Source organism: Caretta caretta, chromosome 8 (genome assembly GCF_965140235.1).
Source record: "Caretta caretta isolate rCarCar2 chromosome 8, rCarCar1.hap1, whole genome shotgun sequence".
Taxonomy (NCBI): domain Eukaryota; kingdom Metazoa; phylum Chordata; order Testudines; family Cheloniidae; genus Caretta; species Caretta caretta.
In genome coordinates, this window is record NC_134213.1 from 63,197,134 (window position 1) to 63,440,926 (window position 243,793).

The 243,793-nt window shown below is 40.0% G+C and overlaps 2 long non-coding RNA genes across 4 annotated transcripts; one reads left to right on the forward strand and one right to left on the reverse strand.

Moving 5' to 3' along the window:
* Positions 1 to 15,245: 15,245 nt before the first annotated feature.
* LOC125641755 (uncharacterized) lies at positions 15,246 to 24,675 on the reverse strand. Of its 3 annotated transcripts, none has more exons than XR_007358142.2 (4): positions 24,499 to 24,675; positions 23,289 to 23,363; positions 20,992 to 21,115; positions 15,246 to 19,512 (listed from the first exon to the last, which is right to left on the reverse strand). It is a non-coding gene; the product is annotated as an uncharacterized LOC125641755 (long non-coding RNA). The 3 variants fall into 3 exon arrangements; XR_007358141.2 differs by having other exon boundaries at positions 20,992 to 21,120; XR_007358143.2 differs by having other exon boundaries at positions 20,992 to 21,867.
* Positions 24,676 to 106,887: 82,212 nt separating this feature from the next.
* On the forward strand, positions 106,888 to 236,622 carry LOC142073108 (uncharacterized). The gene is made up of 3 exons (XR_012669793.1): positions 106,888 to 106,907; positions 212,810 to 212,903; positions 236,586 to 236,622. It is a non-coding gene; the product is annotated as an uncharacterized LOC142073108 (long non-coding RNA).
* Positions 236,623 to 243,793: the final 7,171 nt, after the last annotated feature.

Sequence of the window (243,793 nt, forward strand, 5' to 3'; positions counted from 1 at the left end):
TGTCTCTTAACATCTGTTCACAATAAACACTTTAAGGGCATGCTACGCTAAACCATTCAAGACACTGCCCAGTGGAAATTTGGCTATAATAATTAAACTAACAAAAGAAGAGATGCTTGTCAAGCTCTCAGAGAAATTTAGTGTAAAACCTGCTGCCCCATTTCAGTGGTCTCATATAATCCACTCCAGTGAATACATCTAGTTTGATGTGCATTTGGTATATCCTGGTTTCAGTTGGATCAGGATAACTAAATCAAGAAATATGTAGTAAAATAAAAATAAATAAGTTAACCAAATTCTGGAGGATTCAGAAATGATTAGTTTTAGATTTGAGTCAGTTCCTATTTTTTTAACAGATTCTCCTCTTTCTTTCTGACCTTTTTCTTAAGCTCAAAAGAATGAATCTGTTTCCTTGGAAAAACAGTGGTGTTCATGGGATCATACTAGCTAGAGATGGAAACAGCCCTATTAGACCACTGATTCCATCCCATACATGGTAATCTACGTGGAAAAGAAGGGGTAGCTAGATCAGATATTTAGTTGATGTTATACTTGGTTTTAACGGGACAATCCTGGTCCTGATGAAGTCAATGGAAATATTGCATAATGATCTAGCACATGACACCTATGCATGCACCAGGGCATATATTCTGTGTCTTCTACCATTTCTTAAAAAGGGCTAGAGATAATTCAGAGTGTTGTCTTCTACAGCTAAGGTCTGATAGATTCTGAGCTCTGTAAATCTCAAATTATATTTTGTTGTATATGCTTGAAGAGATCAGTGTTAGAACATTTTATAAGATTATTATTCTTAATTTAATACGGACACCAGTAGGACCAAATTTTGAAAAGGGCCGAACACCTACCGAGTGCTTTGGTCCTTTTCAAAAATATTGTCATTAGTTTATTATATTGCCATTATTCATCATAAGCAAATTGTACTGGAGCTTTGCATTGGTTTGATGGGATCTGAGTATTGACAATTGAGCTTCAAAGGGGTGTAGGTTTAGTCTGGTTGCTTATACAAACTTCATCCAAAGGCTGAGTTCTGAACTGCTTGGGCTTACAGAGCTAGGATAGATATATCAGGGCAACACATGTCCTAGCAAGCTGCCTTCATCATCTCACTACTTGGGCAATAAATACATCAGGAATACCCTTACGTATTTTTCTTTGCTACTTCTGCCATATCTGCTTTAATCCTGTCCGGGGATTGTCCTGGGTTTTAAAAAGCAGTCCTGATAGATTGTTGGCTGCTGCTGGCACTTACATTTTTTGGTTGTGTTTTATTTGTATTCCAGTCCCCCACTGCTAAGTTCCACTGTGCAGAGCGGGAGGGAAGCCAGTGTCTGATTGCTCCCTCTGCCGCTACATTCTCATTAATGTACTGGCTAAATCCTGATGTCCTTATTTAGGCAGACTCATACTACAGTCAGGACCTCTGGGCATGGTCTGAATGCAGAACAGAAAGTAGAAAGCTGTCTTCCTATCCAGGAATATCAGAGTGGCAGAATCGGTATTTTTCGTCTTATGGCTTAATGCTGCAGTGGGAGAGAGGACCACTATTAGGGCCAGGGACACAGAGACACTATTTGGGAGGGACAGAAGAAATACACACACAACTTGCATGATGAGTGATGAAGAATAAGGGGTCTTTGTGAAGAGAGAGAAATGAAGGATTGAAGAAAGCAGAGAGAATCATAGAAAGAAAATAGAAATAGGGGAAAGACTGAAAAAAGAAAAAAATGGAACTGCTCTACAAGGAAAGAGTGAAATGATGAACCATCAAGTTTCTGTGAGATGCAATGGGCCTGCTATCCCTCCCCAAAGATGCCTTAGAAGATAAGGGAATTGGTCTTCTAGCCCCACCTGGAACTCAGATAAGTGGATAGCAGGCCATGCTCAAAACAAAACAAACAAATAAACAAAAAAAGCCAGTGCATCTAGGAGGAACTTGTTGCAGAAGAGATTTATATAGGAGGGTTGATCTGGTCAGACAATTTTGTTTCCTTTCAGGAAATTGTTGGGTTTTTTTGATGAAAAATCAAAAACTGAAAACTTTTGGCTGAAACAAAACAAACTTCTGTTGAAAATTTTTATTCAGAAATGCTTCTGCAGTGCATCCTTGCAATTCTAGTCTGGGTGCATCATACCCACATTCTTATCTATGGGTGAGGCTCCCTCACTTAACTGCATCTCCCATGATGCCCCTTTGTTCTCACCTCTTGCAGAACTGCTGTGATGCATCATGGGATATGCAGTCTGGGCTATTGAGGAGAATGGGAGCGTGAAGCACCTGAGCTATAACTTCAATGAAGCACCATAGTGGCAGGATGAAATGAAAACTGTTGGGATTTCAGCCAAATGTTTCATTTCTTGAATGTTTGTTTGAGGAGAGTGCCAGTTTTTTTGCTCTCTCTCCTCCCCCAAAAAAGTTTTAGTGGAAAACTTTAGACTAGGAAAAAACAGGATTTCACAAGGTGAGGGACTGCAGTAAATTCAGATTAAGTCTGTTTAATAGCACACTTTACTTTATCACTTCCTGGTCTCAAGAAGTTATAACATTGCTAAGCTATTAGCTGTCCATGAGGACAGCTGTGAGACTAATGCATAAAAATCAAATAGTATTAAATACATTTGCTTTGATTGGCTTCATATCTCTTCTGGATTTAATTTCCACAAATATTCTGCCAAATTAATTTACTGTCAGGAAAGTTTCTGAAAGAGCAAGTTAAGTGCACTTTGGAGAAAAGTGGTATATATAAATAAATTCTGAAATTGCAATTGTGAGTATTCACATCAGAAACCTTTATTCTCAGTTACCCTCTTCCAGTCTGAGAACAGACCCAATACATCATGACTCTTGCATCCAATCAGCAGTGTACAGCCTTTGAATTTTTAATATCCTAAAGCCAATACTCAAACACAATATACAGACCAAGAATTATTTGCCAAAAACATTCAGTGAGTAACCTTAAAAAAAAAAAAAAAAAAGGAGGCAATCAGTCTCTGCTCACACAATTCCCAAATGGAAAAGAAACGTATGTTAGAAAACATGGATCAAATCATAAACATTATGTAATTCAATTTTAAATATTTTATGAATTTTTAGTTCAGGGCCTGTCTGCCTTACTTACTAATGAGCCTAATTAAGAACATCCCTGAAGCCAGAAAGCAGGGATGACAACTGCTACAATGCTGTACAGGAGCCAAAAAGCTACTTAGGTGGAATCAAATGGTCATGCTGTTTCAAATCTCCAGCTCTGGAAGGTGTCTTGGTTTCAAGGACTTAACATTTTAGAGTTAAACAGATTAAATAGTTGCATATTCCTTCTGCATTCTCTAATTACTTGGAGTTATGATGACTCAAATGCTAGATACAAATGATAGTCATTTTCTGCCTCACTGATCTTAAGAAATCAAACGGGTGACTTTATAACCTTCAATTCCCTATTTCTTTAACCCTTTGTGCTCACTAGGTTTTCCCCACCAAGATACCAACCTAATTCAGGATCTTGGCAACACCTCTGGATGATAGGCCTATGACTTTGCCCTATGACTTTGGAGTACTTGAGGCAAGATGCATATTAAATTCTTTGGAGCTGATTCTCCTTTTACTTTTATCAGTTAGATGGTGGTATAAAGCTAGAACTGATTTACACTAATGTAAGTGAGAGAAGACTCAGACTACTTGTGACTAGAAAGCAGAAATTGTTTCCTTATCTCTAGAAGAAACCCTAGGACCAGAGAGAAAAGCAATACAGTATTCACCTATTTCTCCAGCACTTAAACATTATAGTGGTAGATGCTACAGAAAAGTTGAGGGAGACAAGAAAGCCTGAGACCCAAGTACCTTAAAGAAAGGTTTTAGAAAAAGTGAGAAATATAACAAAGTGAAAAATAGCAGAAAATCATATCTAGCATCCATCTGGGCACTGAGGTAGAGAAGTGTACCAGCTTCCAAGTTCAATTGAGCCACTTTAAACTGTCAAAAATCCTTGTCTGATCCTTAGCATTACAGCTCCTCAGAGATTTAGCACCTGTAGTCATAATCACCTTCAGCGTCACCTTTAGCTCCCCTTTATCTACTTGGAGTGTCTTCACCTTCAGTTACGCTTCAGAGTGTCTTTTAATTGGAGGTGGGAGATCTCTTGCTATATCTAGTCTTGCAGTCATCTCTTCTTTAGTAGGATAATGAAATTGTTTCAGAGTAACAGCCATGTTATTCTGTATTCGCAAAAAGAAAAGGAAATTGGTTAGTCTCTAAGGTGCCACAAGTACTCCTTTTCTTAATGAAATTGTTTAAATTCCACAGCCTGGTCATGATACTGACTTGGTTGTAACAACGATTGTACACACCAGTTTTATTCAATATGGTATTTGCTTCTCTGGCCAAACAGGCTTGGTTTTCTTCTGTCATTCACTGTCTTTCTTCATGAGTTCCTTTGAATTGGCAGGTACAGTTCCTACTTTCTTCATTCCCAATGGTTTTCTCTCTTTCTGACATGAGTTTATGAATATATAAATATCCCTTCATGTCCCAGATTGACTTGTGAATATATAAGCCAGGTTAATATTTTCTCACACCAACTAGAATGTCTCTTTAATCCCTGGATTAATTGATAGGTCCATCCAAATTTTGTCTCTCTACAAATTCATGTGTTCTCTTACTGTGGGCTAATATGCTATACTGTATAATATGTTGATAGGCAATATTTAATCTGTCAAACTAAAAAAAAAGTGTTGTAGGAATGAAATATGAGCTTCATCTAATAAATTGATGTAAAACTATAGTGCAACATTACTTAAAATACTTTACAGTAGAAGACCTGTGGGGCAAATCCCCATATTGCCACTGTGCATGCAGAAGGCCTTTTGTTAGCTGTACTAGTGTGATTCCACTGTGAAACGGAAGAAGACTGCATACAAGCCAAGTCCTTAGCAATGTATCGCATAGGGAACAAAAGAGATCCTAGAGAACTTGCTGTTGTCTGGATCTTCACATTGTCTACCTTCTGGTATTGGGGAGATGAGACTCCATAAGTGCTTGTGGATGCTACTTCAGCTTGTGGGCTGAAGTCATTACCAATGAATAGCCTAGTGTGCGAGGAGAAATCATTCTCTCATCATCCCTCCTCTCCATTGCACCACCCAATCTTATATCTGCCCAGTTCCTGATCCAGCTACTCAGACTGTGCAGAGGATTTTCCCCTATGTAAGCTTGTATATGTGTGATAAAGAGTATTACAGGCTTTCATTTTTACTTGAGAATAGACAGATCACTCACTCTTTACATCTCTTAAAAAAATGTCATTAGACAACATGATATCTTTTCTTTTGTAAAATCTGCTACGTCTTTGAAATCATTTTACTTAATGTCTGTGTGGCTTTAGACATTCAGATGAAAACACACCTTTTTCACCCTCTTTGACCTACTGTTCAACTGTACCTAGAGGTTTCTCATAGTGGAGCTTAGTTGGTGTCATTATTATTATTCAGTTAATAGTCATCCACATCACTAAACAATGTCACTAACTTGTTTCAGTTCCAATTTTCTTCTCCAGAGAGGGTCACAACTGAGCAAACAGAGCTACTGAATAGTCTGTCATTCCCCCTGTGTGTGTGGGGGGGAGGACAGAGGGGGCAGAGAGAGATCATTATTTGGAATATTACCGAGTAATTTACACTCCAGCTGCTTTCACATGTGATCTTAACAATAATTATAAAATGGCTTAGTGCATGGAATGCAATTTCATTTTAAATGTTAGGTAGTCAGAGAGGAAAAAAAAGTAAATAGTTTGAAAATTGCCTAAGGCAGAAAGGAACATAGCTTTGGGCAAAGAAAAAAAAATAGATTTACTGTAAAGACTTTATGAAACCATTGAAGTAGAAAAGGAATATTGGATTTTCCCCCTCGCTTTTCTTGCTTTTTTTCACCACTTTTGTTGTACCTGAACAAGTCATGATGGCATTAATATGCTCACACAAAGCAGAAACAGCAGTGGTCTATATTTGTGTCCCTGTTATCATGCAATCTCATTATAAAGCAGGGGGGAGGGTGGAAGCAAGTCATACTTAATCAGTATGTCAAGTTCTGTGATAAAATAGTAGAATTGTGATACCGTATTCTGTGATACCAAGTCCACTTGGAAATGAAATGAATGAGTCAGAATACCACTGATTGTATATCTTTCTATCATAATCAAGATACTTTTAAAATTTCAGATGTACATATTGATCAGCTCCTGTAATACTCTTCTGTCTTTTGGCCATGTGATTTTGGTTATCCATTCAATAAGCTGTCCCTTCTGGTGGCATTGGGCTCAATCCTGCAAACCCTCACTCACATAAGTAAAGGCTTGCGAGATCCATCTATGAGCAGTGTCTGTCTGGTGTGAAGATCTCTGTAATGTCTCTGATTCAAAAAAATACCAAAACACCACTGTTCATGTTTGTTCATCTCATGTGTGATTGTTCCAGATTGCAACCAAGACATACAATACATCATAAGTTATGGCACTGTGAAATGTCACATGTCTTCACAAAAGAAGAGGATTTTTTTTTTGATGAACTGGTGAATTCTTGAAGAAGCCTATTTTAGTCTATCTGAATTCATATTTTAGAAGGCTTATGTTTATTTTGAACACCTTTAAAGTGGATCTGATGTTTTGACTGCAGTCTTGTGCCAGCATTCACACTTGGAGGAAGATCAAAATAACTTGCAATAGGGTGGGGAGGGGGGGTGAGCGTGAGAGAGAGAGAGAGAAAAATATTGTGCAATTGGGTGGGTGGGTGTGTTGTGACTGGATTTCTTCTCCCCCTGAACGTGCTGCTGGAATAAGCATCAAATTGATTTAATCAAGTTAAAATGTAGGTATCTGTCACAAGACAACAAATGCATCAGACAGAAGTATGTCTAAAAGTCTGTAGCCGATATGCAGATTAACTAAGTAGAAATGCTGTATTCTATTTGCTAAGTTATTTATTTAGGAAGTGTGGGAAGGAGGCAAAAGTAGTTAGCTCTTGATGAATGTTTCTGGAAGCAGTAATCTTTGCAGTACTTGCTGTCTATTGGAAGAGATTGAGTATAAAAAACCCCTAACCCTCCTAAATAAATAAACCTCATAATGATGTCCTTACAGTGCAATTACTATATTGCAATATATAACATTTATAGACATAAAATATGTGTACGTTGTGTACCCCAGAAAATAGTTTTGCTGTTGCTTGTATTGAGGCAAAACTGAATAGCTTCCACTAGATAACTTTTATGTGGCTAGGTTATGACAAACCTGCAGAATGCTGTGGGTATGCGGATACTTCTGTACATTAATATGGGGAGCATTGCCATGCCTGTATTGAATTGAATGAATAGTCTCACATATCAGCAAAATACTAACCTACCGTTATTACTGTGCTATATGTAGAAAAATATATTCAAACATAAGATTTTACATATTACAATGTGAACAAAAGGAAGGCAGCTGATTTACTTGGCTCCAGTCCACAGGCTTTCTGCAAATTTCACTATCCTATTGTCCTCTCTTATGACACTTTTAATACTTCACCTGTGGATTATAATGTCTCACAAACACCAAGTAAATGAGCTTCTCAACATCCCTGTGAGACAGGTATGTATTATTACAGATGAACAGGAGCCTCCTATTAAACGAAGAAAAACAGAGGTATGTGAGTTGACCAAGACCATAGAGTGAGTCATTGATAGAGTGGATATAGTCATCAGAAGCCCAAACTACCACCTCCTAATTGTTTGTGCCATGCTTAGCACAATGGGTTTCTGATCTTGGCTGAGACTTCTAGGCACTACTAGAATACAAATGATAATAATGTACAATAATAAGCAGGGATTGAGTCCTTTCCCTGGTATAACAAGCAGTCTCTAACTATTGATTCTTTTTGTTGTTGAAAATAAAGCATTTCTGGGGATGTGCATTAAAAAGTTAGACTGTCTAAGCTTTTTTGTTTTTAACCTGGGCAGCTTCAGTTCCACATAGCAGCACACACACACACCACACTTGGTCTACTAGAGAGCATATGACTTCATCCTATTGACTTTGGCATAATAATGGCACTTTCCATATCTGACATGAACTAAGAATATTTATGACTAGATAAAGTGTGTCTCATCCAGTGTACTAAATACCCCAACAACAACTATGTGGGTGAAATGAGACAATCACTATGCTCTCAAATAAACTCACATGGAGGAAGAAGAATAAAAGAGCATATCACAAAGCAATCACTCTATATCTGATCTCTCAGTCCTCATCCTCAAAGGAAACCTACACTTTCAAAAGAGAAGCCTGGGAGCTTAAATTCATAATGTTGCAAGATATTAAAAGTCATGAACTGAATAGAGACACTGTATTTATGGCTGATTGCAACAATCTATAACCCATTAACCCTCCTCCCCAGCTTTTTAATTTTATTTCCCTTTCCCCTCAATGACTGGAGAGATGTTAAAAGGTCACTTCACCTTGAATAGTCCCTTGAAATATGTTAACTTCTTATGGTAAACAATCCGTTCCAACTTGTATTTAGCTGTGACACTCTGAGTACATTTCTGAGACCTGAAGAAGAGCTCTGTGTAAGCTCTTAAGCTAGTCTTTCTCACTCACAGAAGTTGATACAATAAAAGATTACCTAACCTACCTTGTCTGTATGATTAGATGAGACATAAGTCTCCCATCTTTGTTTGTGGTGCGACCAAAATAAAGTTGCGTATCTTTTGTTTGTTTGTTTAAAATGCAATTGAAGAAGAGTGCCATTAAAATCAGATGTAAGGATATAATTAAGGGCACATGTCCCAGAGATTATGCAATTTTGGGATACAGGATGTAAAATGAGTGTCTCTTGATCTGATACAATTTAATTCACAAAATAAAAAAATCATATTAATAATTGACCAAATTAATGTATTATCGTGTAGTTTTTTCAACCATTTTTAGCTATTAAAAATATACATGATATGGATGGGTGACAGCTTACAGTTGTGACTTGACTTTACTTTCCTAACATTAAATCAACCCTTTTGAATTAGCATCTGTCAGATTTAAAGGACTTTTGTACTATGTTTTTCATCCCCAAATATAGACCCTTTGGGATGCTCATTGTTATCTTTTTATTCCTCTTAATTTTCTGATCTTTGTGAAATAGCAGAAATGAATGCAGGACTCAAAGTGTGAGCCCTTTGAAAACCTTCTTCTGTAAAGCTGGCAATAACATATTTTTGATATTTAGCTAATTGCAAAACATGAACAGAAGTGATTCAGCAGACAGCACTTCAAAGTTCATTTTCCCATAAAATATTACGTTTGGTATCTTTTGAAGTGTAAAAAAATTTCCAGGAAGTTTCTATTTTAAGATTCTCAGAAGCCTTCTGAACTAAAACCACAAGTTCTTCAGTTAAAATATTAAAGAATACTGCAACATGAATTATAATATATGAGTATACAATGGAAAAGCACATGTGGGTTCAGTAAAGGTTAAGGTAACTTTTGGAAAATTATCGTGACTACACATGGCATTTGTGCTGGCTCATGACATTAGACTTTTAAAATTGCTGCAAGGATAGGTTATACTTGCACTCTTTGTCCCCTATTCTTGTCTGACTTGTGCAATGAACAAATGGAGGGTCAAATTGAGATTACCTTTCTGCTTGGACTGATTCCTGTTCCGGTGCCAAGCATCTGACTGCCCCCAAAAGGCAGAAAGAGATGGGAAGGCAGAGGAGCACTGAAGGGATTTCAGAAACCAAGGATTAACGATGATCAGTGAAGTGGTGAATCTACTTCTCGCCTCTTATGGAAGCTTTCCCCTCTCTGAAGTGAATTGAAGGGCCTAGCCCAGATCTGCAAGGCATTTTTTAATGAGCTGGGACCAATGTGCCTTGAAGACACCAAATCCCTTTGTGACCCTTGAAGACAATATGTTCCAGCAAAATGCTTCAGCTACATTGCCCTGTGGCAGGGAATCTCAGGAGTAAGGTTCTTTCAATGTCAGGCCACTAGCTGTGGAATCTTACAAGACTAATCTGATTTTTTTTATGTGTAAACTCAAAAACCTCATTGTTACAGTCTTTTCCAGTAATGCTGTCTTCCTAGAACCAACCCATAGTTAGTGAGACTGGAAAATGAAAAATAAAAGCCAAAAGCCTGTGGCAAGCTGAGATGCTTCTTCCATTTAAGGCACACAGAGCCATCTTGGGCTATTATGTGAAGCTTAAATATCATGGTGATAAAATACATAGGCCAAAAAACTGGGGCAGCCGAGAGGGATACAACCATGGTGCCTCAAAATCAAAGTTTACAATCTACACATCCACAGCCAGAATGAGAGAGGTAACTTTTGGTTTCAGCAAGGACCCTCTCTCGATCACTGTTCTAAAGCTCTGATGACTTCACAGCTGTGTTGTTGTGATGCCCCATTCATTATTAATATTTATAAAGCACTATGAGAGCCTCGGGTACAAATTGCTATAGAAGTTCAAGATGGTGTAATTATCTTTTTTTTCCCCTTTTTTTTAAGGCCTGAACTTCAGATTCAGCTTCACTTAGTTTGGTTTTCACTCATTCTTAATTATTCTTTAGTATACCTAACCTATTGTCTTTCTCTCAACTGTGTTCTTTTTTTGTTTTTGTTTTATTCTGCTTATTCTATACTTTGTATCTTCCATCCTCTGTCTTTTGATTTTTTTTTCCACTTCCTCTGCTCTTTTAATTACTTCTCTCCTTAGAAGAACAAGTTAAGCATTTGAACCCACAGAATTAAAATATGTTCAATATTTAGCAAAAGAATTTCATCCAGCCTTAAACTGTCTTGAGAAAGCTACCATGTGACTCTCCCAAAACATCATGCAGGACCTGTTTTTACTTGATCTCCAGGTGGTTTAATCCAATCAAGAATCTAAACTGTGTGTGTGTGTGTGTGTAATAAATATTTGTATTCACTAGAAACACACACAACCTAGGAAGAATGATTCTTTCTGCAAGAAAAAAAATACACAGAATGTCCAGGAAACATCTTATGTTTTAATTTACAGAGATAACTTTGAAACATAATTTGGGGGGCAAGGTTTCCCCACAAGTGGGATATGTAGGTAATGTGGAGCCCAGGAATGAATCCTCCAAGAATGGTTGAAACATTTATGTGGGAACCTAATGATTCTGTATTAAACCTTGGGGCAAACTAAGACAGGGAGGCTGCATTTCTTCTTGCCAGCAGTTGACCCAAAGTTTCTCCCTCTACCATAGGTGGGTTTCAGTAGACTGAGGGGAAACTTGTGTAAGGTAATGCCAGAGAACACCAGCTTGATCTTACACGGGGAAACCCCTTGAGGTGTTAGGGAATAACGCTGCAGAATAGTCACTCTCTGGTTCCATGTGTTCCCCTCACAGCCATCCACCCCACGCTTTCCGGAGTCCCAGGCACATGCAAGTTGCACAGATGTCCTTCCATAGATCTGGAGGGAAGGGAGGATGCCATTTAGTCTCAGTCCCTTCCCTCTTTTGAAAAATGTTGGCCAGTTTTCACTGTTTTTCAGCTGCGGGAGGTTTTATAAAAGTGAAACCAGAAGGGGTGCTGTCATAAATATAAAGGGAAGGGTAAACCCCTTTGAAATCCCTCCTGGCCAGGGGAAAGCTCCTTTCACCTGTAAAGGGTTAAGAAGCTAAAGGTAACCTCGCTGGCACCTGACCAAAATGACCAATTGGGAAGTATTTTGGGGGGAAGGACGCGTCCAAACAGCTCTTCCCCAGTAACCAGTATTAGTTTGGTGGTGGTAGTGGCCAGTCCAAGGACAACGGGTGGAATATTTTGTACCTTGGGGAAGTTTTGACCTAAGCTGGTAAAGATAAGCTTAGGAGGTTTTTCATGCAGGTCCCCACATCTGTACCCTAGAGTTCAGAGTGGGGGAGGAACCTTGACAGGTGCTTTGGCTGTATTGGCTTGTTTAAGCCTTTTGAATATCTACACAACTGAAAAGCAGAAGGGTTAAGGATAGTAGCACAGAGCTGGTGTGCAAGGGCTACAATGACCTTTATTTAAAAAATCCAAACCCAATTTTATTAAACACATTGTCAAAGCTTCAGAGTTCAAGAGAAATAAAATATGTTTTAAAAAGACATTTTGGGGACTGTCTTATGTGAATTGGTGTCACTTCATATTTAGAAAATAGAAAGACTAGATTGAAGTGTCTCTTCAGCCATAGCCTACCCATTAGCTTGTGAAATTATGATGCTCTTATGTGAGATTACTACTCTGAAACTGCTTCAATATGACACCATGGTGCACCTATTACAGAGCCATTACACAATGTGAGATTATAGGAAGCTATTTCAATGCAAATCAATGGTGACTCTGATGATGACATAAAGATGCCATTACAAGGGAAGATTTAAGTGGGAAGAAAGGTTTATTTTTTTCCTAATACAAAGATCCCTCTACATTTAAAAAAAAAACCCCACATTTATTGTATACTGTCACAAGATGATTTATAAAAAGAGAGGAATTAAAGAGACAAGGTAGGGTTTTCATCTTAACAAGTGACATGACCCAGTAGTTCATGTTAAAGAGATGGAGCATCATGAGTGAAAGAGAAGCCCAAAACTGTGAGGAGTCTGGTGGAGGCCACGTATGAAAGAGTGCTGCAGGTAGCCAGTTGAGAAATAGATATGCTGTGAGAAAGAGTGTACATAGAGAGTATAAAAAGCCAGGAAAGTAACTGTGCATGTAGCTCAAACAAAACATGACTGAAAATCCGAAGGGCTGGGATAACTATGTCCAGGCCTCCTGTATTCAAAGGAAATTGATCATGCATCCACCTGACTCAAAAAGAATGATCTCTTTTTGGTGTTCTGGAATGCCAAGATAACAATGAGATGGGGTTGTTTTTATAGCTGAGACTCTAAGATATGCTTGACACTTCAAAGTAACCAAATCAAAAGAGCCAAAGAGCTCAAAATCTAAATGTGCTGTGACAATAGAAGAGGACACTCAGAAACAAGAGGGGATGAAAGTATAATGTAAAATAATATCACCTGGTTATGAGTTAGCAAAGAACCCTTCTTGCTGGTCCTGTTTAAGTTTTGTTTTGCTTTCCTTCCCCTCAGTTTGAGAAGGAATCAAACAGAAATTACTTTTGGGGAGGAAGTATTGGAATGATATGAGAGATTAACATCTCCTAGAATAAGTGCAGGAAGATTATGAAAAAGAAACCTAGAATAGCTGAGCTAGGAAGAGGAAATATATGATGTTTAAATGAAATATCACAATAGGAAAACAAACCTACAGGGAGCATGTGATGATGCTTATTTGAGGCTATTATAGTGTGAAGTATGTGTGTGTGAGTGTGTGTGGCTATAAATGCTATGACTTTGGTATCTGTGTTTTATCTTTAAATTACTAGAGGTCTGCTGTGTGCCAGAGGCTGCCACCATCTTGAGTTCAGCTCAGATGTGGCCTGTTACAGGGAAGATAGACTCTGTGCTCTCTCTTAAAGACTTGACTTTTATTCTTTCTTGTTCAATTGTTTTCCCTTAAGTGAAAACTCATTTGAATTGCAACTATGCTTGATCTTTGTAAAAAATCATAATGAAACTCTAAAGAAAATTTTATGAAGACAAAATGTTACATATTAAGCAGTTTGGAAAATATTACAAACATTATTATACCTGAGCACTCAAGAGCTGAAAGCACTCATAAAGAGTATCTTGCACTAGTCTTGCAAAATGCACCCATTAATCTGGGAGATATAGATAAGCAAGTAAAATATTAGTTTTTTGCAAAGCTGCATTAATTTGCCCAGGAAATGATCCTTCGGAGGCCAGGGATGGTACACTTGAAAGGAGAAAAAAATTGCCAGTGCAAATCTGGAACATAGTATGTATGATCTAATTGTAATGTGGCAAAGTTCCTGTTGGTATGGAAATTATGTGCAAATGAAACAATGTCAATATAGCCAATAGTCTGCTCTTGGGATTAAGGAAATTCCCCCTGGGGAAGAGCAAGTAGCCCTAACTCTGCCACCCTCTGCTGAGGAAAGATTCAAATCTCTGTAGTAGCACCTGAAGCACAGACTACCCAGGAGACTCACCTCCTCTTTAGCTATCCCTGTCCACTTTCTGGCCCATGCAAACAAGATGCAGAGCCCCCCAGCAAGCAGGAGATGTGAGTGGTTTGTTTTTCTGTAGCCTGACTCTGGGTGGACACTGGACATTTGACCTCTGGGATCCCATAGCTTGGGTTCTGTTAGCTGAACCTGAGGAAAAAATCAGGCCCATAGAGTCCTGCTCTGGTTTGAGATGTGAACATGCAATCCCCTGATGCACATAAGCAAAGTCAGATATGGTCTACAAGCTGTATTAAAATAAACCTACCTGTTGTAACATAATTCTAAAGCAGCAGAGAAAATCATAGCTTTTGCCAGGATTTATGGCTGGAAAATAGCTGGCACTAACAGATTAAATTCCTTTCTTTTAACCAGAATGGGAAAAATATCACTAGAATCAGCTCAGTACAATTTGAATAAAGATTAATAATATTTAGTGATGCTATTTATTCATTGGAATAATACAGACTATCTTTTGTGTCATAACTCCAACCCATCTAAGTGAAGGATGCTTTGGAAAGCCTCAATATATACCTTATTTGCTGATGCTATTTACATGCCTGAACCATCATTTCATGTTAACACTATTAGCATGTGTGTTGATTAAGCAACTTAGAGTTTAAGCATCAACCAATTACTTAGTCAAAATCTAAACAGTTTAACATAGCTATAACAAATAATGTATGAGATAGAGATTCAATGGAAAACTCACTGAATATTTGCAGGTTTATTACCTTAATTGTTCATTGGTATAGTGTAAGGGCATTCATAATGTAAATGTGCAATCTAAAGGAAGTTATATAAAAGAATAAACTAATCAGTTATTAAATTATAAATGCAAGGAGACAGAATATTACTTTGAATTATGCTTCACAATGCTGAGTCCTGGTTTATTCTTTAATAACTTTGGAGTTATAATTGTGAGCCTTCTATTGCCAAAGGATACAGCCAGTCAAAGCTACTGAAATAAAGCAGAAGCTTTTAAAACTGGAATAGTATGGCAGCATGAAATGAGCCTGCTGGGCATTTAAACAGTATAAAGTATCACAGTTAAATGCATTTTGCAGGCATTATAAATCAATTTGTGTAACAGAAAACAAACTACAGTCAGACCCTCTTTGAAATTCACATTTTTTTATTCTTTCATTGCTGACTTTAAAAAGATAAAGATGAAACGCAAAAGGTGACATCACATGAAAATCACTTATTAAGGGTAAGAGGGCAACTATAAAAGTATTTAGATGACCCATTCAAATACATAAAATTAGCAAGAGCATGTGGTAAACTGTTTATATTGTAAATGTTGTGTATACCATAAAAAAACCAAAATCTTTTCTCAGCCACCAGTTTGTTCTTCATCTACTGGTGCTTACATCATGAACGTCAGTGAATTGACAAAAGACACACACACACACAACCCAACATTCTTTATTTGTGGCTGTATCTTGTCACCCAGTGCATGCCATCTAACTGTTTGTTATTCTTGCTCTGTTATGGCTGACTTGTAACTTGCTTTAGGATATCGTAATATCTCAAATATCATTCAGGAGTCCAACGCTGGTGCTTCTTCCCTGGCTAGTATTATATGAGAGAGATGCCACATGTATCAGAGTTAAGGACAATAAGAAAGAGGTGGGTTTGTTTTTTTGGTTTTTTTTTTAGATTTGTGTTTTTTAATATATTAGGAACAAAAAGAATCCTGACAATGGTATTGGTCCATTACTAGATGGAAGTGGTAGAATTAATAATAAGGCAGAAGTAAGTGTTCGTTAAATACTTCTGTTCTGTTTTTGGTATCTGTGATGGGGTGTACTCAACACTAGTAGCACCTCCTCCTGGCCAGCCCGGGATAAACTCCAGCCACGCATTGCACCCTCCTCCAGCAGTGTCTTTCCAGTCCTCCTCTCATCCTGCAGACCTCCCTTGCTCCAGGAACTGCAGCCTTCTCTTTATGGCTCAGCCCTCAGGCTGGGTCACCATACATGTTTCCCTTCCAGGGGTAGTGTAACAATTTTTTTTTCCAGGACCAACTGTCCCAGTCAGTCCACTGTCCTCTGCCAGGCCTGTGCCATTTCCCCAATGGCTGACAGGGGAACCTGGGGCTGCCTTCTACTCCAGGTTCCAGCTCAAAGGCCCTCCAGTCAGCAGTCAAGATGTGCACTATCCTATCATGCTGCTTTCTCCTGAGCCTTTCCCTACCTTCTTGGATTCATCCCTCTCTGGGTTCACCATCCTCCCAATTCCCTCCTCTCAGGGAATAACTGCAGTTTGCCTTCCTGCAGCCCCCTTCTGTTGCCAGCTTCTTGGCTTATAAATTTCCTCCTCAGTTGGGCACCATCAACAATTAGGTCCCAGCCTTCCTTGCTTCTCCTACAGGTTCAGCCTGGCCAACCCTACTTGGCCACCTTTCAGTCCTGTGTGGGATGGACACCCCATGACAGTATCATATGGTGCTGATATCTTTGTCCATTTGACTAGTACCTCTGGAGAAAGTAATATAGAAGCTCTAAAGGTTAGAACTTTTTAAAATCAGTAAGCCCAAATAACTTGCATCCAAGAGTTTTAAAAGAGCTGGGAGAGGATATTGCTGGACCATTAATGTTGTTTTTTTTTTTTTTCAATAAGTCTTGGAGCACTGGAAAAGTTCCAGAAGACTAGAAGAAAGCTAATGTTTTGCCAATTTTTAAAAATAATAAATGGTATGACCCAGATAATTATAGGTCTGACATAGATCCTGGGCAAGATAATGGAGCAGCTGATACATGACTTGATTAATAAAGAATTAAAGGAGGGTAATGTAACTAATGCAAAGCAACATGGATTTATGGAAAATAGATTCCATCAAAATAACTTGATATTTTTTTTCTGAGATTACAAATTTGTTTGATAAAGGTAATAGTGTTCACGTATTGTACTTAGACTTCTCTGAGGCATTTGACTTAGTACCTCACAACATTTTGATTAAAAGAAACAATATAAAATGTAACCTGGCACAAATTAAATTGATTAAAAACTGGGTAACTGATAGGTCTCAATGTACTTGTAAATGGGGAATTGTTGTCAAGTGAGTGTGTTTCCAGTGGAGTCTCACAGGAATCAGTTCTTGGCCTTTACACTATTTAACATTTTTATCACTAACCTGAAAGCAAACAAAATCATTAATGACAAAGTTTGCAGATAAGACAAAAATTGAGAGGGGGTGGGTAAATAATGAAGAGGACTGGTAACTGATTGAGAGCGATCTGGTAAACCTGGCACAAACAACAATATGTGTTATAATATGGCTAAATGTATACATCTAGGAGCAAAGAATGTAGGTCATACTTACAAGATGGGGAAACTGTATCTTTGGAAGCAGTGACTTTGAAAAAGATTTGAGGGTGATGGTGGATAGTCAGCAGGACACGAGCTCCCTGAGTGATGCTGTGGCCAGAAGGGCTAATTCAATCTTGGATGCATAAATAGGAGAATCTCAAGTAGGAGTAGAGAGGTTATTTTCTCTCTCTGTATTTGGCACTACTGTGACTGCTGCTAGAATACTGGGTCCAGTTCTGGCATCCTCAATTCAAGAAGGATTTTGATAAATTGGAGAGGGTTCAGAGAAGAGCCACAAGAAAGATTAAAGGGTTTAAAAAAAAACCCACGCCTTATGTGATAAACTGAGCTCCTTGAGTCTATTTAGCTTAACAAAGAGAAGGTTAAGGGGTAAATTGATTACAATCTGTAAGTATCAAAATGGGGAACAAATATTTAAAAATGGGCTCTTCAATCTAGCAGAGAAAAGCATAACATGATCAAATGACTGGAAGCTGAAGCTAAACAAATTCAGACTGGAAATAAGGTTGACCTAAATTTTGACAATGAGGGTAATTAACCATTGGAAAAATTTACCAAGGGCTCGTGGTGGATTCTTTATCACTAGCCATTTTTTAAATCAAGACTGGATTTTTTTTCTTAAAGTTATGCTCTAAGAATTTTGCAGGGGACATTCTGTGGCCTGTGTTACACAGAAGGTCAGATGAGATGATCACAGTGCTCCCTTCTGGCCTTGAAATCTCTGATTCAGTACAGCAGATATCAACTCACTCTCCTCTCCAAAATACTGTATCTGTTTGATACATAATTTATTTGGCTATATAGGTTGGAATTCAAACCACTGCTGTTCCTAGTTATACAAACAATAGTGCAAGAGTAAGTAGGTACTCCAAACAAATTTTAAAAATTAAAACATTTCAGGAGAAGTATGTATAATTATTCTTTGGAAATCAATGCCCTTGTATATTATTGAAATTATTCAACATTGTTATGAATTAGACTAGCATCTGCATTTGGGATAAAGTTACAAGGACTATCTTGCTTTAGGATATAAGCTGATCACCAACTCAGGTTCTCCCATGGTATCTCATTTCATAATTAGGTACACAATATAGTAATTTTACTGTCTATGCTGAGGGCATCGGGATTGTTCACTTTCTACAGAATAAAGCATTGAATTCTAGGACACAAAGGGGAGGTGCACGTATAGATTTTCTTAATAGGAGGATTTCTTTCTATATGCTCTACAGTTAGTGAGCATCTAATCACAAACAGTTTGGAAGCTCAGCTCAAAGAGGAAACCAGCAACTCACATGCTTATTTAAAATTCTCTGAACTTCTTGGGTCTGCAAAACTGGTACAGAACATCTATGAATTAGAACAGCCTTTTTTCTGAGGTATTTTGGCATTTTTTCCTCATTTTTTGCCAGAATCAGATGCAGAGAAATGAAAACTAATGGGGGTGGGTAGTGAATAATAATAAGAATAATAATAATAATTAATAATAATTAATAATGGGGCATTTCTGAGCCTCAGAATTGTTTTGGGTTAGTTCAATATCCAAGCAATTTTGTCCATCTCTAGTTGTATCACTTAGTCAAAAATCAATGAGTTAAGATTGTAATGCACACTTATTCAGAATTGATTTACTAGCCATTACTTTATTGAAACATGTTGTAGTTTCTATTAAATCTATTTGGTACTTTTGTTCTAGAGCTGATGTCAGAAATATTTTATCTCCGATGCCTATTTTGGACACTTTTTTTTCCAGACTAGTATAGGACTTTAGTCTATGTATGACAACTTATTATTATTTATTAGGAAAATATACACAGCATGTGATTATTAATGTCCCATTTCAATGTATAAATCAGACACCTTGCAAATTTTCCGGTTGAGGTCAGAGACTGAAAGTTATATTTTTAAGCTAATGGAAAATATTCTTCATTTAAAATACTTAGGGGTATCTTGAAAAAAAAAATGGATCAATAAAGAATGGTAATTTCCCATACTGTGGATGTTTAACTGGTGTTTCCATGTGGTGGTGGGAATTGCAGTCATACATTCACCTGTGAGAGATGATAGGGAAGTTACTCAAAGTCAGTGATCTGTGGTCAGACCATACTGGACTATATGGCAATAGAAAGCTTGTCCATTACCCCAGTGCTATTTGGGGTTGTCTCCTGGCACAGACAGAATTAACACACAGTTAGGTGGTGACATTGGTAGCCACATGGATATCTACTATCATACTGTTGCCACGTGAAAGAGCCACCATTTCCTTATGGACTGGGAGAACTGATCCTTATCTTGTAGTGGGTCTAAATGTTTTGTTAAATGTTGTCTTTGATTTATGTAATAAGGGCCTGATACTGTAATCTCCTAAATATCTGAGTAGTCCCTTTTACTCCAGTGAGACTCCTTGAGCAAGGACCACTTGCATAAGAGTTGCAGAATCAGCCCCAAGTTGAAGTTTCTAGTTACTCAACATTGCTAACGACGGTATACAATTCAGATTGAAGTGAATATAGTGTTCCATAGTTCATATGAACTAGACACCATCTCCAAAAATGACTGGTAATACCACTACTTACTTCACTACCATAAAGTGATCCATATATCTGCAGGAAAAATATACTTTATTTTTAAGTAACATGGTCTGTCAAATCACTGAAAAAATAAATTGAAAAAATAATGTGAATATTTCCCACATTAAATTCTGCCCATAGTTTCAAAGCCTAACTACAAAGGCACTTCTGAAATAATTTATGGGACAAAATCACATGTAGGCCCATCTCTGTGATGTGATCTTAAAAGGCTTTTGGTAATTTGTGACTATCTTTTGATCTTCTGGAATGGTGGGTGAAGGAGGGAGACATAATAAAAAAAGCCACAATAACTGAACATTGAAGAATTCAGTAAATACCAAATTTTTCAGTATTCTAGTCATAAATGCATCAATTAATGTTCAACAATCAATAATTCATTTACTGGTTTATTCCAGGTAGAGATATAAGTATACATGGACAATTAATGGGGTATATATTATTGAACCATTGAGAGAGCACGGTTACTGCTTTTCATGTTCTGCTAAAGCACTCTTTTCCATTATTTTTGGTGAAATGGAAGCTGGTAAACTTCATTAAAGATGAAAATGGTAGGAATTCATAACATGTTAAGAGTAAAAAAAGAATAGAGACGTGTTCCATTATTATGGCTGACCTACCATTTGGGGCTGCAATTGGCTCCCCACGTTTGTGCCCATGGTCCAATTGTGGGTAAATGCATTTCTAAGTTCCTGAATGTGGATGCAAATCAGCTGCTTAAAGATGCAAATTGTTTGGGGACTGACCTATGTAACTGTTACTCATGGTGAAGTCAATTGGGTTACACACCAGTAAGGAAGCATACACCAATGTACGCATTCCACAACTGGGACCCATAAACACAGATTTGTGCCCATTCACAAATTTCACCTACTAACTAAAAATAAACCCTCTCATGTATAAGTCACATTACACAGGCAACTCTGCTAGTGTTTGTCTTACCTGCCCAAAGTTGTTTAGCTAGGAGTCATTGACTGTTCTTTTGTGACATGCTTCCTCATTCCTCATAAATATCACTTCCATGAGATAAACAGCTTAGTAGTGCAGGGAAGTATTTCTGAGGCATCTGGGCTTATTTAGACATGGGAAATGTAAGAGAAAAACAATGCATTAAGAGCAAAGTGAATTCAGAACTGTGCTTAAAGAAAAAAAAAGAGTATGAAGTAGTGAAATCCATCAGGGAGACAAAAAAGGCACCAGCATTAGCCCAAGGTTTATATATTTCCATATGAAATTTTTTGGAGCTCTGATTTTGCAGTTTCAAGCTAAAATATATATAATATTTGTAGGTTCTGCATCTGCTGGCGAGAGAGTAAAACACACTTAGTATATCGAGGTATCAAATGTTCAGATTTGGTTGCCTAAAATTAAGTGTGTTGATATGAAATTAAGCTTGAAAATATTGGTCTTAATGTGGATAACTTTACTTATATGGCTCCTTATGTTGATTTCATATTTAAAATGCCTGACCTAAATAAATCCTTTGCCATCTTTAGAGTAAGGTACATGGAAATCTTTGTTCTACTTTATACCAAATGTATTGTTCTCTTTAGTTACTCTGGAGATGCCCATAGTGGTAAAACAGCAAACTGCTGTATTTTGTCACAGATAAAAATTTGGTCTTAAGGTAATGAGAAGTACTTTCTTCACTCATAGTAGAGTACTTTGAGTGATTCATGAAGTGGTCAGGGTTTTAAAAAAAAACTTGTATTCACTTATGCATAACTCAAACAACACCAATTGCAGCTATCAAAGTAGAAAGGATATGATTGTCACCATGCCCAAAGTATGATCAGTGAGTACCGAGATCACAGAATCCTAGGAATTAGAGATGGAAAAGACCTATTATTTCCTAGGGTTATTTTCTAGTCCAGATTTAAATGTCTTAAGCAAGGGATCTTCCACCACCTCCTTGGGAGAAGAAAAGGAGTACTTGTGGCACCTTAGAAACTAAAAAAAATTATTTGAGCATAAGCTTTCATGAGCTACAGCTCACTTCATCGGATGTATTCAGTCTCTAAGGTGCCACAAGTACTCCATTTCTTTTGCAATACAGACTAACACAGCTGCTACTCTGTTACCTTGGGAGACAATTCAAGAATACAAGAGGTCTTACTATATGGAAATATTTCTAACATTCAACCTATCATCCTATGGTTAAGACATTGTGTCCAGAAACAGACACTGAAAGCTACACCTAAGATCGTGTAAATCAGTGTAACTCCATTGACATCATTGGAACTATGTCAATTCACATCAGCTGAAAATCTGAGCCAGTTTGACAGGTGTTTTCCTTCATCCTTCCTACCTTCTTTTTTATTTTTGACTGCCATTTCCACATAAAGCATTGCACTAATCCACTTGATAAACAGAAGATTTAACATGTGTTATTGACTTTGTCCTGAGGAATATTTGAAATACCTCAAAAAAAAGTTCTATTATTTTAAACTTCACAAGCCCATCATATTCTGTAGTGCCTTTAAGGGTCCTGGAGCTGTAGTGAAGCTGTCTGGCTTCTCCTTCCACAAGGGATGTAATCTGTATATGTAAGGTGCCCTTTCCATGCAGATTCCAGGAGGATGAACACACAGAATGCTGTTCAGATTTTGTCATGAGGGCTGATATGTAGCTCTGACTTTCCTGAAGAATAATCACTAACTTTGAAAAGTATAAATAGGCTAGATCAGGGTTTGTTTGGTGTTTTTTGTTGTTTTGTTTGTGACTGAGCTGGGGTTAAGTGTAAAATATGGAAACTTAGAAGAGAGCGTGTTTTTGATGAGGTGCCTACATTTGCAACAAAAGGATTTTACGGACATCATCTAGTGGGGCTCTAGAGAATACTAGCTGATAACACAAAATTCCACCAATACTTTGAAAGCACACTAATCATTATAGCCAACAATTTTTGTAGCTTACATAATAGGCTTTTGATGTCTATGGGTCACCATTCTCAGTCCTGGACTCAAGACCCTGAGATGGTTTTAATGAGGTAATACTGACTGCAGGGAGATGTTGTGATGGATCTCAATTCACTTTTACTGTTACATCCAAGATGTATGAAAAAAAGATATTTTAGAAAACTGTGTAAGGTACTATCCTTCACTCAGTAAGTTGATGTTAAATTAAGGATGCCCAGGTAATATAAACTGCTAAATGCTATATACATCACACTTTATACAGCCCAGCTGCTAAATAGCAGAAAAATAGTGTAAAATATGAAGCAAACAAGGTACAGTTACCTGACTTCTCAGTTGAACCTCCAAACTGTGTTTTATGCTAAGATTTCACCATAAGAACTTCATCTTCATACAGTGCTACATAATGAAAAATGAGGGGAAGATTCATAAAACAAGAGCAACATTTCAGACATTACAAATATAGCCTCATCCATCTTATTTGTCTTTGTCCGGACAAAAAGTTTACGAGCACTAGAGTAAATATTTATTTATATGGCATAACTTCATACATTACCATACCTCGAGGCATTTACTAAATTATTAATCAGTCAGTAATCCACGCTCTGGTTGACTTCACTGTGTATTTAGGCCATGGTATTTAATGAGGCAATGAAGTATTTAATTTTGCAAATGACCCTTCTTGACCTATTGAATATTTTCAGGAATAAGTAATCAGCAAAATAGAAAGGAAGAGTCAGCAGTACTCATAACATCTGTCTGACTTTGGCTGTGGATTTATAAAACAAAATTGGTCCTACCTGATCAAAATTTCTCCTAAGTAACAAGGGAAGACCCTTTTTGCTCCATTGTGCCGTTTCTGTTTCTCTCAAAGCAAGGTTTTTGAACACTGATACCACTACCAGGAATGCAGAAGAAATAGCCACTGTGGGGGACAGTGGTTTGAACACAGCATGCAGGCAAAGTACATTTAAATTGCATTAGAAGCATGTGGCAGGCTGCATACCATAGCACTTTACAAAAAAAGAAAAGAGTAGAAGGACATTTTTGAGTGAACTATGCTAACGTGTTAAGGCCATTTCTTGTAGAGGGAAAAATCCTGCAGTCTCCTGAGGGCCTAGTCCTGCTCTCCTTGAAGTGAATGGTAATTTTCACTGACGTCAATGAATACAGGATCAGGCCCTATTCTAACAAGCTATTGAACTACATGAAACAAACATGATGATTAGATCATTTTTCCTACACACCCATGGAACCAGATCCTTTCTTCTGCCTTTACCATAGAATTAGTATGCTTGAGAGGAGGAAAATTTCTGAAGTCAGTTTTGGAGGGGTTGGTGTCAGAGTTATGCTTATAAGAAGCAAATGGAATCTTTTTCAAGCGGATAAATCAATACACCACATTTATTGAGTACAATTTAAGCATTGAAATCAGCATATGCTTCCATTCTCTCTCTCTCTCTCACACACACACACACACACACACACACACACACACACCCCGAAAGGTTCTACAGCTGGATCTTATAGTTACCAGTCCTTAGTGTTGCTCGGTCAGTTCCAGTGGCCAGCTGAAACTGCACAGAAGGGAGGGGAGCTGAGCCTTTGTCAAACGCGTTTGAAGCTCGATGTTGATACAGAATGAACCCAAAGTCCCATGGCTTTTATAGTGATAAGTTCCCATACAAGTCTATGGACCTTGCTGTGTCACACCGGAATTCGAGGTTGTTCTTAATTAGCATTATTCTGAGTTGTAACGGGGAGGATCCACAGCTGTTTCTTATATCATCCCTTTGGCTCAACTCCTTATCTCATCCTTGGGGTGTATGCCTTTGCTTTAGGGTAATCAATCTGCCATCTAGGTGATTGATGATAAAGTTGGTGCCTCTTGACTCCTCCACTCCCTTCTTGATCATCTGGCACAGTTATCCTTTCTCAGTTAATTGCCATACATTCTTCACTCACACCAAACAGTAAATAAGGCAATTACAGCCATAAAACTTCTATCCTTCTAAGAACAATCATTAACACAATTGGTAAAGAATAAACTCAGAACAATTTCTTCTTACTAATTCAAGGCTACAATTTCTTCTTATTAATTCAAAGCTAGCAAAATGGAGTATAAGGCAAAATAAGCAAAATGGAGTACAATTTTACTTGAGAGAATTTCTTCCCATTAGGCTTTTGTCCCTGTGGTATGGCACACTTCTTAAGGCAGTATAAAGGCTGTGAAACATGGAGGAAGATTTCTGGCCAATGACTCTGTGTGTTTACCGTTCATATGTTGGCATAAGCAGGTCCTTAATCCTTCTTGCAGAAAATCACCTCAAGGCAACACCATCCATACAAAGCCAAAGTATTAGTATATCTCATGGTCCTGAGCCAAAGCCCATAGCAGTCAATGAAAAGACTCCATTAAATTTAAAGGGTTTGGATCAGACTCTTCAAAATTTGGCTAATCTCATCTCTCAATGACTTTTATTGAAAGAATGCAGACCAACTTTTCTTGCAATTAACTATTTAATAATAAAAGTTACATCACCTGTGCACCAGGTTTTCAGACAGTGGATTTGCAGTGAAGAATATCTTCAAAACAAAAAAAATACTATAGCTTTAAATTAGTTTTAGATTTAACCAGTGTTGCATATAACAGTACTCAGATAGGACTGCATAAAATAATCCAAAATGAAAGATGTAACAAAATCCTACACCATTATATTGTTTGAGATCTGATGAATTGCTTGTTAACATTATATGTCAGAAAATAAATAGGGTTAGTTTGGGGTGCCTTTCAAACATCTCCAAATGCAGTGCTACCTATGACCTGAAGCATGACACGTTTGCTGAATTGTAATAACAAATTCTTCTCTTTTGCTAACTTATTCCTCATTTTCAAATTGTGCTGCTGTTTGTGTCATAATTGCATATCTCCCCAGAAAAAAAAAGGAACAGAACAAGCTACTTTAACAGAGCACCATTACTGAAGCAGACTGTATAGGAGATCTAATCTCATACACACAATCAATATGTTGCATTATAATAAAAACATTAAATAGGCAAGATTTGCAAAAGTTGTCAGTGATGGCCTAACTCTGCTCCCATAGAAATCAATAGTAAAATTCTCACTGGATCAAATAGGCCAACTCTGAGTACTTCTGAAAATCTGACCCACAGGAAACAATCCTGCATCAACAGAGGGATGGGCTAGCTGAATTGATAGGCATTTTTCATCTGTAATTTCACTGAGCCAAATTCTCTAGCTCAAGTTCAGGTTTACACAAGTTTACACAGAAAGTAAAATGAAGAGAGCTCAGATTTTTGTTTCAAATATTTTTTTTAAGGATTTTTTTTTAACTTGGATCAGAAATGTCAAGTTTGGTTTTCCCTTGCTTTTCTGGAAGACTTCGGGGGGCGTTAAATGTGTACTGCAGCTCCCATATCTTATTTGAAAGGGAGTTGTTGTATCTTTCACAGAGACAATCTTTTCTCCAAGTGTTTAAGCATTGGAGTTAACTAGATGTTAGCAAGAACTATGATTTCCCCCCTACAAAATTGGATTGAAAATCCTTTATCTTCCTAAATTCCTTGCTTTCAGTCTCTTATCATACATCTAAGGGAGAAAAAAAAATCTGAAAAAATATTTTTCACAAAACCCTATCAGGTTTTCTTTCTCTTATTATAAAAGCCTAACTTTCTTATACTTTGCAATTCACCATGAGGAGTGTGTCACACATATAGAGACAGGCAAAAGGTCTTGAAAAAATTGTGACCTGAACCATCACTAGGGGGTTGTTGAACTTTTATTTTAAATGCATCTCCAATTTCCCCTATTTTTTTCTATTTCCAGTTCTGGCCTACTGTTTTGCCCTGGATCAGAAGTATTTTTTTTTTTTTTAAAGGCTTTTCTCTCATAAACTCCAGACTGTTGTTGCAGACTTGTGAAGCTCAGATAAGGTTAAGATAAGACTTTGAACATTTAGGTATTTATCCAAACCAAATCAGACCATTTGGTTAACCCAGTCCAAACACATACTCATAACTTTGCAGTATTTAAGGTAATGAACTTCTCTGTTACAGATATACAAAACAATAAAGAAGTAACTTTAGAAGGAGAAATAGGGGGCAAAGAAATTCCTTATTGAAATACATAAACATGATGGAGAAGCAGTAAAATAACCTAGTATATGCAATGACATAGTGCTAGAACAGCAGCATACAAAGTAGATGAAATAAAAATAAAATTATATAATGCTCACGTCATGCCCTCCTTTGTGTATTGAGATTCTGATCATCACATAAGAATGAAAGAAAATATATAGAAATCCGTAAAGCCTACCAAGAAAGGTAAGAAAGCCAATCCCAAGACTAAAAACTATAAGTTATAAAAGCAAATCAAGTTTTATATGGTCTGAAAAATTACAATTACTGATAACATGAACTTTTACACAATGTGGATAATTTCAGTTTAGGCAACAATTTCACTGGAGGAGGGGCAAAAATTTAGAATAAGACTCATGAGCACTGTCTCCAATTAAAAAAAAAATTAGATATGATGCTTCTCAGACAGAGAACATAAGAACGGCCCTACTGGGTCAGACCAAGGGACCATCCAGCCCTGTCTTCCGACAGTGGCCAGTGCCAGGTGCCCCAAAGGGAATGAACAGAACAGATAATCATCAAGTGATCCATCCCCTGTCACTCATTCCCAGCTTCTGGCTAAAAGAGGCTAGGGACACCATTTCCGCCCATCCTGGCTAATAGCCATTGATGGACCTATCCTCCATGAATTTATCTAGTTCTTTTTTGAACTCTGTTATGGTCTTGGCCTTCACAACATCCTCTGGCAAGGAGTTCCACAGGTTGACTGTGCCTTGTGTGAAGAAATACTTCCTTTTATTTGTTTTAAACCTGCTGCCTATTAATTTCATTTGGTGACCCTTAGTTCTTGTGTTATGAGAAGTAGTAAACAACACTTCCTTATCTACTTTCTCTATACCAGTCATGATTTTATAGACCTCCATCATCTCTCCTCTTAGCAGTCTTTTTTCCAAGATAAAAAGTCCCAGTCTTATTAATCTCTCCTCATTCGGAAGCCGTTCCATACCCCTAATCATTTTTGTTGCCCTTTTCTGAACCTTTTCCAATTCCAATACATCTTTTTTGAGATGGGGCGACCACATCTGTATGCAGTATTCAAGATGTGGGTGTACTATGGATTAATAGAGAGGCAATATGATATTTTCTGTCCCATTATCTATCCCTTTCTTAATTATTCCGAGCATTCTGTTCACTTTTTTGACTGCTGCTGCACATTGCGTGGATGTTTTCAGAGAACTATCCACAATGACTCCAAGATCTCTTTCTTGAGTGGTAACAGCTAATTCATTGTTTTATATGTATAGTCGGGATTATGCTTTCTAATGTGCAATACTTTGCATTTATCAACACTAAATTTCATCTGCCATTTTGTTGCCTAATCACCCAGTTTTGAGAGATCCTTTTGTAGCTCTTCGCAGTCTGCCTGGGTCGTAACTACCTTTAGTAATTTTGTATCATCTGCAAATTTTGCCACCTCACTCTTTACCCCCTTTTCCAGATCATTTATGAATATGTTGAATAGGACTGGTCCCAGAACAGACCCCTGTGGGACACCACTATTTACCTCTCTCCACTCTGAAAAATGACCATTTATACCTACCATTTGTTTCCTATCTTTTAACCAGTTACCAATCAATGAGAGCACCTTCCCTCTTATCCCGTGGCAGCTTACTTTGCATAAGAGCCTTTGGTGAGGGACCTTGTCAAAGGCTTTCTGAAAATCTAATTATGCTATTTCCACTAGATCCCCTTGGTCCACATGCTTCTTGACCCCCTCAAAGCATTCTAGTAGATTGGGGAAGCATTATTTCTCTTTACTAAAACCATGTTGACTCTTCCTCAACAAATTATGTTCATCTATATGTCTGACAATATTGTTCTTTATTATAGTTTCAACCAGTTTACCAGGTGTTGAAGATAGATGCAGGTATTACTCAAGAAAAAATTAAATGTCTTTGTGAGGAAAAGCAGAATTACTGAGAGAATGTTTTTACTTTGCTTTCAGGTAACATAATCCTTCTTTGTGTTCAGTTGCATGCTATCAGATGCTGTTACAGTGTGTGGGGGATACCACCAGTGTAGAGATAGTAATTAAACATGTTTATAGTTACAGTTGTCTTGAATTTAAAGCTGGAATCATTCACAGTAGAGTCACAGGCTCGTTTTGAAATTTGTCATGTTCCTAACATCAGTAACATGAAGATTTGTTCTTTTTTTTTTTTAAATGAATCTAACTTTCTATTGTAACATCAGGGGTATCCAAACGAATGAGGCAGAACCATATTATCTAAAAATCAAACAAACTTTCATGCAATCAGAGCCTCTCACCCTTCAGTACCTGTCACCTCCTCAGCCTAGAGTAGGTGGCAGTCAGCATCTTTTCTCCCCCTGCCAAAAATGCTTTGTTTCAATCCTGTTCACTCAGTCCCCCTTTCAAATCACATCTACTTACAACTCAGCTAATGGGAGAAAAGAAGGCCACTACACAATAGTGGACTTTCTGGGGACAGGAAAAATTCAATTAGTTAGGAGAATCAATGGCATCACAGAATGGTAAGAAGTATGTTAACCTTCACACTACCTTAAAACAGACCTGTAAAAGGCCAAGATTTTTTTTCAAAATGGCTAGAGATTTCAGGTGCCAACCTTGAGGCACCAGAAAGAGGCCTGTTTTTCAGAAAAATATTGAGCACCTGCCCCCTGAAATCACACCCCTTAAAATGTTTCTAAATGAGTACCCCAAAAATTAAGGCACACAGAAGTCACTGATTACTTTTGAAAATCTTGGTCCTTAGTTTTAGGTTGAATTCATGGTTTTAGCCATAAAATTCTGTATGAATGATCAGTGAGATAATGTAAACTAAAGGGGTGAGTGGGGAGTTCTATGTGTAGAACAGAAGAAGGATATAATGATATAAAGAAACAAATGGTTACAAAGGTTGTGTAGGGCATCTTAAAACAAAAATCATTTAAGTTGCTGATTTAATACTAGAATTGTGTTAAACTGTAGCATACTACTTCCAGCAGCAAGTTTTGCACATAAAAATATAGTGAATGGTTTCAAATGAAATAAGAACAATACTGTAACCACTACTCCCAACAAACACATACACACACCACGATCACAACCACACACAAAAATCACTATGTCACAACAAACTCAAACCAATCCTTTTCTGAGGTTCTCAAATGTTCTGATTTTTTTTAAAAAAACTTCTGGTTTCTGTATGTGTGTGTGTGTCAGTGATTGATGCTGAACATTTCCTTCAATATGAACTTTTCACTGATTCAAGAAGATAAAATCACAAACGGAAAAAGAACTCACAAATTCTGGAAACCTTTGTAATGGGCTTGATGTCATGGAGTGATATAGCCTTGAACTATCTAACTAGGGTTTTATATCATCCCCATCACCATGGTGTGGGGAGCACATAGGAGAGGAGAAACATATGTCTCCAAGTAGGCCCAAAGCCACAGAATCAAAAGTATGTGTGCTTAAAACACATGAATGACTTCTATTAATGTAATGAAACTTACACATGGCTATCAAGAGATGAGTCCCTTCCTTCCTAAGTAATTTTGTACATAGACTTACAATATTCCTAAATGCCATCAGGTTAACGGATATTTTTTTGGTCAACATGTAGTTACATACATCATTTGAAATTAATCTTGTCCAATTCTACTTGTGACTTCAGTGACTACTCATAATTAAGGCAAATATGAATCATTGCCTAAGGCTTATGTGAGACTGTAGCTCCAGAAGTGAAGTGTATACTTTTGATCAAACATTGAGACAAATATGCCCGAACACAACAACCTAGTTTTAAAACACTCTGTAAAGGAATTGTGCTGAAAGGAATAAAGACACAGGATGATGCATCATGCACAATCAACTCCTGGTAGACTTAGTATATCTTACTATATCCCACTTTCAGACACTGAAATTAAAGCTGCTACTAAATGAAAATACATACCTCTATTCTGAGTTTGAGTTGAGATGGTTAATCTTCCCATTTAATTTTTTTTAAAAAAATGCTTATTCTGTTCAGCCAAGCATTTTATGTTGCATATCCTTCTTAATTATGATGGTTACACCTATCAACTTGCATATTATGGCAAGATATTACTCACACATTATTGTGTTAGCTCAGAAGTTCCCTTTTCCAATAATGATTAGTTGTTTTGTTGTTAAACTCAATTAAGATACATTCCCCCTCTCCTCCAGATTATGGAAATAAGAGAGAAGGAGCTGAGGGAGAGAAATGTTGGATACAATACAACCAGGAAGGTTATGTATAGTGTTGGTGATATAAGTCACAGTAACAATGAGAGGAACAGCCCCACAGACAAGGTTTCAATTCTGCTATTCACAGGTGTAAATCTAGAATAACTCCATTTAAAATCAATGGAGTTATTGCAGATTTAGATTGGTATCACTGAAAGACATTTTGGCCCTAATGTTTTGCTTGGAAGGTTGTATGCCTGATCCCGGATCAAAGGAGACCACATATAAGGATGGTAAGTAGGCACTCTGTTTCTATGGCAACCACAGACATCCTTTGTGAATAGTTAATATTCTCTTTTAGCATAGGTCACTGCTAGCCATATAACTGGGAAGAGGTGTCATTCTGCTTTCTGTGCACTGCAACTTTTCACATAGTAGGAGCTGCATCTGAGGAAAAATGAGATAGAAAACACTCTGATGGAGTGGGAAAGAGGAGCAAGGTAAAAAGGTTTACAAACCTGCATTCTTATCCTAATTAGCACCTTTCTTAAAGCCCAATAATAATCTCCTTCATCTGTGAGGTGACCTGGAATGTGTCTATACTACAGGTTTTGCCAGTATACCAACCTAGTCTAGTCCAGCAAACAAAATAAACTGTACTTAGGTAAACAATTTTATGCTAGTATAACTGCATCTATACTCGGGCTTTTGCTGGCCAAACTATAATAACTAAAACATAGCACTCCTAACTGACATAACTTGTCAGCAAAATGTTTTCAATGTAGACCTAGGCATAGGCTGTGAAGAAATTCTGCAAGATTCACATCTTAAAGTTCTCCCCTCAGTACTTGCCCCATAACCTCAGCTGTACAGAATGTAATGCCATCCACAGCCTCAGAAACAACTCTGACATTATAATCAAAACAGCTGACAAAGGAGGTGCTGTCGTCATCATGAACAGGTCAGATTATGAACAGGAGGCTGCCAGACTACTCTCCAACACCACATTCTACAGGTCACTATCTTCCGATCCCACTGAGGAGTACCAAAAGAAACTACACCGTCCGCTCCAGAAACTCCCTGCTATACCACGGGAACAAATTTACACAGACACACTGCTAGAGCCCCAACAGGGGTATTCTATCTGCTACCCAAGATCCATAAATTTGGAAATCCTGGATGCCCCATCATCTCAGGCATTGGCACTCTTATAGCAGGATTATCTGGCTATATGGACTCTCTCCTCAGATCCTACACTACCAGCACTCTTAGCTATCTTCAAGACACCACCAATTTCCTGAGGAAACTACAATGCATTGGTGATATTCCTGAAAACACCATCCTGGCCACTATGGATGTAGAAGCCCTCTACACCAACATTCCACACAAAGATGGACTACAAGTTGTCAGGAATAGTATCCCCAATAATGTCACAGCAAACCTGGTGGCTGAGCTTTGTGACTTTGTCCTCACCCACAACCATTTCAGATTTGGGGACAACTTATACCTTCAAGTCAGCAGCACTGCTACGGGTACCCTCACAGTATGCCAACATTTTTATGGCTGATTTAGAACAACGCTTCCTCAGCGCTCTCCTCTACTTGCGCTACATTGATGACATCTTCATCATATGGACCCATGGGAAGGAGGCCCTTGAAGAATTCCACCTGGATTTCAACAATTTCCACCCCACCATCAACCTCAGCCTGGACCAGTCCACACAAGAGATCCACTTCCTGGACACTACAGTGCAAATAAGTGATGGTCACATAAACACCACCCAATACCAGAAACCTAGTGACCGCTATACTTACCTACATGCCTCCAACTTCCATCCAGGACACATTACACGATCCATTGTATACAGCCAACCCCTAAGATACAAACATATTTGCTCCAATCACTCAGACAAAGACAAACACCTACAAGATGTTTATCAAGCATTCTTAAAACTACAGTACCCACCTGGGGAAGTGAGGAAACAGACTGACAGAGTGAGATGGGTACCCAGAAGTCACCTACAACAGGACAGGCCCAACAAGGAAAATAACAGAACACCACTGGCCATCACATACAGCCCCCAGCTAAAACCTCTCCAGTGCATCATCAACCATCTACAACCTATCCTGGAAAACGATCCTCCGCTCTCACAGGCCTTGGGAGCAGGCCAATCCTTGCATACAGACAGCCCCCCAAACTGAAGCAAATACTCACCAGCAACTGCACACCACACCACAGAAACACTAACCCAGGAACCAATCCCTGTAACAAACCCCATTGCCTTCTCTGTCCCCATATCTACTCTAGCAACACCATCATAGGACCCAACTACACCAACCACACCATCAGAGGCTCATTAACCTGCAAATCTACTAATGTGATATATGCCATCATGTGCCAGCAATGCTCCTCTGCCATGTATATTGGCCAAATCGGACAGTCTGTACGTAAAAGGATAAATGGACTCAAATCAGACATTAGGAATGGTAACATATCGAAGCCAGTAGGAGAACACTTCAATCTCCCTGGTCATTCTATAACAGATTTAAAAGTAGACATACTTCAACAAAACAACTTTAAAAACAGACTTCAAAGAGAAACAGCAGAACTACAATTCATTTGCAAACTTAACAGCATCAATTTGGGCTTGAATAGGGACTGGGAGTGGCTGGCTCACTACAAAAGCAATTCCCCCTCTTTTGGTATTGACACCTCCTCATCAATTATTGGGAGTGGACCACATCCACCCTGACTAAATTGGCCTTCAACCTTGGTTCTCCATTTGTAAGGTAAATCCCTTCTCTTCATGTGTCAATATATATTTATTCCTGTATCTATAATTTTTCACTCCATGCATCTGAAGAAGTGTTTTTTTTACCCATGAAAGCTTATGCCAAGATAAATCTGTGAGGCTTTAAGATGCCACCAGACTGCTCTTTGTTTTTGTGGATACAGACTAACACAGCTACCCCTCTGATAGTTATTAAATTTGCATTGTCTGACTTCTGTCAGTTTATGTAACAGCTTAATGTTATTTCAATAGATGTGTTTGTATGTGTGAAAGAAAGAACAAACTTGTGTTTCTTTTTTATTAATCAGATAAATATTCATCAGAAACTGGAATGTTTCTTTTTATCTGGTTTTCTGGGAAAATATATAAGACGATAGCTATTTCCAAAGGGTATTATGTACCCGGTAGATCTGAAAGGCTCCAATGAAGCTGTTCTAATCCATTGGTAACAATAAGGTGGCAGGGTTGGGCCAGATGGCTACAGGAGAGTAATAGAAGGCAGATACATTAGCCCCAGGTTAAGTAGGTCCCTTTTCCCTGGGTAAGGTAACAGGGAAGGTTCCAGAACAATCAGGAACCTTCTGGAGACAACTAAGACAGACAGGCTGATTAGAACACCTGCAGCCAATCAAGAAGCTGCTAGAATCAATTAAGGCAGGCTAATCAGGGCACCTGGGTTTAAAAAGGAGCTCACTGCAGTTTGTGGTGCACATGTGACGAGCTGGGAGCAAGAGGCGCTAGGAGCTGAGAGTGAGAACGCATACTGTTGGAGGACTGAGGAGTACAAGCATCACCAGACACCAGGAGGAAGGTCCTATGGTGAGAATAAAGAAAGTGTTGGGAGGAGGCCATGGGGAAATAGCCCAGGGAGTTGTAGCTGTCGCACAGCTGTTCCAGGAGGCACTCTAGACAGCTGCATTTCACAGGGCCCTGGGCTGGAACCTGGAGTAGAGGGTGGGCCTGGGTTCCCCCCAAACCTCCCAACTCCTGGTCAGACACAGGAGAAGTTGACCTGGACTGTGGGTTCATGGAAATGGCCAAACTGAGGGCTGCCGTGAATCTCCGAGGCGAGCAAATCCTCCACTAAGTGCAAGACCCACCAAGGTAGAGGAGGAACTTTGTCACAATATGTACACATTTGTTAAAATATGCATATTAACTCCAGTCTATACAGAAATAGTTATGTTCCAATCTACCTAAATATAATATGTAATTTTAATAAAACTAATGAAGACAGAAATGTAACCAAAATGCAATTTTAGTATGTTATGTACAGTAAATATGTATTTACACTTTACAGAAATAAATGCAATATCAACATAATGCACTAAAATAGATGCATCTGAAGAAGTGGGTTTTTTACCCACGAAAACTTCTGCCCAAATAAATGTCAGTCTTTAAGGTGCCATCAGACTCCTCGTGGTTTCCCCTCAGGTGAACTGTATTGGTAGCCTCAGGTGTTGAAAAATAATGAGTCAGGGCCCCCAAAACAACAAGATTGGCTTTAAATATATACTAAGCAAAGGAAGGAAATGTCCACAGTAAAAAGGAGGGAAGATCACCCAATTTCCTTTCAGAAAATATTTTCACCCACAGTTGCCAATATAATTTATTACACAGCATATAGAAAGGCAGAGAGAACAACAAAAATGATTAAGTGCTTGAGGGAGTGATCTATGAGGAAGCAGTGAAAGGGTGAAATCTGTAGTTTGGCTAAATGATGACAAAGGTGGAAGGACAGGCAGAATAGCTGTCTCCAAGTACTTGGAGTGCAAAATTCCGAGGAAGATGAAGAACTGTATAGAGTATTACAAGGGCTCTAACTAGGAGTACCGAAATATAAGCAAATGGAAATATTTGGCTGATTATCGTGAAATATTTCATAACTCTCATATCTATGAGAAAGAAAAAAAAATTGAGAGCCTGATTCCTCAAAGTTTCATTGGCCTTAATGCTGCAAGATGCTTACTGGATTTCAGTGAGAGTTGAAAGTGTTACAATATCACTAAACATTGCTGCAAGAAGTATTTTTAATAAACTTTTTATTGAGGCATATTTCTATTTACATTCTATGCTTCATGAAAAATTGGAAGCATCCTCCCCCAAAACATAGTTTATAAACTCCCTTAAACTTCATCCTGTGAATGAATGAAATGAAATGAATGAAAGAGAATAAAAGTTGAAATATCTTTTTTTTAATAGAATGAAATATTATTTATAACTTTTATTTGGAAACTTCAAAACACTTACTTATTTTCACTATTCTTTAACAAAACATTTTGACATTCCAGAATCAAAAGATTCATTTCCATTTGTTGAACAAATCTGAAATGTTTCATTTAGAGTCAGCTCAGTATTAAACCACAATTTCTTATTGGGGCATATTGCCTTGTGAGAATTGTACTTCAGAAGTCTGCTGCCCCCATATTCTCTTATAGGTTGATCTCCTGTCTAGACTACATATTCTAATATTCATCCAGAGACATGTGAATCCCATGATGCATATTTCCTCTGTGAGTGATGGATTGCATTTTGGGAGAGGAGGTCCTTCAGAGACCCCAATCCATGGAAAAGAATGGGGTCCAAATTACAACTTCAATGAGAATACATGTATTTAGATAAATATATTTAATTGTTTCCTGAAATGTTTTCCACCAGAAAATGTTCAGTCACTTTGAATTTTTTCTATGGAAAAAATTAATTTAGTTAAAACTGCATTTTATGTCAGAATGATTTTCTGACAGAAAATTCCCAACCAGACTTCTGCTGGATATCAATAATAGTTCCAAAATTGCAATGAGACAGCTAGTAGTAATGGAAAACAATGTCTTTCCTTGTTGTTCTCCTTTCCTCGGCCATGTTGGTGAGGTTAGAAACTAGTATCTGAAGAATGTTACTCTAGTCATTTAGCTTCCCAGCTGAAGAGTTGCCTTTCTTTAATTTGTAGTCCCTTTATGCTTAGCTATCTCCTCATAGGAGCTTTGTGAAGCTTAAATTATTCATAATTGCAAAGTGGCTGGAGCTACTATGATGTAAGGTGCTATAGACGTGCAAAGTATTATTATTCAATATTACAACATGGTAAGTTTTGCCTTAGGATCCTAACTGGTGGGATTTAAATTGTTCTTTGTCATTCAGTCTTTTAAATTAACTTTAATGGGAGTTGGCTGTACATAAATTCCAAAGAATTGTTCATTTTCTGCTCTTTGGCTAATACATTGCAGTGTACTGGTTTCAAGGTGATAGCTTTTGTCTTTTTCATAAAAATAATTCCTGCCTATTACAGACAGAGGCTATGCTGTTACAACAGTGTGCACAATACACTGTGCTGTTCAGGTTAAAAAGAAAAAATACCTATGATTATTAGGAGAGAAAAGAGTGCATGCCAAGAGAAATTAAATAATGAATGAATGTGGCTCATGAAAGACTGAATTACCTCTAATTGCTTTCCTGCTGAAATCTCATCTCCCGGAGATTGGTGTGCACTGATTGTTTCAGACATTATTAGTATAGAGAATATCTGAGAGAAAATTTAATTTTGAACAGTGGTCACTCTTACTAACTTTCTGATTAATCTGCTTATTAATGACTTGCAAGTCCGTATGACACTAAATGCTGCACAATCCAGTAACAGGTGTTAGTAAAGCTGTTGAGGTTTCCTTTTCTTTTTTTTTTCTTTTTTTTTTTTTGTTGCCATTATTTTTCTACAGAATATCAGCTAATTAATTTAATTTTCCACATCCCTGTAGGTAGCAAACGATTACTCTCCTGCACTTGATTAATTTTGTTATCCAAAGTATATTTGACATTTATCCTGGGATTGTTATAAGGTTTAAACATACCTAATTTTATTACAATTGTTTTGCAAAACATTGAGGGATCAGGTTTATTACCAGCTTTATAATACATCAAAGACCCTTCATTTAGTCTGTTTCCACTATGGGGCATTGTACATTGTTGAAGTGTGGGAAGGTTTGCTCATAATTTATTCCACATTTTATTTTCAGCATAAAGTATTAAACCTATTGAACCATCAGTCTTAGGTGAATAGATTTCTCTATTTGTGGTATTTACTGCTTGGGTAAATTAGGTGTATCTAATAACCAGCTGTCAACCTCCAGATGTAATACAGTAAAGCTGCATAAATTCCCATCCTCTCAAACACTGTGACTTTCCCTGATGAAGAACTTGGTGGAATGCTGTAAATAATTTCATACTGTGTAACCTAATTTCATGCCAGCTTTGTTTTTATTTTTATTTTTGTAATGATTTAATGGAAAGCATATTTTTAGCAGCAAAGCCTGATTGTAGTAGAAGTATAAAAACTCTGCTATCCAAAGACTTGGGAAGCAAAGAATAACAAAGAATATAATATTTTAATATGCTGCGTGCTTTCAGGAAAGAGAAAAGACAGGATAATTAATGAGTGAAGAGCTCTCACTCCTAATAAACCTCTTCACCATATTTCAAAGATTGCAATGTCAAAAATATGTTTTTTTTTCTCCTTTCTCTGTTCCTCTGCAATTTTGCCAATCAAGGTCCAAATTTAAGGAACTCCTTGAAAGTCTGAGCAGCTCACTCTTTCAATAGAGCTGATGGATAAATTGGACAGTATAATTGGACATCCAAAACTTTTTTTTATCTGATAGGAAATAATTTTCTCCAAAATTTGGGGAGGAGGGGAGGGACGAGAAGAGGACCTACTCCTTTGAAATCCCTAGAGCCTTGATCAAGGTATAAGAAAGAGAAACAAGAATATAAGAACTGAAATTTGATTGACCTTTTATACTGAGATTTACCCTACCCTTTAATTTCTTATAGCTAAGTTTAGGAAAAAACTTATGTGGAAGAGAGAAGTCAGTGAATAAGGTTTAACCAACTGCTAAACAGTCCAACCAAATTCTGAACTTTCAGATCCTTGATTCTGCAGTCATATCTGTCCATATCACACTGAGTCTCTGAAAGTATGCACCATCTCAACAGAAAACCAAGCAGTGAGAGAAGGGGGTAGAAAACAATATGATTAATGGAAAAGTACTAGAGTCCATTCAAGCTAAACAAAAGCTGCATATTCAGCCCAGGTGAAGTCAATAGAATGGACCATGGCAGGTAAAATGTAAGAGATAATTTGAAGAATGAATAGACAAAAAAAAATAATTCTAATCCCCACCTCTGTGGATTCCATCAAACAAAACGTGGCAGCCCATGAAAGCCCATGAAAGCATTTAGAAAGATTAAGAAAAAGGTGTGAGCTAACCCTACTAAACTACTTAGTGTGAACTGGAGACAGTTCAGATTTGGATTCAGAAGTCACTGGAATATTAAATTCTTCAAAGAAAATATCATTCAAATGCTGAGCTATTCATAATTTGAAATACAGGATATTGTAGTATGTCAGCCTGGATTTCCTAAGATACAAAAACTGTGTGTAAAAGCCATCTGCACGCACATGCACATTGTTCAGCATGCCTGGGTTTTGCCTACACATTCATATTTTCAAAAAGCCATCTGCATGTACATACTCATTGTTCATTATGCCCGTTTACCTATGCATTCATATTTTCAAAGTCAAATATCTATTTTAATATGTACAGTAGATCAGCATTATGTTCAGTCCTTTACATAACTTATTTAAAATTGTCTAATATTAAGATGTTAGACTCTTACTACATTATTCTTGCCCATTTGGCAATACATTTTAAAGGTGTATTTATGGGGTTTTTTTGTTGTTGGTTTATTTTGAGACCTGCCTACAATTTTCAATTGCACCTAAATGATGTAGGTTCCAACTCTTATTTTAAAAAAAATGACACAGGCACTTTGGGTCAGATTTATAAAGTATTTAAGCTTCTAAAGAAACTTAGAAGCACTTAGTGGGATTTACAGAAGTGCCTACTCTATCAGAGTCAAGTGCCTAACCTTCTTAGGCATTTTTGTAAATCCTTCTAGGTGCCTATGTGTATCTTTAGGTGTAACTTTGTAAATCTGACCTGTAGGAGCCTATGACTTGCAATAAGATTAAGTCCTTTTTGAATATGGTACTTTGGCTTCTAAGCCACTTGGGCACTCTTCGAAATTTCACTCTGATTAAAAAAAGTAACTTCAGCCTGCGCGACCTCCTAAAAGTTCCTTTTTAACTACATAAAATAGGAGTCAAGTTAACATTTTTCAGTAAGTTATGAAATGGTAAAAAGATTATATATATATTTTTAAATGTACAGTTGGGTCTCACCTTTTGCCAATATGTCTTTGATAGATGGATTATATCAAATTACACATCAAGACAAGTAAAGCTATAAATTAGGCTAAACATTTTGCTCAATTTGCTCCATCAGTAAAATCATATCTTTACTAAAATACACACATTAAAATTTATGAAGCAAATATTTGTCAAGAGCACTGTTCCCTCTAAGCTGTGCAAGTGTGCTTGCGCACACAGATCCTAAACCCTGCGCACATGGCAAAACACCGCACGCACAAAAATTTGCACACAAGCACAACAATTTCCACATAAGAAATATTTTGCACACACGGCCTGTCAAAAATTAGAGGGAACATTGGACAAGGGTTGTTTTGGTTTTTTTGTTGTTGTTGTTGTTGATTGGTTTGGTGACAACAGGTTCTATAGCATAAAATATGAATAAATATTATGGTAGATAATTTACATTAGTTTCAGTCTTATAGGTTTTAGGAAATATGGGCTTGCTAAAGAAAATAAAGACAAAGGGCCAAATCCTTTGCTGCCATTACTCCATTCACTTCAATAGAAAAATGTCAGCAGAGGAGCTGGCCCAAAATATTTCAGATAAAACCCATCTCTTTCCTATCTGAAATATAGCAAAATTTATAATTAGTACATAATTCCACACCAAAAAATACTGAGTAAGCTCTAAATTGTGCATTTTGTTGGTCTCACTTTATGTGCAACATTGTGATCCTTCAAATTTGTTGATGGACTTATGTGCAAACACTTGTACATGAGCTAAAGTTTACATGCCCCTTTTACCCATGTAATATGTATGTAGGGAAGTCAGTGGAGTATAGGCATGTGTTTAAGTGCTCTGCTGAATTGGATTCTAAACCATGATCAGCCAAATAAAATCTGAGGGTTTTGGCAAGTACTAGATAGACTTTTATGAACACAGCAGCCCTCAACTACATTTTATGTAGTAATCGTCTTCTTTGCCTTCATGTTATCCTGTCAGTCAGGGTCAGTGGCTCTTGTTTTTCATCTCCAAGCATTCTTGTCAAGTCCATCTTCCAAGCTGATACCAACATTCTTCAAGTTCTCCTTCACCATCGCAAACTACCTTTTTCAGAGTCTTCTTTGTGGACTTTGTCCAATGGCTACTACCTCTTGTACTCTGACCAACAAATCCTATATCCCATCATCTCACATGTCCCAGCCCTCTTAGTTGATACTCCTTCAGGCCTTCTGTGATGGAGACTACCTACATCATGGTTCATAGCATTTCCTTATATAGCTTATCAGCTCTCATCTTACCTAGTGTTCACCTGAGCATTCTCATTTCTGCAGTGTGAAGTAGTTGTTTTTCCCTCTTCCTCACTGGCCAGCATTCTGACCCATATGTCGTGGCTGGATTAATTGTGGTCTTATAGTTTATTTGGCATATTCTTATCGTAGATAATTCCCATCAACTCTTTCCATTTGCATGTGACTCCTAATATTCTCATCCACATTCCCATCATGGCATAACACTGAACCTAGGTTTTTGAATTGCAGTATGGACTTTAACTTGATACTATCTACTTTTATGGCTTCTTGTCTTCCCTCTCAATGAAGCCTCTCTTTTTTTTGTCAAGTGATACATAAAGCATTTTCTTCTAATGCAACCCTCCATCTTTCTAGATCCTTTTTTTAGTTCGTATTTATCTTCAAGGCACAATGTAATGTCATCAGGAAAGAGAATGGAGCCTCTCGCCTGATCCCCTGTAATGGTGTCCATTACAATCACAAATAGGAATGGGCTTAAGGATGATCCTTGATATAGACCTTTCCTCACACTGACTGAATCACTGCAGCCACAACTGCTTCTCACTAATGTTCTGCTACCCACATACATACCCATGATAGTCTGAACATATGTCTCTGGCAGACTGTGTGAGCACAGAGCATATCAGTGCTCTAGGAACTGTTATAAACCTTCTTTACGTCCACAGAAACTAAAAGTAATACCTTACGTTTCTCACTGTACATCTGCAATATTCAGGCTGCAAATGCTGCATTCATTGATGACCATTGTGTTATAAACCCAATTTTGGTCACTTTCTTGATGTTCTGGTTCTTCATGGAGTCTTGTTTTGATAATTCTTTCATTGTGTGACTCATTAACTTGATAGGTCAGTAATTATATTCTTGCACATAGTAATTAGGTCAAAAGACTGGATTTGGCTTCATGAAATAATTTCTGAATGCAGATTTTGAACATCCTCAGATTTGGTGTCTGGGGTAATATTTTCAAAAGCACCTAAGTCCCATTTTCACAAGTGGCTTACTCACTTAGGAACCTAAGTGCTGTGGAAAGTCTCTATATTGTTGCTGAGATACCTCAGTTACAAACTAAAGATAAACAGAAGCTGAAAGAATATAAGATGAATGCAATATAATGGTGAACTTTCAATGTACACTGTAAATCTGTTCAAATCTTTCAGGTATTTTCTGACATTGAGATGCTCCATATAAGTTTTTCCAGCCCGCTCTACACATAACATCTTACGTTACTGTGCAAAGAACTTGGCTTCTACCATTTAGTCTTTTCTAGCAAAAGCACGTTTCACAAGTATTGAAAAAGTAATTGAAAGAGATCATTCTAATTTAGGTTTCAGAGTAACAGCCGTGTTAGTCTGTATTCGCAAAAAGAAAAGGAGTACTTGTGGCACCTTAGAGACTAACCAATTTATTTGAGCATGAGCTTTCGTGAGCTACAGCTCGTGAGCTGTAGCTCACGAAAGCTCATGCTCAAATAAATTGGTTAGTCTCTAAGGTGCCACAAGTACTCCATTCTAATTTAGGTATTTCACTATGGAAGTATTTTGGTAAATCACCCAAATCTTTTCCATTTGTCATGAACTCTGAAAGGCCAGGCATTTTAGACTGGCAAATAAGGACAGGTCTTAAAACTGAGATTTTGTATTGAAAATGTTGATGATCATAAAGTTTAATATTTTCAATATTAAGAATAAAATATAAACTAGCTCCTAGCTTATCAGCATAAATATCTATTCATTATATTCTTTCTCTGAAGAATCTGATAATTCTCAATTTACTCTCCTGTTCAGGAGAGGGTTAAGAAATGTTACCATTATTAGAGGTTTTCCATCATTATAAAGAGTTTAAAGTGGTTCAGCACAGTTGCCCTAATAGTTAAAATGACGAAATATTAAGGCCTAAATTTTCATAAGTGACTAGTGAATTGGGGTGCCTCCATTTTTCAATACCTAACTTGGAGACCCTTTAAACTAGGTCTGAGTTTCAGAATGTGCTAAACTTATCTGAAAATCAGGCCCCTTTACAGATGTCTCAAGTACAGCACCAAAAACTCAGGGCCCCCAAATCACTTGTCAAAGGAGCTTGCTATTATGATCTGTTGGTGGACAATGGAAAGAGTGGACAAGAGATCTTTCATAAGCTGCTAAATCAGAACTCCACAAAGACAAAAGCTGCAGCTCTCTACTACTATCTGTTAGCGAACAGGGGAAAGGATGGCTCCAGGAAGAGTTTGTTTGCATTTGGCATGCCCCTTTAAGGTATGTCTGCACAGCAAGAGGCAGTGAGTCTCAGACCCTGGGTCAACAGACTTCATCTCTCGCTGCAGCAGTGAAATGGCTGTGTCGATGTTGCAGCTCAGCTGGAGTTCACGCTCTGAATTTGAGCCCCCTCCCTAGGATTCAGAGCCCAAGCTCCAGCCTCAGCTGCAACATCGACACAGCTATTTTACCACCATAGCACAAGTCCTGCAAGCTCCCCAGGGTCTGAGACTCACTGTGTAGATGAACTATTGAGGGCCTGGGGCCCAGTCAATGCTGGCTACTGAGGAAGCATACCTGAGCAGGGATGGGGAAGATTCCCTATAAAGAGCAGCAGGAAGTGGAAGAGGAGGGGGCTAAGAGAGTTGCAGGGACTGCCAGAGTCAGAAAAAAACCTGAGGGAAGAAATGAAGGCCAGCAGGGGGAGGTTGACAGCAGGGCTCTGCAGATCTAACCAGGCCACAAGAGGGTGCTTGGGAGGAGCCAGGCCACAACATGGCACTTTGGTGAGACAGCAGAACATTACAAGAACTCTGAATTGGCAGGGTAGTGGGACTGAACAGAGAGAGAGGAAAGGGGTACTTACCTTGTGGGCAAGGTCTCTCTGCTCCATGGTTCCATATGCCATTGATCTTCCTCCACTGAAGACTTTGGGAAGAGACAAGACAGAGGTTTCTTCACAGTCAGAGGCAGTGGTGAAGAGAGACTTTGCTGAAGCTGCAGAGCACAGCAACTGCTCTGAGTGAACTCTGCTAGGGGCCCTCCTGCAGAGCCCCAATATAGCTTAAATCACTGTAACTGGGTTAAATGAGGGCACCTTAGGACCAGAACAGGTAGCACTTCTTCTAGGGTCTAGAGATACACCTTTTTCTGACAATCCTGACTTGTGGGACTACTCTAACTACTGTCAACAAACCATGAGTGAGGTGTAGCATCAGTAAGGTGTAGGCAGAAGGGCAAAAGTATGTGTTAACGGGACATTTGATTATCAGACCTTCACACTGGTGGCTGGGTGACTGAATTCAAGGTCTACTGTCAAAGATGCCAAGAACGTCCCTGTTTTACTTAGTGTTCAGTTGGCTCATATATTGTTGCTGTGTTCCCTTGTCCTCTAATAAAATTCTCCCTCTTTCACTCACACTCTCTCTCTCTCACACACACACACACAAATTGTGAATGCAGAAGTATTGCCTGTTAAGGGTGCCATGGAAGGTATTTATATTTTCCCAAGTTCCTGGATGGGAGCTTTGAGCTGCTGGTGTTAATAAATTTTTAAGAGGAACTCCTAGATATTTGAACTTGACCCTTATAATTGTCAGTAGCCCATGGCAGATGGGCCACATTATAACTCCATCAACCACTTTACTCATTCCAGAAACAGATCATATGCTTTCTTCAAGAAACAGTGTTTATTATACTAGATCAACAATTCACTTGAATGCTCAGGCATGAGCACTCCTCTGTGATATTTAAGGGTTTTTAGGTGGCTTCCAATCAGCCTTTGGCAATCATTCCTGTCTTTAACAGGAACGCTTCATATGCATTACTACCAGATAGTACTTTATACAAATCCAGTAGCTAAGCAAATTTTATCATTGAGAGATCAAAGCATAAAATGATATTTATGTTATGATTTGTTTTTATCACAAAGGACAGAACTACAGGACAGCAGTACCATAACACATGTGCCAAGCCCTTATTGACCCCAGAACTTATTGCTGTTATCACAGATACTGAGTTTGTGTCTTCTGCCAGATTCCATTAAGTTCTATATATAATTTTCTGTTGATTCAATCTCAGCCTCAGATATGTGGTTGACCTATTGATGTTACAGATTCTGCACCATATTTTCTCATGAACATGAAAGGTTTCTATATTTGTCTCATGCTATTTTAGAGGAGCACAAAGAGGAATTTATAAACAACACACACAGTGCTCCTTATTTTTGCTAAAATTTCTAATAGAAACAGGTGTGTCAGTTGTTGTGGGATAGAGTCCCAATAATAATTAGTTTGCCGTTTGACTGCCAAATGGAGCTCTAAGAACTGCCAGTTCTCTCTGTCAAGATTAAATAATTCACAAACTCCAGGGAAAGGAAGAAGATTCCATCATGAAATAACTGATTTAAACTAATAGCTCCTTCTTTGGTCTAGGGAGTCAATACCAGTGTTGTGATCAGTTAAAAGTCTGAGTTTATTCTATAACATTGTATGTTGTTGATGGTAAAAAGAAAACTATCCTTTTTTTGAACGGTTGTGATTGGTCGTCTCTGCCCCACAGTGGCAACAAGAGGGATAAGGAGAGCCTGTAGACCCAGCTGACCTTGTCCCAGTACATCTGCAGCCAATGTCAGGTGTGGAGAGAAAAACTAAAATGGGGAGACCTAGCCCAGTTCTGGGCTTTAAAGGAAAGACAGCAGAGCTCTGCCACTTCATTGATATAGGAAGCCTGCTTCCAGCCGAGAACCTAAGGAAGCTTGCTACCTGGAAGAGATACCTGGTGGATGGGATGACTAGATATAGGAAACCTGCCAAAAAGGGACAAGCTATCTGGCCCAAATAAGTGAGTGTCCTCCCAAAAAACCCAAAGATGACCTGAATTCTGAATTTGCTGTTTTCCTTTCTGTTTTGTGTTCTGACACCCTGGAAGGGGTAAGACTTGAACAAGCACCAGGGAACCCAATCTGTGAGAGAGAATGCTTGAACCACCTGCAGCAGGGCTAGCCATGCTGTGAAGGCCACAAGCGGGTGGATCCTAGATAACCCAGTTACCATCTTACCTGTTTCTTGTTAATTAAGAGAGGTTAGGAGCTGAGGGTATTTCCTCTAATGAGATTGGCCTCAGCACAACATAGAAAGGTGCACAGTATTACAGAATTTTCCCCTTTTCTACATGTACAACTACCATACCTTTTGTCCCTGAATCATAGCACTTGTTGAAAATGAAGAGAGGATATAATTGCAAGCCTAGCAGCTGACCCACCATTAGATATGTCTAAATAATACATAATATTTAGACCTTTCATATATACACACAAGTTATAATCTTCTATGCCCTAGACAAAGAGCATACTGAAAACAATCATCCCTCACTCTTCATTAGAGGCCTACTTTAGAAAGGATAAGGAAGAGTGTCCTAGAGGAAGCCCCAGAGAAGGAAAATGGGGAGAGGTTTTTTTTTAAAAAGATTGGAGATTGTATAGGGAAGCTCCTGTGGAAAATAACAAAAGACCTGGGCAACCCTAGAAACAATTGGTTGTGCCCACCCAGCACCATGAGGAATTAATGTTGTTAGCACATGACTGTCCTTTTGCTGGACAGATTGAAGAAAAATTTGTATTGGCCAGGAATACAGAATGATGCAAGGAATTATTGTAGGTCTTGTGAATTATATCAAAAAAGGAAAAGGCCTGCAGGACCCCAGAAAGTTCCTCTATGTCCCTTGCCTATAATACAAGAGGCATTTCTGAGGGTATCAATGGATATTACAGGCCCTATGGCACGTCCTATCCACCAAGGAAATAAATATATCTTGGTGGTGGTGTATTTGACCACTAGATATCCTGAAGCAGTAGCTCTGTCTAACATAGAGGCAGAAACTGTGGCAAGAGCCATTTTCACTATGTTTATAGAGGGGTTTCCTGAAAGATATTTTTTCTGACTGTGGGTCAAATGGCATGTTGCAGCTATTCAGCAATCTATGGAAGTTATGTGGGGTGAAAAAACTTCCCAGAAACCAATGGCTGGTGAAAAGATTCAATGGGACTCTAAAATCCATGCTGTGCAATATCCCAACATTTTCAACACTCTGCTTGCAAAGAAGGGAAAATGGTAGGCTTGCATCTCTGTACGTGTGCAGTCTCACTGCTTTCTCACAGAGGTGCAACCTTAATTCTACATTTCCAACCCCTGAGTTTCTAACATTGGTCTTTATGTGCACCGGGCAGTTGGTGTGGCAGGGTTGTTTTTAATTTAGTATTTTTGAATGTCAATAGGCATTTAAAATATCGATATGTGCCTGTAGCCATAACTGTATCATAACTCTGTGTGTGTGCATGCATGCAATATATTTGCTTTTTTGTATATTAATCAATGGTGTTTATGGTTCTAAGTCTGGCTTTTTTGTTTGTTCATGTGGAGTATTTTTTTTGTGACATGTTAGTATCAGGACCCTCAAGATTTTGCAGTCTTAATGAACTCTTTTTATTTCTGCCCCTTCAACAATGCTAGGTTCTGAAGCAAAGGAAATATCAGGAATATTAGCCATTTTTGGTAAAGAAATTACAGTAACTTTTAATAATACCTGTTATATAGAACTTTTTCATCAGTAGTGTTTCATAATCTTTAAAGTATTTATCCTCACAACAGAGAAAAACTGTTAAAAGCATGAGCAGAATAGACCAGCACTTGACCAAAATTCAAAGTGCAAGTGCTTTTAAAGCAGATCAAATAAGAAATGCAGCTCCTGATGTGCCTTTAATTCCAGACAAAGGAAAAATACCTTGAGTGGCATTCCACACCTTTGAGAACTCCCAGTAATGACATAAGCAGATACACAGTCTTTGGGTTTATATAAAAAAATAGCATGTTCTTTGTAGAAAAACTATAGAAGAAAGGAAAATGACAGCCTGCAGCTCTGACACTGTTGAGCTGGCTTTGGATTTAAAAAATTCCATTTGGTGGATATAGCTCTTGGTGCTCACATCCCATTGGCTAATACAAGGGACAGAGCTAAAGAGAAGAATAGACATAGCTTAAGTACTCCTGAGCAAATTCAGAAAGATAGATAGATATTTCTGTCTCTCCTCTCTTCTCTGATTTTTACCTGAAGCTCTAAAAACTCACACATACTAGAAACAGAAAGGAACAGCCTGCAGGCCTCATGCAATGGGGCCACCCAGCAGTGCAGATCTAAACTTCTCCCCACTTCTGGGGGTAAAGGGAGGGCTGAAAGGAGTGAGTATCTTCCTCTGTACTACTCATTTTTCTTTTTTTGTTGCTTGTTTTCTCCTTAGCTGTCCATAGCTGTGACTTCTCTTAATCCATTCTAGCTAATGGAGTTATGGTGGTTTATACTTAGGATATGATCAAACAATATCTTGGTTTGGTAAACTGGTAAATTTGTCCGGAATGTTTGGAAACCACTGGAAGAAACTGGAGAATGGTAGCAGAATTAGGTCTTGTCAAAACTCATAAAGTTCAGCATTCAGGTCTTGTTTGGATGCCCATTCAAAAATTGTGTGTGCTGATGTGATGGTTGTCATTTTGGTTGATACACTGAGGATTGCACTGGAGACTTCTAGAACTAAAAGTGTGAGCTGTTATAGCTTGAGCTAACACTAGGTGAGGCTGTAACAAACTAATGTGCTCTGTGGGTTGGACATGGAGGGGGATATGTAACACACACTCACCAGTGGTTACAGTGAAACAAGCCATCTGATCACCTCAAACCTGTAAAATTGAGCAGAAAATCTCACAATCTCAGGTTCTCTCATATTGTTTCTGGTATTTCCATTTCTGGTCTAAGTCATAAATTCTAGGAAAACAGTTTTTCCTCAGTGTTTTTACCACATATAGTTCCTGTCCTGCTAGTGAAAGGAATTACTTATTTAAACATTTCACACCGTATTGAGGCAGAGTGGCCTCCATCCAAGGAGGATTGGGAGGAACCACTCTCTTCCCCCTGTTAGGCAGAGCCATGCCTGGTCCAGCCCCCAAGCCAGAAGCACTTGCCACTGCTAAGGCCCTGGGCTGGGACGGGGGGGGAGTAGGGTGGGCCAAGTTCTCCCTATACACTTCTGCTCACACACTTACACATTGTGCATGAGTTTGTCTGTGTAAACCCTGCTGGTGCACACTGAGGCTTCCCTAGCATGCTTTGATGTAGCACTGTTTGAACCAGGACTACACTAAAGTGTACTAAAGAACTAGCAGGTTCTACCTGAACCAATTAATTTGTAATACATTAGTGCACTTTAGACATCACACGTCCGTAAGGTGCATTACCCCACCATGAAGACAAACCTTGAGTTTCTGTCCAGTGCCTTAACCACAAGACCATCCTTCCTCTCAAATGTAAAATGTTCATGATTTTTACAGATTCACAAATTTGGTAAATATGCAATTTATTCTACCTTTACTGACAATGTCCGCCTTCAAGGAAATTTTCTGAATGTTGAAATCTAAACATTAATATTTAGCATAGTACTCAGCTTTTCCACATTGTAAAGCACTACAAAAGTTTTTCTAAAATTGCAAAACTTCTCCTCCATTCCAGTTGGTCATGGGCTTTTTGGTGCTTCATTTCTTCTGCGACACTTATTGGAGTTCTTCAGTCAACCATCATTAATGGCTAATTTAATTAGCTTCAGTCTTGGCACTTGAATTCAGTGGAGATGCCCTTCAGAATCTTGGAACTTATACGGTACATTATTTCCTTTATTGCTGATCATACCATGTAACTGGCTGTGATATTCCTTCTTCAGAGATTATGGCTTTTTATTTCTATGAAAAATGATCATCGGGAATGAATCTGGAGTCACTGTTGCTACAATGAGTGTGGAGAATTAGGGTTTCTTTTAATTTCTTTAATTGTAAAAATAATTGGAATTAAATGTGGAAATTTGGGAAGCTGTGGAAACATTATTGGAAATTTCCTTGCCTCTTCAGTCACAGAGATCTAAATGATCTTCTGCTGACAGTTACAAATCTTTAGTTGGTTTATTTTGTAAATATGAAAAAAAGAAAAAAGAAATATTAATCATTGCAGATGTGGCTGATGTAAACATTGGAAGGTTTATATTGTCTTACACTAGTAAAAATTGTGATGGGATTCCCTGGGGATGGGAACTTCACAAGGAGGCAACAAGGTTTGGTCAGAAAGGAAATCTAGCTTCACTTACAAGAGAAAGATCACATACATTCAATTTCTCACAAGAATAGACAGTGAAAATGCCAAAGGAGACTTGGCTAAGGTAGTGAGAATCAATGATGATTCAATGTATTTCTGTAGAGACTTCTATTGGTGGGAGCTACAGCCGGTGGAAATGAATGCTGCCTTTCACCTCCACAAGGCAGAGGTATAAATATCTCTTACCACCACACACAGTAAATCTCCACTAAGGTGTCCTGGGTTCAGCTGTTGCAAGGTGACCCATGGAGTATAAATCATACCACCCTGCACCATTCTTGCTGGATTTAGCCCATTGACTGAAAAGCTCTATGACAGGAACTGAGTAAATTTTTCAAAAATGGCAAATTTTTAAAGATGCCTAAAGATGTCAGTGGTCCCCAGCCTTTCTGTGGGAATAGCATATTCCTATTCCCAGAAGACTGTGGCGGGTGCCAGACTCCCTGCCGCCGAAATGCAGCTGAGACTGTGGCAGGCGTTGCCATTTCTCAGCGGCATTTTGGCAACGTGGTGTCCTGTGGGCTCACACAACTGCCCCAGCGGGTGCCATTGCACCTGCGGGCACCGCGTTGGGGACCCCTGATGTAGATAGTCATCCATACAATTAATTTCAATGGGAATTAGGTGCCTACATGCTTTTGAAAAATCCCAGTAGGCACCTAAATACCTTTAAAAAAATCTGGCCCGAAGTCTCCTTTTACATTTTTTTTATCTTCAATGAGACTTAGGTGCCTAATTCACGTCTGAAAATGTGACTTAAGTTGCTAAGTTACATAGGCACATTTGAAAATTTTACCTTGGGTCTCAAAATGATATTGCCATAATGCTATATATAGTGATGAGCAAACCTCAGACACATCCCACAGATCAGGTGCTATCTAAGGATGGGGCGGGGGAACAAACCAACCTTGGGTCAGTAAAATTGGAATGGTACCTTATGATAACAGGGTCACAAGATTTTCAGTTCTTCAGCTACTTTTCTAAAAATAAGCATCTTCATGGTATTCAAGCACTTCAGCTTTTGTATCAGTTCATAACCTTATGAAGGGTTTAATTGTAATATTGGTTCTATAAATGGGAAAAGATTCAAAGAAGGTATGCATTCTCACCCCCACCCCCCCACACACACACTTTTCTTTCCCCAAACATCATGTCCATCTAGTTACAAACCATCTAGTTACAGATCTATACTGAAAGTTCCAACGCCTTTAATTACAGAGCTGGGAATCAGAAATATGATTCTAACAAGTATTTTATTACCCAGTATTGCTGCTTTTGTCTTTTATTTATAAGTATTGTTTTTCCAAGAAGACCAAATTAGCATGCATTGTTTCCAATTCAAATCTTATATGAACTCCTTGAAATTTAGTGGGGAGCCCCCAACCAGTCCAAAGTCCCATTGTATTAGGTATTCATATACTTTCACACCATAAGACATAATCTTGGCCTTTTACAATCTTATTAAACAAGACATACAAAGGGCATGAGAAAAGAAGATTTGTCTCGAATTTACACATGGGTAATTAAGGAACAGAGATGTTAAGTGACTTGCCCAAGGCCACAAAAGCATAGCTAGAAATTGAACCGAGATCTCCTGAGTCCCGGGACCATGCTATAACCACAAATTTATCCTTTCTCTTTCTAGATTGTTGCAGAATGAGTACTTATTTTTCAAATGTAGCAAGCTGCTGGCCTGGTTCAACCCCCTTTGATGTTTATTAGGCCTCTGGCACAGTTAAAGGGGTCATAGACCTCTAGCTGAAATAATCTATATTTTTTTCCAGTCACTCTGACCATTGGATTTAAACACTCCAAAAAGTGAATTGTCATGCACATGCAAAGATTTACTGCTTTGTTGTAAGATGTTGCAAAGTCAGGGAAAAGATCATTAGCTGCACGTGAAGCCACACTTGTTCATTTATTTAGCTGGTGTAAAATATTGGCTACTGTGTGTTCTGTACCTTTCAAATTATTAAAAGGACATTAGCTGCCTTTTTTGAAGGTCAACTGAGAACAGTTCTTAATGACAGGTTTCAGAGTAGCAGCCGTGTTGGTCTGTATTCACAAAAAGAAAAGGAGTACTTGTGGCACCTTAGAGAATAACAAATTTATTTGAGCATAAGCTTTCGTGAGCTACAGCTCACTTCATCGGAAGCATTCAGTGGAAAATACAGCGGGGAGATTTATATACACATGAGAACATGAAACAATGGGTGTTACCATACACACTGTAACGAGAGTGATCACTTAAGGTGAGCTAGTACCAGCAGGAGAATGAAACCACTAGTATTTAGCTATCGTATCCAATTTCTTTTGAAATTGTGCCACATGTGTGAAAAGGGATGAGTTTTCCCCCTTTATTATGCCAATCCTTTAATCCTTCTGATCCTGCACTGCATTTTTTACATTTGTAATTTGTACTGAATATTGTACAGTAATAAAAGAGTAACAGATTCACAAAATACAAAAATAAGATAGATAATATTCATACCAGGCCTTCACTAATACCAGAATGAAATTAAGAAAGAAATTTATCTGACTGTATCAAATATATTATGCAGAAGCCACTCTTTAAAAGTTTATTCCAGTTTTATAGGTACAACATATTCCAGAGGTATTTCTGTTTCTAAGTATGTGGAATATCTTTGGAATCAGTAATATCTTTCGAAGCTGTTGGATGCATACAATGTAACTTTAGTGGCACACAACATGCCATTACTAGTAGTTGCTGATCAGAAGCTACAAGGCAAAAGTAGTGATGAGATCTTTTACAAGCTATTGATATTATAGATGGCTAAATAATTCATTAAGAATATTTGTTATGCATTTTAAGCAAATTATTTGCATATGCGTTTATATTTTTAAGATAATAGAATCTAATGCTGATTTACAAAGTTATTTAGGCACTTCAATGGCAGTTAGGCATCTAGGTTGCTAGTATATTTACAACAAAACACCTACATGAGCTAGTTGCATCCTTAGGAACCTACCTATCTTGTTAAGTGCATTTGCTATGTAATTATTTGCTATGTAACATATGCACTTGCTATGTCTTCACTAGCAACGTTAAAGCTCTACCATGGCAGCACTTTAATGTGGCTGTCTAGTGTTGGCACCAGCTCTGGGAGAGAGCTCTCCCAGCGCTATAAAAAAACCCACCTCCATGAGGGGAATAGCTACCAGCGCTGGGAAACTTGCAGCTCGGGGCTGGGGAAGGTGTTTTTTTCACACCCTGAGTGAGAAAGTTGCAGCGCTGTAAAGTGCCAGTGTAGGAAAGCCCAAGTTAGCCACACCTGCCTGTGCACCCTTCCTTCCATATGTTAAGAATCCTGGTAAAATGTGCTAAAAATTGTACCAAAAGTAACACATATTTGTCCCTCATAACTTGATCAAATCGAAAACAATTATTACCAGACCAACAAAGGTACTTTTTTTTGCTGATGACTATTTCCCAGTCACATTTCAACTGCCTATTCCCAGTAGTTTGTGTTACAGTGTTCATGAAAATATATTGCAAGAATTTTTTTTTTATAATGTTGAAAGTGTTGGGTGGTTGGTTCCCCACTCTCCTCTCATTTGAAAATGGTTGAACCATTGTTTGCTCAGACTTCCGAAAATACAGACTAGAACTTGAAACATTTTAGCCTGATAAATGAATGCTCTGGGAAGATCATGAGGAACTAAAAATAGAGTGTTACCTGGTAGAAGTGAAACAACCCTAACTATAGCTGTCACCGGTACTTGGGCTGTAGTGCTCAGTTCATACATATGTTCAGTTCAGCATACATAGATATGAGCCTAAATGCATGTTTGCACTTGAAAATTAATGCAGATTAAGGCAGGGATGAATTTGAAGTGCAATAGCTGTTCCTGAAGAACTTCATGAATGGACACACATTCTGGAACAAGAGTGCCGTGTAACCACTGTATAGTAGGCTAAACAGGAACAAGGAACACTTCTTCCTGCATAAGTGTGTCCAAAATGGAGTTAAGCAAGAACAACTCTGTGTAGTCAAACCCTTTAAATCAGTGTGACTAGTTATGTGCTTAAAGATAAAAAACATGCTTAAGTACCTTGCAAATTGGGGTCATATTGCACCCATTTCACACCTTTTGTGAAGTGGCTCTAAAATGCTACCATCGGTGTGTTTTACACACATTTTGCACTTGGATTGCACCAGTGAGTCAGGGCCTAGGGATAAATTCTGTGCCTTAACTTTAAATGTTATAAATTTTATCAGTTTTGCACTATGATATTTTTTCATACATTTTCCATCTAAAAAATTATAATCCATTAAAAAGAATGAAGCTCTATAATATTAATCCACTTATGATTAGACTCAGCAATATGTTCCAGCTGCTGTGCACTGCTCTGGTAATGTACAGCAAAGACAAACCCAGTTTCACTGGCCAATAAAATGAGGATTATAGCTGTTTTGCATCTCCAAAGTGGCTCAAAGCAGCTGGAGAGTCCCACTGAATCTGGCCCATAGTTGTTTCAGGGTTAGAGTTGTGTTCAGTCTTCCCCCTCTCCCCCCTTCCATCTGTAAAATCACTCTGTAACATATACAATGAAGATTATATTTGATCACTGAAGTCATTTTGGTTGCTGTGCTGGAGGTCACATGGGTAAGCCTTTGACCGGTAGTAATTTTAAACCATTATTTGTAGCCCTATTAAACAGCAGGAAAGAGGACAAAAAAGGTGGGTAATTGGTCTCTGTCCATTGCAAACTGTGGAAATCGATCTGGCTTCAGGCTGGGCGCTAAAAGCAAACTAATGCATAAAAGAGGATGGATCTCTACTGCATTGTGTTAACATGCACGAGACACATTTTTCTTCCTTTTTCCACGTACTTTAGAACTCCAGGCCCTATTGCTTACACCAGTGTAAATCACTCAATTGAAATTACACTGGGTATATACCAGTGTTGTATAAGGCAGTGGTTCTCAACCAGGGGGGCCATGAGCAGGTTTCAGGGGGGCCGCCAAGCAGGGCCAGCATTAGACTCGCTGGGACCTAGGGCAGAAAGTCAAAGCCTCACCATATAGGGCTGAAGCCTGGGGCCCTGATCCATGCCACCCAGGGCTGAAGTCAAAGACTGAGCAATGTAGCTTCATGTTGACTTGTTTGCTACCCCCCTAACACTGGCCTGGCTTTTATATGCAGAAACCCAGTTGTTGTGGCATAGGTGGGCTGTGCAGTTTTTATAGCATGTTGCGGGGCTGGGGGTGGGGGAGTTGTCTCAGAAAGAAAAAGGTTGAGAACCACTGGTATAAGGGAAGCAAATCCCAAATTCCCAAAAAAGTAGTGACTTGGAATTGGCAATTTAGATCTCGGGGCTGATTCTCCTCTGCCTTTTGTGTTCATTTACAGCTGAGCAATGTATATAAAATGTTCCTACTAGTATCAGTGAGTGGAGAATTATCATCAGACAGTGGGACTACCCACTGCGCAAATGTATATAAATGCACTGGAGGCAATGCAGGAAGAACCCTTGATTTTTTATTTTGCTGCAATTTTAATGGACTTGGAAAGTTTTAAAATACCAAACTGCTAGTTATTTCCATATTAAAGCTATATTACCTCAGGATAACTGATCCAGATAAACTTAAGTCCACCAACTTTTTTTGTTTGGCTTTTTTAAATCAATCAACCAAAACAATCAAGGCTATGGCAGTTCTGCCTGAGTTCTGTCTGGGTACAGATAACAGTATTCAGTCCTAATTGTATACCAGAATATATCTGACTTGTGCCACAGTGATGTGCCGTTATTACAGATGTTCCAAAGCATCCTTATTAGTGTTGAAAAATTGTACATATTTTAAATAAGATAATAACTGGGTGTTCCAAAGATACTGTGCAACACTTTTACATGATTAGCTCAAATTCACCCTTAAGAGAAAGCTTATTGCAGTTACTACATAAATCCCAGAATTACTATTACATTTGCTTTAAAGGGCCCTTCTAGCTTTAGAAATCTGGCATTAACACGATGTGTTTTCCATTACAATGACAAATACATGGTGGAGCACAAATCCCACTTGCGAGCCTAAGCTGTTTGAAGGGTTTTAGTATCAGCCTCTCATTTCTAGAAGGTTGGATTAAGAAATAGAAAAGATGCTCCTTTTGCAAAACTATAGCTGGTGTATTAATGTGCATCTGCATGTCAAGAATATAAATAGTGCTTGAAAGGCCAAGCTTTTATATTGCATATGGCATTCATATAGATTTCTCATTATACTGAAAAAAGAAAAGGAGTACTTGTGGCACCTTACAGACTAACAAATTTATTTGAGAAAGCTTATGCTTAGATAAATGTGTTAGTCTCTAAGGTGCCACAAGTACTCCTTTTCTTTTTGCGGATACGGACTAACATGGCTGCTACTCTGAAATCTGTCATTATACTGAGACACTGATGTTTACTTGTGTCAAAAGACACTTTTCCTGCATGAACCCCACTAGATTCATCTCTTCAAAAAAGCAACAAATCAAAATTGTTTTCTTACTGGAAGAAAGAGAAGTTGCCTTTAACTACCTTTTCTTTTTTAAAAATTTCTATAGTTTTGGTATCTTTTGGACCTGATTCTCTTTTCACTTACACCATTGTGAATCAAAAGTAACTCCATTGAAGTAAATGGAGTTACACGGTTGTAAAACTGATGTGCGAGAATAATCAGGACCTACATGCTTAATTCAAATATGTTGCAAGTTGTTAAATTATTCCCAAATACATAAAGAAAAGAAGACACAAGCTGCAGATCAGCAATGAACTCTTTCTGTGTTATTTCATGTTTCTATAGAAAGACAGCCTTAAAATAACTGTTGCCTTCCTATCATTTTTAAAATGGATTGTTTATGTGTTATTCATTCTTGGCAAACATTACATTGTGAATCCAGAAAGCAGCATACAGCAGCACAGCTTTACCAATGCAGATGTGCCGCTGTAAGATCTCTTGTGTAGCTACTCTAAATCGACGGGAGAGAGCGTTCCTGTTGACATAATTAAACCACACCAAACAAGTGGCAGTAGCTATGTTGGCGGGAGAAGCTGTCTTTTTTCACACCGCTGAGCAACATATGTTTTGACGACATAAATAGTAGCGTAGTCCTGGCCTAACAATAAATAATAGACTGCCACCTGTAACTGGGTGAAAAGATTTGTCTATTGCGCAATGCTGTTGGTAGGTATTGGGCCCGATTACCATCAGTGGAAGCCTAAGGGATACTGAACTTGTTCTGTAGTGTTCTCGAACATTAAGGGACTTACGACTCAGGTTTTTATTTATTTATTTGCTTTTATTGCTATGCCCAGGCTTGTATGGCTGCAAGGGAACCGTAAATAACCTGTGAATGTTAGGAAAGAAATAGGTGACAAGCTTTCAATCCCAATGGTCAGTTATCATTTATTAGGACAAGCTGAAGGAAAAAGTAGTGACTAGATTTCATCACTGGTGGTCAGTTTGCGCTGATTCCATTTTCACACCTGTCTGTGCAAGTAAAAGGATTCAAAACTTTTTTTTTTTTGTAATAAAAGCAAGATTCTTCTTTACATATTGCAGTTCCTCAAGTCAGGGTAGCCTGTGGCTAAGGACTTTGCATGGATTCAAAGGCCAGCTCTGCTCTTGTAAGGTGCATCTTTAATATCGCAATAGGTTAAGGGTGACAATCTTTAGCTCTAAATACTTAACCTCTGTTAAATTTGGTGTTATCTGATGGCAATGTAATTCATTACATTCCCCCTCTGACAGTAAAATACCAAATTCTCTGGTTGCAGTTGATTTTAGAGCCTGGAAGAGCGGGATGAGACTTGCATTAGCATTTTGGTTTATTCTTTTGTTTCTTTCTTTATAGTTTTTGATGTAATGGTAATTAGAAGTCAGGAAGAAATAAAAATCTAGTAAGATCAAACAATTTTCCTGCAGTTAATGGCTTACTTTCTAATGTTGATGTACAATATAACAGTCTGCTTGAACCACTTTTAAACCTGTATCACAATGGGAAATTGAAATAACACTTTTAAATAATTAAAAAATGAAATTTAATTAAATTAACCCACCAGAGGCCTAATGTGATTATCACGGTCTCTGGAGTCAGCAGGAAATCCTTATGGGAATGGACTATTTCAGAGAGAAGAATGTCTCCAATATCAGTTGTTTAAAAATAACAAAGTGGCTCAGGCAGTTTTTAAGTCCCACCACACACACATGCCTTACCTACTCCTTACAACCCAAAGCTATTTCCTTCACCTTTACCCCCATACTTCTCCACAGGGCCCTACCTCTAATGAATTAAACAAACAAACAAAAACGCTTAATTACAACTAAGGCATGAAAACTGCAAAAGCCATATTAATTAGATATGTTTACTCATTTTTAGTGAGTTAGACTCCTTCCCTTCAACCACCAAATCACAGGTCATACTTCATCACTCAGGGTATGTATATACAACTGTGTAAACCCAGACTCAAGCCTCCCCCCCCCCTTGCGTCCACACCGCACCTGTTCTAACCTAGGGGCCTTGGACCCTGCAGGGCTGGAGGGTCAGAGTCTGTGTTAAACTGGGACCTAGGTCCCAAGGTCTATTGCTTTCCTGTGTGCATGTGGCTCGAGCTTGACTCAGGTCCTGGAAGTCCTCCGGTGTAGTCCAGAGTGCCTGGAAGCAGAGGAACAGCGCTGAAGGCAGCCAGCACAGCGGCCAGAAGTGCCATTACTGCTTGGCCAAGCGTGCTCCCCCTTTTTACTCCGGCTCCTCTTTGCTGCTGTGTGGAGTTTGCCTGAAGCAGGGAGTAAAGTTGACAGGTGGGAGGCAGCTCCTGGCTACCGGAATGTTGGGGGTCATTCCTCCCCTGGCCGTGTTGAGCCAGGTGCTCTGCCACTCCACCTCCCTGATAGTCTATGCTTGGTCCCCACTCTGCTCTCTTGCCCTTGCTCCCGCACCCTCTTTGCCCTCCCTGGGGCTGCGTATGCAGGGATTCCAGGCTGCATGCACTGTCAGAGCGAGTCAGCCCCAAAACCTCCCCACACGCTTCTGCAGTGACAGCAGCTCCTCCTCACTGTGGGAAAGTTTTGGGGCTGGCTCCTACTCACCGCCCCAACAGTGCACACTGTCCTGGCACCCCTGCACATGCAGTCCCAGGGAGGGTGGGTAGTGGCAGAGAGTTGGACAGGCACTAAGCAGGTCAAGCCTGGGCTTATGTTGCTGTGAGTGTACCCTGGAAGACTAAATTAAAAAAAGATAAAATAGAGTCACAATAGGATTTTCATCTCTTTGCTGTTTGAATTCTCATAGGGACAGAGACACTAAACTGAAGCAAGAGATCTCCCAGGGTTATCCTGGGTTTGCCTTAAAAGACATTTTGAACTGACCGACCACTACAAGTCTGTCACTCTTAAGATTTAGATTGCAACTCATTTGTGTGTATAGGTTTGCTTGCTTTAACCTGTAAAGAACTCCCTCATTTCTTTTTCCTAGTTAATAAAATGTTAAATAGCTTATTACAGGATTGGCTATGGTGTTGCCTTTCATGTAAGATCTAGGGTACCGATTGATCTAGAGTAAGACTGGTCTCTTGGGAATGGAAGCAACCGGAATACTTTCTGATTTTTGGTCTAAGTGACCACTTATCACTAAGTCCGGCTTGTCTGGGTGGCAAGGGAGAGGACAGCCTAAGGGGAATGTCTGTGACTCCATGGTAAGACTGAGATAGTGATCCAGAATTCACATTTGTTATTGGGTTGGTGAAATATAATTATAGAACATACCACCAGTTTGGGGTGTCTGCTCTTTTTTTGACAGTCTGTCTTGAGGAGGGCACTTTCAGTCATGAGTCACTCCAGACAGTGTGACAAACAGTTTGACCTTTCTCATTTTATATTGAGCAATCTTTGATTTTGAACCAGACAGACACTTTGGCAGAGCAGTGAGGGGTTAAACTGAAAATACACTAATATGAAAAGTACTTTTAATTTCCTGAGAGAGAGAGAGATGAGAATGGATCACTAGGGTAGACAGGGAATAGTTTCACAGGCACAGAATCAGAGTATGAGCCAATGAGTTAGAAATAAGATTATACAGGCAAAAACCAAAAAATGTTGTGTTTGCTTTGATTTTGAGGATAAGGTGTGGATATGTAGAGGGAGCGTAAATAACTTTTCCTTTAGTAGCTAACTGGACAATATATATTCCTGAGGCAATGAAAGCCTTTATAAGCAAGCTATTTATAACTGCTATCATTAACTAAATGTTCCTCCATAGAGAGCTGAGAACAAAAAGCCTCCTGGTGAAAAGAATGTTCTAATGATAGAGAAATTCCCTGAACTGACACTGATGAAGCAAATTATAATTTAAAAATAAAGAACACTTCTTTTAAGTTGTGATCCTCTGGATCCATCCCAAAGCTGTCAATTAGAAGGAGTGACAAAGTAAAAGAACTTGTGGTTACAGTGGTGTTACAGAGAGTAGAAGGCTCTGAAGTGGTGGTCTGACCATTAAATAAATGATGCACTTAAAAGTTAACCTTTAAAAAAATAATAAAAAAGATTGGTTTTACTCACTGGTAAATGATTTATTTAGTACTTGGTAAAACCCTTGATATCCTCTTATCTCACCAAAGGCCACTAAGACTGTATGTCGAAAGTTACTGTAGCTCTTTATTAGAGGAATGTTTCAATTCCTCAGTCTGTCAGGGAACATCTTTGTTGGATTTTGAAAAGCTGGTAGGCATCACATACTAACTCCAGCTAAAAGAGCCAAATCTTGTTCCCCTTAATCTCTGAAAAATAGCTGAATATGAGTGACATATTTAGCTGTTTCTCTATTTTACCAGTCATTTTCACCTACTACTTTCTGATGCCTGTCACCTAAGTAAAGGCACTTATGGGTATGAGTAAGTTACACAAATCCCTGATGCAGCTCCATTGACTGTTATGTGAAACCAATGGGACAACTTGTAGAAGTAAAGCTACACTTTCATCTGTTTGCAGGATCTAGACATGTGTGATAAAGTTGCATGTGTCAGAGAAAGAAGCAAGCTGAAGTTATACCTTGAATAGTTTTCAAATTAAGAATGTCCCTTTCAGAATCAAATTCCACATGTCCTTTGTAACAGCTTGAAAAGAAGGAAGTTGGTGTGGAGAGCAGCAAGCTTAATATAAATAGGGCTCTGTCCTTGGAAGACTTAATGTGTGCTTAGCTTTACAAGCATGAGGAGTCTGATTGAATACAATCATTTCAGTGAGGCTACTCACAAGATTTGCATAAGTATTTGCAGGATCAAGTCCATGTTACTACCATGTTAAGAAATTGTATAGATTATCTAAGAATGATGTCTATGGCCCATTTGGTCCTGTCCAATGGCACGTATCAATGTTCCTTCAGCACTGAACAGTGGGAGAGATGGAAGTCTTCTCTGTTCATGAGAACTCGTAATCAAGCAGTTACCCAGATAGTCTATTTAATTACCCCAACAGTAATCAAGCAAGGGTGGAGAACATGTCCGAAATGAATTTTTGTATTGAGCAAAATTCCCCTCTAATGCAGTTCCATTGAATTTAGTTGTGTTGCACAAGGTATGATTTTGGGCTCACTATCATTTCAAGTGAGTGATATTCACTATAGTGTAAAAATTATGATCAATGATGATATTTCATAGCATTTATTGAAAGCAGTGCTAGTCAATAAATCCATGCATGTAGATGAACACTGTCATATTTTGTCATTTGATCAAACCCTACACACACAAAAATTTTGAAGCAATATTGTTATTTTTAACAAAGTGCCAGGGTAACAGAAGGTTCCATCTGGACCCCTGCTGGTCTGTCACTTAGATAAATGTATTATTTATATTTTCTTGGCTGTCTTGTCTACAACAATATTTTAAGAGTACATCTAGATAGACAAATATCTTACAAATGCACCTCAATTTAAAACAATAACAGCACTATACAACAGCTTCAGATAGAATGAAATATGCAGTTGACATTTCCAAGGGAATTTAATGCAACAGCATGTAATTATCAGATTTAAAAAAGTAACAATAAAAACAATACAATGAATTTTAAAACTGATAGCCTATCCTACAGCCTTATTCAAAATGATCACTCTCGCTTTAAGTGCAATAAAATGTCTAAGATGCTAGTTCCTCCAATCAGAAAGCATCTCTATAAATGTAATGCTAAGCATAAAATATGAATTATACTTTGTATGTCACTAAACTCAGATGAGTGATATTCAAATTTAATATAGTACCACTGCCATTAATTTAAAGCACATTTTACTGGATAACCTTCTCACATATCAGCACAAAGCACACCTTTTATCAGACTGATGCTAATAAACAGCAAACTAGTGTCACCCATTCTATCAAGAGAAATATGAAATTAATATATTCCCTATAAAATTAATCTGTGGGAAAGATACACAAACATGCCAAAGGCATGTCTGAATTATGGCAAGCAATATTTTATTTAAAGTTACCCTTGTTTAGAATAGTGTTTTGTTTTCTTTTACTGGATAATTTCCAAATCTATACAGACATCCAAAACAAATGCAATTCTAGACATGTAGCACATTTACTTTTGTAATGCTAGTGCTTTTTCTATCTTGATAATGGAGCTATTCTGAGCTAACAACATGTCTATTTTGGCCAAGAAATTTAGGCACTTTCAAAAACAAGAAATGGCCAAACTCCCATTTAGTCACTTTCAAAAATTCCATTAGGCACCTATCTGCATCTTTAGGAGCCTAATTGTCTTTGAACTGGTGACCCTACATGAGTTTCCAACATGTCACAAGAAGTCTGTGGCAGCCAGAGATTGATGCTAATACCAGTATAGTGCCAAGTTTTTGTCGTTGCCACTATTCATTTCTGGAAGTGTTTGGCTCCTTCCCCTTTCCCTGGTGCACACACTTCATAAAGAGACTGAAGCTGCCACCTTCACCCTTTTACCAAGGATGAAATTCAGCTCTTGGCACAGAGCTAGCAAAAGGCCGATGTACCACTTAAGTTGCATTACACCCTCAAAACTGGTGTGACTTTTCAATAGAACTGCTTCTGAATGTGAAGCCTTTCATCCTTTTAAATTATTTTTACTGGTGCTTAATGTAGTAGTGAGAATGCATTGATTACTTGGGATAATAGAGGAAATTTCTGTGTAATTTTTTTGCACTTAACTCTGCTAATGTACCTTGTTTCTGAAGTGCTGTAAATTCATTCCAGATCTGTGCCTCACCTGAGTAGCTATTACTAATCTGATCAAGTCTAGTGGTCCATTTGTGATAGGGACAAATGTCCACTAAATCATACTTTTACCTGGTATAATTCCATTGACACTAGGGGTGAATTACATGCTAGTAGTCTAGAGTTAGCAATATTTTATAATTAAAATTTATGGAAACCCATATTATTTCATCCCAGGTCTTTGAAGTCTCTATTATGATGAAAAATTAATTTCATTTCAAGCATGAGACCTTCCATGTCATACCACTAAAATAGAAGATTGACAGTTCAAAATGAAATGTCTGTCAAAATAGAGCCGAAGAGCTAAAACTGAAACATATTACAAACAAAGAAATTGAGACCACAGTGTGTATTAAAATATTAATGATAGAACATATCTTTTAAAACACTACATTGTGAATCCAGAAAGCAGCATCCTTAACTCAGCCCTGCTGTTTAGGAAGAACATCCCAATTTATTTCTAACTAGTACATCATATATCAGTAAACATTATACTTTAAAATAATTGTACCAATAAGGGCCACTTATACTATCTAATCCAATGTTTTCTGTAAAAGTCCCCCCCCCAATTTTCATGACAGATTTTTACCATGGCAAAAGATTAACATAATTAAAAATAATAGGATATAAAAGTTGCACTCTTTAAGATCGCAAAAGCATTTTACAAATATTTAATAGTTAAACTTCACAATGTCCTTGTGAATTAGGTAATTATCATTATCTGCATTTTACAAACAAGGACGATAAAACAGAGAGGTTAGATTATCAGACCAAATTAATATGGGAAAATAATGGAGAAAGGAACAGAATCAAGAAATTCACTCTCAGGGTATGTCTACTCTGCAATTAAACACATGTGGCTGGCCTTTGCCTGCTGACTCGGGCTGGTGGGGAACTGAGAGGCTGTTTAATTGCAGTGTAAACATCCAAGCTCAGATTGAAGCCCAGGCTCTAGGACCCTGCAAGGTGAGAGGTTCCCAGAGTTTGTGCTGCAGCCCGAGCAGAAATGTCTACACTGCACTTAAATGCCTCCATAGCCCAAGTCAGCTGTCATAGACCAGCAGCTAGTATCTAATTGCAAGGTACAAAATTGAGATGTTGAGAACAAAATTAATCAAGGAATCAAAGGACATGAAGAGAAGAAATTTCTGAATTGCCTATTCACCAATGCTAGGAGCCTGTGTAACAAACACAACTGGAAATGTTCATTGATGAGTGCAGATTTGATCTAGTTGGCATTATTGAAACATGGATATTTCCCATGATTGGAATGTTAAAATCAATAGCTATAACTTATTTAGGAAGGATCAAATGGGCAAAAGGGAAGGGGGAGTAACACTCTATGTTAAAAATGGTATTACTTTTTTCTGAGTCACTGATAGCTGAGAAGAAAATGATCTTGAATCCTTATGGATCAGTGTCCTAACAGATAAAGCACAATATGGGGTTATTAGTTGGTGTCTGCTACAGACCACCAAATAACACTAAGGAACAGGGGCAATTCTATATTAGACCTCATATTGACAAATAAAGGGAGTAATATAATTAACACCCATCAACATGGGTTTATGGAAAATAGATTTGATATTAATTTTGATACTAATTTGATATTATTTTTTCTTGAGATTACAAATTTGATTGATAAAGGTAGAAGTTTTGATGTAATACAATTAGGGTATGTAGTGTGATAGGGTCAGGCCAGATGGCTACAGGAGAGTGATCCTATTGGGATCCTAAGAGGGGGATCCACAGGACCTGGAAGCCAAATGATTATGGGGGACAACTAATGAAATAACAGGGACAGGAGTGTGGTCAAAGGGTCAAATGAAGGAACCAGACAGGACACCAAGCAGAGAACCCCGGACAGTGCCCACTGCTCCTCGAAGGTGTCAAGGGAGTCAGTGGACGCCGCCCAGAGGAACTCTGCCTGGATACGTGAACAGACGGAGGATCGGAAATAGGCCCCACAGTCACAGGAGACTCCATCAGCCAACCTCCTCACCCTGGTTTTATAGATGGCCATTTTAGCCAGGGCCAGGAGGAGGTTAACCAGGAGGTCCCGTGACTTTGTGGGGCCATGGGTAGGGAGTGCATAAATAAAAAGGTGAGGGGAAAAGTGCAACCAAAATCTTAACAAGATGTCTAAGAGGAGCCGGAATAGAGGCAGCAGCCTGGCACACTAAGTAAATGTGCGCCAGGGTCTCCCTCATGCCGCAAAAGGGGCAGGTGTCCGGGATAGGGGTAAACCGCGCCAAGTACCCAGGAGAGGGATAGAAGGCAGATATATTAGCCCCAGGTTAAGCAGGTCCCTTTCCCCTGGGTAAGGTAGCAGGGGCAGTTCCAGACAAATCAGGAACTTGCTGGAACCAATTAAGGCAGACAGGCTAATGAGCATACCTGTAGCCAATTAAGAAGCTGTTAGAATCAATTAAGACAGGCAGGCTAGTCAGAGCACCTGGTTTAAAAAGATCCACACTTTAGTCAGTGGGGGCACGCAAGGAGCTGAGAATGAGAGGGCATGGTGCTGGAGGTCTGAGGAGTATAAACACTGTCTGACATCAGGAGGAAGGTCCTGTGGGGAGGATAAAGAAGGTGTTGGGAGGAGGCCATGGAGAAGTAGCCGAGGGAGTTGTAGCTGTCACATAGCTGTTACAAGAAACACAGTAGACAACTGTGATCCACAGGGCCCTGGGCTGGAACCTGGATTAGAGGGCAGTCCTGGGTTCCCCCATTCCTCTCCCCCATACTGGATATAAGAGGAGTGGACCTGAACTGTGGGTCTCACCAGAGGGGAAGGTCTCTGGCTTGTCCCCTGAACCACTAGGTGGATCAATAGAGAGTGTGGGGATTGTTCTCCCTCCTTTTCCCCATGCTGGCCAGTGATGAGTTTAGCTGCGTGAATGGCAGGTTTGAGCCACTAGCAAAAGTGGCCAAACTGAGGGCTGCCGTGAACCTCTGAGGTGAGCAAATCCGCCAATAAGCACAGGACCCACCAAGGCAGAGGAGAAACTTTGTCACAGTAAAAAGAAAAGGAGTACTTGTGGCACCTTAGAGACTAACAAATTTATTAGAGCATAAGCTTTCGTGAGCTACAGCTCACTTCATCAGATGCATATGAATAGCTCACGAAAGCTTATGCTCTAATAAATTTGTTAGTCTCTAAGGTGCCACAAGTACTCCTTTTCTTTTTACGGATACAGACTAACATGGCTGCTACTCTGAAATTTGTCACAGTAGACACTTATACAGTGACAGAAGGGATTCTTCCATTGCTGTAATAAATTCACTTGTCTGAGATTCTTCCATCAACCTACCACTCTCTATACTGGGGCATAGGTCAACTTAACTACATCTTTTAGCAGTGTAAACTGCTCACACCTCCAAGCAATGTAGCGAAGTTCACCTAATTTTATGCATAGAACAGGCCTCAGATTTCTGATTCGCATGTGAGTTGATACCACATGATATTTTGATTAAAAACACTTGGAACAACATGAAGTTAACATGGCATCCACTAAATGGATTGAAAGCTAATTGACAGGTCTCAAAATATAACTTAACTGGGAATCATCATCAAATGGGTGTCTTTCTAGTGACGTCTTGCAGGGATCAATTCTTGGCCCTACACTGTTTAACATTTTTACCAATGAGCTGGATGAAAACATAAAATCATGACAGATAAAGTTTTTAAACACCAAAATTGGGGGTGTGGTAAATAATGAAGAGTACAGCACAATGGTACAGAGCTATTGGGATCGCTTTGTAAGCTGGGCACAAACAGACAATATGTATTGTTAATATGACTAAATGTAAATGTATACATATAGAAACAAAGAATGTAAGCCATACTTACAGGGTGGGGGACTCTATTTTGGGAAGGAGTGACTCTGAAAAAGGTTTGGAGGCCATGATGGATAATCAGTGGAACATGAGCTCCCTGGGCGCCACTGTGTTCAAGAGGGCTCATGCGATCCTTGGATGCATAAACAGGGGAATCTCAAGTTGGAGTAGAGAAAGTATTTTACCTCTGTATTCAGTGACCATTGCTGGAATACCGTATCCAGTTCTGGCATCTACAATTCAAGACGGATGTTGAAAAATTGAAGAGGGTTTTAGAGAAGAGCCACAAGAATGATTAAAGGTTTAAAAAAATGCCATATAGTGATCAAGTCAGGTTTTATCAGCTCAATCTATTGTGTTTAAGAGAAGGCTTATGGGTGACTTGATTGTAGTCTAAATACTTATATGGAGAACAAGTATTTATTAATGGGCTCTTCCTTCTAACAGAGAAAGGTAGAGCATGATCCAATGGCTGGAAGTTGAAACAAGACAAATTCAGACTGGAAATAAGGTGTAAATTTTTAACAGGGCGACGAAATAAACTTTGGAACAACTTATCAAGGGTCATGATGAATTCTCCATCACTGAAAATTTTTAATTCAAGATTGGATGTTTTAGTAATTCCTAATTTCTTTAGGAATTATTTTTGGGAAGTTCTATGGCCTGTGTTATACAAGAGGTCAGACTAGATGATCATAATGGTCCCTTCGGGCCTTGGAATCTATGAGTAGGCTTTAATTAGAGCTCCTAACCTGCTTTAAAAGCCAAGTTGCTCTGTCGTCACAGCTATTTCAACCCAAGAGAGCTGACACAAGTTAAGAACATATATATATATATATATATTTCAGTGTAAATATATCCTTATTCTTTTTCTCTCACTATTACACCTAATTTCCTCCCACATCTCCCAAGCACTGGAGTCTATAATGAGAGAAGACTGATCTTACAGGTATTTTCCAGTCACCAAGAAATAGTGTACAAAGGTAATATACTGGCTATTAATCATGTCCTTTCTCATAAACATCAGTCTATATAATATTGGACATATATGGCATTAATCAACAGAATTGCTATTAGCCTTAAAGAAATACGACTCACGAATAAAATTAATCAAACAAATCAATAAGAGAAGGCAAGGTGATACTGCACAAAAATCAGTGAAATACACACACACACACGCTAAACATAAGACATACATAATAAAGAAGACAATAATAAAAATGTGTCACACAATAAGGGCCTGCATCAACCCCATTGAAGTTGTGAGGCTTTGAATTAGTCCTCAGGAGAGACTGTTTGTTTGTTTGTTTGTGTAACTGGGAATACCTTTACCTGGCAACTTACCAAAGTACAAGTTATTTGTTTTTATTTATAATATATATTAAATGGACTGTTAGGACTAGTAAATTATTGTACAGTGCTGCTGTGGTGAACTCTGTTGAATCAGCTCAACACTTCCTGCCATTCACCTGCTGTTTTGCCTGCTGTTCACCTGGCTAACAGAAGGATGGCTGTCGCTGACATGTACATTACTGTTTGTTCTGGTTTGGTACTGGGCACCGGCACGCCCATGCTGAAATAAGTGTGAGGCTGAGTAGCTATAAAGTTTGACACACTTGCAGAGGGTGGATTTTAAGGAATTGTATGAAATGTTCCTGTAAGCTGGAACAGTCTGGGATGGAAGTCAATTTCTGGTGCAGGAGAAGAAAAGGTAATGAAATCATTTGTTTTAAATTGACATTGAAATTAATTTAATAATTGGGACTGGACTGTAATTCTGTAATCAAGGGCGGGGAAGGGATACTAGAAAATAATAGGTCTGATTCTCAGTTACACTAAGATCCCTTTATACTTCCAGAGTGGTCCTTAGCATAACTGGGAATCAGGCGCAATACATATGTGTTATTGTCAGTTTTCTATTTTTTAAATTTTGATTATAATTAGCATTTACTGGTGCCAATAAGCAGCAGCTTCTAGGAAGTTGCAGCAGAGAAGCCAATGGTTGAATTGACAAAAAGACTGGACTATTCTTAGTCATGGAGATGGATCCTCCAGTTCAGGATTGTAAATGAGTAGGTTAATGTGAAGTAATTGCACTCCTGCTGTCTGCCATCTATCTGTCCTGATTGGACTTCAGCTTTTAGCATTGTCTATCTTGCAATTTTCATCACAGCTGTCTTTGATGAAGGAACTAGGAACTCCTCAACGCATTGCTACTAAGAGGCCCTAATGCCACATGTACACATTGATAGACAGATACAGGCAATATTACTCTTCTCAAAACAATCCAAAATCTCTCCTTACTACTCCCACAGCTGTCAAAGGGACTTGCTACAGATTGTAACTACTCCTGCAAACTGTGCCGCCCCATGCAGCGTAAGGGGTTTGTCTACACTTGGAGTTACTCAGGAAAAGAGAGTGCAGAATAATTACTCCTGAATAATTCCATGGGATTGTTTTTGGTTTGTTCTTTGATATTTTGCCATTCACTGACATTTCTGTGGAATAGGTTTGTCTGACTCACAGCCAGTATCCATGGAGTTTTGGTGTTTGTAGGTTCTGTAGGAGAGAGACCTGGGATAAAATACTGGCTCCACTGAAATAAATGCCACCGAATTCAATCAGGCCAGGATTTCATCCCTGGTGTATTAATACCATATCTGCACCCAAAAGTGTCTCTTCTATTGTTGGCATTTTTGTGGGGACAGGTAGCCAGACCCAAAGCAGAGTGAAGCAAAGCCAAACCTTTAATCAGCTCATACAAAGAGGAAGAAGCTCTACCACTGATGCCAGGGGTAGGCAAAATCTAGCACAAAAGAATTTTAAGTAACTTTTAGTCTAAATGAATCTAGCAGTCTAAAGAGGCATGCCCTGTGCAATAAGTGTCTGGCAGAAAGTGTAAATTTCACCAATTTAGTGTGTCTTTGATTAAACTTGTCACTCTGTTTGGTCCACATTATCAAGTGCAGATTTTGTGATATAGGGAATCTGTCAGGCTTTGATGTTTCACTTATTTTTAAAAACAAGGAGTCCAGTTCTACTCTCTTTCACCTGTACAAATCAGGAATAATGCCAATGAACTAAATGGAAACCAAAGTATGTCCGATCAGAATCAGGCCCCAGACATTTTGTTTCCTTTAAATACTAAAAGAAAGAAAACATGATAAAAGATTCTATTAATTTACAATTTATGTTTAACAGAAGATTAGTTTAATTACACTTCCTTTTTTTATAGCTAGAGAGTCACTAGAGGAAATTGTATTAACTGGGTCCCTGTGGTCACTCCTAAGCTTGAGGAACTGATCAATTTTTAATAATCTTCCATAGAAGGATTCTGCATTGAACAAATACATAATTCCTTGGAAAGATTAACTTTAGTACTACTGTTTTAGCAAAGCACATTACTGAGAAGCAATGATTTTCTCTGAGCACTTCCACCAATACATTATAAGTAGAGCTGTGCAAAACTTTATGGTATTGGTTCATGTGAATATTCTTCTTTTGGATACGTACGGGTTTGCAATCTAGAGTTTTCCTTTTGAGTGTCTAAGAATTAATCAAACAACTAATTAAACAAATGTCAGCCCAAACTATTCTGTGCTGGGTTGAAACCATGCCAAGCCACTCTTTCACATGTGTTCCACCTGAAGTCACACCCTACAAGTCCACTGCATGTGCCTAATGGCTCTCTTCTTCCAACTGGGCCAGTGTTACTCTTCAGTTAGTGAGACAATTGGGTGAGTTAATATCTTTTTTTGGACCAACTTCTGTTCATGAGAGAGACAAGCTTTCAGACTACCCAGAGCTCTTCTTCAGAGCTGGTTCCCAGGTCTGGGAAACTTATTCAGAGTGTCACAACTAAATACAAGGTGGAACAGATTGTTTAGCATAAAAGTTAACACATATTTCAAGGGACCTGTGATGGGGTGTCTGCCCCACATTGACCCATAAGGGGTTAACAGAGCCCTAGGGAGGCTGCACAGCCAATTAGACAGAGGCTGCATGGAGCAGCCAATCAGGGCCAGGTTAGCCCATATAAGAAGGGCTGCAGACCAGAGCAGCTTCAGTTATTCCCTGGAGCTTGAGGAGGATAACTGACTGCTTTGCAGGCTGAAGGCAGCAAGCACCCTGGACAGAGTAGTGCTGTAGGCAGAGACCCGGGGAACTAAAGGTAGCTCCTGGTGGGCTGCGGAGATCTGCAGGCTGAGGACCTGAGGCAAGGGCAAAGAGCATGCTGGGGCTGCGGGTAAGTGGTCCAGGGAAATCTACTGAGGAGTTGGAGAGGACACAGCAAGTGTTGGCCATCTATAGGATCCTGGGCTGGGACCCAGAGTAGTGGGAGAGCCTGGGTGGTCCTCCACCCCGCAGTCATCACTGAGGAAGTGACTAGACTGCTGAAGTGCAGTACTGTCCCCCAGAAGGGGGGAACATAGAGTGCTGCAAAGCTTGATGACTGTGTCCTGAAGAGGATGCCATTGTCCTTGGAGTGACACGGGTCCAGGAACAGAGGTGACAATGGGTGAGACACCACCAGAAGAGGGCATAGTGCTAATTCCCAGGACAGCCATTGGGAAACATCGCAGTGGTGAGTTGTACCCGTCACAGGACCATTCATGGTGAAATGGCTCATTAACACCACCCCAGCAAGAAGAAGGAAAGGAAGAATAAGGGGGTGAGCAGACTAAGTGGGTTGCAGCAAAGTTATGAATTTAAGCTCCTAGGCTCATCTTTTGAAGGAGCTGTGCAGGTTTCCTTTGAGGATGAGGACTGAGAGGTTAGTTATAAAGTGACCGCTTAGGGAATAGTGTTTGCCTGCAGGTGATATGATGTCTTTGTCTTTCATCATTTTTCGATGCGAGTTCATTCAAGAGCATAGTAATTGCCTCATTTCACCCATATAGTTGTTATGGGGGCATTTAGGGCATGGGATGAGGTATCAGGTATCTTCCTACTGGGGAATAAAGCTAGTTTTAAAAAAAAGTGGAGAAAGTTTTCTGCAAAAACACCCCCAACAAACCAGTTTAATCAAAACAATTTTTTTCCCAGGAAAATATCAGTTCCAACAACAAAAATGTTTTCTAGAGGAAACTTCTAAACAAATTTTATTTCCGGTCAACATTTTAAAAACTAAATGCAAATGTTCATTTCCTTTTTACTTATTTTTTCTGGTTTTAAAAATACTGAAATGACATTTAGTCAAAACATTGATGCAAACTGAAAATTGGGATCAAGAGATCTGCACACAGACCATATAAATTGAGGACTTGTCTATACAGAACTAGAGGACTTGTCTATACTAGAGGGGTGTAAATTCTAGTGTGTGTGATAGTGCTACACACTAATTGACTAGACTGGACCCTGATGGTGCACACTAACAGTTTCCTAGTGCATGTCAGTGTAGTAATATGTACCAGCAGGGTCCACACTGACCAGTAAGCATGTAACATGCTGGTGTGCATTACTAGTATTTACATCCCTCTAATGAGGTAAAGTGCCATGTAGACAAGCCCTGAGAAGCTGTCATGTAAGTTAATAGAAAACTACAGTTGATCTCTGAATAAATCAGGGTACATTTCTTTGCATTTATATGGTAAACTGAAATTATGGCCTCATCATATGACTGTTTCCATTCAGTCATGAGCCAGGATTGTCACCTTTTGTATTATTATAGCTTTGACTCACAGAAAACTGATTCAGGAATTAAAGTAGTTCTGTAATTTCATGGTGACCGTGGGACATATTTCAACCTCTGGAGCTAATGAGTTAATTTTATTGAATGAATATAAGCCACTCCTTAGTGAATCAAAGCTAAGCTATCAATTTTGTAAAGAAAAAAATGTGCATAGAAATCAAGTGTTTGCTTATCCTCAACTTCAGCTTCTGATGACAGATTGCATACTCTGATCCATATTCGTGAGGTAATGTTGTACTCTCTGAGCATATACGTTGTGATAAATCATGAACTAACAGCCTTCCAGCTATGCTGTTTTAGGATGTTGTCACCTAAGCACAAGTATACAATTCAGCAAACAACAAACAAACAAACAAATGCATTTAAAACATTTTTGCTGTATCGAAAGTACGTGGGATACAGAGGTACACCAAAGGTTTCACTCTTAACCAGTATTTTAATAGTTCTATGTACACATTTGCTTCTAGTGAGAGTATCTTGTATTGTAATCATTAGCATATGCTAATTTATAATGTATTACAGTGACAATGGTTGATGTATACAGTCTCTATAAGATAGAAGATATTCCAGGGAGGTTGGTCCCTTCAAATCTAGGCATGTTTGGTATCCTCAATACAGAGTGGACTGATGCTGGCTTACTTTGCCTAGCATTCTTGAGGTGATATTTTGTGTAGGTATTGTGCTCCAAATGCTGCAGACTCTGAAGATTCTTGAAGGGATTTTCTGTGTTGTGAAATTCAAGATGGCAAACAAATGGACACAATATTCTGCTACTGTTCTCATAAAAGTAATTTGCAACTCTGAAAGTAAGTTGTCATGTGATGACAACATATATGCTGATGACTTTGTGCTAGATCATGTCAAGTGTTCTGAGAAGGAACACTGCTTCCATTGATTATTCATCAAGTTTGTCGTTCGACAATGAAGAGCTTATGTTCAGCCCTGGTATAAGACTGGAAGAAATGTAGTTGGGAAAACTATTCAGCTTACTTAAGATCTGCTCAATGAAAATTTGACCTATGTTTGTACAATGCAATGAAACAATCCAGATATACCCAGTGAAATGCATCCACATTGCAGCAGAGAAAAATTCTCATCACTGGGCCACTCACCATTGTTTTCTATCTTACAAAGAAGGGCAAGTGAGTTAATAATGCTATTGATGATGCATCATGACAAAGCTGTAGAAGGAGGCAAAAAGAAACCCCCACATAATTCTTCACTACATTCATACTAAAAGTGATGTTGATAACATGGACCATCTTGCAAGAACTCATGCAGGCACAAGATAAACAGGTGGCCAGTAATTCTTTTTTTCAATATGCTTGATGTTGCTGGCATTGCAAGTTTGATCATCTGGGTCAACAATTCATAAATGCACATATAAAGAGAAGAATCTTTGATAGCCATCAAAGCAGCAACCTCAGCCTTTGGTTACCATTGAAAACAAGCCGCCATGGGAGCATCTAGCAAACTCTGCAGGGAATACTGCCACATTTGCCCAAGATCAGCTGACTGGAAGAGACACAAGCTATGTGGAGAAAGCATTCACTCCACATTGATGGTAATGTGTGAAAAGTGTATATATGCTCACACTGAATGAGACTCCTGTGGTGCTTTCAGTTTGCTAGTTAAATAAACTTTTTTTCACCTAAAACATTAAGGAATTGTTCTTGGTTTCTGAATGCATTGCGGGGGGAGGACAAACTTTCCCATGACAGTTTTAAGGTAACTTTTTTCACAATGCCGGATGAAGATTAACTGTGTAAAAACTTTGCTTTTCTCATTCCTGACCTTAGGTCATCTTTAATTTCCTCTTGACTTAACTTATTAATTAACTGTCACTACTAAAAAGAGAAATATATGTTTAAAATATATTTTTATCCACAAAGCAAGTACAACTATAGATTAAGTGTCACATCTACAGATATGAAAACATCCAAAAAAAAAAGGGGGGGGTATTAGTACTGTCAACAGCTGCTGCATCATCTCAAATAAATCTTGTTGCATTGTTACATCTGAAGGTTGCTATGTGATTAACATTTCTAAAGCTTTTAGCTGTATTCTAGAATCACTGCTCTTAAACACAGAGCAGTGGGTGAAAAAGTATTTTACTAACATATGAATCCAAAACTTCACTTTGGGACAGATTTAAGAGCGAGATTTTCAGATGTGCCTAAAAGATTTAGGAGCACAAATGCCAACATTTCCTGAAGACATTACACTTAAAATTCTGATTTGGTTGTGATTTACACATGTTGCACTAGTGGGACTATATAAGGTTCAAAGCAATGGGCATAGCGTACATAAAGATGACATTAATTAAGATTCCTCTTTTTATTAAACCAAAATTTGTTGTCCCTGTGTATGTCTGAGGCCTAGCCTACACATAAAAATGTTGCTGCCATAGCTTTGTCATGTGAAGAAATCACATTTCTAACCAACAGAGCTATGCAGCAAAAAGCCCTAGTGTAGACCCAATTATACTGACGAGTCCTTTTTTTCCGGTTTAGCTTGCACCATTTCCCTGACTTGAATCTCCACTAGGAACTATGTCAGCAAACCTCCTCCAGTTCAGACAAGGCCTGAGTCTTCTCTGGTCCTGGTTTTAGCCATTCCTAATCAATTCTTATATTTGGTGTATGTATAGTGGGATTACCGTACATAGCCATCAGACCAGAAGCCCCTCCCCTTATCTCTACTTATGGCAGCATTATGTTAAATAAGATAACTATGCAGTTTGTGCCAAATTCACAAACTTCTGTCAAATTATCCATTTTTGCAAACGAAAATGAAATGAAGAAATTTCACCCTCCAACACAAACCACCTCTTGGATTTACTGTGAACAGTCTTGTAAACTCTAATCATACATCTGGAAGAACTGTAGTAAAACGCTGCAGGGAACATAGTTAAACATACAGGGTCATCTGGTGTGCACTGATCTATTTCCATTGAACTCAATAGAATTATGCTTATTCACATCAGCTGAGGACCTGGGCCAAAATGTCAACTTCCTAAATCTGTGTATTCAGTTTGTTTTGGTTGAGAAATATATACAGTGGATATGATGTCTATAAATATCAGGTTACCAGGTGCTAAGTTATAGCCTATTCTAGGAGGAGAGTTGTAAACTGTTTGTAAATGCTGCCTTTTTAATTTATTTTACTATCAGGAAGGAGAAAGAAAGTAACAGCAGCATGTAGCCACAGCGACTTATAGGGTACATGCCCATTTCTGAAGTTGCAAATAGTTGAATGACTAAACTTTCTTCAGGATGACATCCTCTGCTGTAGTGCTGAGTGTAAGTGTCCCTCATTTGATCTTTAGTTGGCTTCCTCTAGCAACAGTATGTTGAGTTCAGAAGGGAGAACTCCCAGGAGTTCTATAATTAGACAGGCATATGGAAGAATCTCCAATTTGGGATACCCTAAAGTAAAATGTAGAGATTATGAGGTGGAGGAAGCTATTTATTTTGCCATTCCAAACTAAGCAATGTAACAAAAAAGAATAATTTTCTAATGCATTCTGCTCTAGGCTATATTGTATCATCATGTATGAATCAATTTGGATGGGCACTTTCTATGTCTAGCTGCTCAATTTATTTTTATAATTCATTTATTTTATATTGGAGGAGAACATATAGATTTACACATGATTTCCTGCAAGTCTCATAGTGACCCTTTAAAAAAATTGATTTTTTACTTTTTTCCTAAAGCAGCCAGAGTTATCCAAAACATTTTAGAAAACTGTTTTTGGGCAGCAAAACAAACAAAATTAGAACCACAAACACATACAGACACACACAGATCTTTGTTCTTGCAGAGATTAGCACTAGAAAATAATGAAGCGGTTAAACCTTAATCAGAAGATGTAGTGAATTACAAATATTTGTGTGCTACTTATGTTTGCTGGTAGCATGAAAAAACACATTTAAGGAGAAATGGCTGAACTGCTTATATTAGCTTTCCAGATATGGGAGCATGATGGGCCACAGAACCTGGTGAGGAGAGGGGGGCTGTAAGGGCTGATCCATTTCTGCTCCTGCTCAGCTCCGTTTTCCCCCTGACTCCGCCCCACAACACCCAACACTGGTGCTTTCTACCCATTCATTCTCAGTTCTCAATCAGGTTCTGCCCATGTCACCCTGCCCTTGCAATAGTGTGTGTGTGGGGGGGGGCAGGGCACACTTTTACCAATAGAGAGGCAGAAACTGCATGCATGGGGGTGGGGGGGAAGTAACAGTGGGATTTAGAGGGCCTGGAGTGGCCACAGCAGCACTCTGGATTGGAAGGGAGATCAGGTAGGAGCTGGGAATTGTTCCCCTTCCTCTTCTCCCACCCCTCCAGTTCAAGGTGTGCCTCTGCTATCTCTAGGGAGCATTATAATAGTAGATCTTAGTAGAAGGACCTCCCCCATTTAAAGTCAAAAAAATAATTTACAAGGGTAACAAGGTGAAATTGAATGGCCTGTGATATACAGGAGATCAGATTAGAACATCCAGTATTTCCTTCTGGTCTTAAAGTCTACGAATCAAATTGGGAGCAGGATTCAGGTTAAAGGCTCAGATTAACAAATATTAAAGGAAGGAGGAATGTATAGTTAATACTTCATCCTTTTGTACTCATGTAAGCTTTTGGCTGGGCTAGAGATTACCTCACTGACCTTCTAGTGCTTAAAAACATCCTCCTTACAAAAGCCCATGGAGACCAGAATTCAGTCACTGAGGATTTTCAGCAAGGATTGAACTGGGTCAACCTCCCCACAATCAAGTCCAAAAAGAACAAAAGGAATGAATTTAGTACCAACTTTATAAAATCTTATGATAAAGAAATTAATTTTTACAACATAATATGGCTACTTTATAAGCCACAAACATTTTCACAGTTGCACATAAATATAAAGGGGAAAAAAAATTAAATAGGTCAGTCCCCACAAATACAGTGAAAACTAACTCAGAGTTCCCAAAAGCTAAGGTTGAGTTCACCTGAGTCTCAGTTACCACCTTTGATCACCAAAATCTATATTGACTGCTGACTCAAAGCACTGCAACAATATTTTCTGCTTGTAGAAATCTTCAGCTGGAATACATTCAGACTCTTCCTCCTCCTCCTCCTATGAAATCATTCAGTGAGCTCATCAGATAACTAAATAACCAACTACTCAGTTTAAGTATATAGATTTTATTTAAAAAACCCACCCTGTTACAAGAAAAAAAATACAAAACTGTGAGAATAGAAACTTAAATGACTTTTTCTCCATTATCACATTAAATAAAGATAAAAGTTGGTGAATCATACTAGTTGAGACAATTTACTAAACCAATTTGGCTAAAACCCAACAACATTCCAAGTATAAAATAAAAATCAAAAATTAGTTTTCCTTCCCATTTTATATTTAACACTGCCAGCACATCCATGTTGATAGGTTAACAATATCATTAACTTGCTGCAAAATGCCTTGGAATAAAGGAAAATCACCTGCTTTCTGCTCCTGTTGGCTCAGCTTCTCCCAGCTCACACAGGGAACGTGGCCTTTGTAAAGTTGCTGCCCTGACTTTTTGCCCTCGTGGACTGGGAATCCAGCTACAGGGAACCTACTGAGTGTTTCCCAAAATTACCACACCCAATTCCAGAAACTTCTGAGTGTGGAGTGCTAATTGTGCATCTGCCAGCAACAATGACCCAGACACAACTCATTCCTCTCCTCTGCCCAACAGATTTCTTAAATAGATATCTCCCTATTAGGCATGTGGGTTACACTACCCCATTTGCTACTGTAACCTTTTTCTCTGTTCATGTTGGACCTGCTTCTATGCCCCTTCTGAAGTCAATGACAATACTTTCACTGAGCCAAAGTCACGTTCAGTGTGTCAGTGGGACGTCACACAAGATTAAGGTGGCGCTATTCAGATCTCGTTGCCTAAAATTGTACTTGCTTTGGAAAGTGGCTCAGATACCTGTAAAATCCTACAAGATAGTTTTACAGACCTCTCTAAATCAACTATCTTGTTTTGCTCCAGAAACCCCCAACCCCAATGAAAATATGAATTCAAGGAAATTTCTCCATTTCAAATTCCACAATCATTTTGCAGGCACGTTGTAAATGACACAGTAGCCTTCATTTTGGTGTTGGTGAACACCTCAAAACTGCTCTTGTAAAAAATTTTTTGTTGTTAATTATTTTCTCTCAAATGGGCTAAATTGTAGCTTCCCCTGAATAAGGCGCAGCACATCTTTGATGGATAATAGTTTGGTTTCTGGTTCTCCTCTTGCTCCAGGGAGTAAGAAATCTACCCCTGCCCTATACTTGGTACAATTTGTTTCCCTGATCTGGTGTGCCAGCTCAGGTCTGCTGGCTACTGCATTGAGGGACCAGAGCCATGGGTCCACCCAGTCTTCATCCACATATTGCACTGATGCCCTCTGTGTGAACATATTAGCCAGATCAAAATCTAACACAAAGCTTGTAGCTCACATTTCCTAGTTTTCTATGGCCTGGCCATAGAAAGCCCATTGAAACCTATGGAAACAGTAGACTTTAGATCAGATCCTTTGATCTTGCATATTGAGTATCTAGTCTCCATTTAAATGATGGGTAAGGAAATATTTACAATATTACATCATAAACTTCTCATTACATTACTAAATTTTAAGCACAGAAAAATACCGTCATTTATCCCAAAGCCAATGTTGCAACAATGAAAATTTTTTCTTCTTAACGAAAAGTCAACCACTAAGTCTGAGCAGAAAATCCTTTCCTTAACTGAATACGTGGAAATATCACTGTGAAATTTTAAGAGCAGTTAGCTCTACAGTAGTATTGTTGAGGCTATTTTTTCCCTTACATCTATATGGTTTTGGTTCTTGAACAACTTAGATATGCCTGTGTCAAGGTTCCTCCCCCACTCTGAACTCTAGGGTACAGATGTGGGGACCTGCATGAAAAAAACCCCCAAAGCTTATCTTTACCAGCTTAGGTCAAAACTTCCCCAAGGTACAAAATATTACACCCGTTATCCTTGGAATGGCCGCTACCACCACCAAACTAATACTGGTTACTGGGGAAGAGCTGTTTGGACGCGTCTTTCCCCCCAAAATACTTCCCAAAACCTTGCACCCCACTTCCTGGACAAGGTTTGGTAAAAAGCCTCACCAATTTGCCTAGGTGACTACAGACCCAGACCCTTGGATCTTAAGAACAATGAACAATCCTCCCAACACTTGCACCCCCCCTTTCCTGGGAAATGTTGGATAAAAAGCCTCACCAATTTGCATAGGTGACCACAGACCCAAACCCTTGGATCTGAGAACAATGAAAAAGCATTCAGTTTTTACAAGAAGACTTTTAATAAAAAATAGAAGTAAATAGGAATAAAGAAATCCCCCCTGTAAAATCAGGATGGTAGATATCTTACAGGGTAATTAGATTCAAAAACATAGAGAACCCCTCTAGGCAAAACCTTAAGTTACAAAAAAGATGCACAGACAGAAATAGTTATTCTATTCAGCACAATGCTTTTCTCAGCCATTTAAAGGAATCATAATCTAACACATACCTAGCTAGATTACTTACTAAAAGTTCTAAGACTCCATTCCTGTTCTGTCTCTGGCAAGAGCAGCATACAGAGCCTTTGTTCCTCTCCCTCCTCCCAGCTTTTGAAAGTATCTTGTCTCCTCATTGGTCATTTTGGTCAGGTGCCAGCGAGGTTACCTTTAGCTTCTTAACCCTTTACAGGTGAGAGGAGCTTTCCCCTGGCCAGGAGGGATTTCACAGGGGTTTACCCTTCCCTTTATATTTATGACACACCCCCCAAATCTCAGCTAGGGTGAAACACTGGCTGGGATTTCTTCCTGGAGCTCTAGGAAAACAGAGTTAATAAGACACATGCATCTCTAAATATACTACCAAGTACATAAAGACTAACAATATTTTCCACATCTCAAGGACGATTTTAACCAGTTGATTCTGGGAAACTTTCACGGGAGAGTGCATCAGCCACTTTGTTAGAAGCTCCTGAGATGTGTTGGATGTCGAAATCAAAATCTTGGAGAGCTAAACTCCACCGAAGAAGTTTTTTGTTAGTTTCTTTGACGGTGTGAAGCCACTTTAGTGCAGCATGGTCGGTTTGCAGGTGGAAACGCCGTCCCCAAACATATGGGCGTAGCTTTTCCAGAGCGTAGACAATGGCGTAACATTCTTTTTCAGTGACTGACCAGTTGCTTTCCCTCTCAGACAGTTTTTTGCTGAGAAACACTACAGGGTGGAATTCTTGATCAGGTCCTTTCTGCATTAAAACTGCTCCCACACCACGCTCGGATGCATCTGTGGTTACTAGGAACGGTTTGTCAAAGTCTGGGGCCCTTAGTACAGGGTCAGACATGAGTGTCGCTTTAAGCTTGTTAAAGGCCTTCTGACACTTTCCGGTCCACTGAACAGCATTTGGCTGTTTCTTTTTGGTTAGGTCTGTCAGTGGGGCAGCGATTTGGCTGTAGTGCGGTACAAATCGTCTGTAATAACCGGCCAAGCCTAAGAAGGATTGAACCTGTTTCTTTGACTTTGGGACAGGCCACTTTTGGATAGCATCCACTTTGGCCTGTAGGGGGCTGATAGTTCCTTGACCCACCTGGTGTCCAAGGTAAGTCACTCTGTTTAGGCCTATTTGACACTTCTTAGCCTTAACAGTTAGTCCTGCCTCCCTTATGCGCTCAAGGACTTTTTGTAGATGTTCCAGGTGGTCTGCCCAGGAATCCGAAAATATGGCCACATCGTCAAGGTAGGCGACTGCATATTCTCCTAATCCCGCTAGGAGACCATCTACAAGTCTTTGGAAAGTGGCGGGTGCATTTCGCAGCCCGAAAGGGAGTACCTTAAATTCATACAGCCCGAGATGTGTGATGAAGGCTGACCTTTCCTTGGCAGATTCGTCTAGCGGTACCTGCCAGTACCCCTTGGTTAAGTCCAAGGTAGAGATGAACTGGGCCCGTCCCAGTTTCTCTAATAGTTCATCTGTGCGTGGCATGGGATAGTTGTCTGGGCGAGTTACAGCATTTATCTTACGGTAGTCCACGCAAAAACGTATTTCCCCATCTGGTTTGGGAACTAGAACCACTGGAGATGCCCATGTACTTTCAGAGGGGCGGATTACCCCCATCTGTAACATATCCTGGATCTCCCGTTCTATAGCAGTTTTAGCTTGAGGAGACACCCGGTAAGGTTGGACCCTAATTGGGTGAGCATTACCTGTGTCAATGGAGTGGTATGCCCGTTCAGTCAGTCCTGGGGTGGCTGAGAACGTTGGCGCGTAGCTAGTGCACAGCTCCTGGATCTGCTGTCGCTGCATACGCCCGAGGGTCATGGAGAGGTTCACCTCTTCCACACCACCAGCACATTTCCCTTCGTAGTAAACACCTTCAGGCCACTCAGCGTCGTCTCCTCCCTGGGCTGTAAACTGACAAACCTTTAATTCTCTGGAATAAAAGGGCTTTAGAGAATTAATATGGTACACCTTAGGCTTTCGGTTGGAGGTGGGGAATGCTATGAGATAATTAACAGCTCCCAGGCGCTCCTGGACCATGAATGGCCCTTCCCACGATGCTTCCATTTTATGGGCCTGGAGCGCCTTTAAGACCATGACCTGGTCTCCTACTTTGAAGGAACGCTCTCTGGCATGCTTATCATACCAGGCTTTTTGCTCTTTTTGAGCATCCTGTAAGTTTTCTCTAGCAAGGGCTAAAGAGGTTCGGAGGGTGTTTTGTAGGTTGGTTACAAAGTCCAGAATGTTAGTTCCTGGAGAAGGTGTAAATCCCTCCCATTGCTGCTTCACCAACTGCAATGGCCCCTTAACCTCACGGCCATATACAAGTTCAAATGGGGAAAACCCTAAACTGGGATGTGGTACAGCTCTGTAGGCAAAGAGCAACTGCTGCAACACTAGGTCCCAATCATTGGAGTGCTCATTTACGAATTTACGTATCATGGCCCCCAAAGTTCCATTAAACTTCTCCACCATGCCATTTGTTTGATGATGGTAAGGAGTGGCAACCAAGTGATTTACCCCATGAGCTTCCCAAAGGTTTTTCATAGTTCCTGCCAGGAAATTAGTCCCTGCATCGGTGAGGATGTCGGAGGGCCAACCTACCCTGGCAAAAATGTCTGCTAGTGCCTGGCACACACTTTTAGCCCTGGTGTTGCTTAGAGCTACTGCTTCCGGCCATCGGGTGGCAAAATCCATGAAAGTCAGTATGTACTGCTTTCCTCTGGGTGTCTTTTTCGGAAAAGGACCCAGAATATCCACAGCTACTCGCTGAAATGGAACTTCAATGATGGGGAGTGGCTGGAGAGGGGCTTTGACCTGGTCTTGGGGTTTTCCCACTCTTAGGCACACCTCACAAGACTGGACATAGGTAGAAACATCCTTGCCCATTCCCTCCCAGTGGAATGACCCCCCCAAACGGTCTTTGGTCCTGTTCACCCCAGCATGGCCACTAGGGTGATCATGGGCTAAGCTCAAGAGCTTGGCCCGGTATTTAGTTGGAACTACCAACTGTCTCTGAGGATGCCAGTCTTCCTGGTGTCCACCAGAAAGAGTTTCCTTGTATAAAAGTCCTCTTTCTATAACAAACCTGGATCGATTAGAAGAGCTGAGAGGCGGTGGGTTGCTCCGTGCCGCCGTCCAAGCTCTCTGGAGGCTTTCATCTGCTTCCTGTTCGGTCTGGAACTGTTCCCTTGATGCTGGAGACATCAGTTCCTCATGGGATTGTGGACCTAGGCTTGGTCCCTCTGGAAGCGATATAGGGGATGGAGCTGTTTCTGTTGACTGTGAACCGCTCTCCGCTGGTGCACTATGTTGGGATTCAGGCTCCGGCTGAGCCTCTTGTGTAGGGTTATCGGCTGCTGCCAGTTCAGGTTCGGTGGGGCCCTCTGGTGTTGAGGTTGCAAGTACTGGATTCAGTGCTGACACGGGGTCTGGTGTTGGTTGTTCGGCTGGTTCCGGTTCTAGGACTGGTTCCGTCTGGGTCTCTGGGACTGGATCCACTACTGCTGTTGCAGACATTGGCCTGGGGTCCAGGTCCATCACCTCTGACCGGGTCCTGATAGAAGTTTCCGGAACAGAGCTAGGCCTCACGGCTTGTTTAGCCTGGCTGCGGGTGACCGTTCCCACCCTCTTGGCCTGTTTCACATGATTGGCCAAGTCTTCCCCCAACAGCATGGGGATGGGATAATCATCATAGACTGCAAAAGTCCACATTCCTGACCAGCCCTTGTACTGGACAGGCAACTTGGCTGTAGGCAAATTGAAAGAGTTGGACTTGAAGGGTTGAATCGTCACTTGGATCTCTGGGTTGATTAAATTGGGGTCCACTAAGGAAGCATGGATAGCTGACACTTGTGCTCCGGTGTCCCTCCACACGGTGACCTTCTTCCCGCCCACACTCACAGCTTCCCTCCGCTCCAAGGGTATCTGGGAGGTATCTGGGCCTGTGGACCTCTGGTGTGATTCCGGTGCAATGAACTGTAATCTGTTGGGGTTCTTGGGGCAGTTGGCCTTTACATGCCCCAGCTCGTTACACTTAAAACATCGTCCAGCTGACGGGTCACTGGGGCGAGGAGAGTTGCTGGAGAACGGGGTGGTGGGACGATAAGGGGTCTGGAGGGTTCTTTGGGAGGTAGGTGGGGCTTTGGGCGGCCCCCGGTAATAGGGTGTGGTCTGGGGTGGTCCCTTCTGGTCTCCACTCCAACTGCGACCAGTTTTCTTCTTCTCTGCCACCTCCACCCATCTGGCTCCAATCTCTCCTGCCTCGATTACAGTTTTGGGCTTCCCGTCTAGGATGTATCTTTCTATTTCCTCAGGAACACCCTCTAAGAATCGTTCCATTTGCATTAGGAAGGGCAAATTTACTGGAGATTCAACACTTGCTCCTGATATCCAGGCATCCCAATGTTTCACAATGTGGTAGGCATGTCGGGTAAATGACATGTCTGGTTTCCACCTTAGGGCTCTGAACCTCCGACGAGACTGCTCGGGTGTTATCCCCATTCTGACTCTCGCCTTGGATTTAAACAGTTCATACTTGTTCATGTGTTCTTTAGGCATTTCAGCTGCCACCTCAGCTAAGGGTCCACTGAGCTGCGGCCTCAGCTCTACCATGTATTGGTCAGTAGAGATGTTGTACCCAAGGCAGGCCCTTTCAAAGTTTTCTAAGAAGGCCTCAGTATCATCACCTGCCTTGTAGGTGGGGAACTTTCTGGGATGGGAAGTGGTACCTGGAGAAGGATTGCTAGGGTTTGTTGGTATATTCTGCTGGGCCTTTATCCTCTCCACCTCCTCCACATGCTTCCTCTCTTTTTCCTTCTCCTCCTCCACATGCTTCCTTGCCTCCATTTCCCTCTTGTGGGCAGCCTCCTGTACCTCCTTCTCCAGCCGCATGAGTTCTATCTGTCTTTCATGTTCCCTTTGTCTTTCCTCAGCCTGAAATTTGGCTAATTCCAGCTGTAGTTGAGCTGAGGATTTGGTCATTCTAACCTCTCTGTTTTTAACTAACTTTACACCTGAGGTTTAGAAATAAACAAACAAAACTTGGCTGTAAAATTTTGCTGTGCTGCAATAGAATACCTATTCTCTGATAGTGATTGTCAGCCTACAGAAAAAGACAATTCCCTTGTCTCTGCTCTGGGCCCAAATTAAAGCAAAAAGCCTCCAACTGCTTGGAAACCTGCTTACCCAGCCCAAAGAAAAAGCAAATGGGTAGAACACACACCCCCTATTTACTTTTAGGAAGAAAAGAAAAAAAAACCTCTGGGATGGAAGACTTCCCTGCAGGAGTTAAGTACCCTGCCTCCAGGCAAAGAAAACCTGCAATTCACAAGATAATCCCCTTTTGTCTCTGCTTGGCCACAAAGCAGAGAGAAACCAAGCTGCTTTCAGTTTCAAAGCTGCTTTCTGGACTTTCTTTCCAAAGAAAAAAAAAATTCCTTTTTAAAATCTGTATTTCTAGTTCAAAAAATCTCAACTGGATCTCAAAATGATTTCAGGTTAATCCCACCACTATGCCACCATGTCAAGGTTCCTCCCCCACTCTGAACTCTAGGGTACAGATGTGGGGACCTGCATGAAAAAAACCCCCAAAGCTTATCTTTACCAGCTTAGGTCAAAACTTCCCCAAGGTACAAAATATTACACCCGTTATCCTTGGAATGGCCGCTACCACCACCAAACTAATACTGGTTACTGGGGAAGAGCTGTTTGGACGCGTCTTTCCCCCCAAAATACTTCCCAAAACCTTGCACCCCACTTCCTGGACAAGGTTTGGTAAAAAGCCTCACCAATTTGCCTAGGTGACTACAGACCCAGACCCTTGGATCTTAAGAACAATGAACAATCCTCCCAACACTTGCACCCCCCCTTTCCTGGGAAATGTTGGATAAAAAGCCTCACCAATTTGCATAGGTGACCACAGACCCAAACCCTTGGATCTGAGAACAATGAAAAAGCATTCAGTTTTTACAAGAAGACTTTTAATAAAAAATAGAAGTAAATAGGAATAAAGAAATCCCCCCTGTAAAATCAGGATGGTAGATATCTTACAGGGTAATTAGATTCAAAAACATAGAGAACCCCTCTAGGCAAAACCTTAAGTTACAAAAAAGATGCACAGACAGAAATAGTTATTCTATTCAGCACAATGCTTTTCTCAGCCATTTAAAGGAATCATAATCTAACACATACCTAGCTAGATTACTTACTAAAAGTTCTAAGACTCCATTCCTGTTCTGTCTCTGGCAAGAGCAGCATACAGAGCCTTTGTTCCTCTCCCTCCTCCCAGCTTTTGAAAGTATCTTGTCTCCTCATTGGTCATTTTGGTCAGGTGCCAGCGAGGTTACCTTTAGCTTCTTAACCCTTTACAGGTGAGAGGAGCTTTCCCCTGGCCAGGAGGGATTTCACAGGGGTTTACCCTTCCCTTTATATTTATGACAGCCTGTTTTTAGAAATTTCTTGTTCTGTTGCATATTATGCACAAATAAAGAATGGGAGAAAACTAGCTTAGCAGCGGCACTGCTGAGAAGGATCTTGGAGTTGTGGTGGTTCACAATCTAAAAATAATGCAATTTTAGGTTGAATTAAGTGAGGCATAACATGCAAGTCACAGGAGGTGTGTAGTGGTCCCTCACTCTTAAGCGGGGGCAGGAGGCCACTCTGCCTCCCTACAGGCAGACTGCAAGTAACAGTCTTATAGGGGAGAGCTCCAGCCCTTTGGATGGGGTGAAACACAACAGTCTTTAGCCCACATCCACCTGGCTGGAGCAGACAGTAATCAACAGCCGATAATTAGCCTATCAGGGAGCTCGGGCCCTCTGGGCCAGGCAGAGCCACAAACAGCCTTTAGCACACAGCCACCTAGTTAGGACAGAGAGCTACAAGCAGTCTGTAGACAGGCTCTGGATTTCTCTGGGCAAAGCAGAGCCACAAACAGTTAGGGCTCTAGCCTGTATTCGAGGCTGAGCTGTAGCAATCTTTAATCCCAACCCCTAAAGCAGGGCAAGGTGGAAAACAGGGCTCAGGCAGGAGATGAGCAACAAATCAGTCTAGGGACTCAAGCAGGGGGTGAGTGCCAACACTGGCCTCTTGGCTTATGGTAGGGAGGCTGCCACCCCACAGGTGGCAGGAGGTAGGGGCATACAGGCCCACCCAACTCCATTCCAGGGACCTAACAGTGGCATGGTGATCTGCCACTGGGACAGCGGGGTTCCAGACCCAACAAGCTGACTCTCACTCCAGCAGCAGGACCGGACTAGTCTGGTTCTCCTGGGCTACTTCCTACCAAAATCTGGGTGTAGGGTCCCATGGTCCAAAGATCCCGTCTCCTTGGGGTACTCAGCTGTGGATAGCTTCGGCAGCTCCTCTGGGTCCTCATCTGTCTCCCCTGACAGCAAGGCATCGGTCCGCTCCGGGGTTGGGCTGGGCTCTTGCAGTGGCATCTGCTCCCTAGAAGAGATGTCCAGCTCTCCTGTGGCTCAGCAGCAACTGAGCTCCAGGGCCCTCCTTTTCTACTTCCTGCCCCTTCCTGGTGCTTTTGGTGAGGTGGACAGGGTGTGTTTGGCTCCACCCAACCAAGGAAGCATAGTGGTCCTTCACATTCCCATTCAGAGGGAGGCCACTCAGCCTCACTACAACACGATAGAACCACTCTACTCAGGGCTGGAGTATTGTGTCCAATTTTGGACACAAATGTAGAGAAAGGATGTAGAGAAATGGGAAAGGATCCAGAGGTGAGCAACGAAGATGATCAAAGGGCTGGAATGCAAATCACCTGAGCAGAGACTGAAGGAATTGAGTGTGTTTAGATTGGGAACGAGGAGATTAAGGGGGATATGATAGCAGTCTTCAGGTACTTGAGATTAAAGGGGATATGATAGCAGTCTTCAAGTACTTGAAAGGCTGCCATAAAAAAAGATGGAGACAAGTTGTTCTCTTTTGCCACAGAGGGCAAGGCAAGAGGCAATGGGTTCAAACGGCAGCATAGTAGATTTAGATGAAATCTCAGGAAAAAAATTCTGAATGTAAGAACAGTAGGACAATGGAACACACTGCTTTGGGAGGTTGTGGAAGCTTCTTCACTGGAGGTTTTCAAAAGGAGGCTGGATAGCCATTAGCCTCATATGGTTTAGACACAACAAATCCTGCATCTGGGCAGAGGGTTAGATTAGATGATCCTTGTGGTCCCTTCTAGCCCTATGATTATTCTATTACTTGTTGTTTGATGTTTAAATGTTGATATTTAATATTGATATTTAAATGTTAGAAACATAAAAATCTTAGAAAAGGTTGAGAACACTGACCTAGGTATTTGGGGGGCTAGTGGACAAATCACTGGGCTGGGTCTCAGGGGGCTGGGTTCTATTCCACTGACCTGCTGGATAACCGTGGGCATGCCACTTCCCCTCTCTGTATCTCTGTTTCCCAGTCTGTAAAATGGGATTAATAATACTGACCACCTCTGTAAAACACTTTGAGATTTACTAATAAAAAGTGCTAATGAGTAAGGTATTTTATTATTATGCACACACAGGTTAATGTTTTGGTCCTATTAAAGTCAATAGCAAAACGCAGACAATTCAACAAAGCCAAGATTTCACTCACGACATATTAGGTTCTCCCATGCCCTATTTGAATAAATCACCTTGGAATAGAAGCCCATGAAGACAGAATAAACAACTAAATATGTGTCTTTGAAGATGAGTGGATTACAAAACATTATAAACAATCGTGATGAATCAGCATCTTGTATTCTTTGTAACATGGAAATGTTTGTCAACATCAGTTATTTGCCACTAGGTCTCTGTGGGTGGGATGCACCGGTTTCAGTGAATGGTACATGAGCATCCCAAGGCAGAACTTTATCCAAAATGAGGCTTTTTCTTCCAAAAAAACCCCCTCATTTGTATGGGCTACATGCTCTGTCTTCAAACTCTTCTCATTAAGAAGCCATGAACTTTGCTTAAAGCAGTGCTTTTTGCAGGACTTTGCATATGAGGATTTTGTTCAAAGGAATATGTAGGATTTAATTAGGAAGCTGACCTTCTCTGATTTTAAACAGCATGAAAGAGATGGTTCCCTAGATATGCCTTAAAATTATGTAATTTTCCCTTAAATATTTTTCTTTTTCCAAGAATCCTGCTCACTGCAGGATATAGTACCTACCAGGTGAATTAATGAGATTTTCCATTAAGTCCATACATAGGGAATCTTTTAATCTGTTCTACAGTGAGAGGTGCCACTTTATTTTAATTTTCATATGCAAACTTTTTTTTAAAAAATCCAAGTCTGACTTGGAAAAAGTCACGTCCTCTTCAGTCATTTTAATGCAATTAATGCCATATTACTGCAATAAACAGAGTGTATAAGAAACCACCTCACTTATATAAAAAAAATGAAAAAAACAAGTATATACAAAAAATCAATGGTGGTTCACAGAATATAGCACGTTTTAGTAGCTGAACATTTGTTCTTTACTAATCTGCTGTGTATAGACATTTTGTTGCTCCTTGCACTAAAATCATAATGGGTTCTATTATGCTTTTAAAGCACAGACTGTGTTTGGGGTCGGGGTGCATTTACAAAGACTTATCACCCAGCAAGAGCTGCAGGAGGCATTGTCCCTGATGCACCTTGGAAATGTAACATGAACCATTCCACCACTCTTGGAGAGGGCATTATTCATTCCCCTCTGAGCCTAGCCTGAGCTGCTAGCTGGTGGGAGGAAGGCAGGGCCCTGGTGGACTGACCCACTCCAACACCCGCTTTGCTCCCCTTAAAGCTACTGTCTGTGATCTTTGCATCTGCTGAATGCCAGACTGATTACTTGTTGAGGGCACCAAGGAGAGGATTTACCCTTAAATTATACATTGTTGTTGTGCTGAACTGAAAGTTTTGCAAGTTAGCTTTTCATTGACCAGTGATCTAACGGGATTTGATATTGTATATGTTTAGTCCTTATTTAAAAGGCAGCTCTTCCCCAGCACATTACTAATATAATTGTAATGACTGTGTACATTTCCCTCTTTTTCCATCAGATTACATTTCCTTGATTTCACCCATAATGTAGTAACCAGTGAGTCTCTCAGATTAGACATACCTTATTCTGCACTCTGAAAGGAAAAAAAGAAGAATGAAGCATAGCAGATGTAACAATTATTATAGAGCAGGGGTTCTCAAACTTCATTGCACCATAACTCAACAACAAAAATTACTACATGACCACAGGATGTGGGACTGAAGCCTGAGCCTGCCCGAGCCCCACTGCCCTAGGCAGGGTGGGGCAAAGCCCAACCCAAGGGCTTCAGCCCCTGGCATGGGGCCTGTAACCTGAGCTCTGCCCTCCAGGGCTGAAGCCCTTGGTCTTCGGCTTTGACCCTGGGCTGTGGGGCTTGGTCTTCAGCTTTGGCCCCAGGCCCCAGCAAGTCTAACCCTGCCCTGGCAACCCCATTAAAATGGGGCTGCAACCCACTCTGTGGTCCTGACACACAGTTTGAGAACTGCTGGTATAGAGAATTTATTAAGGTTAAAGGATATCAAAAATATCCTAAAACATACAACAAGAGGAAGAATGGTCCAGTGGTTAGGGTGCTAAGCTTTAATCCAGAAAACACTGATTTCCTGATGACATTGGGTGAGTCACTTAGCCTCTCTGTTCCTTAGTTTCCCATATGTAAAATGGAGATAACAGCCTTACTATACCTCACAGGATTGTTGTGAGGATAATACATTAAAGATTGTGAAGGGCACAAATACCATAAGTACCTTACACAGGATCGGTTCATAGCCCTTATTCATAAGAGTAGTCTCACTGCCTTCTGTAGGCCTTCCAATCTGAGAAAGATCAATCCTGTACTGTGGAACCCTCTTAAAAAATTTTTGTGTTTTGTTTTGTTTTTTAAAACAGTTTCTTCAGAATTTACAATCTCCATATTCCTGTGCATTGAATTCAAGGTTTTCACCATAGGTGAGTTCAGATGTGTTTTCAATGTTCAGAAGTGATTATACAAGAAAATGTGGCATGCAATGGGGACCCTGAAAGACCCCCACTGACATCTGAGAGCTAGATCAGACCCGACATGAGTAACACATTAGACAACAGATAATATGTATCTATTAGTAGCACAAACAGAGAAGCATAAATATATGAAGTGGAAAGATCCATTCAGAGTAATCCCATGCCACTGTTTTATTTTGAAACGATTATAGGTAATACAATGCTGAGAAGGGTAGAATGTATGACACAAGGTAATTTATCTGAAATTTCAGTGTGTCTATGATTAAATTCAACACCCCAGGCTCCTACTTAAGCTATAATCTTAAATCCCTATTGGGATATGGGAAAAAGCCCATTAAAAATATTAGTGTTCATAGAATTATGTCCAAGTGGCGGAAAGGATGTTAAGATACTGTGTGCAACATGTAAAAGAGAGTCTATTATGAGACCTTATTGACTTAATCCTTGGGCTGAAATAAAAGCAAATATGTTAAAGTACACAGAAATCATGAAGGTTGTTACCCCAGTGCAAATGGTTCTATCAGCACCAGAAGCAACAACTCAACTGGTAATGATGCCACAATGTGGGAATAAGCAAATATGGAATGTTTTTCATTAATATTTACTCCTGCTCATATTTTTATGCAAGAAACCATGGTGAACAAGGAATAAACTAAGACAGTTTTACACTGCCTCATGCTGTGAGTAGCTAGGCAGTAGTTGTGGCTGTTGGTTATTGCACTTATAATAATCTCATTGTTACCTTTGCTTCTGTTGTCTGTCATTATATACAGAGGCATGACTGTAATATAAACAAACATATTAATAGTAACAAAGTGAAAGTTCTGCACTCCCTGGACTGTCCCCTTTAGCTATTGCTAAAGTTGTTCTGCTTTTGGAGAATTAGGGTGTTTCCTCATTCAAATATACCATGCCAGTAAAGTTACTGTAAATAAAACTTGAAGTCCTGAATCTTTAAATCTGTAGTAAGACTTTAGCGGCATCTAAAATGAGTCAAAATCTCTAATGCTGACTGTTGAACAATGCAGATAAGTTGCTTTTATTTAATATGATGATGCATCACCACAACTATGGAGATAATGGACTAGATTTTCCTGTTCTTTATGTTTTTACAGCTGCATAAAAGGGCCCTAGAGTTGGCAGAACTGGAACTTGTAAAATACATCCCACTAGCAAAAGGGGCATTTTGAGGGCATATTGGGGCAGAAATGGAAATGGGAAGGGCTGGAGTGCCGTTGCATTGTAGCTATATGTGGCTGCCAGAATAAACTTAAGACAACACTGCAAGTAAATCTAGGCTAGAGAACCAGGGTTGCTCTAATTTACACCAGGAATCTAATAGATCCATGCAGATACTCCCAGAATATAGTGATGTTGTGGCCTGATCGGTAGATTATGAATACAAATTCAGTTACCACTTTGAGGGCTCACAGGTTCTTGTCCCAAGACCAGGCCCAGTATTAAAATTATTATATAGTTGGGAACCCCGATGTGAACAGGTGCAACACTCATACTATAGGAACTCTTTTATATTTACAAATAAATAGGTAATACATTTAGCAAAGTTGCACACACTCTAACTCAATAAGGCAGATCTAGATAATACAAAAAGTACATCTGAACATCCATACTCACACCATGCCTTGTAGAACAACATGAAATGTTGTCTATCATCTTCCTCATCGCCGTCACCCTCCTCATCTTCACCAATGGCCATCATTCTGGCCCCTCCAATGGGCTATATCTATCTCTCTCTCTCTCTCTCTCTCTCCTCCTGCCCAAAGACTGGAATGCCACTTTTATAATATGTTATGCTGATGTTACCTTGCCTAATGCATATTCAGTAGGGGTTTCTCCCCTTTTCCTTATTTGTATTTCCTCCTCTTACCAATATTAAGGTGCCTTCTATAGGTTAGTGTATTTATGATTTCATGCCATTATCATATACATCAATTTATTGCCATGGCACTCTTGCAGTTGGATGTTCCATCCGAAACCTTCCAGAAGCTGGTATCAGTTCATGTTCTGTGGTTGGCTGATGTCATTATGGACAAAATTCCCCCCCTACACTGCAGTTTCCCAAAACTTATGAGTTACCGAAATTTATCTATGACAAAGTTTGTAGGCTCAAGCCTCAAGCTAACTGCTGAAGCCAATGTCTTACAGGATACAAGCCTGTAGATTCCTTGCATTACTGCTGAATATAATAAAGCAGAATATAATGCAAAGCAGAGAATAGAATAGAGGTAAGCAAACCCACTGGGCTACAATGTGCAAGGCTGAAAATGAATTAAGCTAAACTGTGTTAAGACAACTTTAATTCTAACTGAGTATTGATAGAGGGGTTTAATGTGGTTTAACTAAATTCAGACCCTCAGCCCTGGTAGACACTAAAAACCTTTGAGCGATACAGGTATACCGACATAGTGTGTCTATACCAGGGGTTATGTCGACAGGAGGGCTTTTCCCTTTGACATAGCTATCACTGCTCAAGGAGATGGCGTATCTGTGCCGATGGGCGTATAGGCAGTATCTTCAAGTGCTAGTGCAGTGATGCTGCTGCAGAGCTGTAAATGTAGACAAGCCCTGGGTTAATTTGGATTAAAATTTTCCTGCCTGTTCCTGTGTAGACAAGTCCTTAGCTACCTTTGCCTCCAATTTGCTTTTCCTGAACCAAATAGAAATCAGAAGAAAGAGAAAAGCTGGCCTGCAGACTGCTTTGAGTGAAAGTATGATACAAGTTCAAAACATACTGCAAAGCACACATTCTATTACTTTTAATGTAAGAGCACTGCACTCAGAACATTTTTCCCGAAAATATGAGTTGCTCATCATAGATATCCTGACTAACAAATATTAGAGAGTATTAAATAGTTTTCAAGATCAGTGAATTTAAATATAGTTGAACAAAACATAAAAGGTTCCCTTTTATCAAAATATAAATATGAAAATGTTCTTGGGGAATAAAAACAAAGTATCATCAGGGCTGCCTCTCTGAGTAATGTTTTTCAGGATAAATCCCTAACTTGTTTGTTTGGTTTTTGTTTTTCCCAGCTCTCCATTACCAACATGTGTCAGATGATTTACTCTCCTAATTAGATTTAATTTGATATATTTATTGATGACGGTGGGGTAACATTTTTCTTTTGATGCATGCACATAACTGCCATTAGCGTTGATGGAAGTTACACACATGCACTGAGGGGAAAGTATACCCACTGGTCATATTAATAAAGAGAGGAAGAAATACAGATATATAGTCACAAGTTAATATTTTCTTGGCATTGTACCCAGTACAATTTTACATGTAAAATGGACTAAAGACATGCTGTGCTGATCTTATTAGTCTCCTCTAACAGTTCATTGAAGATGATATGACAACCAAAACAGTCCAAAGGAATGATAAGCACCATTGCTTTATCAGAGAGATGGGGTCCTGGAAGACAAAGAGAAATCAGGAGAATGGAAAGACAAAAAGAACCACATTGGGAGAAACAGCTCACAGTACCACAGCAGAACTGCCAACAGTGACAGCTCTCTCTTACATCAAAGAACAGCATGTTTGACAAAGAGGGAGAGATGTTACTGTAAATGGCAATTGGAGCTACGAGTTCAGCTGTTTAAGATCCTGCTTTTTTTGAGGGCTTGGAGCTTGGATGCTGGGAATCATTACTAGGTAGCACCAAATTCAATCCTTGGCTAGTAATAGCTTTTTTATAAATAAAATATTAGTTTTACAGTCAAGTTTCTCACAGCCCCACAAAGCTAGAGATGGGAGCTTTTTAGAATTTGACATTGGGAGAGACCTGTCGTCTTGATGGGCCCAAGGGCTAACCTGTAGCATCAGAAGGACCCATGCTAATGGATTTTCAGATCTGCCTTTTTTATATAAGAAAACGATTTCCAGTCATTTTTATAAATGACCCATATATACATGAAATCATTGGCCAAACATTTGATTCTATTCTATATAGATTCTTAAACTGTGCTTATCTCTGTAGTATCTGAGCACCTAACATTTTTGCAGGTGTCTAGTGATTTGGGGGTGTCTCTTTTTTTAATCTCCATCGTGAGACCCCTTAAAGGGTTCTGATTTTCAGGATTTCTGACACCCTGTTCTTTGAAAATCAGGCCCCTTTAAGGTGTCTGAAGTTGGGCAGTCAAAAATCACGAATCAGTTCTGAAAATCTTGTCCATAGTAACGGACATCTTTACAGATAAACAGATATAAAAACTAGTGCCAAGCAAATTAAAATAAAAAAACACATCTATTACATGCAGAAGACATGATGGTGTGATATAAAGGTATATGAATGCTAGTTCTTAAGGATCTGTGTATAACTCACTTATGGTTTTACCACTCCTAACTAATGTGGTAATCCGAAACTCATACCAATTGAACCTTTATATCACAGATTATCATTATGTATATTAGATGCCAACATGTAAATTGAATTGAAAATTAGAGAAATCTAGTTTCTGTGAGAAAAGCTCTTGACTCACTAATGGATATCTAAAGCAGTAAGTAATTAGCCTCTTAAGAGGTTGATTTTGAAATGACATAGTTCTGAAATATGTAGTTTTGTAAAAATATTTTGATCATAACTTCCAGCTGCTGCTTTGTTGCTATTCGAAACATCAAGTGTTTTACAAAGAATATGGCAGAATTCCCTTTTGTTCATGTCTTTTATAAACTGTGCATTTTCTTTGAATAGTATAATTAAATATGTGTGTTTGCAGTGTTGCACATAATGAATATTAGATATGAAACCAGCTTTTTTGGTTACATAGTTTTTGAAAAAGTGTTGGCCTATTAATTTATATTGGAAAACAAAAGCATTCTTAATTCTGCAATGTGTATTTTTATGCATACGGTTAGGTTTATGCACTGTGAGTAGTTCCATTGAAGTACCACTTACACATACAGGGACACTGATTTAATCATCTGAGATTGACTCATTGTCAACTGAGTCAAAATTAAAGGATCCATGCCAATTTACACCTGTGGAGGATCTAGTCTGCAGTGCCTGAAAGTTAAGCACATAGGTAGACTTTGCAAGACTGGAGCTTTAGATTTAGCTTACCATTTCTGACTGCAGATGTTCACGGACTGTAATTCCTATTTTAAAAATAGAGTTTCTGTTCTGGAAAGAATTTTAGGTTACTCTTGGGTGCTAATAAAATTGTTATTAGAGCATTTGGTACACTCAATTCTATACCACGTGGCTGTGTTTCATTGAAGGTATTGGATGCATCTATGAAATCAAAGCTCAGACTGGACCCAATCTGTCAGCCTTTGCTCAAGGAAATAATGTGAATTTGCCTGTACTATGAGTACAGGATTTGGTCCATACATTACTATTGTTACAACCATCCCAAACTTAAAATTCTTATTCACATTTTTTGTTGTATTTAAGTGGTTTACTCCACCTTAACAAAAACCTTTTTGTTGTTGAAAGTGCATATTACATTTGAGGCTCTATTGTACCTTGTCTTCATTAGGAAATTGCATCATATTTAAATACAGTTTTAACAATTGAGGTAACACGATGCTAACTGTGACTGACTGGTCTCTATAGACAAGGACAGTTCCTGGTCAGCATCATGCTAGCTAGTCATAAGTAAACCCTGTTCCCAGTATAATGTGTTGATGACTGAAAAGATTCTGAATGTGAATTGTCCTTGTCTACATGGACCATTCAGCATTGTGTCAGCAAAATTAAATGTTAAAAGTCAAGTTTAAACATTAGGGAAATTCCTAAGGACAGCAAATTCTTAGGCAGAGCCTGGGTAGTACAGACTAACACTTTTCCTGTTCCTGAGACACCACACACCATGTGCTTCATCATAGAATGAGAGAATGAACGCCCAGCTGGAATTCCCTCATTTTATTCAGTTCCTCCTTCAACACATCCTGATTTTCTCAAGGAGCTAACCAAGAGCTCTACGAGGGTTTATTTATCCAGAAAGTTAAGATGAATTAACTGAAGGTATATTAGTGGAAGTGCATTACTAATGTGGCCTCAGGCTACATCTACACTACTACAATACACTATGTCAGCATAACCCAATAGCATAGGAAGACTGCCTCCATGAACCACATTAGCTATGTCAACAGAAGCATTTTTTTGCTGGCATAGCTGTGTCTACATTGTGGGATTTGTTGGCATAGTTATATCAGTCAGAGGGGGTGGATTTTTCTCATATTTCTGACTAATATAGTTATGCTGATAGAAGTTTTAAGTGTAGACCAAACTTCAGTTCACTTTAGGTTAGTGAATTAAACTAAAGTGAACTAAGGCCACTTTTACTTTTCAATGAAAACATCCATAGTAGGGTTTAATGCACTTTAAATTCATGCTTTAATTGAGCTTATTTTTCCTAAGTGTCCCTGAACTGTCAAGTTCATTTAAATTCAGGACCAGCCTGCACTCCACAAAGCACTGTCTCTTGCAGACACCATTTTGTTCTTGGCCTGTTCTGCTCTGTTTCTTTTCCCACTTTCTTTGTCCTCTTCATCGCTTCTGTTTTCCTTCACTTCCTCTCCAGTAACTTTCCTTTTCTCTTCCCCTTCCTCTGCTCTCCTTCCTGTCCTCCATACATTGTATAGTGTGGTCCAGTCATTTGGGGGTATTTGGCCATTATTTCGGTTTGTTTAGTAGCTTCATTTTTTAAAGGCTAAATTATGATTTTTTTTTAAAGGCGGCTGCAAGTGGTAGATTACAGGCTAAATATTTGTGGTGATGACACCAGCAATCAGGGGGTTTAGTTGGCTTGTTTTCATGGATGGCTCTCTCATTATTTTTTATGTATGTGCTGTGCTTTTCTTCTTATTACTTTGTGTAGATGTCAGGACAGAAGGAGAACACAACTTATAAATCCCTATAGTTTACTGAGATATTACAATGACACTCTACAGTCCACTAGTATTATGATCCTATAACCAGTTTATCTTTTTTTAAACAGAAAATGAAGAATGTATATTTCTACATAAACAAGAGGCAAACAGGAAATAAAGGGTTATATATTGTGTAGAGCAAAATATCACACAGTTTTTGTACCATGTCCTGTAGTGTCTAGATTTTGACTCTGGTTGTACACTCAGAGGGGCAAAAGGGAAACTGAGAACTCCCCCCACCATTTCCCCTGCATGAGATACTTGTACCTTGAAGCTGGACATGCATAGGTAAACAGGCAGTTCATACCTGCTTATTCCTATTTTACTGCAGGTAGGAATGGATAATGGGCAGGCCCCAACATCCCACTCAATGCAGCCAAATTGCAATAGTAATTGGCTGAGGTTTAGACTAATAGAAAATTATTCCTCCTCTGGAGAAAGGCACATGCAGAAAGATAAGAAGCAGTTCATCACCCCTCTACTATGGGCTATATCCCAGGGACACAGCTGAGCCCATGGTGAGGTATATCAGTCCCTATGGTGGGTGTTTGTACTGTACCTAGCACAGTGGGGCTGTGGTCTCTAGGCACTAAATAATAACAAGCACATAAAGACTCCATTATCGACAAGTGGGTTCTGCTTGGGGGCTATCAAAGGGTAGGAATCTTTTTCAAATCCATGGGAGTTAATGTGGCAGTCCTAAGAAGTTCCATAGGCTTTCTGATGACATTATTAACAGGGCCATTGCTGACAATTTGCTTGAAAGGGCTATAACATATAGAAAGACAACTTCTACACCTGTCCGGTAAATGTAGTCAATTTAGGGTTCACCCGACCTTGTGATTACTACCTGAACTCTAAATTTATCTTGCTTAGGAGGCTTCAAGAGCCACTGGAAAGGTTCTTGGAATCAAGAGACCTAGGCACCATTCCTGGCTTTGCCACTGGCACACTGTGAGACCTTCTGCAAATCAAGTCACTTGTCTGGGCACTATCTCCCAGCTGTAAAAAGAGCCTAATGATACTTCACCTTCTTATGTAAAGCACTGTGAGTTCCTTGGATGAAAAGTTCTATAGAAGTGCTCAGCATTATTAAATTAGTGTTGCTATTTAGTGGGACCACTGCAAAGTGAAGCGCTACTCAATGTGAATAAGGTTGGCAGATTCATCCCAGACTGAGATATCTTCCATTTCTCATTTGAATGCACAAATCTTAAAAAAAAGAAAAAAACTGACTGTGTCTACATATTGCAGCTATGGTCTTCTGTTATTTCAGAATGATGAGAACACTTGCATTGATTGTGATCTGCTACACCTGCAGGAGGCACAGCTGGGTAAGTATCGATTGCACAGGGAACCTTAATGCTGAACCTCCTTGTACATGTGTAAGTCAACCCTTTACTTAACACCAGTTTTTATTCCATGTGTGCACAATATAAATACAATAGCTATGTAAATGCAGCTATTTCAGAGTATTGCTTTCATTAGATTTTTAAAAAGCCTGAAGAACCTCTTATATGAAATACCAGCAGGGGTGACCTGTTTAAGTCACTTAACATCTGTCCAGATTTATAAACAGTAGTAGTTTTCATTTGCTACAGTTTATTTACTCAACACATATAAATGAGGTGTGACAGACACCCTGTAGCTCCCATTGATAAGATTAATAAAGCTTGTACTTTCAATGTGACATCCCAAAGCAATCAAGTGTGCACACCTTCAAAAGTGATTATTGAATGCTGCAGACGTAATATGTGTCAATCGGAAGCGGCAGAAGATGAGTGGCGAAGACAATATAGACATGGCTTCCATTTCCTCTTTAAATTGCAGATTATTTTTGTTTGTGTTGCATTTTTATGACTTTCCTACAAAACTGCTAATTGACCCAAATAACTGGGTAGCTGTTTTCACTCACCTGTCAATTTTATATTAGAGGTGTAGCAATACTCATTTAAAGACATGCAAAAAATGTTAAATTATCTTTTTGTTGTTGTTGTTAATAAGAAAATTAAGGCACAGTACAATGTAAAACAGCAAGGTGTTGGATGACAGGTCACCGCAAGTGAGGTTATTTTAATGGCGTGTTCTAATTAGAAATTCCTGGTACAATATGGCCCATAGTTTTCTTCCAATCTCATCTCTTCTCCTTTGTTAACAATGAGTAAGACTGTGATTTTGGGCACAGCCCTAAGCAACGTGTATAAGTAGTATGACCCCATGAATAGCCCCATGAGTCATTATGTTGCAGAGACAGCTCTGCTTCTGCTATGCTGAAGCAGGAGTTGGAAGTTAGTAATTGACTCTTGGCCCATATCAGCCACAAGTGATGCAATCCACACACCAACTCAGCTGTGCTGGCTGGCATGCTAGTGGGGGGAGCCAAGCCTCCCCTACTCAGGTGCTCTGAGAGGGATAGAGAAATGGGCTTGCAGTGCTTCCTTACTGCCGCTTGCTTCGACCAAAGGTACAGGTAGCTTATTCAAGGGTATATAAAACATTCTCTCTTCCTGGCCTTTTCCCCTTCCCCCCTCAACCCGCCCAAACCCCATTCAAGTTTTGAGTGGTTCAAGTCAGCCTTTTTTTTTTTAAACAGTAGTAGATCCAGGAATAAAACTGAAGTCCCCTGAGTCCAAGCCTGGTGATCTATTCACTAGGTCACAGAGCCCACCCAGGAGTAAATTTAAAATCATTTTAATAAATATATCATCAATAGTTAGTCATAAAAACTTGTCTCAGTAAATAGGTAGCATCAAAGAGGCTCCATCCCCTACGCTGAACATCAGAACACTCTGGGACAAACTCAGCTTGTTACAAGATGGTGCAACTCCTTTAATTTTAATGAAGTGTTGCTCAGTTTGACTCAATGTTTGCAATGAGTATTGTACTTAGACTATTAATAATCCACAGAAGGGATCCAAATGAGCCCATATGCCTGTGTTTTAACACACATCACTTAGGACAAAATTCTTCTATCAGGGTCACATGGCTGATGTGAAGAGAGAATTTTCTCTTTAATTTATATATGTCTTCCACATGCCAAAACTGATGTATCCATTCTGAGACCACAGGAACTACTGTGGCTTTCCATTTCCTTGAAATCACATTTTGTTCTACCAGCTTTTTCTTCAGTTTGAATTGACCTATCCCCAGGAGAAAACTTATAAAGGGAACTTGTTTTTCTCTTTTTCCCTGTGCATTGATGTAACTTTCACTAAAATGTAATGGCTGCTGCAGTAGTGAACTTTCTTCAGGTGACTTCTGAGAGATCAGGGCATTTTAGATTCTATATGTCGTGTGGAACCCTGCTGATTCAAGCCCATCTTTCAATGCAAATACTTAGAATTTTGAAGAAAAGTCATGGTTGGCTTTCCTCAAGGACTTCTTTATTCTGAATTTTGTTTTCAGCCTGGGTTCCTGTAGTAGTTTGATTTTGTGCTCTCTCTTGCAGTTGTCTGGACAAAAAGGGTTCTTATTTACAAAGTTTAACCACAGCAAACATTCCATTTCCATTTTAATATTGGGCTCAATAGTGGCTTTGCCACATCCCTTGTGTAATGGATGGTGCAGAGGTAGGCCACCCCAGCAACAGTGCAACAAAGGATTTGAACCATCCCCAGTTCATTTCTGTTGCTCCAGGAGATAATAATTTACTGCTGAGTTATACGAGTAGTCAAGTCTGACAGTGCAGCTGTGCTGGGCAACATGTTGTTGAACAGAACTAAGGTGCAACCGCTCCCTGCCCACCTGATCTGAGGGCAGGGAGGAAAAGCACATGTGCAGTGCCGGAGGTCTGGATAGGTTCTGTAGATGTGAAGGAGCATACAGGACTGCTCCCCTGCATGAGTATGCATCCTGATCCATGACTGGGGCTCCTACATGCTACCACAATACAAATAATAAGTTATCCATTTGAATATTTCTGTTAACCTCTCTTGGGATTGTAGCGCTTCCAGGTTTAGTGTGAGCTTTGTAAAACATTGAGATTATGTTCTTCCCAGACTTTGATTTTGATATTTCTTCTCTTCTTGAGTTTAGCAGAGACTTTTTTATAATTTTACCACTCCTTTCAGCTGTAGCAGCACCTAAGAGTGTTTCATTTGTCACTGTTTAATTAGCATCATGGCAAAGCTTTTTAAAAGTAATTGATATTTTTCCTTAGCAGAATTTTGTTTTCTTGCCCTTTGGTTGATGAAACTGTTAATTCTCTCAAGATGAGACTTGTTGAGGTTTGCAGTTGGGGAGATAAAAGGCAATCTAGGCATGAAAAAGTAATGTGCCTTGCAGAAAAGAGTGGAAATTATTTCTGCTCCTTGGATATTTTTCTCTCTGTGGATGAGAGGGGCCCAAACCAGACCTTATTTAGGTCTTTTGTGTAACAACTGTCTGAGTGCTGGAGTGAGATCTCCCCTCCTCCCCAAATGTGGGGATAAGACTTTACGTTAACATCATCTGTCTACATATAACTTTGTTAGCAAATCATGTGTTGGAATGAAATGTTGTCTCCACTTCCTTTGGTGCATCTTCATTATAAATAGTTATAGGTCCCTCATTTAACCACCTATGTAATAAACATCTGCTCTCCTTTCTAGCTACCACTTGCAGGAGTAAATAGCCCCTGCTTTCCTCACCACAGCCAGTCACAATCTAAGCAGTGCCTCTTGCTGTCCTGTGAAGCCAAGAATAGTATGTGAGAACCTAACTACACAATTTTTTTCAGTTAGACCTTGAATCAGCAGTGCATCCCAACTCAGCAAAGCACTTAAGCACATGTCAAGCTTAAGTCCCATTGATTTCAATGGTGACTTAAGCAGGTGCAGAAGTGTTTTGCTAAATAGGGATTTATTTAAGCATGTGCTCACATGTTTTGCTGAATTGAGGCCTCTGTTCTAGTTGTGAACAGTTTCAACTGTAAAACAGATTCTGACTTCATGTAAATTTCTGGCAATCAATACCTCTTCCATACTGAAATTTCTCCTGCTTACTCTTAGGGCAGCACTGAATTTTGTGTGTGTGTGTGTATGTGTAGCTGTGAATAAAAGTATATAGAAATAGAGGATGGGGAGCAAAAGAAATTTTCTGATGCCAAGCTTTTACACCACCCTAGTAAAAAGATTCAGATAGAAATCACAGGTTTTACAGCTCCTTTAGAAATCTTACTGAATCCCTTGTTATAGAATAGCCTGAAGGAGATCTGGAATAAAAACCATTAGTGAACAAAACATATTTAATGAACTCCATTATGAAAGTGATAGCTTTTAGAAGAAGAATAAAAGTGTTTGGACACGTTAATGCATCCATAGCTGAAAGAGGAAATTGGATAATACTTGCTTTATTTCTGGTCCAAATCCTTCACCTTATAATTCTGGATCTAAATCTGATGAATTCAAAATTTAAATAGTCATTTAAGAATTGCTGTAAAAGAAATGTGATGGTATTTAATTCATTTCATTAAAGCAGAAGAGATGCAAATCTATTCTGGAGTCAGTAATATTCAAATGCAACCTTTCTGTTTTATTGATTAGAATCAATAAAAAAGTTAATGGATCATGGGCCGGAAGCAATATCAGTTAAAAATCAATGGGAGTCTTTCCACAGATTTGCGTGGGTGCTGGATCAAGCCACCACAGGGAGTTCTGAGAGGAATAGTAGATGAGAGGTTCCCTAACATAACTCTAGTGGAGCATTCTGCCAGGAAGCTGATGTGAGGAGCTGAGGACCACAGAGACAGTGAGTTCAGGGATATAAGACCTCCATTCTGGTGGCTTTGGCCTCCAGATTACCATGTATGGGAGTGAGGCTTAAATGACTCCAGTCATGTAGGGTGGGGGAAGAAGTTGGGAAACACATTATGTTTTTTCCCCCCAATGTGTATTCTGGCTTCTCTGGCAGTGGAGCAGGCCAGGCTACACAGGTCTTGAGGGCACCCTAGTGTCTCTCTATCTTATCAGCAACTTATACTCAATAAATGACCATGAATGACACTTATTCTTTTGGCTGTACAATTTGCACTTTAAATAAAAAGTCCAATGAAAAGTATTGTGAAGTGTATTTAAATATAAATTTGAAAGCGTGGCTATCTAGATGTAGGGAGATCATTAAAATATCAGTTTTCAATGAATATGTTCTTAGTTCCCTTTACAGGAAGAAGAGCCATATGCTTTTAAGTTTGCAGGAACAGTCCAATGCTATCCTCATGAACTATCACAAAAAAGTATTCATATTCCATGAACATGATTGTAAATATCTACACAGAGTATCTTACACTTCAGTAATAATAACAATACATTTTAAAGATACTCTTCTGTATCTGAAGAACTCTAGGTGCTGCAGTTAAAATCAAAACAAAGGCTGAGATTTTTGAAGCTACCCAAGGGATTTGGAAGCACAAGTAACATTAAAATTTGTGGGAATTAAGTGTTCAGATTAGGTGTGACTTTAAAAAATCTCAGGCTAAATACATAATGGCATTCAAAGCAAAATCCAAAGAAGATATTGCTGATGCCCCTCGAGATAAGAATACAACACACTGGTTATCGGGTTAAAGTCCATCACTGAACACTTCATTGAATGACTTAAACTGCAGTCATAAAACCCAAGGCTACCCAGCTCCCAATTCCTAACAATATTGCAGTGGTACCTGTATTTAACACAGTGATGGGAAAAGGGGCTCTTTACCCCACTCCCCATAATAATCCTTAGTATATCTATTCCCAGACCTATGTCAAAGTTATGGGAAAGGTGGCCACAAGAACCATCCCCTTATGTAAGGGATTCCAGTGCCAGGAACATCTACCAACTGTTTGATTTAAGCAAGAATGAGTACCCTTGTGAAAAAATTCAGCTTGCTTGTCCTATTAGCAAGCAACATCCTCTATAATTAACACTGATGATTGTACAAATACTGGTAGGGAATACTTAGTGAGATTATTTTCGTTCCTAGGGGACTATTGTACAGATCCTTCTGGATGAAATCATGGCCCCATTGAAGTCAATGGCAAAACTCTCACTGACTTAAATGGGGCCAGGAGTTCACCTTTTTATTGAGTATTGTCTAGGCGCCCAAATCATGGGTCAAGGCCCCATTGTGCTAGGTGCTGTACAAAGACGGAACAAAAAGATGGTCCCTGCCCCAAAAGTTTATTTATAAAGACGTTATGTTGAATGATATTAAAGAAGTTCTGTATTAAAATCACAAATGAGTTTGATTCCCCATAGTTTAAGATCCAGGGTATTACTAATTAAGAGGTCTCTTGGTTTTTGGTCTCTTATTTTTACTGTTTCTCTCCCTCTCTGTGAAACTTGCAAGCTGCTAGTTGGGTTAGTACATTCTAAGACAGAGTCTGTTCTCAAAGCAATACTTGTAACAACTACTACTCACACAGAGAGAGGCTCAAAGCCATACTTTGTAACAAAAGAAACAGCACACAGAGACTCCCCGCCCTTTTGTTGTATTCATCTTGCTTTGCTAACAATTGTGATTAAAATAGAGATAGAGGATGTATGTGGATGGATGCTTGGTGTGGATAATAAATGAATGATCAAGGCGGTGCAAGCCTAAGAATCCAGTGTTGATCGGCCGAAGAAGGCGTCAAGTGGAAACAACCAGAGGATCCCCGGAGGGCAGACTGGAATCCACTGAACAGCCTCAGGAATGGGAGAACCGAAGAACAAGATAACATCTGGCAGCACGGAGCCGTCAGGAATGTAACATCTGCTGATTGATTCAGCAACAGCATGATGAAACAATTCCCATAGACTGGCATAGGAAGAAATTCCCATAAAAATGGACTCTAGAAAGTGAGAACTTTGGGGTCTGATTCTGCAAACCAACTTCCAGAAGCATCAGATGAGCATCTGACAAGGCCCTGCTCCCTCCTCATGTTGAGGCCACCTGGCCAGTGGCTTGGCATGAGCAACTCTAAGGCTGGTAACTATGATAACAAGCTTGCAGAACCTGTGTGTGTGTATGAATGAATGTGTGAATACATATGAAATTGAATGGAATGTTATAGCTATAACTAACTGCTTCCTATGGTTCTTTCTGTATTCACAGTAAATGTGGCATTTTGCCTTATTCCCTTTAATAAGATCCTGCTGATTTTTATTTTACTGGTATAACAAAGAGGGCATTCATTTAGCAAAAAATAAAACTGAAGTAAATGGAACCATTCAGTGAATTAATGTTATTTATGGGAGTAGCTTGCAGTATTGGGCCCTTTGACTATAGTCTTAGGGAATGAGATAATATTTAGGGGTGGTAGATCCAGACTTGCTAAGATTCTTGAATATTTTTTGCAGCATATGATCTGTTCAGACCTGAGACTAGTGGTATAGCGATATTATGAATGAGCCACCAGACTCTGGAGCTGTCTCTTTCTCGGAAGGGTAGCATACATTCTGCTAAGTATTCTATGTATTAGAAAGATGGTATTGATTATTCTTTAGTTAATCTGGAGATTTGTGGGGTGTTTTTTTTTTAAGTCTACTAGTGTAGCTGATCTGTTTAATTATAGATTGCAGGATATTCCATTGAGAGGGTCTTGCTTCAGACATTGCTATGTTAATGTAGCCCTCTCTGACTATGGGGATTGCTATATATAGAACTATCTTCTGAGTGTGTCTTACCTGCATGACTTTCTCAATGAAATATAAATGAAGAAAACTACTTTGTGCATGCCATCTACTTCTATAAATTAAATATTTTGTAAATGAATGTAACTGCAATACTCAAATGGCTATTGAGAACTTGTCTTGATATAAAGTTCAAATTACAAAGCCTGAACTAGTTTACTAATCATTTACAGGTAGGAATTGCTGAATTGTTTATTTGAGAAATTGCTCGATAACCTATTTCATCCTCCATTGCCGTTCAGTTTATTACTTACAGAAAATAAAATAAAAAACAAAGAACAAACAGCTTTATGTACTGTTGTGTTCCTGTTTTTAAAAGATTCCCTCACATTGGTTGCTGCAGTTCTGGTTTAGCTGTGCTGTTCACGTTTGTATCAACATTGCATTTTCATAGTAACCTATTAATTGGACCATAACAGTTTGTTGAAGACTAGCAGAAAAGCAAATTCTTTTAAGCAAGTTCATGTTTTTAATATCAAGAAAGCTAAATATGATGTGTTCCATTTTATAAAGAGATCATAAACATTTCCTTTTAGTGGGCCTTTTCAGTTGATGTAAAATTTTTGGGACCCTATCCTGTAATGTGCTGAGAACTTTCAGTTCCTGTTAAAAAATAGGGAATGTGGGCATGCAGCACTTTGTAAGAAGCATTTAGTACCCGGGAGGATTGGATCCCAGGTATTTTATCTGGATTTAAAAAAAAAAAATAATCTAGCTAAATTTCCAATGATAAGATCTGATCCTGCAATCTCATCCTCATGCATCACTACTAACCACTTTTTTTTACCTTAAGTAGTTAAGTTTTGCTTTAGCAATCTATGCACAGAATATTGCATCTCAGGGCAAGCAGATATTTTTACAGTCAGACTGAAAGCTGTCCTCAGATTCTAATTTCAGACCACCTGCTTACATTTTTATATGACCTCCCCACTTCAGAGATACAAGTATAAAATACTCTAGGCTGAAACTGAGAAGTATTAATATAACTAAATCAAAAATTAAATTGGAAATAGATTTAGAAATAGCTGTTTATGTTTTACTAAAGATCTTATGCTTTGTTTCCACTCACTAATTCAAAATATTTAAGTTACTGTTTTCTACCCTAACCACTCCAATTGCTGGCAGATTTTGAGGGCCTTTTCTTGCTAACCAATCTTCCTGCCTGTGCACCTCAGTTTCTTCCTCTTCTAACTCAGAAATATTTTTTTCCACAGAAACTTCAAGTTTCTTCACTTATTTGCTTAACAATTAGAAAGTTTTACCATGAGAAGCAGTGGTTTCTAAAAAGCATTTGGCTAGGAGGTGAAAGACTCTGGTTGTATTCCTGGCTCTGGTGCAGAAATACTCTGACATAGGGCCAAGTCAATTCACACAATGGAGACCTGGTCTCATCTGAGGCCTCTAAGGGTTACTTTAATACAAATAAATAATGAATTCACTCCTATCATTTGGGACTGATCTACTTGATCTGACAAGGATTGGGCCCACTGAGGAGGCAGGCTTCTGTTCCAAGCACTCCAACTTTTCCAAGATTCACTGTGTCCTGCCTCCTTATACATCAAAAGAAGACCTCTGCAAATCTAGCCCTAGGAATTCGTCATCTTTTCTAATTGAAGGGTATAAGCCATGTCCATGAACTATATCATTTACATTTTTCTTTTTGTGTCAAACTGATATCTAATCTAGGAATGGCACCATCTCCCCCACCCTTTGTGGATCATGATTCATATGGCATGAATGAGTTAGAGTTAAAAGACAGGAGGGTTCTGTAAAGGAGTAGACTCACTCCTGCAGCACCTCCTGCTAGTCACTGGGAATTAGCTCTTTTCCAGCATGGAGCGCCCTGTGCAGGCCAGTGATCCACCACAGCTTTGGCCCCCGTGTCCCTCACAGACCCCAGTGCCCCTTTCTCTGGGGTTCTGCCCCCTGGAAGTACCCCCACACTCTGCCTCTGGGTCTTCCCTTTCTGGGGAACCCTCAACCCACTATCCCTACCTCACCTCAGTCATGGGCTCCTGCCAGTCACCAGCTAGCCCCCATGCCCTGGGGCAGACTGCAGTATGAGTCACTCATCACAGGCAAGGTTGTGTTTGGACCTGCTTTTTCTACCTACCCGTGCCTGTCCCTGCAACCCCCGTACCTAATAGGCCTTCCCAGGCCTGCTGCCTGGGGCTTTTCTAGGCCAGAGCTCCCCGGTTCCTTTGGCCTTTCCCCAGCCCTGCTCCAAACTAGATCCTCTATTTAGCTCTCTGCAGCTAGGTTCCTCTCTCTCAGGGCAAGAGAGAGTGCTCTTTTACTCCTGGCTTCCCTGGCTTTTATAAGACCCACTGGGTCTGTTTGGGGCATGGCCCCCAGCTGCGGCTGCTCTACCAATCAGCCCAGCTCTTCCCTTGCCCCAGTCCTCTCCCAGAGCTATCTTAAACCCCTCTGGGCCCGAGCAGGGAGCCAGCCCACAACAGGTTCTCTGTGCATTTATTTTCTTTAGAAGCCTTTTTGTTACTTGCTACATTGTAGATGCTGATACACACTGGGGGCTCTCAGTAACTGGACCATCATGTGTCTGACAATGTGGGGGTCAGTTTTCCAGCCCCAGCACTTACCCAGTGCAGTTCCTTTCTGTTGTCTGCCACTCTACTGCTTGGTTGTTTATTGATTCTTTCTTTGATCATTGAATAGGCTCCCATGGCTTCCAGTTCATGATAATTTGTCACTTTAGCTGCCACATAAGATACCTCTGTTTTCCATTCAGATGTGGAATTGTCTCTCAGTTTGTCACTCAGATATGAGTTGTTTCCCTAAAGCAAGTTTTAATCCTTTCCAAATTAGAAGTCTTTCTTACTCACTGCTTTAGAATACTGTAGGTATTCCTTTATAAATGTTAGGTTTCAGAGTAACAGCCGTGTTAGTCTGTATTCGCAAAAAGAAAAGGAGTACTTGTGGCACCTTAGAGACTAAATGTGACTTTCTATTACCACTTACAAGGTCCCTGCACATATGTTAGTCTCCTGAGCTATATCTTTTTCAGTCTACATCACTGGAACCTCATAATTTAGACCTTCTGTTCCATCTTACAATTCATCTATGTTTTCTCCTTTCCCTCCTCCACATAACACACTTCAGGCTAGATTTACCTTGCAATTTTTATTGTTTTAAATAATTATGTAGTTACTTCTGTTGCTAGTACTGCACCTCCCAAAATTTCAAGAAGAGAGCTGCCCATGAGTCTCTGATGTAGATTGGGGGATTTACTACATTTAATTTAAAAAACAAAACAAAAAAATCTTTTGATAAATACCAATTTCCTAAAGGATTACAAAATTCAGTTTTTAGGGAATGTCCTCCTCGTGTACTGGAAGTTACATATTTAGTCATTTTAATTTATGTTAATGGGAGTTATGCACATACATTTCTATGCATCATAAGAATATATACCCTTTAGTGATCATCTGTGGAAAAACATGTGGACACAACAATGACTTTTGCTTTTTTTTTGCTTTTGCTTCTAAAATCTGCATGCAACATGGAAGAATATGTGGAAGAAAATGTTTCAGCTAGTCCAAGAAAGAACACACATTGTGAAGCTGGTAGACAGTACTGTGAAATACTTTTGGATGTTAAGCAATCCTTAACTATACATTTGTCCAATAGACTACTATAGCAATGTTTCACTCCATATGGTAAGCTATAAAGATGCTTGGCTACTAACTACCTGCAAATGGATACTGGCAGACACAGTATTTTTCTGAACTAGAACAGATTCTGAAATTAATCTGCTTCAGCATAGTTCAGGTTATGTCTACCAGATCAAGATGATGTGAATTATGAATGTCACAGGGAGGGCAGAGACTGAAATTCACTTCCTTTCTCACAGTAGATCAAACTTTGCCACTATCACTGTATCATTAGAATACTATGCCCTAGTTCATTAGCAGAGAAAAGTGTCTTAAAACAGGATACAAATAATTTTACAATATCTGATTTTGGGCTTTAGTAACTACCAGAGTTACAGAAGATGGCACTTTTCATCTCGATAGCAGCTGGTAGGTTCGTAGACTCTGAAATGCCATCTGTACCTGAACACTTTATGTTCAGAGCACCAGACTCTGATACCCTTATTCATGCCAAGAAGTACCTTAATTCACAAACAGCTGTGTACTGACTTCATTTGGGACTGCAGTGGAATAAAATACTACCCAGCATGAGTAAGGGTATCAGAATCTGGCCCAAAATCAGTTGTGTAGGAATGTAGAGGAGGGCATATGGCCGTGGGCTAGATTGTACCATCCTCACTCAGACTGAATAGTACCTCACTCCAGGAGTAACCCCATTGATCAATTGAACTGCTTGTGAATAAGAACACTACTAAGAGTGAGTAAAGGTGTAGCAGCCTGTCCATCTGTGACTAGTCACTGTCTGTTTTGCTGTCTTCAATGTAGGCAATACATTTAACAACCTGTCATGAAGGATGTTCTTTGCTATTAATTTTCCATTTGTAGTCACATCTTTGGGCAAGATATATGATTCTAAAGTGTCAAAGGAAGAAAGATCAGGAAGCCACTCCATTGTAGTAATGTTTAACCTCTCCCTGTCCCATGTGGGAGTAGGGATATGTCTTTAGGGAGAATTCAGCATCCTTTGTTTTCCCCTCATCTAGAGAGATGATGGTAGATGATCTGGCTGCTGCAGTGGGTACCAAGACCATTCAGGCAGGAACTTTGGTGGACAATGTCACTAATGACAGGTTTCAGAGTAGCAGCCATGTTAGTCTGTGTCCGCAAAAAGAAAAGGAGGACTTGTGGCACCTTAGAGACTAACAAATTTATTTGAGCATAAGCTTTTGTGAGCTACAGCTCACTTCATCGGATGCTCTAATATCTATTTGCCATAAGGAAAGCATTGTTCTTAAAACTCATGTATTCATTCTAATTCAGATTTTGTATTCTCTCTGTCACTTTCCCAAAACTAGCTTATTTTGTTAATTCCAGTGGATCAGGGCATTGAACAAATTTTCAAGCAACACAGACCATATAATATGATGTGTAGTGGTGTCACTTTGCTTTTGGAATCTTAATACATAAAGCATGTGCAATACAGAAAACGTTTCTTCTCACATCTAAGCTTTGTTCCAGTTTTCATCAGTGTCTAATGTGGGATTTTTCACAGTTTATTCTGGTAATTATGTGTTTAAAACATCTAAAAGAGAGGAAACTTTCTCTTCTCCATCTCATAAAGGACAGAAAATGTTTGTGTTCAGTGTTTAACTGAAAAAACAATTAGCACATCTTGAATATTTAGATGTTTTTTCATGAGTTTTGTACATGGAGCCAAAGCCTTGGAGTTTTGGCGGCTAGGAGAACCTGGCACATGTTTTGATTTCACAAAACCTCTAGAACTCTTCAAAAGTCTAGGGGTTTGTAACACTTTACTTTCACAGTACACTTTCATCCATCATTTAAATTCATGTGTGGTTTGTTAGGCTGTGTTTTTCAAAATGGAAGTTTAATGGATTTATTTTCCTGACTGACTAATGCCCTGTGATGTGCAAACTGAGGGAACATCCCATTCCCTTCCATCAATTTCTCTCTTCCACTCAGCTACCCAGCTCCCAGAACTTCTTTCCCGATGGCTTAATCCTTTTTCTTTCGCTTTCACAACGTCCTTTGCGCGCTCTCTCTCTCTCTCTCTCACACACACACACACACACACACACACACACACACACACACACACACACACACACACACACACACACACACACACACACACACACACCAGGCTCCCTATAATCTGTCACTCCATTTCCATAGGTTCTTCAACCAACCAAGACCAGCCTTGCCCACTCATACCAAAGTACAATGCTCTCTCCACAGCTAGCCCAGCCTTGTTTGTCTGCTACCTGGGGCACTGTGAGCAAGCACAGTGAGTGGAACACAGATGCTAAATAGGTATATAAATTTTGGCTGCCTAAGCAAAGCTCAGACCTCCAAAGCTTTAATTAAAGTACTGATTATCACACCCACATTGTCAGAGTAGGTTTGAAATTCAGCAAATTGAGATCTCCCACTTTGAAAACTACACTTTATGTAGTAACAGTGCTAAGATTTTCAAACTATTAACATGTTGCTATGCAAACATGTTCTGTCACTTGAGCTCTAATGATTTAGTTAAACAGTTACCATTTAGACGTTCATATAAACAACCATAATATGAATAACTAACAACAACCAAACCATTAATCAAAATAATGGCTGCTTTAGGGAATGACAAAGGATGTGCATGAGGCTGCAGAAGCCAAAGATCTTCCTCTATTTTGGAAGGTAGAGCTCTGGACTGGAGGGAATTGGAGGCAACACCAGGCTCAGATTGTTGTTAGGTATAGAATGTTTAAATAAAAATCATGTAAGTGCTAAATATAAGCTCCCCATGTCTTAATAAGAAAACCAAAATACCCCTGGCATAACTTAGAGCTCCAGCTTTACTGTAAAGTAAGCCACCTAAAGCCCTTGGCTGTGATGGTCAGCAGCCAGGCAGAGTGTCATGTTGCCAACCGTTGTGATTTTTATCATGACTCATGATCTTTGGTGATTTTCTTAAATCCCCAGCTGCTGTGTCAAGAGATTGCATGAGAAATGCAGCTTTCTGTTTTTAAAAAATACATTTTAAATAGAGCCAGGGTGAAACACTTTTTGCTGAAAATGGAGAGTCACGTTGACAGAAACATTTTATGAATTTGTGTCAATCACAGTGAATCGATTCAGATGAAATGAAAAAGAGAAAATATTGCAGACAACTTGTTTCATTTTGACACTATCACAATGAAACATTACAATTTTTCAGGCATGTTTGTTTCATCAGTTGAGTTAGGATATATTTGTTAAGCATCTAGGATTTCCTGCATTGTATTCTCACAGTATAACTTTTCTGATTTATTAATCATATGTATAACTCTCCTTAATCATGCCTTTTAATGACCCTATTGTTCTGTCCAATGGTTGATGAAGATTTGGGATATATAGCTGTGTTGTAGTTATTCTGGGGTAAATTCCTGCCTCCCAAAAATATGAAGTAGGGTTTTCCACCCCACTGCAAGGGGATGGTAATTGAGGACAACCCAGCAAAAGAGAGAACCCATAGCACAACAGGAAAGCCAGGAGTTACTAGAATGCCTCCTTTGAGTTCAGTGGAGCTGAGATGCAGATCCATTTATAGCATTTACTTTATACAGTGCTTACCTAAAATACATAATTTCTGGGCAAGTAGAAGTGTAAGTAGTGTTCAAAATGCCCGTCACATTCAGTATTTACATTTGCATTTTTTAGGAAGATCAGCAACTTAGCCCCAAAAGTAAACGTGTGTACTGATACCTACTAAAAATAAATGTGATTCAATTCATGTGAAGAAAAACAGTAACTACAAATTTACAGGATGTCAACCTGTCCTGAAATATCACTCCCCACACACAATAATGTGAACTTCAGGATCTCTAGTCCAGTAGAATCTTGTTTACTGAATGAAATAGAGTACCTGGAATTTTTAATGATACAAGGTACTTTTAGATAAAGGAGGATTTTTTTTCCAAATAGTTTGAAGTCAGAAGATTTAAACTAAATTCAGTCCATGGGAATTTTTGGATAAAAGGGTTCAATTATGAAGGATTCTATCCTATTTGTTTCAGTATATGGGTGTTTTACACCAGCTTGTGCAACAGTAGAAATGGGTCTGCTCTCTTTAAAATCAATTGGAGCTTGCCATTGATTTCAGTGGGATCAGAAGTAAGATTTATGTGAACATCGAGAAGAAATGATGTACCCAATGAAAAGGCTATGCAGTTTTCCTATGGTGGCTTAACAAGAAGGGGTGATTCATTTAAGTATCAGGTGAAAATGCTCTATTTGCTTTGCTTCCATTTATCATTGGACTGTGGAATGAGTGTTGTAATGCAACCTTTTGTTAAAAGATATGCGAGTCACAGATGAGAGCCTGCTGGAAAAATTAAACACTGGTTAAGCAATGTCTCATCTGCAAGCAGTGAGGCAGAGAAACAACAGAAAGTGGCATCTGGAATGCATGTAAAGTCAATCAAGCTAAATACAAATGAACAGCTATGTTGAGAGGGTGAACCAGAAAATGGATGGCCACTTCTTCAGAAGAGAAATGAGACTGAAATGATGAAGGGAAAAGGTAAATGGAAGAACTGTGTGTATGAAACCCAAACATTAAACAATTACCCTTGTTTGAAACACTTGAAATGTTTGAAACATGTAGCAACAAAGTCCTCATCCTGCTTGTTTGTTCAATAGAAAGTACAGCTGATGTGAGCTGTACCCATCCCTCTCCCCTCAACCAAAATCCGAACAAGCGAACAAGAAATGAAAATGGGGTGAATGCATCTCCTTATTTGATTGTATTTTCTTGCAATATTGCTGCTCTGGTGCTGTTCCTATGAATTAGAGCTATGGGGAATCAACATTCATTAGCTTGGAACTAACATGTTTGAACTGATTTTTTATGTGGATACTTCCTTCGTTAATTTGATCCTGGACAAAAATTGTATCCTTTTTACAACAATCTGTAGACTATTTTGTGGAAAATTAATTTTGTTCTCTCTGCTTTCTCTTTGAAAATTGAAAATCATGGAAAAGTATTAGGTGAAAACTCAAAATAATGGCCAAGTCTGGCTCTAAAATATATCTTCTGCAGTTATATAAAATCACAGGCATGTTTTGACTTGGCAGGATCTGGCCCAGTATATTTTTAATGAAATTATTTTTTTATTTTTTTGATATCTGACATCTATCCAGAGCCCTAATGGACACCTTGTAAATTTTAAAAAAGAATCCCCTGGAAGATCTAAATGTATCAATATTATCAGTTTAATTAATCAGGTTTCCAACTACAGGACCCTCTAGCCAAAACCAAAACATTCCTCTACCATAATATAAGAGACCCCAACCTAAATCATCTGTTAAGCCCCGATTCCACAAGCAGCTGTATGTGGGCTGTATGTGTACCGTGTCCTAATGAAACTGATGTGGGTCTGCAATGGGGTCTGATTACATGGAGCTGTTTCAAGAATAGCTAGCCCCTCACACTCAACTGTAAGCCTCCATTCTTCATAAGGGCATGCCTCTCTACCATGAAAATCAAAGGGGAATCCAGCCCTAAATGCTTGCCAGAAAAGATGGGCCTTGCAGCATGCCTGGAAAGCTAACAAAGCCTGTGTGGTTTAAGTATGTAAGAAGAAAATTTAAAAGGGATTATCACAGGAGGGAAAGTGGCTATTTTAAAGTGAGGAGTCCACAATGGACTTTATATGGAATGTTTCATGGCCGTATTTGGACAGATGTTGCTGATTAATTGCAAATGTGAAAATGAGAAGCCTTAATGAGCCCAAGAGGTCTTGATGTTATATTCTTGTCACTGAGCCTATAAAACATATTTTCTCAAACATTTAAATGTTGCCAGAAAAATTACAAATAAGTGTACCTTTAGCACTGCTGGATAAGAAAAAAGAAGGAACTCCATCTTCATCAATGTTAAGGCTGAGTCATGTCAATATCAACAGGACACTAGTCAAGACAGTGACTTTTATAGGCTCTGTCTTAATGGATGAAAACCAACCTGTGAATCAGCAATATTTTCATATATTGAGAGGATAACTTCAGTGACACTATCAATATTTAAAAAAAAAATTACTTCTGGGCCTCATAACAGCTATATCATTAACTTTCTGTAGGAGAACTTCACAGGAAGTTAGGCACACATTGGCGATCATAGCAATAGAACCATGATTCTAATTTTGACTATGCTGGGTATTTAATTTCAAGTATAAAACTGTTTCTATGAAAAGAAGATGGTAGTGTCAGTCCTCCCACACAAATCAACATAGGATTGGGCTCATCCGCCATATATTAGCAACAAGATTTAGCCTCTGTTTAAGGTTCAAATACTTGGGAACAAATCTTTAGGAAAGTGAATAAACTAATGCTTGCTCACTTGTTTGTGAGTATGAGGGTGGAGTTGGTGGCATAACAGTAGTTTCAAGGTAAATCTTAAACTTCAGGAAAACCATGAGATTAAATCCAGGATGCCAAGGTGATAGGTACTTCACAAATATCAAGAATAGGTAAAATGGCCTTTCTGGAGGATTCTCTCTTACTTGTTCCTTAAAAAATACCTATGGAGGGACAGAATCTCATGCTAAAAATATCGAACTAGATTCTGGTTTTACACTGGTGTGAGTCCATTGATTTTAATGAAGTGTCTCCTTGGTCACACACATATATTTCTAAGTTACATTCATTCTTTGTATTCCAGAACTAAAGTGTACAGAAAGATGTTAGTGTGGAGCTACTGAATGATATGTTAACATCTAGGTCAGTTTGGTCCCAGGTAAAACAATCCCTCAGGTATTTACCTGTGTGATAGAGAATGTCTCATAGTATTCGTATTGATATAAAGTTGGGGAGGGGATTAAGGGAAATAATTTATGCTGAAAAATTGAGATTTTCTACGAAATCTTTAGATAGTGTTGATCAGTATAGCTCTATTGACTTCAGTGGGGCTGTGCTGATCTACAACAGCTGAGGTTCTGTTGTGCAAATAAATAGATAAATAAATGGTCAAAAACATTTTTGACATTTGATACTATCAAAACTGCAAAAGATAAAAATCATGTACTAGATATTCACAGCTGTCTGCATGCCATTTCTGGTCTAGATACAGGCTGCAGTGTGAGCTATTTCCTTTATCTACTGCATTGTGAGTTGTAGAAATTATATTTTTACTTGCTGATACTTTGCAACAATGCAGTAGGTAAATGCTGGGAAGTAGCAAGCAGAGCTCCAAGATTTAGTCAAATGTTTTCAGAGGGAACTTTGCATAACATTCTGCCCTACTGGAAGAAAAAAAAATTGCTTGATATCAGGACCTTCTAGGCCTCCCCCAGTATGTGTGAGGGATGGACTTCTTCCTTTCTATCCTACCATGTAGTTGTTCTCTCCATCTGTTGATATTGTACACAAGCCTGCTTTCACTGAAGTCAAGAGGAATTTTGTATTAGCTTAAATGGGAAAAGGAAATGGAGCCAAAGGAAATGATACAATGATTCTAGAGCCATTTCACCCCTCAAAAAAGAATACAAGCTTTACAAAACCTTACCTAATTGTTCGAAAAGGTAGGGAAAGAATATTTAGAGAAAGGAATTATAGTTTCAATTTTAAAAACTCCTTTCCCCTTACACTGAAATTTTTAGTTATTTTGCCAACCAAAGCTTAACTATTATTAACTATTAAGGTCAGCTCCCAGACTGCTGCGCTGGGTATCACAACATGGGGAATAGATGGCCAGCCCTCTGTGGAGAAAGAGGTGGTTAGGGACTATTTAGAAAAGCTGGACGTGCACAAGTCCATGGGGCCGGACGAGTTGCATCTGAGAGTGCTAAAGGAATTGGCGGTTGTGATTGCAGAGCCATTGGCCATTATCTTTGAAAACTCGTGGCGAACGGGGGAAGTCCCAGATGACTGGAAAAAGGCTAATGTAGTGCCAATCTTTAAAAAAGGGAAGAAGGAGGATCCTAGGAACTACAGGCCAGTCAGCCTCACCTCAGTCCCCGGAAAAATCATGGAGCAGGTCCTCAAAGAATCAATCCTGAAGCACTTACATGAGAGGAAAGTGATCAGGAACAGTCAGCATGGATTCACCAAGGGAAGGTCATGCCTGACTAATCTAATCGCCTTCTATGATGAGATTACTGGTTCTGTGGATGAAGGGAAAGCAGTGGATGTATTGTTTCTTGACTTTAGCAAAGCTTTTGACACGGTCTCCCACAGTATTCTTGTCAGCAAGTTAAAGAAGTATGGGCTGGATGAATGCACTATAAGGTGGGTAGAAAGTTGGCTAGATTGTCGGGCTCAACGGGTAGTGATCAATGGCTCCATGTCTAGTTGGTAGCCGGTGTCAAGTGGAGTGCCCCAGGGGTCGGTCCTGGGGCCGGTTTTGTTCAATATCTTCATCAATGATCTGGAGGATGGTGTGGATTGCACTCTCAGCAAATTTGCGGATGATACTAAACTGGGAGGAGTGGTAGATACGCTGGAGGGCAGGGATAGGATACAGAGGGACCTAGACAAATTGGAGGATTGGGCCAAAAGAAATCTGATGAGGTTCAATAAGGATAAGTGCAGGGTCCTGCACTTAGGACGGAAGAACCCAATGCACAGCTACAGACTAGGGACCGAATGATTAGGCAGCAGTTCTGCGGAAAAGGACCTAGGGGTGACAGTGGACGAGAAGCTGGATATGAGTCAGCAGTGTGCCCTTGTTGCCAAGAAGGCCAATGGCATTTTGGGATGTATAAGTAGGGGCATAGCAAGCAGATCGAGGGACGTGATCGTCCCCCTCTATTCGACATTGGTGAGGCCTCATCTGGAGTACTGTGTCCAGTTTTGGGCCCCACACTACAAGAAGGATGTGGATAAATTGGAGAGAGTCCAGCGAAGGGCAACAAAAATGATTAGCAGTCTGGAACACATGACTTATGAGGAGAGGCTGAGGGAACTGGGATTGTTTAGTTTGCAAAAGAGAAGAATGAGGGGGGATTTGATAGCTGCTTTCAACTACCTGAGAGGTGGTTTCAGAGAGGATGGTTCTAGACTATTCTCAGTGGTAGAAGAGGACAGGACAAGGAGTAATGGTCTCAAGTTGCAGTCGGGGAGGTTTAGGTTGGATATTAGGAAAAACTTTTTCACTAGGAGGGTGGTGAAACACTGGAATGTGTTACCTAGGGAAGTGGTAGAATCTCCTTCCTTAGAAGTTTTTAAGGTCAGGCTTGACAAAGCCCTGGCTGGGATGATTTAATTGGGGATTGGTCCTGCTTTGAGCAGGGGGTTGGACTAGATGACCTCCTGAGGTCCCTTCCAACCCTGATATTCTATGATTCTATTAAAAAGATGAAAATGTAGAAGACAGAATTGTTTGGGTTATTGCCAGAGTTAGGGAGAGTGGCTCACTTATTTAAACTGAGCATGAATGAATTTACAGCAGTCATATCTGGAGGGCATTTTAGTGCTTTTTGAGGCTGAACTCATTTAATGAATGGGACAGTTCAGCTGGTGTAAATAAGCATGGCTCTGTGGAAATTCATTGAAGTCAGCAGGGATCTGGACCAATGGGAGTTTTGCCCTGAATTAAGACCCCCAGGATTTGCTCCTATATGGGAATGGCTGTAGGGTGGTCAAATGAATCGTTGGTCTTCATCCAGTTCCTAGTAGTGGAGAGCTGCCCACACATTTTGCACTAACTGTTGTCCTTGATGGCAGTCTCAGCAGGGAGGCTAGAAACAGAACAGACATGGAGAGTGAATTGCCCCCTGGTCCTTATAGGTTAATTCCTCCTGGTCAGCTTTGAAGCACATTTGTTAGGGCAGCATGAGAAAGCGTATATTGCTCTTGTCTGTGCTTTACCCATTTAGTGGTTAAAGGGAGGATTTCATTCTCCAGACCTGTTAAAACCTTTTATGAGCACTAAAATACTTTTTTTTAAATGAGACAACCCCACTCCTCTCCCTCCCCCCGGAAAAAAAACAATCAGATTTTAAAAACCTAGTTTTCAGTGCACAGGTTTCACTTTGTATCCCAAATATTCATACTGATTGAGCATGGTAGGGAATTGCCAATTACAGGGAGATGCCTCAACACAACAACATACTTACAGGCAAGAAAAAATGTCTCACTGTTCTCTTCATTTTTCCCTTTTCCTCCCTTCCTTTCAGTGGTAAGTTGCTCTGCTGACATATTTCCATTATGATTTTTTCCCCGAATTTAAAGGCTTGGCATCCTTTTATGATATTCTTCTCCAGGTGGATTATCCTAAGACTGCTTTTCTTTCTTTCTTTCTTTCTTTCTTTCTTTCTATTGTGTGGATTGTGTGTGTGAATGAATTATAGTGTTTATGAGAATGGAAGCTGATAACTTTGGCTGGAGGATAGGCAGTATATAATCTGTCCAATCTTTTTTCATATATCTCTGCCAATCCACCTCACTTCTGATCTATAAAATCCCTGCTATTTCAGCACTCTGACTATCCATATTTTGCAGATTATAAAATTGTTTTGTTTTGTGGATGACAATTTTTCATCCACAAAATCACCTGATAAATAGCATTTATAAAAATAATATTTTGAACTTAATTCCCACCTTCCCATTGAAGATTCCTAGCACTTTATGAGCATTAGTTAATTTAACTTCACAGCACCGTAGCAGGTAAGTATCTTGTGTGCTCATTTTATAAATTGGAATTAGAGGCTTGCCCATAGTCGCACAAAAAAAACGAGGAGTCCTTGTGGCACCTTAGAGACGAACACATTTATTTGGGCATAAGCTTTCGTGGGCTATAACCCACTTCATCAGATACATAGAGTGGAAAATACAGTAGGCAGTTATAAATACACAGCACATGTAAAGATGGGAGTTGCCTTACCAAGTGGGGGGGAGGTTCAGTGCTAACAAGGTCAATTCAGTTAGGGTGAATGTGGCCCATTCCCAACAGTTGAATGAGTGAATATCAACAGAGGGAAAATTACTTTTTGTAGTGCTAACAAGGCTAATTCAATCAAGGTGGATGTGGTCCATTCCCAGCAGCTGACAAGAAGGTCTGAGTATCAACAGAGGGAAAATTATTTTTTGTAGTTACCCAGCAACTCACAGTCTTTATTCAGGCCTAATTTGATGGTGTCAAGTTTGCAAATTAATTCCAGTTCTGCAATTTCTCTTTGAAGACTGTTTTTGAAGGTTTTTTAATTGAACAATGGTGACTTTTAAGTTTGTTATTGAGTGTCCAGGGAGACTGAAGTGCTCTCCTACTGATTTTTGAATGTTACAATTCTTGGTGTCTGATTTGTGTCCATTTATTCTTTTGCGTAGAGATTGTCCAGTTTGGCCAATGTACATGGTCACTATGTACATGCCAATATACATTGTCACACAGTAAGAATCAGAATCCAAATAGAATCCTGGAGTTTTGATTTCTCATTTCTTACACATGTATGCACACGTTTATTCTCTGTGAAGGGCAGAGTGAAGCTCAGGCCCCAGAGATGAAACCTCTGGACGAAATCCTATAGCTTTGCACTTAGCTTTTTTTCATATAAATATGAATGCATGGAGAAGAAATGTGTTTTAAAAAAATCTTAGACTGAAAGTGAACATCAAACTGCAGCCACATAAACTGGTACAAAATACTTCTTAAGGCTGATCACAACTATTTGCAAGATTTATTAAGTCAGAGGTATGCTACTGAATATAATTCATCTTATTTGTCACAATGATATACATCCAGAATTATTAGTGGAAGACTGTGCAAGCTCTACAGAGGATTAAACAGAAAAGGGATTCTGGTCAGGCACTCTCCCTTTCTAATAAAGGATTAACAAAAAGATTTTAAGGAAGCATAAATGTTTCAATATACATGTCCATTTATCTATATATCTCTTGAAGCTTCCAGGAATAAATCACCTTTGTATTGACTTTTATGTGCTTCATTAATAAATATTAATATTAATATTTCTCCACGTGTACAACTTTTAATGTGATTTGTAATTGGCCAACTTAAACCCAGGGAACAACTTCTAAGACTCAACGCCAGTGAGAGATGGTAATTTAGGCTGTAAATTTAAAGAAACTGAATGCTCTGGGGTAGCGGGAGAGAGAAACCAGTTTCAATCTCTAAATGTTATATATAAGGATGATTGTTATTATTTATTTGTATTACTGTATCAGCTAGAGGCCTCAGGCAAGATAAGATTCCCTTTGTGTTAGGCATTGTAGATATACCCAGAATAAATACTCTCTGCTCTGAAAAGTTTACATTCTAAATAAGACCATCTCAGTCTGTATATTAACAATTTGGATATATTCAGATGATACATTTCTGGAGATGGAGAATTCCAATCATAGACTCATAGAATATTAGGGTTGGAAGAGACCTCAGGAGGCCATCTAGTCCAACCCCCTGCTCAAAGCAGGGCCAACACCAACTAAATCATCCCAGCCAGGGCTTTGTCAAGCCAGGCCTTAAAAACCCCTAAGGATGGAGATTCCACCAGCTCCCTAGGTAACCCATTCCAGTGCTTCACCACCCTCCTAGTGAAATATTGTTTCCTAATATCCAACCTAGACCTCCCCAACTACAACTTGAGACCACTTCTTGTTCTGTCATCTGCCACCATTGAGAACAGCTGAGCTCCATCCTCTTTGGAACCCCTCTTCAGGTATTTGAAGGCTGTTGTCAAATCCCTCCTCACTCTTCTCTTCTGCAGACTAAATAACCCCAGTTCCCTCAGCTTCTCCTCGTTAATCATGTGCCCTGGCCCCCTAATCATTTTTGTTGCCTGCTGCCAGACTCTCTCCAATTTCTCCACATCCCTTCTGTAGTGGAAGGACCAAACCTGGACACAGTACTCCAGGTGTCGCCTCACCAGAACCAAATAGAGGGGAATAATCACTTCCCTTGATCTGCTGGCAATGCTCCTACTAATACAGCCCAATATGCCATTGGGCTTCTTGGCAACAAGGGCACACTGCCGACTCATATCCAGATTCTTGTCCACTGTAATCCCCAGGTCCTTTTCTGAAGAACTGCTGCTTAGCCAGTCAGTCCTCAGCCTGTAGCGGTACATGGGATTCTTCCTTCCTAAGTGCAGGACTCTGCACTTGTCCTTGTTGAACCTCATCAGCTTTCTTTTGGCCCAATCCTCCAATTTGTCTTGGTCACTCCGGACCCTATCCTTACCCTCCAGCGTATCTACCTCTCCCCCAAGCTGAGTGTCATCTGCGAACTTGCTGAGGTGCAATTCATCCCATCATCCAGATCATTAATAATGATCTGCCTTTGTTCACAATCTTGCAAGGAATTCTGTGCAGTTCTGCACACAGCTCCTTGTAGGATCAGGCTCTTTGTGAACAACTGATTGGTATTCATCCTTTAACTATCTATGATTCTTCTTCAAAATAAATGTGAAACACTACTTAAATTATCTTTAAGGGCACTTTTCTCAATAAATAGAATTCCTCCATTTATCAGAGCCTGTCAACGCTACTACTGAAGCCCTTAAGTGTGACTCTTGATACAGCAATATTTCCAGTATAGACAGGCTCTGACTCTATTTTAAATCATATTTAAAAACAACGATCAAAGGGTGCAAATCTAGGCAAAGTCAAAAGTGAAATAAGATCCATGTGGACCTCTGCCAATTGCAACTGGGTAAAATGTGTTTGCAAAATAAAGTTGTGTAAAGTTCTGCATCTGCATACCGCAAAATCAGTCATGTGAGCTTGTAATGGAAACCGCAAAGTGGGGATAAACTGGCAGGATTGCACCTGATTTCATGTTGAACATTAAACCATAGGAAACTGTAGATTCTGTATTTTTCTAAGCAGAATAAAAACTTTGCCCAGGTTTATTAAAAACTGGGTCCGGTTAGATCATAATTAAGCTAATATTCATTTACCCATGGCCCCACGTTCACTTGAATGGTAACCATCGGCGGGATGTGACCTGATGGTATAGTATTAACAAAAACTGAAATCCAGATAATGTCATGTATGTATCCAGACATAGTTCATGCCAAGTTTAATTATGAATATTTCATAGAGCTCTAAACAGGACTTATAAAGCACTATGTTAGAAAGAAGTAGGACACTTTCTGGCTAATTCTATTGCTTGTTCCTAAACTGTGTTCTTCATGGAGACTGAGGGGGGAAAGGATAAGAAGTTAAGGCTATGGCTCTAGATGAAGGGCTGCTGCCACCAGTTTCTTCCTCAGCTTCCAGGTACCGATTCAGCAAAGCACAGAGCACTTGCTTAACTTTAATCACATGTTTGAGTGCCTTGCTGATTCATGGTCTCAGCTGTCCGGTTTGGAAGGTTTGTAACAAAAGCTCTCATATTATGATAATAGGCACTGTTATTAAAACCCAGAGAGAAAGATAGCCGGAGAGGGTTATTCTTTTGTTGGCTCTCAAATGAGAAATGAGTTCTGCAGTGCACATTTCAATGATATATACATTATATATCTATGTGCTAGATTACTGTATAACCCTATGAGACTTTTTATAAAGGAAATATAATAGATTTCATATTATATTAGCATCTGTGCTTTTGAAGTGTGCCGTGCATCATACTGTATTAATCTAGATGTTACAGAATTGCATCTTGCATGCTATTTTATTTATATTAAATTAATCTCAGTGCACACAATCATTTTCCATGGCTTTAGTCACTTCCCCAAATATAAAATAAAATGTAGTGGATATCATGGTTCAAGTTTCTCTTCCTGTATAATTGAAGAGGCTGCTGCAAACGTGTAGGTGAATGACAAGGAAATAAGTAACATATATTACACATTTAAACAAGAGATGTGATATTTGGAAGAAATTTGGGGTACCTATGTCATGCAGGCAGAATAACGCATAGTCACAAGTGAAAAAGGTGTGGTTCATTTAGCATTTTTAAAGCAAATAGTCATGGATCCCGTGTGTCTCTTTAAAATTAGTTGTTTGGTTTGGTTTGGTTTTTGCTCATAAATGTATATGGGCATATCCTTGCGGCTGATAAGACATTAAGGCCCTAGTTCAGCAAAGTACTTGATGTGAGATTTTCAAAGGGGTCTATGGGAATTAGGCACTTGACTCCCATTGACTTTCAATGGGAATTGAGTATCTAACTCCCGTAGGTACCTTTGAAAATCCCAGCTTTGAACACATACTTAAGTTTATCACAATTCAGCAGAGCACTTGAGTATGTACTTACATATAAGCTGTCAAGGTTCCTCCCCCACTCTGAACTCTAGGGTACAGATGTGGGGACCTGCATGAAAAACCTCCTAAGCTTATCTTTACCAGCTTAGGTCAAAACTTCCCCAAGGTACAAAATATTCCACCCGTTGTCCTTGGACTGGCCGCTACCACCACCAAACTAATACTGGTTACTGGGGAAGAGCTGTTTGGACGCGTCCTTCCCCCCAAAATACTTCCCAAAACCTTGCACCCCACTTCCTGGACAAGGTTTGGTAAAAAGCCTCACCAATTTGCCTAGGTGACTACAGACCCAGCCCCTTGGATCTTAAGAACAATGAACAATCCTCCCAACACTTGCACCCCCCCCTTTCCTGGGAAATGTTGGATAAAAAGCCTCACCAATTTGCATAGGTGACCACAGACCCGAACCCTTGGATCTGAGAACAATGAAAAAACATTCAGTTTTTTACAAGAAGACTTTTAATAAAAAATAGAAGTAAATAGAAATAAAGAAATCCCCCCTGTAAAATCAGGATGGTAGATATCTTACAGGGTAATTAGATTAAAAAACATAGAGAACCCCTCTAGGCAAAACCTTAAGTTACAAAAAAGATACACAGACAGAAATAGTTATTCTATTCAGCACAATTCTTTCCTCAGCCATTTAAAGAAATCATAATCTAACACATACCTAGCTAGATTACTTACTAAAAGTTCTAAGATTCCATTCCTGGTCTATCCCCGGCAAAGACCCAGCATACAGACAGACACAGACCCTTTGTTTCTCTCCCTCCTCCCAGCTTTTGAAAGTATCTTGTCTCCTCATTGGTCATTTTGGTCAGGTGCCAGCGAGGTTACCTTTAGCTTCTTAACCCTTTACAGGTGAGAGGAGCTTTCCCCTGGCCAGGAGGGATTTCAAAGGGGTTTACCCTTCCCTTTATATTTATGACATAAGCACATGCTAAAGTGCTTTGCTCTATGTGGGCACAGCTAATGGAATCTGTACTTCAGGGCAGTCATTTTACATGTGTCACCACTGCAACTGGACTTCTCAGAGATGTCTGAAACCTAGTTTGCAACAGTCCTGTGGGCCTCATTTCTGTTTTGACTTTGCTGGGATTTGCATCCCTTGAGTTGTGCTTTGGTACCCTGCTGTTCAGTTGAATAAAGAATATCCACAATAATAAGGTCAAATCCTAATGTGCATTTCTCAGTAGCTATAGTACATTGAAACAATGGTGGATACAATAAACAATACCTCAAGTTAATAAAGAACAAGCTGTTATCTTCTCAAAATTGTTCTTGAGGTTTCTGTGAAGAATGGACACAGGAGTGTTCTTTGTACACACCCTGGATGGATGGGTATGTGTGAGATCACTGAGGCAAGTTGGAAAGAGGGAGGGAACATTGTAATTGAAAAAAACAACAACATGTGGAAATGCTTACCCACAGCTAAAATGCAAATTCCAGTTAGAAGGGGAGAAATGTTAGTAAACTTTTGGGGAAGATATATTATATATATTGCAGATTAGAACTTGATTTCCCAAGAGCTTTCTGCAGATACTTTAATAAATAAATCTGTCCAATTAAAGAGATTCTTAAAATATACATGTAGCGTTTAAGAATTTGGATACATTTTGTTTGAGAACTGGCTTCAGTTTTTTCCTCCCCATGTATTTTGTTTGCTGGAGAGTATGGTAATATACTCATACTATACTAGTAAAGGCCCCATTCCTGCAACTGATAGCTTGTGACCAGGCTGTTGCGAACATGCAGAGCCCCATTGATCTCAACCAACTGGCTATCAGTTGCACAGATCTGGGCCAAAATTTGAAAACAGGGATGTCTGTCTGATCATTGGAAGCTCAGTTATTGGGATACTATACAGCACACTTTTTTCTCTACTATACTTTTTCTTTTTTTTAATAATCTGACCATCCAGTCAGACTTTTTTCCCTGCCTTGTAGTATTTAAAATAAGGCTTTGGTCTCTCTTGAACTTTTCTGTCTCTACCTTTTTATCATATTTTTCTCCATTCCAAATATTCCAAACAGCCTGTATTTAAGTTGTGTATTAATAAAAAGTTATTGTGAGGGAAAGGACCCCCATCTAGGAACACATACCTGTGCAGCAAAGCACTCAAACTCTTTATTTAAGTTCCTCTGGGACTTGAGCACATGTTTAAAATTAATCCTGTTCTTTCCCAAGCAAAGGCCGAAATGGCTGGGTTTTTTTGATCACGCACCCAGACATCTTCGGGGCGGTGGGTCCTCCTATTATAAGGGAGGGAGCTTACCATAGTTCAACAAGTCAAGTATTTTGAGAAGACACTGGGGAAGGAGAGGATTCCCCTCTCTAGGGGAGAATATATGACTGTATTAGCAATAGCAACACCAGGAGATGAGCAGTCTGTGGACCCTCTTCCAGCAATAAACAGGTGTGGCTGCTTTGCTAAAGAACTTGTACCTACTATTGTACCTTGTGACAGTCTATCACTAAATACTCTCAAAGATTACATAAACTGCATTCTGCTTCAATACTGTTATGAACTTTTCCAGAAATACTTTTCTGGGCTGGGATTAGAAGGAAGACCTTATGGCCAACTTCAAATCTCACTTGAAGATAGTGCTCTTTCAAACTAAACTAAAGTATTTCAAATTTGAGTAGCATTGGAAACACTTTTTTTAAATTAGGTTAATTAATCTGATAGGCTGTACCTGGGGGGAGAGCCAGGGATTGAAAGACTGATTGATGATGGAGTCCATCTGAAAAGGAACAGGCTGGGCTAGAATAAAGATAGGAAGTTGGAAGCAGGAGGAAACCTACAGCTATTTTTTGGATGTTAGAGAAGGAGGAAAGGAAACCAATCAAGTAGGAAGAGATTAGAAACCCCAGGGGATCTAGGCCCTGAAGGAAGGGTTTATTTAAAGGGGGGTGGAGCCAAAGCCTGAGAGAGGCAGAGTGGGAAATAGCTCAGGGAAACTGCAGACGTTGCCTGCTGAGTAGAGAGTCCCTGAGTTGGAACTCAGAGTAGAAGGTGGATCTGGGTTCCCCTACCAACCATTTGAGAAGTAGCACAGTTTGGGCAGTGAGAGAGAATCTATTTTAAATACCAAATGCTCCAGGAAGGGTAATTGAATTGCTTAGTTTATGTAAGAATGTTCAGGAAGGGGTCATTACATACTGTACTAGGTCCCACAAGAGCACTTAATGCTTCTATGTACAGATTTTTACTTTTCACATACCTATGACTAGTATGAGTGTTCAAAGGGAGCACAGGATCAAATTTAAATGAAACATTTGTACATTGTGATGTCTGTCTTGAAACTGTAAAATTGTGGACGAGAGACGAAAGAGTGAAGATGAACTTTTATCACTGAGTATAGCTAACATCAAAATATTTGACTATAGAGATACCCCAATATAGTACTCAAGGCTATTTTGGTTGTATTTATTTTTTTACGTAACTGATCTCAACATACGGAATATATACCTGTATGTATCTGAAATATGTGGTGTTTTTTTTTCTGAAATTGTTTATATTTGTGATAGAATCATAGAAATGTAGGACTGGAAGGGACCTCAATAGGTTATCTAGGTCATTGTTTCAGTAAGAGTTGGATAATGTAACATACACCAACGTAGGGAATTTGAGCATCTAGTCCTGTCCCCTGCACTGATGCAGGTCTAAGTATTATCTAGATCATCCCTAGGTGGTTGTCTAACCTGTTCTTAAAAACCTCTAGTGACAGAGATTGCACAGCCTCCTTAGATCATTTGTTCTAGTGCTTAACTACCCTTACAGTTAAGAAACATTTCCTAATGGCTAACCTAAATTTCCCTTGCTGCAGTTGAAGCCCGTTACTTCTTGTCCTGTCTTCAGTGGTTAAGGAGAACCATTTATCACCCTTCTCTTTATAACACCTCTTGCATACTCAAAGTTTTTTTCTCCCCAACACCCCGAGTCTTGTCTTCTGCGGACTAAATAAACCCAACTTTTGCAATCTTTCCTCTTAGGTCATGTTTTCTAGACTTTAATCACTATATGTTGCTCTCCTCTGGACTTTGTCCAATTTCTACACGTCTTTTTCCAAGTGTAGTACTCAGAATTAGACACAATACCCAGTGCTGAATAGATTGTAGGAATTACTAGTGTTGCTTACAATACCTCTAATACATCCCAGAGTGATGTTCATTTTTTTTTTTTTGCAACAGTATTACATTGACTCATATTTAGTTTGTGATCTACTATAGTCCTCCTAGATACTTTTCTTCAATACTACTTCCTGGGAAGTCATTTCCCATTTTGTATTTGTGTAATTGGTTATTCCCTACTAAATGTAGTTTTTTGCATTTTTCCTTATTAATTTTCATCCTATGTATTTCAATCCATTTATCCAGTTTTTCAAAATCCTTTTGAATGCTAATCCTGTCCTCCAAAGTTCTTGCAACTTCCCCCCATCTTGGTATCATCCACCAAACTTTATACTCTCTCTATGCCATTATCCAAATCATTTGTGAAGGTACTGAATAGAACCAGACCCAGAACAGATCCCTGTGGGATCCCACTCGATATACCCTTGACAGTGAACCATTGACAACTAATCTCTGAAGATGCTTTTCCAACCGGTTGTGACCTCACCTTACAGTGTGTTGTCTCGGCTATATTTCTCTAGTTTGCCCATGAGAAGGTCATGTGCGATGGTATCAAAAGCCTTTCTCAAGTTAAGAGATGCATTTTGCTGCTTCCCCCATGTGCAATTTCCTTTTTTGTAAATGAATAGAAACAAGAGATATTCCAGATTTGAAAGCCTATGTTAATATGAATTGTTTAGAAAAAAGCCCTATTTAAAACCATCAAATATGTTTAGTACATTTATGTTGACACAGAGAACAGCTTATGGGACTTCAGGGATTCAAGTTGACCTAAAGTGAACTGGATGTTTGGTTTTTGCTTACAGGACAGAATCCCTGGAAAAAGCTCAAAGGCACAGTTGAGGTTTATTGTGTGGTGTGAATCTTAGGGGAGTCACAGTGTTGGGAGACTCGTTTATAAAGAAGTTTCAGGAAATCATTTTCATAACTACTCTTGACTGGGTAGGCTTTTGATCCCAGGGACTCTTTTTTTTTTTGTCTTGTTTACAATGGGAAAACTCATCTAATCATTTTGATCTTTTAATAATTACTGCTTTAGAGGCAGTAATTTAGACCGGCTGCACTGGAGTCTGTGTAGGCTAGTTATTATTTCAGCTGTGTGAAAAACCATTATGGCTTACATTAACACACTTCTGCTCTTTCATAAGCAAGCTAACCCTGCCAGAGCTATGAGGGGTCTATTTTGTCAGACTGCCTCTCCTGGACAGAACAGATTGATCCAAGTTTAAATTATTAGTGGACAGGAGAATTCTCTCTCTCTCTCTCCTCCCCCCGTTTCCCCCATATCATTATTACCTTGTGATTTTACACTAGTATTGTTGGCAGCCACAACTGGAGACATTAGAGAAAATAAAGCTCTCAACCAGATAGAACACTTGGTTTTTCCTCAACCTGTTTATTACTTGTGACATTATCATCAAATAGGTTGAGTGGACTCTGACTTCAGATCTTGAAACAAGGCATCGCAATGATGGTCAAGGTGCCTCCTTCCTGGAATACCCCTCATTGCACCCTTATTATTTCCCCTTAAATTTAGAGTAGGGTTGGAGATGAAAGGACACCAATAATTAGCAACTGTCATTTCTCTTCATAGGATCATTATCTTAATCTTCAGCTGGTCCTTTATGGCCAAAATTCTGAGAGAGGCTGATCACTGGCAATTCTTGTTAATTGACCGCTCAAGATGAGGCTTTTGATTGACTTAGAACTCCCATAGAAATTATTCTTGGGAGGTGTAAGAGGTAGCACCACACTCTTCACTCACATTGAGCTAAGCAAATGCTAATCTATTTCAGATTATTTCACACCAAAAGGAAATACATGAAAAACTTACTTCTTAGGTATTTTAATTCCTCATTCCTAATCCTCTGCAGCCTCTCCTGACTTAATGATGCTAATTAATGCTGTAAGTGTAGATGCTTGTGTAGTCTGTTTTTAATTTTGATATGTAAATTTCATGTATTTTGAAGAGCAAAATGGATACCTGAGTTAATGCCAGATTTTCCAGCACAGGCCAAATATTGCCAAAACAATTTTTGTCAGCTTTTATTCATCTTGTTAAGAAGGCTTTGGAAAAACAACAACAAACCCTACCTCTGTTGGGAAAACTGCTTCCGTAGATTATATGAGAGCGCTTCAAACAGAATTACCTAGGAAATGAGCTGGCTCAGCAAGAACAAAACCTGGTCTGGTAGGAGGTGAGCACTATAAAATAGGCCCCCCACCCTTTACACATGTGTAATTACATCCATTTTTAATCGGGAATATAGAGGTGGAAAAGACTAGGCCAAAGTCAAAACAAGTCCAGGGCAGAGCTAGGAAGAGAACTGATACCTAGTCTTGTGACTGTGGAAGGTTTGTGGATATAGCACATCTTCCTCGCTCATTCCTCCTGTCCCTCCAATTTTTGAGTGTTGTACTCATTGACCTTGCATTTTGTGACTGCTCAAAGCTTCAGCTGACCGTTCAGCTGTGCGGCAAACAGCCATAACCTAGAGGTCCAGATTTATTGTTTTGGGCCATAGATCCAAAAACTCCATCAGCCAGTCTCTTTGATTTGATAAGTACCTTCTCACTTACTGCTAAGTGGAATGTTAAGTCTGAACAGTGCCGTTTCGCTTCACTAGATGTCTGAGTGGTCCCTTTGCACTGCTACTTTGAATTAAGTAAGCAACAACAGTATTATTGATTTCTCTGGATTAGTAATGTAGCAATTTAGCAGTTCTTTGCAAACCAAATGAAGCTGAAGCATATTCATAGCAGTCCAATGGAAGCATTTACAGTACTTATCCAATACAAATGGTTAAAAGGAGGATTTTATTTCAGTTCATTGGCAACCCCTCTGTTGCAGTGGGACTCATTGCAGCAGGGTCTCCTTGCTGGTGTGGAAGGAAGTTTGCTGTTTCCAAATGTGCTATGCAGAAGCACTTTACAGAACAAAATTCATGGATATTTTAAAAGACACTTCACAACTTATGGGGAGATATAAAGTCATGGGTGCCAGTTTCACTCCTGCTGTAAATTGGTGTAGTTCCATTAATGTTAATGGAGAAATAGAGATGTACAATAGCTGAGGATCTGGCCCAAATATATACAGATTTTGAACTGTAGCAAGTGTAATTAATGTCAAATAGTTCATCAATTCATGTTCTCTTCCTGCTGCTTTCTCTCGTGGCATAAAGTTTGAGCCTGAGTTTGCTATCAATTCTATTAGTGTATATCTGAATAATTAGTCATTTTAATGAGATTTAAATCAGTGTAATTCAAAGCAGAATTTGATCTCTGGCCTACAGACTGAACTTGTGTGTGTGTGTGTGTGTGTGTGTGTGTGTGAGGAGTCTATATATAAGCATGTTTTAGCAGAGGGAAACCTGCTTGAACTGCAATTTGTATTATTTTTTACCTAAAGAGTTTATACTGGAATATTCTGATCAATCTCTCCTGGTTAGGGTGAGTTAGGAGAAGACACATTAAATGGGGAGAAGCTACAGAATAAATAAGATTTTTGTTATCTCCTTTTAAGGTTCTTCTTCCCTTACAGAATCCATTGTTGACCTAGCTACTGCCAGTGAGAATAATGAGGGATGCATTCCTTCTTCTTCAGTCCAAAACTGCTGTGTGCTATTGACCAATTACTGAAGTGCACACTCTGGGTTGACACATGGCAGCTGTTCTAGATGTGCATGAGTCACAAAGGTCTTCTCTAGATTTGGATCTGAAACTTTGTGGCTTAGTTGTTTTGAATCTGGACCTTCAGCTGGGAAACAGCTTCCACTAAGTTGCATTATTATACCCCCTTCTGGCAGAAACCTGGCATAGCAGACAGTGTGGTGTGGAGAAGCCATAGGCCTCCCCTTTCCCAGTCTAATTCCTGTGTTGCAAATCAAGGAGAAGTCCTCTATGGCTTTCCCTTGTCTAACTGCATCTCTGTGCCTGTTATCTGGGGTGGGGTGGGGGAGCAGGTAGCAGTGATGATTTCTACTTCCCTTTCCCCTTGTCTCTCCCTCGCCTCTCCACACCTCTCCTCTTTATTTCTTCACACATGCAGTGGCAGAAATGAGAAAGTGATAACGATGGTGAGCAGGATTGGAAGGGAGAGGAAAACTAAAGAGAGTAATGGAGAGGAGGTGGTAATGAATGTGTGGTATGAAGGAGGAGATGAGTCCCTGGCGTGAATGAAAGTTAATGGGATGGGAAAGGAGATCAAGTACAAGCAGGAGGATGTGGTAGAACCTGTGTGGGTTTAAAATTAAGTCTTGAACATTCACTTTTTTCTGTTCACACACAAATTTAGTCACCATTAGTATGGAACCATCTTTAGTGACAGATGAAGATACTCTTGTGTGTCATAGTTCAGAAGCACTTTACGATCTTGGGGGTTGAAAGGTTTTGTATAAAAATGTAATTTGTTTATGTATAGATAGAGAGAACAGCCTGCAGAGCAATCAAAAGGAATCGTGTTCTAATGGAGATCCCTGAACTATTAATCCCCACAGTAACTAAAACCATGACTTGCCTGATACCTGATTAGAAGTTGGGAATTGTAATCATTAAAATGCTAGCAAAAATAAGCTAGTCATTTTTTCCCCCTTGATTTTATCAGAGCATGCCTGATTTGGTAGAGGGAATGATGAACAGGTTAGGAAAAAATACAGTACTGCTCTATATGACTGAAATTGAAACTTTTTAAAATTCTTGTCATTATCTCTGCCCTTTTTGTAACGAATATCTTTCCTAAATCTGTGCTGTAAGAAATTGATGAAATATTGATCATATAATAACTATTGCTTACCTCCTTGTGGACAATGCCATTCCCAGTCCTACAGATATCCTTGTATTATGCAGATTAATCATAGAATAGAATCATAGAATATCAGGGTTGGAAGGGACCTCAGGAGGTCATCTAGTCCAACCCCCTGCTCAAAGCAGGACCAATCCCCAATTTTTACCCCCAATCTCTAAATGGCCCCCTCAGGGATTGAGCTCACAACCCTGTGTTTAGCAGGCCAATGCTCAAACCACTGAGCTATGCCTCCCCCCCAATGACTGGCATGAGACATTTATGACTTCCCCTAAACTGGTGTCAAGACCGAGTTGTTTACACAGAGATATTTTCTTATCTTCACAGTTTCTCCTTTGACTTTGTTTCCCCAAGGCATTCCTAAGTACCCTGCTTCTTTGTAGGATTTTTAAGTATGATGTAAGCTTAACTTCCCTAGCTTTATGTATTTGGAATTTTGTCTTTATTTTTCTGATTTCTCATGTTTCCATATTTCTCCAGCATTGATAACCAGACAAAGGGCTTTGACATTTGTTCAGTATCTTCAACATTGGGTTTCTAACCTCGTTATTTTGCTTTTAGTATATTGGTTGGTTTGGCATACTCTTGTAATGCTGTGCTTTCTCTGCAAAGTCACGAGATGCACTGTCTTGAGATTTGCATTTTGTTTCCCATACTAATGTACTGCCTCAAATTTCATAAGGCATCAGGTAATAATAGTTTGCATAGTGTTGAGCTTATCCTTGAGATTGAACTTCCCCTCATTGCATTTGACCTTTGTTGTAGCACCAAAACACAGCTCACTATAGATGATGTACATCTATAGGTTTGTTAATAGTGCATGTTTAGTGCTGTTCTGCATATTTTCTCAGTCAGGTACACAAGCCAAAATACCAATCCGCAATAAAACCACACTGCAGTCTGTGAAAGTGGCCTACTATCCCCAGCTGTAGCAGTGTGTGGGTTATTTGGTGGGATTTGGGAAGAGCTGATCATGTACAGAATATTTTTTAAATAATTATTATTATGCAATATTTTTACATATACTTAGAGAATCAAATCTTAAAAGTCAAAATAAAAGGGACTAAAAGTTTTAAAGCTGTTTAAGAGGTTTGGCTGGCCAACTCCCATTTAAATTAATGGGAACTGTTTATCCAAATATTCTAAGCAGCTTTGAAAATGTCAGCCTAAATTAATAAGAACCCAATTAAAAAGAGAAGTATGTTGTTAATATTATGAGATGCTGAGTAGCTATGGTGACAAGAACTAAGCACATGCTTGTTACCGTGCCTCAGTGGATCACAGCTGAGTGCTAAATTGAGGACACACGACTGAGAAATAGAACAGACTCACCCCAAATTAGTGGTTATTCTATCTAGGTAATATTCAGCCAATAACAAAAGTAAATTTCTGCCTCACCACACTGGTTAACAAGAAGCTAAAAATGTAGGTTCCTTAGGCATTCCAGCCCTTGCCTCATCACCCAGACACTGCACTCTATGATTAGTTACTAAAAACAAATTTAATCAAATACAGGGTCCTTCTAATCCCAAAATATCAGTACTGAGTCAGGTCAATATATAACTCAGATCTTACCCAATAATCACTCTACTGCCAATCCTTTAGTAACTAAAAACTAAAGGTTTAATAATAAAAGGAAAGAAGAGTTAATGGTTAATATTTCATTTACATACAAATAATTGCAAAGTCCTTCTATCAGGTTTGTAGCAGTGATGGAATAGACTGCTGGCTTGTAAGGTCTCTCTGGTAACTTCCAAAAGACTGAAAGATCCTCAGTTCATAGGGCAAAACGTTCCTTTTAATTGTAAATCCACAATCTAGAGAATCAGGTCAGGAAAAAGGCAAAATGGAGATCTCTCAGGGGTCTTTTTATATTCTTTGCCATATGCCTGGAAATTTACTGTCTCTGTGGAAAGTCACTGGCCTAAGATGGAGTCCAGGGTCACATGAGCATATCACATGTCCATTGGGGTGGCCATTGGCCCCTTGGAGTCTGAGGCATCTGCAGGAAGACTATCTGTGTAGAATGAGTTTCTTCTATGGCCCATTGTGAGAGCTCAGCCCTGGTCTACACTAGGACTTTAGGTCGAATTTAGCAGCATTAAATCGATGTAAACCTGCACCTGTCCACATGATGAAGCCCTTTATTTCGACTTAAAGGGCTCTTAAAATCGATTTCCTTACTCCACCCCTGACAAGTGGATTAGCGCTTAAACCAGCCTTGCCGGGTCGAATTTGGGGTACTGTGGACACAATTCGACGGTATTGGCCTCCATGAGCTATCCCAGAGTGTTCCATTGTGACCGCTCTGGACAGCACTCTCAACTCAGATGCACTGGCCAGGTAGACAGGAAAAGAACTGCGAACTTTTGAATCTCCTTTCCTGTTTGGCCAGCGTGGCAAGCTGCAGGTGACCATGCAGAGCTCATCAGCAGAGGTGACCATGATGGAGTCCCAGAATTGCAAAAGAGCTCCAGCATGGACTGAACGGGAGGTACGGGATCTGATCGCTGTATGGGGAGAAGAATCCGTGCAATCAGAACTCCGTTCCAGTTTTCGAAATGCCAAAACCTTTGTCAAAATATCCCAGGGTATGAAGGACAGAGGCCATAACAGGGACCTGAAGCTGTGCCACGTGAAACTTAAGGAGCTAAGGCAAACCTACCAGAAAACGAGAGAGGTGAACGGCCGCTCCGGGTCAGAGCCCCAAACATGCCGCTTCTATGATGAGCTGCATGCCATTTTAGGGGGTTCAGCCACCGCTACCCCAGCCGTGTTGATTGACTCCTTCAATGGAGATGGAGGCAACACAGAAGCAGGTTTGGGGACGAAGAAGATGATGAGGAGGAGGAGGTTGTAGATAACTCACAGCAAGCAAGTGGAGAAACCGGTTTTCCCGACAGCCAGGAACTGTTTCTCACCCTGGACCTGGAGCCAGTACCCCCCGAACCCACCCAAGGCTGCCTCCTGGACCCGGCAAGCGGAGAAGGGACCTCTGGTGAGTGTACCTTTTAAAATACTATACATGGTTTAAAAGCAAGTATGTGAAAGGATTAATTTGCCCTGGCATTTGCGGCTCTCCTGGATGTACTCCCAAAGCCTTTGTAAAAGGTTTCTGGGGAGGGCAGCCTTATTGCGTCCTCCATGGTAGGACACTTTACCACTCCAGGCCAGTAACACGTACTCGGGAATCATTGTACAACAAAGCATTGCAGTGTATGTTTGCTGGCGTTCAAACAACATCCGTTCCTTATCTCTCTGTGTTATCCTCAGGAGAGTGAGATATCTTTCATGGTCACCTGGTTGAAATAGGGTGCTTTTCTTCAGGGGACACTCAGAGGTGCCCGTTCCTGCTGGGCTGTTTGCCTGTGGCTGAACACAAATGTTCCCTGCTGTTAGCCACGGGGAGTGGGGAGGGTTGAGGGGGTAGCCACGTGGTGGGGGGAGGCAAAATGCGACCTTGTAATGAAAGCACATGTGCTATGTATGTAATGTTAACAGCAAGGTTTACCCGTAAAGAGTGTAGCCCCTGTTTTATAAAATGTGTCTTTTTAAATACCGCTGTCCCTTTTTTTTTCTCCACCAGCTGCATGTGTTTCAATGATCACAGGATCTTCTCCTTCCCAGAGGCTAATGAAGATTAGAAAGAAAAAAAAATGCACTCGTGATGAAATGTTCTCTGAGCTCATGCTGTCCTCCCACACTGACAGAGCACAGACGAATGAGTGGAGGCAAAAAATGTCAGAGTGCAGGAAAGCACAAAATGACAGGGAGGAGAGGTGGCGGGCTGAAGAGAGTAAGTGGCGGGCTGAAGAGAGGGCTGAATCTCAAATGTGGCGGCAGCGTGATGAGAGGAGGCAGGATTCAATGCTGAGGCTGCTGGAGGATCAAACCAGTATGCTCCAGTGTATGGTTGAGCTGCAGCAAAGGCAGCTGGAGCACAGACTGCCACTACAGCCCCTGTGTAACCAACCATCCTCCTCCCCAAGGTCCATAGCCTCCACACCCAGACGCCCAAGAATGTGGTGGGGGGGCCTCCAGCCAACCAGCCACTCCACCACAGAGGATTGCCCAAAAAACAGAAGGCTGGCATTCAATAAATTTTAAAGTTGTAAACTTTTAAAGAGCTGTGTGGCATTTTCCTTCCCTCCTCCACCATCCCTCCTGGGCTACCTTGGTAGTCGTCCCCCTATTTGTGTGATGAATGAATAAAGAATGCATGAATGTGAAGCAACAATCACTTTATTGCCTCTGCAAGCAGTGATCGAAGGGAGGAGGGGAGGGTGGTTAGCTTACAGGGAAGTAGAGTGAACCAAGGGGTGGGGGGTTTCATCAAGGAGAAACAAACGGAACTTTCACAACGTAGCCTGGCCAGTCATGAAACTGGTTTTCAAAGCTTCTCTGATGCGTACCGCACCCTCCTGTGCTCTTCTAACTGCCCTGGTGTCTGGCTGCGCATTACCAGCAGCCAGGCAATTTGCCTCAACCTCCCACCCCCCATAAACATCTCCCCCTTACTCTCACAGATATTGTGGAGCACACAGCAAGCAGTAATAACAGTGGGAATATTGGTTTCGCTGAGGTCTAAGCGAGTTAGTAAACTGCGCCAGCGCACCTTTAAACATCCAAATCACATTCTACCACCATTCTGCACTTGCTCAGCCTGTAGTTGAACAGCTCCTGACTACTGTCCAGGCTGCCTGTGTACAGCTTCATGAGCCATGGCATTAAGGGGTAGGCTGGGTCCCCAAGGATAACTATAGGCATTTCAACATCCCCAACAGTTATTTTCTGGTCTGGGAATAAAGTCCCTTCCTGCAGCTTTTGAAACAGACCAGAGTTCCTGAAGATGCGAGTGTCATGTACCTTTCCCGGCCATCCCACGTTGATGTTGGTGAAACGTCCCTTGTGATCCACCAGAGCTTGCAGCACTATTGAAAAGTACCCCTTGCGGTTTATGTACTCGCCGGCTTGGTGCTCCGGTGCCAAGATAGGGATATGGGTTCCGTCTATGGCCCCACCACAGTTAGGGAATCCCATTGCAGCAAAGCCATCCACTATGACCTGCACATTTCCCAGGGTCACTACCCTTGATATCAGCAGATCTTTGATTGCGTGGGCTACTTGCATCACAGCAGCCCCCACAGTAGATTTGCCCACACCAAATTGATTCCCAACTGACCAGTAGCTGTCTGGCGTTGCAAGCTTCCACAGGGCTATCACCACTCGCTTCTCAACTGTGAGGGCTGCTCTCATCTTGGTATTCATGCGCTTCAGGGCAGGGGAAAGCAAGTCACAAAATTCCATGAAAGTGCCCTTATGCATGCGAAAGTTTCGCAGCCACTGGGAATCGTCCCAGACCCGCAATAATTGTTCTTATTGGAACAATTGTTTCCCAAGCCCAGAATTGGTGTTCCACAGCATGAACCTGCCCCATTAGCACCATGATGCATGCATTGGCAGGGCCCATGCTTTCAGAGAAATCTGTGTCCATGTCCTGGTCACTCACGTGACCGCGCTGACATCGCCTCCTCGCCCGATATCGCTCTGCCAGGTTCTGGTGCTGCATATACTGCTGGATAATGCATGTGGTGTTTAATGTGCTCCTAACTGCCAAAGTGAGCTGAGCGGCCTCCATGCTTGCCTTGGTATGGCGTCCGCACAAAAAAAAGGCGCGGAACGATTGTCTGCCATTGCGCTGACGGAGGGAGGAGCAACTGACGACATGGCTTACAGGGTTGGTTTACAGGGAATTAAAATCAACAAAGGGGGTGGCTTTACATCAAGGAGTATTTCAGCCAGGACTTTACGGAGGGTTCCAATAAGAAATGTTGCACCTAAGTAATTGTTCTTATTGGAACAAGCAGGTTGGTCTGGCCTCTGATTGATACCTCGCTAGATTTGGCTAGATTTACCTTGCTGCACCTTCTCTGTGAGTGACTGCAGTGTGACCTAGAGGAATCAGTCCCGTAAACGGGGGAGGGGGGGAAGCAAATGAGTACAAAACAAATCTGGTCTATTTCTTGTTTTGATACACTCCATCTATCTTTTACATCTTTGGCTGGCAGCAGACGGTGCAGAAGGACTGCAAGCCATCCACATCTCATGGCTGCTCGGCAGAAGATGGTGCAGTAGGACTGCTAGCCATCCTCATCTCTTGCCTGCCTGGCAGAAGATGGTACAGTAGGACTGCTAGCAATCCGTATCACCTGCCTGCTCACCATAAGATGGTTCAATAGGACTGACTGCAGGACTAAAGAGAATGACCTGGTCAAGTCACTTCAAATTTAGTCCCTGCGCTCATGTCTGCCCAGGCGCTCCCAGCCGACATGGCCAGGAGCACCTCAGACATGACGATGACGGCTGTCAGACCTACTGTACCGTCTGCTGCCACAAGGCAATGGGTTGATGCTGCTATGTAGCAATGCAGTACCATGTCTGCCAGTGCCCAGGAGACATACGGTGACGGTTACCTGAGTGGGCTCCATGCTTGCCGTGGTATGGCATCTGCACAGGTAACTCAAGAAAAAAGGCACAAAACAATTGTCTGCTGCTGCTTTCACGGAGGGAGGGAGGGAACAGGGGCCTGACGATATGTACCCAGAACCACCCGCGACAATGTTTTAGCCCCGTCAGGAATTGGGATCTCAACCCAGAATTCCAATGGGCAGCGGAGACTGCGGGAACTGTGGGATAGCTACCCACAGTGCAACACTCCGGAAGTCGACGCTTGCCTCGGTACTGTGGAAGCTGTTATGTCCCCTCTCTTCTCTTTTCCAGACTAAACAACTCCCCCTCTTCTCTCCCCGACCCCATCTTCCCTCCTAAGTCTTTTTTTTTTCTAGACCTTTACTCATTTTTGTTGCTCTTCTTTGGACTTCTTCCAATTTGTTCCCATCTTTCCTGAAATGTGGCACCTAGAACTGGACACAATACTGCAGGTGAGGCCTAATCAGCACATAGGGTTGGCAACTTTCTACTCTCACAAAGCTGAACACCCTTGCCCTGCCCCTTCTCCAAGGCCACACCCAGTCCCCCGCTCACTCCATCCCCTTCCTTCTGTCGCTCACTCTCCCCACCCTCCCTACTCATTCATTTTCAGCAGACTGGCTCAGGGCATTGGGGTGGTGGAGGAAGATGAGGAGCTTGGGGTGCAGAAGGGGGCTCCAGTCTGGGAATGGAGCTGAGAGGTTTGGAGTATGGGAGGGGGTTCTGGGCTGTCAGAGAGGGTACAGGCTCTGGGTTGGGGGTGTGGGTTCTGGGGTGGGACCAGTAATGAGTGGTTCTGGGTGTGGGAGGGGGGTCCAGACTGGTGCAGGGGGTTGGGGGTGAGGGGTTTGGGGTGAAGGAGGATGCTCTGGGCTGATACTGAGGGATTCAGAGTAGGAAGGGGATCAGGGCAGGGGGTTGGGGCATGGGAGGGGGTCAGGATGCAGGCTGTGGGTGGTGCTTATCTCAGGCAGCTTCTGGAAGCAGAGGTATGTCCCCACTCCAGCTCCTACACCCAGATGCAGCCAGGCATCTCTGCGCACTGCCCCATCTGCAGGCGCTGCTCCTATTTGCCCTGGTTCTCAGCCAATGGGAGCTCCAGAGCTGACACTTGAGTCAGGGTCAGTGCACAGAGCCCCTTGGCTGCCCCTATGCCTAGGAACCAGAGAGGGAACATGCTGCTGCTTCCAGGAGCCACACAGAGCCACAGCAGGCAGGAAGCCTGCCTTAGCCCCACTGTGCCACGGGCCAGACTTTTAATGGCCCAGTAAGCAGTGCTGACTGGCACCATCAGGGTCACTTTTTGACTCTGCATTCCAGTCGAAAACCAGACACCTGGCAACCCTATCAGCGCGAAGTAGAGCAGAGGAATTACTTCTCATTTCTTGCTTACATTTTTGCTAATACATCCCATAATGATGTTCGCTTGTTTTGCAACAGTGCTACCCTGTTGACTTGTATTTAGCTTGTGGTCCACTATGACCCCCAGATCCCTTTCTGCAACGCTCCTTCCTAGGCAGTCAGATACTGTTTTCCAACAGGTTTCAGAGTAGCAGCCGTATTAGTATGTATCCGCAAAAAGAAAAGGAGTACTTGTGGCACCTTAGAGACTAACCAATTTATTTGAGCATAAGCTTTTGTAAGCTGCAGCTCACTTCATCGGATGCATACAGTGGAAAATACAGTGGGGAGATTTTATATACACAGAGAACATGAAACAATGGGTGTTGCCATACACACTGTAATGAAAGTGATCAGATAAGGTGAGCTATTACCAGCAGGAGAGGAGGAAAAACCTTTTATATTGATAATCAAGCTGGGCCATTTCCAGCAGTTTACAAGAACGTCTGAGGAACAATATGGGGGGGGGGGTTGTGGGGGGAATAAACAAGGGGAAATAGTTTTACTTTGTGTAATGACACATCCACTCCCAGTCTTTATTCAAGTCTAAGTTAATGGTGTTCAGTTTGCAAATTAATTCCAATTCAGCAGTCTCTCATTGGAGTCTGTCTTTGAAGTCTTTTTGTTGAAGAATTGCCACTTTTAGGTCTGTAAATGAGTGACCAGAGAGATTGAAGTGTTCTCCAACTGGTTTTTGAATGTTATAATTCTTGACATCTGATTTGTGTCCATTTATTCTTTTACGTAGAGACTGTCCAGTTTGACCAATGCACATGGCAGAGGGGCATTGCTGGCACATGATGGCATATATCACATTGGTAGATGTGCAGGTGAACGAGCCTCTGATAGTGTGGCTGATGTGATTAGGCCCTATGATGATGTCCCCTGAATAGATATGTGGGCATAGTTGGCAACGGGCTTTGTTGCAAGGATAGGTTCCTGGGTTAGTGTTGTTGTGTGGTTGCTGGTGAGTATTTGCTTCAGTGACCTATTTCCCCATGTTTATTTCCCCCCTCCCTCCACTGTTGTCAACTACTGGAAATGGCCCACTTTGATTATCACTACAAAAGGTTTCTTTCCCCCCCTGTTCTCCTGCTGGTAATAGCTCACCTTAAGTGATCACTCTTGTTACAGTGTGTACGGTAACACCCATTGTTTCATGTTCTCTGTATATATAAAATCTCCCCACTGTATTTTCCACTGCATGCATCCGATGAAGTGAGCTGTAGCTCATGAAAGCTTATGCTCAAATAAATTTGTTAGTCTCTAAGATGCCACAAGTACTCCTTTTCTTTTTGTCTTCCAACTGTGGCCAATGCCAGGTGCTTCAGAAGAAATGAACAGAACAGGTATTCATCAAGTGATCCATTCCTAGTTGCCCATTCCTAACTTCTGGCAAACAATGTGAAATTTCATGATAAAAATTATGTTGAAATATAAAACCTCCAAATTTAGTACAACAGGATGCCAGGAATCTGAGTTCATGCATATAGATCTTTGAATCACTTTTTGGAAATAACTTTGTAAATCAATGCATGTTATCTTTCATATAAAATCTGAAAAATGCAGAAATTCATATTTGCACTACTTAATTTATTCTAACCCTCCCACTGCTTAGTCTGTCCTTGCAACACTTCTGAGAAATTGACAAACTCAGTGAAGCACAAACTAGGCTCCCAGATCAGGTTATTTTATGTCAACTCTCTTTATTAGACAATGCCATTAGATTCTCACCAATGATGGAGTACAAACACAGAATGTCTTTAGCATCCTTATAATGCTGCACGCTAAGAAAGTTAGTGACATTAGAAAGCTGATTTTATTGCTAAAACTCTTTAAAACATGCTACAGGCTAATTATATTGGTTTATGGAACTATCTGTGCTAATGTAATTTATTTTAAGCTCTACACCAAGGAACAAATTCTGCCATCACTTATGTTCCTAGAAACTGCATTGCAGTTAATGGGATTGCACACATGTAACTATGAGCAGAACTTCTAGCTATCTTGGTGTCTCTTAAACCCCATCAACATAGTATCCTTACTCTCAAACATTAATGAGCTAGGGCTTTATCTTCAATGGAGTTATGACAACTTGCACCAGCTGATAATCTGCCTCAGAATGTTACGGAAACACTGACCTAAGTACTATTTAAGTTCTGAAAGCTCAGACTCCCTTTAAGGAAAATAAAACTCATCAAACCCTGCCCACCGCACATACCTGCAACACCACCAGCTGTTAAAGTCTCCTATGTCTTAGGCTATGCCTACAGTACAGCCGGGATTGAAGCTCTGAGATCTGATGGCAGTCAATTTCGCGGGAAACCCATAATATTTTACACACCTAAAAAAGGCTTTGTTCATCATTTTATTTGTGGGTTGTTCTCCCCCCGCCTTGTTAGATGAGTGGTCGAAATGACTTTTTTGTTCCTAAATCTTATGGTGAATTTGGTAAGACTTCTGGTAGAGCTATAGTGGGCCATTTCTTTTTTCAGAGACTTGAGCTGTAGCCAGCAAGCTAGTAGTCTGATGAAAACAGAAATGAATTGAAATTGGTGCCACTGAATCAACAGACAATTTAGCTTTTCTATTGGAATACATTGTAAAGGTGCTGCTGGATCCTAATGTTTAGGGCCTAAGTGAGCTGTAGCTCATGAAAGCTTACGCTCAATAAATGTGTTAGTCTCTAAGTATTCCTTTTCTTTTTTACCAAATTCACAATCCATTTTGGTTAGTATCAGTCATAAGATTTTTTTTTTAAATGTATGTGCTGCTGCTGGCAGTAGTGCTGCCGTCAGAGCTGGGCAGCCAAAGAGAAGCTGCTGGCTGGGAGCCCAGCTCCAAAGGTACCACTCCTGCCAGCAATGGAGAAGTAAGGTGGCATGGTATAGTATTGCCACCCTGACTTTCGCACTGCTGCTGGCAGGGCATTGCCTTCAGAGCTGGGCACCCAATAGCAGCTACCGCTCTCTCGACACCCAGCTCTGAAGACAGCACAGAAGTAAGTATAGCAATACCATGACCCCTTTACAACAACTTTGTAACCCCTCATGACCCACATTTGGGTCAGGACCCAGAGTTTGAGAAATGCTGGTCTCCCCCATGAACTCTGTATAGTATAGGGTAAAAGTACACACAAGACCAGATTTCACAGTATGTGACACATTTTTCACATCCATGAACTTGGTAGGGCCCTACTAATATTATAACACTTTTAGGTGCAATTTTAGGGAAGAAAAGTATTTGAGGTATTCATAATCAGACAAGGTAGATACATTTCTGGATCATAGAGGGCTGTGATGATGATGCACATCAAATATGGATTTTAATAATTTTAACCTACATTGGACTACAAGCCTGAACTTTTGTTTGCTGCATTAAAAGTTTGTTTTCTTAAACTTCACAGAAGATGGGTTCTCAGATTGGGGCTGGTGTTATGTGGGCTTTGTGTTACGTCACAAAGAACCCCCTGCAGGGGTAAATTAACTATTTTACTTCAAAAAGAAAAGGAGTACTTGTGGCACCTTAGAGACTAGCAAATTTATTTGAGCATAAGCTTTCGTGAGCTACAACTCACTTCATCGGATGCATTCAGTGGAAAATAACTAAGCTGTAGCTCATGAAAGCTTATGCTCAAATAAATTTGCTAGTCTCTAAGGTGCCACAAGTACTCCTTTTCTTTTTGCGAATACAGACTAACACAGCTGTTACTCCGAAACTTAATCTTTGTATAAGCCTAAAATTGACATCTTGCTCACATTTCTTTTTAAATGAAGTCATAGGGTGGTATGGAGTTGAACCATGTGCACCCTAGGAGAGCAGGGGGAGGCATAAAGCCTCCCAAAATACACACAGACTGACACCCTCCACTACACCCATCTGTGGCAGTTACTTTGGGCTGCATTGCCAGACAACTTGGCTGGCTGGTACATAGGACCAAAGAGCCACAGCCCCATCTTCTCACTATGTGCTCCTGAGGCACAGGGATCAAACAGTCCCTCCCTGCAGTCCTCCAAAGTGAAATTGTGCCCCAAGTCCTTACATGGGCTGTGCATGGAGTGAGATGTACTCTCCTTACACCCCTGCCCTGCTCCTTCAGCCCCTTCAATATCACTTGCAGAGAAATACCAATAAAGTCTCTAGCTGCAAATGTGATATCAAACTTCAGCGTTTTAATTATGCTGGAAATAGTACAGTGACCTTCTCTGCTATTCCTTCTAAATAGGAGACCTCCAACTGCTTCATCAGTTCAGAGCTTTTTGAGGTGTTTTGTCCACACCCATCCTCCACTGCCAATGTGCTCGTCTTCCACATTCTTTCACTCAAGATCACCTCTCGTTTAGATAGGCAAAGAGAATAAGTACCAAGAGAGAAACCAGGGTATATAGAGTAAGAAACTAGGATATTGTGGTCCGCTTCTAGTACTTCCCATGGGTCCCACTGTTCAGCCCTCTTTTCAGCAGTAGGTTAAGATGGATTCTAAATCAAAGTGTAAGTATTCTGCTAAGAATCAATCTTCCCCCTGTCACTTCTAGAAGGTCTAAGAGATTGGAAAGGTGACTAAAGTTCACTATTTGGGAAGCCAAGGCTGGTGAAAGGTTCCTCAATGTATCCCGTGTCTAGTAGGAAAAAAAATCTGGTTTGTTACCTCAGTTTCCCTAGAAACCAACCCAGGGTTACACTTTATATTGGTTTTATTAAATGACACTATTGGATTAAACAGAAAAGGTTGGCGCTTATTCATGCACGCACACATTCACCACATTCATACCCTCATGCACCCACACATTCACAGGTGGAGAGTTACAAGAGACAGCATAGGAAGCTGGGAAGCCGAAGCATAGTAGATCTGGTATGTCCGCCTGCAGTCAAGGATCCAGGCCGGCAAGCAGGTCAAGAAGAAGCAGCCTCTTGTGTGTGTGCCTGCTTCCTTTTATTGGAACTGGGAGGCTCCTGGAGGAAAATACACTGAGTTTTCCTTCAGTGTCCATCACTGAGAAGCATTCACAGGCCTTGTTTCTTTCATGCATACCAGGTTCTTCTTTTCTTTACAGCACTCTGTGATAACCGTCTCAGGGCAGATTACATCAAACACACCTGGCTCCTGCCTCTGGGCTCTTTTCTCCTTGCAGTTCCTCTCCGCCCAGTCCGACATACACTCCCTTGTTCACACACTCTCTGATCGCGTGATGAAATATTGCAAAGCTTGGAGGTTCATACAAGTGGTAACTGAAAAGGTTACAAAGCTTGCAAAAGTTACAAAACTTAAAAGGCGATTGTCAAGGTTCCTTCCCCACTCTGAACTCTAGGATACAGATGTGGGGACCTGCATGAAAAAACCCCTAAGCTTATTTTTACCAGCTTAGGTTAAAACTTCCCCAAGGTACAACCTATTTTGCCTTTTGTCCCTGGACTTTATTGCTGCCACCACCACCAAGCATCTAACAAATATAACAGGGAAAGAGCCCACTTGGAAACGTCTTCCCCCAAAAAAATCCTCCCAAGCCCTAGACGCCCTTTCCTGGGGAAGGTTTGATAAAAAATCCTCAGGAATTTGCATAGGTGAACACAGACCCAAACCCATGGATCTTAAGAACAAGGAAAAAGCAATCAGGTTCTTAAAAGAAGAATTTTAATTGAAGAAAAAGTAAAAGAATCACCTCTGTAAAATCAGGATAGTAAATACCTTACAGGGTAATCAGATTCAAAACATAGAGAATCTCTCTAGGCAAAACCTTAAGTTACAAAAAGACACAAAAACAGGAATATACATTCCATTCAGCACAACTTATTTTATCATCCATTTAAACAAAACAGAATCTAAGGCATATCTAACTAGATTGCTGACTGACTTTTTACAGGAGCTCTGACCTGCATTCCTGCTCTGGTCCCAGCAAAAGCAACACAGAGACAGAGAGAACCCTTTGTTTCCCCCCCACCCAGCTTTGAAAGTATCTTGTCTCCTCATTAGTCATTTTGATCAGGTGCCAGCAAGGTTATCTTTAGCTTCTTAACCCTTTACAGGTGAAAGGGTTTTTCCTCTGGCCAGGAGGGATTTAAAGGTGGTTAGCCTTCCCTTTATATTTATGACAGCAATGCTAACAATAACTAAAGTTACAAAGTTTGCAAAAGGTTACAGAACTTAATGGTCATACTAGCAATGACTGATAAATTACAAATCTTACAATGTTCAGAGTAACAGCCATGTTAGTCTCTATTTGCAAAAAGAAAAGGAGTACTTGTGGCACCTTAGAGACTAACCAATTTATTTGAGCATAAGCTTTCGTGAGCTACAGTTCACTTCATCAGATGCATACTGTGGAAAGTACAGAAGACATTTTTATACCACAAACCATGAAAAAATGGGTGATTATCACTACAAAAGGTTTTCTACCCCCCACCCCACTCTCCTGTTGGTAATAGCTTATGTAAAGTGATCACTCTCCTTATAATGTTTATGATAATCAAGGTGGGCCATTTCCAGCAGCATCACATGCCCCACAACCTCAGCCGTGCAGAACACAATGCCATCCACAGCCTCAGAAACAACTCTGACATCATAATCAAAAAGACTGACAAAGGAGGTGCTGTTGTCATCATGAATAGGTCGGAATATGAACAAGAGGCTGCTCGGCAGCTCTCCAACACCACTTTCTACAAGCCATTACCCTCTGATCCCACTGAGAGTTACCAAAAGAAACTACAGCATTTGCTCAAGAAACTCCCTGAAAAAGCACAAGATCAAATCCGCATAGACACACCCCTGGAACCCCGACCTGGGATATTCTATCTGCTACCCAAGATCCATAAACCTGGAAATCCTGGGCGCCCCATCATCTCATGCATTGGCACCCTGACAGTAGGATTGTCTGGCTATGTAGACTCCCTCCTCAGGCCCTATGCTACCAGCACTCCCAGCTACCTTCCAGACACCACTGACTTCCTGAGGACACTACAATCCATCAGTGATCTTCCTGATAACACCATCCTGGCCACTATGGATGTAGAAGCCCTCTACACCAACATTCCACACAAAGATGGACTACAAGCCATCAAGAACACTGTCCCCGATAATGTCACGGCTAACCTGGTGGCTGAACTTTGTGACTTTGTCCTTACCCCTAACTATTTTACATTTGGGGACAATGTATACCTTCAAATCAGTGGCACTGCTATGGGTACCCGCATGGCCCCACAGTTTGCCAACATTTTTATGGCTGACTTAGAACAACGCTTCCTCAGCTCTCGTCCCCTGATGCCCCTACTCTACTTGCGCTATATTGATGACATCTTCATCATCTGGACCCATGGAAAAGAAGCCCTTGAGGAATTCCACCATCATTTCAACAATTTCCATCCCACCATCAACCTCAGCCTGGTCCAGTCCACACAAGAGATCCACTTCCTGGACACTACAGTGCTAATAAGCAATGGTCACATAAACACCACCCTATACCGGAAACCTACTGACCACTATTCCTACCTACATGCCTCCAGCTTTCACCCTGACCACACCACACAATCCATTGTCTACAGCCAAGCTCTACGATACAACTGCATTTGCTCCAACCCATCAGACAGAGACAAACACTTACAAGATCTCTATCAAGCATTCTTACAACTACAATACCCATCTGCTGAAGTGAAGAAACAGATTGATAGAGCCAGAAGAGTTCCCAGAAGTCGCCTACTACAGGACAGGCCTAACAAAGAAAATAACAGAACGCCACTAGCCGTCACCTTCAGCCCCCAACTAAAACCTCTCCAGTGCATCATCAAGGATCTACAACCTATCCTGAAGGATGACCCATCACTCTCACAGATCTTGGGAGACAGGCCAGTCCTTGCCAACAGACAGCCCCCCAACCTGAAGCAAATATTCACCAGCCACCATACACCGCATAACAGAACCACTAACCCAGGAACCTATCCTTGCAACAAAGCCCGTTGCCAACTGTGCCCACATATCTATTCAGGGGACACCATCACAGGGCCTAATAACATCAGCCACACTATCAGAGGCTCATTCACCTGCACATCTACCAATGTGATATATGCCATCATGTGCCAGCAATGCCCCTCTGCCATGCACATTGGTCAAACTGGACAGTCTCTACGTAAAAGAATAAATGGACACAAATCAGATGTCAAGAATTATAACATTCATAAACTAGTCAGAGAACACTTCAATCTCTCTGGTCATGCAATTACAGACATGAAAGTTGCGATATTACAACAGAAAAACTTCAAATCCAGACTCCAGCGAGAGACTGCTGAATTGGAATTCATTTGCAAATTGGATACAATTAACTTAGGCTTGAATAGAGACTGGGAGTGGCTAAGTCATTATGCCAGGTAACCTATTTCCCCTTGTTTTTGCCTACCCACCCCCCCACAATCATTCTTGTTAAACCCTGGATTTGTGCTGGAAATGGCCCACCTTGATTATCATACACATTGTAAGGAGAGTGATCACTTTAGATAAGTTTCAGAGTAACAGCCGTGTTAGTCTGTATTCGCAAAAAGAAAAGGAGTACTTGTGGCACCTTAGAGACTAACCAATTTATTTGAGCATAAGCTTTCGTGAGCTACAGCTCACTTCATCGGATGCATCCGATGAAGTGAGCTGTAGCTCACGAAAGCTTATGCTCAAATAAATTGGTTAGTCTCTAAGGTGCCACAAGTACTCCTTTCCTTTTCTTTTTTCACTTTAAGCTATTACCAACAGGAGAGTGTTTTTTTTGGGGGGGGGGGGAGAAAACCTGGATTTGTGCTGGAAATGGCCCACCTTGATTATCATACACATTGTAAGGAGAGTGATCACTTTACATAAGCTATTACCAGCAGGAGAGTGGGGTGGAGGGAGAGAAAACCTTTTGTAGTGATAATCACCCATTTTTTCATGGTTTGTGTATATAAAAGTGTCTTCTGTACTTTCCACAGTATGCATCCGATGAAGTGAGCTGTAGCTCACGAAAGCTTATGCTTAGATAAATTGGTTAGTCTCTAAGGTGCCACAATTACTCCTTTTCTTTTTGCGAATCTTACAATCACGTTCTACTGGATTGAGCGGAGGCTTTTCATCACATGGTTAACCTCTATTTGGGCCTAGTCAAACTCCCATTGAACACAACAGGGAACTTTTTAACTGCTTTCAATAGCAGTTGAAGTAGGTCTTTATAGAGGAAGAGAAACATTTTTTTGTCATAGCATTGTTTTAGTATTCACCTGGCATCACTTAAAGGGACAGGTAAAGATAATGTAAATGAAGAAATAGCAATGCAGCATTATTCCCTGAGCTATCAAGAGATTGGAGTGTTCTGCAAAAGTTATTGAAGTATGCAAGTGTTTTTGCTCATTTTAGTGAAGTCACCTTAGGAAAGGACAATCATATATTTTCGGAACATTTTATTGAATGTGTGAGGTGTGTTTAAGGCTTGTCACTGAAAATAAGTATTGTGTGTTTTTGTAGCTAATTTTAAAACAGCATGGAGAAAATGTATTTTTTTCATGTAAATTGAAATTGTATCAAGAAACAATTATCTTTTTAAAAATTCTAGCCAACAGAGTATCCCATGGGGTAAGATACAGGAATTCTTCTCATATGTAGTTCCCATGTCTTTTCCCTGCCTAATGGAAAAATGAAATGATGAAAAAGTAGTATTAGTCAGTCATACCCCATAAATTGCTTTTCTTAGTGTGTTCTATAAAATGACTTGATATACTGTAGGGGAGTTTGACATTAGAAAATGTAACTTTCTTTCTTTTGAAAACCTAAACTTCAGAAAAGCAGCAAGCAAAGGAGTAATAAATATTGCTGAATTGCATGATATTATAGTGAGCATATGCAGCGATTGCTGACAGTGATAAATATGAATTGCTTCCTTCAGTGAGAGAGACAACTCTTGTAATGTGATATCACTATTATTTTTAAATATATGTAAGCCTTTAAAATACTTGCTATTCATGTATATGTACATAGGTGACAAACTACTATGCTATGTATTGTTCCTGAAAGTATGAGCTCAGGCAGTCAAACATTTCAGGAAGACTTCAGTCTACCTTCAAGTCAGCGATTTTAGTGACACATACAGTGTTATTCCCAGAATTACCATTTTCTTTCTGTATGCTTTTGAGTGAATTTAATGTTTGAGATTCTGTGTTGAGACCCTGGAGATGAACGTCTACTTACTACATAAGAACAGCATAGACAGAAAACTAGGGTTAGGGGATGGATTTTTGAATATGACATGCGTGCGCGCGCACACACACACACACACACACGCACACGCACGCACACACACACACACGCACACGCACACACAGGCTGTGGTTAAATCTGACCATATTTGAACCTGTTACCTTCAATTTCAGAGCTCCAAAGCTAGCCTGCGTGACTCAGTTGAACACACCATTCTGATACTGAATATATTTCTGACTTCAAATAGAATACACACACCCCCACACACACCACTGAATATATATTTGACCCATCAGTGACTAGGTTCTGAAATTTAGTGCCACATTCCAACTTCAGATACATCATGAATAATGCATAGACATTTGTTTGCTTGTCATAGTCACTGAATGGACTTGTAAATAATGGGAGGAATTCACAAATGCTTCACACAAGCAAATAAATTAGCTGAATACTATATGACCAGTTCAAACAGGCAGTACAAATACAAGATTCTCCACCCTACCACTTAGATATGGTTCCTACAGGTTCAGGTTTAAGCCTAAGGTTATGTCTACCCTGGACCTGGAAATTGTAAATTCCAGCTTGGAGACATACTTTCACTAGTGCACTAAAAATGATGAAGCCACAGTGGCAAGAGGAACTAACTGGCCCAAGTACATACTCCTCCCAGACACTAGGTACATATGTGGGGCGGCTAGCCCCTTCATGATGGCCTGTCTGCATTGCTATTTTTAATGCACTAATTCAGTCAGCGCTAATGCACATATGTCTCCTTCAGCTGGAAATTTACACCTGCAGCTCTAAGTCTAGACATACCCTTAAGTGTGTGTGTTTAGTTCAGTCTATGCTCATGCATTTGTGCCCATGGCCGCCTTATAAAGAATGAATTTTTATTCACAAGGATCTGGACTGATGTCACTAAGTCATAGAGAATATAACTATCAAACTGTAACATATGGTCACCATCAGACTCAGTCTGGATTTGAAAACAGTGACCTGGAGGCAAAGGCATTGCCAGTCTACTGAGCTATCCCATTTACTAGTAGACAATACAGCCAAATGCAGGACCATACATCTAGGAAGAAAGAATGCAGGCTACACTTACAAGATGTGGGACTTCTATCCTGCAAAAGTAGGAACTGTGAAAGTCCTAGTGTATAACCCACTGAATGTGAGCTCCCATTGTGATGCATTGGCTAAAGGGACTAATGTGGCCTAATTGGACTAATGTGATCATTAGTTCTACGGAGAGGAGTGGGGAGGCAATTACCGCTATACTGCACTGGTGATATCCTTACTAGAATTGTGTTCAGTTCTAATGTTCAAACTTTCAAATTTTTCAACATTTTTTAAAGGGTGTAGACAAGAGCCACAAAGAATGAGGTCTAGAAAAACTTTCCTACAATGAGAGTCATAAGTAATTAAATCTATTTAGGATGCCAAAGAGAAGTTTAAGAAGTGACTTGATCATGGGGAGAAGACGTCTTATGTTTAGAGCTCTTTAAATTTCAGATAAATACATGGCAAGATCAAATAGCTGGAAACTTAAGTTCAACAAATTCAAATGGGAAGTATGGCGCACACACTTAACAGTAATGGTAATCAATGTTTGAACAATTTACTCGAAGTAACTGTCTTCAAAACTTCAAGTCTTTAAATCAAGGTGGGATGTCTTTCTGAAAGAGAAACTCTAGTTCAGCCAGCAGTTCATGGGCTTCATACAGGAATTGATGGGTGAAATTCTATAGCTTGTTTTATGATTATCCTCTCTGTTCTTTAGAGCCCCCCCAATGTCTTCTCAAAGTGAAATGGTTAAGAGTTGGCCAGTTTTAAATTGTCAAGAAGGCTAACAGCATTTTGGGCTGTATAAGTAGAAGTATTGGCAGCAGATCAAGGGACGTGATCATTCCCCTCTATTCGGCACTGGTGAGGCCACATCTGGAGTACTGTGTCCAGTTTTGGGCCCCACACTACAAGAAGGATGTGGAAAAATTAGAAAGAGTCCAGCGGAGGGCAACAAAAATGATTAGGGGGCTGGAGCACATGACTTATGAGAAGAGGCTGAGGGAACTGGGATTATTTAGCCTGCAGAAGAGAAGAATGAGTGGGGATTTGATAGCTACTTTCAACTACCTGAAAAGGGGTTCCAAAGAAAATGGATCTAGGCTGTTCTCAGTGGTACCAGATGACAGAATGAGGACTAATGGTCTCAAGTTGCAGTGGGGGAGGTTTAGGTTGCATATTAGGAAAACCTTTTTCACTAGGAGGGTGGTGAAGCACTGTAATGGGTTATCTAGGGAGGTGGTGGAATCTCCTTCCTTAGAGGTTTTTAAGGTCAGGCTTGACAAAGCCCTGGCTGGGATGATTTAGTTGGGGATTGGTCCTGCTTTGAGCAGGGGGTTGGACTAGATGACCTCCTGAGGTCCCTTCCAACCCTGATATTCTATGATTCTATGATCATAGGTTACTGGGATAATGCATGTCTTGACTTAGCCAGTAGCTCAAAATTAGTTCTTATCATTCTAAATTTGTGCTTAAAAATATATATACCAGTGTGAACCAGGATGCTGAACGGTGAGAAGACAGTGAGGCACATGTATTCTTAATGTATAATTTGCAGAACAAAGGAATGACCCTGCTTCTATTGAAGTCAGTTGCACAATCCCCATTGACTTCAATAGGGCTAGGATTTCACCCAAGGAATCTTAGTATCACGTGTTCTCAGCAACCACTGTCTGTCACCATGATATATCACCAGTTTAGTTAACATTAAAATTGTAAGGGGTATTGAACCTCAAGCTGCAGGCTTTAAGCCAGTCTCTAACTGTTAGAGATCAGGATGAGACCTAATGTGTGTGGGAAGCAGATCATCCCTCATCTGCCTACTATGGGGTTCTTACACTTTCTTCTGAAGCATTTGGTACTGCCCCCTGCTGGAGGCAGGATATTGGACTAGATGGATCTTGGCTCTGATTCAATATGATAATTCTAACTAGATCCTTCAACTAATGAAAGCAGATCCAGTTACATGACATATATTTTGTTGCTGGGTGCTCAGTCAGAGGACAAAATGTCCTGCTGCCATTTAGTTCTGTCCCCACTGTTACTGAGAGGCATATGTTGCCTGGTTAGAGCCATAGGCTCAATCACCAGAACTTCATCCATCTTGCTCCCTTTCTCATCTATATTACTAGTATTTTTTTTTGCTCCCATTCACCCAGTTTATCTGTGTTTTTGACTTTTAATGTAGTCACATTACTCACAGTCTTTTCTAAAAGGAGTAAAAATCCAGTAACTAGTTTAAATCCTAGTCTAACTTTTATTTTAATTCAATAATCAGGTGTTCCATACTTCCTCTCTCTCCATTTTGAGGTTGGATACTTTCCAAGGCATGCACTCATTTTACCTTTAGGAATGGCTAGAGTGTTGTCTCAACGTATGTTTTTTGTTTTGTTTTTTCATTTCTTTGCATCAGCTTATTAGACCCAGAAAAAAACCTAAAATGGTGACCAGGCTGCCAGCAGCCTAGCTCCAATGCAAGGGCTCTGACATAACTAAACACTTGTCATTGATTGTTCAATTCAGCATCCATCAAAATTTTGCTAGCCTTCTTGGCTACGAGATTTATTTTATTTTTTTTCCCCATGGATCATGGATAACAGGAGACTGAATTTTCCATTCCTGGAATAAATGAACAATAGTACAAACTAAAATAACATTTAGAAGCTATATACTAAAATCACTCTTGCACTTCTATTTTTCTGCCACGGTCCCATCACAGTGGTTACCAGTAGGTATAACAGTGTCTTGTATCACTGCAAATCTGTACCATTACTATCTAGATACTATTGCAAGCAGGCATACTGTGGGATGAGGATTTCATTACAAAAACAAAGTGAGATGAGTGGGCAGGAAAGGCTGACAAGGTATGTGTATTTAAACCTGCTAAGCAAGGGAAATAATCCAGTTAGTCATGGTTTCTGCACTGGGCTGAGGGAGTAACTAGTTATCTCCTGGCCAAAGGAGGCAGAGCTAAGCCTTATACATAGACAAAGGAAGGTCAGTGGAGACTGCTTTCTCTAGCAGACACCCGCCCCCCCCGGGATAGCATTTTGCTAGATGGCTACAATGGAGAAAGAACACAACAGAAGCACATAGTGCTCCAGCAGGAGAAACCCCGGAGTAGGTCTAGTAAGGGAACCACAGTGGAGCCTGAGGGGGTAGAAAGGTTATTTGTCTGACCATTGATTTGGACTTTCATTGGAGATTTTTTTCATACTACCCCAAAAGGTGTTTAGACTTTTATATGATTTGACTGGAGGTCCAAGTCACAGAACACTTAGACGGGGAATCGGGAGAAGACTCAGGCTAACGAAGTCTGTCGCAGGCCACAGAACTGGCCACCAGGGAGGATGCAAGAGGCAAACTTCCCAGCAATGCTGTGCACAGGCATGAGAGACACCTTAGGGTATATCTATACTGCAGTTAAAACCTGTGGCTGGCCTGTGCCAGCTGTCTTGTGCTCAGGCTAAAGGGCTATTGAACTTCAGTTTAAACATTGAGGCTCAGGGACACTCTCACCTCAGTGTCCTAGAGCCTGGGCTCTAGCCTGAGCCCAAACGTCTACATTGCAATTTAACAATCCGAGCCAGCTGGCATGGGCCAGCCATGGGTTTTTAATTGCAATGTAGACATACCCTTAGAGGTGAGGATGCATGCCTTCACTTGGACATTGATGATTTCTGTTGTATAGTCTTCTTTGAACACTCTACATGTGCTAAGAGCATTATATGGGGAAAGGATTTTTTAAAAATTACACTGAAATAATTTACTCAGTGACCTACTTTCATGTTTAAAAACTGTCTTATCTCACATCTATAGAATATATACTGAAACATCAGTCTTCTACCTGAGTTACTAAATCATCAGTTGCCATATTACGCTATCGGTCAAATCCCACTTCCTTACTCATGTGTGCATCCTGTTCTAGATAATGGGATGATTCAGGTGAGTGACGAGGGTCAGGTTTGGCCTTCACGTAATGTCACTAAATACAGTAAGGTGCAACAAAAGTTAGGTTAGACACTTTACAAAAATTACAGAAAAGCCATATGATACTCGAAAAGAGACGTTAAAAATTCCCTTTGACACAAAGGGAATGCAAGTACTGAGTCCCAAATCAAGACCTAATTCTCCAAGTTAAATTTAGAAAAGACATGCAGAATAACATGTTCTGTCCTTACTTCAAATGTGTGTTCATGTGGATGTAGAACACATAGACATAAAAAGTTCCAGGACAGAATAATGAAATATGAAGAGAGGTATCGAGCACAAAAAACAAACAAACAAAAAACCTACCCTATAATAACTTAGGCCCTCAAATGGACAGATTTATGTTCATTCTTAACTTTAAGAACTGCTTGAACTGCAACAGCTCCTGTTAACTTCAGTAAACATATTTACGTGCTTAATCAGGTCGCTTACTTGTCTAAACCTAGGCTCCTATTTTTTGAAAATCTTGGCTTATGCGAATAAGAACATCATGAACATATTAGTATTAATTATATGAGAAGTATTAATCCTTATGCTTCAGGAAATAAACTGATCACTATGCCCCTCACTTTCCTCGTGCAGAAATAAGCAATTGACCAGATGTGTCTTCAGCTTTCCCTCCACACTCAATAAAGTAATTGGCATCCTACTTTGGCCTATGTAGATAGTCTTTGGGGGCTAGTAGCCAGACCCTCAATTTGCGTAACTGTTGTAGATCACTTGAAGTCAGTGGAGCTATGACAATTTACACAAGCTGAGGATCTGAAGCCATGAACTATGCCAGACTTAGAATCCTAGCTATTATTCTGAGGCAGCAAGTCCTATATTCTAATGCAATCCATTGAAAAATTACCCTTTTAAACATTTGGTTTAGGTGACAAAAAACTTCTTGGTGGGAAAAAAAATTCAGAATACAGCCTTCCCATCAGAAAGTTATGGGTAAAAGGTGTTTGGAGATCAAGTGATGAGTAAGGTGAACTGACAGAGCATTTTACAAAGTCACATTGGAAAAAATATGGATTTCAAAAACCCTGTTATAGAACCCAGTCCTGAAGTCTTTTTGCAAAATAAAATTTTCAGTGAGATCAATGGAAGGTTTACTTGAGTAAGGACTACAGGATTATATAAAGGTGTTTATCCCGGCATGTTGTGCTCCATTGGAAAACACTGCACAGAAATATAGGGCCTGAGGCAAAATTCCCACTGAATGAAGTAGGTTAAATACTACTTTTTGGATTTACATGGGTGTTAATGAGACAAGAATATAGCTTTGTGAGAATTTTGCTCATGTTAAATAGGCAAGGCAGGTCTATACTTAAGAATGAGTGATATTTTAGTGCAGTACTAATGCTTCATGCTCAGAAATTTTAAAAAATTTGATTTGTTGAAGAGCAAGTAGAAAGCTACAGTTTTCATTTTTTTGTCTTATGCAATATAATCATCCATAAATTGCAGAGTGTAAAAGGATATTTCTTCCTCAACACATCTTTGTTCTGGTTGTAAAATGTTTATGGAATATTTTATGCAAGTAGGTTAAGTAAACAGACTGTAATTGCTTGATTGCTTTCTGCAGCTCTGTTTTTCTCCAGGGGTAATATAGCAACTAATCTTGTTATCGCATAAAAAGAGCAGGCTAAACAAGATTATGGCCATTGTTCTTTTCTAATTCTAACACAGGATATCTGCTGCAAGTATCTCAATTAGTTAAAGATGAATGTAGAATATATGTTCAGCTATTAGTGTATGGGAAATTTATCTCTACAAGGAAATAATAGTAAGTTACAAACTTTTTGCTATTTCAGGTATATGCTGTTTGTTTCACTTTGTCGGGCTCTTCTTGAAAGCTAGAAAAGAAGATGGATAGATCTGACATTATTTTAAGGTGCTAGAAATTACTTCAAATTCTGGGGGAGGGATAGCTCAGTGGTTTGAGCATTGCCTGCTAAACCCAGGGTTGTGAGTTCAATCCTTGAGGGGGGCATTTAGGGATCTAGGGCAAAAATTGGGGATTGGTCCTGCTTTGAGCAGGGGGTTGGACTAGATGACCTCCTGAGGTCCCTTCCAACCCTGATATTCTATGATTCTTTGAAATGCATGGCCCGCTGAGCAAACAGGCTGTTTTATTAGAAGTGTAGGCTCAGATACTGATCTTAGCCATTCTGATGTAAACCCAGAATAACAACATTGACTTTATAGGAATTACTCTGGATTTACAACTGTGAAAATAAAAACAAGATCTGTCTATGGTGTGTGTGTGCAATATGAACTATTTCTGTTTATAAAACTGGATTTTACAAAAAACTTTTGATGCAAATATCTCTTTTCCATAGCAAAACTTTCTAACTAAAATTACATTCTACTTAAATCTCCATATTTGTGGCTAAAAAATCTTTCTAGGATTTCTCTTTTTTGGGTGGGGGGGAGGGGGGAGAAGTGTACTGTTCCTTGTATTTCAGTTGGTAATTCATTTTACCATAAATCTTTTTGTGTATATGATCAATAAGGTAAACCAAATACAGTTTTAAAAATCAGGTTGTGCAGAGCTGAGGCTGTATTTATGTTGAGTGCTAAAAATTGCCTAAATTTGAGCTACCAAGAATACCTTTACCTTTTCTTTGTGGTCTAAAGGTGGCTACATACCACAGAACTCCTGCTTTCTATCATTAGCCAGATAGAGTCCAATTTGTCACTTTGTTGTTCCAGTTGTATTCCAGTGTCGCACCAATAAATTCAGTGGAGTTATACTGGTATACAAGTGGAATATGAAGTGGTGAATCAGGAGTATATACTGTAAAAAACGTAGAGCTGATAGTTTTCTACCCCATGTGCATTCTGTATATAAATAAAATGTGAACAGAATCTTAAATCAGGAATATTGCAAAATTACTAGCAGTACTAAGAGTTCTCTTCCTTCTTTTGGCCTTTCATATTAACCTATATGACCTGCTCAATGAAGCCCTTTTTTAAAAAATTCTGATACATTTTCAGCAAAAAGTACAATAGGCCAGGGACTCAAAACATCCCACTGACTGGGCCTGGAAAGCTCCCTTTGACTGCAGCAGTAATTGTGTGATGTAAATGACAGGATAATTGGACCCCAGATATTACAGGGTTAGGTTTTTTTTTCCCAGATAAAGCAATTTTTATATATGTACCTCTAATACATGGCTGGTAATACTGTACTGAATAATGTAGGTGTCCAAAAACATAGAGCTTTTTGTAGATGTTCCAGGTGTTCTGCCCATGTATCAGAAAAGATGGCCACATCATCCAGATTGTCTCCTTGCGGGATTAAAATAATCTGCAGTCGCCTATCTACAAGTTTTTGGAAGGTGGCAGGTGCATTTTTCAGCCCAAAAGGGAGCACATGAAATTTATATAGCCCTAAGAGGGTGAAGAAGACATGTCCAAGTTTCTCCAATAGCTCATCTGTGTGTGGCATTGGATAGTTTTCTGGGCAAGTTACCTCTTTTAGTTTACGGTAGTCCACGCAAAAGCGTATCTCCCCATCTGGTTCGGGAACTAAAACCACTGGAGATGCCCATGCACTGTCAGAGGGGAGGATTACATCCATCTGTAGCATATTCTGGATCTCCCGTTCTAAATCCGTTTTAGCTTGAGGAGAGTCCTGGTAAGGTTGGGCTCTAATTGGGTGAGCATTACCTGTGTTAGTGGAGTGGAGAACATCGGTGTGAAGCTAGTGCACAGCTCCTTGATCTGCTGGCATTGCATATATCCAAGGGTCATTGAGAGGTTCACCTCTTCCACGCCACTGTCACTTTTTTTCCTTCATAGTACACACCTTCAGGCCACTCAGCGTCATCTTCTCCCTGGGCAGTAAACTGACACATCCTTAATTCTCTGGAATAAAAGGGCTTTAGAGAATTAACATGGTATGCTTTAGGTTTGAAGTGGGGGATACTATGAGATAATTAACAGCTCTCAGATGCTCTTGGACCATGAATGGCCCTTCCCACAGTGCTTCCATTTTATGGGCCTGGTCCCCTACTTTGAAGGCCCGCTCTCTGGCATGTTTATCATACCAGGCTTTTTGCTATTCCTGAGCATTGTTTAGGTTTTCTTTAGCAAGGGCTAAAAAGGTTCGGAGGGTGTTTTGTAAGTTGATTACAAAGTCCAGAATGTTAGTTCCTGGAGAAGGTGTAAACCCCTCCCATTGCTGCTTCACCAATTGTAATGGCCCCTTAACCTCACAGCCATACACATTTTCAAATGATGAAAACCCTAAACTGGGATGTGGTATAGCAGTGTAGATAAAGAGCAACTTCTGTAACACTAGGTCCCAATCGTTGGAGTGCTCATTTACGTATTATGGCCCCCAAAGTTTCTTCACCAGATCACTTGTTTGATGGTGGTAAGGGGTGGCAACCAACTGATTTACCCCATGAGCTTCCCAAAGGCTTTTCATGGATCCTGCCAGGAAATTAGTTCCTGAATCTGTCAGGATGTCAGAGGGCCAATCTACCCTGGCAAAAATGTCTGTTAATGCCTGGCACAGACTTTTAGCCCTAATGTTGCTTAGAGCTACTGCTTCCGGCCATTGGGTGCAAAATCCATGAAAGTCAGTATGTACTGCTTTCCTCTGGGTGCCTTTTTCGGAAAAGGACCCAGAATATCCACAGCTACTTGCTGAAATGCAACCTGAATTATGGGGAGTGGCTGGAGAGGGGCTTTGACCTGGTCTCGAGGTTTTCCCACTCTTTAGCATACCTCACAAGACAGGACATAGGTAGAAACATCCTTGCCCATTCCCTCCCAGTAGAAGGACTTCCCCAAACAATCTTCGGTTCTGTTCACCCCAGCATGGCACTAGGATGATTGTGGGCTAAGCTCAAGAGCTTGACCTGGTACTTAGTTGCAACTACCAACTGTCTCTGAGGATGCCAGTCTTTCTTGTGTGCACCAGAAAGAGTTTTCTTGTATAAAAGTCCTCTTTTTACAACAAACCTGGATTGATTAGAAGAGCTGAGAGGCGGTCAGTTGCTCTGTGCTGCTGTCCAAGCTCTCTGGAGGCTTTCATCTGCTTCCTGCTAGGCTTGGAACTGTTCCCTTCATGCTGGAGACATCAGTTCCTCATTGAATTATGGACTTTGGCTTGTTCCCCTGGAAGCGATGTAGGTGATGAGGCTGTTTCCGTTGACTGTGAATCTCTCTCCGCTGGTGCACTATGTGGTATTTCTGGCTTTGGCTGAACCTCTTGTGTAGGGTTATCTGCTGCTGCTGCCAGTGCTGGCTCGGAGGCGCCGTCTGGTGCTGGAGTGGTAGACGGGGTTGCAAGCGCTGGACTCAGTGCTGGCAATGGTTCTGGTACTGGTTGCTCCGCTGGTTCCATTTCTGGGACTGGCTGTGGCTGGGTCTCCATGACTGGATCCACTACTGCTGTTGCAGACGTTGGCATGGGGTCTGGTTCCACCCCCTCAGTCTGGGTTTCTGGTAACACAGACTGGACCTCAGGAACAGAGCTAGGTGTGACAGCTTGCTTAGCCTGGCTGCGGGTGATCATTCCCACCCTCTTGGCTAGCTTCACATGGTTGGCCAAGTCTTCCCCCAGCAGCATGGGAATGAGATAATCATCATAGACTGCAAAAGTCCACATTCCTGACCAGCCCTTGTACTGGACAGGCAACTTGGCTGTAGGCAAGTTTAAAGAGTTTGACATGAAGGGTTGAATTGTCACTTGGGCCTTTGGATTGATGAACTTGGGGTTCACTGAGGACTGGTGGATAGCTGACAGCTCATTACATTTAAAACATAGCCCAGCTGGCTGGTCACTGGGGTGAGGTTGGTTGCTGGAGACGGGTGTGGTGGGACAATAAGGTGTTTGGGTTTTTTCTTGGAATGTAGTTGGGGCCTTAGGTTGCCCCCAGCGATGGGGTTTCGTTTCAGGTTGCACCTTCTGATATTTGCTCCAACTGCTACCAGGTTTTTTTTTTCTTTTCCACCACCTCCACCCATTTGGCTCCAATCTCCCCCACCTCGATTACAGTTTTGTCCTTCCCATTTAGGATGTATCTTATCTGTTTCCTCCAGAACACCCTCTAGGAACTGCTCCATTTGCATTAGGAAGGGCAACTCCTCTGGAGATTTAACACTTGCTCCTGATATCCAGGCATCCCAATGTTTCACAATGTGGTAGGCATGTCAGGTAAATGACACGTCTGGTTTCAACCTTAGAGTTTTGAACCGCTGACAGGCATGCTCAGGCATTAGCCCCATTCTGATTTTGGCCTTGTTTTTTTAAAAAAGTTCGTAGCTGTTCATGTGTTCCTTAGGTATTTTAGCCACCATCTCTGCTAAGGGTCCACTGTGCTGCGGCCTCAGCTCTACCATGTACTGGTCTGTAGAAATGCTGTACCCAAGGCAGACCCTTTTGAAATATTCTAAGAAGGCCTCGGTATCATCACCTGCCTTGTAGGTGGGAAATTTCCTTGAGTGGGGAGCGGCACCAGGAGAAGGATTGGTAGGGTTAGCTGGTAGATTCAGCTTAGCCTTTTCCAGATCTAAGTGCTTTAGCGCTAATTCCGCCTCCAAGTGGTGCTTCTCCCCCTCTGCCTTCAAGCGTTTCGCCTCTTTCCTCTCGTCTGCTTCCAACTCCAAGTGTTTTAAGGCTATCCGTCTGTCATGTCCATTTTTGTTTCTCTTCAGCTTCAAATGTAGCTAATTCTAGTTTCTGTTGGATATTGCGTTTCACCATACTAGCTTCTGCTTACCTACCCCACCCGAGAGCTAAAAAGAAAGGAGGGGGAAAAAAACAAACCTGCTTGTGAATTTCCTGGCTGTAGCTAACACCTTTGTTTAAAAAAACCTAACACCTCTGCCTCCAGGCAAAGAGAGAGAAAAGGTGGGGGGGCGGGGGGGGGGGGGGAAGAACTGCTGTTCTCAGCTCCTGCTTTCTCCAAGCAGCTAAAAGAAGAAGAAAAAAATTCCTAAGGTTTGTGCTTCTGGTTCAAAATAATCCCACCCTGCTGCCACCATGTCAGGGTTCCCTCCCCACTCTGAACTCTTGGGTACAGACGTGGGGATCCACATGAAAGACCCCCTAAGCTTATTTCTACCAGCTTAGGGTAGGGTAAAACTTCCCCAAGGCACAAACTCTTTGCGCTGCCACCACCAAGTGATTTAACAAAGAATCAGGGAAAGGACCACTTGGAGTTCCTATTCCCCCAAAATATCCCCCCAAGCCCCCACACCCCCTTTCCTGGAGAGGCTTGAGAATAATATTCTAATCAATTGGTTACAAATTGATCACAGACCCAAACCCCTGGGTCTTAGGACAATAGAGAGATCAGTCAGGCTCTTAAAAGAAACAAAACTTTATTAGAAAGAAAAAAGGTAAAAGAAGCACCTCTGGAAAATTAGAACGGAAGCTAGTCTCACAGGGCAATCCGATTTAAAACAAAGGATTTTTCTCTGGGCAAAAACTTTAAAGTTACAAAAAGAAAACCAGGAATACACCTTCCTCTCAGCACAGAGAAAATCACAAGCCAAAACAAAAGTAAACTAACGCATTTTCTTTCTAGTACTTACTAATTTTAATGGAGTTGGATTGCTTGCTCGCTCTCTCTCTCTCTCTCTCTCTCTCCAGCAAGCACATTCTCCCCCCGCCCCAGATTTGAAAGTATTTTGTCCCCTTATTGGTCCTTTTGGTCAGGTGCCAGCCAGGTTACCTGAGCTTCTTAACCCTTTACAGGTAAAAGGATATTGTGCCTCTGGCCAGGAGGCATTTTATAGTACTGTACACAGGAAGGTTGTTACCCTTCCCTTTATATTTATGACATAGCCATAGGGAAAAAAATAGTGTAACTGGCTTTTTGCATTGCAATCATGGGCCCTGGTTACCTGACTTCACAAGGTGGAGCCTGCTCAAGTTGAGCAGCTCACTCCTAAGGAGTGCACCTACCAGATTCCATAAGGAGTTGTGGGCTTGGTTCTTCTGTAGTTTATTGAGACCTTTAGAAACTGAAAGGACTGCATGAACACAGTAGGGATTTCCAAAATGGAGCTGTCATCAGGGCATGGAGAGTGGGATTGAGGTGCCCAAACTTACCTGACAACCCATGAATGAGCAAGAGGGAGGACACAACCCCCCAGCACCCATCTTGGATTCCTGAAATCCAAGTTAATTCCCCCCCCCCCCGAAGCATTAGGAACCTGGTCCCAGTTTCTTCATCAGCAGCAATAGCAGTCATAAAATTACTGCAGACCTATGACCCCACTGGGGAAGACAAAAAATGAGGCTCCCCCTCTGACTGAAGAGTAGGTGTGGTTCCATCCAAACCCCTTGTGCAGCGGATCATGCTGTCACCAGTAAAGGCCTCCAGTGTGTATTTGACTTAAATGGCTATCTGAAGTTTACACTCCCTTACTATCCCTACACTTACGTAGGGCGCAGGATTTGGTCCTAGAATCTTTATTTTAAAGTGTCAAAGCCTGTAAACACATGTTTGTTTGAACCCAACAGGACTTACAACTTGAGTACAGGAACACATGCTCATTCCTATCTATTATGAGAGGGGTAGCCGTGTTAGTCTGTATCTGTAAAAGCGGCAAAGAATCCTGTGGCACCTTATAGACTAATGGACGAATTGGAGCATAAGCTTTCGTAGGTGAATACCCACGTCATCAGATGCATGTGACATGTATTCACCCACAAAAGCTTATGCGCCAATTCGTCCATTAGTCTGTAAGGTGCCACAGGACTCTTTGCTGCTTATTCCTATCTATGTGCAGGGTCGGAAGAGAGATGAGCATTCAAAAAGTTGACATGATGTTTTTATTTTTTTGGTTGAGTCAGGGCATTTCTCCCCCATGCTGTCTGGGATCAATGTTTGATTTAATTTAGTGTTGGTGCTTCTCTTCCACCGCAATTTAAGATCACCTAAATGACCAGATCTGGCATAAAAGTACATTCTGTGTCATTTAAGCTCAATTAATATACATTTTCCAAAGATGTTTGTACAGCATAGTTCAGGAGACTATTTTTAGCCATAATTTAGCTTCCATGATATCTTTAATACAAAAGGTATAGATTGGGTTTTGTCCACAAATTTTAAGCTTTGTTTTTAAATGTTTCTTCTTATAAAGGAGATTTTTCTCACAATAACTTTTTAAAATAGCCTATTGTCAATCTTTCAAATCAGTTGCCTCACCAAAATAGATTCCATTCTGCTCTCTGCCCATTTTGTTGATTATTAATTCTGTCAGTTACGTTTTCTGTCTCCTTTCAGAGCACTGATAGAATTAATTTTAGAAAAAAATCAATTGTATTGTGAACATATAAAAGGAAATACTTTATCAAAGAGCATTTGATCAATTGTTTAAATTATCTATCTTCCTGAAAAACTGAATTTCAACAGACTCTCCTCAATTTTGTGGCTGAAATGTATTTTATCATAAACCTCAATCCATTCTTTTGATAAAATATGCTTGGTAAAACTCCACTCCCCCCCCCCGGTGAAGGAATTATTTTGCCAAACATTTAGCCTTTTATAGACCAAATGTTTTTTATTATCAAAAGACATTTAATCAGGTTCATTAATCCAGTTTGTCAATATAAAGTGGATATGAAATTATTTGCTTTTGTTTGTTCTAATAACCCCTTTTATATACTGTGTAGCTCACCCATGTCTTTTCTCAATCTATTTAATAAACTACAATGTTATGACACCATTAGTTAGTTACCTTGAACCATTATAGAACATGGTTGCATTAGTCTGAATATTTCTGAGAGAAATACTAGCTTGCATGAGAGCCCTCCAAGGAAAGAAAACAGATGATTGAGGAAATAGTACGGTTCCTTCAGATTCAGTATTGAATCTGTGCCCCAAGATAATGTTAAGACACAGTGTGCTATTGTAAATGATCTCTTTCAGGACCAAAATCCTGAAATTATTTAGAACTGGAGTCTTCAGATGCATAATGGGAGGCGAGATTTAGTTTGTGACTTGGGGCAGTGTAAATACATTTTTAAACTGCATTTATGTATTCTGGCTGATTTCTTGCTGATGCAAGGTGCCAATTTCCATGTCTGCTGCCTTCATCTACACCCAGCCAAATCCAGGAAACTTTTTTTTAAATGGAACAGAGTCCACAATTCTGAATGCATATTAAAGCTATCACTGGGATATAATCCTGGTTTTGTACTTAGTCATGAGTTGCTTCACCTAGAAAATGCCTTTATCTCTACCACAAATCAATGGCTGTGCAAATGTACAGTACAGTATGTGGGATATAATGTAAAACCTTGGGAAAAGATCAGCGTGTATGGTAGGGTGTACTGTATATGAACATAACTGAAATCTGCCACATGGAAAATCAAGAATACCTATTCTTTCCTTGATCTTGGAACAGCATCCACATACCACATTTTAGCATGGCTGAAAAAAGTTTATATAGTCTTAAATTTAACTCTTTGTGCTGTTCCTTATCAGATTTACTTTTTATAAAGGTGTGAATGAGCAATTAGGATTATTTTTACAAAATAAAGTAAAATAGTGTAAATACATACTTGAGTCAATTGTGAAACCTTTACTCATGTTGAATGGTATCCTGCACCACAATAATCTCACTGACTTCATAGATTTTTTTCTTTTAAGGCCAGAAGGAGGGGGACACCCGCCCCATATGATCTAGCCTGACCACCTATATAGTGCAGGCAGAGAACCCCCATTAATTCCTGTATCAAGCCCATAATTTGTTTGAGGTACAACATATCATTTAAAAAAAAAAAAAAACATGAAATAGTTCAAGTGAAAGAATCCACCACATTGTTAGGTAAGCTGTTTCAAGGTTATATTTATTAAAAATGTGCACCTGAATTTGTCCACCTTCCAACCATTGGATCTTATGTTTCAATGAGACTACTCATGCTGTCAAGGCCAGACTGATACCCTTACTCACTTTATCTTTGTATTTTGGTGATTAGGAGTTTTTATAATAGATGGTGTACTTCTGATCTATTGTAATACATTGCATATTTTAAGATTTATTTTATTAGAAAGGCCTGTTGTGTAATCATAATTATGATTACACAACACTGTGGAAAGTTTCACAATTTAAGATGCAAATAATTTTGGGCAAATATGAGTGGAATTCATCTTTGGGTAGAGGGCCCATAAAACACTCTACACTACAGAAGATCTGTCTGTGACATTCTGTACTGCAGGCGAACACCCAGACCCACATGTTCATTCTTATAATAAGATTGTGTGGTATCTAATGCAAAGTTTGTCATGTCAGGTGTCTTCAGAAGGCTCATGATGTACTGAGCATTGTTGTTATGGTAATGTTATAGTAATCATTGTTTGTAATTTCATGTATATAATTATGAGGCTGAAAATGTGTCCTCATGCCTTAAAGCAAGCCCAGGCAAAAACTCTCCAGAAGCAGAGGGGCAGTTCACACCTCATCAGGGCATGTATGGGACAAGCCCAGCCCAGCCAAACAGGAACAAAGGACACTGACCTAGGCAACAACAAAGGATCTGTTGGACTTGCGAGTGAGTCACTCCACCCTTCCTTTAGTCAGTTTGGGGACTGCAATGAGGAAATGCTCACCTGACTCTGAAGTGGCGGCGGGGTGGGGGCAAAGCTAAGTGGGAAGAAAGAGCATAATAAAAGGGAGAGACATTTGCCATACTCTTTGTCTCTCTTCCACCTCTATCTGCAGACATCACCACCAAGTGACTGAAGTGCTGAACAATGGGGAGAGCCTTGCTGAAGGGCAACCAGCCAGCCTGTGGTGAGAAGCATCTAAGTTTGTAAGGGCATTGGAAGTGTTAAGATCAGCTTAGAATATGTGTCGTTTTTATTTCATTTGACCAAATCTGACATAGATTTTAAGTGATTATAAGTCAAAACATATCTTTATAGTTAATAAATTTGTTTTTGTTCTCCCTGAAGCAGTGTGTTTGGTTTGAAGCGTGTCAATGACTCCCTTTGGGATAACAAGCCTGGTACATATCATCAATTTCTTTGTTAAACTGATGAACTCATAAGTTTGCAGCGTCCAGTGGGCATAACTGGACACTGAAAGACTGAGGTTCCTAGGGTTGTGTCTGTGACTGGAGATATTGGCTAGTGTCATTCGGTTGCACAGTCCAAGGAACACTTACATGCCAGAGGCTATGCATGAACAGCCCAGGAGTGGGAGTTCTCACAGCAGAGCAGGGTAAGGCTGGCTCCCAGAGTCAAGGATTGGAGTGACCTAGCAGATCACTGGTCCAGATAACACCAGGGAATGTCACACTGTCCCAACGCTATGCAGCAGGAATATGCAGAGCAGTCCAGGAGGGGTGCCTCTGCTCCACTGCTCACTTGGGAAAGAGGTGTCCATGCTGTCTGCAGGGAGGTTAGTATGACTAGGAGCAAGACTGAGTTGATGCAACTGGCTCTTTCCCTCAGAGGTCCAGTAGGTGGGATCACTCTGTGAGAGAGCAGGATCAATGGTGGACCCATGTAATTATGGCTCCAGCACAAGGTGCCATGATATTGCAGTAGAGCCTGTGGAATAGCTTCTATTCCTATTCCAGTCTGTGTTGGAGAAATCCACCCCTGCAATACTAGTGAAAGTAGGTACACAGTCTGATTACTCACATCATGCACTGAACAAAGGATCTGGACCTATTTAAAAAAAAACAAAAAAAAAAAAACCCTTTGTTATAACCAGAACTGCTGTGTGTATACTGATACATTGACACATTATTTTACTTCATTAGAACTAGAATAGCACCCACCATACCAGCATTCATTTTAGGCCAAACTTGCAATACTTTACTCACGTAACCCTCCCGTTCAAATCAATGGACGTTTTCCCTGAATAAGGATTCCAGGATTTGGCCTTAAGTAGGAGCAAGATCTGTTCAATATACACATTTTCTGAAACCTATAGAAAATACATTTTTGCTTTGAGATTTAGTTTCATAAGGAGACAAACAGGAGTAAATTATGTATGCAAGGCACTTTCAGTTGACATCTAATGAGGACACACTTCTTGAGAGATCATTCTCACATTAGTATGTCTGGGAGCATATTAGAACTGCATCCAGTCTGTAGTCAGTGGTGTGGAATATAGCATAGAAGCCTTAAGTCAGCATTTTGGTACAGAAGACCAAATAGTTTTCTGAATCCAAATTGACCCATTATGTCTGATTCAGGTGAAGGAGCCCTTGGAGTTTTGGCCCTTCTACAGCTGTGGGGAACATTTTCTGCTGAATAGAGAAATAAAGTTTGGTTGCACAAGTGGTTTAAAACAATTGAAATCCTTTGAGAAAAGCAAAGTGCCCAGTAGAATGAATATCCAATTTTTCAAGTATATCCACAGGGAAAAGGATGGAAATAGAGGCATACTGGATAAATCCAAAATTTTAAAGACAATAAATGGAATATTTAGCTATTTGATCCTTAATTTGAGAACCCTAATTGTCTACATTTTTCTAGGCAACTTTAGCTTTATATATTATCTGCTTGTTCCATAATTTTGTTTTCTATAGTTTTATATAGCATTTTAAAAAGAAATGACAATGTTAATATCCAGTCACTACTATTCATTTTTGATAAATGAATTACTTCCATTTAATTATTTTCAGTGACTTCAATTGAACTTGTTGCCCACTAGTCTTCTAACGTGACATGTGTGTGTGTGTGTGTGTGTGTGTTTAAGAAAAAACACTCTCACTCACTGTTTTTGAGTTACGGAAACATTGTTGGTGGTGCAGGTTGCATAGATTACTCCCCCAACATGAAAAATGTATATGTCTGAGATTTCTTTTTGACTGCATTACAGATTCTAATGGAAGAAGACGTGGGAGGTGAATGTTGTCTTTATTCTTACACATTAAGAATATGGGGAAACAACTCTGGCCCAATTGGACTCATCTATCTATGTAAGAAAATACAAGACCTAGCTACCTGCGTGCACTGCTGCTCTGGCAGTATCCCATTGGCTTCTGCAATAAAAGACAGGGAGGGGCATTAGAAGGCTCACAAACTATTTATTTTAAGGGATATTACCCACAGTAATGAACAAAGGCTGAGAACAAACAGAACTGGTGAAAGGCCTCTGTTTTGTACACCCTGTTGAGTTCAACATTTAATAAGCCAGAAAGAAATAAACTTCACTTAACATGAGCTATGGTTGCTGTCCATCAAACCTTTAAAAAAACCCACAAAAGTTAAACTTTGAGTCTATTCTTGTAGTTTTCCTAAAATCTACTAAGACACATCAAATCATATTTGTTACAAAATTATACCCCATCCTTAACTCCAAGCAGAATACAAATTGAAAACATTGTTAACTTTAATCTTTAGCATTTTAATAAGTAAGAGTTAGAATAAAATTGTGTTCGGGCTTCCCAACTAAAACGTACGTGGCAGAGACTACTGGATCTCAAGTACGAAGAAATATTCTTATACCTAAACCACACTTGATTTCTTTCATGTTGTCCCGGGGCTTCAGAAGAGTTCTTCCCAGTGCCCCTTTGATACTGTTTGCTGAGAAGTTGCAACATTATAGTTAAAACATTTGTAAATGTAATTCATACAGTTAAGCATGTGTGGGACGACTAATGTTAATTAGGTATCCCCCCAAAAAATATTACTGAATTCTTTGGTTGGAAATGTAACTTTTTTTTTAGTAAAGATGGTTGATTTCTCATGACCTATTTTAAACTTGTAAAAAGAAAAGGAGTACTTGTGGCACCTTAGAGACTAACCAATTTATCTGAGCATAAGCTGTAGCTCACGAAAGCTTAGTCTCTAAGGTGCCACAAGTACTCCTTTTCTTTTTACGAATACAGACTAACACGACTGTTACTCTGAAACCTTTAAACTTGTAGTTGACGTTTAATCCTTCATATATGTGAATGGTATTTTATTACATTATTTTAATGAGAATGTTTTTATATGATTAAATTAAATCAGAATTGTTCATAGAACACTGACATAAGTGACTGTTGATTTATTTTTGTATAACTGCATTTTTTGGTGGGGAATGAGAAAATGTTTAACTTTTTGTTGCAATTCCTAACTGACCCTTTGTTTCCTGTTACCAAAACAAAACAAAAAGAGTAAGGATTCAAATCTATATTTTTCTACATTTTTTTTAATAAAGTCAGTCATAACCCCCAGTTTGTAAGAAGCACATACCCTCTATTTTGTATAATATGAAAAGGAGCTGTTTTATGTGTTAATTTCATATAGCCTTTTTTGAAGATAGTAACAAATTACCCTTGGGAAAGAATGTAATTTTATTCATAGTCGAAATCCAAATCAGCATAGTGAGACCATATCAAAATGTGATTTGCTTTTTTTACTGTTGCTCCTGTAACCTTAAGCTATGCCTCTCTGCAAGCTAGGAGTTTGATTTCCCAGCTCATTTATGAATACTTGGGGTAGCTTGATGGGAGCTAATGCGAATAAAAAGAGTAGTGTAGCAATGGTAACAAGGGCAGTGGGAGTGGTGCCATAGAATAGGCCGCTGGTTTCAGGTGGGTTTCTACTTGGCACAGCTAAACTATTCCCCCACTCTCCATGCTACCTCAGCTACACTACTCTTTGTATTCACACTAGCTAGCATGAGTAGTGTGCGTGACCTGGGAATGACATCCTTTGCTCATAATGTAGACATAACGTATTTACCTCACACTTGGGCTATTTTAATGTAGTAGAAACATTGTCAGCATATCTTACAAACACAATTATATGAAATGGATAGATATAGCCCTGCATTCCCACAACTGCATAATAAAAGATAAATCATGGATTTAAAATAAAATAATAAATAAAAAATCCCAAAAGAGAAATCCCAAATAAACAGATTATATTTTATCCCCTAATATGTGAATAATACAATAGAAGTCCATAGATTGCCCATGAAAATGACATCTATTTTTTCTCTCATGCCAACTTCTCCCTTTTTAAAGAATGTCCATGAATATTATAAGCACAACACCTCCCTTTACTTCATAGTCCCCTGAATTGTATAACAAACATACAATCACAAAATACGTATTGTAGATCATTTCAGGTATATACTAATTATTGTCTCAAATTCCATATCACATGCTTACAAAAAGGGCTAAAGTGACACTGAGGGCCCAAATCTATATTCTGATCTTTCTCTAACATAAATATTTCACACTGTCATGCTGTGTGTGTATCCCACCCTGGCCCAGCAACCAAAGAGTCAAGACAGGCACTGCTGGCTGCTGCTGATTGGAAGCCTCACAGCAGCGGGGAGGATAAAAGGGCTAGGAAGCAGAGGAGCAGACTGGCTATCGAGGCAGTGAACAGGGTAGAGAAAGGAGCTTCTTCCAGCAAACTATTAAAGAACTGCCCAGAAACAGGCCATGAGGGGATGAACTGATGGTCAGTCGAAGAATCCTGATTTTGCTTATCTAACTTGATGTCCCTGAGCTGGAGCACAATGGAGTGTGTTGGCTTGGGTTCCCCTACAGTCCCCTGGTGTACTTTGGAACTGAAGAATGGCTTTTCAGACTCCTGGGCACCAGGATTAGACTCTCAGGTGCTAGGCTAGGTGAGCTCAGGGCCTGTGCTATGTTTGGCCAGAGAGGGTGCTATTGTACTGATGCACTGCCCCCCACCCCAGTCATTCCATATAACAAATAGACAGAAAATTAGAGATTCTTCAAAACTAATCTGTCAGGCTTTATTACTTTTAAAGTATTTAGAGCATGTTAAAAAAATTACACTCTTAAACTTCAAACCCTGATGCCTTCTTAACTTTGGTCTTGTGGTGTTGTACTATAGTAGTGGCCCATATTTACAGCTGATGTAAATGGGCATAACTCTATGGATTTCAGTGGTGTTGTAATGACTTACACCAGCTGAGAATCTGGCCTACCTAATTCTAGTTTTTGATTAGGAAAACTTGCGAGAGAATACACTAGAGTACAAACCAAACTGTAATGTGGTGGTTGCACTTACTTTGAGCTTGATCCTGGTCAAAGGGGAGTTCTGCCTGAATAAGGAGTAGGAGAGCCTTTTTTTATTCATGGTTTTATACTGAGCTTCTGTCAGGGTATTGTTATGCTTATACAAAGCACACGAGATCTTTTATAGGGGAGAAGGCAACACACCACGTTTATTGAAGATACAACAATTAGCGTATGCTTTTCACACACACACACACAAACAGAGTCCCGCCAGTCGATGTTATAGTTACCAGTCCAGATCAACCTAGTGGCCAGTAAGGTTGATTACAGGTAGGGAGGAGCTGGGTTCCATCGGTAGCAACACGATACTCCGGGGAAGGCTTGGAAGGATGAACCCAAAGTTTCATGGCAAGGCACCCTGTTGAAATAATGATTTTCCTTCACTGGGACCAATGAGTGTTGCTCCGTCATGTTGTAATTAATTGTTGTTTGAGAGCTTGTTTTCTTAAATTGTCCTTCCCATTCTTTATCATAGCTGTCTCATCCCCATTGATAGGTGCCTGTCTCATCTTTAGAGTCATCAATCTGTCCTCCTCTGACATTTCAATAGGGGCGTGTTGCACCCTCCTGGTGCCCTTGCCTCTGTCTCTGGTTCCTCCCTCGTCATCTGGTTCAGCGATGGCCTTCACACTTATCTCTTAACACATACATTCCTCATTCACACACAAAACAGAATTAATTTACACAGAACATTTTGAACAGGAACATCAAATTGCAGTGCAAAAGAAAAACAATCATTGCCTTATTTTACTTATTTTAAAATACTAAACTTACAACAAATTGGTGACCCTCAAAGGTCTGTCACTGTCTTGAAATCAGTCCAGACACAGATTCTGTCTGAAGTATATCTACCAATGGCCCATTAGCCATTCCTTTCTGTTATTCTAAAAGGGTGGCTGGCAGGATATGATCAAATCATACACTAAAACAAGCTATATTATTATTCTTTATTCTTCATCCTAAATTATATTAATGCAAACAAAATCCTACTACGACAGTGTACTGAGCGTCTGTCAGGCACCTTCTACTGGATTTAGTATTGGTAAGAGATGCAACTTGCTCTGGTGGAATGAACGTAGGTATGGGAATAGGAGAAGTGGGACTCTTGTTGCTTTTTTGTAATATTGTTGAAGCACCCAGAGTGTGGTAGGCACTTTCCAGGCACTTTCCTTCCCCCAAACAGCATATAAGGCAAAAAGATTAAGTGAGACATAGGGTGCAAGGAGAAAGCAGCAAGGGAACTGTTTCAGAGGTATCTCTCTTTAATCACTATGTCTCCTGGGGCTGCTCTGTCGGTGCTGCAGCTTACTCCCCACTCTTTCCTCAGGACTGTGCCTAAATAAAAATAGAACAATAAATGTGTTTGTAGGCATTGCAAAAAAAGTAGGTCTCCAGTGACTTGTTTAGAAGAGGAGGGTATGGCAGATTCCCTCAGCCAGGGCTTTCCATTCCTAGGAGGTAGAACAATAGTAATTACTGAGGTAGTTGCAGAAGAGAAGGTTGAAAAGGGTATTGGGGCTAGTATCATAACTAGAGGAGATGCTAAGCATTGCTTTTCTCTGAGTCATTTGGAAAAATCACCTCGTTATCCTGCCTCAGTTTCTCATCTGCAAAATCAAAAATATACATCACAAAGTTAATAGAATTTTCTAACTAAAATAAGAAAAAGTATCCGTTTGCTGTCGTCTCATTTCCTTACTAACCATCGTTCACGGGGATGTGTGCCTCTCACACTGTCTGAAACTTAATGAACCAAATTCATCCTCTGTCTAACTTCAGTGACATTACAATGACTGCATACATAGCCTGTAACATACATACCTGATAGCTATACTCAATATGCCTAGACAACTTATGTAATACCAGGGTGCTTGATTAAGTAAAGACTCCCACTGTTCGATGTATGTGCACTGCAGCTGGACTAGCAATGACACAGCTGGAGGTACATGTATTTGACACATGGTTATTAGATTTTGCACCTGGCAGCTACCAGCAGCAACATATCAGTCCTCACCTTGTAACGAGGATAACCATAAAAGGGATTTACTTATTCCTGGATGAATAACTTTAATTGGTGACAATAAAATGTCCAACACTTCTGCACTTAGGGATTTCAGAGTACAAAATGCTCATCCCCTTATGTAGAGCCATCATTTCTAGAGCAGTGTTGTGAGGAGAAGATGGAACAGGGACGCAGTTGTATGTTCCCTCGACATAACTCACATGTCAGCATTAAAGATTTTCCATTCAAACCCATCCTACAAGATCCTACATATTAATTCCCATAGTGTCACTTCCCCAAACCAGATTAAGATATTTGTTAAGATCAGATCAAGGAATTAAAACCATCATAGATAAACATGTTGCTATTGGGAACAACATTCAGGTCATTTGCTGTGGGCTCAATCCATGCCTATTGCTGTGTGGGTTGTACTTGAGGATGCCAGCTTGTGTGTGTGTGTGTTTGTTTCAGGAGGAGGGGGGAGACAAATCCTGTTCATTCTATTTCCACCAGGGATTGCTGTTACTGGCATCCTTTCACTGCAACCTGCAGCAGCTGCTGCAAGCGCCTTCCTCTCTGGTGGCAAGTCTCTTGCTGAAAAGAGGAGCAGGGCTTGGAAAGGAAACAGCAGAAGAAGAAAAGAAGCATCATTTTTGGTAGTGTCTGATAGGAAATATGTTGAGGGCATTAGGGCTCTGGAAATGTGAGTTTTGATGCATGCTTCTCTGTATTTTAGAAAAGTCTAACTCACCATGCTCAGACAATCCCAGGGTTGGAAGGGACCTCAGGAGGTCATCTAGCCCAACCCCCTGCTCAAAGCAGGACCAAGCCCCAATTTTTACCCTACATCCCTAAATGCCCCCCTCAAGGATTGAGCTCACAACCCTGCGTTTAGCAGGCTAATCCCCAAACCACTGAGCTATCTATCCCCCAATTACAGTCTATCCTGGGATACCACGTCAAATAGACAAGGATCATTATTATCTATTTATGGTGTGCACATTCAGTTTTCCATACCTTCTCTAATTGCACCTGGTATTTCATATTTTTTCCAGAGAACACACAAAGATCCTATTTCCATCAATATTTTTTTCCTCCTTCACATTACCGTGGAGTCTGCACTTTTGCTTCATTCTCCACAAGCCTGGAAAGTTTTCTTCCCAGTGTGCTACCCTCCATCTCTGGTTCTTTGGTTTCTCTCCCCAACTCCCTCCCACCTCTTTTTTTCCCCCCTTGATGCACTGTAGTGGTGAGGAACATTGATCAAACTAGTTCATCTGAACCCCAAAGAGTCTGAGTTTTGGTTACAGATAGCATAAGAGTAACCATGAGCTGTTAAAATTCTCCTGCTTGGAAAAGTGAAGCATCTAAAGGCAAGGTGTGACTGTTTATTAGCTCACATGAGGGCCAGCAGAAAATACAGACTAACCCTTGGGATACTGAGGCTTCATCACCTGGCTTTTAGGGCTATATTGATAGAGGCAGAGATGAATAAATTGAAAGAAACAACTGAGTAGTAACATACTTATTGTCTGGGAAGGAAAACTCTATTCCTCCCTGTTCTTTCAGACCTCATGGTAACACACTGATGCTAATGCAGCCTTGAGAATCAAGTAATCTTTACAGTAACTGCATATCTTTCTGGGAATATGGGAAGTTGACCAGTGGATCTACATAGCCCTAGACCCATAAGGGTGCACCTCAGTAAACCCCATGTATTTCTGATAGATGTGCAAATCAAGCTCCAAGACAGTGCAGTTTTGAGGTGTACAGGGAATGTGGATCTCTTTACAAAATCCCTGCTGCTTTGCTCAGTGGAATAGCACTAGCTTCATTTATTGCGTGTCTTTGTAGCCTACAAGGGGGGGAACAGGATTTTTCCCATGGTGAGAATAGTATTTGGTGATCCTGTCTCTCTCTCTCTCTCTCTGGGGATTAGGCATGACTTGTGCTAGGCACTTAACACGCACATAACCAAGACAAGGCTACTTTCTCAAAGAGTTTAAGTGCTATCATGGTATAGTTCCCATTGCATTCTCCATGACATTGACTGTTCCTCACTTCAGTGAATGCTGATATCAGGCCCTTTGGCATCTCATAGAGTTTATTTTTGTATTGCTTTTAGTTTTTAATTTGTCCTCCTTTTTAACTTGAAATTCTCAGTTTACTATAATAAATCTCTCCCCCTGGGCATGCCAGTCTCTCCAAACTCTGATAATCTCTAATTATTGCCTTCTCTTGTTCCTATATTTTCATTTGGAATTACCTCTTACAGCTATTATAGTTGCACTGTAACTTCATCTGAAAGATTACAATGCTTACCTTCCTCCATGGACCATGCAATTGCCACTTAAGGCATTTAATGTCTAGGAAAGATCTGTGAGTGATGCAACTATGACCTCCCCAGAGAGTGAGTACTTCGTCAGTAACAGTCTAATGTATCTAGCATCCGGTACCAGTACTATAGAATGTATATGATTATTGTGAGTTTTTACCCACTCCCCCATTATTATTTGTTGGTAATTTTATTTAACCATTCTAGAGTGCATTTTAAGATGATGAAAGAATCTATTATCTTAAGCCCTAATGAGACAAAATTGTTGTGGAGTTCATAGTGTTCGGTGACTTAGATTTCTGTGTGTGTTTGGGGGTGGGGAGTGGAATACTGTAGAAAAGAACATATTGGTACCTTGCTGCTGTGTATGCAGAAACTTTAAAGAGGTTCCAGAAAACGTTAGAGAGAGAGAGTACATAATTGTCTTTTCACTTAAACCAGGAAAAGTTCCTTCTTGTTAAAGCATGTGCTTTAAGAATCTCTCCTATATATCCATACAGAATTGTTAAAGTTAGGTTTATTTGTGGTTTGACGTTTTGATTTTTGAATGACTTTTTTGGGGGAGGAGAGGAAGGCGAGGGAGATGTCGTCCATTGTATTATTAACTTTTGTAAAATTGCTCAGTAAAGACTCTACACATTGAGAATTGAATCAAGCAATTTAAATAATGTTTTTAAGTTAAAATTTAATTATTATAGAAACACTTTGGTGTTAAAGTTACCAAAACAATGGCTTTCTGTAGGGACCAGTAATAGAATAACAACATTATTTTCTTTTTAAAAGATGAATGTAAATAAAAGACCTAGATGTTCAGAGGGATGTAATGTATATTATACTTAAGCATAGGTGAATTTCTGGAAAACACACTGGTGATACAGTCCAGTTACCTCCAATTATTTACATTAGATAAAAAGGGCCATTTTAAATCCAGTAACTGCCCTTCAGAATGTTAGTGGCTCAGAGTTGTTCTTAGGAGTTATGATAATAGTTTGTTTTAAATGGAGCTAATTAAGTCACTTCTTCAATTTCACCCATTCAAAACCAAATTTCCCTAGATGCTTCATGAGACAATCATGATAAATGTACCATTCTCATATGTTACTGCCATCTCTGTCACTAGAGCATTAAAAATAAAGACTGTAAGTATTGTTAGAGCAATTAGCTCACAAACTATTTTAAGGCATGCAGCTGCACACAGAGAAAACAAAGACAAACAAATCATAGCTTAATCACTTATACAAATTAGGTTTTTGGAAGGTATGGGATTGTTACATTCCTTAGGAGGATAGAGAGTGTAATACAATGGCACAACCTGCTTACTTTTTTTGAGGAGAGAGGGGAGGGATATTATTTTTTTAAAAGAAAACAATCCTTAAATCTTATTTGCTCTGAGAATTCTCCACTGAGTTGAGTGGTGGTGATATACGTCTTCAATGTCCGCTTGTTTAAAGTGTGACTCTGCTCTGAAAAGTGTCTGTAAAATTGGCTTAGTGGGATTCACAGTGTCTCAGATTTCCACAGCAAATATTCGTCAGTTTTCAAGTTTAATTCTAAAACAAAAATGGCTTTCTAAATACCAGCCTGCCAAACTCATCCAGAAACCTACATTCAAGAAGGGTTAATAGTGGACACAGTATCAACACCAATAATGATGACTAAATTGGCCAAATTCTAACCTCATTTACAACTGTTCCTCATGTGGCTTCTTATCTATGTAGCCACTTTGGGCCTATTTCTCCTTTCTTACACAAGTTTTACACTGGTGTAAAGCCATGCCTTATGTGGAATTACTTTTGACTTACTCCACTGTAAATTAGATGATAATCAGGCCCTCTGTCTTCAGTAGGGTTGCATAAGTGCATCTGAGTGAAGAATTTGGCTGAGAGTGGAATTTAACTTAATGCTCAAGTGCATAGGATTAATCTGTGGAGTAGAAACTGCAGGGTCAGATCCCCATGTCTGTGCATTCTGCTATGGTTCAACAGCACTGAAGATTTTTTTTATTTTTTTGCCAGGAGGAAGGTGCTTTTAAGCCACCTTTATGGTCCTCTGGTCTTGAGGAATAACCAACGAGACCATTCCAGCACCCAGGGATTGCAAGAGCATAGGGACACGCCAATCATACCTTCTAACCCCTGACCACACCCACTGCAATAATGGCTGGAGATGTCATATGAGCTACTATGCTGACACAACGCCACCATAGGATTCACCTGTGTTGGGGAATCCCAAGTACCTGGATCCACCAGGTTTTGAGCAGTGTTATGTTTGGATCAGTGTAAAATGGCTCTAACCAAGGGCAGGATCTTCTGCTATGAGTTTGCAGTAACTGAGATTCCTTTATTCTTTAGCTTCTAAAGTCTTTCTATACCTACTACATTATGTAAAACAACCTTGAAGCCTTATTGATGCATTCTCCAAAAGTACCTGTGAATCTGGAAAGCCGGTAAATGTGATCCAGTGATTTCCAGATGGCTAAAGCACATGTGCAACTGGATGTACCCTGTAAAAGTAAGCCCCAGCTACATGAAGAAAATTTTAAATACAGTTGCACTAGTTTATGTCCCAAGATACATGCCTGTCTCCCATATATCGGAGAGCTAGATAAAGCGTCTAAAATGTCCAAGACTGTGTGTGTGTGTGTGTGTGTTCCATAAACTTGTAAGTCCTGGGATATGGGATAAATCAAATTCTGGTGCCCTTATCAAGTCAGTATTTTACAGCATTGCAGCAATTTGAAGCTGGGTCCTTTTTTAGGAAAGGCTTAGTGGTAATTCATAGGAAAGCAGAGATTATCTTCTTTTAATTGCATGTTTTTCTGTTTTGCTATGGATTATTGTTTTGCCATTACTTCACAATTATATATTGTAATTAAAAGTTAAAGCAGCTTTCTGTACTCCCATTTTAAATTCAAATGGAATTCTGAGGCTCCATAGACAATGTGGAAAAATTAGAATTGTACTTGACTGACATGTTGCTATGAGGATAAGGTTAAAATACTTTTCTGAGGTGGGAGGGGGGAGAAATCATTTCAGGAATTAAAACATAAGAAAAGCCAAGAATACTGAGGTAATTGTCCTCAAGTTAGGAGCTGGTTATGTCTGGATTATAGTAAATTCTTGAAACAAAATGTTTGCACAGTGCTCATATAGTTTGGACTCTTCACGCCTCCTCCCCCTCCCCCCCCCACCGCCTCCCACTTTGTACTGTCGTTTACAAAAATGGATCCAGTTCTGATCCAACATGTTCTATGCTAGCATAACTCCCTTGACTTCAACTGAGTTGCTCCTGATATACACCGGCATATGTTAGAATAATGAAATCAGGCTGCATGGAGTTTTGTAGCATCCATGAAGCATATCATACTGTCAGATATAGCATACTATATGGAAGTTAGTGTCCTTTTTCTTTTGTAGAGAAGCAAAATGTGTGTTCTAAATTAATCAACCTTCCACACAAACTTCCTCGTGGCTGGACTTTACAAAAACTAGACAAGCCATTTACAACACACACTTTGCTTCTCTACAAAAGAAAAAGGACACTCTTGACTAACACGGCTGCTACTCTGAAACCTGTCATATGGAGGTTAGTTAGGCTCATCATATCCTACTACTCATATACATCTAATGTGGTCCTAATTATTGGCCTTTATTCTGATTTCTCACCCAGTTTTACACTGATGTAACTATTGACTTTTATAGAGTTATGCTTAACACTTCATTTTTACTTGTGTAAATGAACTGAATCAGTCCCCAAGGCCAAAATCTGTACTCAGTTAAACCAGTAGATTCACATCTGTATTTTCAGTGGTCTGTGTGGGGTAGAACTTGGCCTTCAGAGTAGAATTCAGAGCATTAAGGAGGAGCACAACAAAAATGTCAATTCTGCAGGAAATATAGAGGCACCAGAATATAATGTGGTTTCTTGGGATTGTGGACAAGAAACACAATTATAAATGTAAATTTAGTCCCCAATACAGGGCAGCACTTAAGCAAAATATATTCTTAAGAATTAACTGCTTTGCTGAATCAGGTCCTAAAAGTAGGAAATACCAACAGACTAACTGGCAAAACTAATATACTTACACATGCTGCTCTCATAGGTCATTCAAAGCTAATCTGGTGATTTGGGAAACTTGGGGCCTGATTTTCCATTGCCCTGCACTTTGTGTACTCACCTTACACTTATACCCTTCTGATTTGGTTGCATTTTACACTCACTTTGCACTGGTGTAAATGACTACATAAAGTGCAGTGTAAGAGCATATCTAATCTGATATCTCTCTTAATCATTTCCACTCTTCTATACCCAACACAGCACTCTTCTTTTTGGTGTTCCTTTGCATGTTAGCACGTGATGAAGCAGAAATGATAGGCCATGAAACCTTCAGAAGTTTATAGAAAATCATGTTATACTCAAAGTGCTTAGGGAAATATAACAACAAACAAGTATTGTTATGGTGTAATCATGTTAAACAAAGAAGCCTGTCCTGCTCCCTTTGAGGTCACTGGCAAAAAAAAACAACCAAACATTGACCTTACTGGGACTAGGATCAAGCCCAGAAGTTGAGTATATTGATGGATTAAAGGAATTTTTAGATACACCTACTTGTAAAAATAGTAGTTTATGACAAACAGTCAAAAGTGATACAACCCATCTCTATTCCAATTTCATTGTTTCCAAGTTTCTCCTATATTTGTCAGGTTTGCTTTGTCGGCAAATTTTCCTTTTCTTTCAAGAACTTTGAAAGGAAGTCATTAATCAACACTATTGTACTTTCAGAAAAATCAAATAATGTTGTTTTCACTTCATGCCTTGGAATACCTTGTGAAGAAAATAAAACCTTAGTTTCAACAAACAAATTATAAACTAGATTTGGCTTTCCTAAAAGCATATGTGCTATCCTTTATCAAATTTTGCCTTTCCAGATGTTCTCTTCAACCATTTCATGTAATTTCTAATATTTTTCCTTTTGATAATATTAAATGAAATATTCTTTCTTAACTGGCCAGCTTGTCATTTTCTAAAACCTGAACAGTCGGAAGCCTCAATACATCTCTCATGAACAGATCACTTTTGTAAAAGAGCTACTCCATTTCAGTAAGCCCCTGTCTTCAATACTTCTAATGTATTTTTTCATTGACTGGAGCCATATTTCTATTAATCAGAAGGCTACAGCATTTGTTAATTCCATTAATTGACTGGCTTCAACTGTTTTAAATGTAGCCCTGAGCATGTTCAAAGATGCACTGTTGCATTATACCAAGAACTGTGTGAATTGAAAATTGTCTGTGAAAGCAAGCATGTCCAGAGATGAACATCACACAGCTACTACATGGAATAAGTGATTCATAAGGTAGAATGTCTAGAAATGGGTAGATGTGGGCATTTTTAACACAGGGCACAGAAGCAACCTGATGTTTCTGCATGTAAATATCCACATGAGAGAGAGTGAGTGAGTGTCAGGCAAAAACAGATTGTTCATAGAGCGGTTTCTGACACTTCCATCATGCAAGTCTACAGAAGGAAACTCCACTTGCACTATTTCAGAGACTTGTCTTCAGGCCTGAAGAGATTAATGATGGGAGATTTGGAGTTTGGTTCAGTTCAAGTATTAGCCAACATATGCACTGAGAGGTCCTGGATCCCTTCCTTCCCTCACAGGTGCCAGCTCCCTCTAATTGTTCTATCATTTATAGTACAGATCAATGGTACATGAAATCTATTACTCTTTTTCCAATAGATATGCCTAGTGCTCTCAAGAGAGAAGTTGTGCAATGCTTCCTTCCTGATGCCTTTGATTTAGCTGAATCCCAGAAGCATGTGATTCATTAACCTCCATCTAACAGCTGTTCATAGATGTGTATATATCTACAACTGTTATTGACTATAAAAATTATCCAGTCCCTTTAATTTTTTTTAAAAAAATTGTGTGCTGGAGGGATAGCTGGGTAACTTTGTTACCTTCTTGGTGACTGGTCTCAGAAGTTTACTCATCAAGGTTTTGACACTGAATATCTCTTACAAATGTTAGTATCTGAGCATTGCTCATATCCTAACCCCAGGTTTAGCCTTCTGTGTTTAGATACCCACAAACAGTTCCATTCTTTGGCACCACCAGTGAAAGTTCACTTTTAGATCCACAGGACACGATCAACTGGCTGTGCTAATCTGACTCTATAATTCTTTGAAAATTTACTCTCAGGAGTTCAGTGTGTGCGTGTGGGGGGTGGGGGGGGAGGGGGACTTTTCCCCTTTGATCTTTCAAGTTTCCAATCCAGTATGACTGACTAAGACTGTTTTTGTCATGGTAAACTTTCATGCTTGATGTAGTAAAAGGAGTAAAATAATCAATGATTTATTGTAGCAATGTTATTGATTTTAGTGTAAAAACATATCTGCTTTATTTCTTAAACTGCCTAAAGTATTTGTATTCCCATTTCCTATTCATTTTAATCCATTAGGTGACTAAAAATCTGTCTAAAAGTTTCTACAACTTATTTCTTATGAAATTAATCTAACTTCACTCCATTTTCAATGTAAATAACTAAGTTAGTGTATGTTCTGTGATATTTGTAATATTTTACACCTAACAATACAGCAGCCAACTCTCATACAGGTTATCAATATTTCTAGTTCTGAAGGAACATAATATACAATCCCAAGATTTGTGGCTTTATTGATCTTCTGTCATTCCTATAGAATGAAAATGAGCTCTCTGTACCAGACATGGGACAGTACCAATGTGGACACAAGAACTAATGGATATAAACTGGTCATTGGGAAGTTTAGACTTGAAATTAGATGAAGGTTTCTAACCATCAGAGGAGTGAAGTTCTGGAAAAGCCTTCCCAGAGAAGCAGTGGGGGCAAAAGACCTATCTGGCTTCAAGATTAAACTCAATAAGTTTATGGAGGAGATAGTATGATGGGATAATATGATTTTGGCAATTAATTGATCTTTAACTATTCATGGTAAATACGCCCAATGGCCTGTGATGGGATGTTAGATGGGGTGGGATCTGAGTTACTACAGAGAATTCTTTCCTGGATATCTGGCTGGTGAATCTTGCCCATATGCTCAGGGTTCAGCTGATCGCCATATTTGGGGTCGGGAAGGAATTTTCCTCCAGGGCAGATTGGAAGAGGTTTTTCGCCTTCCTCTTTAGCATGGGGCACGGGTCACTTTCTGGAGGATTCTCTGCTCCTTGAAGTCTTTAAACCATGGTTTGAGGACCTCAATAGCTCAGACATAGGTGAGAGGTTTATCGCAGGAGTGGGTGGGTGAGGTTCTGTGGCCTGCATTTTGCAGGAGGTCAGACTAGAGGATCATAAAGGTCCCTTCTGACCTTAATATCTATGAATCTATGGGACAAAAAATCAGTCAGTTGCCAATGTCAAAAATTCTTGGAAATGACCACTCAGTGCACAGCCGAACTGTGTGGGCTGATTCTATTTAGCTAATGTCTATTGTGTATGCACCCTCTGATGGTAACTCTCCCTGTGGTCATTCCTACTGTGATTAAAAAATGTCTCCCTCCCCCAGCCCTGACCATTTCCCTGCTTTCTTCGACTCATGGGCTAGTGTTAGGGAAAAAGGGTTCCCCTCCCATCTAGGGTTAGGAGGGTAGCCTTCCCTGGACTTCTGTATTAGCCAAACAAAACACAGAGTCTTGGCTCTTTGATAAAGTGAGGCACTTTATTGCTAGCAAATACGACAGCTGAAGGGCTCACCAATTCCTTTTCAGAGGAAAATGGTGAAGCCCCGAACGAAGCATTGTGGGCGGCTAGCTTTCAATCAGTACTTCCTTTTTCTCCCCCCCTTTCCTGTACCCTCTGGTAGGCTTGCATAAGAGGGTCAGCTGGCTGGAGGGGGTAATTTGGGCACTGGGCAGCCCAGTGTCCTTTTTGTCGGCACCGCCGGCACTCATCTGGCCCTGCCCTCCCGGGCCGTGGCTGGAAGTTCTGACCTTGTGGTCCCCATCCCTGGGTAGAGCTGCCTCCTCTTCCGCCTCGTCCCCGAAAGCCTCCCCTCCTGCGGCTTGCATCCCGTCCCCGAGAGCCGTCTTGGAAACCTTGCAACTGCAGATTAAGGAGCTTTTCGGACCTCCTAGTGTCTAAGTCCTTCCTATTCCTCCAGGCATGGGCTGCTAACCCCACCACCTCCTCCAGCGTTTTGTTTTCATAAGCTGGTTGACTACACACATACTTCCGAGCGAATGGTAATAAATTTTTTACATACTGGCCGATCACTTGTGTTTTCGCTACAGGGGAGGTTGGATCTAAGCCGCCGTGGTTTTTCAAAACCTTACAAAGGCGGTGGAAGAATTCCCCTGGGTGCTCATCGTGCTTTTGAACACATGCATCTACCTTTCCCCAATCATACACAGGCTTAGACATATCCTCTAATGCTTCTAAGATTCGCTTTCTCATTTTATCCCACTCTTGAACGGTCTCTGGAACATCCCAATCCATTTCAGGTTTCTCTTGCGGATAAGCCGCCCTGCCTTGCACCGTCTCTCTAGCTTTCTTATACACCGTTTCCTTCTCACCCTCGCTTAGCACTTGATTTAAAATCATTTCCACATCGTCATAATTACAATTATACATTGTGAAAATACCCTTTAACTTTTTAATAAATTCTTCCGGACACTGTCGAAATGAGGGAAAAGTAGATGACCAATTCATTAGATCCGTGCTGGTAAAAGGGACATACACCATCTGTGTCCCCCCCCCTACCGCTCGGCAGTTGTCGCATAGGCATTTGGACTGCACTAGCTATTGCAGCTCCAAGAACTTTTGCCTTAGGGGTGCCTAGAGAACCATGAGACCGGGTCTTTGCAGGGGTTGCATCACTGGGGTGTCGCGGATCAGGACATGTCAACCCCCTGGTAGAGGTGCCAGCCTCCGGATCGCCCCCCCGCTCTGCGTTAATTGTGGGGGTATCGGTAGCTAGTGGGAGAGTGGGACCGCTCCTTTCCCCGGTTGGGGGCGTGGGTGCATCAGGGTCAGGCTGCGGTACCCCACCCCATAGCCAGCTACATTCTTCCAATGGTATAGGATCCCCCGCTTCTTTCAATGGGAGTTGGGGATAAATAGACTTTGACGTTTTTAGCTTCTGGTCAGCATGACTAGATTCTGGATTGTATGGTGGGGGCCGCATGGCTTTAAGTTTTTCTACCTCAGCACGTAAACTAGTAGTTACACTGGCACTTTTGCGCCGTTCGGCCTCCCTTATCCATACATCAGAATACTTAAGTTGCCGCGGTTGTACATCATACAATACTTGTCGTAATTGAACAATGTTATGTAACTCAAATGTTCCTTCCCCCGGCCAGCGATTTCCTGGTTCCGGGTCGTCTTGCGTCATTCCCACCCAGGGACCTTGACACAAAAATATAAACTTATACAAAGCTTTGTTGCCATCCGATTGTAAGGCCTTGATATCCCTATCATAATGTTTTAACATATAGCCCAGAGGCGTAGAAGGATCAACAGTTCTACTGGACCCCCCCCGCATCTTTTCCCAAAGACGGGACCCCCGGCTGTTGTCTAGACAATCACAAAGGCAAAATTCAGAACTCACCAAGTTCCCACCGGCCGGTGTTCACCAATAGGTCCGGACCCTAGTGCCTTCGGGATGCCTTATTTCGCCGAAGCGGCGGGTGGAAGCGAGATGGGAAGCCTTCAGGGTTAAAGCAACCCGGGTGCCGGCAAGAAGGATTCAGAGTCCTGACCGTCCACCGGTCCGGAGAAGAGGCGATCCCGGACGAGCCCCCAAATTGTTAGGGAAAAAGGGTTCCCCTCCCGTCTAGGGTTAGGAGGGTAGCCTTCCCTGGACTTCTGTATTAGCCAAACAAAACACAGAGTCTTGGCTCTTTGATAAAGTGAGGCACTTTATTGCTAGCAAATACGACAGCTGAAGGGCTCACCAATTCCTTTTCAGAGGAAAATGGTGAAGCCCCGAACAAAGAACAGGGATGAGCTTTTATAGCTTGGTTCAACATACATTGTGATATCTCTTCCAGTTCGAACCGGTTAACCCAGTCTGTTTGAAGTTCTGGGGTAGGTACGAGCATGGAGGCTTATCTGTATAAGGAATTCTCTTCCCAAAAGCAGGGAGTGCAGGTTACACACAGTTCACATTCTTTCTATCCATAAACAAAGTAGAAAGGACAGATAAGCATAGAAAAAAGACAGCAGCGTAGCTTTACATGATTATAGGGTCGTTTTCTGGGGTTTTTTTCCTATCACTAGGATTTTCAAAAGGCCCCAGGAGAATTAGTTATCTAGCATCTATTGAATTTCAGTGTATCTGGGTGTCTTAATCTCCATACCCTCCTTTGAAAATCTCAGCCACAATATCTATACGTTATGAAGACTGATGTAGTGACCATAGACAGGCTGATAACTAAAAGTTCATTGCACTTGTATTGTATTAAATGGAAAGGCTTGACTTCATTTCACAAAAGATATACCGTGGCTCAATGTCATGGATTAAGTACAAGTTATAGGAACCCCACCTTGTTTCAAGTTCACAAACACCATTTTCGTATTCTATCACATTTCATCATTACATTTTTGACACAGATGCAAATTCATGATACAGCCTACTCAAGAAATGTATAAACCCATAGCAATGTTCATTCATGAGTGTTAGTGGCATCTATAGAACTAAAGGGAACCCTATGGTCTTATTTTCTTTTCTTGTATTTAACCCCAATTCTAAGATCTGTTTATTTGTTGATGTTTCTGACAAAACTTTGCTGAACATAGACTATTAATGTTGAGAAGAATGTAAAACATTGCTCTTCAACTCCCACTTGCCTAAATCCTAAATGCATGTGATGAGATCTTTATATGTATAATCAATAATATTTGGAAAGGATGGAGTTTTTTGTCTTTTTTTTTCCTCATCTTCACATTTCTGTTTATATGGATGCAAATTTCAGACACATTCATTGACCAAAGACAATGGGAAGTGAGGGCACTGAGCATTTTCTCCAAGAAGCGCTCAGCACTTTGTAAGATTAGGTTGTTAATTTTTTTATGAGATGGTGATTTTGGGCCCAATGCTGTAATATTTATTTATTTATTTATTATTGCAGCAGCACCTAGAGGCCCCAGTTGGGAAATGCAAGGCAATGTGTACACACAATGAAAAGATGGTCCCTGCTTCCAGAAACCTTGCAATGCAGGTATATGACAAAAGACGACAGATGGGTATAAACAGATTGGGCGGACCACCGGATAACAGCAAGCTGTTTTTTATTTATATTTGGCATAATAGGCATTCATCACAAGTTATCATGTTTTGTAGGCATCGTGGTGGAAGTGAGTATTAAAGAGACATTTGAAGGAAGGGAGGGAGTTGAAGCATTGTGTATTACATGCTTAAATGTCATTGTGTCTTTGGCCACATTAGGTAATTCAGAGGTTCACTGCCACATCTGCAGCTCTTGTAGGTACAGTATTTGAAGCTGGTGTAATGCATCTTGTAGGGCAAAAGTGTGGTTGCTTCCATGTTCTTGCCTTATCCATCCCCACTTCAGGAATAGTGATTGACCTGGAGTCCTGTTGTCTCCTGAGTGCAAGGACTGACCCATTAGCCAAGTCCTGTACAGGCCTCCAAGGTGGTGAAGGTCCTTTTGTCACTCTTTCCCTGCTTGCTTACCATGTAGCACTGCACACAGTGTAGTCCTGCAGTTGTTCCACACATACAGGATCTGTTCATTTGTATACAGCACACTGGTTTAGCATGGGTAGACATCTTAAATGTCTGCAGTAGAGTAAAAAGATATCCAGGGACACATATGGAATAAGATTTCCCATGGGAAAAAATGAAAAGGTAGCCCTAACTTACAACATAGAGCTAAGTTCTACAGTGACACCCAGTGCACCTTTGGCCTTTTTCATGGGGTGAGTGCTGAACTTGGTCCAGGTGAGCACAGAAATCCAGTCATTCTCTGAAAAAAGAAAAGGAGTACTTGTGGCACCTTAGAGACTAACCAATTTATCTGAGCATGAGCTTTCATGAGCTACAGCTCACTTCATCGGATGCATACCGTGGAAACTGCAGCAGACATTATATACACACAGAGATCATGAAACAATACCTCCTCCCACCCCACTGTCCTGCTGGTAATAGCTTATCTAAAGTGATCATCAAGTTGGGCCATTTCCAGCACAAATCCAGGTTTTCTCACCCTCCACCCCCCCACACAAACTCACTCTCCTGCTGGTAATAGCCCATCCAAAGTGACAACTCTCTGTTTGTTCAAACTCTTGAAGCAGAGAAAATGATTGGCACTTCTTTGACACTATTAGTTACCCCTGTTCACCTTTTGATAATCATAGGTAATATCTGGAATAGATTTTCCATTCTGATGGTAATGGATTTAGATTTTGCATGTCCTGCAGCTGCCACCTCACACATCTGAAATAGGATCTGTACAATTAGCCTGATGAATACAGGTTCACACTAGCTTAACAATGGGGGTGAGAATGCCTTTTGTAACAGCCTGCCAGTGGGTGGCAAAGGAAATGGTTAATGCTTCCCCTGAGTAGAGGGAAAACCACAGATCTCTGTCCTCTTTACAAGGAGTTCCGGGGAGCCCAGACATGAAAGAAATATGATTGAGCTCAGCTGGAATGTTTGTTATTCTCCACAGGGTAGGGAAAGTAATATGAAGAAAGGATATATAATGAGCTTTTGATCATCTTACTTATGAGGTGGACTGATAAAGGAATCAGATTCATCTTAGCAGAAAGGAAAACCCTGGCTACAAAGAGCTCTTTTGACTAACTTTATTTGGACTCTGACGGTAGAAAAACCCTCCTTTTAGCTAAATCTCAAACATTTAACTTTCTTCTTCCTCTCCCTCATCAACCCCAAACCCACTGCATGAATTTTAAAAGTATTAGGGCAGAACACTATTCCGTTAGCTTTGTGGTTAGAGGGAAAGCCGGTTACAAAACAAAATGTCTTCATCACTGTTAAAAGGGACCCAATTCTTGCCACTTCTTTGTAAAGCTCATAGCAACTCTTTGTCTGACAGCAGGTTTATCTTAGGGATTTTTTTTCTGAAATGCTTCCCCAAATTGCAGTATGTTTGATATGAAAGTTAAGCAATCTCACTTTCAGTAAGTGAACGTGTTTACTTCTTCAGGCACTTGGTGGCATGAAGGAGAAAAAATCATCTATGACTTGATTAGATTTGGTTTTAAGCTAAAAGCAGAAATTTGATTGAGTCCCAGCAGGCAAAACTTGAAGAATCACAGCACACAAGCAAAATGTAAGGATATGATCTAATTTCAATGAGCGTTAGTTATGCAAAAAGCAATTTAAATTTCCCTTCTTTTCTAAGGATAAACCACAAAGCTTTCATAATTCAAATAAAATAAAATAAAATAAAATAAATAATCTATGCATATTTATTATCCAGGGTAGCGTAGACCTAAAGGGCTGCATTCACTGTGTTTTATCCACGGCCTTCCAAGCTGTAGAGGCCACGGGTGTTGGCCCCTGGACCTGCTTATCCTCAGCTGGGCTCAGAATCCATGACGTATAAATATGACAGGTGAGTATCTCGTCTCTTCCACCCTCACCCTCACTCACTTCATCTATGCTGCTTGCTGAGTGCATCACCGAATCAGGGCTCCATTGCTGTAACAGGCTTAACCACTACATTTTACTTATTTGTTTATATTTGGTATGAAAAAAAATACCCCCACAAAACATCTGAGAGCCCTGCCAATAACTCGACTTTTATAATAACCATTCACTAGCTTTAACACTAATATACAAATAAAAGAACTCCAGCAGCCTTAAGCAACCAATGAAATGCAACCAATTATCTCAGAAAGCAGACAGTAAAACTACAAAACTGCAGAAAAGCTTTTCACCCATAATTCATACCCAGGAACATATCACTTGATGGTCCAAGTTGGACAAGAGAGAGACACAAAGTTGGGTGCCGTCAGCATATTGGTGGGGAAAATGTAACCCATACCTCTTTATTAGCCCTCCCAATAGCCTCATATACATATTGGGAAAATAAAAGTGAAAATATAGGATCCTGATGTGCCTTAGCTTGATAGAAAAATTTTCCCCAGGTGGAAAGTTTGGCTTCAGGGAGAAATTCTGGCCCCAGCAAAGTTAATGGAAGTTTTACTATTGATTTCAGTGGGCCCAGGATTTCATCCTAAATTTCTATAGAAAACCACTTCACAACTGTCCATGAGAAGAGAACTCATAGAACATCTCTATCCTCCTTTCGTTACGCTATTCATAACTGAGACAACCTTGCTGAGACCACCTTACCTACTGATTACTTCTCTGGGTAGGTCAGAAACAGGAGAATGGTCTGGCCTAAGGGTGGTGGGAATGTGCAATGGAAGAGTATAGATGGCAATAAAAGGATAAAGAATTGTTCAACATTACCATTGGACAATGGAGTGTGTATTTACCATTCCTGCTTTCTGGCGCTTATATTTATGCAGTCTTGGCTCTAGCGTTACTAAGTACAGAGTTGCTGACACAGTGAAGAATTTGCGGTCGCATGGTGCAAGTTGACAAAATGATGTGCAAGCATCACACATCAGAACATTACTCAGGATATGGGGAGGGGACATATGGTTCTGTATTTTTTTTGTAATAACTACAGGTCCTAGCCAAAGATTTTTGTTGATTTGTACAAAATCTCTTGATTAGATTCTTCAGCCATCTGCTGTAGAACAGCAATGTACGCAAATGTCAGTAGAAAAAAAACCAACAGGGCTTATAGACTTATTTGTGGAAGAATTTGATTTTGGAATGGGTGTGGCGTAAGCAAATGTGTTCGACTTCAGTATGCTCAAGTCATCTTCCATAAATTGTAAATAAATAAATGTGGGTTACTCCCTAAAGAACAACACAGAAACCATTAAAGCATTACATTTTATTTTTTTGTCTCAGTTGACAATCTCCAATCAGGAAGATGGGGAGAAGAATTCTGCTGGGGTGGAATCTGAATGATCTCCTAGCCTAGCCCAAAGAGTAGTTTATACATGGCCACTTGCATTATCGTTGATTGCACCGTCAATATACTACACAGTTAAATATGTATTTTGTTTGATTCTTGTGACTCTTTCTTAACCCGCTTGAGTCCAGAAATTGATTAGTAGTATGCCTCATCACAACAGATGCAGTGTGATGTGGCATCCCAGCTGTCAGCAGCTGGAAATTGTCTTTCCATGATTGATGATAGGCAATTCTCAGAAGAATAACTGAGTACCTGAGTTAAAAGCCTCTGCCTTTGATATAAACTCCCCTGACTTCAGTCAGAGCCAAAGCTTGGTCATATTCAGACCCCATTGTAAGATTATTTTATTCAGAGAAGCTTTTGGATGAACATTTTTGTACGTTGGATGTCTGTGTCAGGATAAGGTTTCAACAATGGAGGTCCTTTTGTATGTTTTTTGTTTTGTTTTGTTTTTTTAATTGGGAGAATGTGATTATCTCGAACTTCAAACGGGGCTAAGCAGAGAGTATTGTGACACTTCTAACTCTGTACACATTTTTAAATATCATTAGCACGCTAATCCCCATTTATCACTAGCTTTAACTTACAAAACAGAATGAAATGAGTTGAGAAGAAGGGGAAAGGAAGAAAATTTTAATCAACTTGCTCCAAGGCTATTAGATACTGGTAGTGTCAATTTTGTGTGGCTGTGTCGCTTTCCAAGAACTCATCTATGAAACAACCAGTATCATCCTCCATATAATCATGCATTTATACACATGCAGTCACAATAAGCTTGGGTTCTACCAGCATTTGGTACATTATTGTTCATACAGCATGTTCGTGAGAGAGATTAGAAGGAACAGACCTGATAGGAAATGGGAAAAATGGTCCATGCAATGTGTGAAAGTCTGTATCAGGAGGTGCTGTTGTCTTTTCTGGATTCCAGTGTGGTGGGGGTCACTCAGAGAGAACTCCCCACTCTAGGGGCACCAGGTCATAGCCCCCAGATGCCAATGATGTTAGCAGACTGCATTCACTTATTTTCTGTTGACCGATTGTTTGGCTTTCCTTTATGGTCTCTTTACTGGCAGACACACTGCCCATTTCCTCGATGCTCTTCTCCATCCATCATCCTATCCTTCCTCTCTCACCTTGATCCTGTTAACCCAACAGCTATTGCCCCAAACCCTGTTCTCCCCCTCAAAAGAGAAAGAGGGAGGAAAATAACTTAGTAGACTTCCTGTCCTTCTCCCTTTATCTATCGGTGTTGTGATTTGGGTGTTTGGTTTGGTTTGTTTCTATTAGGTTGTAGAGAGAGTCTCTCCTTGCTTGTTTGCATGACACCTAGCACTTCTGGATTATCTCTCCACCAGCTCCTTCTAGTGTAGGGTGTTGTGTGTGCACACATACTGCACATCCCTTTGGAAGGTGCCACCTGTTGCAGCACACCCACTCATTACATACAGAAAAAAGATGTCCATTTTAATACCACCTCCATTTTAGTTCTCGTCCCTCTGAGGGATGTGTACTCCAGAGAGTTCTTTCAGAATTAAAAGAAGGAGAAGGCTCTTTGCATTGTGTACCTGCACTGAGGAGAAATGCAACCTGTCAGTTTTTTCAAAACATCTGGGGAGACTTATTGCATGTAGTGAAATTGCTCCAAAAAAAGGTATTTTTTGCTGATTGTTTTAATTTCATTATTATATTCAATTAGCATTTTTGCAGAATAAGATGCTTTCAGCTATTTTTTTCAGTGTGTTTTGAGACTGAGCTGTTATCCATAAGGGTTAAATCTATTGCTTCCAGAAGGTGATAAAAAATTAACAAGACTTAATCAAATTTGTGCACAGTTTGCTGGTGCAGTTTTATAGCTGAATGAAGGACTAAGTCTCCTTAATAAAACATCTGTAAATTACAGTTTGAAATGCCAGTTGCAAAAAAGGCTGTAGATGAGTTGATTTGTACCAGCACAGCTGTATGAACCTATTCAGTGAGATTAAAAAAAACATATTGCAGAGGACAGCTATTTCTATCAAGTTTGCACCTCCCCATGGAAATTTTAAATATGCATGAATATAGAAGGTTTTAAACTCTAGCAAGGTAGTGTATATATATTATACCCGAATAAGAGCAAGATTAGCTTTAGCCTCAGCACAGGAGGATATAGTTTCTGTAGTCACAGTGTAATTATATGTCTGTACATCCGAAGATACCAATAACTGTGTTCATGTGGCACCAGGACTTACAGAGCTGAATCAGGTTCAATGAGTTCCACTCCATGTTTGTGCTGGTTCAACTGCATAAAACAAAGCTCCTGCAGTTACTCCCTGTTAATGGGAGTCTTCCATGAGTTAAGACTGAGGATTTTGACATAAATATGAACACTTAGAAATTGTGCAGTCTAAACAGTTTGTAGATTTGTACCAGCACATCAATACCCTTTCCTGCTTTTTTTATATCAGAGGCGAGGTAGGCTCTATGGCACCTTAATAATGGTTTTATTTTGAATTCATGAGCTTTCCTCCATGCTAGTGAATTTTAATACATCCTTCTATTATATTAGTCTTAATAGATTCCTTTATTTTGAAATCATACACTAATGCTATTTTTCAAATATTTGCTAACTTAAAAGAAGTTAATGTTCTGAAATATGGTCATGTTTCAACTTAAAGTTCCAATCCCGGACTCCTGACATGCATAAATCGTAGTGAGTACTTTTCAGCTATTGGTTGAATACAACTAAAACTGCGGATGTAAGCAATATATATGAATGTGAAGGTTGCTGTAGTTCATTAGAGATCTGAACTGTAGTCACCCAATATTTAGCAGGTTGATATACTTTTCCATGCTTCTAAAAGAAATCAATTGTGGTTAGATCTTAGAGCCAAAGGGAATTTAGAAAATGATCTCGACATGTTTTGAGTTACAGAATGAGTGTCAAAATAGAAAATTGATTTAATAGTCTCTTACTTTTAGCTTTTGTGCAGTATAATTCAAAAACAGTTTATTTTGTGGAACAACAATGTTCTGGCATTTCCTCATTCTGAAAGAAGTCAATTAGTAAACTGACCTCTATTGTTGGAAAAATAAGAGTTCACACAGTGTGCGGAGGAAGTTTTGATATCCCCAAAATTCATCAAGTATTTTAGTATATAAATTCTGTGTGTGTTTGTGATCATTTGTCTCTTTTAACTGTCTCTTACTTTATTTTATATATTTTAGCTCCTGATCTCTCTTCAATACTATTCCCAGCCCATTTATTTGGCTCATCTACCTCTTTCCTGCTGTTATTAACCTAGGCCTTGATTCTGCCAAGACTTTCATGTGTGTCTTTATTGCATGTTTGTATAGTGTTTATCTTAATGAAGCCCAGTCAGGGAACTCTAGGTGCTACTGTAATACAAAATAATAATCTCTGAATTTTACCTCCAATATCTTTCTGCTAATAAATTGCTCAATGATGAGTGCAGTGATGCAGGTGTAGTTGCGAAAGAACAGAATACCTGAGGATTAGTCTGTTTATCTAGGGAAAAGAGTAGACTTATGGGATAGTAATTGCCAGCATCAGGGTGTAGTTTTGTTTTTTGTTTGAAATCAGTAGTTAGGTTTGTTTTCCACAACTTTTTTTTTAACTTCCCTAATTCTCCATGATTTTTCAACATTTGCAATTATTCAGATTTTAAAAAACAGAAACAAAAAGCCCCTCAGGGTTTTTTTTCTTCCCTTTTTCCTGAAGCTGCCTTTCCTGCTTTTTTTATATCACAGGCGAGGTAGGCTCTATGGCACCTTAATAATGGTTTTATTTTGAATTCATGAGCCTTCCTCCATTCTAGTGAATTTTAATACATTCTCCCATTATATTAGTCTTAATAGATTCCTTTATGCTTGAAATCATACACTAATACTATTTTTCAAATATTTACTAACTTAAAAGAAGTTAATGTTCTGAAATATGGTCATGTTTCAACTTAAAGTTCCAATCCTGGACTCCTGACATGTGAAATGCCACTGATTTCCCATTCCTACCCTTACCCCCCTCGACACTCTCTCTCTTCTGGTCAGCTGGAAAGGCAGGGCAGTCACTGACTCTTAACCTGACCCCAATGGCTCCATGCCCCTCCTGTCCATCCCCGTAAACTTTCTCCCTTCTCACCACCCATTGTAAGGAAGTCCTTAAAGGGGAAATGCCCCCTTTCTTTCGGCTAGCTGGACAAAGAGGTGGAAGTATAGGGCATTCAGTGCTATTCAAAACTGGCCATATCAAGATTAGTGCCTACATTGACAAATATGAAGAAAGGATTGTACTTTCTACTTATATGCCTGTCTCTTGAAATTGAAGAAATAAATTCACTTCAAGAATGAAAAATGGTGTGTATCTTGGAATGGAAAATGGGAGAAGGGAGTGCATTGTGCATCTGGAAACCACACAGTGTGTAATTCTGCATCTTGGAATAAGAGAATTCATTATGAAAACTTGAAACACTCTTTCAATACAGATTATATAAAAGGATGGCACAAATTTTGTGAGTAGGGTATGAATTACATTAGCCATTGTGTCCTACATCATCAAGCCTTTTATGTTCCTTTCTGTCACTCTTTGTACTTACAGTCTACTGTTCTCTTCTTACAACATTTATGGGCTTTCTCCTTATTAACTTTTGGGCTCCCAATGCATCAAGCATTATTCTTTTTCTTCTAAAATTACAATATCAAGCTTAAAGCAAAAAAACACAGACTTTTTTGTCCATATGTTGATAATATTTTAAAAACCATCCCCAAAACACCTGTATGAATGTAGCATCTGTCCTTATGTGTCGGCAATTGAGGGTGAGATAGATGTTAATATATTTTCAGTGAGATGAAAGTTTAAATTACCCTTGGGTTGAAGCTTCATCACAACATTTTTAACACAGTCTGTGGTTGTCAATCATGTTGTCATATCAGATTTATATTCACAACAGCAACACAGAGCTCATTATTGTGATCTATAATGTATTTTGTACTAAACAAATTGTTTGGTTAATATTTCATTAGTATTCAGGTTTCAGCTGAGGTTCCCAGGTATTTTTATAAGAAATATCCATTGTCTATCACCTAAAGTGTTACATGACCATACACCATAAAAATACAGATGAAATGACCAGTGGGGGGGGGGGGGGAGGGTGATTGAACTATGAACGTTGTTTTAGTAAAATCAACTGTAGTTGTACCACACTTGCATTTTTGCCAGTATTTTAAAACTTTGGTAGATGGTTACATTCATAACACCATTTAAAAAAGAAACTATTTGTATTTTTAAAGAAAAATTAATATTTTCCCATTTTGACATCTATAACATATATAATTCAATATAAAGACAACATACAATGGATGAACCTATAGAATATTCAGTACCAATAAAACGATATCTTTAATTCATGGGTGCCACAAAATAATTTGAAACCATCATTTACAAACACTTAATTAGATCAACAGCAGTAAATTTTTAGGCAATTACTCTTTCACTCCTCTTTTGCATGTGGTCAACTAATAATAAGCTTATTGCTTGGTATACTGCAATGCCATACACATTATCCTTAATCAACTGGAGATATGTTTCTTTAAGGAAGAGAGAAATTAAGTCTTCTGCTTGCTCAGTGGCTATGGAATTTTAAAAGGGATTGAGAATTTAAAAAGACTTGAGTGCCCAACAGTGCATCATCTCTGCAAAACTTTACACATATGGGGAGTTCTTGCTCCTGTGAGTAGTACAATTAGCTTCAATATGATTACTCATGTGAGTAAAGACTGCTCACCTAGCACTCAGGTACTCGAAGACTCAGGTCTGAAGCCCTAAGGTTAAGTCTACATGGTATAACCTTAGGCTGGCTTTATTTTGCTGCACTGTAATGTGAGCTGCAGTCTCTAAACCCAGCTCCGAGACTCACTGGTGCAAAGTGTTTTTTATGCCATGTAGACAGACATACCCTAAAATACTCTGGATAAAATCCTGATGCCATTAATATCAATAGTGGTGGGGGCGGGGGGGAGGGGGTTACCACTGACTTCCATGATGCTAGGATTTCACCCCATATGTATTCACTACTATCTTGAATACTGGGCCAAATTCTACTTTGCTTTCCGTAGGGCCCACTGACGTCTGTCTTTTTCCATTGATTTCAATGGGTGTTGGATCAGGACCTTAGTAAATAGTCCTTTTGGTTCTAATTCAGCCCCAGTGGTCATGGATGCCACTCCATTGAAGTCAGGGGAGATGTAGCTGCTTATGTCTGTATGAACTTGTCCCTACTGCTAGGATGACCAGATGTTCTGATTGTAGAGATACTTGGGGCTTTGTCTTATGTAGGCATCTATTACCCACTACCCCGTCCCAATTTTTCACACTTGGTATCTGGTCACCCCAGGGACTACTCAGTTGATTTAGATGGGCATTACTCTGTTTACTCTAGACGGGAGAAATGAGGATGGGCAGTGGGAGTTTCCGTAACAAATATGTTTACAGAAGGGTGGGGAAAATTGGACTAACCCCAACATCTATTTTTTTAGGGAAATACTTGACAGAATGTTAAAAAAACAAAAATCCAGCAGTTACTCTACATAAATATGTATGCAGAAATCAAGAATGGAAGAACCCATTGTTTTGGGTGTCACAAAACACTTATTTTCATAATTATCTGAGGATAATATAATTTAAAATGTGAGCCAGATCCTCAGGCAATATAATTCAGCATAGCTCCTGGGAAGTCAGTCGAATTGGCCAATTTACATCACCTAATATGCTCTCTTAGGTTTGCTTTTCTTTTTTTCCCTTTCTTTCTAATTCTGTTCTAAATCTAGAACTTGGTGTTTTCGACAGGCTTCTAAATTTGGCAAAATGAGTCATCCCATCAGCTTCATCAAGCTCTGTGGGAGCAAGTATGCTCTACTGCCTAAATGCCAGAGATACAAATTAAATACTAAAGAGTGGAGGGGAAAATGGTGACTTTATGCCACTTCTTCCCTCATCTCCATAATACTGGGACTCGCTGGTAAACAGTTTGTCTCTTAGTTCATGTTAGAACAGCTTTAAGGCTATAATCTAAAATTTGCCTCCAATGGGCTCTTCTGCAGTGGAGGAGAACAGGAGAGCAGTGGTGCTCTGGCTTTCTCATCCCTCCACCATAACTCTGATACGTATTCTAGGTGGAGAGGAAGATGCCATTCCTACACAAACTAGAGATTCCTCTATGCTAGTGAAATCACAGCTGGTGGTTTATAATGGCTTGCAGGGTTCCCTTGCACTTTAAGAGCAGTGTAAAGGAGCCAGAATTGAGTGGAGGCTCTGGCCCATTTACCTTCATTAAAAAGTGGGCGACATTTTGTTGGTTTCAGGCTGAGGTGCTTGAGCACATCTGTTAACCATTGAGCACCCTTCACTCCCTCTGACTTCTCTCAGGATTGGTCTCATACATTGTACTCTCTAGTTACATGAAACACAACTGTACTCCTAACCCTTCTGTATTTACTATACTAAAGTTTTGAATTTTAATTTGTCTAAAAACCTGTTTGGACATTCGGGCTCTGCCTAAAACAAACCAGTAAATTGCTCGGTAGACAGCTTGATATCTTGAGCTTTGTCCTTGAGAGTGGCTGAAGCTTATTGGACTGTAAAGCCAAAATTACCTGGAGCATAAGGTATTTTTAAACACACGTTATTCCAAGGTAGAAAGCTGCTCACTACATGAATACTCCACTCACTGCTGTGCACAGCAGTTAACTTTCTCTACATGAAAGCACCAGAGCATGGAAGATAACCTATGCCCGTTGTTTTTTCCATTAGTCTTTACTATCTACTCAATATTATCAAAACGGCTGTATTTTGACAGGGAAAAAAACAGAACAAAAACCTTCTGGAAGCACAGCAGAAAGATCACAGCTGATGAAATTAAATATTTAAGAAAATCATTTTGCTTTTAGATTAGTTACTAAAGGCCACCAAGAAGGAAAACATCAGGTTTCTTTGATTCAAAATAAGAGGGACACACCGTTCTATGACTGTAACTCTAGCATTTATTTTCCTCCTTTCACATGCCATTTAAAGTCCACTGGTGGGGGAACGAGGGGGTTAGTAGAGAAGAGCTAGAATGTTGACATTTTGTTACAATAATACATATCTTCCTCAGTAAAAGTAGGTTAGAGTGCACTCAACAATAGGTATAACCAAGGCAACATGGAATACTAAGGGAAAATGGACTATTAACCATTTTAAGGTACCAAGGGTACTAAGAAATTAAATATATGCTGTAAATGTCATACATATCAGGAAGCTGCTGAACATGTGTTGCAGTGATGCAGTATCCAACCAAGTATTGATGTATCAAGTTCAAAACTTAAGTATTTTTAAAATGTAACTCTACTTGATATATTGACTTTCTATCTAAATTCCCTTAATTTCATGAACCATATAATTATCATGTGTCTACAATTTCTTATCTGTGCTTATACAGCTTGTTTCAGTCTATAAAGCTTTATAGAAGAATATACAGTAAAGGATTCTTCAAACTGTTCATGTCACTGGTGCACAATTCTAAAGAAATTTAGATTATTTTGACCAACTCAGTATACAATTATATTTTCATCGATAAACAAGGACGTATAGTGTTATCAGTTTTAAAAAGTAGCACAATATTTTGAGAAATTTCACATCTTAATTTCCAAGGGCAGATTAACAAGACCCTGAGATTTGTTTGAATGGTCTCTTGTGTGACTACTGTACTGTTCAATAAATAATATACTATCTATCTAAGTGCTTTTGGCTCCAAGTGTTCCAAAAACCCCAATAATATCCCATTTACATCTTCTCGGCATATAATATATATATATTAGGTTGTATGAGAAAGAGAGAGAGAATGCACACACACCTTCTGAGGGAAAACTAAATCAAATAAATGAGGGGTTTTTTGCATTTAGTTGAAAATTCAGTGAGTGCTGAGATCATTCTCAGCTCTTCTAGGAGTGAGCTCTGTAGTCTTGGTCCAGCTAGAATGCTGACATTTTGTTTCTATCTCCTGCACACGGGAATTTTGCCATATTGATCAACAGTTTTGCAGAGTGAAAAGGAACAAAGGAGCATTCATTTAGAACAAAATTAAGATGTTGAGAAGAAAATTAAGGCACCAAAGGATATGAAGAGAAGAAGTTCTTTAAGTGACTATGCATCAATGCAGGACTTTGGGTAATAAATAAGAGGAATTGGATTTTCTTATTTATGAAGATAAATTCAACCTAATTGGAAATACTGAAACCAGGTGGGGAGACTGATAGCAATGAATATAAATGAGAAGTTAGGAATTATAGAAAATTGATAAGAGAAGCCGCTGCCCCCCCAAAAAAATTGAGAGAGAGAAAACCAAGGAGACGTTAAAAGCCAGCAGAGTTAAGGAATTTAAGTATATTAGAAACAAAATGAATCCTCACAACATGTTAGTCCATTACAACAAGTAGATGCTAGAATCATTAATAATAATAATTCAGGAAAGGCAGAAGTGTCCAATAAGTATTTCTGTTCAGTATTTGGAAACAGCAGGATGATGTATTCATATCTGATGATGATGATAACTTTTTTCCATTCCAATAGTAACTCAGCAATATGTTGAACAGCAGCTACTAATGTTACACATTTGTTAAATCAGCAGGTCCTGATAAACTGCCCAAGAGTTTTAAAAGAGCTGGCTGAGGAATTATTGGAACCTGAAACTATGTGGACAAGCCAGGAAGGCATCTCTTGCATTTTGTATATTCAGATCCAATCCACAGTGAGCTTACCTGGTAAAGAGTTTTAACAGTAAGTTTTGGACCATGTAGCAGAGGTGGCATCTGTGTAAAAGTCACCCAAAAAAAAACCTTTGTGAATTTAGTGTTTGTTTATAATGCCTACCAAATTCTCTGCACAAATCATTATGGACCCTGACCCAATGAAAGCAGGATGGAAGATATCCCCTGGAAGACCTAAAACACAAGGGCTGGATGGCATCAATAGATAGCTGTCATCCTACTTAACATGCTAGATTTGGTTTGGAACAGATCATGGAGGTGCATAATGCATTAGATGGCCTCTACGCTGTCCAAGCAATGGCATAAGAGATAACCTAAGTTCTCCTGCATTTGAAACCTGGCATGTTTGAAAGTTTTTTGCATAGTGAATAGGAAGGGACATGATTCACATTATTCTTGTGTATTTGTCTAACAGTAATATTTCACATACATATAATGTCTTGAAAATGAGGATCCCAAAGTATTTTCCAATTAGTCTCATTAATGGGTAAGTGACATTGTTGATGGACGGGGATACCAATGTACAGACATGTTAAGTGTCCTGCTTGAAGCAAGAGAAGAAAATTAAAAGTCACTTTTTTCAGAAACATTAGTAATATCATATCATTATTAAAAGACAACTCATCTGAACTCAATTTTACTGTAAAACCAAGTGTGTCCCTTTAAAAACCACATGAGAAAGCTCTTAACATGCAACCCAAACCCACATTCTATATTTCTTTATATAATATAAACTACCATATTAGCATTCAATTCTTTTGAACAGCCACACAAAATCAGCTTTACCCCGTCATAAAATATCATTGGCAATGGTTCTTTTAAGAGAACCAGTCCAACTTAGTGCCTTTATAAAATATTGCAGGCAATGACCCTTTAACAAGCCACATAAATGAATATCACCTCTTAAAAATGCCAAAGCACTAAATAACCCCTTAAAATACCATTAAAAAGAGAAGGAAAACAACATACTTTTATCTTCTTGGCCTGTTGACAACAGTTTCTTGCCTCCTTGGAGGAATCAATTCTTCCTCTCTTGTTTGCTGTTTTATTGCCTTGTTTTCAGTCCCCTAGCAGTGTTAGTCCTTTTATCTACTAAGCAGTTGGTAGCCTTCATTATTTTGATACCAGTATGGCTTTAAAATTTTCTGTCCCTTTATTGGCTGTCATGAGACTGGAACCCTTGATCACATCTCCAGGATTGAACAATTTAGCCACATGCTTTTGGCAGTCATGAGGAAAAGTGGCTTGCAGCATTGAAAGGAGATCAGCCTATCATAAAACTGTGCATCACCAAAACAGCGTCTAATCCTGGTCCATGCAGGCAGACAGTGCTACCTTCAAATTTAATAGTAATTGAAAAGACTTTTGCTTGTCTGTTTTGTTCTAATGACTGTATCCATTCTTTCCCTTCCCCATACATAGAGCCAAATCATGTGACATTTACTTAGATTGAGCAGGATTTTATGTCATAAATTGTTGCATTGACTTCAGTGGGACAAGTAGAGAGATTGAGTGAAGGTATTAGAATCTTCCCATAGTGTCATTGTCCATAGAGTGGAAATAGTACAGCAGGACCCACGATCAGGAGAGGAGGTTACAATATGAATGTTTATTTTGGGGACAGGGTCAGTAAGGTCTGAAGACTCCAGTGAGATTGGAACATTAGAGCAAGCCTGACATCTCTGACTAATAATCAAGTTTGGAAAATCCAGCAAGTGACTAGTTTTGAGAGGCCTCTCAAACATTTCAGGTGCCACATATATAATTGTGCAACCAATAAAAATAGCTTCTGTCTTAGATTTAGGTTGAAAGCCATTCTCTGTGGCCTGTTTATCATATTTACTCACGCTTAGTAGCATCTTACTCCACAAGTAGTCCCATTGAATTCAGTGGGACCATTCATGGAGTAAGGTACTATGCCTTGTCCGTAAGGTATCAGAAACTGCCTGTATGCAAATTATTATTGTCAGAAGGAGTTCAGTGGTACTAAATTACGGGTATAGTACAGCTTCATCAAAGCTAAGATGTCTATCAGCTAAAGACAGGACACATCCAAATTAGTTGTTTGAGAAGTCTAATATGAAAAGAAAAATTATACAGGTTGATACTGGAATGCATATTGGTATCTTTATAGGGTCATAAGCCTTCAAGCCAAGTTGTGTCCCTCTGTTTGAAATAAAACTCACAAGAAGGTCAGGAACTGTGAATTTCCACTTGTCCAATTTCCACTAATCATCATCTTGGGAGGGAATGGTTTATTTCCATCCATAGACTGCATGTGAAAGAGTAACCAATCCTCCCCCACCCCCACATAGGAAAATCACAGCTATTGTCTACAGAGGGTCAATGTATTTTTTGCAGAGATTCAGTGCATCTATGGTACAACCAGTCTCTCCAAAGTCATTCTGTTAGTTCTCTGACACCGCCTGAGCTGAAGTCAGATTCCACACAAGATAATGCTTCTAGCCAGAAGCAGAATAAAACAATGTTCAATTTTGTTAGTATAAGTTCTCCTTCTAGTAGTGAAAATGTTACTTAATGTGTGTAACTGAAATGCTGCAAAATAAAATGAGAGAGATGGGTTCACTGACTGCCTCCTGTATTGCTCAACAACGCCTTATATGGGAAGGAAGCCCCAGAGAATCATCTTTCCAGAGCCAACTCCATAATTCCAGCCTGAACCTCTGAAATATGGGAATCATGCATGGACACTTCAGACAGTTTTGATTGAGGGTGTAGGCTTTGGGGTATAGGCTCTGCCTGTTCCTTCCCACAAAATTTAGCCCATTTTGTGAATCTTCTGTGGTTTTCCTGCATTAGTACAGGAATGTCATGTTGCCCATGTCAATTTCTAAGGAGGTTTTAAAGTTCATTTTTGCTGTATTTATTCTACACTGTTTACAGAATCTTCAACCTCACTTTCTTCCAATCAATTTGTTATTGGGGACTGGGGGCGGGGGGGAGCTGAAATGTATCCCAGTGAAAGTTTATGGTTGGCATATGAAGAAAAATTCTATCTTTCATTGATAAAGTCAGTAAGCATGTTATCAGGTATTAAAGAATGGATTTAAAACCTATGCAACTATCAAAACCAATGAGTGTAGATAAAAGCAAACACTTCATGTTTATCCTGTGCAGATATTTATGGCAGTCTTGTTTATCTGCTCGATTAATGGGCGCTCACAAAGCCATAGAGCCATGTTTTTTCCAACATGCTTGGTGGGGTGTTGTTTTTATACTACTGTCAAGCATATGACACTACTGCCTCAACTGGTCATATAATGCACCAAACATTATTCATTCTCAGTATATATCTTTTCTGTTTCTTAGCCTTCTCTTGTTTCTTCCTCAATTGCTCCATCACTCCGCCCAGATTCCTAATTCCTCCCTCCTTCATTTTCAAAAGGAGCAAATTGCTTCCGCCATCCTAACCCTCCATTCAGAACTCCCCTGCAAAGAGCTCCAGTCGACCCACATGCTTATTTCTCTTACATACAATAATCCATTGGTGTATCAAATTGTCAGACTCCTTATTATAACCAGCTAAAATCATCTCTCAGACCTGATTCAGTTTTCAGATGGATCTGTCTCTAATCTCCTAAAATCTGGCAAACTCACCTTCCAGTGCTCTTCTGTAGCCTGAGTGAAGTGAAGAAATGGTATCGGTGAGGGGGGAAGTTGCACAGAGAAATATCAGTGAGGGTTTCCAGCAGCAGAAGAGCAGATCTGGTAGAGTGAATTTAAGATTTCATCCTAAAAAAAGTTTTTTGGTCCTCCGCACTGTTGGAAAGCATCTCTGATCCTCAGACTAGCTATGGCCATCCAACATTTTGACAGATGAAAAGAAAGACAACAAAGTTAGTCAGTCAATGGTGCTTGACAGTAGTGAGGGAGAAGGGACCTATGCATGAGCAGCAGACCTTCCCACAGTGTCTACAGGTCCACTTGCCAGATGGAGGTTGGTGCATATTCTGCTTCCTGGCTCACCTGCGGGCCTCAGCCTTGGGCTGTCCGTTGACTCTCCACAATGACTGCACAAGTCTTGACCTGGCTTCTCCAAACTGAGTGCCTGTAGGCAGGGTTCTCCCAGTTGTCAATGGGAATTCTGAATTTCTTGAGACCTTGCTTTGCCTTGTCACTGTATCAGAGCTTTGGCCTTCCTCTGCATTGCAGGTAGTTCTTGAGTTGGCCTTCAGCAGATGATCTTGGGACATATTCTACACATGTCCCAGTCAGCAAAGCCTTTGAGTGTCCAGCATTGTCTGCATAGAATGTAGGCTAGTTCTCTCAAGAATCTTATTGTTAATGATCTGTTGGTCCCAAGTGACTGCAAGGATTTTTCTAACACAGTGAAGGTGGAAGCTGTTCAGTCTCTGCTCCTGCTTGGAGTATATGACCCAGCTTTCACAGCCATAAAGGAAGGTACTGATGACACAAGCCTGATAACCCTGAACACAAAGGTGTCCATTTATCAGCTTGTTTCTGCAGACATGTGAGGTAAGTTTGCCAAAGGTGGCAGAGGCTTTGCCAATTCTTGCAGCAAGTTCTCTATCAAGGCTAACTGAGCTGGTTAGAGTTGAGCCAAGATAGCAGAAGTGCTCCATGTTGTCCAGAGCTTCATTACTGATGTGGATTTTAGGTGGGATGTTGGTGCCCTGAGACATGACAACTGTTTTCTTGATACTGATTACGATGCCGAACTTGATACAGTTAGAAAACAGCTCTGATCCTCAGACTAGCTACCTTACCTGCAAAACACATTAGGAGCAGCCAGTTTCCTGGAGTTTTCCACCTGGGAATGAACAAATACCCTTACAGTACTGTTATCTAAAGAGTTTTTGGATTTTTGTGTCCATAGCTGATACCTAGGCTCATTCTTCGCAGGCTTCTTGAAAATATCACAAATAAACTTCAGGTAACATTTTGAAAAGTCTCTCAATTACTTAGGGCTCTAAGTCCCTTTTCAAAAGTGATTTAGGTGCTTCTGTGATGATGATGTGTTTGGAAAATTTTACACTTTATCTCCTTTGGCCTGGTTCCTTTGTATTCTAATCCTCATCAATGGACTATGGATTTTGAGATATATTTTCAGACAGTCTGAGAACTGGTCTCTGTGCTTGGAGTGCAGTTTATGGACAAAAAGCAAAAGGCCACTTTTTTTGCTCATACAATTGAAATTTAGATGCATATTTCTCCCACATACAAAAATCCACTGGATTACCAATTTGTGTTAGACTGGGACTCAGGACACCTGAATTCAAATTGTGCTTTACCACTGCTTTGCTGGGTGATCTTGGGCAAGTCACTTTCTTCCTGGTGCCTTTAGTTTAATAGATTCATAGATATTAAGGTCAGAAGGGACCATTATGATCATCTAGTCTGACCTCCTGCACAATGCAGGCCACAGAACCTCACCCACCCACTCCTGAGATAAACCTCTCACCTATGTCTGAGCTATTGAAGTCCTCAAATCATGGTTTAAAGACTTCAAGGTGCAGAGAATCCTCCAGCAAGTGCCCCGTGCCCAATGCTACAGAGGAAGGAGAAAAAACCCCAGGAAAAAACCTGGAAAAAACCTCTTCCAATCTTCCCTGGAGGAAAATTTCTTCCTGACCCCAAATATGGCGATCAGCTGAACCCTGTGCATATGGGCAAGATTCACCAGCCAGCTACCCAGGAAAGAATTCTCTGTTGTAACTCAGATCCCACCCCATCTAACATCCCATCACATGCCATTGGGCCTATTTACCATGAATATTTAAAGATCAATTAATTGCCAAAATCATGTTATCCCATCATACCATCTCCTCCATAAACTTATTGAGTTTAATCTTGAAGCCAGATAGGTCTTTTGCCCCCACTGCTTCCCTGGGAAGACTTTTCCAGAACTTCACTCCTCTGATGGTTAGAAACCTTCATCTAATTTCAAGTCTAAACTTCCCGATGGCCAGTTTAGATCCATTTGTTCTTCTGTCCACATTGGTACTGAGCTTAAATAATTCCTCTCCCTCTCCCTCTCCGGTATTTATCCCTCTGATATATTTACAGAGAGCAATCATATCTCCCCTCAATCTTCTTTTGGTTAGGCTAAACAAGCCACGCTCCTTGAGTTTCCTTTCATAAGACAGGGTTTCCATTCCTCGTATCATCCTAGTAGCCCTTCTCTTTACCTGTTACAGTTTGAATTCATCCTTCTTAAACATGGGAGACCAGAACTGCACACAGCATTCCAGATGAGGTCTCACCAGTGCCTTGTATAACGGTACTAACACCTCCTTATCTCGACTGGAAATACCTCGCCTGATGCATCCCAAGACCACATTAGCTTTTTTCACGGCCATATCACATTGGCGGTTCATAGTCATCCTGTGGTCAACCAATACTCCAAGGTCCTTCTCCTCCTCCATTACTTCTAATTGATGTGTCCCCAGCTTATAACTAAAATTCTTGTTATTAATCCCTAAATGCATGACCTTACACTTCTCACTATTAAATTTCATCCTCTTACTATTACTCCAGTTTACAAGGTCATCCAGATCCTCCTGTATGATATCCCAGTCCTTCTCTAAATTGGCAATACCTCCCAGCTTTGTATTATCTGCAAGCTTTATTAGCACACTCCTATTTTTGTGCTGAGGCCAGTAATAAAAAAGATTGGTCCCAAAACCGATCCCTGAGGAACTCCACTGATAACCTCCCTCCAGCCTGACAGTTCACCTTTCAGTGTGACCCGCTGTAGTCTCCCCTTTAACCAATTCCTTATCCACCTTTCAATTTTCATATTGATCCCCATCTTTTCCAATTTAACTAATAATTCCCCATGTGGCACCATATTAAACGCCTTACTGAAATCTAGGTAAATTAAATCCACTGCGTTTCCTTTGTCTAAAAAACTTGTTACTTGTTTCCTTGTCTGTAAAATAGAGAGATGATCCCAAGTTTTGTAAAGTGTTTTGAGATCTATGGATGAGAAGGGCTGTATCCGATGTGGTGGTGGTATGATTGTCCTTCTTGGACCTGATCCAGTTTTCATATGTTAGACATCTAATTACCTATCTTGCATCCACAGTCAAGTAGCTAGACAGATATTAGAGTTGGAGGGGGGGAAAGTGAACTTTTTTTTTTTTTAAAACAGGAAAATTCATATTGTACCTGAAAATATCCATGCATGTTCACTAGTTCAATAAGTCTAGTAAATAATGGGGGAAGTGTTAATTCAATCATTTAATTTTAAAGAAATGTGAAATTGGTTTGAATACTATTTGTCAAACAACTTATTAACCAGTTTTATTTCATGCAGAACTACCACTATTTGTGCCTGCAATTCAACTATAGGTGCAAAAATATGGACGTGGGTTTTTTTTAAAGCAGGTGTAAATTGTGCCTGCAAAAGGAAGACCAGGCATATGCCCTTATACCCTTGAGTTGCATGCCCATCAGGTGGCTTCTCAACTGACTTGGATTTAACCTAAGTTTTTAATTCTTCAAAATGTATATTTTATTGTTGCAATACCAGTGTGCTTACAGCTGTTGGATGCTATTCCATTAAAATGACTGACTAGCTGTATTTTCCTATCTTTTCTAAGACAGCAGTGACCTACTTAATCCATACAGTGTATGTGCTGAACTTTTCAGAGCTGAAGTGAAAAACTGAATTGGTAACTCTACTCACAGGCTGCATCTGGAATGATTTAACTGGTTAAGAAGACAACATAATAGGTAAAATGAAGGAAAACTTTTTGGGGCTCATTCTCTTTTCACTTACCCCCGTATAAATCCCAGGTAACTCCACTGTAATAAATGTTATGCCAGTTCTAAAGTGGTGTAAGTGAATGGAGGATCAGGCCATTTGAGTTTTGGAGGTGACCGACTAAATCCTCAGCTGATCAAGTGCTTTGTTGAATGTACACAGCTTGCTCTCTAAATCTCTAGAGAATTTTATCTTTTTGAAAGAATATATTTTCTATTTTTCTGTCCAAGGGAGATAGTATAAGAAAATTTACCTCCAGCTTAAATCAATATTTCCCTTGACCAAACTGATAAACAATACTTAATGAAAACAGTGAAGAAATAATGGACAGCAACTAGGTCAGCAAAACTTCAGACAAGTAGATTTGTCTGTTAATACATTATGATGAAAATGTGTTTTTCCCTTTATCTGTGGTTTGATTTCCTAAAACAGTGTTGCTGTGGAACTACCCATGGGAAGCTAATTACAGTACATTGAAGTGACACACACCAGCACAAGCTGATCAACAGCACATTGAAGAGACCAGGTAGATGAGTAATATTTTATTAGACCAATTTCTGCTGGTGAGAGAGACAAGCTTTCGAAAGACTCCCATTGACTTCATTGAGATTTTGAATTAGGCACATAGGACTCTGCCCTCCTCCTCCTCCACCTCCCTCTGCACAACTGATAGGAGAAGGAAGAAAAATCCAGTAAAACTGTGCCTTAAGATACAAAAGAGAAGTTGTAGCAGTTTTATGGCATATTAATCCCTTCCCCCTAGTCCCTCCACAGATATACTGTTGGTCTCTGAAGTGGGAGAGGCTGTCACCAGGGAGGGAAATGAAAACACTGAGATGGCTGCTTGTGAAACCATCCAGTCTTAAGTAGCACTTCTCATCTGTAAAACTGAAAATTAGAGCTGGTTGAAAATTTCCTGTCAAAACTGTTTTGATGGAAAATTGGGTTTTTGACCAAACTAATTTGTGGGTTTTTTTGTGAAAAAAATTGTTTCTCATAGAAAATATTGACGTGAGAAACCAGACACATGAAAAAGCTAAAACTTTTTGACTCAAAACTTCTGTTTGGAAATGTGATTGTAGTGTCTCCCGGAAATTGGACTTTGGGTGCCTCTTGCCTCCGTTCTTTCCTCTGATGCAACATGGTGGCTCAGAAGGGAGACCGTGGTGAATCATTGGAGGTGTAGTTTGAAGCCCAATACATAGAGGAGAATTGGGGAATGAGGCATTATATTACAATTCCCATGAGGCACTGTTGTAGCATTTCTTAACTGCAGATTTTGAGTGTTCTGACAAAATAAAATTGGCCAAAATTTTTCATCAAAATGTTAATATTTTCTATGGGAAAACTTCCATTTTCCAATCAGCTCTACTGAAAATCTTTTACAAGGAAGGTAAGTATAATTTTCTCCATTTTATAGATAGAGATTAAGTGATTCGTCCAAAGTTGCACACCTCGCCACTTGGAAACCAAAGAAAAGATCCCAGGTTTCCAGACTCAGTCCATTGCCATTAACCACTGGATCTGCTGCCCCAGGCCTAAAAGTTACTTCACCATAAGACCATACTGATTTTCCAGCTGCATCCTAGGACTTTCCTGAAGACAGTTGGGGCTAAAGTATGCTGCCTCCCTTCATTATCAAATGATATTTTGCAAAAATCAGAAGTTTAAACATCTTGTGTTTCCTGGCCCTTATAAGTGAATTTTCCCTTACATGATTCTCCTTACATGATTCTCAGACAGAGTTATGCAATTTGACATTTTGATCCCAGGAAATCTCCCCCACCAGAAAAAAAACAACAACAACAACTATAAAACCAAGATGTTTTATAATCCTTAGAGGAAACCAAGCCTTTTAGCAAAATAAATAAATAAAAATTAAAAAACCTAACTTCCTGCTTCCAAAATGCATAGTACTCAACATAACTGATTTTGAGGATAATTGAACAGGGAAAATTTTCAAACAGTGCCTTAAAATTATAGACTTTATACTAAAAAATCCAAAAACTCTTGGATTACATAATATGAACTTTCATGTTATTCAATAACTGTCAAAATTTAGATTTGTTACCACTAATGGAGCTATCTAAAAGTTATTTAGTTATTCTATGTGTTTGCACTTTAGTAATCTAATGATTTCAGATCCTTTGGCTTTTGAAGTTGGCTTTTAAACTGCTTGCAAAGTAAATTGTACTTTATTTCCTTCCCAATGCATATACACCTCTACCCCGATATAATGCAACCCGATATAACATGAATTCAGATATAACGCAGTAAACCAGCGCTCGGGGGGGAGGGGGGGGAAGGGAGGGGGGGCGGCTGCATGCTCCGGTGGATCAAAGCAAGTTTGATATAACGCGGTTTCACCTATAACATGGTAAGATTTTTTGGCTCCTGAGGACAGCTTTGCATCGGGGTAGAGGTGTATTTTTGCTTTTGTGTTTGCCAACATGCCACATACTTATTAGATCTAACAGTAGCATTTACAATTTTTTATTGTTTTCTTATAAGTATAAAGAACCCATATCTGAACTAAAAGGGAAGAAAGTGTTCCTCAAAAACAACAGTACTTTATAACCTGGAAATCTGATGCACTGATACACAGGGGCCATTAGAACATACCAAGAAGCTTTGAAATGGCAAGAGAAAGAGAGTGCCATTTCCTTCAGAAAGAATTCTAGGAAACAAATATCTTCTGTGGGAGACATTTTTAAATGTCACCTGCAAAGGGTATGGTGGGGGAATTGGGGTCGTGCCCTTTATTATTTCTTCATAATGGATGAAAATGGTCAGAAAGAGGTTTTGGGTTTTAAGTAGTTATTTAAGGTAGGGGTGTGTGTGTGAGAGAGCAAGAGCACTTAATTAGTGAAAGAAAGGCATCAACGAGTCAGGAGAGTGAAAATGGTGTCACTGAAGGGCAAAGGGCTTTAAAATATATCTAGTAGCTTTGAAACGCTTTTGTTTGCTTTTGTTAATGCCTGTTTAACATTTTGGCTAAATGACTTTCTTTTCCCCTGAAGATTCAGGACCTCCATCCTTTCAATTAACATGCTAGCGCTCTCTATAAACATGATCTGAGACTTCAAGTAAGTCTTCCAGCAAATCCAAGAATGACCGACTTGACATTCCTAATGTTTCTGAAGGAAAAAATAATACAAAGAAGCCTTAAACCCCTCCCTTCATGCCTGCCTCATATATCACAAATAATGGGGGGGGACCCAAAGGGAAGTGGAAATGATCTAAAAAAAACCCTTTGTAATCCATCTTCAAATGAAACTTTGTCTCTTCCTCTCTTTGCCTACTCCACACTTCTGCCAAAGGACAGTCCTATTACATTTGGTTTTGAGCCCCCTCTCTTGAGGGGCCTGTAACAGGGAAGTTACCCTGCTCCTAAGAGAAAAGGCTAGGCTGATTGGGGAAACAGCCACAGCTGGTCCTATAAAAGGGCTGTGAGCCAGGAGCTAAGTCAGTCTCTCTGTAGCTGTGGAGAGAGAAGGGCACCTGAGTAGAGTAGTGCTGGGGAAAGGCAAGAGGAGCTGGGGAGCTCCAGCCTGGTAACTCCCCAGGCTGCAGGCCTTGTGCAAGGCCTACAGAGGTACTGGGGTTGCAGAGGTGTAGCCTGCAAAGGCAGCCGGTCCAACCCCCCACTTGCCAATGATGAGTGGTTTAGACTGCAGTCTGCCCCAGTGAGCAGGGGCTGAATGATGACTGGCAGTAGCCACTGAGGCAAGGTGGGGATAGAGGGTTGGGGGTTCCCCTGGGAGGGGAGACCCAGAGTGTGAAGGCACTGCTAGGGGGCCGCACCCCAAAGTAAAGGAGCACCGGGGTCCAAGAGGAACCTGGAGGCCAGCGGCAGGCAAGACACCGGCCAGCGAGAGGCACTCCATATGCTGGAGAGCTAATTCCCAAGATGATCAGCAGGAGGTGCTGAGGCAGCGAGTCTTCGCATGGCTACAGGGCCAGTACTGACTAAGCATGAAAAAACAACTTCCTTCCATTTGTTTTCTTAATGTCAGAGTCAATTCTGGTGGCATAGGGAAGGTTATTCTTCTGTTGAACACTGTTTTCAAGTTAGAGATCTTTCAATAGCCATCAACTTTCGGAAGCACGAGATTAAGGAAGAACAATCATATATGGATACAGCTGACATCAAGATATCATTTGTATTTCACATACTTGTGTTCATCAACTTATTTTGCTCTAATACTCCCATAAAGTTTCAAATAAAAAAATTGGACTACCTGTGGATACCTGCATAATCCCAAGAAGTGTCTCCATATCTGCCTACAAATAAATGTTGTAACAGATGAACTACAACAGATGATGGGCAATACACAGCTGATTTGCATTGCAAGCATAGTGCAGAACAGCTAGTGTGAATCTGGCATGAGAAATATACCACTTTATCCTCATTATACTTACATTTGCAGATATTCAGGAAAGACTTTAATTGTAGCTCTTCAAAACACTTCTCCTATAGAGCAAAACAGGTAAATTGTTACCTTTCAGATGGTTTGGTGGACAAGTGAGATGTTCAGTGTATAGTTCAGTTCAATTTTACAAAACTCCCTGTAATCAAAATACTGTCTTTTTTAAATCAGCAAAACTAATAATCTTTTCAAACTGAATTTAGTTCTCATCAAAGGTTATTGGCTTTGACAGCTCTCAAACCCAAACTCCCTTTGTTCTTAAAACAGCAGCACAATCTTCCTTACAATGCTTTCTCAGTGTTGTTCAACTGGCCTAGTGAAATGACCCCTGGAAGTTGAAGACATGATCAACATACATACTCATTCAGCCTGTGGCCTGTCTGTTCACACTGATAGCAAGGGTGAAAATAGCGCTAGTAAGGGTAGTGGTTGTGTGAAGTGAACATTTTTTCATTACACCTTGACAGCTTATGTGAAATTAGTCATTGGTCTATCAATGAGACATTGTTGACTAATAGCTCGGATCTAATTTGGACTAATAGCCAAGCCCTCTCAGAGGTCCAGAAAGGCCCAGGCCACTTCCAGCTTTTGAGGCCCCTAGCCATAATAAAAATAAAAAAAATATGACATGAAAACAAAATAAGGCACCAAAAAAAAGACATAATTTGAATATTTTTTTATTTAACAAATGCTTTTCTAGCCTTTTTCTGTGCAAATGCACTAATTATTGAGGAAAAATCTAGCTTTCGTGTAATGTCACAGTTGATATTAAGCATGACGAGCCCATTCAAATGCTCTTGTCCCATAGTTGAATGGTGATAGTTCTTTACCTGCTTCAACACATGAAGGTGCATTCACCTGAAGCCCCTGATGCTAGCAAACTGACAAAAATACACAATGCAATTGTGATATTAGGAAACACCCCAGGAAGTCCAAGTTCAAGTATTTATTGAAGCAATTCCTTTGGCTTGCAATCAAATTTAAAGTTTGTGGAAAATATTTGTTTGAGGAAGATGACCCCGTCACTGAGATCTTTTGAGATTTCTTTGTTGTACTGTTGCTGAAATTGCTCAGCTGCAGAAAGTAGATCTTCATTACTCAGTCTGTTGAACTGCCAAAGAAATCCAAAAAGGGTACAAATTAGTCACAGTGACTCAAATTGACCTGTAAGACCTGATTGAATCGAGTCAATGATGACAAGGAAGACATTGACCCTATAATGCTGCTCAGCATCAGATTCAGTAGGTAAGTTGCGATTGGTGGAGAACTCCGATGAAATGCTAATATTCTGAGCTACTAATTTCGACTCAGTCAGGATCACATCCTATTATTCACAAATCTGTTGAATGTCATTGATAAGACTTTCAGTGTTATCCCTCTCAACATCAAGTGTAGCGTTGTGTGCTTCAATTACCAGATTTGTTTGGCGGATCACTGTAAGTAGCTTCATCCACAAAGATGACATCAGAATGCATTCAAATTTGGACATGTGCTTCTGAATAGACTGAAGTTTGGTTCGAGCCTGTGCTATGAGATTGAGAGATTCAAGCTCATTTGAAAGCCTTTCTCGCTGAATTCAAATGCTGTGCAACTGGTTGAACACCATCAATACATGCAGACCATCTAGTTTTGGACATCCCATGCAATGGAACAGGAAGATATTGCTTCAGAATTCCCCACCTTTGTGGACTGCTACTGAAGATATTGTACATTTACTGAACAGTTCCAAAGTAAGTAATCGCCTCCTTGCACGATTGAGCACAGTCAACACCTACAAGTGTTTAGTGTGTGGCTTCCACTGCTGGAGAAAATACAGTTTGAATTATGCTCAAGCAGAACTGCCTGTACAACTTTGTACTTCCCAGCCATATTAGATCCATTGTCATAGGCTTGACCAATGCAGACTTGAAAATATAACTTAAAACCTTCTAGAATTGCTAGTACTCGAGCAGCAATTTTTTTTCCAGTTTTTCTTGTAAAATTATCAAACAAAATAAACCTTTCTTCAATTGAAAATTTTGAGCTGTCTTCAATGTTAACATAATGAATAACCATAGTAGTCTGTTCCTTGTGAGAACAATCTGGAGTGGCACCAACAATGATTGAAAACTACTTGGCATTTTGAATCTCATCAAGATTTGTTGTTTGTACGAATGACCCACATAGCTCAATAAACTCATTTTGTATGCGTGTGGAGAGATAATGGACTTGCATGCACTTTTGACTCTCTTTCGATTCTCGAACACATTTAACATGCTCTGATAAAAATGGGTCATATTTGCTGAGGAGCTCAACTATGCATAGAAAGTTTCCATTTGCACAATCGCTAATATGTTCACTGGAACCAAAGAAAGCCAATCCCTGCTCAGAAAGAAAAATGATAACATTCAGGATGCACTCAAGAAGTTTCTTCCAGTTATTAGTTTCTGTAAAGACTTAAGTCAATAGTAAATTCTCAACTGAACTTTCAGCTGATGCTGTGCTACTGGCTGATTTCCATGCAACATAGTTTTCTTTGTGTGACGTTGAGCTCTCTTGTGATGATATTCAGTCTTTCAACTTCCCCCAACCTCTGTTGATGCTCCATCCTGATTGATCAGAGAGAACTGATGTATTTGAAGCACTTTTGTTCAAAATGAAGCAGGGTGCACAGTACAGAGATTGTTTTTCCATACTCCAGCATAACCAGTCTCTTGTGCAGGTCTCACCATTTGGAAGAGTTTTTGTCAGCAAACAAGTAGGGAAAGCATTTCAGCACTTGTGGAATGTTACTTGGAATTTCAAAACAAATAATTTTGAAGAAAAGATTGCATTTGGGCAGCATTTCTCTTGTCAATAATTCCCATGTCACAGTCAAACCTGTAGTACTCATGAATTGCTCTTGCTGTGTAAGATCTACATCTTTCTGCTGCGGTTGAGTTTCTTGATTGTACACAGGATCTTATGCTGCATCTGTTACTGTTGGCACATCTCCTTCTTGACTACTGTCCTCATGTTCAGGTATTGGCATTGAAATATCACCTGTTGCAGTTGCAGAGTTTTCATTATCTGTAGCATTGTTTGTTGGGTAAGGTGTGTTTTCCAGTGGTTTGAGAAATGAAGTTATTGGCTTTGAGCTCTTAGCTGCTGCTTCACTCAGTTGTTTTCGTCATCTCTTGCTTGCACCACTTTCAAATCTCCTCTTCATAGTGATCTATCTGGTCAATATGTAGCCTATCTACACTTGAAATATTCTACTGCAAATAAGTAGTTTATCTACACTTGAAATCTTCTACTGTAAACATGTACACAAAAACTGAATGGTACACAAATGCTGAAAAGACTTAAAATGAAGGCATACTAATAAAGAACACAAAATGAAACAGGTTATTATCCTTTTCAATTAATCAAACTCAAGCATGCAAGATATAATATAACAGGCTGAGCTGAAGACAAAGGGATGACATATATATGTATATGTGTGTATATATATATATATATATATATATATATATATATATATATACACAGTAAACACAGACATGGATACAGACAGAGGGATTATATCCAAAAATTTCAAATGTGTCTCCTCACAAAACTCACTGTACAAGATTGTCCTCACAAATTTTAACCTTGAATCTGGGCCTATAGACTACGAAATCCTATAATGAATCTGATGGCCAAGCTAGGGTTCAGCCAACCAACCAGTCACCTCCTTTAACTACCATATGAAGATAATAATGAGGAATTCTCACACATAAATAATTCCTTAGTCAACTAGATGTAAAACTATAAAGACAATAAAATGTAACAATTCTCTACCTTTCAGCATGCATTTGGTCCAACACCAGCCACTAGAAGTGCTTTGTTCATATAATCAGCTGATCTGAGAGGATACATTCATCATGGTCTAATCTTGTGCCATCAGAACTGATATATTTTATTAATATTTATGAACATTTTAAACTCTTTAATATGACAATCTATATCAGTTAACAAAAAAAAATTGTCTTTTAGCAAATCACATCTCTTTGCTTAAATTTGCAGCTCTAAACTGAGAGAGTATTTCACATTTTGGTCCTATAGGGATGTGCATAAAAACAAGTTGCAAAACTGATCAAATGCCAAAAAATTAACAAGTGTCTAAATCAGAGACCCCCTTTGAGCTTGAGGCCCAGGCCAAATGGCCCTCCTGGCCCCCTTTTTGATTGGCCCTGCTAATAGTCAAGTATGAGCTGCATACAATTCTAGGAAGTGCCCCTACTACTACCGCACCCCTGTCCATGGACACCTTAAAGGGGGGAGTTGCACGCAACAGATATGAGGATTTTGGGGACAAGGAAGGCGATGAGGTGGAGGAGCATAGCACACAACAGGCAAGCGGAGAAACCATTCTCCCCGGCAGCCAGGAACTGTTTATCACTCGAGCCAATACCCGTCCAAGGCGGGCTCCCGGACCATGAAGCCAGAGAAGGCACCTCTGGTGAGTGTACCTTTGTAAATATAATACATGGTTTAAAAGCAAGCATGTTTAATAATTAATTTTCCCTGAAGGCTTGGGGTGCATTCATGGCCAGTATAGCCCCTCCTTTCAAACGGCCAACCCAAAGGGTGCTTGGTATGGGAAAGGATGGCGCTGCTGTTTGAAACCATTCCCACATGTTATGAAGGTTGAAGAAGCCAAAAGACTCTGGCTTACCATGGCTGCCTGCAAGCTGAATTCTGTTGCCCGGCCCTCTGTGTGTGATCTCTCACACCAAACCGTCAGGCCCTCAATATAAGAGGCAAAATGCGACCTTGTACCGAAAGCATATGTGCTATGTAATGTTAACAGCTTGGTTCACCATGAAAGATCTACCCTTTGTTCTCTAAAATGTGTTTTTTTAAAAAACTACTCTCCCTTTTTTTCCTCCTGCAGCTGCAAATGTTTCAAAGCTCTCCCTATCATCTCTGTCCCAGAGGCTAGCACAGATAAGAAGGTGAAAAAAACGCACTCGCGATGAAATGTTCTCTGAGCTCATGCAGTCCTCCCGCACAGAAAGAGCTCAGCAGAATGCGTGGAGGCAGACAATGTCAGAGTCCTGGAAAGCAGAGAATGAACGCGAGGACAGGAGGGACGAGTGAGATGAGAGGTGGTGGGAGCAAGATGAGAGGTGGTGGCAGTGCGATGAGAGGAGGCAGGATGCAATGCTGAGGCTATTGGGGGATCAAACTGATATGCTCTGGCATCTGGTGGAGCTGCAGGAAAGGCAGCAGGAGCACAGACCGCTGCTGCAACCCCTGTGTAACCACCCACCCTCCTCCCCAAGTTCAATAGCCTCCTCACCCAGATGCCCAAGAACGCGGGGGGGACCTCCAGGCACCCAACCACTCCATCCCAGAGGACTGCCCAAGCAACAGAAGGCTGGCATTCAATAAGTTTTGAAGTGCAGTGTGGCCTTCTCCTTCCCTCCTCCCCCCTCCACCACCCCATCTAGTGCTGCCTTCCTTCCCCACCCCTCCCAGGCTACCTTGGCAGTTATCCCCCTATTTGTGTGATGAATTAATAAAGAATGCATGATTTTGAAACAACAATGACTTTATTACCTCTGCAAGTGGTGATTGACGGGGGAGGGCGGTTGGCTTACAGGGAAGTAGAGTGAACCAAGGGGGCAGGTTTTCATCAAGGAGAAACAAATAGAACTGTCACGCCGGAGCCTGGCCAGTCATGAAACTGTTTTTCAAAGCTTCTCTGATGTGCAGCGCGCCCTACTGTGCTCTTCTAATTGCCCTGGTGTCTGGCTGTGCGTAATCAGTGGCCAGGCGATCCCTTCCTGCAGCTGTCCAAACAGACCAGAGTTCCTGAAGATGCGAGCGTCATGCACCTTTCCTGGCCATCCCACGTTGATGTTGGTGAAACGTCCCTTGTGATCCACCAGTGCTTGCAGCACTGTTGAAAAGTACACCTTGCAGTTTATGTACTGGCGGCCAAGGTGGTCCAGTCCCAAGATAGGGATATGGGTTCCGTCTATGGCCCCACCACAGTTAGGGAATCCCATTGCAGCAAAGCCAGCCACTATGACCTGCACATTTCCCAGAGTCACTACCCTTGATAGCAGCAGCTCCATGATTGTGTTGGCTACTTGGATCACAGCAGCCCCCACAGTTGATTTGCTAACTCCAAATTGATTCCCGACTGACTGGTAGCTGTCTAGCATTGCAAGCTTCCAGAGGTCTACCGACGCTTGCTTCCGAACTGTGAGGGCAGCTCTCATCTTGGTATTCTTGCGCTTCAGGGAAGGGGAAAGCAAGTCACAAAGTTCCATGAAAGTGCCCTTAATGCATGCGAAAATTTCGCAGCCACTGGGAATCCTCCCAGACCTGCAACACTATGCGTCCCACCAGTCTGTGCTTGTTTGCCTGGCCCAGAATCGTCATTCCATGGCATGAGCCTGCCCTGTTGCCACCAGGATGTCCAAATTGCCAGGGCCCGTGCTTTGAGAGAAGTCTGTGTCCATGTGCTCATGACTCTCGTCACTGCGCTGCCGTCGCTTCCTCACCTGCTTTTGCAGGTTCTGGTTCTGCACATATTGCAGGATAATACACAAAGTATTTACAATGCTCATAACTGCCGCGGTGATCTGAGTGGGCTCCATGCTTGCCGTGGCATGGCGTCTGCAGGAGAGCAGAGTTGCAGCGGAAGCGGTGGCTAAAGACGGATGCCACAAGAATAGATATTTATAGAGAACGACGAGAGGACCTGCAAGGTGGATTCATGAGAGCAGGAGAGCAGAGTTGCAGCGGAAGCACCATGTACTTTTCCCTTGGAAGAACACACGTACCCGGGAGCCCATGACAGACAACATGGAAAAATTCGCTATTGAGACAATAGCAGCAGAGCAGAGTTGCAGCAGACGCGGTGTATGATGACAGTTAGGAGTCCTACTGCACCATCTGCTGCCAGCAGCACCCAGGACACTACACAGCGGTGCCGGTGAGCTAAGTTGAGTGGGCTGCACGCTTGCCCTAGTATGGTGTCTGTGTGGAAAAAAGGCGTGAAACGATTGTCTGCCATTGCTGTCACGGAGGGAGGTGAGACTGTTGACATGTATCCCAAACCACCCCCGACTATGTTTTTCCCCATCAGGCATTGGGAGCTTAACCCAGAATTCCAATGGGCGGCGGAGACTGCAGGAACTGTGGGATAGCTACCCACAGTGCACCGCTCCGTAAGTCAATGCTAACCACTCTGCCGACTTAATGCGCTTAGTGTGGACATACGCAATCAACTCTATGAAATCAATTTCTAAAAATCGACTTCTATAACATTGACCTAATTTTGTAGTGAAGACATACCCTCCTGAATGCAGTTGTTTCCACTTTGAGGAATATCACACAGACCAGAGTTGCTATGCTCTTGCACTGTGGACACAATGACAGCAGACACCCACAGCATTTTTCCTTTGAGTTTAGGTATAGTGCCCAGCTATTTATTTCAGCTCCATGTAGCAGTGTCATTCTTTCGAGAAATAAATATGTTAATCACATTTTATTTTTCTGTGGTTTGTCTGAATTTTATGTTTTAAAGTTTCGTATGGGTTTGTTTTTTTTCAAATTGCACTGTTTTATTTCTATTTTCTGTCCAATCTTGTTTTTCCAACCTATCTTTCTAATATTTCTATCTGTCTGTGGAGCCCAATCCTGCCAACACTTAGTAGCAATCACTGAGGTGAGTATGACAAAACAGTGCTGACACCAGTAATAAGAGTTTGGAGAAACGGACCTGTACATAGTTATACTAAGTCTCTCAAGGTTTGGTGAAATCCTGCTTCTTGATCAGACTCATTTAATTTGCCACTTTTGAAGTACTGTCAGCTACTGTATATCGTTCATACAGCTAATTTGTCCTGTATGGTATTCATTAAGTAGGTTTTAAACGAAGTACCAATCAGCCTGCAAAAAGGGCTATGAATTAAACTGGCAGTTTAATTCAAAACCCATTTCTGCTGAGAAAATATACAACCATAGCCTCTTTTGAGCGCTGATAAGCACTAGAGGTTGGCTGCAGGTAATAGGTTCCCCATATAGAACATCAGCAAAGAATGTGTAATTATTTGGAAATGGTCCGAGACTAAAGAGTTTGTAGTTCATCTCTCTAAAAGTTTACTGTGCTATTGATTTAGTAGTGTACGCTGATTCAGTTGCTCCATGCTTGATGCTACTGCCCTCAATTCTATTTTTCTTATCCTACTGCACTAATATTAGCAGAAATCCTAATGTATATGGCCAGCTCCTGAACTAGACAATACTACAGAAGGACCTTGTTTTGCTAACCATAATCACAAGCGGGAGTGCTGAAACACTTAAATAGACCCATTTAAGTAGGTAGAACTACCAGCATGAGTAAATACTACATAGTGTAAGGGTTGCATAATTTGCCCCCATGTTATTCGATGTAAACCAGACTGTAATATACAGTAAATTTCCTAAAGAAATCTTAGGATCATAAACATTTTCACATGATAGATGGCAGAAAGCATTAAAAATAATTAATTAATAACCTTCATAGAGGAACAAGCATTTTCAGTTCCTCAGGCTAAAGCACTTCCCAGAGAACTTCATAAACCAGGACTGACTCCCACAGATTCAATGGTAATGGATCTAAGCTCATGCTGTGGCCATGGTATTTTGCTAGGCTTTTTTGTTGTTGTTGTTGGTTTTGGTTTTTGTTGAAAAGAGGTATAAAGAAGAATTATTTGTTAAATGTGACATATTTTTAGATCCTCAGATATGCTTTCAGCTCTTGCATTCAACATTACCAAAGGTCAGGATATTTTAGCAGTGATTTGTATCCTTTTTCTTTTCTTTTTTTTTTTCTTGTCAATTAGGGTTTACCATTCTGAAGTAGCAGTTTGTGCCTAAACCCACATTGATGGAAAAATTAGCTAGCTGCAATATGTTCGTATATTTATTTCAATATATCTCCTTGGAATATGAAAATGATCATATACAATATGAAACCATATTAAAGTCAGTCTTTTATGCAGAAGGAGTTTGGATTTTGCTTAATGCAAAACATCTAGGACATCATTATCAACAAAGTCACGAAAGCTTATGCTCAAATAAATTGGTTAGTCTCTAAGGTGCCACAAGTACTCCTTTTCTTTTTGCAAAGTAGGAGTTGTCATTGGTAAACCCAAATCTTCCACCTGTGACTAGAAAGTAGCACAGCTGGGGGAGAACAGGGGGAAGCATGGTAATCAAAGGCTGCTCTGAGCAGTAACACTTCACAACTGACTGGCAGCTCACATATTGGTCTACAAATATCAGTGTCTGGAGCATTGTGCTAGCAAAATAAGTATGTGTAGCCACAAATGTGCAACAAAATCTTTGAGGGTGGGGTGTGGGGGTTGTCTACATACATCTCAATGCAGGCTCAGAGCTGGTAAGGGTGCATGAGACTCATAATAGGCTCATAATAGAGTGTACAAGACTTCTTTCAGCATGGAGTCCCTATCAACCATGGGTTGTAGTTTGATACCCCATATGGGTTCCACTGTGGGATGGTAGATAACAACTAGAGGTGTGTAGCTGGAGGGGGTTTTCTTTGTGTATTGAAGCAGTTTCTTTCGGGGTATTTGGATGGCCCATTCCATGATGCAATCTACTTCTCTGGTGGAGTGTGTCCTTGTTTGATGAAGGCTGTTTTGAGTGGGTGAAAGTGTATATCCCAGACTTTCTTCTCTGAGCATGTTCTGTGGTACCTGAGTGCTTGGCTGGAGATAACAGATTTATTTTTGTGTTTGTGGTTGTTACTGGATTTATTAATGTAATTTATTAGTGTTGGTGATCTGTCAGTATCTTGTACTCGATGGAGACATCCTGAAAGAAATCCTTCCTGAACCCCCTCTTCTGGCCTTCAGATAACCCTCCCAACCTCTCCAAGTTCATCATCAGAAGCAAGCTCCCCCCAGACCAGGACACACAAACTCCCAAGAGGTGGCCAGAACAAAAGATGAAAAACCTGCAGACATATCTCCACTGAATTATCAACATCCCCCACAACACATCTTTGAAGATCCATGGATCCTACATATACCTATCACGACATGTGTTATACTTCTTCCAGTGCACTAAATTCCAATAACAACTAAGTGTGTGAAACCAGACAATCATTACACTCTCGAATGAATTCAGACGGAAAAATGATAAAAGACAAAAACACCCTATCACCTGTGATTACTCTAAATCACAAAGTGATCACTCTAAATCTGGCCTCTCAGTCCTCAACCTCACACTTTCAAAAGACAAGCCTGGGAGTTTAAATTGATAACTTTATTAGACACTAATAATCATGTACTGAACAGAAACACTGAAGTTAGGGCGTATTACAACAATCTATAACCCACTAACAATGTCCTGCCCTCCAGCTGCTTTTCCTACCTCCTTTTCTTCCCCCCATCACTGGAGTGTGTTAATGGACACACTTCACCTTGAATGGTCCCTTGAAATATGACTGTTTAGCATAAGCAATTAAATCTGTTCCATCTTGGATTTAGCTGTGACATTCTGAATACCTTTCCCAGACCTGAAGAATATGTGTGTGTGGCTGGAAAGCTTCTCTCTCCCCCCAACAGCAGTTGATCCAGTGAAAGATATTACCTCACACATCTTGTTTCTCTAGCACTTTGGATCTGTATGACTGGTACACGAGACACAGTGCTTTACACACGCTTCACAGAGAATGCTGTGTAGCCCCCTTTTTTGCAACTACTTTGATGTGCATTTTTTGACAAATTCATCATATTTTCTTCATGCAGCCATGAGTTTTTACATTCCCTGCGGGTGATCATACGGCTGTGTGAGTCAAACTGGAATACATTTTCTCAGTTGTATACTTTATGTTCTGTTAGTTCATAAAATCCTTCTGTTTTCCCCTTTCCATTTTCCCATTCCCATCTTTTTTGTATTTTGTAGCATATAATTTAAAAAAAATATTTTGTTTTGTTACAGGTTTTTAAATTTATGCCATGGTCCTAAATCTCCAGTAATGTGTTAAAGTAAGTAACACATTCAATTCAAAGAGTTTAAAAATGCAATAGGTTGAACAATCATCATCCTGAACCCACAAGCCACAGTTATTTCTTCTTACTCATTCCTTATTTGATATGTTGAAGTCTAAGGTGCCTGTTGGTACCTGATAAACTGTTCTTTACCATTCCAGAACTTTAATTTCTTTAGCTAGTACAGCTGGCCCTTCATTCTGTGGCATTTATTGCTATTTATTATTTGAAACCCATGTACATCACCAACTACAGGTAAGGATGTGCTGGTGAAGTCTAATTTTATATATTGAATATTCATTGATAAAATGGTGGTGATGTGTATATCTGCCAGCACTTTATATATATATATGATTCTGTCTCCCATCCTGGTCCCATCCCAAGGGTATATATGTAGGAGGGAGTGATTATCCCACAGAAGCCAAGCAGTGTTTCTGGTACATAAAATTAAAAATGACTATGTTTTGCTGCTGTAACATGGGTTGCTTTTTAGGGATTTTTTTTTAAAACGGGGGAGGGACCTGTTTCTCCATTGCCATGCATATTTTTAGGCATTTACACCAGTGCAAAGTGGTCAGATAATGCTACTTTAATGATTAGCATAACCGTTTGCATCCATTTTACATTGATGTATATAAGCACAAAAGGTAAAGGGCAATACACAATGAGGCCCAAGAGGTTTTAAGTAGAGCGGGTTGGAAATTTCCAATGGAACATTTTCCTATCAGAAAATGCCAATGTGTCAAAATCAAAACATTTTGTGGAAATCTATTAAATTAATCAAATGTTTTGACAGAAAGAGGCAGGTTTCCAAAGGAAACCTACCTGGCCTCCTGCCAGCTCCCCTGCCTAAAGAGGTGCTGCAGAGCTGGGATCCTGGGAGCTTGAGCCAGGCTATCAAGGCTTCCAGGCTCTTGTCTTCTGAGTAGCCCATGTTCTGGGTAGCTTGAGTAGCATTGCCAATTTCTATTTGAAAAAGTCAAATTGGAATGTAATTTTAAAATGAAATTTTCAGACTCTCATGTTCTTTAGGAAATCTTGAAATTGCTAGTTTTCATTCCAACATGAGACTTTTTTTTATTTGCTATTTCCCATACAATGGGAATTCTGATTTTCCAACCAGCCTTAGATTTAAGTTCCCTTTCATTGAAGCAATAAGTATAGATCATAGTTCATATCAAATCATGGTTTGATGTCCATAGTTCATTTAAACTGTCCAAATCAGCTAAACATGACCCAGGTCAAGACTCTTCACGTTCTTAAAACTCTGTGACTCTTCCTCAGATTTCTACTTCTATCCCATGGATAGTCACATCTCTTCCTTGTCAGCTTTGTCTTGGTCTTCACATGACAGAGGTGTTACCAAAGAAGATGCCTCCAGACTAAACCTGTGACTTATTTTTCCTGTTAGTATCCATCTCTTACTAATCTGTTATATGGTTTCTTCATTCATTTTCAGTTTTAGATGTTGCATGAAGTAGTCACCCTTTACTTTAAGGGTACACTTCTAAGTAGATAATGGAAGGCTAAGAAATAATTAATAGAAGTTTTTAATGGCTAATCAATTGTTACACAGTTCAACAGATCAATTGGTTCTTAAAACCATCCCTAACAATTTTGGGTAATATACTTATAATCATCAATAGGACATACAACTCATGTTGTAACATGCTTAGAACATTTTGGTTGTTTATTAACACTATAAGCTCTTTATAAATGTACTCTTATAATATAGTGTTACCTTGTTTTTCTTAATAACTAAACTACACCTATTGTGGCCTCTGGACATAGATACAAAGAGACTTGGGTATTTAGGGTACATAGTGTAGTCATCTGAACTATGATAATGTCATTAGCAATAATAAATAGGTCCTTGTAATCATTTCCCCTGCCAACCCTCTGACCAACCTCCTCCCTGGTAGTCTCTTATGGACAAGCAAGAAAAAATAAAAAAAGTATTCTACAGGTCAACAGTCAACCACTGTCAATGCATTTTCATAAACTATGAGTGGAGGTCTGAGTTACTCTATGTTATAGAACTATATAGAAGCTCTTCTACTATACAGTTCTCTGGAATACTGAGTTTTGGATACTCTACTGAAAAAAAAATCTTTTCAGAAGGTGCATCCATTATAATTAGTGCCTATGTTAGCATTATTAAAATCCAAGTTGATTCTTGTTAGGGTCAAGGGAATGGTTAGCAAAGGACAAAATAAGTGTCTGTAATATCAAGAAAAAGGAAAACAAAAGAATTCTTGAAAATCATTCTCAGTGAGACATCTATCTATTACAGAGTGGGTCCCATGGATTACCATTATTGCAAGGAGGAAAGGACAAAAAAATCAACTAATTAGATTTTATGCAAAAGTACTTGACAGAACAGCCCTAGAAATGTTCATTGTAAAAATCTCTGTAATTTGATATTAACACTGTGTGGATAGAACAATGAAATTTCACACTCCCTCCATTTTAGTTGCTGTTTATTTTTTTTCCTCCCATTAAAACTTAATCTTCAATCGCCATTGAGTCAATAAGGATTTGTTCAAGGGCTCAGGGCATATTTTGGGGGGCATAGTGGAATATGGGTTGGTTGGTTTTTTTGCTATTGCATTTATGGGTTATGTTAATTTCTCAGTTGTATTATGTTCCTTTGTGATATTCCTGGATGGATTGTGAGTTGAATTATTGTTAGGCCATGTACAGCTCATATATAAGTATATTTTATGTGAACTCCAAACAAATACATATTCTGAATATAATTGGGCTGCATTGAAACATTTGATTACATGGTCAAGATTCAACTAGAGAATACTTATGCAGAAAGCAAACCATTCCATATTTGCTGTGTTTTCTTTAAAGAGAACTGAGTGCCTACCAAAAAAAAAAAAAAAAATCAAAATTCAAAAAACAGTTAAGGTTGCTAAGGGATATATATGAACTTATCTATCACATAAATCCAATCACTTAAAAACATGGAAATGAAATGTTAAGAACATCATACATCTACACTGCCCACTTGATAAATAAAACCACGTTTTTCTTATCAAGTTCAGAGAGCTGCATATTTATCACAATTCAATAACCTTAACTGACCTTTTAAATGTAAAATTGGTTTTAATATCTAAATATTTTATTAAGTGATGCTAAGTGGTAAAACAAGATAAAATATAAATTGACAGACATTTTTGATAAAGAATATATATTTATAGTTTCTTGAGAATAATATAGCATCTGTAGTATCAAAGGAAAAGTGTATGACATTGTTGATCTATGATGAAATTGTGTCTGTACAGCTGCATTTGAGGCTGATCATTATGTCACTAATGTACACTTATATTTACGATGCTTTTTTCAGATGGATTTTGTGTTCTGATTATAGTCTGAGAATATTGATGAAAGAATAGTATTTGTTTTATATCTGAATTAAATTTGTATTATGATGGATTTTTTTGTGCTTTATCAGAATAATGTGTTCATATTTATCATACAGCCAGTGTAGAATTTATGAAGTCCTTAACATTTCATTTCCTTTCTTTTAAGTTACATAGTTTTTCTAAATGATAGAGAAGACATTGTCACTTAGCAACCTTAACTTTTTTTTTCCCTGTTGGTTTTTGAATTTTCCAATTTTTTATTGTTTTTTTGGATTTGTGTGTGTACAGGTAAATTAAGATAATTTTTTTACAGCAAATAAATAAATAGAATACAGGGAACCATAGGTTCTAAATTAAGACTGAGAATTACTAGTCAAGAAAAGAATAGCTGGAGCTCAACATTCATATTCCTCTATTAACTTTGAAGTTGTTTTGGGGTAAAATAATCAAAATTCACTGTCTATAAGAAATACAGCACCTTACTATCCCCATTTCTTCGTGATAGAAACAATTGTTGACAAGAAGGGATTTTGTTTTTGTTTAAATTTTGCTGCCTGGATATCATGTATGGAGAGTGAGAATGAGAGTCTTTTTATTTAATTGAATATTTCTGTATTTTAAATGAGCATCAAGGGTACCCAGAGCTTGGTGGCTCTCCTTTGAAGTACAGAAGCTACATCTCTAGCATTGATATTGCAAAGAGCTCTATGTGGTTCACCCCTGCACTCACTCGTTGGCTTTACACAAGCTCATTGCAGGATCAGGACCTAGATAGATTAGGCTGGGATTTTCCAAGAGGACGAATGGAGTTAGGCACCCAGCTCCCACTGAATTTCAGAAAGTTGGACACCTAACTCCTCTAAGTGCCTTTGAAAATCCTGGTCTAGATACAACAATAAAATATAGCATTGTGTTAACTAATGTTAGACATATTAGTTATGGATTAGGCAAGCATATGCCACAATATTTTCCATGTGTAAATACACCAAAGGAAGGTGTAAATCCACAGTCTGATGCTTTGTTTTGTCACTACTCCTGGGATCTGATACTAGCACTTGGTGAATCACTGATCAATTTTATTATTTCTCTAGAAGACACATACAGTCCCTATGCTAGCTGTGAAAATCATCCTATGATCATCCAGACTTGTGATCCATTTGCCAAAAGGGAGGGGGAAGAGAAGAGAACTGCAACTGTTTTTTTGGGGGGGGGGGAGGGAGGAGAGGGTTGAGGGGAGTTGGGTTTTTTAACGTCTTAAGAAGGAATGTGAAGTTAAAATGACTAAATTAGTTTTGGGATCTGAATACATTCTAAGCACAGCATTCTTACGACAGAATATAATATACCTTGTCTATCAAATATTCCACTGATAACAGGAGAGGAAATAAATGTCAGCATGGCAATGATTCAGAATAAGCAGTTTGTGAGACAATAAAACCACAGGAATTGCTTTAAAGAAGCAGGTTTCCTTGTCAGGGTTATATTAAATCATACTCAAGCTTGTGCCTCCCCCCACAAAAGGCAAAGTTAATAAGTATTGTCACTCAAACTATAATTTACCTTGTCAAACTGTTTAAGCTAAATCAGGTTGTAAACCCAACCATTATGTTATCAGTTTTGACTACCTACTCCAAAATGAATCATCTGTTAGGCGTTTTAACAGTGTCATTAACAAATACTGTTTGTGCCACCAGACAAGTGGAAAAACAATTCCTGCTAACACCATGGAGGGATACTATGACTGTTTTATAAGCTACTGACCCTTTGCTCCCCTATGTAGGCTATTCAAATATAGGGGAGTAGAAAATCAGGTTGTTTCAACTCAAAGAATCTATTTATCCACCAGAACGTGGGGGCGGCGGGGGGGGGGGGTGGTTATACCACAGAAGAAGCTGAAGGATTTAATTGGGAGTTGGATATTTAACTCCCTTCAGTACTTGAATATGAAAAATTCAATCTCCTAGGAGTATCAACTGGAGGTAATGGACATCCATAGAATCCTCTTACCTCCACTCTGCCACCTGCTCCTCTCCAACATTCTAGCTTCATGAAGGGGCTTCCCAGTCCACAGCTGTCCCTAGAATGCGCCTTCAGTAGGATGAGTTTCATGTCACACAGGAGAAACCCATGTCAAGTAGAGCATGCTCAACCTATTAACTGTAATCTCTCTCCCCGACCACACCCAGAACCCTATAGAGCCCAGTTGCAGGGTTTGGTTCCAGGGTTAGTGTTTTTGTTGTGTGGTGTGTAGTTGCTGGTGAGTATTTTCTTCAGGTTGGGGCGCTGTCTGTAAGTGAGGACTGGCCTGTCTCCCAAGGTCTGTGAGAGTAAGGGATCGTCCTTCAGGATAGGTTGTAGATTCTTGATGATGCACTGGAGAGGTTTTAGTTGGGGCGGTAGGTGACAGCTAGTGGCATTCTGTTACTTTCTTCATTGGGCCTGTCCTGTAGTAGGTAACTTCTGGGTACCCTTCTGGCTCTGTCAATCTGTTTCTTCACTTCACCAGGTGAGTATTGTAGTTGTAAGAATGCTTGATAGAGATCCTGTAGGTGTTTGTCTCTGTCTGAGGGATTGGAGCAAATGCGGTTGTGTCTGAGAGCTTGGCTGTAGACAATGGATCGTGTGATGTGGTCTAGGTCGGAATATGAATGAGAGGCTGCTAGACAACTCTCTGACATCACATTCTACAGGCCATTACTCTCTGACCCCCCTGAGGAGTATCAAAATAAACTACACCATCTGCTCAAGAAACTCCCTGAAGAAGCACAGGAACAAATCTTCACTGACAAACCCCTAGGGCCCCATTCAGGGGTATTCTATCTGCTGCCCAAAATTCATAAACCTGGGAATCCTGGACGCCGCATCATCTCAGGCACTGGCACCCTGACAGCAGGATTATCTGGCTATGTAGACTCTCTCCTCAGGCCCTACGCTACCAGCACTCCCAGCTATCTTCGAGACACCACTGACTTCCTGAGGAAACTACAATCCTTTGGTGATCTTCCAGGAAACACCATCCTGCCCACTATAGATGTAGAAGCCCTATACACCAACATTCCACACAAAGATGGACTGCAATCTGTCAGGAATAGTATCCCCGATACTGTCACAGCATACCTGGTGGCTGAACTTTGTGACTTTGTCCTCACCTACAACTATTTTAGATTTGGGGGCAATTTATACCTTCAAGTCAGCGGCATTGCTATGGATACACGCATGGCCCCATAGTATGCCAACATTTTTTATGGCTGACTTTGAGCAACGCTTCCTCAGTTCTCGCTCCCTAATGCCCCTACTCTACTTGCGCTACATTGATGACATCTTCATCATCTGGACCCATGGGAAGGAGGCCCTTGAGGAATTCCACCTGGATTTCAACAATTTCCACCCCAGCATCAACCTCAACCTGGACCAGTCCACACAAGAGATCTACTTCCTAGACACTACAGTGCTAATAAGCAATGGTCACATAAACACCACCCTATACCGGAAACCTACTGACCGCTATACTTACCTATGTACCTCCAGCTTCCATCCAGACTAAATCACACAATCCATTGTCAACAGCCAAGCTCTAAGATACAACCACATTTGCTCCAATCCCTCAGAGACAAACACCTACAGGATCTCTATCAAGAGTTCTTAAAACTACAATACCTACTGGTTGAAGTGAGAAACAGATTGACAGAGCCAGAAGGGTACCCAGAAGTCACCTGCTACAAGACAGGCCCAACAAAGAAAGTAACAGAATGCCACTAGCCATCACCTACCGTCCCCAACTAAAACATCTCCAGTGCATCATCAAGGATCTACAACCTATCCTGATCCCTTACTCTCACAGACCTTGGGAGACAGGCCAGTCCTCCTTAGAGACAGCCCCCCAACCTGAAGCAAATACACACCAGCAACTACACACCACACAACAAAAGCACTAACCCAGGAACCAAACCCTGCAGTGCCAACTCTGTCCGCATATCTATTCAAGGGACACTATCATAGGACCTAACCACATCAGCCACACCATCAGGAGCTCGTTCACCTGCACATCTACCAATGTGATATATGCCATCATCTGCCAGCAATGCCCTCTGCCGTGTACATTGGCCAAACAGGACAGTCTCTACACAAAAGAATAAATGGACACAAATCTGACATCAGGAATTATAACATTCAAAAACCAGTAGGAGAACATTTAAGTCTCCCTGGTCACTCAATAACAGACTTAAAAGTGGCAATTCTTCATCAAGAAAGCCTTCAAAACCAGACTCCAATGTGAAACTGCATAACTGGAATTAATTTGCACACTGGGCACCATCAAATTAGGCCTGAATAAAGACTGGGAGTGGATGGGTCATTACAAAAACTAATTTCCCCATACTAATTTCCCCCTAATGTTACTCACATCTTCTTGTCAACTGTTTGAAATGGGCCACTCTCATTACCACTACAAAAGTGATTTTTCCTCCCTTGAGGAAAATTAATTGAATTGTCTCATTAGACTGACCCCCCACTTGATAAGGCAACTCCCATCTTTTTATGTACTATGTATATATACCTGCTACTGTATTTTCCACTCCATGTGCCTGATGAAGTGGGTTCTAGCCCATGAAAGCTTTTGTCCAAATAAATTTGTTAGTCTCCAAGGTGCCACAAGGACTCCGCGTTGTTCGTGCTGATACAGACTAACACGGCTACCACTCTGAAACCTATTTAGGTTTTGTCATTCTAGCCTTGTCCCCTTTCCCACCTCTCCCTCTGACTTCTGCACCCATGAAGAACCATGGTAACCTGTTGGTGCTGTGTATCATAACATTTTGAACCATGTCTTCAGAGTTCTGCCACTGAAAACTTGAACAAGCAATTTATCTATCCATACTGCAATTAAACAAATCACTGTTCATTATATTAATTATTCTATATAGTCTACAAACATGAATTTTATTCATTGCTTTCTGAGAGACCAAGAGGCTCAGGATACTTCAGAGTTTCCTTCCCCACAATATAAGGCTTTTTTAACGGGCTTTGGTTGTTATATAAATTTGATTACTTATGTGCTCCATCCTGCCAGACACTGAGCACTCTGGCTTTGACCCAACAAAGTCATTAAGCATATGCTTAACTTTAAGCAGGTGATTTCTCCCCTCGTCTACACTGGGACTACTCATCTGCTTAGAGTAAGGAATGCGCTTAAGTGCTAGATCCGGGCCCAAGTAGTCAGCACCCGGTTTAAGGGCTCTAAGCCACTATCTTTTGTGTTCCTGTTAATGGAAGCCTCAGTCTGGTAGAAAGCTTTGGGAAGAGTGTCTGGATGGCATTATGATGATATTCCTCAAAGTCTAGCCCTTATGATCTCCATTCTGTTTTTTTATTATCTGTTTGTTAGGCACCAAGAGTGAGTTCAGTGCTGTACAAGACACAAGAGAAAACAAGGGATCTGGCTGATGTCCCAAGAAGGTACACAATGTGACAAACCAAGAGGAGTTTCCATGTCAGAGAATTTTCCTTTTTCTTTCAATTATTGTCTTGCTTATCTGGTGCTAGGCATAAGTTGTTGGGTTTTTTGTTTGGTATTTTTCAATTGAGATTGTACATTTAAGGGTTTCGCTAAAGAAATTTTACATGTATTCAAATACACAGAGGTAGATGCAAAGTGCTGGAATGCAATAAGTCTTCCATTTCTACCTTCTCATTTATTTATAATAGAAACCCCTTAACTGTTGCCTGTAGCAGACACAGGCTGTGTGCATTTACAGAATGCTCTGAGAATACTGCAGATATTTACCCTCTTGACACTCTGCTGATCTACCTCTTGGTTTCAGCTGAGGCAGTCAGTTTGTGAACCAATGATAATTTTATCTATAATATTTTTAACTGTCTAAAATGCCATTAGGCCAGATACTGATTCCCTTACGCACAGTGGGTAGTACCTTACTTTGAGCTAAATAATGGTTTAGCAATAAGCATGAGACAGTGCACTATTGTGCTGCTCCAGGAGCACCCTAAGAAGCAGATTGTGGCTCAGAGCCAGTCTACCTTCTGGCAGGGACAGTACCTTGCTGCAGCCCTATATATGGTACCGTGAACATTCCTATTGCACTTGTTCAGCTGCCCCCTCCAACCCACATTCCCAGGGCAGGGAGGTAACAGATTTATACCTTTTTATCCCCTTTAATGGGCATGCAGGCCAGATCACCATCTGGCATTTGCCAGTAGAACCCCCTGACTTCAATGAAAATGCTTGAAGAGTACTCCTCAACACTTGTACGGGTAGCAGAATTTGACTCATTGTCTGTAGGTGTCAACCTGTCATTTAAAAGCATCACAGAATAATGCAACTCTTCATGATCCTCCTCTGTGATAACCAGCTGAATGTTACTTTCAGCTGCAACATGAATTCTTGCAGTGGATATGGCTAGCCTTCTAAGCCAAAAGCCTCAGATTTCTTTGTACAGCTATTTCGTCCAAGGGAAACCCAAACCTGGTTCAACAAGCAAGAGTACACGAGTAATACAGAACAAAAGAAATGTGACAGCAATTTCTAACTATGTTGTTGTCAAGGTTCCTTCCCCTCTCTGAACTCTAGGGTACAGATGAGGGGACCTGCATGAAAAAACCCCTAAGCTTATTTTTTACCAGCTTAGGTTAAAACTTCCTCAAGGTACAAACTATTTTACCTTTTGTCCCTGGACTTTATTGCTGCCACCACCAAGTGTCTAACAAATATAACAGGGAAAGAGCCCACTTGGAAATGTCTTTCCCCCGAAAATCCCCCCAAGCCCTACACCCCCTTTCCTGGGGAAGGCTTGATAAAAATCCTCACCAATTTGCATAGGTGAACACAGACCCAAACTCTTGGATCTTAAGAACAAGGAAAAAGCAATCAGGTCCTTAAAAGAAGAATTTTAATTAAAGAAAAAGTAAAAGAATCACCTCTGTAAAATCAGGATGGTAAATACCTTACAGGGTAATCAGATTCAAAACACAGAGAATCCCTCTAGCCTAAACCTTAAGTTACAAAAAGACACAAAAACAGGAATATACATCCCATTCAGTACAACTTATTTTATCAGCCATTTAAACAAAACAGAATCTAACGCATATCTAACTAGATTGCTTATTAACCCTTTATAGGAGTTCTGACCTGCATTCCTGCTCTGGTCCCAGCAAAAGACAACACAGACAGAGGGGACCCTTTGTCCTCCCACCCCTCCAGCTTTGAAAGTATCTTGTCTCCTCATTGGTCATTTTGGTCAGGTGCCAGTGGGGTTATCTTTAGCTTCTTAACCCTTTACAGGTGAAAGGGTTTTTTTTCCTCTGGCCAGGAGGGATTTAAAGGTGGTTAGCCTTCCCTTTATATTTATGACAGTTGTACTGTACATTATAGCCAGAGAGTGCTTTATAACTTGAAATGTAAAAGACTCTTGTACAATACTACTGGTGGGTGGGGTCTTTAAATAGATAATTTTAAATTATTTAGAACATCTAAAATGTCCTCAGATGCTTGAGTGGTTGCACATCTCCCTGTACCTTTCAACCTAGACTGTGCCTGCTCTTTGTGCAGGTGTGTAAGGGGAAGAGGGAACAAGGGCACCTCTCATGCAAGAGTCATGCAAAACCACAGTGCCTGTACTTCTCTGAGCAGAGGGACTAATTCCATCTAGCACGCCAAGGGTGCATGCCTCTCAAAGCTGTCGAGGCTAGGGTGGAGAGAGTGCCATTATCCTGCCCCTGCTCTGCACAAGCCTGTACAACTGGCTAGACTCTTAGAAGGAGCAGGCTTTCCCATACTAAAGGATGGAGCAGTATGCAACATTCCTTGGAAGCTCTGGAATAAGGCACTGTACAGAGACGCCCCTGTGCCTTTAAAGTTCAGTGTGGCCCAAACATAAACTCAAAGGCTCATTGAAACTGCACTTAATTGTTCACGTGCATAATAATTACCCTTCTGTGTGGATCAAACCTCCAGCACTCTGTGCAGAGTTTTGTATAAAATTGTGTATGTACAGAGATAAGGTGAAGATAAAATATAATCTATTCTGCTCCCAATTCTAAATATGTTAATAGTGTGTTTTTTCCATCAGCATATGAGATATTGGTGTATAATTTGCAAGTAATATATAACAGATGGCTCTGAGCTGTTGCATTGCTCAAGGCTGGAACATTGTATTTTTTTTAAGGGTGTAGTGAGTGAGGAGAAAAGATCCCCATTTGGATATGAAATTTATCTCCATGTAAAGCTGAACTGCATAGACTTTAAGGCCAGAAAGGACCATCCTGATCATCTAGTTTGACCTCCTGAACATTGCAGGCCACAGAACCTCACCCCATCCACTCTTGTAATAGACCCCCTAATCCCTGGCTGAGTTACTGAAGTCCTCAAATCATGATCGAAAGACTTCACATTAGAGTAAATGGTGGATTCTCTGTAGTGTAAACCACCAAGTGACCCGTACAGAGGAAGGTGAAAAAACTGGCTGCTTGAATGCAAGTAATATACAAAATAAAGACGAGAACAATAAATATAAATGATTTATTGATATAATTTAGCGGGGGGAAGAGAGAAGCAGGCTGAAAAAAGTTGTAAGTGGCAGCATTATTTTTCTTTTTGCAATATTTGTGCTTGTTAAAAGCTATGAAAGATGAATGGAGACCTGTTTTTTTTAAGCAATATTATTACTGCTTTTATAATTTTACTTGTAAACACTTAGGAAATTAATCAGAAAGATCACAAAGATCAGAAAGATCACAAAAGCATATAACTTTTAAACACAAAATAGGCCACAGCAATATTCTGAGTCCATCTACTTTTGAAATAGATGTGCCAGACCAAACTCTTATAGCCATAGTTACCAAAAGCATAGACAAAAGGTGACCTTTCATTAGTAAGTAGTATTCAGAATTCCTGGGAGAAACCATAGGCCCAAATCAAGTGATAACTTTGTCAGACAATAAAATGTTGAAGAGGTAGACAGTTCAACCTTCCAAAATAAGAGTGAAGTAATGTGAAAGATCCTAGAAGAAAATAGAAAACTTCTTTGCAATATAACTATGTGCAGGACAATCACTTTATATTTGAGAATGGCAGAAATGCTGGACTCTCTGGGCAAGCATACAGCCAATTATACCAACCTCTAGAATGAGATCTCAGCCCATTGGGAGGGAAGCAGTAGATGTGGTATAGCTTGACTTTAATAAGGCTTTTGATGCTATCTCTCATGACCTTTTCATAAACAAACTTGTGAAATACAACCTAGATGGAACTACTATAAGGTGGGTGCATAACTGGTTGGAAAATCATTCCCAGAGACTAGTTATCAGTGATTCACAGTCATGTTGGAAGGGCATAACGAGTGGAGTCCCACAGGGATTGGTTCTGGGATCGGTTCTGGGTCTGGTTCCGTTCAATATCTTCATCAATGATTTAGATAATGGCATAGAGAGTACACTTATAAAGTTTGTGGATGATACCAAGCTGGGAGAGGTAGCAAGTGCTTTGGAGGATAGAATTAAAATTCAAAATGATCTGGACAAAATGGAGAAATGGTCTGAAGTAGATAGGATGAAATTCAATAAGGACAAATGCAAAGTACTCCACTTAGGAAGGAACAATCAGTTGTACACATACAAAATGGGAAATGACTGCCTAGGTAGGAGCACTGCAAAAGGGATCTGGGGGTCATAATGGATCACAAGCTAAATATGAGTCAACAGTGTAACGTTGTTGCAAAAAAAAGTAAACATCATTCTGGGATGTATTAGCATGTGTATTGTAAGCAAGACATGAGAGGTAATTCTTCCACTCTACTCCACTCTGATTAGGCCTCAACTGGAGTATTGTGTCCAGTTCTGGGTGCCACATTTCAGGAAAGATGTGGACAAATTGGAGAAAGTCCAGAGAAGAGCAACAAAAATGATTAAAGTTTTTGAAAACATGACCTATGAGGGAAGATTGAAAAAATTGGGTTTGTTTAGTCTGGAGAAGAGAAGACTGAGAGGGGACATGATAATAGTTTTCAAGTACATAAAAGGTTGTTACAAGGAGGAGGGAGAAAAATTGTTCTTCTTAACCTCTGAGGATAGAACAAGAAGCACTGGGCTTATATTGAGCAAAGGCAGTTTAGGTTGGACATTAGGAAAAAACTTCCTAACTGTCAGAGTGGTTAAGCACTGGAATAAATTGCCTAGGGAGTTGTGAAATCTCCATCTTTGGGGATTTTTAAGAGCAGGTTGGACAAACACCTTTCAGTGATGGTCTAGATCAGTCCCAAACTTGGTTCGTGGCTTGCTCAGGGTAAGCCCCTGGTGGGCCGGGAGATGCTTTGTTTACCTGAGTGTCCGCAGGTACAGCTGCTCACAGCGGTTCGCCATTCCTGGCCAACGGGAGTTGTGGGGAGCGGTGTCCCTGCCCATGCTGCTTCCCGCAGCTCCCATTGGCTGGGAACAGTGAACTGCGGCCACTGGGAGCTGCAAGTGGTTGTACCTGCGGATGCTCAGGTAAACAAAGCATCTCGTGGCCCACCAGGGGCTTACCCTAAACAAGCCGCAAACCGAGTTTGGGAACCTCTGGTCTAGATAATACTTAGTCCTGCCTTGAGTGCAGGGGACTGGACTAGATGACCTCTCGAGGTCCTTTCCAGTTCTATGATTCTATGATTGTCCTTTCTCACATCTAAAGCAAAACGTAAACATGTTCTTCCTCAAAAGGAAATAATCAAACCCAGTCACTGTTTTCCCCCACACAATGTAATGGCATAACCTTATAGACTTGAGGGTGCATTGTGGTTTTCTGACAACAATAGTCGATTGGCAGACTGGCAGTAATCAGTTGTGTGTTGTACCCTTAATTCTACATCCCATAAAAACTGTAATCCAGATGCCAAAGAACTAAATCTCCCTGGTATTAGCTCCTGTGTCCTCACTATAGTTTCAGGTGGAACATCCCATTAAAAAAAAACGTGTAGAGCAGTGTGATCTAATGGCTTGGACAGTGAAGTGGGAGACACAAGACACAGATTTTGTTCCATGCTCTGCCATGGATCTGCTTTGTGACCGGAGGCGTGTACTTCACCTCTCTGTGTCTCCGTTTCCCCTCCCACTATTTGTCTGTCTAGTCTTTTCTGGTCGTAAGATGTTCAAGGTAAGCAAAACATCTTACTACGGGTTTGTGCCGTGTCTATCATAATAGTACCCCAATGAAGGTATACTGTTCAAGGGAGAGTGACTGACACATTCCATCCCGGAGGTGGCTGTATTTCAGTAGTAGGTGAAGATTTCAATCCACTTCAGGGTTAGAGCTGATCATGGGAAATTCCAACTTTTTAAAATTTGTTTTTGTTTCAAATTGGAACAAAAATATAAAAATTAAAAAAGGAGAATGAATATTTTGATTTTGATAAAAGAAAATGTTATGAGTGATTATAGCATATAATATACAAATGAAACTAAATCAAAACTATCTTTTGACACATTGCTGTCAAAAATTGACTCACTTCCTGTTCAGATGATTTTTTTTTGACCCTGCTGTGTTCAGGATGACAGACCTGCTGTACCTAAAGTATGGTAGATTTTAGATCTGGGTGTATGCTATGTGTCAGATAATGTATTAGATAAACAATGCTGGTTTTCATCAAATAATTTGTGTGAATCATTGAACCATTTACAGAGTTGTCTGAATCGTACATGTAACACACATCAAAATAACAAGACATACTGAGTCCTGAAATAAAAGGTAACAAGCTGATTCATTCTAGTTCAAAGAATTTATATGGACAAATTAATAGCAGAATACAAAAACAGTACATCTATGAAGCTCACTCTGTCAATGAGAAAAGTGAGACTAAAGCTCAGTGCAGGTTTTCAAGGTCACTATCTTATGTAAATCATTAAATATCCATTGGCCGATCTGTCCATTCTAACCATTCTAAACATCATTGTTCTTTGAAAATATTGTAGTGTTTGATTGTCTTGAGGGTGGTTATTTTGGTTTTGTTTTTTTTATAGTCAAACACCACAGCATTGCAAAACAAGGTTTGACAGTGACCCTGCCGAAGATCGCTTTCATCAATATGCAGTTTGCCTATTGTCAGGCTCTGAGAGGGAAAAACTGTCACTGATTAAAATCCTGTAATGTATAGTGTTTTCTCACTATCACAGGAGAGATAGAAAACTGTCTTCTGGAACAGATCTGTTTTTGTTAACCCCTCCTGTTCCCTCTTGGAATAATAAGGATCTTATAAAGGTGCTTTGCTGCTACTCCTAATGGAATATCATAGATAAAGACATCCCCAGTCACTGGACCTTTTCTAACAGGACCTAAAGTGCCAAAGGAGTCAGTTATCAAAACAGTAATTATGGAAGCAAAGAAAGAAAGAAAGAAAGAAAAAGGTTTTGCCTAAAGAAAAAAAAGTAGAAAGCAAATTTGTAGTAATTGTTATTTTCCATAATTTAGGCCTTTCTGAGATACAACCATGCTGGAGAGGATATGGAATAGCAGTATACCAGTTCCTCTCAAGGTGTTCATCCCATAAAGCACACAGACAGGGAGAATGGTTCCAGGGATGTCTGGGGCATATATTCAGACGTGGCTCCTAC